The following is a 275,933-nucleotide window of genomic DNA, read 5'->3' as shown; positions in this document are numbered from 1 at the left end:
CAAATAGGGTTATGTCTGTATCAAGAAATCACTTCTAAGGTGTGACATTTTATTCTTTACGATCGAAACTCAACCATTTTGGGTTGGTTATTTGACTTTTTGGCAGGTATACGTCAAGATATGAGATGTAGCTTATAGCTATGTACACGAAATAAATCATAGAAAATTCAACGAAACTTAGATATTTTGAACACTTTTCGTGAAATTCGATTTATCAAAAGGTCGATAATAATTTGAAACGGAATAACAAATATACATGATTGAAAAAAACTGGAAAAACAAAATTAATAGAAACAATTTTATTAAATAATATTATGGTGATCTTATTTAAACTATAAAATATTTACGATACAAATGTATATCTATTAACCTTAAAAAAACACCTTTCAGTCTATATATTTTTATTTGATCAATTTTAGAATTATCCATATGAAAGTGTTTTCGATTATAAATTTGCTGAACCTGATTCCTCTTTTTATTAAAAAAAAATATCGTGAATACAGAGAACATTCCTCAGCAATGATGCTTGCTTTATTATGGAAATTAATTTGTAATTTTCTTTCAAAATTATATTCATTAAATTATCATTTGTTTAGTAATGGTAACAGAAAATAAATATTAAGTCCTTTATGAATTTATAATTAATTTTTTGGGGAATCTGGATTTTGCAATTTTCTTCATAGAAATTGCTTACAAATAGAACTAATATAGACTATAGTAAATATATAATATAATATATATTAACTAGACAATATTCCTGATGGTGGGACAGAGAAAACAATCACCTCTCTTTGATACTTTAAGGAATTCAGTATTTAATATTTCTTAGTATTTGAAGAATAAGTATAACTTTTTTGATGGTGTTCATCTATTTATGAGATTCAATGGAAACTTATGTGTCCATATATATTATCCGTTTTTTCATAGCCCGGATAACCTGTTTTACATCCCAGGGCATCAACGATTTGGAATTTTCTCAAAAATCCAAATCTAAAGTTTAATAAATTTCAAGAGTGATAGAGTTCTTAAAAATAATATATTAACTTATATATCCATTGTATCTGATTGTGCACTATAATTGGTACAAACTTGAACCTCATCCTGAACTAAATTGTGACAATTTCTTTGGTTTTATTTAATAGCATAGAGGGTAATGGGCCTCAATTCTCCCGCGGAGTAAACATTTAACTTTAGAAAGAACAATATTAATCCTACATAAATGGTCCCAGATTTAATAACATTGACTATACAGTAGGGATGTGCAGATACCAAATTTTCAGCTGATTCCGCTTCAGATTCTGATACCATCTTTATGGACAAATTCCGAATCCTTATTTTCTAAAAAGGAATTTTATAAACAAATAGCCAAATTGTTAACTTTTTTTAATGTATAACTTTTTATTAATAACAGATATGAAAAAAAAAAAAAAAGAAGATATATTTATCAATCATAATTAGTTCTTAATAAATTTTAAAAAGCTTATTAACCTCTGTACTCAGTTTTCGATAAATGTCTGGTTGATTTGTATTATGGAGTTTGACACCAATCCTTTGTTAGATATTTGTTAGTCAGCCTCCCCGCCCCTTGGTATCTGACCTAATTTCAACTGCCTCACTTAGTTTATATATATATATAAATATATTTGCGATACTGACATAGGCTATTTTCAATTACATTACTGAATTATATATGCTTTGCAATTATTCGATCTGGACCAACTGTACTAATTTGAAATTCTTAAATTACGGGGGATAAGTTGATATTAATATTTTCTCTACCACAATTAATTCAGTTGTTATTTGCGTTCAAATAATTTTGAGTCTTTCAAATTAGAAAAACACTACTTGAGGAATGAGTATTTTTTCCATTTCATTCTCTACGGTTTTTCCATCTTGACAAAAGACTAAAAATGAAAACACACGTATTTAAAAAAAAAAATTAGTCCCTCAATCTCTAGTATGGCCAAGGGAAAAACTCGAGTGTGATCTACTCATGCGCAGTGAAATAAATCATGTGTATCTTTTATCTCCCACGTTTTTTTGGAATTGGTAATCTGAAGAACGATAATTCTTTTCCTTAGAAGTTGTCATTGTTAATTTAACGCCTGAGTTATTGTACTTTTAAGTTACGTCTCTAAAACAAAATTACCCTATGTATTTTGTAATCAGCTTCGATTCCCTCATCTCCCTTGGTACGTCATGGCTATTTCATAATTTATTCTTTTTCATAAATACACAATGTAATAAGTTATTCTATAATTATGCTCCGTTTCCAAAAGAACAGGAATACAATTTCTTATTGATCCCTCGTCGGTTATATAATATATATATATTGGCCATTTTATTATTTCTATGAAGAAATTTTGGCTATTTCTTCATAGAAATTATATAATAACTACCCCTTTAATCAAATATTACTAAGTCCAATCTTTTTTACTATTCAACGGTCCTAAGGTGTTTCAGTCCTAGGGTTATTTTCTATACTCATAGCTAGGATGGAAGAATATAAGGACTAAGAAAATAATTAAGGATAGCTACAACTTATAATAATACGTTGTAGTCACACATCTCCCACAAGTTTACTGTCTCTTTGAAAGAATTTATGAATTATGATATAATTTCACTGATTCAAATGACGTAGTTAGTAGTAACTACGTAATTTCAGCTGTTGTACTTTCTAGACCTGACAAATTTTATTATGTCTGGACTAATAGGACTGCAGTCTTATGAGTTTTTTTAGACCGATCCAACACTAAAGGTTTGGGATAACATAGCCAAACAGGCTACATACAGGACACCCTGCATTAGCCCGAACTGAATTTTTACTAACCAGGGGCTAGTGTGTCTGTCGAGCATGTTTAATAGTAGAGGTGAGGAGTTGGACTCGAATCCGTCGTTTTTTGAAGACTTAAGATTTGAACTCAAAATTAAAGATTCGAAACCTAATATTTGAGACATTATTCTTTACTTTATTTTAAGTGAATTTTTTGCTCAGAAATTCATTATATATTTTCACTGAAATTAAAGCCATAGTCGGAGTTAGCGGCGGAGGAAGGGGAGAGCTGGGGTTAAGGGGCTAGTCCCTCTTTGACGCTCAAACTTTATAATATATCTAGTATGTAAAGTTAACTAATTGGGCTCCCCTAGTATTTAATTCAAACTCTGCAAATCTATAAAGTCCTCTACTCAATTTGACTTTCGCCAAGTAGCAAAATATTAAGAATGCTACTTGAGGTTGATTGTGGCCATTGTATACTCTTAATTTATTAGTAGTGTTCTATATAATTGATACTGGACTTTAAAAAAGCCGTAAGGCTCAATCAATGGTGGGCCTAGCTATTATAACGCCCTAGGCAAACCCATCCCAAAGTAATATTGACAAAAAAATCTTCATAAGATATTTATTAAAGGCACATACACAGTAAAACCTATAATACAAATACATACCCATAATCAAAACACAAATATAATAACATAAATTAGAAATAAAAACAGAATCAAATTTTCCTGAATTGTCATAATCCTTCATTTGACAAATGCCATATAATACAATACGTTAAATAACAAACACATAAACAGCACAATTGCCATCTTCATGGTCGTTCAGGTAAATCCGGACTAGTAAGGGAGAGTAACCATGATAATTTGTTGCAGAGTTGCAATTGTAAGTCTTTTTGAATTCAGAGTAGAATTGAGGATCGAGAAGGGAGTTAGTTTACTTCCTTCTTCTCCCTCGTCACAGCTGACTGTAGCTGATCTAATGAGACGTCATGACAGCTAAGTTGCTCTCCTCCAAGACATTCTTCAAATTGTCAGGATGTCCGTGATGATTTTCGTTTTCCTTTTTTCGTATGGCCAAAATATACATGATTTTCATCACTAGATATGGTCTTTGATGGCAAGTCAGGTAAGTTTTTGCGCTCCTGTACATGTTCTCTTCTGTCCAAGTCATATTTCCCCTTAAAGTGCAATATAGGCAGTGGTAATTTTTTCTATTGACGAGTTATACAAAAACTAGAAGAACTGAATGGAAAAAATAAATCTGGCTCATCTGGCATTCCGTGGTCCTCAGTAGCAGTTTCTCTGACACTGCCAGTTTCCTTGGCCTTTGGAATATCTTTACAGTTATTTTTATCAGTGCCAGCATCAACACAGACATTCACAGTTTCTTCCGTGGAACCACTTGTGCAATCAAAAACAATGCTAGTTGTTTTGTGTTGATTTGACTTATCAACACAGGTTTTACAATTTTCATCTTAGTCTATCACCTTTTTCCACAGTTTCCTCACTTTCTTGAGTTACGGATGCATTCCAAGGATCCTGAAAGTGCACCTTTCTTGTGGAAGCCACTTTTAGGGTCAAGTCAATAGCTTCAGGACTTTTCCTAACTATGTTATTTCAGATTTGGTGCGTGCGACCTTACCTCTAACACGAAGGGAGTTACATTGATATAGAGCAAGTATCTCATCACCAATGTTTCATGTGACCTTTTTGATGAAGCCGGTAAGCCTTTTATTGGTATTTTTTTCCTCTCTCATTTTTTGCCATTTCTGTTGGTGTAGCGGCGATCTCCATAGTCAGGCAACGGCTTTGTGGAGGATTCTGTATAGTATGTGTTCAGTATTTTTATTACTTTGTTCCACTCAACAAGGGAGATATGATCACCATTTTTCCGTATAATGGTGATTTCTGTGGCCTCCTTGGCAATTTCTGCATAATTTACACTAAGACTTTAATAGTGGTAACTTTTGTTGCTCAGCTGACTCCTGCTTTGAGGCCTTTTGGATGGAGTAGTTTCGTTAGAATGACACTCCCTCTCTTGTTTCTTACTTTGAGGGCTGGATTTTCAGTTTTTTTCATATGTAGAGAGTTGCGCTTTCTGATTATTATCTTTTATGGAGTTAGGCTTTTTGACTCCAAGTTTGTTTTGAGGTTCTTAAGAACCTTGTTCTCCCATCGTGGGATGGCCTCTTACCCTGTAAACCCACTTGTTGTATGTGACTGTCTCCCATTTCAGGTCGACGTCATTTCTATTTGGATATGTTTATCAGTATTATTCTCTTCACTTTCATTTTCAGCCATAGTCAAAGGTTGAGTGGCAGATGGGCAAAAATGTTCAATGAGAGAGTTGAAAATGCCCTTACTAAGAAGAAGATGAGATCATTGTGATTATCATTGTGATCATGATAATTGTCATAGCTTTCGATTGATCCATTTATTGGTGGAATGAAGATGCCTGAGGTCCAATGCTGGTTTCGAAGGGGAAGGATGTGCACTTATAACACTTTTTAGCCTAATAAAAATGTGAAAATGAACTTTAAACTCCAAGACAGAACAAGTGACGTGTTGATAGTATAAAGGTAGGAAGTCAACTCTTTTGGCTAGGGAATGAAATAGAAAAAAAGGTCCGAAATCAATTGGTAACTAGCCCATTCTTTCCAACTGTAGAATTATGATGCAATAATTCTTGGTAATTGTTCATAGCTTAAAAGTAAACAAATCTAATTCAAGAATAGGAGGAAAGATGTAGAAAAATCGACCACTGATAAGAAAATATATTTTTGTATTAGCGAGGTGTTTTATAAGCAGTGATATAAATCCTATGAATTTTTTAGCTGGCCCGTTTTTTTTTTGAATTGGTAATCTGAAGAATGAATTTTCTTTTCCTTAGCAGTTGTCATTATTATTTAATTCCAGAGAACTGAAACTCCTTTTCTAAATAGATTCAATTACATTCAAAACCTGATTGAATATTCGTGTGTGCTCGATTTTTTTTGAGTCAGAGTAGAATTGGGGATCGAAATGGAAGTAATTATAGCAAATGTCCTTGTTTATATCCTTCTCACCTTCTTGTCTAGTAACAGCTGATTGTAGCTGATCTAATGAAACTTAATGGGCATTATTCTTTCTCTCCTCGAAAACATTCTTCAAATTGTTAGGTCTACCATGTCGATTTTCGGTTTCTTTTTTTAACATACCACTTAGGCCTGTTCAAATTTTAACTCCGTTTTTTATTTATATTGAATTTTTACCTCTTCTCGAAGGTCTATATAAACTAACTTTACCAGTCATTTGGATATTGGACCGTGGCTATGCAAAAAGAAAATGTGACTCAGGTCCTACCAAGTCTGTGAGAGATGTAGCTTGAGTGATGTCTCGAAAAACTGGCTTGCCGTTTTTATTACACTCCAGCTTTTCCGTTTTTGATAGTTTGATTTCCAGCTGTTGTTTTATAGGCACTGCCATGCTCTCATGTAAAATGAATAATGTAAATGGTACTAATTCCTTTGTCAGATACCAATCGTGATTTCTTATTATCGTCAGAACAAAGGTGGCGAGTTCATTATCAATATGATGATAGTGGAGCATGTTCTTAATCAATTACAAATCATTCATATGTACGTCGGTGGCAGATTTGACTGTTATCCAGTGTTTTCCATAAAATAAAGCCAGGAATTGATTTATTCTTTCTAGTTTAGTGATGGTGTCCTTTTCGTATTTTAGTCCATTTGAAAACATTAGTATTTTCTTAGCATATATATTCTTGGCCATCCAAGAGGGTTGATGAATTACACCGGGATTGGTCCAAGGAATATATCGACTAGATTTTTTACCAAGAATCATCAGGCACAGCTTTGCTACTTCTCTGAAGTTTCTCCTTGGAGATAGCTTTTCTAGAAAATTGTTTATGTCATTAATTGTCAAGTGGAAGTTGCTGTTCTTGCCTGGTATTATGCAAATGATTATCTGTCAATCTTAGAGTCTTGTCGAATATGAATAATCCATAATGTCTAATGGTATTATAATTGATAACGGATAATTAAGTGATTAGCACTTTTTCCATTGGAACCGCTGTCGTGTTTATTTATTTTTCTTATATCGTAATATTTAGTATATTAGTGGTAGTTATTAAATCAGTTTAAAATAATCTTGCCATTTTTTCCATTTAGACACTTTTCATTTTTTTTCTCCTACCATTTTTTTCCTTGACATTTTTTCCTTGCTATTTTTTCCTAAAATCATTATGGAATCTTCATTGAGTTAATTTACCATCGTTTTTTATACCTATGCCCATAAATACTAATACATCTTAGAATCAATTATTTACTAAACCTTACTTTTTATTATTCTTCATATTTACTAAAATATTGTTCATAAATATTACTATTATTTATTTGTTTAAAGGTATTTATCAAGACTTTATCCCTTGGTATTATTAATTTTTAAATAAAATGGAAGCATTAATTGAGTCCCTTGATGATTCCTCATTAATATTGTATAAGAGAAAATTCATATGTATAAAAAAAAAAAAAAAATAAACATACTCCATATTTTACATATTTATACCTGGAAATATCATACCTTGGGAATTTTGACTCCTTTAGTAATTACAAAAATATCCATTAATTAGTGTTGTGCCGGTCCTTATTTAATACTGAAAAGTACAGTCTCGTTTACATTTAGTTCAGTCCTACATATAAGTCCTGAAAACTTATAAAGTTCAGCCCTTGATTTCGTCACTTAACTTTATATTTTCTTTTTTTATTCAGTTCTACTACCGACAGTCCTAAAGACCGATCCTTAGACTGGACTGGACTACAATCAATAAATAAGGACCGATCCAACACTACTATTTATTATTCATTTGATGATGAGTCCTTGCAAATATAATCAAGTTCGATTTGAGTTAGGTGTATAATTTCTCAACAACATACGAGTTAAATATAATACGTAATGTGATTGTTATAATGACATCACATAAAAATTAAAAATGAAGGAGTATTCTTCCGGCCCAGGATGAAAGACAAAAAAGGTGCGCGGAAGTTTTTTTTTGCCACCGGATAGAATAATTCTACATTATTACTACTCTGTATGTAGTAAATTGTAGCTTTAAAACCCTGGTAATTAATTAACATTTTTAATATATAGGTATCAAAATCCTCTCTTAGTATTATTATGTACTTTTATCTATAAAAAAAAAGTATTCTGTTCCACAAATCATACACTAATTAAACAGTATGTTGAACAATAATATATGATAATTAAGTAATAGACATGACATAACCTGACAGGAAACTATCAAAATATGAGGATACCCATTTTATTTATCACTTATTTGAAATACAATCTCACACTATAATTTCATTTCCTTAGTTGATTGACAAAACATTATGTGAATAAGGATTTTATGCCTTGTAATATGAGATTTACATTTTTGATATAAAGATTAAACTTTTGGAATGATACATAGCAAATCATATATGATAATAAATACCCTTTATGACATTCTTGTTTTAGAAAATCCTTAATTTCGTGATGTATTGACAGTTTGTAATATAGGTTAATGCAAATCAATCCAGGAATTTCCAATTAAATGCCATTGTGTTTTTGCATTCGATAATTAAATGTTAATTAAATATTCAGATACAGTGGCCTTATACATTTTGCATCACTGACTTTCAGAGAGATTAAGAGTAATTGTTTGGCATACAAATGTGTGGTTTTTTAAGAGGTTTGCAAATGGAAGATGCAATAATGTAGAGAGGGATCGTTGAATAATGATAAAAACCACATATAAACTCTGCCGAAATGTGGTTTAGATATAGTGTCCATTTAGAAGTGTTCAGTGTATTTTTCAAAACAATTTACAGTTTCTGTAAGGCTTCTTCTGAGATGATTTTTCATCTTTTGTGGGAATTTACAAAATAAAAGTAACTATTGAGTCTTAAAGACACTTAATTGTGATCCTTGAAAAGAAGATGTTTTCGCATCTTCTCTGGGAGAAAAATATAATGAAAATTAACGCTGCAATAATATATGTTAAGCCAAGTTATTTACTCAAAGAGATGGGATAAAGAAAACATGTATAATGCAATTACAAATTCAGAGTCATTCAAAAAAAAAAGTTGCTCCTTATCATATTTTTGTTTGAGAAAATCCTTAATGTCTTGCTGTATTTTTTCATTCATTTTTGATTCAAATGGACTTTTTAGTTTCATTTGATGGTTCAAAAATATTTTTTCTGTAGTTTATAATCAAAACCCATAGACAAAAAACAATTTTTGATGATTTTTTGGGCCTTTTCTGCAAATAAATACAATATTACTACATATAACATGGGATTTATTTACATTTTTCAAATATTTATTTCTTGTCAGCAAACATCGCACTCTTTTTGTGATAAGCCCTTTGTATTTTATCTCAGTTTAACATTACTAGTAGTCTCTGTCTACTAGTTACACTTGTCTGTAAATCTTTTTGATTTTGCTTGAAAAGCAAATAAAAATGAGTGAACACATTGCAGAAAATCCCCACTTAATCTCTATTGCTCAAGGATCTCACACATTTGGGAGTCAACTACTTTTTCAAATCAACAAGCCCGAACAAAATGCCGTATTTTCAAGCTACAGTGTCTCAAGTGTTATTTCCATGGCTGCACTTGGAGCTAAAGGAAATACATTTCAACAAATCAAGGATGCTCTTCGTCTTCCTGAGGATATGGAGTCTCTAAAGTCTGCTTACTCTCACATCACATCTTTAACAAAGTCAGATGACAACATTACTCTAGAGATTGCTAATTCTGTTTTTCCATCAAGTAATTTGGAATTACGGAAAGAGTATTTGAGGGATGTTAAGAAACACTTTCAATCAGACATTCAAGTCTTGAACTTTAGACAAACTGAAGAGGCAAGGCGGATCCTAAATGATTGGGTTTTGAAAGAAACAAATGGAAAAGTCAATGAATTATTTAAGCTTGGTTCTATTAGAGCAGATACGTTGAACGTTCTTGTAAATGCTATTTATTTCAAGGGAGATTGGTTGGTTAAGTTTAATCCTGGAGATACGACGGTAAGAAACTTTTATGTTTCTCCAGAAAAGACTGTCAAAGTCCCTACCATGTTTGCGTCCGATATCAAATATGCTGTAACACATAATGATGATCTTAAATGTAAGATTGTTGCATTACCATATAAAGGAGAACGGATCACAATGTATTTTTTCATTCCGGATGAAAAATTTGGGCTACGAGAGTTGGAACAAAAGTTATCGACGTCTACTTTCAATCCCTCCATCCTTGAGACATTAACTCATCGAATGAAAAACCCAATTTATTTACCAAAATTTAAATTGGAGTCCTATTATGATCTAGAAGGAGCTTGCAAGTCTCTTGGATTGACGGATATGTTTAATAAAAACTCTGACTTTTCAGGTATGGTTGGAGAACCTGGAGATCTCTATGTTTCTAAGATTGTGCAAATGGCTGTCATTGAAGTTAATGAAGAGGGATGTGAGGCTGCAGGGGCTACAGGGATGGTTGGGTTTGGAAGTTCAATGCCTCAACCTCTCGTTATTAATCATCCTTTCATTTTTATGATCAAAGACAAAGCTTCGGGGTTAGTATTATTCTCTGGAAGAGTAGTAAATCCCTTAAATACATAATTTCATTTTATAATAAAGTTTATTTAAAAAAAAAGTATGTTTGTCTTCAGCAAAAAAGAATTAGCTTTGTTTGGGTAAATAATAACTTTAAAAAGGTATTAATAAATAGTTTAATACAATAATTATATTATCTTTTTTTTTTAAACGGAACTTTTTCGAGGAAAAAATTATTAATAACGCAACCTTCTAGTTAAAAAATACAAAGATGTTCTGAAAAGTTTCTGACCTCAACGTAAAGGTTGCAGCACTTGTAAATAAAAGCTTGTCACATCTATCTAGCATTTGTTATGTAACAGTTGTATGAGTGAGTTGATGTCACTGTCTTGTGAAGATGTACAAAATAGGGGATTGAGCTGTCATTTTTTTTTTTGAAAGTGCATTCTTTAGATAGATTCAAACTAAAGCAGACATATAAAGGCTTGTTGTATTAAAATTTGACACTTCTCAGTCAATTCAACTTTGAGTAATTGAGCTAAAAGAAAAGTGTCTTGTGAACAATTATTTTTGCTGAGAAAAATGCCAAGTAATATTTCGACGGATTACAGAGATGGGAGCATTGCTGATAGAGATGTGTAGAGTTGCAAGGAGACTATGTTTAAAAATATAACTTCAGAAAAAATTTAAGTCAGAATCTTTTCAGATCCCCTCGTAAATCTATTGTTCTAAAAAGGTGTTCCATTGATAAAAGAATACTACTGTAGTTGATATATTTGTAAAGATAACCCTACCTTCAAAAATTAGAAAAGAAAAAACTGTTTTAGCGTGTGCTCTTAATCCTTTTGTGCTCCTTATTCAATAGACCGTCTTGTTGACAACTTTTCCCTCTGAACTCAGCATTTTCATCTATCCTTTCTGTAAATTGTTTTAGAAATGCATCATAAAAACTATATATAGATTTAAGTATAATTACAACATTATCCCTCCACTAATTGATAATTAATTAATGGATGGAAACCATTTTAATTCTGACTATAGATAGGTATACATTTTTTGGGGATACTGATATCGCATGAGTTCACGTCAACTGTTATGATACATAAATACATACATAGCACAATTCTCCCAAACAACAGTTGACGTGAACTTAAGCTTCAACAGGGTCCTCAAGAAATACTTATTCACTTTAGGTAAACATTCATGGCTCGCTGTTTGAAATAAACAAAGATGTAGTGAATTTTCCTTTCATCAGTTTTAATTAATTCTCATAAATAGATTATTGCATGATTTAAAGGAGCTAATTCTGCGTATTATGATCTCAAAAAAGGTATTACATAGGATTTTGATTTTTATATTAAGGTATATCAATTAAGGGCCTTTGTTTAAAATTTGGGTCTTTTTATATTCTGTCATTGATACGTATTTTAATAAAATGATCAATAATAAAGGGTGATTCAAAACGAGCGGTTTTTTGCAGTAGGGTCAAATTCATACGTCATTTTTACTTAGTATTGTTTTACAATTCTTCATGGAAAGATATACGTCACAACAACGTGTACCAAGTGTTCAATTGTACTATGAAAATCAGCGTTCTGTGAAAGAATTTTTTCGCAAATTACGTCCAACTTATGGTCCACATAATCGACCTTCAGAATCCACAATTCGCAGAATAATCGAAAAATTTGAAGGGGCAGCAACTGGGGCAACAGTGGGCTGGGGGAATCATCGGTCCATATTTTTTTCAAAAACGCTGCCGGCCAACACGTTACCGTCAACGGCGAACGTTATCGCGCCATGGTAACATACTTTTTGGTACCTCAAATTGAAGCACATGGTCTCCACGATATTTGGTTCCAACAAGACGGTGCCACTTACCAGACAGCGCGCAAAACAATGGACTAATTGGGACATCCTTTTGGTGAGCAATTAATTTCACGTTTTGGCCCGGTGAATTGGCCACCAAGATCGTGTGATATCACACCTTTGTACTTTTTTCTTTGGGGCTACGTAAAAGCAAAAGTCTATGTGAATAAACCAGCGACGATTGAAGCATTGGAAGCAAATATTGAGTGAGTTATTCGTAAGATATCGGTCACAATGCTCGAACGCGTCATCGAAAATTGGCACGAAAGAATGGACCATTTAAAGGCCAGTTGCGGCCAATATATGAAGGGGATTATTCTCTAGAAATAATTGTGAAGGATTGTTTTTTCGGTTCATAATAATGTTTTGACCATAATATAATGTTTTATGTGTTTTATTTCTACAATCCAAAAACCGCTCGTTTTGAATCACCCTCCAGTTCCAGGCTCTTAATTAGTTTTGTCTATCATTTGGTACATTTTTTGGAATCTTTTGAAGAACAGAACCTCGGTAGTTTGTACCAAGGAAAATAAAGAAAAAATAACAAGAAAACATAAATGTTTTGTTTTTTAATTTTCTTTTTCCTTTCGACAGTTTAGGTTGAGAGTGGATACAAAAAACTAGTCGTGTTTCTGTATGGTTCTGACTAGAATTGTATTGGTCCTTTTCATGTTGTCCTGTCCAAACTTCGGACGGGTCTTATTTGTATATGAGACCACCTTTTCTGAATACAGGTCAAGTCCGAGTGTTCATGCTCTGTATATTTCTTGCGCCATGTCCAAATCCTCATGCTTCAGATCCATGAAAAAAAAAATAGTTATGTGCGGAATAATGTCAGTATTCACTCCCATGGAATATTCCGAAGATTAATGTAATAATTAGTAATTAATATTCACTACTTAATTATATTTCGAATCTCAATAATGTCATCATCTTTGGTACCAAATGAATGAATGGATCCGAACTGAACTCCTTTAAGATAAATAGTGAAAGTAACTTTTCATTACGCACCCTACCGAACAAATCAATCACTTCGAAGTCAATTAGTTATGTCTCTCCTTCTATTCTGTTCTAGTTAATTTAGCCGCTGGTTATTTTTTCTCGAAGGGATTTTGTATCTCGATCAGATTAATTTCATAGCTAGGAAAAAAAGTAAATTATATTAATATGATTGACTTTTCATTGATCAACCATTGATTAATGAGTTTTATTGTAAGCCTTGTTCTTCTTGTATTTTGAATTATATACCTTCAGTGGATCCATCATTTTTGGGACTTCAAATATTATCCAAAAAATGGAAGAGCTTTTTTAAATACCACGTGATAGTGATATAAAATTCCAACTACGAAAAAATATTATAGGTTTATAACTGTACAAAGTTCATATGAGTTGACCAAGTAGAATTTCTCATCAGAAATGATGCTTTTCACTAAAGGAAGCTGCTGGATTGGAGCCTCTGATCGTCCAAATAGTATTACAACTCATTGACTATTCCTTCTTCATTATATAATTTATTAATTATTTCATCATAATTTTCCTTATTTCTTATTCTATATAAAAAATCTGATTGATATACAATAGTAAAACTCGCATCCATAATATAAAATGGTAGTTAACATGTCATGCGGTAAAATCTCCTCTAGCCAAAATCGCTGGAGGAAAAATGTTGGCAAAATCAACGCTCACGTTCTATTCCACCCTTCACTCGTTCTTCAGAAGAATAGGGGCTAGTTCTAAGCACGAGGGTGGGAGTGATGTCATGAAAGAAAGGTTGTTGTTTAAAAATGAGCGATCTGGAGGGAGGGATGTATTTGAAACTTTGATATTCAAAACAGAAGCACGAGAAGAAAAGTAAGAGTAACTAAAGTCTCAATGCTGAATTCCAGGGTTATGGGGACCCGCCTTAACATTTCAAGAGGACATCTATACAGAAACTAGAATAGAAATCTGTTAGAGCGCAAAATCTCCACCTAAAATCTAATTGATTAATGTATCGCAATTTGTTCAATAGTTCTGATAGATGAAGGCTTTTTTTACGTGTTGTGTTACTCTGATCTTGAGATCTCAAAATTTAATGTCTTCTTACTCTGAAAGTATATAATCTTTGTACCAAGTTTTATCAAAATCGATCGTAACTTTGGCCATAATCCTGGAGAGTAACAAAATACAAAACAAACTAACAAACAAACAACAGGTGCAAAATCTTCGTTGCCATACCGGGTGGAAACTTGAAACATATTTGAATATTTTAAATCGGAAGAAAAATGTCATCGCAGTGAGATTCAAGGCTTAGGGCATCAACTACTCTTCGTGTGGGTCACACTCCAACAGAAGTATTTAAGCTGACGGGAATGGCTCGTAAGACAATCTGCTATGCTAAGTAGAAGCTAGACCATAACAAGATCATAGACAAGAAGCCTAGTGCCATGGCACGAGGCATTGTTGCCTCCAACTGTACATTTACAACGACGTTTTTGAGGTCAAACTACTACTCTGGGTGCGGGCAAATTTCCCAGATGGGAGCGGGTTTTTTTCTGCATGAAGAAACACTGTGAAAATTACTCAGACCTTATAAGCCAGCAATATCGCTTTCGGGGAGAAGAAAATGTGGTCACCATACACCCAGATGCCAATCTCTTCGACTTTTCTTTGTGGGTGCTCATCGAGTGTAGGGCCTGTAGCATCGGTCATCCGAACGTTGAAGCCATGAAGGCCTATGCCAATAGGGAGTGGGTATTCATGAAACCGAGTTTTTTTTGCAAGAGGCTTGTTGCAATTTGTGAGCCCAATGGGAAACTTTAGATTGTTAAAGATTTTTGTTAAATGTATAATTAAAGATTTTTCTTTTCTTTCCAAGAGTGTAAGTTTCCCATCCCGTAGATTATTAGAAGGAGATATCATAATTCACATTTCTATCTATCCCGTTCTTTAAAATAAGGTCTTTCAATATTTTTAAACACCATCACCATTTCCTATATCATATCATTAATCAGAGCTCATTGATCTTTGAGTCTATACTGTAACGTGTATTGTTTATACTTTCAAGTTCTGTTTATCATGTGTGTTTTTTTTGTACATTAAAAGCTACACTAAAGCATTTATTTATATTATAAATTCTTATATACTTAATTTTGAGACCTACAACGTAAGAGATAAGAGGACATTTTGTAAACAAATCGTTTGTGGAGGTAGTTAATTAAAAATACTCATGGATTGACAAACAAACATAATTTGAGACAAGAGCATAATTCCATCATTATTTCTAGAGAATACAAGCATTAAATTATTTTTATAGTAATAAACATTAGATATTTTGATTTAAAAATTGAAAGGAAACAGTAATTTTAACCAAAAATACTAAATCTGAGGAGCATACTTTCATGAACATAGCCTTCAGGGTTGCCAAGATGTTGAAGTCTAAACTTTTTTCAAATTTAAAATCCTTTTGTAAGGTAAAGTAGTGGGGTCATTTCGTACACAAGCTATTTTTGGTATTAAAATAGGTCGAGATTTTTTTATACAAACATTATTTTCAAAATATTAAATATTCATCAAAATTGGTAAACGAATGGGTTATATATTTAAAAAGACGGAGATTTTTATTGTTTAATGATATAACAATTACACCGTACGTAAGATGTCGGTGTGGGAGACTTTAAACACTTTTTTAATAAATAATTTGGAATGAAAACCAATGATGTTACACAACATATACCGGGTGAAAGCTTGAAGCTTGAAAGTTTGAAAGAAAATAATTCTATTCGACCACCATTGGCCTCAAAGATGGCGATAAGCCTCTTGCAAAAATAGTTTGGTTTCATAACAGGGCACTCCTCGTCGACAAAGGCCTTCATGGCTTCAAAGGTCGTGTGACAGATTCGACTGGCCCTCTTCTTGATGTGTGGTCAGAAAGAAAAGTCGGAGGTATTGACATCCGGATTGTATGGCGACAACATTCTTTTTCCCCAGAAAACGTTATTTTAGCTAAGAAGGTCTGGGTAATTTTTGCAGTGTGAGCGGAGGCCCCTACTTGCTAAAAGAAGAGGCTGACGTCTGGAAAATTTTCCTGGACATTGGGAGTAGGAGAGCTTTGAAAACGTTTATATACATAGCTGCCGAAAGCCTGTAATCCTTCGGGAATCAGATTATGGGCGTAATTGAGGGCTCACGCATTAATTATGACTTTTTTTTTTTTTCGTTGTGGTCTAACCTTTCTTAGTATTATATATGGTTTTACGAGCCATTCCCGTCAGCCTGACCATCTCTGTTGGAGTGTGTCCTGGACGAATAAGAGTTGATGCCTAACATTGAATCGGGCTCCAATGACGTTTTTCGTCCGGCATATAAAAATCAAAAAGCAGCAGGTACTTGATATACATGGCTATAAACAGTTCTAGTTTCCCTCACACAGAACCTCTCAAATCAATATAATACAAGTGTGTAAGTTTCAAGTTTCCTCATGGTATTTCGTGATTAAATGTAGCCAAATAACTCTTCTTTAATATCCCCCAACTGTTTATACAGTTTGATGATTTTGTTTTACTAATTACATAGAGGTCTTACAAATAAAATTGGGAATGACTTTAACTGCATCCAGGTCAATTACGAGATCATTTATATATCCTTTTAATGTACCATTTGAAAGGTTATGTTATTATATTTTGATTGAGTCCGTTTTTAATGTGATCAGACAATAAGTAACGATGGAGCAGCGAAGAAGGTCAACAATTGTCGAACTTGCTCACAGATGGAACTCTTGCTATTATGAAGGCGACTGCCTAACCTAAGTCAACTTTTTACCAGGTGTACAAAGGCTGGAAGGAAAGGTCCAGGGGAAGACACAGAGTCCTAGTAGTAATCAAAAGAGCACAACGAGTTTTGTGACAGGGGGCAGAAGATGTCAGTGGATGCATCTCCTTGGACATCAATGTTAACCTTGGCCTAGAAGAGGAATATGAACATCTATCATTTCCAGGGGCATCAATATGGATTTAGGGATGACTTCCTACAGGCTTTTTACCCATCATATCCTTACCATGACCACGAGGGGGCCAAGGATGGAGAACAGGAAAAAAAGCAAAACAAAAAAAGGAGCCAGGGCCTTCTTAACAGCAATAAAATCACTTTTTGGAGCCCTTATTCCTGGGCCCCAACTCCCCTGATATGAACCCCTCGGACGTCCATTTCTAGATGAAGTTAGAGATACAGGTTTGTGTTACCAGCCACAACAGCATCAATGCCTTAAAGTCCTATATTATCAAGCAATGGACGGCTATTGATTCTGCAGAAGTTGTCAAGGCATACAAGGCCTTCAGGCCAAGAATCCAGAGAATGATTACCAAAAATATAACAATATTGGCAATAAAATAAAGAATAAATTGAATCATAACACTTTTATTGATCTAGAAGCAGTTAAATTCAGTCCCTTTTTATCTGCAAGACCCTGTATATTACATAAAGAATGCTTATCTAGTGTTGTGTTTTTCCCTATTTAGGACTGAAGAGTCCAGTTCAGTTTCGGTCCGGTCCGGTTCACTTCTGCATATACGTTCTAAAACTTATAACGTTTTTTCCTTGATGAATTCAGTCAACTTTATTTCTCCCTTTTAAAATAAGTTCAAGTGGTGATCTCCCAAAGACTAATAAGACTGACTGGTTCTAAGACTGGAATGTACCAAATAAATAAGGACTAACCCAACACTATGTTTTAAAAAAGTTACTTCCTCATCTTCACTTTCTTTATTTACCTGTCAATTCAAGTGTTAATTGTCTGGGTGTGAATCTATTTACAGCTCTTACATCAACAACATACATAAAAGTTCCAAAAAATAAACACTGATAAACATAACGTTATTCATGCCCTATTTCATCAGAGGAGGGAGGCTCAAATCAACGTTTCCTCTCAAAATCTACATTCATACATAATCAATATTCTATATCAAAACAGTTTCTGATAGGAAGATAAATATGTACGCATGATATTCCATTGCTTCTGTCTATGTTTGAGTTTAGGTTATATAAAAACAAAAATACAGTAGCTTGAGACTAAAATTTAAATACGATGGTGGTCTGAAAAGTTTCCTGACTAAAAAAGATACAATACAATTTTGCTGAATTTATATTCTCAACATAGTCTCTTTGTAACTGTACGCACTTCTCCCATCCATGCTCCTATCTCTGCAACTCGTCCAAACACTACTCGGCGTTTTTCCCTGCAAAATAATTGCTCACAAGACAACTTTTGTTTTTGGCTCAATTACTCCGGGTTGGATTCACTTAGACGCGTTTTAATACAACAACCCTTTATGTTTGAATCTACAGGGTGTCCACGATAAATTGGAACTACTTTAAACTTCATCCAGATCCGTAATGTGGATATTCGGGGTTAAATCATACTAATATAAAAGGTTGCTTGAACAATACACTATAACTTCCACCACAATTGCTTTGACAACAAACAATAGTCATCATGGAACAAGCAAGGAGAGACGCCATCCTCGAATTGGCTCGCGCGGGACACAAGCCCTCTGCTATCTACAAGCTTCTTAACTACCCCAAGACCACGGTTTACCGGGTCTTCAATGCCTGGGAGGTTGAGGGGAAAGTCTGCTGCAAGGCCCAGAACATGAGAAGTGACCGAATCCGCACTCCCCGCTTCCTTGAATGCCTCCGGAAGTTCGTCAAGGCTTCGCCAGGGACTTCCTTGCCCAGGTTGGCCAAGAACCGTGGAGTGAGTAAGCAGCTGGTCTCCAAGGCTGTGAATGAGGACCTCGGGTACAGGTCATACCGAATGGCCAAACAACACATCCTTACGGCATCCATGAAGGACAACAGGCTCACCAACGGTAAGCGTCTCCTCAATGACCTGAAGAGAATCCTCTTCTTCTCCGACGAGAAGAACTAGACTGTCGACAGAAGCTACAACGTCCAGAATGACATGTGGCTTGCCAAGGAGAGAGAAGAGGTCCCTGCGGTCTTCACCACAAAGTTCCCGGATCTGTGATGACCCTGGGTGTCATCTGCAGCACCGATGAGGTGATGCCTCCTTTCTTCTTCAATCCCAAGGAAAGGGTTAACGCGATAAGGTACTGCGAAGTCATGGAGGAGTTCGTCATCCCCTGGAGGAAGGATACGGCCCCTGGGAGGGAATTTATATTCCAACAAGACTCAGTGCCCGCACACATCGCCATGAGAACCACTAACCTCTTCAACTCCCACGACATCACTTTCTGGGATCGCAACACCTGGCCCTCCAACTCACCCGACCTCAATCCGTGTGATTACTACTGATAGGGGAAGTTAGGGACGGAGGTGTGCAAGGTCAGCAACAAGAGCATCGCGGCCCTGAAGGGCTCCATTACGAGGGAGTGGAATGCTGTCGATTCCGCGGAAGTCATCAGGGCATGCAAACCCTTTAGGGGCAGGATGGAGAAGATGGTGGCTGCTGAGGGAGGACATGTTGAATAAATTTATTGTTTAATATCATGTCTAACTTTTTCATAGTTGCAAATACACTCCAAATTCCATTTTTATCAAGCAGGTTGAATTTTAAGATAGTTCCAATTTATCGTGGACACCCTGTATTTAAAGATTACACTTAAATATATATATATATTGAACGTCAGCTCAAACTTTGATTTTGTCCATTTTCACAAAAACACTGACTCACATCAACTCAATCAAACAACTGTTCCTAACAATATTACTAGCATTTATGTACAAGTGCTACCAACTTCACGTCGAGGTAGGAAACCTTTCAGAACACCCTTGTAATATGTAACGTACCATTATGCTGAAGGTCTAAGGTACAATCGCGTGTATTAGAAAAAAAAGAAACCACAAGTCAACATGTGCAAGAATGTTTTAGAAGAGAGCTGTCATGGAATTTCCTTAGATTAGCTATAATCTGTTGTAACAAGCAAGGAGAGGCAGAAGAAAATAAACAAGGACAGGGGCGCTAATTAAGATGATGTCAATCCTCAATTCTGCGATGAGTCCAACAAGGACATACAATTTATAACTCTGCGAAAAATCCTACAGGTTACTCCATGTCTTTTATGAGCACAAACGAATGTTCAATACGGTTTTGTAAATAGTTGAGTTTAGTGGAAAAGGAAATGCACTTTCAGAGGTAAAGTAATAATGACAACAGCTGAGGAAAATAAAATTTATTCTTCAGATTACCAATTACAAGAAAAGGGGAACATAAAAATACACCTGATTTTTATCATTATATACTATGAATATTAAAAAAAAAACCAAAAAAAAAACTTATGTCAAGGATGCTTCAATTCTTCTTTGTAGGACCTGAATTTATGGTTTTTTTTTTTTCTTTTCCCAAGCTGTTATCTTTATTCCATTATTCTTAAAGAGATAGCAGTAAGTGCATTAAAGACGAAGAGTAACCATGATGATTTGTTGTGTAAAATCGAGGATCGACGTCGGAGTAATTCCAGCCTATATGGCATTACTATATAAGGAGTGGGATTTGTGTTTATTTTCTTTTTCTTATTGCTGCTCTTAGGCTAATTTAATAAAACATGATAACTTGTTGATTTTACTCTTGCTGTTATTAGACGTAGCTTTTATCTTTTGATTGTTTTTAAAGAATGGCTCATACCAAGTAAACTACACCTAAGTGTACTGGAGGAAAGGCTCCTCGGAAGCAATTGGTAGCTAAGGCAGCTCGTAAATCAGCACTTGCCACTGGATTTATAAGGAAGCATCATCTTTATCGTCTAGGAACCGTGTAGCCTTGAGATAAATTCAAAGTTATCACAAATTAACTGAGTTATTGATTCGTAAACTTTCATTTCAAAGACTCTGAGGATTGCAAATATATATATATATATTGACCATACAAAAAACAAAAACAAAAAAACAAATGTTTATTTCCTACATCTCATAGCTGCTTGCAGCTAATTTAATGAAACATCATGACAGCTAAGCTACTCTCCTTTCAAACATTCTTCAAGGGTTAGGCTGAATACGTTACTATTATATATTTGTTAACATTTCGCCGTTTCATATTATTTGAATCTCTAGTTACCATTATGCTTTCAATATACGGAGAGAACAACATCTAAGTATAAACTTATAAGTACCGGGGCTCCATTGAAATCTGAAAACTTACTAATTCAATAATTAATGAAGGTTGAGTGATTGAAATTAATTCATTCTTCGATATATTAAAGTATAAACAATTAGTTACAAAACAAAACAAACCTTAGTTCTTTAGCTTAAATAAAAGTCGAGGAAATTATACTTGAACGTGATCAACGAATTTCTGTTTGCGCACTCCAAGCAGTTGGGCGTATCCAGGAATACCGCCTACGCCGTCAGCAAGTCTGAGACGTTGGAAAGGAAGAAGGCTCTGTCAAAACAGTCAAACTGGACCCAGAGGAGTTAAAGAAAATAGCCCAGGCCAATCCCCTCAAGTCCATGTGGGCACATGCAAGAGATCTCGAGGTTTCACACCAGACTGCCCAGAGAGCTATAAAAAGTAGTTAGAAAGAGCCTTGTGAGAGTGGAGAGGCCACTTATGACACCAGTAGTTAAAGAAACCCATTTCCTTCTTTGCAAAACTCTTTTGAATGAGTTTTTTGAACTATTTTTGTGACTTTTTGCCCTATGTTTTTTAATATACTAAAGCTGTTCTCCTTATTCTTTCATTCATGAGGAGAGAACATATTATACGTATAAACTTTAAAGTGTAACCACAACTGGGTCTGCTCATGAATGACGGAGAGTTATAAGTGTAAGCCCGAGTTGGACTCAGAGTAGAATTGAGGATTGAAAACGGAGTAATTCTTGTTTATATCCATGCTAAATACGGTTTGTGTTTATTTCCTTTGTCTAACGGTTACTTGCAGCTGATCCAATATAAACTTCATGAGATATAAGCTGCTCTTCTGCCCAACATTCTTCAAACTGTAAGGCTTATAAGTCGACCACTGGGGATTATTCAAAGGATTATAGAAAAGGATCTACAAAAATTTGAAGAAATGACTTTATTGGGTCGAATCTTATTAGTATTAAGTTAGATTTATTTTAGAGGGAAGGAGAGATTGCCCCTATAGAGTAGGTAGAATGTACATGCATCAACAAATAATAATAAACGAAAGGACAACTCAATAAACCTTAATTAACGTGATCGAAACTAATAAGGAAATGGTATGGGATAAAACCTACTACAACAACAAATATATTAAGAAAAGGGAAAAAATAATACTTTTCTCGTCAAAACAAATAAATAAACAGAGCATGCTATAATTAAGTATACCCTAGGTTAGGATAACAACATAATTTACCTTCAATTGAGGACCTAGGGTGGAAATTTGAGTGGGACGGAGGAGGAGTTGAGTAAGCTGAGTCATCAGTTATTATTTTTCTCCATTGTACTTTTTTTTTCTTTTCCTTTTTTTGTCTTGAACAAATAGAGAAATGCAAGTCCGTAGTAGATAGCAGGGCTTTGGAGTACGAGTCGTTGTCGTAGGATTTTATTCTCTCCCTTCTACTTTTTTTTCTTTTCCTCATCTTGTCTGAGACAAATGATGAAATGCATGTCTGCAGTAGTTACCTCTATTGGATAACGCAACCTTTCCTCCGAAAAGGAAACATACAAAACCCATGGGAGTTAGCCTATTTCATGAAATTGTTATTCAATAATTGGTGGGAGTTGTTCACAGCTGAGCAAGACTCAACTAATCAACGTTCAGAACATGGATTATGAGAAACGAAGCAGAAACCTCATCAGCTGACACTAAAATACAATTATACTGTAATGATTGGTTCACGGTGGATATAAGAAAATGTTGAAGGGATTTACTTAATGAGATGTGACTGCTCCGGACTCATCCCTCAGTCCATGGATCGACCCCACTCCCCCATAATACTTCATCAAATACAAAGTCTCAGCCTCATAACTAATGGGACCTTCCATTTACTATTTTCATGATCCTCGGAAGTACAAATTGTCGGAATATCTGGAAAAAGTCGAGATTCCCACTCCTCCTACTCCAATAGTATAGTCTTTGCTTTGCAAAGCTATTTCCTTAGTATTTAAAGGTCGCGATAATTGAATTTCAACTATCTGCTGTCGCTGTTTCCAATTTGGAGATTGAAAGAAAATGATGGCGTGGAGGGAAACTTATACATTAGGATGTGATGTGTCTAATGGAAAAAACTAAGTATAGAGATTAGAAAAGGGAAAACCAAGTGTCTCACTCCTGCATTCTCTTCGCACTCCTACACAAATCCCATTTCTACTTATACAATATACCTCTTACTTTGAAATATAAATATCATCCATGTATTTTTGAATGAAAAATATAAAAAGATTCTGGAAAATGAATCAGCATTTTCCCCCTTCTATTCTCTACAGAGTTTTTGTTTTGTTAAATATGTATTGGTGCACATATTTTTACATAATAAGTAGCTTTGTTAAGGTCTTTTTATAGAAAATCAAAGGGTACTTGCCCTGAAAAAGTACTATCATTTCTCCAAAATAAAAAAATCCTTTTTTTTTTCTGAATTTCTATTTAATTTAATTTTTACAAATGGTTCCATTTGTAAAAAAAGTTTTTGTCTGCTTTTTTTTAATATAATATGTATGTAAGGTTTAATTTGTTTTATTCATATTTATGTGTTCTAGCCACTTCCTGATGATATCTACACTCATTTGTAAACATCATCCCTCCGAGACTGCAATAGTTGTATATATTTGATTAAATACACCGAAAAAAAAGTAACCTGCGAGTCTGGTCTGAAAATTTTCCAACATCAATTGAAGAGGGTAGCAATCCTAAATAAAAACTAGTTACATCTATCTAGCATCTATTGACAGTTACTTACTAAATTTTCAGCCATTTTGTATTGAGTGAGTTGTTACTTACAAGTATTGAGTTGTTATTGAAATTTGTTTTCAATAGCCATTTTTTGTACGCCAAAAACAAAAAAATGGTAATTTTTGTTTCAGTGAGTTGATGGGAGTACATGTTGAAAAATAAATATTGAGAAAAAATGTTTTGTTTCTTTTTTGAAAATAGACAAAATCATTCGAGTAGCTGTCTTTGGTTTTGAGTTGTTGGATCTTGAATATTTGTCGTTTGAAAGTGTAAACATAGTATTTCAAATACAAGATCCCACGACAATATGCAGATATATCCAATGCTTGATTAATGTTAAGATTTAAGTGAGCCTTAAGACAATGTCAATCCAACGGGGACGTCAAAATATACATTTTTTCACTTTTTTATTGAAAATCAAAAAAAAAATGAGGTAAGCCAACGATATAATCATTTTGTATCAATAAAAAGCAGGCTCAATTTGGTCCATGTTGCCGAATACATGGAGAGGCTGGCCTTGGTGCTATGGGGAGGGTATGTCTCTCAACATAGCCCCAGACAAAATAGTCCAAAGTATTAAGGTGTTAGGAGGCCACCCGGATGGAGTTTTGAGAGTTGCCACACCCACAGTCCCTTATTGTTTTCTCAGACCCATGTTGAAAAATAAATCATTGTCGACAAAATGTTTTGTTTCCTGTCGGCGCCCTTTTGGATGCCCTCTTTATGGTGGCATTAACATACCAGGTGTCCTCTAGCTTCTTACGGATACGCTGAACAGTCTTTAAATTCATCCTAAGGTTGAAGCAATCGTTGAATTGGAGATTTCACCTCCATTATTAACCAATGCCATGACTACGGCGGACCTCGAAAGCTCCTCGTTCCACTTATAGCTCTTTATCTCCTCATATGATGACGGCATGATGCTAACTGAACTACGTATCGTCAGCTGACAAGAATAGAAACCATTTGGTAACCGGTTTTTATTTGATAATGTTGTCTTAAGTTATCAACGTTTAAAGTAGGCGAAAATTTGATCCCCGCTGTAGAGTAGACAAAACATCATTATGAATTGATAAAAGTATTGGGCGTGAGTGTACTAATGGAAAACAGAAAGTAACACTAAGGATTTCTTGGGGATCTATCTTCTATATTATTAAGGTCAAATTTGTTTCTTAGCCTCCGCTTATTTACTCTGGACAATGCCGGGTACAACTGTTAGTATATTATATGACTTAATATGATATTTCTAAGTACCCTGATTACAAATTGATTGAATGAAAAACAAAAGACTACTCAACTTAAAAAAGATATTAATTAACCTTGCAGTATTTATAGTTCAATGATCTTACTAAATATATTATGAACATGTAAAATATCTGCACATAGGTGCAATTTTTGTAGAAATTGGCTCATGTCCTAGGTAGGGAATGTTTATTTAATATGACTAATCAAGTCTACTTACATACTGTATGTATATGTTGCTTATGTAAACAAGAGTAAAAATATCTAGTTTGTACGTTTCTATAGGTACAGGGCGGGGATTTTTATTCTGTAACAAGTTTAGATACCAATATCTTAGCAACTCTGAGATCTATGTGCATGAAAGTGAGCTCATCCTATTTAACTGACGAAACTATATTCCAAAAAGTACAAAACCTTTGAGATGTCTTCCGAATGAAAACCCCGTTCCTCCGTGCCGGTCTCTGTGAGCATGATGGCTGTGAATAGGGTTGTCAAAGACTTAGGCTTCCCCTCTTATGTCTAGGGCCAGGCTCACATATTCCAGTCCCTAACCAAAACACCTGGAGTGATGTACAAAGATCGTGAGGTAGTTAAAGATTGGGCAAGTTACTTACTCTCCTAAGTTTTCAACTCCGACACTAACAGAAACAGGAGTAAGGCTAGGTGAACCGCTGAGAGCAAGGGCGAGGTCGTACTTAAACAAAAAAGTAAGCATTCTCCCTCCATCATGATCATGGTCGTCGTCTCGAGTGAGAACGACTTTATGGCGCGCTTATTTTTCCAGACAAAGCAAAAGCTCACTAAGAAGGCTCTTTCAAGGGTATATTAACGAGTGCTGTAACTTATATGTTGCTGTTAATACGTCCCCGTAAGAAACTTTTAGCTTGGTCATCGGATTACTGACTCATGTGCTAAACAGCACACTGTATGACAATAGCACCCCTCTCCAACAAAACATGGAGAATACAATAATGTCGTTCCGTGGATGAACAAGGTCGCAGCCGAGCGCCCTTATTTGTTTTAATATGACTCTTTACAAGTACACGGCGCTAAAATTGTCCAAAATGGGTTGCAAGCCATTGTTCCTGCTTTCTTGGACGTCAAGACCTGGGCCTTCTCCCCCGACAAAAACTAATGGACTTCAACTTCTGGGGGGGGGGGAGTTAGAGTGCCTAGTGCCACCCCTCCCTGGAGGCCTTAAATGGCAGCATCATACGTGAGGACAAGAAGTTTGATCCTACTAGTGTCGAAAACACCCATGCCAGCTTCAAGTACAGGATCCAATGTATGATGACGACCGACGGTGGACGAATCGAATCAAACGTCAAAAGCCATAGGCCATGTTACTCTGGTTCTGTTACTTCTGTCGTTTGTTTAAAATTTCAAATTTAGCAGTCAGATCGTTAGAAATTCCTGAGAGCCGTGAAGCATTCTCAGAAAGTACCACTGAGCTAGAGCATTCAGATCAGTGTGTCCTAAAATTGAACTATTCAATTAGCAAACTAGAGGAAAAATACTCTGAATTAAATTGGGATTGATGGACTTAGCCGTAATTTCTATACGATAAAGTCCAACTTCAAAGATTTTACGGAAATTTGCTGAGTCAAGATGGAACTTTATCCTTAAGATTACTACAGATCAATCCTAATCCCACTTAAATACAAAGAAAATAAGAATTACACTACAAAAAAATAAAAAAAAAATCAGGTGCCATGGGTTATAGTCCTCATCTGATCTACAAGTAGTGTCAATAGATTTAAAAGATAGAGAGAGAGAGGGCGGGCCTTGGACTTACGGTATAAGTAAACTTGTATCATTCGAAAAGATCCGAGACTCGAGCTGGTTTTGGTACTCTAACTTTTACTATTATAAAAGAAGGCTGGTGGGATTTTCCAGATCTTAAAAAACATACAGCATTGTTTAATACTTAATCCAAATTTGAAGCAAAATTTATTATCAATATCGAACGTACACTTAATATACTTTGATTATTGCTTGGAGTGACATCTACATAAACCATTGTATCGCATGGTTAATCCCATGGCTTAACTTATATCATTTATCACTACTTTTCATCCGAAGAGAAACACAAAAAAAAACCTTAAATCAGTTGGCTGTTAGCCAATTCCTTCCAACTATTGAACCATTCCTCAATGATTGCTGTGAATTGTTCACAGTTTAAAAGGAACTAATTCTAATTCAAACAATCAACGTTCAGAACACTGATTCATAGAAAAAAAGCAAAAAAATTGACAGCTGACACGAAAATACTGATTATATTTTTGGTTTAGTGAGGTAACGCCGTCCTCTCAAAATCAAAAACATTCATAACTAATTTTGAGCCTTTATATCTTTTTTTCAGAGGATAATTTGTGAGATGCAAAAAAGGTAACGACGGGTTCAACGTTATTGTAACAATAGTTTCAATAATAACGAACAATTTATTTATCATAGTAATAAAATTGGGTTATTTATTGTTTCAGGATCAGTGTTGAATCAGCAAAAATGTAACAATTTAATGAATGTAAAAAAAAAAAGCAGAAACAATCACAAAGTGGAGACGCAAAACTTGCAGTAACATTTAATGCAAAAAAAAAAAAAAAAGTTACCAGGTTATGTTTTTATCCCATGTCTCTAGGTGATAAAATATTGGACCGTTTACAATAAAGGCTCTGTGCTGGTCTCTGTGTCGAAAAGGCTGCAAAGATCATTGGCTTTCCCATCCAGACTGTCTACAGCATCAAAAAGTTAATTATAACCCCATATAGCCAAGAATAACCAAAATTTTGGAGCAACAATGTGGATAACTTCTGGCCTGCCTCCAAACCTAATCTAAGCCCCCTAGACTTTACATGTCACGGAAAGCCGTACCTCTTCTCCAAATTTGTATTTGCTACAAGTTGCCATCATGATAGCTTGGTACACCATTGCCACGGTCTTCATCGTCAAGAGCTGTCAATCTGTTCACTGACGTGTCGAAACTCTTTTAATGCTTGTGACGGAGGATATGCTGAATGAAAATATACACAACTATAGTACTTAAACATATTACAAATGGGCTTTGACTTGTCTATTCTTGATTCAATAAAAATCACGTCTTTTGCAATTTAAGTTTTGAGTGCACACTCTGTTTGGACATATTTTTTACAGCCATATAATACGAACTAATATTTGGTGTACTCTTCTTATTTCGTCTCGGTAGAGGATCCGTTTTAATTCATTAACTCTATGTTTCATTCGTGTTTAAAATAAAAACGTATGGAAATGTTGGTAAATATACGATTTAAGAGGGGCCACCACCCCTGAGTGTTCATAAAATGTGTCAATTTTGGCAAGGGAATATATTTTTCTCTTAGAACCGGTAGAGAGTTCTGGGAAAAGTTTGAGAAACACTGTTTTAGAGAATAGTCCAAAGAGTAATTTTTAATTTAATATATTTTTCCATTGTTAAAAATAAACTCTCCCCAAACAAATTAACGGACAAAATTTGCTTTATTAATATACGAGGTGTGTTCAAACAGTAAGGTGACTTTTCCAATTTCGTGGGCAACGTAAATTTGGTATACTTCAAAATTGATTAATTTTTTTATGTTAATAGATTCGAAAAAGAACATATATTTATTGTTTAAAGCTATTTTGTATATGTAATATTGTTTAGTTTGAGAGCTATAATGGTAAGAAGTATATTGTGTATTCCACGATTATTTGAGAAATGAAATTAAGTACTCTAAAATAGTTTTACTGTATGCCATTGTCAACATTTCAAGTGAAAAAAAGAAAAGGTTTATAAGTGGTAGAAACTCTTGAAAGATGGTTGAAAGATGCAAATGACGAGCCTTGCTCTGAACGCCCAAGCACGTTGAAAACGTTGAAGAAGTGAAGAAAATTGTTTTTGAAAATAGCCAAATCAATATTAAAGAATTTGTTGAGGATATTGATATATTGATGCTGGCTCGTGCCATGAAATATTTACGGAATTTTTAGGCACCAGATGAATGTCAGAGAATTTTGTTCCGAAACTGCTTAATTTTGACAAAAAGTATCGTCGCATGAGGATCGCTAATGAGCTGTTGATAGACGTCATAATCATGGGTAATTAAAAAAAAAGAAAGAAAGAGATGTATATAAAATAATTGATAACACCCAGCTTACAAATTAATAATATGATATAGAGCTTCAAATGAGAAATATATATTCTTTTCGAGTGTACTAACATAAAAAAATCTAACTTACTAAATATACGTTGACCACAAAATTTGAACAGGAGCATTACTTTTTGAAAACACTTTGTAAATAGTACTTTAAATGTGTTCCTTAAATATGGAACTTGAGTTATTTAATAGGATATAAGGAATATCTTTCATACCTGAAGCATTCAATCCCTCTGTTTCATCTCTCACTCAATATTCTTATCATATACATATATGTAGATTCGTTTCCTTATTTAACTGTTATTGGATTAAATTTAGAAGCTTTTACAATTCTTCACTTCTTTTACTCCTCTTCATATATATTATTAGATATATAGTCCTGATTCCAAAAAAATGAAAATAAAACATTTAAAAAGAGTAAATAATCCTAATGATATAAAAACTGGATCAAATAGAAATAAAAACCTTATAAAAGGAAAATAATCCGGTAGGGAGATTCATTTCAAGATAACTTATTTCATATCAACATTATTGATATTTTCCTCTCTTTATGACGGTAATTAACTCTCTTTCTTTCTATCGCATGTTTACATAGGGATGTAAATCCCATACATTTTTTAGTGTGTAAATTGTGTAACTGCTGTTCTTGGATTCTTGTTTATTGAGGATAATAGAATGAGTTTGAAGCAGTCGCAAGTACGTGAAAGTCGAAAAGTAACTCTGAGGATTTATTGCCGTGGTTCTGCCATTAAATCCTTTGCCGTTATCTATAAATCCAATTAAACATATTGGTCATGAAGTGATCCCTCAAAACTTTGCTCAATTTGAACTTTTAAGGACAAATTGCTTAATTTGCCCTGTTTTATGTCATTTTTCAAGACTGAAGTGACATAAATGGAAGAAAACTGGATTATATTATTTAGATTAGACAACTGCTTTTGAAGATTCTTTGAAGATTTTTTTGTAAAGAAAAATCCATCTACAAAACTTTTTGTGCACAACCAAATGGAGATTTCAAACCGAGAGGCTCAATTGTGACTGATATCCCAATATGGACTCTGCAAAAAAATTGGCAGGCATTTCTGGAGACTAATGATCCCAGATCCCTCATCAACCGCAAAAAAAAGTAATCCAGGAGAGTCTAGACAGTCCGAATTCATCCAAAAAGTTCAGACCATGATCGATAAAGCGCTGGTTCCATTGTTGAGGAGTTTTGGACCAGCAAAATGACCGTGAGAGCCAACGTATTGGAGGACCTGAGATGCAAGGGCTACATGGAAGAAATATTGACCCCAGTATTCCGAATATTAATCCGGTGTCTGGGCTTCGTTGAATCTAAAAAAAAATGAACATTTCATACCATTTAGGAGAAAATGACAAACACTACCTGGTCAACACATGCTAGTGTTTCAGAGGCAACGATCCAGATCGTGGTGATTGATGCTTAAGGCAAATAAATCAAATGATGTCTTTTTCAAGATTCATACCTAGGATTCAAGTCAACTTTGAAGTAAATCCACCGAAAAAAAAAATGACAGAAAGTAACGTCAATATCCAAAGGTTTTCTTAATGAAAAATCCCAGGGAGTGTCATCTTTTGTACTACAGCTGATATATGTATTTATCATTCTTCTATTTCCCTGTGAAAAAGTGTGATACTCTATTATTTTTCGTACTAAAGATGTGGCTTTCAGTGGGCATTATTGTAGCTTACATTACATATATGTAATACTAGACATGAGAATACATAATAATAACAAAGCACTTATTATAACTAATGGGATATTAAATGCAAACATACATATGACGATAAGGAGACATTTTATATAGAGGGTAGACCGAAACAGTTTTAGTGTGGCTAATCAAAATTCTTCTTCTCCTACTCCAATAATATGTCTACTCTTTTTCATTTCAACCGGCCCGGATAGAAAGAGAAAGTATGATGCCCGGGTAACCGGCTATAATGTACTCCTTAACTATGACAATTCAAATTTTTGGGTCCTCTATTCCTTCTTTTTTGAGGGCGTCAATGACTTCTTCCCATCCTCACTCTCTGTATTTGATCTCTTTGTTTGCAACATTTCCTTTTTTCAAACATCAAAAAAACCTACAGTCATAAAATTTACATCACAACTGTAGAATAAATACAATACAAATTAATATGAAAATATAGTCAATCATTTTTAGCAACTTTTCTACGAATTTTTGAATAATTTATTTTGTAATAATGCAGTACGTTTTCAGGTAAGGGCTTTCATTCGAATCGTTGACTATTAGGTTATTATTTGATATAATATTGTCAAAATAAAAAACTCACTCAGTGCGTTGACATTTGAAACATTACAACGCTCAGTACAGAGGGGGAGTTGAAACAAATTTTTGCTATTCTAATTGCATTGCGTATTCTTCTTCATTTTTTAACTAGCAGTAGTACTTGGCAATTCCCAGAGTAATTTGGGGTCGATAAACAATTAAATTTGGAAGAAAAAGACGAATAAGTCCATGGGATTTAGATCTGACAAAAGTTGAGGCCAAACATTCAACAAAGTCAAATAAAACAATTCTGACAACACGATCAGAGTTTTAATAAGACTGTTGATTCATAATCACTTTAGTTCCTGCCTGACTCTCCTGACACATAGGACAGTTTGCAATCTCAAAATATTCTCGCCTTGTGCGGATCCCCCTCCACAATTATGGGATAAATACTTCATTAATCGATGCCATTTATTTAACTTACGTCAAAGACATCGAACTAGCCTCAAACAACGTTCTAACTGCGCATGTACAGCTGTTATATGCGCTCAAAGTTCATCGTTCAACAACAAATAGACGCTGTATAATCACACTTCACATCAAGCATTGTTTGTTAGCCAGAGTAGAGCTCTATAGAGAGTTGTATTAGTTCATTTCTACGAGCTATATACTTGGTCTGTGATCTATAATATAGGGCTTATATTATTGCATTTTAATTTCATAATTTATCATGATGAAAAGATTAGTTATTTACCTTCCTACGGAAACAGTTGCATTCAGATGGAACGTGTGGAAAAACTATTGAGTAATATATCATTTATTTATATTCAAATAACAGGAGTAATAATTTAGTATACAGTGTTCGAATTTGGTGAGTCCAAATCAAACCAGCTTGGAGTAATTGAGTCAAAAAAGAAAAAGAAGAATTAACTATCTCAGTCTCCCCTAAATATTGATGCTATATTATACCATTATGAATACAATTGTAGACTCTATATATGCCTTGTAATCAAGATGGACCCGGCAAATAAAAAGGCAGGCCTTTGAATAATGATATATGAATAACGATATTTTTTTATATACACTTCAAACATAATAGATAAGTCCTTAATATGAGTGAGTGAGTAGTTTTAAATGTCATATTATCTCTTTCCTCTTTGGAGAGAAACATACGGTAAAAGAGTCATAAAAATATAATTAATACTATTAAAGAGTTATTATGGGAGTCATTGTACTTTTTATTCTACATAAAACATATTCTTTTAATTATATTTAGGGTCGAACAGATAAATCCGGAGAAAGTTTATCGTCATCAAGATCAATAACGAGAGTCTACGCCCTTTACTTCAAAATATAAGCATAAAAATAACATTTTAATCGATTCAGTCGCCGTCACCACGTGCTCGATCCTGTACTTAGAGCCGGATCAGGTATTTCTTACGTAAGCAGGATCCAGCTCAGGCTCTATAGAACATCTTAGACGGTGGTGGTAGTGGGATACTCGATGAAGTGACAGAGTTGGGGCTAGGTTTAAACGTTCAAGAAAGTTGGGAATTGGGTCTATTTCTCTATGGGAAACACATTATTCGTGAGGATGATTTCCCTGTTCTTTGAAATATACGTGTCCTTGAGCCTAGAAACAGGGGCACCGTCGTTCTGGGCTGCATAGTCTGAAGACAATGACAAGCGATGAATCTTATTGAAGTATCCTGTGTTAATCTCAGTCTGTTATGAACATGGGTTCCTAACTCTTTTACTTCATGACAACCTTGGTCTTGTTCCTGGCGATTCACTTGTTACAATGGGCGTCGAATTTGAAACTATTTGAGTAACACTACCTCATGATCTTAATGTAAGGCTCCAGATGATTGGATTTGACAGTGGCCGAGAGAGGAGATCCGTGTCCTTATTTTCACATCAATAAAGAGAGTATGTTTATATCTTTTTAATGTACCATTGAGAGTCTACGTTGTTATGTTTTGATTGATCCCATTTTGAATTTAATCAGACAATAAGTAGACAGAATAAGATATTTTTCTCTAGTTAGCCTACTTTTTTCGTCCCTAATCGATCCAAAAATTAAATTAATTATACAAATCCATCTATTTCATATGAATTTTCAGTTTATATTAATTAGATTTTATTTAAATGAATTTTGTATGAAGTTTCCACAATATTTATAGGAAATTTGAGGATTTTATTTAGTAAAAATATCAACTATGAGACAAGAGATAGCATCGCCTTTAATTATGAGGCCATTTATGACGTCAGTGAAAATCCTTTATATAACTATTTTATTGTTATACTAGCACGAACACACTATCTTAAAGATAGCTCATGAAAAATTAAAAAAAAATTGTTTATATATAGTTTGCTTATGTTAAAATTCTAAACCAAAACGATCTGCTATAAACTATAATTATAAAATATGTAAATTTCTATTGTAACACCTCCTTGTATATAGATTTTTGTGTTGTTTCCGTCCATTTGATGTAAATATAATCAAGCTTACACTTTCTTTTGACACTCTTGAAAATGCAAGATATAATTGACCATGTGAAAATGCTGATTTTGGTAAATATAAAGGAATTTTTTCAAATGGTTGACCTTGTGATTTATTTATTGTCATTGTTAACTTGTCATGTTCCTTCTTCAAACAAAATGAAGATAAATACACCGATGAACTGTCTCATCTTTGTCCTAACTACCTTTTTAATTCGTTCTCCCTTTGTTTGTTTTTACAATGATTGATTTTTTGGAGTTTTAATTTTTTTGCCTCATTTTCGAACCAACAACCCATACCTTCAAAAAACTTGGAGACACAGAGAATGGATCTTGTTTAATTAAAAAAAAATTAAAACAAAGCTTGACGTACGTAACTTAAAATTTTGAACAACTTTTATTTTATGTCTAAAGGTTGTATCTCTCTCCGTTTTTGAAATAATTGTATTTTTATCATGATTTTTCTATGCGGGACTGACATCACAGTCACATAAATTATTTATATAAGATGTAAAATAAAAAATAATAGAGTATTGTAAAAATGTTGTTTTATAGTAGTACCTAGTGTAGACACAGACAATTTAGCTTTAAAATTGTATTCATGTATTGAACTATAAAGTCAAACTTAAATTAAAGAAAAAAAAAAGTTAGTATGACTAACTTAAAATTTTTTCTTTCTTCTTAAAGTATATAAAGAAATACTTAAATTTCATAGATTTTATTATCTATTTATTCTGATATTCCCGGAATCTATTTCGAAGACAATTTGCCACTAAGTTAGAAACCCAAAGTAAAGTATTCACAAAAATCTACCTATGATACATTTCGAATGATCAAGTTTGTCCCCTTATCGGTCTAGCTATTCCGGTTCTTGAACTGAGGCCCCCTTTATATTAAACACTTGTACTATGGATGTTTAGACTGATAGTAATCCTCATTTTTCCATCATCCTACGCCCCCTGAGCCTCCCCTCACGGCTCACTTTAAAAGCCATTGTCTTAAGCAATCTTAGTTTTTAGGGGCCCCTGCTGGAACTTGGGCACTATGCACTCTGCGTATAAGGTAGATGCAGCCCTGTTTGTATCTAATATCAATTTCTGGGCCTGAATTTTCTTGCGACACCCCTTGTTTTAAGTGACTGTTACCAAACTGAGCCTATATAAAAATAGAACCAGGACCGAAGACCAGAACGGAGACCAAATAAAAGTGAACCGAGACCAAAACCGTTGAAATGGAAAAATCGGGACCGGGATAGAACTGATGAACCCAAACTTGGCAGATCCTTGCGAATGAGGTCATTGAATAAACGTGTAATATATATACTATATTACCTCGTTACTACCAACATTGTATCTCACAACCTTTCCTCCGGAAAAAATACAGGGAAAAGGACTCAAATCAATTGTTAATATTTCTCTTCCAATAACTCTTCTCAACATTGGAATTATAATAATTATTAAGAATCGTTTGCAGCACCTTAACAAGAACTCATTCCAATTAACGTTCACAACAATCATCAGAGAAATTTATAATTAGAAAAATCGACAGTTGACAAGAAAATAAAAATTCTTTTGTTAGTGAGGTAACTCTGTGCCATATGTATATATATAGATTGTGTAAACTTTGATCATAGATGAAAATGATATTATAATGCAGGAGGAAGCGGCCGTTTGTAAGTGGCGCCTTAATAATTTTTTTTTTTTTTTCCAAAGCAGTTATCTTTATGTTTTTAATTTTATATTACTAGTACGTGAAATACGAAAAAAACCACTGAGGGGTTTTTGCAAAGTTCTAAGTGTAAGGCCTAGTTGGACTTAGAGGAGTAGAATTGAGGATCTAGGTTAGAGTAATTCCTGCTTATATCTCAAAGCTGCTGACTGATAATGAAAAGAAACTTCATAGCAGCTAAGCTTCTCTTTTCCCAAACATTCTTCAAATTGTCAGTTTGACAATTTTAATTTTTGGATTTATTTATTATGGAAGATCATATTTTTTAAAACTTTTTTTTGAACTTTCTTTTAAAAAAAATAAAAAAAGAACAACGATCTTTAATCCTTGTACAATATTTTAAATTTCGTTTATTTTTACAAAATAATTACACATGTACAATAAGAGATTAAAGTGAGGGATCCACTACTCGACCCGACATTAATATCATCCCAGTAGCCTTGTCTTTAATCATAAATACAAAGGGATGATCCACAACAAATGGGTCTGAAAATATTGCAGACTCAACCATAGCTATGATTCCTGAGGCAGAGGCTGCCTCACTTCCCTCTTCAGATACTTCAATCACGGCCTTTTGAACTATTTTTGAAACAAAGAGCCCTCCCGGTTCACCTCCAATTCCAGAAAGATCCGCTTTTGGATCAAATAGATCCTCTATTCCTAGAGAGTTGCAAGCTTCCACGAGATCATGTGTTGATTCTAATTTGAATTTTGGTAATTGAATAAGGCTGTGAACTGAATTTGAGGCTTTTTCTAGAATGGTGGGATCAAATTCCTCGGATACTAATTTAGCTTCCAGCTCTGGAAGACCGAATGGCTCCTTTGGGACGAGCAAGTACATTACAATCCGTTCTCCTTTGAACGGTATCGCGGCAATCGTACATTTTAAAAGATCCACGCTCTTGGTAGCAAATTTCAATTTAGGAGCAAACATGGTTGGAACAGTTACTATCTTGTCAGGAGTCACATGGAACTCCTTCTCCGTCGTTAGGGTTGGGTCAAATTTGGATGCCCAGTCATTTTTAAAATATATAGCGTTTACTAATATATTACTTGTATCCACTTCAATGGTGCCCTTTTCGAAAAGCTCCGGGATTTTATCATTCGTATTTTTAGAGACCCATTCGTTAATACTATTTCTAGCTTCTTCATTTTTCGTATAGTCAAGAGATTGAACTTCAGAGCCAAAACACTTCACTACATCCTCTAAATATTCATCACAGACTTTTAATGTATTGGATGGGAAGATAGAATTGGCCACCTCCAAACAAACATTTTCATCAGATTTTGTTAGTGAAGTAATATCAGAATAAGTTGACTTGAGGGACTCAACATCCTCTGGCAAATTAAGGGCATGCTTTAGTTGTTCATATGTATCCCCTTTGGCTCCAAGGGAGGTCATACATAGAACATTAGAAATGCTGTAGCTTGAAAACACAGCATTTTCTTCTGGTCCTTTGCTTTTGAGAATAAGTTCTGTTCCAAATTTATGAAAGTTTTTGGCAAGGGCTTTGACTCCTGGAGTTTTAGCAATATCGCTACTCATATTGAATTTCTTTAAAAAATAATGATACACTTGCGAAAACTTATGGGATGTATTAGATACTAATGGGCCAATATGAAAAACACCTTCTCTAAAAATAATAACTTGTAAACGCCTATTACAGATGTTTCATTCCTCTACGTATGTGTGCAAATATATTAGGGTGTCTCTTATTGTGAGTTTTAGGAAAATTGCACAATTTTATTTTTTTTGCTCAATGACATTTTGTTGAATACCATTTAACTAAAGGACAATTTGTAGAACGGACATTTTGCAGAGGGACTAATAGGTTATTTGGGCGAAAAATATATTAAATATATATATAAAAAGATGAAAAGGTATTGTTTGTATGCTTTACATATTTAGTGATGTAAATTGTATAAAGTTTTTAGCAGGCCCGTTTTTTTGGAATTGGTAATCGAAAAGAATGAATTTTCTTTTCCTTAGAAGTTGTCATTATTATTCAATTCCTTCTGTTAGTGAACTTCCTATTCTTCTAAAAACACACAATTATATTCAAAACCTGATTGGACATTCGTGTGAGGCCATAGTAGATGGTGAGTAACCTTGATGAATTGTTGCAGAGTTATAGTTGTAACTCCTTGTTACACTCAGAGTAGAATTGAAGATCAACCTCGGAGTAATTCTTGCCCATGTCTTTGTTTGTTTCTTTCTTCCCCTTCTTCCTTGTCTCAATTGTTTATAGCTGATCTCCTCCAAAACTTCCTTCAAATTGTAAGAGTTACCATGTCGATTTTTGTTTTCTTTTTAATTAACATACCCATTATATACAAAATTGAAATCAGTATCTATATATGTCATATAAGGTAAATCGATATACAAACATGATATCGATTTGAATGGAAGAAGTGCTCTTGCCTGATATTATGATTGTTCTGAATCCATGTATTATATTTTTTAACATGAATTATCCTTCATCTCGAATCATAACTTATTAATAAGAGAGAAGTGTTAAGCACTTCTTCCATTCGAATCGATGTAATGTTTGTTTATTGTTTAATTTATATTAAGTTCTACAACGGTAAAGATTCGAACTAAATTCGAACCAAATATTACTGCGTTAAATTTATATAATGATCATTAATGACTATGATAAAAAAATAAACATTTTCTACAAAAGAACATCCACTAGTTTACCTAATATGACATAGGAACAATACCGATTCCCCCAAAGTTTGGGGGTAAAAATAGTCCCTCAAAAACTAGGACAATAGCCTGGAATAATCATAGGAATGCTTGAGCTACCCACCTCGTAAATCGTAGTCGTAAATGTAGCTTTTATCACCATGTTAGAGGGAAATATTATTGAATACTCTCAAACACCCCCAAGATCCCTAATAAATTATCATTTTGAGGGCCTTTTCTGATATAATTAACTTTTTATGTAGGGGAAAAAAATCCACGAAATTGAGATGATACTGGCACATACACGCAATCCCAACTAGGGGCTCTTGAGTAGTCAATATAAGAATATTAGTACATCATATCTAAGAGTAAAGTTTCCTCTTTAAATATCATAAATGGATACATTTCATGGCGCAGTCGGATTACGAACTATAGTAAACTTAATTTATATTGGTCGATCTTTATCAATATAATCCTCCTTTATTATATCATCAATAATGTATAAAAAATCATTTCTCGGAGATTTTCTAAAAATGGACCTAGCAACAACATCCGTCACTATTCAGAAAAAGTCGAATTTCTTAAGAATGAAGGATCCACCTCAGCTATCACAAAACGGTGTGATAATTTAAAAACAACGATTGAATCATGCAAGGAATTACCTTCATCAGTACCATTTAAAATTGTCAAACAAGCCGATTAAAAGAAGCTTGTAATATAGTTTATGAACGTTACGTTACACTTTATGTGAGATTTTTCCTGGCGAAAGTGACTCATAAGTAGATACATGCCTCTCAATGTCAACCAGGATCCATTGTTAATAAAGGTATTTGAATTGGTATAATAAATATTTATCCTTAGAGACAAGGATGGTATTCTACATAGTATTGTGTTATTCCTTATTTAGGACTGAAAACTGATTTCCTGCCTAGTTCACTCTCAATCCGGTCCAGTTCAGTCCTACAAACTCTTATAAAGTTGGGTCCTTTGACTTCATTACTTAACTTTATTTTTTCTTTTTGAATCAGTTGTAGTACTGACAGTCTTTGGGATAGGTCCCAAAGACTGATGGGACCGGTTCTAAGACTGAACTGAATAAATAAGGACCACCACCACCACCCTAGTTTTACATAGTTTTATGTTATTAGGAAAAAATTGAATATATACCATTTTTCAATATGGTGCTAAATATTTTGAAGGGCGTCACCAAAATATTCATTAAGGTCAAAATATTTTGCAGAGTGAACTTTTACAATGGAGGAAATAATATGGAAGGGTTAGACTTGAGTTAAATTAAAACATGGATTTTATGAACCACCCTAATCGACATATATATGTACAAATGTTTATTAAATAGATGAAAAAATATGTTCATATTTGAACTCTTTATTGTAGAAATACGACTATCTTCGTATATATGTCTGCCTGTCTGCCGTATTCCACCTGCCTACTTAATTACAAACAGGATTCATAAGTAATCGCTTGATTTCACAGATGCAAATCCTGTTTCAACTGGCGATTTGTTGATTTTAAGAACTCTGATTGGTTAACAGGCTCTGGGAACCGTTTTTCGAGAGTAGAAGGGTTGTAATCATGTGTACTTTGAAGGTTTTTTTTGGAATTTACACCTAACTTCTTTAAAACAACATAGATTTAGTGTTTTTTCCCTGTAGGTGTTTTAATTATTTTTCACAAGTTGACACTTGTAGGGGTTAAAACTTTACTTACTATGAACTCAAAAAAAGTATTCCATAAGATTTTGAGTTTTACATTAATTTATATGAATCAAGTTTAGAATTTTGTTTAGAATTTGTGTCATTAATTCAATGTATATAAAACTTAATAAATATCCTCTAAAAATAACAATTGGGAACAAGAAAAATACATAAGTCTGGCTAACATATAAATATTTTTTTTTTTCAAATGTTTTCTTCCACTTTTGACAGTTAAGGTTGCGAATGGATAAAAAAAGCTAAACGTGATTCATAATTTGAAGAATGAATTTCTTTTTATTAGGAGTGGTCATTATGATTTAACTCCTGATTAGGGAATTTTTTTTCCAACTACATTCAATTATATTCAAAACCTGATTGAACATTCGTATGTGGCCATAAAAGATGCCCGCATTGGTGAAGTGATTAGCACTTTTTCCTTTCGAATCGAGAAAACACCAAAGTTGTAGGTGAAAATAGATGCGATCTCAGGTCGGATTAATACCTTATCTATTCTGGCCTGGGCTATACTTTGGACAATGTTCAGATATATTTTAGGGATTAATATTGAATTATACCAATTTTAATAAAAGTAAGAAGTTGTCAAATTGTCAGGGTTACCATGTTGATTTACACTTTGTTTTTGTTTAACATGGCCAAAATACTGTTGATTTTCATCACTTGATGTAAATCCGGAGCACTTTTTAGCAGACGAGCTTTGTTGTCGTTGATAACCTTAGCAGTGTGTTATATTTTATAAAGTTGAGATTTTTTTTTTTCATTCTTGATGAGAATACATGTAAGTATAAAGTATAACCACGAGTGTAATGATGATGATTTGTTGGGGACTTAAGACTAGTGTTGTGACGGTCATTATTTATTCGGTCAAGTCCAGTCTTAGGACTAGTCCTATATGACAGAGAGAAAAGCATTATGGAGTTATAAGTATAAGTACTTGATTGACTTCCCAATCAAAATGGCCGCGATTCTTCCAAGGCCGGTGATTAGGGGAGGGGAATAAAACAAAAAAGGAAGGCAGTATGTCCCAGAACAAAGTTTGGCAACAAGACAGTAGATGGGGAAGCATGGCGGATTTAATAAATACATTTCTCTCTCTTTCTAATTCTGGTGACATCATTGGGACAACTCTTCCTTACAAGTAGTACATAAACTTGAGAAGTAAAAAATTTAATACAAGTTATCATTTTCATAGAAGTGATTGATTAATATTACTAAATATAATGGCAAATTATTTTTTATGTAGTATTAATAACCGCGAGTGTTCCAATGACGTCACCAGAAATAGAAAGATAGAGAAATTTATTGAATAAATCTGCCGTACTTCCCCAGATATTTTCTTGTTACCTAACTTTGTTCTAGTAACATTGGTATGTCCGACAATTCTTTTGCTAGCTAGTCACCAAATATTCTATATCCTTCAATATGGCGGAGTTTTCTCTTCTTCTCGCCCACCCACAATAGCTAGGAGTCGAGGGGGGGGGGGTATGTGATATGATAAATATCGCCTTGTACATATCAAAATATTTTAATCTGTATATATTAGCATTTTATGAATCAATAATTGGGGGGGGGGAAGAATTTCAAGATGAGTATACTCTGAAGTTTTCGTCATAAACAAGTCATTTTTCAATTACTCCAGTGTTTAACCACGTGTCATAGGATACAACTTCATCCCATATAGCAAGCACTACTGACAATGCTCGTCCCGGATCCTGCTCAAACCTAAACAATTGAATTGAGGATGGTCATTTCTGTCTAAATATGACGTTGCTAGAACAAGAGAAGAACTTGTCCTCATTGCCTTCCTCTCATAGATGCTCGGAGCCAAATTTGATAAAGTATCATGACAGCTAAACTGCTCTTCTTTTAAACATTCTACAAATTGTCGTTTTTTTATAGCTTTAATCAGAAGGACAACTAAAACTTAAATACGTTATTTGTAATTTTAATGATATTGTTGTCAGTTCGCTCTCATAATAAAAGTGATGTCGTTTTAAATGACAGGCAGGATATTGCAAATGAGATGCTACTATTATAATGAATAGGTTTCAAAGTAGGTGTGGACAACGATCATATATTTCAACTGAGTGATATGTACATGGTTGTATAACTACGTATATCTTAACTCCTTGAATAGCTAGGCAACAAAGGAACAATAACACAAGTGTTTTCTATTTTAAATATACTTTTACATAGCATAGACGGAATAGTATATTTATAATGTTTCAATCTGTAGAGGAGACATTAATGGAAATAATATATTTATAACTGCAGGTATGTTAAAGGATTAAATAAAAAATAGATTTGTGGGCGAAATGTTATTTGATGTAGCCTTTTCTTTTGATTTCAGTGATGCTAAAATTTCTTATATTCATTCGAGAGCGACGGAGTAATCTGGAATGTTCGACAAAAATTACTCCTTTATTTTATTTGATATTATATCTCGCAAAATCATAATCCAGAATTAATTAAGCAGAGAAAATACATAAATTTATAACTACTGAGTATATTACTTTATATATTATCGAGAACGAAATGAGTACCCCCTACAACTTTTTTTTGCATGCCTACATATATATTAGTGTTGAAAGGAAAGCCGGCCCACTACCGATTTTTATAAGGTTTGGTCTGAAGTGAATTATTTTTTACAGATTTGGACTAATATTTCGGATATAAATTGTGATCTCAGACCGTAAACTGAAATTTAATTGTTTTCAAATCGTGGACCTATTTTTTTGTTCTCGATCAATGAACTAATTCTACCCATTCTTGATGTATACGTTGTACAAATATGACTTATTCAACACTTTTAACTTCATATGACATTAATGTAGGTCAATGTTCACATTTTTGAAGCACTCATGACGACATCAACAATTCTTCTATAGCCATAGAATCGGTCTAGACCAAAAAAAAAAAAAAAAAAAAAGACCGATCTAGAACAAATGAGTTCGGCCCAATAAAAATCAATATGGTCTCAGATTGGTCTAGAAACACAACACAAAGTTATTATTTACATATGTGCAAACATTGATTTTTGCATAAGTTTTGAGAGTTTGATTGTTAAATACTTGCGATTGTCGTAATTATGTAAAGGGATTTTCACAAAACTTGTGGCTAACTAGGGGTGGGGAGGCTAAGTAAGATCTAAAATTACGCATGAGTAGGCAGAAATGACGTCATAGGAAAGGAGGGAGTAAAATTTAACAAAGTATTAAAATTTATTTTTCTTGAAAAAAGGCTACTTTTCGTAAAATGGAGGAAAATCTTTCTAAAATACCTAAAGAAGACCTAAAGAAAAAGTTCAATTAGGAATAAAATAAAAAAAAAACCATTTTTTTAGGGAGGAGGGTTGTCAAAAAAACACACTTTGTGCTAGGGGAGGAAAGAAAATAACCACGTAAGAGTCATGATGTGTGTTGGGGAGTAAAAAAAAAATGTGAAGAATAGACCACGTAGTTCATGAATGGGCTCTAACTAGAGATGTTAACGGCCATTTTAAAATTTCAACGAGTAGTCAGAAAAAACGTGTCCAACCGTGCTCAACGGTTATTAATACATAGGGATGGGCATTTTGTAGAGTGCAAGGAAAAAAGGGAAGTTGGTATGGTACTACAGAATTAATACCCTTATGACATCCGTTGATCCTGTGATTTAGGAGGGAAAAAATGTATTACTGCGATCGAAAGGGACACCTTCAACATTCAAATGCCAACCCCCCAAATGCAAGGATTTGGTTGTTTTCTTGAAAGTATTTACTAATGACAACAAACAAGATTCATTTTAACATACCCGCGTAACCCTTTAAGTATAACATTAATATATTGTATATTGAAAATGCAGATAAATTATGAACTATATACAATAACAAACAGAAAAGTTCGCCTTTTTACATGAACACGCCTGCAATATTTAATTAATACGACTACACTATTATCTTTTAGATCAAAAATATTTATATGATTTACATCAGGGAGCACTGTATAAACACATGTATACGGATAAATTGTGTAAATCTTTAGAGGCTTATAACGAAACGAATTATTATTTGAACGCTTCATTTAATGGTAGTTAACCATGACCTAATTTAAGCTAATTTACCATTTTTAAATATCAATAAATTGGATAACTTAAATTTTAGCTCTTTAACGGTGGCATTGCTCAGAGAGTTATTTGCGTTCAAATTATTTTGAAAATTTCCCAATATGAAAATGAATTAAAAAAACTCCAAAAAAAAACCCCAATTTGTTTTGTTTATTATAAATTGAAGAAATTAACTCATTTTCATAACAAACTCAGGAGCAAATTTTGATGTATGCCCAATACAATTTTGTTCCATAGTATGAGACCTATTAAATTAGTCTGTCTCGAACTAAGTATCAACAATAGCTATTGATAAGGGTCACTCACCCATATTATAGAACAATTTGGTAGCAATCAACAATAAAACAATATTTGACATGGTAGTCAGATCAATGATATATCAGTCCTTATTTAGGACTGAAGACCAGGGGCGTGGCTAACTTTCATCATTTGTTTTATTCACAGGTAAGGACAGTTTTGAGGAATTTGTAGATATTTTACAATTTTTTTACTAATGATCATCTGGGGTGTAAAAACGATTTATGTCATCAAAAAAGTATTAAACCACGTGTTACAAATAAAATGACCAAAAAAAAATCAAGTTTCTTAAAATTTAAATGGTCAAAGTGGGGACCACCCAAAACTGGAAGTAGTTTTTAAATACTATTTTATCTCGGATAGCTGAAACAAATCAAAACAATTTTTTGTTTCTATACCATGTCACAATGCATGTACGATCTCTTCAGCATCGGCGTCCCTCCCGAGAAAGCTGGAGAGACTGTTGGTATCTCCATACTGCCTACAACATTGAAAAGTCTATTAAAGAGTGCCCAAGATTGCAGCAACAATAATAATTACTTTTCACCTGGCTCCCCGTGGCTCTTTTCCAGCCCTGACGACAATCCCTTTCACTTTGCAGTTTGAGATGTCTTGGAAGAGAATGTCAGCTATACCTTCCCTCCAGAGTTAGATTTGTTCTGTTCTCATTATGCAAGCAAACAATAGTTGAAACAGTAAATAAAAGTTTTTTTACCCCATGTCTCGACGTGCCGTTTTCAGTGCCAACAAGGCTACAGAAACCGTTGGCATTTCTATTTAGACTGCCCCTACAACATCAAGAAGTCCATCATAGCCCCATGCAGCCAAGAATAATCAAAACAATATGATGACTTCTGGCCTGCTTTTATGTGGCCCTTATCAGCCCTTAACCTCAATTTCTTGGACTTACCAGTTTGAGACGACTTGGAGAAAATTGTTGGGGGAGGGGGCCTAGTCCCAAAAATTATCAACTTTGTAGTGCAACCACTTGTTTAAACCGGTTATTGATTGAGCCGCCAAAGAGGCTAGCCATGTTGAAGACTACAATCCCGTCCAGTTCAGTCCTGCATATCAAGCCTAAAACTGATAAAGTTTGGTCTTTGATAACCTCAATTAACTTTATTTATTTCTTTTTTTATAATGAGTTTTAGTATTACTGGCAGTCCGAAGGGCCCCCTGTCTTAAGGACCGGTCATAAGACTGGACATAGCCGAATGAAGAAGAACTGATAAAACAGAAAATAAAATTCTTTGAGCCTTTCATAAAGAGGTCCCAGACATGTTCAACTTAATCTTAGGGAAATCCAATTATTTAATCTATATATATAACTGAAGACTCAGTCAGCCATTGATGGCTGGCTTTAATCTAATAAAAAGTGTAGGACTCTTAAGACGTCTGAAATAGTTACATATATATCTATGGCGTGTCAATATATAAACAATATTGACCAGAAATAAAGAAGTGGAGGAAATCCCTATTGATTTTTTTCCTTCTAATATACATTCTGCCAATATTTCTTAGACAGATTTGAGTCAATCATTGACTGTGTACACAAACTACTGGGATAAGTTAATACACCCAATGATTTTAATATTACTTTCGAACAGTGTTTCCCAACATTTTGAACCATTTGAGAAGAGGCCATCAGGAAATTACTCCAATTTATAAAATATTTTCTACCAAATACATTCAAGAATCTGACATATATTGCGATTATGAATGAATGATCATTTATTTTTAAAGCAACTGCATATTCTGCTAATTCTTCATCAGAGAAGCATATCACCCCTCCCTTCAACATGCTGCTTGAGGTTGCATAGAAGACCCTACAACGCTTCACGGAATTGGTGATGCTTTTGAGTCTCTCCTCAAATCTCTATGACCTTCTCAGCAGCACCCTTGACACCCATTGACATGGTATTTTAACTTTTCTTATAACAAATCTAGCAATTAAATGAATTTATTTGAGCCAGATGCTTCCCAATTTGATTCAATCTACCCGGATATCGACTAACTCCGCAACACTGGTGGGAGAAACAACATATGGATGGTGTGAAAATAACAAAATAGAGACTAGACATGTTCAATAGAGGCTGAGACGTTGTGTTGAGTGATCTAAGGAGCTGCTACATTTGGTTTCATAGTATAAATTTATATTTTACATGGGATGAAAAGTACCGGGTTTTTGTCCTTCAAAATTAACATTATTCGTCAATAATATCTCTACGTGAGTGCAACACAATCATTGTAGTGCTTTGTATGTGCAATGCCACTTTTATAAATCACTTTATCTTTTGCTTTAAAATAGTCCTCAGTTTCAGCAACAACCTATTTCTTGGAGAAAAGTTTCTTACCTGCAAGGATCTTTTAAGGTCTGTAAACAGCCATTAGTCGCTGAGAGGCAAATCTTGAGAGTAAAGTGAATGCGGAAGCAATTCTAAGTTCAATTAATGTAGGTTTGCCATTGTTTTGATTGACTTTTAACACGGTGCCTTGTTCCTGTGAAACAATACTTTCTTCTTATTCAAATGGGCCTGCTTTTCCATTATTTCGTCTTTCGAAAACTCTGGTAACTGTATATAATATCCACTCTGGACGATATTTCCCTTCTCAAGTTAGTCTTTGAATATTATGACATACGCAACCCAAAATGCCAAGTTGGGGATTTTGGGCTCTTTGGACGAGGTTAACGTGTTGCTGTCCGTTCAGATGATGATCGTTCCGATTCTAGAGTCTAGTGATGGACCCATGTTTTATCCATTATGACCCACCCAAGTAAAAATTTCTATTTTTTAAGTTTAAACATGGCCAAACACTACCTAGAATCATCAGCAGACTTTTGTTTTTGGTCAACAGTGAGCAACAGCGGCAACGACTTTGAACAGAGGTTTCTCATGGATAAATTGGCACTCTTGCAATATTAAGGAAACATGTTCTTTTGATATTTTTATGTTGTAACTAACTCTGACATGTTCATTTTCCGACTATTCAAAACAATTTTGTGAGGTTTTTTTAATGTTTTCTGTACTTGCCACCTCATTTGGAGGGCCATTACTTAGTCAGAACAGCTCGTCATCAAATTTTGAATTTAAAGAAAAAAAAATAGAATGTGAAGCCCTGTACTTTTCCTCCTTTGTGCTAAATGCTTCAATATGTTTTTCACTGTATTTGATATATTTAATACATTCACCTTAAAATCAATTAGCAACCCCTAGGCGTTGGTCGGAGCTCAAAAGTTGGGAACCACTAGTTTAGAGCCTTTATTTGATTTAAAGGACTTCGATTCGCAACATGGCATTTTCCAAATAGATTAGATTACTCTAAAAATACTTTTGAATACTACCGCTTTTCCTGCCTACTAAAAAATACTACCACAAATATTATTCATCTTCACTTATGTACTTATATTTTCACTTCATTCTAATTAAAACACATAAATAAGTTCAATAGAGGTACAATTTTCACTATTAACACTACTACGTGTTAAAAGCATGTAGTTTTGTTTTCTCATACAAGTAATAATATATTTTTCAAAGATGGAAAATTGATTTGATACTTCAGATCTGATTTGCAGTACAATTGTTATTAAGGGAGTGGGGAAAAAAACAGTAATTTCATTATGAAAAATATGTTTTTTCATGTTCAAAAGCGTCATTATCTAAGAAAGTTAAGTGTTTTGTTTACGTTGAGAGATTTAGCCTAAAAAATAAAAAAATATCGTAGTACACATTTTTTGTATTACTCTTATAGTAGCGGGTGTACCTAGGATTCTTCATAGTTATTCAGGGTCGACGAACAGACAAAATAAAGCGTTATTACTATTAATATTCACCAACGACTTAACTTGGTTGTAGACTAGGGGGAATGGGGGTTATAAGTGACAATTCCTTCTACATAAAGAGTATAATTGAGGATCGACATCGGTTTCATTCTTGCATATGTCCCTGCTAGAATTCTAGGACTATTGACACAAAATTGATAGTTAATATATTCTGTCATTTTTGTATATCCTTTTATTTATTTAGAGTGCTACAACGGTAAAGGATTCGAAGTACATATTACTGTTTTGTGTTTATATAAGTATACTGAATGAATATTATTTTTTTTCTGTAAAATAAAACTAATTAATTTACCATCATGGGATATACATATATTTAGCATATGAACAATACCTATTTTTCATAGCATCATTTTAAATTAAATTAAAATATAAAATCACCTATATCAATAATAGGTGATGTAAAAACGTCTGAGGGTTTTTCGCTTTCGTTTGACAATTAAAAAAAACAAAAACAACAACATAATATCCCTGTTCAACTTGACAATTTCCATTAATTCATTGACGTTTTTGGTGACTGGCCTACCAGATCGTTCTTCATCTTCGACGTTCATATTACCAGAAATGAATCCTTGGAACAACTGTTTTTTTTTTTTAAATCTTCCTTTTTATTGGTTAGATGGAGTTGCCCTGATTCAGTATAAGTAAATATTATAGTATTACATTTACTCCATCAAACCTTGGAATCTTTTGTGATATCCATATATACTAACTATATTCTTTCGATAGAAATGTCTAGAGGACTGAGCTACGCACATTGATTTCAAGAGAATGCTTTATCCCGAGGGCGATGTCCATGATCTACGTCAATTCCATGAACCACCCCTTTGCTCTTTCATTCTATACTGTAATGGTTTCATACACTGTATCCATTTTTTGACCCCTTGCTCCACCTTTTTAGCTTGATTATAGACATACTGAAGAATGTATCGAATTTTCACTTTTTTTACGTCCATTTTGGAAAGCTGTAACACAAAACTGGATTCACCAAACACAAAACTATAGATGCGCTTTTTTAAAGGTCTGATATTGGTTTCTAAAATAAACAAAAACACATTTTGAACTATAGCTAAAAATCTTGTTAAATTCTAACTCAGTTTAAATAAGCCGATCAGAGTAGAAACTTGTAGAGCTATTTTAATAGAATCCTCAGAAAGATACCAAGTGGTCCATTGAAAGTGAAACACTTACTAGTTCAATAATGAAGGCTCAGAGATTAAAATTAATTCATATTTGATTTATTAAATTATAAGCAATAAGTTAAAACAAAAAAAACCCCAAAAACATGGCTTCTCTAGCTTACGTATAAGTAGAAAAAATGACGAATTTCCAAGCAATTGGGCATCTACCACTGTATAGACAATCAGCAAGTCTGAAACGTTGGAGACGAAGAAGGGCTCTTGTCAAAAAGGCCAACCTGGATCCGGAGGAGATAAAAAAGAGCAAAAGACAATCCCTCAAGTCAATTAGGGCTTATGCAAGAGATCTCATCATACTCTCTGAATCAGACCCTCATTCGGATAATTTAAAACTTACTCTTAGTATTGACGGAGTGCATCATTGTCCTTCAAAAATATTATAGCTCTAAATATTTTATCACTGTATTTTGATGTTAACTTTTTAAATATTCAGAGTAATTATCTGATTATTTTTAATAATTCCTTGAATTTTTTTATGGATAGATCAGTTCTTTTAAATTTTTCAATTTCGTTCAGTGAAAACGTTAAACTTTTTTGAATTTGTCTAAAATTGAGACATAACAAGAGAGTGGAAGAATTGGTTTATCTCTGGAGGTCTAATGTTCATCTAAAATCTAATTTAATGTATGAATTTTTACACTTCTTTTTTATGAGAAAAAATACCCCTTTCAAGCTAAGAAATGGCTTGAAAAGTACTATGAGGACTCCACTCCTCGAAGCAAATAATTAAATGATAAGAAAAATATGTTTTCTTTATTAAGCCTAGGACTATGCAGCCCATGTGTTATGTCTAGTGATGAAAATCGTGTGTATTTTGGGCATGTTAAATACAAAGAAACAGAAAATCAACATGCTAATCCTAACAATTTAAAGAATGATTTGGAGGAGATCAACTACCATCAGCTGCAACAAGGAAGACTTGCTTCGATGTAGATCCTCAATTATACTCTGAGTCCAGCAATGACTTCAATTTTAACTCTGCAACCAATCCTAGGAATTACTTTCCCTCTATTATGAACCCACACGAATGTTCAATCAGGTTTTGAATATAATTGAGTGTGTACACGAAAAGAAAGTTCACTACTCAGTAAATAAATTCATTCATTAGAGTGCCCATTGCAAAAAAACAGCCCCAGCTATAAGTTCACAGGATTGACCAAATTACTTATCAGCTATCACTGAGCAATATCAGACTTTTAAGTCGTAATTTTTTGTTGTTGCACAAATGAAACATAGCAAAAAAATACCTATTTAATATAATATTTAAAAAAAAAGTGTCAAACTGCAAGAATTCTGTTTGTAAGTGAGTAGATATTTGAATGGTATTTATGTTGTATCAGCATGCGCGTAAAGAAAATAATTAGTCATTAAAAAAATATTTTTACTTACTTAAGCTCTATGAAACATTCTTCATTTGATAAAAAATTTTCAAGCAAAAAAAACAAACAAACAAAAAACGACAACAACAAAAATTTATGATCATAGCTTTTTTTATATCCAATGCAGAATAATTGTGACAATTTCTTTTGTTCTAGAATTCGTAACTTCTATAAATCAATCAAATTAAAGAAAATCATCATTTTGTATCATAATTTAACTATCATATACGAATGATCAACATTTTTCAAAAAGTTACTAAGTTATTAAAAATAGCTCTAAATAGATAGTTCAATTCAAGTCTTTTACAGGTTTCCGATCCAATTTCTAAGTGAAAAAAATCCAAAAGTTTATACATTAAACCTTAATGATAGAGATAATCTTTGGTTATTTGGCATTTAAGAATGATGAATAATTCTACATTAAAGTAAGGCAACAGAGTGATGAAAGACCACCCAAAATGATCCGTCCCAACTCTCATGAAGCCATCTTCTAAAAAGAACAAAATACATATAGTTTTGAATCAGGTCAAAAATGCATAATGGATGAATTGTTTAATATCAAAACATTGGACAACAAAATAGGAAATACATTCCTCCAACTCCAAGAGAATCCATTGATGGAAGGGTTTGAATGCCATCCCACTCAATATGTTTTGAAAATTCATCCCTCTACAGAAGCTGACAAACTTAGTTTTAAATAGAAACTACCAATAATTGACTCAAATATGGCTGTAAGTGTAATATATAGAGATTATACACACATATATAAAATAAACAAATTAATTGAGGTTCCCCTATTTTTTTTATTCCAGACTGTTTTTATGTTGACGCATGACATATTTCTTCCTTTTTGTTTCCACACACCCCCCACTCAATTTACATTTCTTTTCCTTTTTTTCTTCTTCTTCTCTGCGTGTATCGTCTACACGGCCTTTTACTAGTCTTCCACATTTTTTCAAAAAAATTACGTTTCGCGCTTTATAAGGATAGGAAGGAAGGGTGCTCTTTTTTCACCAATATATATATTTTACTCAGTAAAGTGTTGAACCTCTTCACATCGGGAGGTTCAGTAGGTTGCAAGACTTATTTGTGTACAAACTTATTTATTGTAGTATTCACTTTTTTTTTTTGAAACATAATCACCGAAGCATATCTAATTCTCCAATTCGAAATCCTTAGAATGAGGATTCAATCACATTAAATAGGTAAGTGAACACATGTTCAGAATTTTTAGATATTACAAACTATTCCCTCTCCTAAGTTACAAAGTAATTCAAACCCATTAGTCTTGTAGTTACATATGTAGTCATAATGGAAATGTTTCATAGGGGGAAAAAATGATGCTCAATACGTTAATTCCCCGAAGGGAAGGGATCCAATATAAATCTTGCAAAGTAATCCAATTTGCGTATGTCCATTATTTCTATAGAATGTCTTAGAAAGGATCAAACTTCCTTGTATATCCTCGGAGGACACTATCTATATTCTACCGCGTGGCCCAGTTAAATATGAACGCTTTAAATTTTAAACTTCAACAAAATATTAACTCACCAGAAAATTTCAACAAAATTAATTCTATAAATAGATACATGTCTCAGATCTCTTAGTCATTAATCTAAACACCCTTAGCGGCAATGATAGTTTCCCGGAAGGGCCAAATGGCCTAATACCTGCTACGAACGTACCCCTTTTTGATGGCATCTCAGTGCTGTCTGACAGTGGCTTTGAGATCCTCGGAGTTTGGATGACGGATACATGCACCCAAAAGGTGTAGTTGGTGGGGTGGCATCTGGCTCGTAGGGGCTAAAGTGTCAAAACCGAGTTCAAAAGAACTTGAAAGACTCATTCAATAGTGTCTTGCAACATAGGAGATGGGGTTCTATATTTGCTGTTGTCCAAAGTGGCCTCACCACCAACACAAGGCTCTTTTGACTGACTTTTCAGAAGGCTTTCTGGTGTGAAACCCTGAGATCTCTTAAATGGACCCTCATTGACTTGAGAGGATTGGGCTGGATGTTTTATTTAACTCCTACGGGTCCAGTTTGGCCTTTTTGGACATAGTCTTTCTTCCTCTCCAACTTTTTGGACTTACTGACGGCGTAGACGGTGGTTCGTTGATCACTTTCATGTGCCATTTTCTCGACTTTTACGTGAGCTACAGAGCTCAAATTTGTTATGTTTTGTAGCTAATTGTTTATGCTTTAATATATCGAACTATGAATTAATTTCAATCACTCAACCTTCATTAATGATTGAGTTAGTAAGTGTTCAAATTTCAATGGACCACTCCGTACAGTAATGACCTGTCTTATTTACTTATAAGACAAAATGTTTCTCCATTTTGTTCAACAAACAGTATTACAAATAATATGACAAACAGTATGTTAAAACCAAAAAAAGTTAAAATGACGTATCATTAAATTAGCTGTGAGCAGATATAAAATGTAGGAAAAAAGAAGAAATCCTACCCCATATTCAGCAATGATGTTTTTAGGATGTTTTGCTTTCATATATATATCATAGTAAAAATAATATATATCTTCTTACATATAATTTAATGTTTATAATGGGTCTCCCTCCATTTGAAGTAATTTGTTAAGCATTCATTAGCATAAAATGAGCTCAATTAATTCAATTTTAATATATTTAAAATAGAAAATATCAAACATGAAGGTTCCACCTTTTTAGAATGCGTTCAAACCGACAAATAGCTAAGTAGCTGAATATTAAAGTTGAAGACCCTGTCTTAATTCAACTTCTTCCCATTTTTCTCGGTAAAAAATACGGTTCGAATCCACCATAATAAGAAACAACATTAGTTTAATATGAATGCTCTACATCCAAATTGGAATTAAAATGCCCTCGCTTTAAGTTATTCCATGTACTTCTATGACAGAAGTGAAGGAAGACCAATTTTAGCTAAAAAAATAAGCACAATGAATACATTTATGATATCATATATATATATACGAGGGCCAAAAGTCCTTGGGCGAATCTTCCCCCATAAATCAGCAATGATCAGCATATATAGGGAGTAATTACCTCGATGTGGATCTGCAAGTCAAACAAGGCCTTATATTTAATTCAAGTCATATAAATCGTTTGTTTTTTTAGCAGCTCCTTAGAAGGAATTTTCTTCTCCTACCATGTTGTCATTATTATTTAAATCCTGAGTAGTGAACTTCCTTTCCTATTTCATTCAACTATATTTAAAACCGGATAGAACTTATATGTTTGCTCAATTAAGACAGAGAGGAGAGAGTGCCCTAGAGAATTTGTTTCAGAGTTATAATTGATACCCCTTTTGGGAGTAGAATTGAGGATCGACATCGGAGACATTCTTGCCAATGTCATTGGTTATTTCTTTCTCACCCTCCAACCTTGCCATAGATGATCTAATAAAACCTCCTGACAGCTAAACTTCTCTCCTATAAAACATTCTTCAAATTGTCAGGGGTACCATGTTTGATTTTTGATTGTTTTATTTTAACTAGCCCAAAATAAACAGCATTTTCATCACAAAAGTATGAATTGTACTTGGAGATCCGGATATTTTCTCTATCTATGTACAATGTAAAAACTTTTCAAAGTTGTACACTTGAACAAAATATGTGAAATTGATATAGGAATGATCTTAGATGCCAAGTCAATAAATTGGGATATTCGATGCAAAAATTACAATAAATAATATGTAAAAAGTTTTATAAATCGGTCCATGACCGATTTCCCCTTTTTTTTCATAATTTATTTTTCTAGAACGATTTGAACCAACTTTTCGATTTCACTCTATGAACTTATTTTCTCCTGATTTTTCATCCATAACTTCGATTTATACTTTATTTTGAATTAGACTAATGAAGATTCATTATTTTGTGGCCTCTATATAGATCGACTTTTTATTTGGGATCGATCCAGATCATTGTTTTACGAGCACATTAGTTCTTAATCACAATTAGTTCATTGTAACAAATAATTGGTCAAATCCCGAGATATTGCAATTTTTTTTTTAAATAGTTAAAGTCATGTAATTTAACTCTATAAATTTTCGAATCCCTATGGGATTCAAAAATACAGTTTTTCGATGAATCTATGACATCTTGTCCCTTTTTTTTTTTGCAAACAGTATATCATTGCCTAATATTTTTTATAAAAATTGCATTTTGACTATTAATTATGGGTCATTTGATTTTCCTAATGCTTAATTTATAATCCTTTTTATTGGGGAGGGGTGTTTTGCAGTCATGCGTCACTCTCAAAAATGAGAATATGACTCAGGCCAAATGGATATGAGTGAGCATCATTGACTGACTCATAATGCCTTTTCTTTTTTCTTACAAACTCATAATGACTAAAATAACTTTTCTTCAATTCCAAGGTAGAGTAAGTGAGAGTATAAGAATATTTGCAACCCTAGATTTTAAAGATTGAATTCTTTCTCTTTTTTTTTCATCGCTCATTAAAAAAAAACAACAAATTTACATGTATACTCCTGTTGCCAACAAGTCTGTAGGCTCATTGAAGCTTTTTATATTCACAAATAACGAAACTTACTTCCTCTCTAAATTTCATTGTTATAATCACCTTAGATGAGTGCAAAACTTTTTGTAGTTGTAAACTAAACAGGGTTTATTATGTTTCATAGCTGTTATTATTATTCTTGAGGAGGGAACATCTGAGTATAAAGTGGTCTTGGATAATGAAAAACAACACTGAAGATCGGTTGGGGAGTTGTAAGTGAGAGTCCTTGTTGGACTCGGAGTATAATACAAAAAAACAAACATCGTAGTAATTTCTGACTATATCCTTTCTATATATATTAAATAGTTAATTGAAGCTTTCTCATTTTGGTCTTAAGGTGGATTAACTTATCTATCTGGTCTGTACACGCATACCTGTTTAGATAATTTATTTATAAACACTTTGCATATTATAATCTACAAACCTCAACAAATCTCCCTATCAAAATAAAGAGGTTGTGTGTTTTAAAATATGTCGTGTTTCTAGGAGTTAAATATCCCGATAAAGTATATTTTGGAAGTACAAACATGATTCATTTTCTCTTACCCAAACCAGAAATATTTTAAATCACAAAAAGGGAGAGTTGTTGAAGTTTTAAGATTATAATACGTAAAGTTCTTAGACAATAATTGTGTCTACACCCAAGATAGCTGTGTTAAACCTGGCTATACCCGCAAATTATAATATATTGTCAAACCAATTAATGACGCAGCAAGAACACGTTCCAATATCAATTTAGTGTAGTACTGTTTTAAAAGAATACTGAAGGTCTAATCTATTGTGATCCAAATTGCGTGTATTTTGGGCATGTTAAAACAAAAGAAATCGGAAATCAACATGGTAACCCAGACAATTGAAAGAATGTTTGGAGGAAAGCTGTTTAGCTGTGATGACGTTTAATTAGATCAGCTCCAATCACCAAATCCTCAATTCTACTCGAAGTCCAACAAGGACTACCAATTATGACTCTGCGACCAATCCTCTAGGTTACTCTCCGTCTTTTCTGAGCACACACGAATGTTCAAGTTTGGATTATAATAGAATGTAGTAGGGAAGGAAGTTCACTATTTTTTTAAAACAAGTAAAAGATTGAAAAAAATCTGATTAAACATTTTGCTTGTAAAATAACTTTTACAAGCAAACTGTACAAATTAAGAGAAGGCCTTAATTTTCACACACTAAATGCGCTCATTTTATCTTTTCCAATAATAAGTTTCCTATTGGATTCATATTCATTTATAACAAGCTCAGATGAAGCAGATATCTTCTTCGTGTGTACACAAAACTTTTAGAATCCGAATAAAATATATCTTATTTGACATTTACATTAACTATTTAGTGGATAATTTTTCAGAAGATATATTTTTATAAGCGGATGATACGAAAATCATTTAAACTATGTCAGTGATATTTACACAAATTTTCTTAACTGGTGTGTTACTGGGAGAATGCCTATAAATGTTGTTAATATATTCTTCCTTTTTCCAAAAAAGAGTTCATCCACCCAAGTCTGAATGTGGTAGATGATAACTTAGACTGAAGAATTTAAATCTCTCATGATCTGAGATTTAAAAAACATATAAACTAAATTTTAGGAAGGTCAAATTACATTTGGGAGTCATTAAAATAAGTTTCAAAACTCGTAAACCTTCGTTTCTGGTAAAAATTCATGTCCCCCAGATCTTAATGTACGGAGCTGAGATCTGGAATTATTCAAGAAAGTACTTAATTAAGTCCTTGGACAAGGTGCTATCTAGGTTTGTCTCGTTTTTTTTCTCATTGGGAGATACCGACAACTTTGAATACAAAATCAAAAGAACTCTCTTTCATAGTTCACGATGTTATTATGCTCCACTATGTGCTAGTCTTTGGAACTATATACAACTTTGCTTTCGCTAGGGAAGTGAGGTTAACTTCCACCGATTTTTAGTCAATGCTTTTTTTGTGTGTGACATATTTATATATATTTTTTTATTTGCACAAATACGTGACTTTTTAAACTTTAATATTCTTATTATAAATGTATTACTTTTTGATTAACATTAAATAAAAGTTGACAATTATTGGCTTTGATTATCCCTACCGGTCGAAAATAAATACATACAACAACGGAGCCGGTTCTACAAAAATATCTAAAGGCCGTACAACTATATAAAGAAGAGTACATTTTCCTTTAAAATCCAAGATACCTAGCATACATTCAAATAAATGAAGTAAAATAAATTTGATATGAGATGCATCAAGTTTTTTTTTTTTTTACTTGACAACTTTTGACATGTTTATAAACTTTAATTTTAGTTAATGTCTTTTTTGTCCCTAAATGTATACTATTACAATATTCTAACTAATGTTTATGATGTAGGCTATATAGTTTTTGAATAAGGGGGGGGGATGACTCTTCTTATTTTCGGGTTGTCATGCTGATGATGAGGCTACTAGAAAATGCAAAAGGTGTATAACTGCACCCCCAAATGCTGTTATTACTATTTTTTGTGTTTGTCATTAAATAAACTTTTACTCATCATTTCTTTTTTGCACTGAGAGAAAAAATATTAATTAGATTTAAGCCTTTTTAATCAGGATATTATATTTATATTATATCTCAAACATTTTTGCAGTAAATAATTAATATTAATTATTATTATCATTTATTAAGGAATTACTAATTTAATTTATACTGAATGATCATATTATCTTGGTGTAATATGTAGGGGGTGTTTTATGGGTTGTTGAACACTTTGGAATTTGTTAAAACAATGAATAATATACAAGGAATAGTCGCTGTGGGGGAATCTTTCGCTCACCAATAAATATAATCGAACAAAGTAATGAGTTATAGAGTTGCATGTATGAAATCCTTAAGCTTCTACATTTTGATAAAAAACATCTTTCCTTTAATGTCGTCAATATCCAAGATCTTGGGATATAAACCAAGCGGAGTGGACCCTCTGCTTGTCACACTTATTATGCATGTTTTTGATGTTACCAATAGTACACTTATGCATACATATGCGGCTGGTAATGCCACTAGAGTACGCATGCACTTTTCCCGTACTTTTCCCATTTTAAAACGGTGGCGATGTTGTTTATTTTATAGGGGGACACTTTGCTCTCATAAAATATATGCAATCGATTTGTATTATTCATCCATGACCTCTTATAAAGCCATAACTTTATATTTTTGAAAAGAGTTCTACGACTAATAATGACGTACCTAGTACATTGTATGCTCATATAATTTGATTACACTTGTAATAATACCATAACAACCATTTCATAAATTATTAATGGTTATATTATTTTGAAAAAAATATATAAATTGAGTATAGGAGGTTCATCAATCACTGTTCAACAGTCATACATACAGTAGTGTATGTTATTGTAACTGTCAGGATTTTCCGTCATTGAATGAATGGTGGCTGGATAAATGATTTCTTTCTTCACACTCACAAAGAACCCTTAATAATTATTCAATATGTGTATAAATGTTTTTTATTTACTGTAGGAAAATGTCCTTTAGTGAGATCTTGGGATTTCAGGATGTCATAGTACATATATGATAAATACTGTGAAATTGAAGTTATTTATTTTAGAACAGGTGGAGTATCTGGCATTGCTCGGATTGATTCGGTATAAATGAAATTTGCTGAAATATTTACTCTCATTCTTTTTGAAATCCTTAAAGGATTAATTTATTTTCCAATCCCTGTCAATTTCTTTGGTGGAACTTATTCTAAAAAATAACTACTCCTGGTAGCCCTGATTCTGGAGAGGGGTGGAAAAGCTTAGTTTAATAGAATATTTTCTTCTATATAAATACCAAATTTGACTACTAAAATTGAAGAAATGTAACGAAAGTAATAAATTGATAGATAATTTTTTTTTGTTAGAAAAGACAATTTGAAAACATTCTTATGATTAAATTTTCAATAATAATTTTTTTTTTATATAGACTTTAAGACAAAAATTAAATTTTAAGCTTTTGAGACAAATACAAAAATTATTAATTCATATCTCTAGGATAGAAAGTGGAATTTTTATAATATGATATTCAGTTTGGTGTTTGACCCGTGGTTCACTGCGATTTTTTTTTTTTTTTGAGGGAGAATTTCATTTGAAGCACGTATATATTTTTTAAGTTCAATTTTTTTTTTTTTTTTTTAAACTTTTTTGAGGGCTTTTTTTAGGAAATGTATTTTTTGACTATTACTTTTTTGAATGATAATTCCCTAGGAAATCATCCCTAATCACAATTTTGAAGAAGGGATGTTGTATTATGTCTTTGCTTCAAACCCGGCTCACGGGATAAAAGTGGTCTAAAATGAGTCTCAAAACTTTGGAAAATTGGGAATACAAAAAAATATATATATTTTTTTAAATTTGATATTTTAATTTTTTTTCAAAAAGAGGATATCTTTTTTGATCATTTTGACCCCTATTTTTTTTTTTTTTTTTAAACAATACACAATTTTGAATTCATAACATTAGCCTCTAGTGCATTTTGTAATCAGGGGGCCTTGTCTCAAGAGCTTTGAGCTCAATTACAAACAATACATGATATACACCACTTACCTACTTACATATTATTATTCTCCGAAATTATGGCTTCGTCTTTAATTTGAATGGAAAAATCAGGTTAGTGTAAAGAATCCGCATTTAGATTGCTTTTTAAAGGCTATTTTACATTCTTATTCTTCTTTATGTAAGCCATTGACAAAGAAAAAAAAAAAGAAGACGAATCACTTACTTTTTAAAGTACACCTACTTTTTAGTAAGGGCCTGTTAATATTGCAGATAACTATTTATATATATTTATTAACTACATATATATTTGTAACTACTATCAAGGTCTTACTTCACTAACACAAAAATATACTTTACTCTCAGCTGCCGATAGTTGAGAATTGTCTAAATACCACATGATTTTTTTGCCTTGTTTTGGTTTCTTTTAAAATGAGAGGTTGTATGATGCAATAAAGATACCTACGTGATATAAATATCTAAGTTCCAACGTTTAAAAACCCTAAGGGGTTTTAGAAAGTACAATTTGACATTCCTTTTTCGAACATAGTATACCTACCTACATATCGGTGTTTCCTCTCTAGCACAAAAATACAGGAAGTATTTTGTTATCTGCTATTAAAGTTTTTGTTTCTATTGTCTCAACAGTATTCTGAATGTTAATTTGTTGAATTAGAATAATTACTTTTGAAGCTGTTGGGAAGAGGAATGTTGGAGCTATCAAGTGTTTTGGACCTTTTTTTAATGTTTCTTTTAGAAGTAGAGGTTCTCTGACACAATAAGGGTAACCACACGCTATATTTAGGATACCTTGGGATCATATACCTAAAAATTTGTTAGAGAACACGGCGTAAAACCACTAACAAAAAAAAAAAAAAAAAAAGGCTCTAAATTGTGGTCAACTGTCGATTTTTCTCCTTATTTTCTCCTAATTAGTGTACTGAGACTTGATTGGTTGAATTTGAATAAGTTATTGTTAAGTGTTCAAAATTGTTACAACTATAGAATAATAATTTAAAAAAGAATTGGACTACTACCAACTGCTTTTGGGATCTAAAACAGATTCATTCCTGCTTATGGTTTGCTAGATATAGAGTGGAATTATCTTCACCTCATAGATAATTTAATGAAACGGCATGACAGCTTAGCTATTCTCCTCTAAAACATTCTTCAAATTGTCATGATTACCATGATGATTTTGAGTTTTTTTTTTTTATATGTCCCCAAAAAGCCTAATCATTATCTATATTTGTCAAAATATATTATGAGAAAATATTCAATGCCCATTGTAAAATCTACTTTATAAAAAGGTATGCAAGACATTTTTAAACTTCTTCATTTTGAAAAATGTGGAGGTGGGGGAGATTTGCTCTTCCTTCTTTGGCAAGACATACAATATATGGACAATGACTCTTTTGACATACAAGGTATGCACCTATGAAATGAGACTTTAAAAAAAAAAAAAAATAATCAACGTTTAATGTCAAAAAATGGTTTCAAATTTAATTTTCAAAGTATGTGTCTTCGCAAGTGAAACATTTTCCCCCTCTTTCCGGCAATTTATGGATGCTTTTCCAAAAAAAAAAAAAGAAAAAAGTGTTCGTCTTTGTTTACAAACCAGCCATCAATCCATTTTTTGGCTTCAGCGTGAGGATCGAAGCGTAAATCATTGAGTGGGAGGGCCATCGATGCAAACAAGTGATAATCGGAATGCGTCAGGTCTAGTGAGTAAGCCACATGAGCAAGAGGTTCCCAATTGTACGATTCAACATGCTGGTGTGCGGCTGTAGAGCGATGTGGTGGTGCGTATTCATCAAGGAAAATTACCCTGTGTTGCCTGGCTTCATATTTTGTGAAAATTTAGCGTATAGCATGGTTCAAATCGGCCAATTGTTGTTGGTAGCAATCACCATTAACGGTTTGACTGGGTTGTAGAAGGTCATACCTCTTTGGTCCCAGAACACACACAGCATTGCCTTCTTTCCGAAGTGATTTGGCCTTGCCACCATGGTCAATGGTTTTCGTTTCGGATTATTGAAATAGACCCGCTTTTCATCGCCATTGTCGATTCGATGCAAGAAAGACATCCTTTTGTACTGGGTGAGCAACATTTCAAAAGTGATATTCAGTTTAATTGCTGCCTTTCATTCAGTTCAATTTTCCCTATTGCTTTTAAATGTTTTCCAACGGTTCGACAGTCAACAAGCAATTGTTTTGCGAGCTGTTCCTGCGTTAGGCCATCATCTTTATCGAGCAATGCTTGCAATTCGACGTCATCAAACTTTTTCAGTGGGAGGAATTTTTGAAGCAACCTGAATCACTGTGCTCTGCTTAAAACATGTCCACCGTATGCCTCCACAAGTATTTGATGGGCTTGAGAAGCGTTTTTCTTCCAATGGTAACAGAGGATCAATGATGTCCGGCCCATCGTAGTTTGGGGACACAAAATTAGACCTTTTTATGAGTTCCAAAGTGCGTTGTTGAATGAAACTATACAAACAATGAATTAAATATCGTTGGCACACGTCGAAATAAGCATTTAGATTTTTGGACCGGTTTATAATGTCTAATTGGCGACCCCCAGGGACCAATCCCCGAAAGTCTCATTTCATAGGTGCATACTTAGTAATTGTTGCTAAATTTACTTGTTGTTATCAAAATGAATCAATCATAAACCCAGAAATAAAATTAAGAAAAGTAATTGTCTTGAATTGTATATGAATAGTTTTGATACTCGATCGTTCCATGAGTCTGAAATATACTTTATGTTGTATATGGACTTCAAAAACAATTCCTGGGCTAGATGGAGTCATTTTAAAATTAATAGGTTCCAGTTTACATAGAGTTGACATGTTTGTAATGAAAACTACCTTGTTTAGAATTGGAAAAAGAACAATGGTCGTTACGTGAGCTATTTCTTTATTTTTGCCCATTATTTAATTGGTTGTCGGGGTGTTAACTTATCCCTCTGATATAAACATTCTGGCTTATCTTTGGTGTAAATTTTTATAAATCTATAATAATATAAATATATATTAATTTATATCTAATTACAATACTTTCATTGCAGTATTTAAATGAAGAATGTTCTTCTCTTTATAGCTCAGTAATTTATGTTCTCTCCCAAAAATACCATTAAAGGTAGCTGATATTTACAAGGGTCTTAATTCAGTAGAACCATAATCTCACTCCCGCCTTTGACCTCCTGCTCTTAAATTGTCAAATTGCAAAAGTTTTTAAATATACATTATAAAAATACGTCACTTCAGATCGATAAAAAAAAGCAAAAACATATCCTCTCTTACGCCTATAATCAAAAACATGGGCCTGTCAGAGAGTGGACATGTTCCTGCGTGATTTGAGTTAACCCCAAAAATGCTCTTTCCATATCTTACAACTCTTTTTAGTAAAAATATCCTAAATATACCCCAGCCGCAGGGTACTGCGAATACTGTATTAGACGCCCTTTCTCTCCTAACCTCCGATTTGGTTCACCCCTCTAATAATGTCCATATTCACTACAAATACACACTCTTAAAAAAGTTATGTTAAGTTCAATGCTCATGTTATTAATTAAATAGAATATTACGATATTCTATTCGTCAATGAGAATCAACAAATTTAAGTTAATAAATCATTTTCATTATTATGAGTCTAGTACAATGATACTAGAGTTAGTTTTTTTTTCACACCAACAACATAAGTTTTATTTTCAGAATAAAAAGAAGAGTTATATATAGTAGTGTTGAGACTTGGTCCGAGAGTGAACTTTTTTTCGGGTTCGGTCTGAATTTTTTCTGCATGGATTTGGACCGATATTTCGGAACAGATCGGGATCTCAGACTATAGATCGAAATTTAATCGTTTTGTTATTGGAGAAGGGCCTCGTTGGAGTGAGTAGGTTCACAATAGAGCGTAAGGAAACGAAAAAAAAAACCCCCACCATTCTCTGAAAAGGTAGTGTGTCAGTCTATAGCTTATTGCTTCAACTAATACCCTATAAACATGGGGGTGTAAGAAGAATTTTAATGGCCCCATCTATGTGAGTAACATACCCATCTATTTTATATTGAATAATACTATCATTCAGGGAGTTGTATTATTTTCCCGCAAGAGGGGGTTACTCTCTATCACTTTGTATACAAACTATTATGAGAAAACGACACTGCTGCCTCCTTAACAGAACGATAAATACTAAAAACTGAAATTACAGCCCTGCATTTAACTTCATATGACGATATTAGGGCATGATGACACAACTTTGAAGTTTAAATAACGTTCTCAACAATTTATACATGCAGATAATTTCACTGACGTCTTAACTTGCTGTAAATGGACAAATTTAAAATGAATGTTGATTAAACTATGTACATCAAATGGCTTTAAGAATGATGAAAGACTCCATAGCCTCATTGAATATCCTGATATTTAAGTAATATGTACTAAAAATGGCTAGATTTGTACTATTTTTTTTTTTTTTTTTTGATCAATTAGGGCCGAAAAATTACATTGTAATAATGGTTAATTTATTTTCTACAATATGGACAACAGATTGTATATTATAACATATCTTAAATACATATCAGGGTCTGATATACAATAAAACCAGGCAAAAAAGTTATGTTCTTTTGTTTGTTGGCCTCATTTTAACATACCATGATTGGCAAGTTCTCCTTCGTTATTACTGAAAACAGTGTTTTAATCGTTATAAGACTGTATTGTTTAGGTCTACAAAATAGCTGGTATCAACAATGATAATTGGGGTTTCCCCATTTTTTTGTAAGAATGGTCCTGATCGAATGTTTCTCGTGGTCCAGTACGAACCAAGCTTCTTTAAAGGGTCGATTGACTTCTGTCCCCTTAAAGTCATAACCGTCTTAGTCCGGTCTAAGTTTTTCAGACTAAGAGCCAACTCTATTGATTATATTATTGGGGAATGCGAGAAGTGTGTGTGTGTGGGGGGAGGGGGATTTGGGGAAGCGTGTCTTCGTACTCTATTCCTCGTATTGATGATATTGATGACTAGGCAGGAAATAGAATGCGTGTAAAACACATAGCTTCTTCTTTGCCTTCTTGTTGCTGATTCAATGGAAAAAATAAATAAATATTAATTTCATTAGTGATTCATTGAGTATAAAGGAAGGGGGGAGGGGGGTATGAAATCCCTTTTCGATCTATTGAGGATGGAAGAGAAACATATTAGCTCTATACATACATCATTAAAGAGCTAATCATTTGGTTTTATAAGTAGGGTAGTATTGTTAATAGGGTTATTATGGAGAGTTATGTATTATGTACCGGGTTTGGAGGGAAATTAGGACATTCATGTTCTGTAGCCTGGTTTGTTTTTCAACTTTTTCGAATTTCGATTATGGAAAAGATGGGATTTGGTAAAAAAAAATAACCTATGCAAAATTTCATATCGTTTTAATATCGATATTCACAAAGTAAAGAGTTTATCCCTTTTTTCATAATTTGATCAAGATGTGCAACATAAAAATGAGCTCGTAGGACTAGGAAATTTAGCATAAGACTCTGCCTTGTGCCTCAAGAGCAAAAAAAGTGAAAAGGGATGTGAAGATAACTTAATGAATTTATACCAGACTGCAATCCTTTTTGGACTGTGAGATCTGGGGCACCATCGAGAGGAAGACTTGTACTACATTCTATGTGAAGTCCTTAAAGACTATCGTGGAGACGAAGTGAGCTGAAATGTCGGAGGAATAAAAGGTTTTAGACTTAGGATCAATGCCATGGTAGAAGTCAAGGGTGGCCACTTTGACATTTAATTGGTTATATAAAGTAAAATAACTATAAAAAGTATCATTGTCTTACTTTTTGAGAATCTTCGAAGGGACACACTGTATATGTTGAGTAAATTATGATTGGGAAGTGTTATAATTTCCATGCAACACCCCGTGAGTAGGTTTGAGGTACCGTATCATGCAAAGAGACCATAAACTTTACTTATATGTACATAAATAGGTATATAAAAGGCAAACTTGATTAAATAAACAGCAGACTACGAGTTCTAGTACTTCGCAATTCAATTTTATATCCCCCCCAACCTCAATTCTTCTTGTTTTCCTGCGTTTTCGTTGCCTATAATATGTAATATGGAATAATATGTTTATATGTATTTGTGTTAATAATTGAAAAGGAACGAGGTTTGAGCCCTTTTTTCTAACCACAAAATAACCTAGTGGTACTCTGAATACTCATTTTTCTGGATTACATATTATTTGGTTTTTATCATATTTTATGAAGGGGGCAATGACTTGTATAATTAGAGTTGTGTAAAATATTACCTACCCTTAAAATAAAAGAAACTGAAAAATTACATGACCACTATGAAAATTTGTAGAATGTTTGGAGAAGAGTACATGTTTGGGATGCAAAAACGAGGACTGTTGATAAATGTTAACTTTTTCTTTAACATTTAACTTTGGAAATCAAAATGCTTTTACTAAATTTACTATCAAATAAAACCTAAAAATTCGTACCTGTGCAATTGTTCAGGGTATGGAGGAGGTCAAGGATTGATCCAATACCTGGATGAACCTTTTTTCCTGTCACAACATTTGAATTGCGTAAAATAGATACAAATATACATAGATATGTTCCTTTAATGAAGGTAATTATTACATAATTAATTGATGTGTCTCTTTCCTCTTGAATTCCTCTTTAGAAATAGCTCCTACAATGTATTATTTGAGGGGTTATTGTTAAAGTAATCATCCTATATGATGATTACTCAACAGAGTAATTTAGTTAGGGGAATATTGTTCCGTGCTCACTTTTTGGTAAATGATTCGAATCAAATGAGGGATAATCAGAGGTTAAAAAATATAAAATTAGAAGATCGAGCTCTTTTTGTCATTGCAATATATACATATGTAGGAGTTCGACTTGTTTAGATGATATTAAATATTCATCATAGTACCTTGTATTCTTTTTCCTTTTTATTTTCGTAAAAAGGAAGGATCAATTTTACTCAGTTGGAATAAATATATTTAAATCTTAGCATTGGTGACCCGGACGTGATATCATTCTTAAAAAAAGTTCATTCTGATGGTCAAGACCATGCAGAATTTAGGACAGTGTCCCTATCAGATCAAACAGAAAAAAGTACGAAGTGGAAGAGTTCAGCAACTTTATTTTTTAACTCTTGTCATATTAGCAGAACTACGTCTACCAAAATTTAAAAAAATGAATTACATAAACACTTATAGATTTTTTATAATATTAAAATCCTACAAGGGGTACTTGAGATTTTGAAAGAATATTGTACAAGTGGTACATAACATACAGGAGGGGGTCTGGAGGGGCATAAGTCCCGCAAATTAATGATTTTTTTCTTTTACTGAAAAATTTAATGTTTGACATATTTTTTTAAACTTAACATTTGAATTAAATTAAATTTATTTTTTCGTAAATAGCCGAGAATTTTTAAATTTTTCTCCAAAATGCTTAATATTTGAATTTTTTTTCTAAAATTTTTTTGTCAAGAGCTGTGGATTTTGAATTTCTTGAGAATAGATATGGTTTTTTAATTTTTTTCTAATTTTTTTGAATTTAAATATGCTTTACACTGGTAAGGGAGTACCTAAATTAAATAAATATTCTACAAGTGGTACATCATTACAAAAAGGTTGAGAATCCCTGGTAGATGCTAGTTAAAATTACTTTATAAAAATAATAAGATGGCCTAAATATGTATATATATATATAGGCCATTCCAAGAGAAATTTTCACAATGAAACAGATTTGACTAAAATTGGGTAGGTGGTATTGTTAGAGTAGACCAGTTTCGAAATCACATTCCCTTCATCTCTGAGTTCTGATGCCCTAAAGATGAAGATATTAATATTGAGGAAAATTTGGTGTGTGATATGTCGTACTCAAAGTATCAGGGTGAGAACTTTCATTTTCTTTTTTTCTTAGCATACCATATTATTTGAATCTTTGTGGATATTCATAGATAAACATTTGACGTGTCAGCATAAAAGCAAACTGTCGTACAAAATAAGTAATTGAGAAAAAAAGCTTTTTCTTTTCCTAGCTATTTATCTTGAGAGGAAAGGATCATGATTTATTAACGGAAAATGTTATTTGTTAGTATTGGGTTGTTATAAGTATGCCTTTGAACCTTTTCATGATGTCCCTGATTTATAATTTAAGGCTTTAGAGCTTGCTGTTTTGAGTACGATCAGTTTGTATGCTTAACATTGTATATTAAATTTTGGTAACACGTAATCAAACAGTAAAAAACCAGGGCTTTCACCCGGAGAATAAAAAAAACAAAAATTGTTGATACAATTTAAAGAAGAGAGTTTAATCGATTATTTTAGCCCCCTCATCGATTTTGACTACAAACAATTAGAGGCTGCTTTTATGTTGACAACGTTACATATATGTGCCTGTATACCTTCATACACGCATTAATGTTCCCTGAATATGGATAAAGAAATTGGGAACGAGGATGTTTTGTGTCAGTTTGATATGGAATTTATTCATGATTGTCAGTCCTTCCCTTCTGCCAGGATTTAAGGACTTTTTTCTTCATCCCTCACTCACGTGACTGCACACAATAAACATTAGAACGATAATGTGAGACAGAGCTGTCAAAAATTATTAATTTTATATCCTTATATGAATGTGTGTAGAGTCCATTATGTGACACGTCCGTCTAGACGTCAAAATCCATCATCATTTTAGGGGGGGAGAAGACAAAATATGATGAGGTAAAATGAATGCTGAATAAACTACTCAAAAAATATCTTTTTACTCTTTCTTTCTTTTTTGGTATAAACAGTGATGTGAATGGGATCATTTTGGGCATATTAAGAAAACGAAAAAAACCCCGACAATTAACATGGACACGCACACAATTTGAAGAATTTTTTGGAGGAGAGTAGCTTAGCTACTATTATTTTGCATTAAATCAGCAGCTGAAAGCAGCAGTAAGAGGAGAGAAATAAATACTAATCCCACTCCGTATACCGGGTGTGTCAAAATAATATTTAATTTTTTTTGCAAAATAAATCAAGGTTTTTGTGAATGTGCTAAAATTGTTACAGTAACATACTAAAAAAAACAAAAACAATAAAACAACAACAAACATTTCGTTAGACAAGAAAAAATGCCATTTGAACATGGCCAACAATTTTGGTCCGTGCACTTTTGGACGCTGGCAAGGAACCCACGGAGGAGAAGTTGTTACCATGAGTACGTACCAACTACCCGGACTTGAATGTGGTATTTCAGCAGAATGGTGCGCCAGCACACACGTCCAAAAATGCCCAAAAGTGGTTAGGGGACAACTTGCCATCCTGGCCAAAGAACACAGTCAACCAGCACTGGGATGTTATGTTTGAGGGCTACATCTGCAATGGGGACAATGCCTTCTGTGGCTGCCTGGAGCCATCATTGCTACCACGGGGGCTATATCGATGATTAGGGTAGCCAACACATTATATTAGTTATTTTTATATCATTGACATACCCTATTACAACTGGTTGCTGAAATACATCTTGATAAAGTTCTAGATTGAAACTGAAAAGATTTCTTCGCCGTATCCAGTATAAAAAGGACATTTGTTTTGGAATTACTGGGATGTCGATCCTCAATTCTACTGTGAGTTTAGCAAAGACTTGTACTTATAACTACCGAGCAAACCCTTAACGCTAGTCTCCATCTGTCATGACCACAATCACTTTTAATGATTGATTTTGTAAATAGTGACAAGATCCTTCTGAGTAATCAATATATATTTAAAAAAAAAGTATATGTTGCTTATTAATTAGTTCTTCATATTTTGAAGATTCAAACGTAATAGAAAGTAAGGAGTACTATACTTTATTTAGTAATAATTGTCAGTAGATATGTTGTCTATCAAAGTTGCCAACGTAGACTTTTCTTTTTGATTTATACTCACGAGGATCTGAATGATTTTTAATCTTTGGTATAGATGTTCTGTTTTCAAGAATTAAATAATAATGAAACAGCTTGGGAAAGTCAAAAGCCTGTTTAGATAAGCAGATAGAAAAAACCGCTCCCGCTTTCTAGGACATGTTTTTTACATCTTTACGCAAAAGGAAATTTATCAATTCAAAACCATCAAAATAATTGGGCCAGTCTATCATATGATACTTTGTCAAGTATCGATATATCCTACTAAGAATGATTCAATACCTAATATACGTCATGATAGAGCATAGATTCTTGTGACAGTCATATTATTTTCAATTCAAATAAGTTTTTGTGTCTAAAAACATTTTAAAAAAAGGAGATGTTTTTCCTTTTTAATCAAAGCCATTAAAAAATCCTGGGGTTGTAACCTTTCAAAATGTATTTTCTCAGGATTGTATGACAAATATTCATAAATAACAATCCTTTATTGTTAATCTCCAACTTTCATTAGCACACTTTATGGAGGAGCTGTCATGACGTTTCATTAGATCAGCTACAATCAGCTGTGACGAGGGAGGAGATGAAAAAGGAAATACACAAGGGCATTGTCAAGAATTACTTCAATTATACTCTGAGTCTAAGCAAGGACATGCAATTATAACTCTGTAACTAATCCTTAAGGCCTCTCTCCGTCTTATATGAGCGCCCACGAATGTTTCATCAGGTTTTAAATATAATTGAGTGTAGTAGAAAAGGATGTAAGGAGTGAAATAATAATGGCAAAGTTTAAAGGAAAGAAAATTATTTCCTCAGTCTAAAAAGACCATCTATAAAATACACACGATTTATATAACTAGTCATGTGTATAATATTATTTAAGCAGTGATGTCATGTTCGTTCCCATTCGAGTAGTGGAAATTATAATCCTTCTGTCGGCAAAAATCATTTGCAGACATCACAACAAAGCCCCTGCTCAATCTCCCTTCCTTTCATCTAGAAAATTCATTTCTAAAATCTTTCAACACGAAATAGACTCCTGATGACGGTGAGTCCCTCATTCGAAAAGAGGATTATATCATTGCATGATGATATATTGATACTGTAAAAAAACAACTAACTAACTTAGGGACTCTGCATATATTATATTCGTCACACTGGATATGGATTTTGCGATTTGAAAAATAAAAACAAAGGGAAATTGAAGGGATCCAAGTGTCAGAAACATATGGCTCCCCTGTTGAATGCAATCCTTTCCTTGTTGTTATTGCAATATATTTCGTTGTTATTATTTTCATAAACAAAATGACATAATAAATTCTATAAGTGAATCCATTAGATTTCGTGGGGGAGGAGGGTGGATCACCCACCCTCATATACTCTACCCCGTAGCTGGATAGAAAGAAAGAGAGAAAGAAGGGTGAATCGTGGTACCATATGGGTGATCATCTGAAAAATAAAAAAGAGGAGGAAGGGATGGGAGTTCATCATCTCACTCCTCTTTGTTCTTGGAATAATAACTCTTTCAATTAATAGAGTCCTTTTCTTTTCTTTTTCAACCATCATTAAGTTATTCTGGCATCCAAATAATAACTAAATATCGGGCAGCTCCCCATAAAAACAATCTTGAACAAGATTCAAGAGAAGGAGAAACTCTCAGTTGATTTGTTTACTTCACATATATGTACATTAGACGGTGGCCGGAAGTTTGGGCCTTATATATTAAAGCATAAATATACCTTCACACTTATTTTTTCGGGCTTAAAATACCTCTTTTTTTTTTTTAAAATAAAGTGTCTTGTAATTCACTTTTTCAACTCCCATTATAGTAAAAAGATTTGGCAAAAACCTTTATCAAAGCTTAAAGTTTGTGAGGTCGAATCAAAGTTAAAAAACCACACTTCAGACTCAGGGGTTTCTTCGGGATCACATATCTCTGAAGTGATTGCAACTTTGGATAAAACCACTTTCCCTTTATTATCGAGTACTTTGGGCTTGCCAAGGAATATACGATATTGACGACAAAAAAATCACCAAGTACCTACCTCCCATTCCGACTAGGCAGAGTTCATATTTAATTCCACCGAATATACTTTGCTAGCCAAAAAAGATAACTTTTTGATATTTGACATTGGGCAATTCGATGATAATGGTATATGAATTTTTAGAGCAGAAAGTGGGATAATCGACATTGTTAATTAGAAGTATTTGGCTTGCGACAGAACTTTGAAATGCTCCCTGAGCATAATTTATCAGCTCTTTACAATAATTGCCCTTATAGGACAAGCATGTATATTTAGTCTTTTTGCGTTACTTCCATCTATCATGATGAGCCCCCCCAAATGATTAATGCACTTATTAGGAGCAGCCTTTATTTTCAAGGATTCCTGAAGTTTGTCTTGATAGTTCTGAGCTCTGGAAGTTGAAGTTTGTGTGTGGTTCCGTTTTATATATCATTATACAATATTCCTAACCAAAGAGGGGAGAAAATCTACTCAACGAGTTGTACTAAATAAACTTCATAACTTGAAGTTCTAAAAAATTTATGCCCATCACTACTTTTTATTATTGGATGTTTCGAGAGATGAAACTAATACTGATACAAAGTTGTACAATTTGTTAGATAAATGCAATATTTGTAGATTTGATAAACACCTCATTTCACTTTAGTCTGTAACGTATATCCCTTCCATTTGTTCATGCAGCTTCATATCCGTACCATATTATGGTTCCGTATCCATACGGAAGTGCTGTTTTGATACAGAATTAGAGTTTGCCAAAATGAAAAAGTTTGGACGTTAGTATGGCAGTATATTTTTTCTTATGCCTTTTATTCATCTAAACAAGAAAACTATCATCAAAAGTCCAAACAAAAGGTTCTTCCTTGATTTGAAATTCTTTTAAACATAGAAAAAAATGATTTTTGTTACCTGACAGAATAATTGAGTCGAATTGAGATACATACGGATTTAGAAAATGATGTTTCGTATATTACAAATATATATTTAAAAAATAATTTAACACTTCATTGCTCTAATTTGTCTCGCCTTATGAGTATTTAAATCCTAAAGATGTCTCAATTAAATAAATATACTCTTGTATGACATATGCCGAAACAATGAATACTCAATGTTATTACTATCTCAGAACATAATTATTGTTATAATCACATTATACCTATATTGAATCTCGCAACCTATCCCCCCCCACAAAAAAAGACTCAATAATATTTGATGATTCGTCACAGCTCAATAAGAACTACTTCGAATCCAACACATCCATGTTAAGAATACGGATGAGAGGAAGAGTATTTGAAACATCGACAGCTGACAGCCAAATACTCTTTACATATTTGTTTTATTGAGTTATGGGCGTGTGGAATAACAACGCATTGTTACTGCTTATCTATTTATGTAAAGAAAATAATTAGACGGAGTAGTGATGTAAATCCTATGCATTTTTGAGCGCGCCAATTTTTTTGGAATTATTAATCTAAAGAATTAATTAGCATCACTGTAAATAAAGACCACCAATATATCATTTTCCATGACCAATTTAAGAGTATATAAAAGCATGCTCCGCTGAATGAAGTAGAAATCTCTAATATGTTATAGGCCACTGCTTTCTAAATCATTCCGACTTTCACTTGGCGAATTAGACAGTGAATAATGATTTGTTATTTGTAAAGTGTAATTACTTCTTTCCTGATCGTCGTACAGATATAATATATATTGTGCATAATAGATGTTGTCATTCATGTTGTTTTTCTCTGCCTTCTCTAGGGATTAATTCGATTCCTCATTTACATAGATACATGTGTACACCGTATTGTCAATGCATGTAAGATGTGTACATACAGTGGACAAGAGGAAGGGAAAGAGAATCCATCACTTTTCTCATTTCTTTGGACAGGTCCTCAAGAATTATTTTGCTTTTATGTTTTTTTCCTTCCATGTTTTTTTTTCTCAATGGAAGATATTTATATGTTATCCATCATTAATTATCAAAAAGTAGATACATACATATAAATAATATCTTGTGGTACTCAATATTTGTTATCTTTGACTCTATTTTTTTTTGATCATTTAAAAAAAAACATAAAAAAAAAAACACTTTTCATGCTGGACCCTTCCTTTTCCTTGAGAGTTGCACTTTTTTTTTAAAGAAGAGAAACAAAATTACATTCGTGACAGTGTTGCAGTTTTTTCATTGACATAATTATTGGAATACGTTTTCAAAATGAGACAAAATAGAACATCATGTTATTATTTGAATTATAAAATTAATATAATTTAGTTCTTCCTGCTTTTTTCTTCAAATTTCTTTATTCCTCATCGTTTTTGTCATAGAGTAGGGATAGAAAAGTAATATTCTTCAATAAAAAATTAAACTGTAAACACACAGGATCCCTGTGGTTCAAGCTCTTGTTGATACACATATAATAATGAATTAGACTCTGAATGAATTAAGTGATTGTGGAATTACTCGATTTGATTTAAAATGTCGTCCCTCGAGCCAAAGACATTGTTTGTATGCTTCTTCACAGTCAATAAATTGGGGATCTGGATGCGCAACCAATTGTCCTACGATGAGAAGATAGTCACGAAGAAGAGGAAGTGCTTTGCCAATGTCCAGTCGTATAAGATGGTCCATTCCCTCGGCATATGCGCTCGCCTGTCGGTTAACTTCTGTAAGAACATTTGCCGTGATCTGGAGAATGGAAGGAGTTAATACTTTTATTTACCATACCCATAATGGGAGGAGGGGGGTGTAAAGAATTTCAAGAAAGTCTATACATGTTACAACTTGTATAAGTGCATTGTGCAAGTTGCAATTTTTGTATCTTGAAATGCATTATTTAATTAGAGCATGGGTCATTCCAATTACCGACCATACCCTGATACAATCATTTCATTTGTATTAAAATAGTCAAAAATGACAGCATTGATAAGTTTACTGGAGTGTTTACAAATTGTATTATTCTCATCCCATGTACTGAAAATCCCTGCTTTAAAATTATTCATGTCATTTATTCCTTGCAACTTGTACACAAGGTATAAACTCATATATATAAGTAATTCTATTGGGGTGTGTAAATAATTGAAAGCTAGCATAGGGCCTGCCCCCAAGAATGAATAAATGTCTAGTGATACTTACTTTGACCTTATATTCCCGTGATCTGGACATGAAATCATCATACGTGGGCCAGTCGTTGACGCAGGCAACACAGGAACAGTGGAAGTAGTACTGAGAGTTGGCTCTAGCCTGTCGTTTCTCAATGGGGTTCGCATAGAAGTCAAATCCGTAGTCGATATTAATCTCTTCTCCTCTCAAAATGGGTCGTACCACACGTATAACTTGAAAGTTTTGATAGCCCAAACGAAGACAATTTGGATAGCAGCTATGGTTAAAAAAAGACATGGTCGGAAAAATGGCTCCTCCGACGGGTATAATGTCGAATTTTGTAATGTCATTGTTTTTAAGAATGCACTCCGCCATTTCTAGTCCATTTGTGGATGCAATTTGCAAATGACGAAGTAATAAACTTGAGACAAAGACTTCCGCTCGATGTACTTCCTCTGGAGAGCCCTCTCCAAAGAATCCATTGAATTTAAGGCACTTTTCTGTGAATATGGCTTGTACAGTCTTTTTAATCAGATCTTCAAAGGTTCTTTTATCCGCATTGGTGGCTAAATTGTGGACGGAACGATATGAAGTTGGATCAAAGTGGGATGATTGTTGTTGTGAACCTCCCCCTGCTCCCTGAGGGCTATTTCCTTCTTTGGCAATGGGGATCATGGCGGACATTGAATGTTGAATCAGGTTCTGCATCCCTGTTTTGGTCACGATTCTGTAAAGAAAAGGGAAAAGAGGGGGAAGACTTTGTTACATTTTGACTTCCTATTTCAATTGCTGGGAAAGGGTTTTTTTTTATTTATATTCAGTCTACTCTCATTTATTTTGTTATTTAAAAAGAAAAAAAAATATATATATTTCTTGGCTCGAAATTTCATTGACGTCATTTCTAATTTTGCCAGATTATCATTCCATGAATTATAATTTGATTGATATTTTAAGTAGTAGATCTATTTGAGAGGGAGGATTTATATATACATAAATGACAGGGTTACCTTAGAGCTAAATGAGGCATTTTCCCTAGGAATCTAGAGGGCTCTAGATATCTTAGGATACCACATTCAATCTTATGATATTCATTCCAACTTAAATCCCGACATGTTTCTCCGCAATATTGAACCTGTCAGAAAATCAAGAATCATTACTTTACTTTCCATCTATTAGAGACGTGTGAGGGGAGAAGGAAATGAGTAGGAAGGGTAAATATTGTGTGGTGTGTTATTGAGATTCATTTCAAGAATAAGGGGGGACAAAGAATGAAGGATTGCGCAGAAGTCAAATAAATTTATTGACTTACCGTTGAGCATTCACAACAAGGTATGGGAGTTGGCGTTTTCTTAAGACAATGAGCACAATGATTGGATCGGAACACGGACTCTAGTACAGCAGCATAGGGTTCTTCTCGAAGTATCACATCTCCTTAAATGTTACATAAAACGTTTCACAATCAAAAAGAAGTTGTGTTTTTGAGTTAGAGACACACTTACCTGGTGTTAAATCCCGATTAGCCACAAAATATCGCCCTTTTTCCGGCGAAAATCGAAGGTCAATGACAATGGAAGCGGATGGCATTCGAGGATTGGATCCATAAGTAAGCTCTGGCACTTCTACGTCTGGTTTATTTGCTGTGACTGATGCAGACAAGTTGGATATCGACAGTTGACTCGTTGTTTTTTCGAGGGGCTTTGAGATTTCATTTCCATTGTTATGCATGGTTCCTCCAGGTCCTAGAGTTGGCGAAGATGGGACTGACATTTTTTTATCACGGGGCTTATCGGATTTAAGGCGCAAACTCAATGAGCGATCCGGTTTGACGGGATCCTTCTTTTTTTTTTCCTTTTTTTCATCTGGAACAAAAACTAAAGGGCCTGTGGCTCCCATCAGAATCTCTTCTTGAGGAGATGAGAGTCGGAGGAGCTCCTCTGGGGAAGCATTATTTGGATTCTCCCCCATTTGCATCATGAAGTGTGTATTTCTCCATTCCTTTAGAAGAACTTGAAGCTCTTGTGACTTTGCTTGTTTTTGTGGATCAGAGAGACCAGACTCTTTGAGACAGGCGAGTGACTGACGAATACATTTGGATGCAAGCTCAAACTTTTTCAATCCTAGAAAGGTGGAAAAGATTTACAGATTTACTTCCCTCAGTGTGAAAGAGTGGGAAAGGATATTTAACTGTACCTTGGTAGCACTTTCCCTTTCGTTCCCACAATTTGTAGAGATTTTCTCGTGGGTAACCAAAACGTGCCGCTCGCGCGATATCCTTGAGGCTATCCTCATACTGACACAATTTCCGAAGAGCTGCAGAACGATTCGCATAACAAAGGCTCAAAGATTCATACTTTGCTGGTGCTTGAACCCTCTCATCCGAGAACTTGACTTTTCCTTTGATCAGCTTATCTGGAATTACTTTCTCTTTGGGATTCAGTGTTTCTTCAATGGAAGGATGAGGGGCGATAGATATGGCTTTATTATAGTAGATAATGGCCTGCATGGACTGATCATTTTGAAACAATTTATTTCCGTCCTCACGGAACTTATCTGACTTTTCCTTGGACTTGAGTCCACACTTTTCCGTGATTTGAAAGTCACGCAGAAAGGAACTGACCTGGAGAAGGTAGTCCACACGCTCAATGTCAGTGGTTTTTGATATAAACTCATCAGAGATGTGCCTGGGAAAGGAGTAGTCCTCTTCGGAAGAAGCATTGTTTTTCATTAAACTATTGAGGAACTCCTCGTAGAAGAAGTCAAAGAGGGATGTATTCTGTACCGGTAGCTCATTGTTTGCCATGGTGACACTCCTGTTTATGGGATCCTGTTTTTTTCTCTCCTATATACTTTGGCTATTAATCTATTACATATCACGGAGAAAGACACTTTCAAATAATAGATAGAAAAGGAGAGATGGAACACAGAGAAGGATACACTATAATAACAATCTATGCATAGGAAAAACACTCGAATAAGTAGAAATACGTTGCTGCCTCTCTCAAACAAAAAATCACATTTTTTCTGTCATTTAGCAAGATGATAAAAAAAAACTAATCAGTAGAAAAGAGTACTAATAAGACACATATGCTCAAAGAGGAGGAGGAGAGAGAGAAAAGTCGCCACATCCCTCAATACTATCTCACGCTGCTCTTTAGGTGAAGTTAGTTTGCAAGGAGACAAAAGCATTTGAAAAAATGTACCCGTACGTTCTTAGGCAATAGTACTTTTTTTCTATACAACTATTTCAACTTTCTTGGCCCAAAGTGTTTTTATTATTGTTATTGTGTGTGTGTGTGTGTAACAAGAAGTCATTGTTGGCATCAGAGGAGACAACACACGTGCTGCTATCCCTGCCTCTCTTCTCCTTTTCTACAACTGCTCCTTCCTTATTATACTTTACACTCTCCATATGACTTTCGAATCGCGTCTATAAATATCTGATTGTTGTTCTTGCTTTAACTATTATGTCTATGGGTAGTCATAGTCCGTTATAGGTCCTCACCATTCACCTATGATGTACCTATTAGGGAAATAAAACCCTTTGTTAATTGACTATTTATTTGTAAGATATACCAATTGAAGGAAACATATTTTACAAATTATAATATTATATATTGTAATTCCCCTTGAGTGCTTTCACCGCAATATTTCCGTCTTCCATATCTTTCTCTCCCTCCCTCCCCACATCATCATTGTTTCGGACTATTGCAACAACATATATGTGTCCTGTTTCTTATATCACACACTCACACACACACAAAGCGCTGTAGTCTGAAGATCATTTTCTTCTTCATCCGATTTGATTACTTTTTCTAATTTCCTTATTATTTATTTTGTAGCTAATTCATGAATTATGCATTGGATTTGAGTCTCTTGAATAAGATTGAAAAGAGTCTTTGACGGCTCTTGATGACATCCAACCCTTTCTGTTCTGCTACCCCCTTCTTCTTTTGATGATGGGGAAGGAATAGGAAAAAGTTTTTTAATCAAGATGAAAATGAGGTGGGGAAGACATGATGAAAAAAAAAAATTGAGTTGCATTTCTTTTCCCGTATTTTGTTTATATCAGTAAAAATACATGTACAACTGTCAGATACGTCATCGTGTCCATAATCTCTTTTAGAAGATCGAACGTCGTTTGTTTGTTAGTTTTGACAACTTACAAGATCATATCTCAAAGAGTGTCATTTACCTCTCTGATGGGAAAGAAACTAATTTTCTAATTTATAATTTAATTGTAAATTATTGGTGCATATGTCGTCAACAAAATTAAGCAATATCAGCCATATATATGATAACAGGTTAGACATCTTTTGGTGTAACCCAAAAATTTTCTCACATTGAAAAAATAAATGCTAAGAAAAAATCAATTTAGGGAAACATTTTTTTAATTTTTTGAAGGATTTCAATTTTTCAAAATTTAGTGTTTGGTAAAAAAAAAAATTAAAACTATTTCAAAAGAATAAACAATATTTCAAAAGTTTTTAAATTATTGAATTTTTTCTTTCCATTTTCACAAAGTACAGCAAAAGACGTCTAATCCTTTTATCTGTCAAAAACAGACTAACAATGCAAATGTTTTACCAACATCCTTATCTAAATGTATAGAGAATTGAATGAGGATTGAATTTTAATTTCCTAATAACGTACTTGTATACATATATGTGGTATTGAAATATGTAAAAATAACCCCGAACATTGACATGGCAACTGAGACAATTTGAAGAATGTTTGTAGGTAGAACAGCTTAGCTGTCATGACGTTTCAATTGGAAGAAATAAAGACAAGCCCCACTCTGTCTCAAGCAAGGACATAGGCAGGAAGGACTCCATTTTTGAACCTCAATTTTACTTTGAGTCACACTCATATTTATAATACCTCAACTATTTATAAACCATTTATGAGCAAAAGTACTTGGGGATATACTTCAAAAATAGATATTTCCTCTTACAAAAAATATAACAATAATTGCCATAGGTTCTTTCCCCTTAAACTATTTGGCCTTAAGACATTTCACTGTATAGCCATTTTGCCTCAAGAATATTCGCCTTAAAATATAAATAAATGAGGTTTATAGGCCGTGACCATTTATTTTTGGTCTTTGAACTTTTTAATCAAAATATGTATTGTCTAACAAACGCAATAAATGATTACTGTACGTTCGAATAATGATGTAGTTATCCTCCAAAGTTTTCAATGCATACTTACTATCAAAATTTCACTAGTTAGTGAGTTCGAACCAGGAACAAGATAGGTAATAAAATTAATATAATAAGATAAATAATGACTCGCCCATTATTAATTATCATTAGAAATGATGGATTATTCAAGTACCTAAGCCATATAGTTTGCAGATAAAGGTTACATGTTTACTGATGCAGAAACAATGAATAACTCAATGATATTACTATTATAAAATAATTATTAGTTATTACAAGAACTACATTGTCCATGACGTTAAAATCAATTGGTAGTTGGCCAATACTTCTAACTATGGGCTGCTCTTTAATAATAGTTGATAATTGTTCATAGCTTCATAAGAACTCATGCGTATCTAACAAATCAATGTTAATAACACTAATTTGAGAAAAAGAAAAAGAAAACTCGATAGGTGACAACCAAATACATTGTATAAATTTATATATGCTACGTTCGACATCGATAATATCTTTTTCCTATAACAAGGATGAAGTATTAACAATACAATAAGTAGTGATGTATATCTTGTGGAGTTTTTAGCTGGTAAGTTTTTTTTTTTTTTTGGAATTGATAACCTGGTAATTGCTAATTCTTTTTTATCAGTATAGTTGTTATATGTACATGGGTGGGTGGGTTGTAAATTGTAAGACTTTCGCGATGTAAAAAAAACCCCGAAATTGACATGGAAATCCTGGCAATTTGACAAATGCTAGTGGGAAGAGCAGCTTAGCTGTTATGACAGTTTATGAAAGGAAGTATAAATGTAAATATTTGATTCAATTTTGGGTACCCCAACTTTTGGATCCAGATATTAGTTAGGACCGAAATCAAATAGTATCCGGATTAAGGTTATATTTTTACTGATGATCATAACTTATTACTGGTAATTATTGTGACAATATCATTGGAAAAGTCCTTAGCTTTATTATATCTCGCAACCTATTTTTTAATATAAACAGGAAACGGTCTAAAATCAGTCCTCAGTTAGCTAATTCGATGGTATTATTAATCTATTTGATAACGATTAACAGCTAAACTGCTCAGTGTTAATAGCACCGATGAGAGGAAAGGAAGGAGAAACATCCTCAGCTGACAACCAAATACACTCAACTTTTTTGTATTAGTGAGGTAACAGAGTGCAGAATAACCGTGCGATGTGGTTTTAAGGCCTAATCAAGATGAATAGAGATGCATTGTCTATCATCTATTCTATCTCTACTCCTGGAATTACAAACAATTGCCTACCCTGTAAATCCTACTCACTACATACATACATAAGTTATTGTTAATTAAACGAGTCGTTTTCTCTGGTATTTCAGGTATTTTTTTTTTTTTTACCCAATATCTTTTGTATTTTCCCGTCTTTTTAGTTTTATTATCGATTAATGGCAATTGCAGTTATTTAATTATAAACAATTTATTAATTAACATACATTTATGGTACGTTAGTGTGGCTTTTGGTGTGTACAAGAATAATTTGAATGCAGATCAGGCACAACATATCTGCAACAACAGCTACCTTGCCTTCAAGGTGGATGAGTTCCCCAATCAATTCTACAAAAATCTCACTAGCGACCTGGAATTACCACTGGTATTAAATAATCTAATTCATCACGTTAAAAAGGATTGAAGATTGGGTTTGTAAATAGCTTTATGTTATTAGCAAAACAATGAAGATATTCATTTTTCCCGGTTAATTTTTCAATATGAATGAAAGTCATAAATATTTTGCTCCGCAAAGTTGTTAAGGGAAAAAAATGAAAAAGCGAGACAGGTGAAAGGAATAGATTGATTTCTAAGGGCTACCTTAAATTTACACATATATATATATATAGGGAATTGCGTGTAAAAGTCTACACTACGTAGTATACTTTACATTTTTTGAGTAGAATGTCTTATCCCCGTCTCCTATTTAGAAATAGACACATACACACACTCAAATAGGCCGTATACACTTTTACTTTCTAGTTCATTTCATTAGAGCATTGATTTGTCGAGAAAACAAATACAACATTCAGTGCGTCAACATAAAAACAATCATGACCAAAAATAAATCCCAGTTTATTTTGTTACTTCAATTATAGGATGGGGATTTAAAATCCGGAACAAGTTACAAACTATATATCTATGTTATGAAAATGTGCTACTTAGATTTAGGTGACAAAAAAATAAAAACAGAAAAGATATAGAATCCTCGAGATGCCCTCCTAATATGAACGCTGTGCCGTCATTAATCCATGCCTTCATGCAAGGCGCACACACAAGACGCAACTAACTCCATAGATAATGATGTGTGAGACCTTAAATGGATGTTAGGGGATCCGATGTCATGTTAGAATTTTAAAGGATTGTAGTTTGTCCAAATCTGGTAATTGAAAGCGGATTTATTCGAGAGAAAACCAACATTTTTAGGAAGTTAATATTTTGGCTCATGGAAATGTGGCTTCCTATATATTTGATCTATAGATCTTAACCCCTTGGATTACTATGTGTGGGACATCTTGGAAAGATAGTCCAATAAATGTAAAAATCACACTATTATTGACTCCTTGCGGGCTTACATTATCGAGGCAGTAGCAAACATGGACAAAGAGTTCCTCGTCAAGGATTGTGTCAGGTTCAAGGCCAGGTTGGAGGCTGTGGTTGAAACTGAGGGTGGTTGGCTTGACTTAACTATGAACTCTATCATGTAAGAATAAAACATTTTTGAATTACTGAATTAATTCTCGGAAAAAAATTGTAATATACGTTTTCCTTAAATTTTTGGGATTTAAAATCCCCAGATTGTATAAATACATGCCTTTATTTCATGGACATATTTGAGTCAATTATAGCCTTATCATTCAATTTATTGGGATGAGTTACGATACAAAAGAATTTTAAGGATATATATATATATATTTTAATGTTCCTTCAATTGGTTAGATTGAGTTGCACTGATTAAGTATAAGTGAACATTATAGTATTACATTTACTCCATCTAACCTAAGAATCTTTTGTTGAAATAAATATACATAAAGTATATTTATTCTTTTATTGTGAGGATCAATTTTTGGGTACTTTAATGGAATTTACGACACACTCAAAGAGTTAATAAAAATCATTCGTCAAAAAATATAAAAATAATCCATACTCTATTTTTCTAGATTGCTTTTATGATAAAGATCAACATATTTACTACCAAATCGGCTATTTTCCATAGTAATGGAATCGGTTATTCAAATTGCCTACAAATTATACAAATAAACCAAATGTTACTCTGTCAAAAAGGTTTTAAATTCTATTGAATAAGGTTTTCATAATTGAAAAACTGGGGCGTAATTCTATTTCCTACAAAAATGTTGTTTGAATGACTGCATATATAATGCAAGCTAATATGTATTTTGCGTGACTAATACCTAGACATGGGTACGAGTTAATTCGTTCATAGAACGATTTGTTAGTAAAAAAAAAATACTCATAGGTCAAAGTAATTTATAACATAAGAATTAACAATAAGAAAATTGCTCATAATGCGGTTCCAACTTTCGACCTCCCTTGTATTTCAATGCCGTAAGTCAATCCAAACTTTTGCCTAGAATATCCACCTCGTGTCACAAAAAACCCGTCTCTCAAGATATTACATACTGTACTGTTATTCCGGAGTAGGATTTGATCCAATTTTGATGATACGATAATTTAGAAAGAGTTACAGTTTACAAGAAGGGTTCACAGGCGATGTGCGTGGAGGGGTGAACCTACATTACTTTGCAGCTGAAACCCTTTCTCTTTGAATCCTGCCTCCCCTCACATGGCTCTCTCCATTGTGTTTGAAAATGAACTCATGGAAATATCAGCAGCCTGTAGATTATGTTCCCTCATGTCGGATTTGCTTCATTCTGTATACTGGCTGCCTGCTAATATCCCTCTCTGTCAAAAACGGATATCAAGGTTATGCTGCTATTTACCGACTCCTATTTATATTGCCCAAGTTTTTACATAGTGACCGTCACGGAATCAGAGACAAGGAACAAATTAAAAGCAAGTTTTATTGCTACTCTGCATCTCAGTATCTCATCCATCTCACTTCGACTTGCCCACGTGCGTCACTGTGGTTAGGGATCGTATGCATTTTTGTCATTACAGCTGAAAATGACATCATATATATCTGTTGATTAACCCTGTTAGGTTTTTTTACTTATTTATTTGAGAAGGTCATCCTTCGAAATGTTTTGACATTTCCATGTGTGCCTTCTATTATCAAAAGGTTGAGAGCTGTTGGTGCACAATGTATAATGTGCTTATAAACTTTAGAATTTGAGGAGGACATCAACAGTCTGAGATCATGTTTTTATCTTCCTTTTTCTCTTAAAAGGGTAAAAACGCAATTACTAGTCCTAGTATAAGTATTAAATGATCAATTAAAGACTATATTAGTAATAATTAGCCTTGCAGAAATGATAGAATGCTTTCCAAGGCGCATGCCTTGCTAACCATACGTAGTTATGTATACATTCGATATATGAACATTGTAGGGAAGCCCGAGCAGAGTTGGATCATTTTTTATTTCGTGCCTCAATTACTCAGAGCTGGGTTGACTTTAGAAGACTTATGTTTGTTATAGTTTGAATAAATGTATATTTAACTCGGAGTGGATTTGAGTATTGGTGGATGTGGCAAAGATACAAAAAAAATGTCTTGGTGTCTTAGATAATGAGATGTGATTTCCTTTGGTCTCATCCCTTGGACTACGTATCGACTCCTAGTCCTTATCCCGCCTGTGCGTTAAAATATCTCAAATTTCTCATGACTCTCTAAGTTTTGTGCTAATATTAAATTATAATAGCAAAATGATTAATTATTCAAATGACATTAACTACACCCAAAATATTGAACAACTGACTTTATTTCTCTAAAAAGAATGATTCTCAAATTAAATTACCTCTAAACCTCAAAAACAGTTTTTATTCAATAATAATTTGTATTATATTTATAAGTAGGTTTTTTGATGTTCAAGGAAAAGGGAGAGTTGAAACTATTCCCGTCTTTCCTAGACATATATTTCTAATCATTTGAAGGAATCACAGCAGGTGTGGTCTACAGTTACATCATATTAGTAACTTTTTTTTAGGAAGAGGGCAAGCTCTTATTATTCTTTTTTGTTTGTTTGCTTATTTTCATCTGAAATTGTGCTGTCTCAACATAAAAACAAACTTGAACAAAAATCAAGAAAATTAGAAAATCCCATTGTATTTTTATCTTCATATACATATATGACGTACGTAAGCAAATCAAACCGCACAAAATGAGCGCTATTAGGATATTATTACATGTAATCTATATTATAATTTGTAAAATAAACTGTTTCAAAGTTTATCAGCTTTCATACCCTCTATAACTTTTGGTTGTAATACCTCCACTAAGAGCGACAATAAAGGCATAAAATCAACTGATTGTAGATCTTTTCTACGCCCATCACTCTGTATAGGGGCTCACAGACCTTGTGAATGACTCTTTTGAGCTTGTCTGTAAGGTCTGGATGCTCATAAACAGGGGCGAAAGCCTCTCCATATGATAATAGGAAGTGAAGGACAAAACAAGATTATCAATGAAGACTTGAAAGATCTCATGGTGGGAGCCAAGGTGTACAAGGAGGTGAGGAAAGATGTTGTGAAGCCTTGGTTTGATGCCCATGAAGGGGAGTATTGTTGGCATCAAGACTCAGCACCGCTTCTTAAGGCCATAACAACTCAAGCTTGGTTCCTCCCTCATCCCCGGACTACTGGACCATGGAATATGGCATCATACTATGTACAGTATGTTTCTTGATGAAGTTGATTTAAATTTTACTATCAAAGATGGAGTCAATTATATGCTTATTATTCAAATTTGTAGGATGAGCTCAGATATTCAAAGGTTTCAGCTATTATGTTACAAACTTTATTTGATTTAAGAAACTTGGATTGCCCACTTTATGAAACCCTTCAATTAGAGTCAATCCATTTAGTATATTAGTTTATTCAGAATAAGTTATTTTTAGAAATTTAGGATACCTGTGGAAAAGTGGATATTTGATGCTTCGAAATAAAAACAATCTTGACCAAAAATCGATAATATAAGTTAATACCATTTAACATTAAGTGATTGATTACACTATGTATCCTTAGGAAAGATTTGTGAATTGCTGAATTAATTATGTGTGATAAATAGTAAAACACCGTATCCTTAAATTTCCCAGATTTAAATTCCCATTCTTCTTACAATTAGCCAAATAATTCATATACATATTTATGCCAATTATAGCCTTGTTATTCAAATTTCTAGTATATGTTAAGATATCTAAGAATTTCAACAATAGTTTAAAACCTTTATTTGCATTGAGGGACTAATATTGACCCTTATATTTTCCTTTCATTTCTGAAATTGTTCAATTTTTTCATTCCTTTATTTTGTGACAATCAATTTTGACTGATTTTTTAAATATAAATTGACGAATATTCATATGAAAATACAAATATAATCCATTCTCATGGTTGTTTTTGTGTTGATGGGACACAAATGTTGTAACTTTTTTTTAAAAGAAGTAAATAGTGAAATTGCTGCCTCTCTACAACAAATAAATGAAATATTTTTTAAAGTCATGGAATATTTTTATGGACTTAATATATGTATTAAAATATCAATTACCCATATCATTTCTTGACGTTGTTTTTTCGTATGCGTGTGTGTCTCATAATGTCCTTTATAAGTATGCATACTATTTTTGCAAAAACTTAACTAGGTATTAGATGCAGGAATGTTTAGGGATACATTATTACTCATGTTTGGTCCAGTAACGTTCTAAACTTAAAGACGCATTCGAAACTCTCCCATAGAAGGGCGGTTTGAGTGTGAGGTACACATGGGCAAATCTTAACAAAATACGAAATTTAAAAATCCCTCTGTTTTTGTAAGTGCTATCTGGACATATTTTTTTAATATAACAATGCTGTCTTGATAATTCTATATTCTTGAAGAGATAACAATAAGTAATAAGTAATCACTTGTAATCCTTGTTGGACTCGGAGTAGAATTGAGGATCAATATTCCTGTAATTCATTCCTATATCATTGATAGAGACGGTATAAGATTTTTTTTTGTTGCTTTCATTTAATAGCAGCTTATTTAATGTAACGTTATAACAGCTAAGCTGCTCTCCTGCACTACATTCTTTAAATTTTCTGAATGAATTTTCATTTTTTAGAAGATAAACATAACATGGATGCAAATAATATGACTTGCCGGAATGTTAAAAAAAAGAAACTGCCTATTAATGGAATAATCCACTCAATTAAAAAAAAATGCTTAGCTGTCTTGACGTTTCATTAGATCACGTTAACCTTTATTTTGTTTTTTAAACAATGCTCATTAAATGCGTGTTTTTGAGAAGATAATATTTTCTCTTATTTGTTTAAGGTTTTTTAGAGAAGATCAAGACCGTTTATGGACTTTTTAATACATTCTGTTCATTTTTCAAATTAAAAAAACTAATAATATTTTTTTTTATTGTTTCAATTATCTTTTTTTCAAAGAAAAGGGTCAAAATAATTTGTTTTTCATATTTTCATGGTCTTTTTATAAAATTAAATATAACACAGAGAAAAAAGGCCCTAGGACAAGTGCCCCTTCCTAAAGCTATTATCATTACGCATGGGCGGAAAAATCCCTGGCTTAACAAAGGAACCACCTCATATTTCGATCAAAATTGTATTCTTTAAATTATTATTATGCACTTTTTTGAGAAGAATCCCCAATATATTTTTCAAGCCATTGCATCGCTGAAACAATTTTTTTGAAATATTAATAATAATAAAAGTAAAGTGAAAACAGGAAATGGTTTTTGATGCATTGTTTTTAAAATATCAAAAGTAGCATATCACTTAGCTCAATAAATCAAAAGCTAAATAACAGATTGGTATGAAATTTTGTCCATTGTCTTTCGAAGGCTGATACTAACTGAAAAGGAGGTGAATTATATATATATATATATAAATAGTTCCATCTATGTGTGAAATCGGGACTTTTTACCCCATGTGTTAGATATCACCCAGTGACGTAATCATCAATCAATCTTTACAAATTTATATAAACATGCTTAATTAGGCATAGATTACGTCTAATGGGAAATTATTTTCGTGCAAAACTTCACTCAACTAATTAATCCAATGATAAATTGAGGTACTTTAGTATTATATTAATAAAAAGGATGCTTTCTAGAGGGTACACTCAAATTTGAGACGTTTTTTAAGGACTCATTACAAGGATGGGATTCAACTTACGTTCATTATTATTGACGGATATAACTATAGTTGTAAAAAATATGTTAAAAAGTTATGCAAGACTAACGTGGTCATCTTGACAATTTGAAGAATACTTGAAAGAAAAACAGTTTAGCTGTCATGATGTTTATTAGATCAGCTGTAAGCAGCTGCGAGAAAAAGAAAATAAACACATACCCCTCTCTGTATATAGCAAGGACATATAGGCTGGAATTACTCAGATGTCGATCATTAATTCTACATTTCAATAGGAATTCTATTCATCTTTTGACGTAATTAAAAAACAAAACAAAAAACAACACTGGTCCAATATATTAGGGCCAACTTTGAACGGTCCTAGAACGATCTTGGCGAGTCAAACAACAGTAATATTTCACAAACTTTATTATTTCATATCGAAAAGCCAGCTGACGAAAAATCATCAAAAAAAATGATGATCATGCCATAAATTGCAAAAAAGTATTGTACACTTGACGTGGAATGCCCCTGCAAAGAAATAAAGAATGGAATTTCTCCAATGGTGATCCTCATTTCTACTTTAAGTCCAACAAGGACTTGCACTTATAATGCCCGAGTAAACCTTCATTGTTAATTTTCACCTTTTACGAACACTAGTGATTACTTTATACGTTAATGTTCCCTTGTCAAGAATTAAGTGACCAGGGTAACAGTTTTGGAACATTAAAAAACCCGGTTAAACCCCAAACAAACAAACTTTACTCTAATAATGTAGAAGTTTCCAAAACTTTAGTTTATTATTTTAGATTAGTTAATACATAAGTAAGACATGGAAACGGGAATGGATAGAGGACACAATGCATTTATCATAGTTATAAATTGCTTCATTATAGGACATATTTCGATAAGGGAGGATCTAAAGAACGTAAGAATGGTGGAAGATGCATCACGCAGACTGTGCAGAGTACAACAGATACTAATTCCTTTATGGGCAGATGCTTTGTGATGCCCTGGATAGTATAAGGTTGTGACTATGGAAAACTATGCATAATAAAAAACAAAACTTACTCTTTATTGAAGCTGTTATTTTTAATTACTTTTTTTTTTTTGAGTATTGTTTTGCTCTTACAAATTATTATTGTAATAAATATGATTTTATTAGAGAAAAATATATCCATAACGAACACACGCTAAAAATTAGTTAAAGTCAGGTAAGATATATAAAAACCACACTAGGAATAATAAAATATTTGCACAAACAATTTATAGAATCGAGGTTTCGTTGATTTCTAAAAATTGTTCCGAAGGATTAATTAGTGAAATAATTTCTCCAAAAATAAACACTCCATGAATCTCAATACTTTCTCTGGCAAAGGACTTCTTTAAACATAAATTCACTTATGGCGACCTGGGCAATTTATCTTAAGATATAGCATCCCAATGATACTCTCTTCGCCACCATCGTCTGGAACTTTGCCACTCCTTTGAATGTTATGTACAAAGTCACATTTTTGCTGTTTGGCAAAAAGTAGTTCGTTCTGGGTTGGTGCTCTCCTAATATTATTTTTTTTGAATACCCTCCGCATGGACTCCCATCGCTTTCCCCAGTCTTTTGCACTCCCTGAAGTCGTTATCTAATGTCGGTGTCTCTTTAGAGTGACCTATCGTGAAATACTATCGACGTGAAGTGGCTTTATTTAATTGGGATTTTCATGGCTTTAGGGGGAGGTGGCTATCCCGGCCATGCATCCTTAACGTGGATATTAAAAAAATATATAGATTTCCTTTATTAACTGAGATTGAAATAATATAAAATGCTGGTAGTTAATAACCCGAAAATTTACCTGGTCAACCTGACAATTTAAAGACACTTTTCTGTTATAGATTTTAATTAGCACAGCTTCAAGCTGCCGTGTGAGGACGGGCATACACACAAAACCCATTTCTTATTTAGTAAAGATCTGGACAGGAAGGCCTACTATATTGATTCTTAATTCTACTTTGAGTTAGTCCATCAAGGACTTATATAACTTTATAACTCACTAACCAATCCTCAGTGCTACTCTACATTTTCCATCAGCTTAATACTTGTTGATGCTCTGTTCTTACCTAAAGATACCATCAATATATTAATATTCATTCTTGTCACCGATCCAACGTCTAAAAGGAATATAAAAGAGGTGACTCCGTACGAAGTATAGTTCAAAAAGAGCATATTATATGGATGTACTTTAATCCACGACTAAAATGCATCAGAGGTAGGTAAAATACAGGGAAGTGACATGACCAACGGGTAAAAAGGGTGTGACAATATGAAAATGTATAAACTTGAATAGATAAAATATTTAAAGGTATACAATGATAATTAATATATAAAAAGGACTGACAAGACACCACAGTACCACGCAGACGAGGACGAAATTGATTGATTTTTCTTTTCGTCACAACGTTGCCAATCTTCACTGACCAAAATGAATTTTTTGTTGCAGTTTTTCCTTGGATCCATTTAGTTTTCTTAAAATTTCGGGACACAACATCCATATCACAAATAAGCTTTCTCAAACTGGGCTCATAAAAATAAAGTTTGTGGGATGGGTACTAAGTGCAATTTAGTGTTGTCCAGAGAGGAAGAGCGAACAAAGGTAGGGCACGTAACTTTCTTCCAGCCAAAGGTGTAGAACGATATGGCAATAGGAGTTCTTCTAAGGGTATGCCGCGATTCTTCTGAATCATTTCTTTCAACATAAGATCCCCCCTCTCATCTTGTCCATTCGATTGTGGTTGAGATGGGGAAGAGAAAGAGTTCGTGCTATCCCCCATACGGTGTAAATTGAGGTTTAATCCCTATTATAAAAAAGATATTATCTATATCAAACCTAGCATCTCTATTAATCTTGATTATTGGTTTGAACGATATCTATACAAACAGTTATTCCCATGCTATTATAACAATCATTCAAATAATAAGTAGTAATTAATTTTTAATATTAATAACATTAGGTTATTTATTGTTTCGGTGGGAGTTAGCAGTAAAAATGTAACTTTAATCCGGATCCTAACATCTGGTAAAATACTTATAAAATTATTAACCGTCTAATTTTAATTTTGGACAATGGATACAAAAGTTTGGGTACCTAAATTTACTCAAATATTACGTTTAAAGGACCCAGATCTGTCCTTTTTATAGTACAACTACAAAAATTATCACCCTCGTCTCAGGTCATATCTTTTACAACTATATATATATGTATAGGTGTATATCAAGTGATTCTTCTAGAAACTGTAGTCCCGGCCCCCTCCCCCCAAAAAAAATTACATCATTTTTGCCGTGTACTAGAAAATTTAATTTTTGAATTTTTTTCCCAATTTTTCCAAAGAATTTATTTTTCTATAAATATCTATAGATTTAAAAGAATTGTCTCCAAAAAATTAAAATTGAAATTTAATTTTTAGTAACAACTATGGATTTTTGATTTTTTTCCGAAAATTTAATTTTTGAAACTTATTCATTAGATTTTTTTTGAAAAATTCAATCTTCCGAAAATAACTATTAATTTTTTTTTTAAATTTAATGTTAAATTAAATTTCGAAATTTTTTTTAACAGCTGTGAATTTATAAAAGAAACTTCCAAAAATTAATTTTTGAATTTTTTGAAAAAAAAATTCAAAAAAACAAAACCCCCACCACCCCAAAAAAAAAAAAAAATATAATCTTGTGTACTCCCCGGTATATATATATATTTCCTACCAAATTTTTAATCCTTTTGTGATATCCTTTCAAAATTATGACTTTATTGTTCATCGACTGTTCTTTTAAGTATATATTGTATTTTTTTTTATTATTATTATAAAAGAAGAATCAAGAGGTTAAAAAACTTTTATCTCATTACACGGAAAATGAATTTAAATAAGCGTAAATTTTTTTAAGGTATTATTTATTTTAATTTATTTACTTCGTTGTCTTTTATTTTATTTTTTAGAATGAGTAAGAAAATTGAAAAGACTTATATAGGTGCTTAGTGCCTCCTGCATACTTGTTTTTAGAAAGCATCTATAAAGAATTATAATAAAGGGGAAAAAATATATTTTCCTTATAATATAATTCATAAATTTTGTTTTATCTATCATTTTAACCTTGAAACAACTTATTGGCAGAATAACTTTATAAAATGAAGGGATAAACACAAATAAATAAATTTAAAATACTGTTAGTGAATTTATTAACCCTCCTTGTATAGAGATAGGATGAGTCTTGGACTGTGATCCGGGTCCGGTATAAGTAAACTTGAATTACAAAAAGATCCGAGCCCGTTTCAGGTACCTGAAACTTTTACAGGTCATAACAAAGATCCGAGGGATTTACTGAATACGGAATCCTAGTTATTTAAAAAAAAGATTTTACTTATATCGAACATAGTTTTTATTTATCATGATTAGTGATTCGAGTTGCTGAACGGTTGCCTTGCATGTTTATTCTACACAGTGGTCTCTCACACATTGTTATCTCTATTGTATCACGCTACTTTCTCACCTAAAAGAAACGGGAAAAAGGTCAAACATCTGTTGGTAGTAAGTCTATGAAACAATAATTCTTGATAATTGTTCGCAGTTTAAAAGGAACTAATTATAATTCTACTAATGAACGATCAAAATGCTGATCTGGAGAGAAGAAGTAAAAAACTACAGCTGATAAATACACAGTATATTCATGTGTTTGCAATGTGAGGCTGTGCTCCCAAACAAAGAAATGTACACTTTATTTGGTTATCAACTAACAAAGTTTTTTTTTTCTTCTCCTTGAATCAGTGTTCTTCAAATTGATTGGTTGGATATGAATTATTAGTTTTTATTTAGCTGTGAGCAAGTATCAACTCCTATTCAATAATCCTTCCAAAGGTGGAGTCATTGCCCGATTACCAAAGTTGAATTTGGGGCTTCTTCTGTGTGCGTGTGTGTTTTTTTTTTTTTTTTTGAGATGAGAGGTTACGAGATATAATCAAGGGAATGACGTCGTGTCCAATGTTATTATTACAATATTTCTAACTAATAATTATAACATCATTGGGTTATTTATTGTTGCAGTATGAGTAATGAGTACTCGGTTATAGATCCGAAAGTTTTTCTGCCTGAAATTTACCGGAATATTTAGATATATAGATCCGAACCAACCCGGATCCGAGAAAATTTGGATCCGTGCTATCTCTAATCATCTACTACATTATAGGTGTATATATATATATGTACCGATTAAATTATTCAACTCAATAAGCCTTAGACAGATAATAAATCAATTATCTCTAACGAATATGCAACATTAATAATAAGCAAATAGTTCATAAGTCATGTGCAATCATATGTGTGGCTCTTCAACACAAAAGCAAACTGGAATGATTTGTCTCAGAATTTTTTTATTTTTATACGAATATTTGTCTATTTCCATGAACAAATTCGTATTATTAAGCCTTAGGGTGTGACGCAAGCTGAAATTGATTTGTATTGGTTTTGTTACACCAAAAAAATGGAAAAGGCAGGATTCTAAGGTGGAAGGGGCCCATATCGGAGCAAATAAAATTATATTAAATTAATTGAATGCTTTCAACTAAGGGTCTACCGATGTATCGCTGCCGGAATATTCAAGAATCGGTGTTTGTTAAGTAGCAGGATCGGCTCAGTAATACTGATTCCATCAATACCTCTGCTTACTAAACTATATTCATTATGATGCATGGAAAAAATTATAATTTTGGTATTTCAAATGGTCATCCAATAACAGTCAAGTGAATACTTGTTTAAGACAAGGAACTGTAGGGGCCTCGGATAAAATGATTTTTTCTTTTTACGTTTCAGCAAATAATAGATGCAATAACAAAAGACCTCCCTGTCAAAAATCAGGTCCATCCATTAAAAATGTAAGTCCATTCCGGAAGTGCAAGTAATATATATTAACCAACCAGGAATAAATAGACTCCTGAGCTCAGAGAGGAACTAACTTTTAAATCGTGTTAGTTTTAAATTATTTACAGATCACTATAATTATAATTATGATTGATATATTTACGTCTTTTCTCGTCAAGCCCTAATTAATCAAAAGTGAAACATATAAAAAACAAATCACTTTGTTATTTGTTAATGTAATTCCTTTAGAAATAATACAAATAAATAATCGGAAGCGGCTGAAAATTCTTTAAAACATAGCTAAAATTATTGGCCATATTCACTCATCCCAATCATTTGAGTGTGTAAAGTATATAATCCACTCAAATATGCATATGAAATGTTGGGATCCATGTTTACAGGAAGTAAAAATATATATGTACATTCGAATTATCTACTCTTCTTATTTTTGTTCAAGATTGTTTTATGTTGCCGCACCACATTTCAGAATTACCCGACTAACATATAAAATATTTAAACTATAACTGAGGCCACATTTTTCGGTAGATTGAATTGAAATTTTGCTTGAACTGTACTCATAATTGTTAAAAAATTTAATATATCTCTCTCCAGCATCAATCACAGCCTGGATCCGAGCCCAGAAGGAGGAAAAACGGTTGAATAGATAGTTCCTTGGTATGTTAGTTGTTGTTTCGTTGATGTAGGCAATCCAAGAGTCCTGAATGGTATGAGATGTTCGATTTGTTTTAGATTCAACAAAACTCCATACAAAATAAGCCATTAGATTCAGATTAGGACTGCTGGGGCCATATTTCCTTCCCTACGAAGTCATAGCTGTGCTCATTCAGCCACTTTAGCAACCTGTCTGAGACATGGCAAGGTCATGAGTCTTTGTTGCCAGGCACAAGGCTGATCTCCATCTGTTTGCTAGATCCAAGATAGCACAATTTAATTTTTTTTTGTGGACAAAAATCTTTGTGACGGGGAAGATTTGTTCCTCCTCTGTGAATTCAATCTTCTTTCGTCATGGTGGCCAAAACTTCGCTTAAGTCTGCTGATACAAAAACGTTTCTGTAGACAAAAAAGAGATAGCATCCAACAGCTGCATCATAATCAAATTGCTGGTGCATGCAAGCACTCATTGGATATTCACGCCCTGAATTATATTGTAACGTATTGCAAAATGTTAAAGTAGTCCATCACCACCTTGCAACAACGGGTTTAATTACATTGTTTGTTGTGGGCACTTTTCGCTATGGAATTACAGGATAAATATGTCAGTTTGTTGTATTATAAACAATGATATGACTAATTCAAAAAAATAATATTACATCATCTCATCCTTATTTAAAATATAAATATATATATATACGGATACAAAATGAAATAAAATCGATCACAAGAACTAACAAAGCAAATATGTTTTCAACTTTTGAGTCATTTTGCAAACTTTTTTACTTGCATGCTATGTTTTGCCGATTAGGCTTTCGTATGAATATTTATGTTCGTTATTAAAGTTGATATAACTAATTAAGAGGTATGTATTTGTTCATAAATATGAACTGTTTTGCATATTTCAAATTACTTGTCCTATTTTAAAATAGCGTTAATTTACATACATATACAGTGTGGTTCACCCGAAATGTTACAAAATAAGTTTTGGGGGTGTTTGCTTACATAACTCATATTTTCTATAAAGAAAATATGTTGAAATTTAATGTATACAAAGGGTTTTTAGATCTTATTTTTTTAAAGGGTCACCATTGGCCTCTAAACACAATTCCCAACTCCTCCTGATGCCAGAGCTGGACGTACTCTGGACAAAGTACTTGGACATAGTCTCTCCTTCAGATCCACAGCATCCTTCAGGGAATTTACAGTTTGGTAGGGGACCCGTCCAACCTTTCCGACAATGGTCCATAGATACCATAGTCAATAGGGTTGATATCTTTTGCCCTCACATGACGGGGTGAAGTAAATCACTCAAACAAACGTCCTACAGCTTCAACCACAGTCTCCTGAACCTGGCACATGCTTTGATGAAGAATTCCTTGTCCATGTTAGCAACTGTCTCGGGAATGGAAGCCTGTAAGTAGTCAACAGTATTATGTGCTCGTTTTTTGGACTATCTTTCCAAACGACCCACACATAGTAGTCCAAGGGGTTCAGATAAGGTAGGAGAACACATTTTCTTGACGTAAGATATAACGGTCTTAAATATATGTATTTTTTTTTGGAATAAATCCGGTTCCAATTACCCGATTTGGACAAAGTGCAGCAATTTACAATTCTAGGATGACACCGGATAGGTTAACAACAATTTAATCTCCCTAGCATAATTTCCAATTGAGTTATTTGCGTCCTTGGGCATGATCCCAGAACCGAGGCACAGAATAATGGCCGCACAGCGTTGGTATTTGGAGATATCCCAAGGGTTTTGTATAAAGTACGCTTTCCCCATAAGGAATAAGAAAATTGAAAAAATATATAAATAATTAACTTAATCCATTTTTTATTTAAGCTTATTGGTGGATTTTCACGAAAAATATTCCAGTCTGTTTTGAAGTTGACACGTCAATAAGGTACATAAATATATACTTATGTATGTATTGTGTAGCATATCTCAAATAACATTTCATTTTAAAATGACTTGCATACATATATATATATGAATTGAAATGGATGAAGTCAGGCAATTATTTGTTTATATTTTATTGCATAGCGGGTGTTGCATGGATATTAGGATATTTTTCCCTAATAATTTCAATAACATATACATCTAAATATAACAGATTGGTTGAGGTTAAAAATGGACATGTTGAGCTGTTTATAAGTCCTTTATATCGATGGAGAAGCTCTATTTTCATACTGGGTGTGATCAAAGGCCTGTCTTTCATCACAAGTGACTACCTCTCTCCCTCTTGGCCATCGTGGACACTGTAGACTTCGAGGTGCGAATTGGCTTGAATGGCCTCCTTCATGGCTTTCACTTCAACCCTTTTCCTGATCCCTACTCCTGTTTTTATAAAATAAAAACATAAAATGTGTAACAGTTTAAAAGTCAATTGAGTCCATATCTGAAAATTGTTGTGTTTAAGCCTTCAGTAAGAGGAGCCCTTTTTGATCTGCATGTATAAATTATCGTGAGAGTCTTTGCTATTATCGTCTTGAGCATCTTTGCTATTATCGTCTTCACTTTAAAGTAATATTCTCTTATCATTGAAGAGCAATGAGCTAATACTACACCTGGAGACTTTTCCCGAACCTATGGTTAACGATACTCTCCAACATAGATAATAGAGGTATCAGTTGATCACAAAAATGAAATATATGGAAAGATGATTTTACTGCTTATGTGTAGAAAAATCATCTACGGTCCATTTTGTTCGACTTGCTGGTGTATATCGAGGAAGTTGCCAACCTATAACGAAACTACTTTTGTGACCATATAGTAAAGGGGTTTGAGTGAATTATTCTTTGGCTCATTGCTTCTTCTTCCATATTAAGGTTCTTCCAGCACTACATATGCAACCAACAAACTTGGTTATAAATATTTATATATTTTTTTATTCATGATTTTTTTTTTTTTTTTTCTTTTCCATTGAACCAATTTCTCTAAAGAAGGGGACTGGATGGCCTGGTTGTAGGAAATTAGGAGCAATAAGTCAAGGAAGTGACTCCTGGTTAGTCCAATCGGTGATGCTTCCTGTGAATCTTTTCAGCTCGCTTGTTGATGTTAAGCTTCATCTTTATTCTCGCTGCTTCTTGACAAGGTAGATTCTATTCTTGAACCTGTCATCAATTTCTCTGGCAGTTATTTCCGCCCAGAGATGGGTAGATATCTTTATCTGAACGTCCCTTTCTGAGCTCAATTTTATCGCGTGAGTGATGTGTGAACTAACTTTTATATTCAGCAGTTTCTAACGCATTTTCAAGCCTTGAAATGTGTTCACATTTGTGAATTGGAATTTACTAATTACAAGACTACACCAAGGGTGTACACAGGGGTGGGCTGTAGGCTGTAGCCCCACTCAAATGAATAAATTTATACTTTTTCCTAGAATTTTTTTTTTCCAAACATTTAATAATTGAAATTCAATTTAATTTTTTTTCATAAAATTAAATTATATTTTTTTTCATAAATTTAACTTAATTAAAAAAAAAAGTTATATTCTGCGAATAGCTATGGATTTTTGAAATTTTTTTCGAAAAACTTAATATTAGAAATTTTTTTCCAAAAATTTATTTTTTGGATAGAAGTTACGAGTTTTAGAATTTGTTTATAAAAAAATTAACATTTTTTGAATTTTTGAATTTTTTTCCAAAAAATTTAACATTTTGTAAAATAATTGTGAACTATTGATTTTTTTTTCGAAAAATTAAATATATAAAATTAAATTTTTAAATTTTTTCCGTAATAATTTTAATTTTTGATTTTTTTTGAAAGAAAAAAATCTCAAAATTAAGACCCACCCCAATTATAATCCTAGAGACGCCCCTATACACCCTGTACTCCAATGCTGTTTTTTTATGTATATTATTGTGTGTGTTGGAAACAAGTTAATATCTTTATTAGTATTCATAATAATATGTAAACACTCATATATAAATAATTATATTAAAGTTTTAATAGAGGTAAACGCTTTGTGAAGTATATCTACATATTTTTGCATAGGGTCATAAACCTAAATTATACCTTTAGTTAAAAACAGTATTGCGGCTTTATTTTTGCATAAGGAGAGCCTTTTATTATTATTACCTCTCCTTTACTTCCTTCACCACATAATTTCTTTGAAAGTTGGGACATGCAGACTACAAAGGTAATAAGGTAATTAGTGTTGTAAAAATATAGCTTTAGACGAGGGCAATACTTTTTTTAGTAGACAAACTGAAAAGTTGTTTTTGTAAATTTTCCAAATTTGTTGTCTTTAAAAGCTATTTAAAGTAATATTAACTAAATACTGAATGTTACTTCATGATTAACAACAAACCCTGAATGGGAGGCTTTTTTTAATAGAATGCACAATATATAATTTACAAAGGGAAGGAAAAGTGATTAAAAATGATACTTTGAGATCATCTGCGCAATACCCCAAAATACTACAAGATTTTACTTCATATATTCACACAGCTTAGGGGATTTTCTCCAAATATTTTACTTCATATATTCACACAGCTTAGGGGTGGCACTCTACGCTGTTGAACCGTGATTCGGTTCGTTACGTATTTATATAATTACAAGTTATTTATTTGGATAATATAGAATCTTAGCGTTTTTTATAATTAACAGATTTAGAAAGTGAGGTAAGATTTGAATCCATCAGCATATGTACTTTTATACTTTTATTTGTTCATAAGATAATGACTTAAAAATGAAAAAAAAAATAAAATACATTCCAATTGATGAAAAACTAGTTGTACAGCGAAGGGATCATTTGAAAAATTTCCACAATGTTTCCATGTTAGCTTCACGATACCTCGTAACTACAAGTTCATCCGTATCAAGCGAAATATTTTTTTTGGCAGCTGGATATATTGTGACTGCTTACGTTCTGGGTTATTACAGGAAAATGGAGACAAACTCATCTTATTATTAAAAAATATATATAAATTTTTGAATAATAGTTTTATATAACCTGTGTATATTTTATATCTATCTTTGTTTTTTATATATCTTTTGGAATGATTCATTTATACGGAAAACAAAATATCCAGGATAAAATATCAAAAGAAATTGAAAAACTTTATTAATTCTATTTAAAAAAACACACACACTCAGATTTACTATTCTACCGTACTGAACCGCGATTTGTGAATGTTGTACCGCGGTTTGTACCGAACTGTGGGCTTCGTGTACCGTGCCAGCCTTAACCCACCCTAATAGTTTATTAATATATTAGGGTCATTTATAGAAACTTCGTGCTAATACTTGTGGGATGAGTTAAAATAAGCAATAATTTAAACAATAGTTCAGATACCTTCAAGAGATTTAATTGACTTACATTGGCCTTATATAGATATTTTCCAATATTATTTCTTTATTCTTTTTTGTGAAGATTAACTTCAGGTGTATTAAGTCCAACTTACCAGACACCCAAATGGTTAATAAAAATAATTGGTTGGTAGAAATAGATGATTATTGAAGAATACAAATGCAATCCAGGCTTAGATGAAAGAAATCATTCTTGCTTGTTTTTGAGTTGCATGACCAAATATTAATTTTTTATTTCACTGTTATTATATATCTTAAATGATATGCCGACGCACACTGACATGCATGCAAAGTAGTTCATGAGTAAATGGTACACACTTAATTGTGAGAAAAATCATTCTAGCTTGCTTTTTTGTTGATTGGACACATGTCACATATTTATCTTTTTTGTGGTGTATCCTAAGGTTTGAAGATTTTCTCTCCAAATCTATATTTTGAATTTGTTAAAACATATGAAAGGTTGCGATATTAGTACTACGCAAGCCTTCTAATAAAATGTCCATCTGTTATTAATTGTCTTTTTTTTTTCTTTTGATTTCAGGTAACGTGTGAAGAGAATATTTAATGGAACATTTAAAAACCCCTCCAAAGATTGAATTGACAGATAGTCGATTATTCTGACATACAAATGTATTTATTTTTTCATCTTAAGGTCTACTACTAAAATGTTTCTATTTTTCGGTACTTGTCATGAGAATATTATGTTGTACGAGAGAAAGAAATCACAAAATTGATTTTTTGAAATGTTCGAGCCTACTAGTGTACCGAACTAATTCGGTCCATTAGAGAATTTGTGTTTGGAACTCTCTCAAAGAAAAAGTTGCTCTAGATTAATCATAAAAAAAAAGTTGGTCTCATTTAAAATTTGGGTTAGAACAATTCTATTTATGAGTTTTATTTTTAACAAAAAATACTGCATTTTTAATGATTTGCTTTATGAAAAAAAAAAAAAAGTTATAATAAACAGTCTAAAGACTTCTATTAAGTAATATACATAAATGGATATATTTGATGGGACCGTACGTTAAAAGTCGTAGAATCGATACATTCCTAATTTAGCAAGGACAACAAATAAACACTAAAATATTCTATTAAAAATCTTTATCACGTGATTATCTACTCACTCTCTGAATGAATCTTAAACGTTAATCATTTGTAACAAATTATGTCGAATTATAAAAATAAGTTGTTTAAAATACACAACAACTCTGGTATAAGGGGGAAGGACCTGACAACAAAACACAATGTAATTTTTTTTTGTATATAAGAAGTGAGGTAACGCTATGACGAGGGGGTTGTACGAATATATAATTATACTTAAAACATAAACAAATTCAAGATTTTTTCCTCATATTACCCATGTCTGAAACAGATTCAATCTAACTTTGAAGAGCAATTTATTAACATCAAACAATGTATGGAAGTATGGGGATGGGGTAGACAAGCTTACGAGGGGGGAGACGGGGGGGGGTGAAAACAACAACAAATAATTTCCTACAAAAGGTAATCATTCGTGTGTGCAAAATAAATTAATTCATAGTCCCATGATTTGCGTAGGAAACAAAGAAAAATGACCTCAAGGAATTTGTAAATGCATTGTAAAACTCAACCTACCAAAAAAATATATCAAGGTTTACAAAACAATAGCTTTTATCATTCAGATTAGACTTGTGTAAAATATGATCTTTTCGCGTGTGCTATATTTTTCTAGTTGCCAATCTGAAAAGAGTGTTAATTCATTTTAAATCGCTGTTATCGTTATTTTTTTAATTCTTAAAGAGTGGATATTTAAATATAAAGTACTCACTTGTGTCTGTGCTCATGAAGGACCGAAAGTAACACTTAGGATTGGTTTGGGAGGTAAAAGTGTAATTTATTGTTGGACTCGCTGTAAAATTGAGGATCAGGATTGTTGTACTTACTACTTATATTATTTCTAGATAGGGAGTGGGATTTGCTTTTATTTCAACTGATCTAATTAAACACGACCTGCCTAAATGTAAAAGTAAGAAAACGAAAATGAACTTGGTAATCCAGACGGTTTGAATAATGTTCAGAAGCAGAGCAGCTTAGCTATCATGCTGTTTTATTATACCAGCTGCAAGCAGCCGTAAGAGAATAAGAGAAAGGAAATAAACACACATCCCACCCCATATATAACGGGTGCCCCATCTAGCGGTTGCATTTTAAACTACCACTTTTTGACATCTGACAGCTGTAGTAACATTCTCATTGTGTCTAATATTGTGTAAAAGGTCCCCGGTTTACGAAATGGTTAAGTTTACGCTTAAAAAAGTTGGGAAATACCGCAGACTTACTTCCAAAAAATAGAGTCTTCAAACGAAACGGCAAGAAAAATTACGTTGGTTGAAATAACATTCTTACTTTGAGCCTTGATCTTGCATTGTCAGACATATTTGATACACTTCTTGTTAGAAGTCAAAAAAATTTTTTATTTTTCAAAGCTGTTATCATTATTCTTGAAGAGAGAACAATAAGTATGAAGTAATCACTCCTGCATGAAAGAAGAAGAGTAAATCTAGGAATTGGTGGGGTGAGTTATAAGTTTACTCCGAGTAGTTTTGAAAATCGAAATTGGAGTCATTCTTGTTAAGGTACTTGTTTATTTCCTTTCCCTCCTTTTTGCAGCTGCTTCTAGCTGACCTAATAAAGCCCCATGACAACTAAGCTGTAAATTTTATATTTAACAAAGCTGTCATGACTATTCCTTTATTCTTTAAGAGAGAATAATTAGTGTAAAATAGTCATTAGTGCGTTAAGGACAAAAAAGTAACCATGATGATTGAGTTATTTATTAGAGTAAGATGAATTGAAGATCACACATAGATACGAAGTGGGAGACGGTTTTATTTCCTTCCTCTCACAGCTAAGAAGTTTTTTCTTACATACCCTTAGGTCATATTTTTTACGACTCTAACTATGCATCTATATTATAGAAAGTTACTTATTAACTAATATTGAGTCTGAAAATCAAATAATAATGAGCAACACTTACTCTTTTTGTTACGTATCATTGACTCTTTAACGTCTTGTAGCTTTTTTTTTTTTTTTTTTTTTGATTTATTGAATTTATTTTCGATTCTTTGTTTGCACCATTTACGAAGTAGATGGGCTTTTTGCGTGCAAATTGATGTTTAACCTGCATTTGACATGAAATATTAGATTAATTTACTTGATTCTTTGTTCATGTATTTTGCATTTGAATGTAGTAGGTTGGGAAGTTCATTCCTCTGGAATGAAATAATATTAATAAGAGTATAGGAAAAGAATGCTCATTCTTCAGTTTGGCAACTCCAACAAAAAAAAAAAAACGGTCGAGAAAAAACATACACCGGGGTTTCATCTCTAATTATGGTCAATAGTGGATAAGTCTTGTCTAGCCCATTATGTACAAATAAAAGATACCAAAAAGGAATGGTTTAATTCTAACAATATGAATAATATTTGGGAGAAAATCAGCTTGGCTATCAAATTTTTTTTATAACATCCGCTGCAAGCACCTGAGAGATGAATGGAGTAAATACAAATATCTTTATATCAGGGGCTCTCAAATGGGGGTACAAGTGGCCCTTCGGGTACTTGGAGGCACTCAGGGGTACTTGAAATTTTGAACGAATATTTTACTAGTGATACATAACTCAGGGTCTCTGCAGGTGATATATATATTTCATTTCAACTAGAAAATTTAATTTTTGATATTTTTTTTTCAAAAAATTTAATTTTTGATATTTTTTTTTTCAAAAATTTAATATTGAAAATTAATTATCCGTGAATAGCTTTGGATTTTTAAATTTTTCACCAAAAAATGTAACATTTAATTGGTGTTTTTTTGAACAGCTGTTTTGAAATTGGTTTACAAAAAAATTAATTTTTGTGTCCGGCTGAGGATTTTGAATTTTTTTCCTATTACTTTAATTTTTTGAGAATATATATGGATTTGTTCTAATTTTTTTCGAAATTTTTTTATTTTTTTGTGAATGGTTTTGGATTTTTTCCCTGAAAAATTTAATTTTTTGATGTTTCCAAAAAGTATTAATTTTTTTCTTTCTTTAAAAAAAAAAATATCCTAAAACCAAGAAAATGACTGATTCTCAGAAGCTTTTGTACTGGTAAGTGAGTATTTGGGTTAAATACATATTATACAAGTGCTACATGACTAAAAAAGCTTGAGAATCCCTGCTCTATATAATAAGAATATACTCTTATACTCGGAATTACACTGATATCGATCCTCCATTATAGTCAGAGCACAACAATGCCTTACACTTATAACAGTACAATAACACCTCATTGTTACTCTCCGTCTTTAATGAAGATGTGGACTAGTTATTACTCTATACTTAGATGTTCTGTCTTCAAGAATTAAATAATAATGATAGGAGCTTCGCTTGGATTGTCAACTAAAAAAACAGGTGTTTTTTTTTTTACTTTTTTAAACTTAAAATTAAATATTTACTAATACTATCAGCTTTTAAATGGTAAAAGCTCAAGTTCCCAAAGGCTGTTTGGACTTTGGATAACATAAATTTTCTTGTACTGTATTCGAGTTCCACGGCTCCGGATGTAAGACACGTTTTATCTTTATAAAGCAGTATTGTAAGTTTTTATGCTACAAAAAATCCCTCAAATATTTTTTTAAGTTCCGTACAAGTTTGAGGTCCCTAAGTCTGTCTCGATATCGGCTCTCGAATAATACAAATTTAACTATAAAGTACCCGAGAACTTTATATTTGGATCAAAACCTATCTTATCTTTATTAGCAATACTATGTTGTATAATCTTTTTAATATCTGAAAAATCCCTTTAATCTTTTTTAAGATACACTACTTAAAAGTTCAAGTATCCAAAACTGGATTGTGTTTCGGATCTCTTAGGATAGTACAAGTTTTCATCCGGATCTAAAACCCTTCTTATTTTGGTTAAGCAATCCTAGAAGCTTATTAAGATCCAGAAAATCCTTCGCTTTATGTTTACGATCCGTAGAAGTTCAAGTTCTAAATCTCGGCTCAGGTCTCGATCATCAGATCTTTCTATATGAAATAAGTTTACTTATAGCATATTCGAGTAATTCAGATCCCGTCCATCTCTACCTCCAACTCAATCCCTTAAGGCAGCCAAGAATGAAGGAGTGGAACTCATAACCAATTTAAAAATGGTCAAGGCCTCTCATAGTTTCCTACACCGTGTTGAAGCCGTGATTGATGCAGGGTGCTCTTTTATTGAATTTAAAAAGTAATTTAGTATATGTACAATAATCCAAAGTTTCATTGAAATTTAATGAATTTATCAAAAATTGATTAATGGTCCAATATTTTATTAATTGACTCGGACATTTTTGATCGTACACCCTGTATACTAGACTGGTTTGATTTTCAAATTTTGTAAAAGTTGTCATAGGGAATAAAAATTACGTATGCAAAATTGAATTGTCCTACGATGTTATCCTTAGTCCGCACATTTCGATCAAATAATGGAAAAGGCAAACACTTGTTAACATTTTAAGTTATTTGTTACAAATAGATTAGTTGTACATTATTGTAATCTATAAAAAGTGTATCATAAGTTTTTTTTTCTAAAATTGTTGTATAGAACAAAAGAAGATATAAAAAGGGGTGGACAATTTGAAGATCCGCGTATAGCGCGCATCTTCTCAAAAGGAAGATTAAAATATTTTATGATAATATTTATTTTAGCTTCATATGGTCGCTTTACAAAAAAACTTTATCAAAATTTTTTGTAGGTTTCAACAATGTGTATCATAGTTCATGAATGCGAAATAATGATTAATGCGCTGTTTTAACCTTTATTCACAAAATAAATATTTTTTTCTCCTTTCAAACTTTGAATAAGATGTGCTACTTAAAGATGACATTCTACGGCAATGAATGTTTGCCTAGGTTAATTTTTTTTTAGCTGTAATCAAAATTTGAAATAAGTTAAAAAAAAACCAGCCTACTGTTCTCTTCTCTAGCCAAATCATAGATTATTTAGCAAATGGTCATTGGTCATAAAATGACAAATTTTGATGGTACAGCCCACTGGTAATGAAGAACCGATTAAATAAATAAATAATGAATGCAAGATAATTATTGCAGGAGTATTATTTTCCCTCATAAAATAATCATTAATTGATAGAGAATATAAATTTCTTCTATATAATTTATTACACACTAATGAGAATCAAATAAAGACTCATTTATCAAACAAAAAACAAAGAAGAATAATAAAATAATCTTCCATTAAAGATCATTTAAGACGATAAATTCCAAGTCCATTAAGACTTAATAGTATTACATAAAGATGAGTACTCAAAGCCTTGCAATTAATCATAAGCTGGATTTACTAATAAATATACTACACATTCTATTCAAATAAATAGTTTGACCTTTTCAAAATAACACTCTACTTTAAGAATAGTATTAATTTTATCTTTACAACATTTTCAAAAGTCCAAATGGAAGGAAATCTAAAATGTTACTCTTCACATTCAAATCATAAAAAAAGTACTTTTCAAATACTAGTTAAATAAATTTTACTAAAAAATAGAAATGTAAATACTAAGAATTAGGATTTGAAGAATAATTTATTAATATAATTAATCATAATTTGATCAAAAACTACAAATGGTGTGCATCAATATAAAAAGAATCATGAACAAAAATCAATTAAGTTTTTGACAAATATATTTGAGTCAATTATAGGCCTATTATTCAAAACTGTGGGATGAGTTAAGATATAAAATAATTGTAGTTATCTTTTAGAACCTAAATTTGACTTAATATACTTATATAGGGCCCAACATCATCCTATTCTTCATAAAAGATATCAACTTCCCCTTATTTTTAGCGTCTTTCAGTCCTTGGGGAAGATAAACCCCCCCAGAAAAGTAATGTAGGGTTTGTAGTTCTTCATTTTTGATTATGTGTTTCCTGTAAAATTATATTTGCAATTTATATGAGTTATTTTTTGTTTTTTGTTTGAGTAATCACTCAAAAAATAGCAGAGCCAAAAAAAAAAAAAAACTCATTAAATTTCTTGTCAAATTGGAAAATAATAAATAAAATTTAATTTAAAAAAGTATGAAAAAAAAGAGCATATAGTCATTGATGCAATTTTTTCCCCTGCTTCCCCCTTCCCCAACTTCTTTCATCTCGTTTTCATGTTTGTGGTATATTAAATATTTAAATAGACCTGGATATTCCATGCAATTCTATTATCGAAAAATAGATGTTTGGTCGTTATATATTATGGTTCATAAAGTCTCTTACCTATTTTTTATTACGTATACCTTCATATTTTGTACAGGGTTGAGCTGAGAAACGTGTACTGGAGAATTATAATAAAACTTCTAAGCAAGGCCTTTACAAACTTGGTTACTCAATATGGCCACCTTCAGTATTAATCACAGCCTTTACACGTCGCTGGAAGGCCTTGCAGGAATTGATGACAAACTTATAAGACAATTTGTACAACGTAGCTACTATGGCGACCTTTATTGAGTCCATGTTTGGGTGTAGAGTTTAGTTGGTGCCCCTCTCCAAAGTGCACCACAAAGTTTCAAATCTGGACAAATCTCTTTTGAACAAATCCTTTGCAAACTTGGTCACTCAATATGACCACCTTCAATATTAGCCTTTACATGTCATTGGAAGACCTTCCAGGAGTTGATGACAAAATCCTCAGACAAGTTCTTCCACGTTAGCCAACATTAGGTTGTTGAGTTTTGTTGGTTTTCCTCTCCGAAGTATCCCATACACCAAAGTCTTGTGATGAAGGATTTTTAAACAAGGCCTTTGCAAACTTGGTAACTCAATAGGATCACTTTTTTTTATTAATCACAGCCTTTACAAGTCATTGGTAGGCCTTGCAGAAGATCAACTCCTCAGACAAGTTGTCCCAGGTAGCCAAATGTTTTTCCTCCCCAAAGTGCCCCGCACAACAAAGTCCAGCGTGTTCAAATTTGGAGTAGAAGGGGGCATCTCTTGTGACCAGAATATTATCGGTACAGAGCTTTTCGCACTTGGCAGATGTGTGAAAGGGTGTGCGATCCTGAGTCCACACGTATTTACCCTCCGAGTAGTTGGCCTTCAGCCATGGTAAGATGGTGTACCCGATCACTTTGTATTAGGTCTTCTGGACGATTTTTTCCCAAGCCTTGAAAAAGAACAGATGATTCTTCTTGCCATAAGAGGCCACGATGCCAAGAACCATTGCTTGTGCAAGATATTTGTTCCTACTTTTGTTTTTCAAAGCAAACGGTTCAAAGCCAGGCTCTGGAAATACTTCACAATGTCTATAATCTAGCAGATCTTAGATGCACTACCTTTTGGCATTTTGCTCTCTTATGATGACGAGATGACGAAACTTTTATACTCAAAGGATGTCTGAACCATAATGTCAAAGTATAATAACTAAACCTTCTTATATTAACGTGAAAATTAACATTAATTAACAGTCCACGTTTTGCTGGATAACCCTGTATAATATTTAGGAATTTCTTCTTTTTTGGATATACATAATATTATTATCTGTTTGGATTTTATTCGTAATGAAATATTTATTTCCCTAAATTTATGTGTATTTAATATTTATTCATTAAAAGGAGTAAAACTCTTCTATTTTTCCCTGTGATAAGGAGGGAGGGAAAATATACGAAGGATTTTGGCAGAAAAATATATTAATTTTCTCTTATCTCAACATAAAAATAGTCGTTTAATAATTTCTTTGATGTTTTCTTTCCCATCGCAAATCCTATTTAAGTCTCTTTCTCTCTCCCCCCTCCACTTTTTCTTTACAGAAAGGGAGGGGGGTTGAACAACGCTGTTGTTTGAGGCAATTTTTATTAGGTAGTAGTAATTAGTGTTGGATTTTGCGCTCAAAATCCCAGACCGGTCTGAGACTGTTATACTTTTAAGGGGACTCAACTAATTTGGTCCTTTAAATAAGTTCGATCCAGACTGAAATCAACGAAAAAATGGGAAAAAAGAAAGAAAAAAGTTTGGTCTAGAGTTGTGAACATCCACCAACGATAACTTCATAATCAAAACAAAAATATTTTTGGCATGAAAAGTGCAATACTCTTAATTCAAGCCTCAAATATCTTATGAAGATTAATAAATCATCGATATTTTTAGGGAAAATTCCGAGGACCGAGGTTCTTAACTACCAACAGTTAATGACTGGTCACAAGGACTCTTACGGACCGATTGGACCAATGCTAAGAGATGAATAAATTTGGACCAACACTCCACTAGTTGAGGAATACTAAGTCTGACTCAGGCTCCTCCCTCTAAAATGCAACACTTTTTGAAAATAACTAAAATGGTTTTATTTATTAAAAAAAATCCAATTTGGAAAATTTAATTTATAATTACAATCACCAGACTACTTGTTTACATCCTTTATCAGTAAAGTCGCCTTTTCCCTTAATGTGGAACTTTGCACAGCAGCTCTTTATGTTCCTTGGTTGTGTATCGGACTCCCAAAAACTCCCCTTGATGTGCCCAGAATTTACAAATTCCAGGGGAAACAGTCATGCTTTTCATGCTTGTTGAGAAGGATTTTGCACCGGGTCCTAGGCTTTACTTGATCCAAAGACTTCAAATCCTGACCAGGAGTTATTTTTGAGGCATGATGGTTTAAGTCTTTCTTCAAACCAAGGGACACAGGGTGGTCTGGCTTCTGTCAAATTCTGCCTTCAACAATACCTTTAATAACATCAATCAATTATTTTGACACTTACATAGACCTTACAGAAGCCTTTGGTGTGCCTCGTACGGTCATGCGGTACACTGTAGAGTGGTTACAAACTGACACTTTAGAGATATCTGATGTTGATTTTCCACGCGCGGATCGTTCCAGAATTGCAGCTCTGCGTTGCTCCATGTTTTTGTTTGTTTCTTGGTTGGCTTGCTTATCTGTTGTTTACGGATTGTTTCGACAGTTGGATATAATCACCCGTAAGGATTTAACATTGAAATATAAAAAATAGGACAATTGTGGGCAATTTTAGACGGAGTGACCTGTACTGAAGAGATAAACAGCATTGGGTATGATTGACTTATTCGGCTAACCATCAGAGTATGAATTTGGACCCTTTGTTCTTTCTCGGTTTGGAAGAAAAGGTTTGGAGATACAATAAAACTATCAAAAAATTCATATCATGATTCTCCTTATTTAGAAGAAAGACTGATAGTTACAATAAAACTATCATAATTAGTCAAGGAACGATTCCAAATCAAGCATTATTTTTCCGATAATAATTATGATGCCAGAGAAAATACCCGATTCCGATTACTCTTTCAATCGCTAACCAGTTAGTTCCTTCTGGTTCATCTTTGGACTAAAGAGTAGTTGGATTGAGTAACAAGATTTTGAAAAGAGAAGAAACTACAACGCGGAGATGCAATGTATGATTTAACTATGATAAGGCTTATGACATGTGTCAGGTCTTTGACAATTTTTCAATCAATATTTTTTGCATTGTTGTACTTTTTATTTCGATGTATACATAGAATGTAGAAACTCAATCCATAGGACTCAAATTGTCAGTGTCATAAAAGAGATAAACGTCAATAACTGTATCTATGTTTAATATGTATACTAGTGGTAGGAATCGGTCCGAAACCGAATTATTTTTCTGTTTGATTTAAGTGATTTTGTCTAGAACGATTAGGAAGCTGGAAATTTTGGTCCAAACGGACTTCTTAGACCCTATGCCTAAAGATAATCGTTTTCAAATCGTGAACTGACTTTTTCGGTCTCAATCTATGGATCAATTTTCTACTCTATCCTGATCTAAATATTATACTTCATCCGACATTATTGTTGGTCTGTGTTCACAATTTTGAAACACAACTGTCCTCATCAACAGTTTATCTTTAGAATTGCTATGGACCGACTGCACTTCTTTTAAGAATAAAATTATTTTGGCACTATCAAAATCATAACGGTCTTCTTTTTCTTCTCTACGAGGGTCCCAAAAACATCTTCCACTCCAAGAGGTGAAAGAAAACTTTATTTCATAAATACTAAATGCCTTTGACTAAATAAATATTTCAATTCGATATTTTCTTTATGTATAATGAGTTCAAAGGCCGTTCCTAGTCAGATGGAGTAAGCTTAATATTATGTTATTTAATTATGCTTGATCGCCGCAACTCCATCGGATCGACGCTATAAGCCTTAACCTTAAATCAACTCCATTTTTTCACCTATCATGAATTATAGGTTTGTCTAAATATGATTTAGGAACACATTTACATTCGTATGATGTTATTATATTTAGTACAATGTTCATCATTTTTAGACACCCCTGACATTATTTACTATTCATCTATAGTATGGGACTAGACCGAATTTTAAATAAGAGCGATCTAAATTAAACTTTTCTTTCGGACCGATATAGCACGTCCTTAATATTATTATATTACAAAAATTTTCTTTAGAATAGTTTCCACTAAAAAAACACAAAAACAAACAAACAACCGGTAATCAATTGGTAGTTTTAAACCAATTCTTCCAAATTAGGGAAGTATTATTTCACTAGGAATTGGCCTCAGCTAATATGGAGTTAATTCTAATTCAACCAATCAATGTTCAGAACACCGATTTGCAAAAAAGAAGCAAAAAATCGACAGCTGACAACAAAGTACGTTCTATATTTTTGGTTTAGCGTGACATTTAAATAGATTTGTAAATTCTTAACATTGGCGGTATAAAAAAGAACTAGAAAAGTGATAAGTTTACTTTGAAAATTTTGGAGATAATTTGGGATTATGTTTTGTTAGATTGGCTTCAAGGAAATAAACATCGATTTTTTCCCCGTTTGGTCTTAAATGATTTTTTCTAGACTGATTTGGAAATTCCATATTTTCGTCCAGAACGCAATTTTAGACCACAGATCTCAATATAATCGTTTTTATATTCTGGATCAATTTTTTTTTGATCTCAATAGTATGGAACAATATTATCCAATTCTTTAACACAATTAACTTCATATGACCTTATTGTAGGTTTATGTTCACAATTTTGGAATATAACTTTAGACCAAATTTTTAATCAAACCAATCCAAGGCAAAACTTTCTTTGATACTGATATAGCACGTCATTACTAATGATGTATCACTCAACCTTTATTCTACAAATAATCATTATGAGAATAATCATATTTATTGTTGGGAAGGATTCACAACAGCACTGAATCTTATTCGAGGTCAATCAATCAATGCTCAGAAAACTGATTAGGAAAAAAGAAGCAGAAATATTGACAGCTGACTACATAATTGACCGTATGTTTTTGTCTTGGTCACGTAACGCTAGGCCATATCAAACTTTTTGTAGATACTGAAAAAACACTAATTTTCTATAAAAGACCGTTTGAGTTCGATCTGCTAAAAATCATAACGGTTTCAGACGAATCTAAGATTGTCAGACTGAAGCTCAACACTACTACATACTTACAGTTAAATATATAGTGATGTAGAACATTATTGTTGGTCGTCAATATGAACACGAAACAGTCAACTGTAAGTATTATATACAATGTAAATGAATATTTTTTTAATGAAACGACAAAGGAATTACTAATGCGCAAATAAGATATCTAAATGAATTAGATACATAAATATAATTGACCGTTTTAGGGTCAAAATAAAAAATAAATAATGAATTAGTGGCCATAGAATGAAGATGACGCATTTTCTATAAGTCAAATATCATCTGAGAATAATTTCTAGCGTGAAGAGAACAAAACTGTAGTTACTATCTGCAAAAAAATATTTCTTAATAATGATACAAGTGACGAAAGATGAACTTAGCACTAGACATTTTTTTAGAATATAATTAAAGTTGACAATTTTTTGTAAATTTGATATACTTCTGCCTTCATTTTTCTTTTAAAGCCGAAAGAAATATCTTGTATTCTAAATAATACATTTTCTAAATCTACGAAAAAGTTTAATCATTCTATTTACAAACATTAATAGTGATGTAAAATGTGTGTTAATTTTTTAGCTGGTCCGTTTTTTGGGGGAATTGAATTTTCTTATCTTTAACAGCTGTCATTATCATTTAATTTCAGAGTAGTGAACTTCCTCGCATAAATTGATTCAAATATATTCAAAAACCAGATTGAACATTTGTGTGTGCTCATAAACCTTGATGATTTGATGTGGAGTTATAATTGTAAGCCCTTGTTGAACTCAGAGTCGAATTTCGGGATCACCATCGGTGTAATTCTTGCCTCGTTCGTGTAGATTTTCCTCTCCCCTTCCTCTCAGTTACTTGTTGCCGATCTAATTAAACGTCATGAAAGCTAAGCTCCTCTTCTTCATAACATTATTCAAATTGTCAGGGTTTCATGCTGATATTCAGTTACTTTTCTTTTAACATAACCAAGATGTTACTACTAATAAGGCTCTTAATTGAGTCAAATCACAATTTTTGCTCCTGCATATATCATATACGAATACAGTGGTGGATCACAATTCACCGCGGTTTTCTATATTTTACAGGACTCATATATTTCCGGAGTTATATCGGATGTATCCCATCGCCTGAATTCCCTGCGCTGAATCCACTTATGTTTGCTCCCCTCTGAATCTTCTGCACGTCCCCCATTCATAGTTACAACTTAAACGAAACCTTCCTGCAAAAGCCCATTGTATGTAAAATCAGCTAATATAAAAGCTGTACAAGTACGGTAACTTTCAGGGGTAGATACAGCATTTGTTATCCATGCCAATAGTGAACGCCCTCTGTAAACTCATCACTAAAAACACGGGTTTAATTCTTACTAAAAGGACATGGCATGTATAGAGATAGATTAGAACTTGGTCATTATATCTAATAACATCATTATTTGTGAATCTACTGCCATTTTGGCTCGTAGTATCATCAACCAGTCAATGTACCATCTGTTTATACAGATGGTACATATATATAGGTTGCATTGGGATCCATTCTCCCGAGGGATCACTAATGACCACATCTTGGCTTGATGTTCTTTTCTTTTAAATACGTCTTTATAATATATTTCCCTTTCTAAAAAATGTATGTATTTTTTTGTTAAATCACTAATTTCCTTAGAAATATACTGTCCTCATTTATCAATTTCTAAAAAAGTCATTCATCTTGATTAGCAATGTATGTATGTATGTAGAGGCAAAAACAACAATAACAAAATTCTTGGGTCAGTTGATTTCTTCTTCGTTTATTCGAAGGAATGTATTTATTCTTCTTCTTCTACAAGTTAATGTAGATGCGTAGGGAAGACGTAGGAGGTTTGTTTCCCAATGACTCCGAGCTGGTTTGATTGATTCCCTCCAAATTCCCTCCAATTTTATCATTGTTTATGTCGGCCATTTTGGTTTTATAACAGTGAAAATATATGATTGATATTTAGGAAATTAGTAAACTATTGGATTATGTCAATAGTATGGGAATGACAAATAAATGGACTTATTGTCCATCAAAATTGTATCCCTCTGTTGCTTAGTTTGATTATATATATGACCCCTAATTGTATTAAAAATATGTTTTACTTATTTGAAGTCAAATGTTACAACTTTCCTGGTTGCACTTTATATTCTTGTCTCAATTACTCCGAGTTGGTTTGACTTAAACTCGGCAAATTTTAACTCAAGATCCCTAAATATATCTGCTTTGGCTGGAATTTATTTAAAGTCAAATTTTGCAACTATCATCATAGCTTGGGAAAAAATCCAACACTTGTTTTTTTGTCTTACTTCCTGGTTTACTTTATACCTGTTAAATTTCAACTCAACATACTCCAATATATATTTGCTATTGTTTGAATATATTTAAAGGGAAATGTTGCAATTATCCCTACAGCTATGATTAGTTGCATTACTCCAAGCTTGTTTTACTTAAACTTGCCAAATTTTAACTCAAATTAACTACACATATTTTCTGTTGTTTGGATATATTTAAGTCAATTGTTGCAATTGTCACCACTGGCAGGGTTAGTTACAACACTTGTTTTTTTGCTCCCATTACTCGAAGCTGGGTGGAAAACTCGCCAAATTTCAAATCTACATCCCTCAATATTAGGATTGTGAGGGTACGCTAAGCCCACGGTTTGGTACGGTATAATAAATAGTTATAAAAGCAATTATCCCTATAGCTAGGCTCAGTTGTAACACTTTTTTTTTTCTCAATTACTACGAGCTGGTTTGACTTAGAATCGAGAGCTGGTAATCAAATACATAGGCTATTTTTGCGTTAGTTAGGTAACACCGTGATAAATAACTTAACTTTTTTGTAGTAGCTAAGCTATAACATTAAAATGTATTATAGTAGACTAACATAAAATATTAAAAAGGTCACCAAACTATGGTCCTAAAAAATACTCGGTGAGTCAAAGACCAAATATATTGAGCTCTATAACTCAACAGGTTTAACATAGCCAACGATCCACTATGCAACACTTCCTCCTCACCTTTGCCATCAACCATCTCTTTTTTTGAACCACACTCCCCATTGAATATACAACACTTATACCATATAGACAAATCAAAAGAACAAGATTCCCAGGTCACAAAGTACCCTAACCTATGGTGAAATTCAGTTTGAAATTTCTACGAATCTTTACTCCAAAAAACAACGTAGCAAAGTTAAGAAAAGCCAGTAGAAAACTGCTGTCAACTCAAAATTGGGCATGTCTAACAAAAATCTTGAGAAATATCGGTTATTATCTTCTAATTTGATCAAATTCAAAATATTTAAAGGATAATTAATATATTATGTGCCTTGTATTATTGCGTTCTAATTATGTCAGTATAATGGCATCAAACATTATGCATTCTTGCCATATCTATAAACTATCCAATCGTGTAATTACCTAGATATTTATATTATAGTAAAAATTCAGCTTTTCATACGTATTTTTGTTTTGAAATATGAGGTCAACTTACTTTAAAAAATAATAACTCAATTGATACTAGAAAAAAAGTGAAAAAAGAACTGCCTTATGAAAAAAAAAAATTAATCCTTTAAAACTGATTGTTCTAATATCTCGGAAATAATATAGTAATAAATTATTGATTTTACCGCCAAAATAATCTACATTATGCAGGCTGCAGCAACATAAAACCCATATTCCAAAAGGTAATAAAACAAGTTTTATTTTGGTTACACATTTAAAGTGTTGTTTGATACAGTTTTGACAATTATATCAGACAAGTGACGTTCCCCATTGTCCAACGACTGAACTTGTGTATTTTATTACCGAATGACTTTTTCATTTTTTAGTTTCTCATTATACAAATTATCATTGAGAGGTCATGACGTCACCTCCTTGCTAACACAAAAATATCGCATGTATTTTTTGTCAGCTGTCGATTCCATCGTCACGCTTGAAACGGCATCACTATTTCATAATTTATTCTTTTTTTATAGTATACATATGCTCCGTTTCCAAAAAGATAGGAATACAATTTATTATTGATCCCTCATATATATCTTATGTATATATAGGGTCCAGTTTTACAATTAAGAATTTTCGAGACCCTGACAAAAAACCTTTTTATTTCTTAAATTAGTAGAGATATTTACAAATCCATTTGTATACAAACATAGGGCCTTCTGTATATCTAACTATTCAATCCAAACATTCTCAGCCTCAACCATTGCCTCTAACCTGGCATGGAACCTACTACACGCCTTGCTCAGGTGATTTTTATTTATATTGTTCACAGCCACAATAATGGAGGCTCTCAGAGAAGCCAAATTTTTGTGACAATGCTTGTTGGACTCCCTCTCCAAAACCTGCTGACCATTGATGAGAAAGCTACTACATTTGAACATAGTAAAAGTCCTTAAAAAAAAATGAGTTATTAGAACAAACATAATAAGGTCATATCCTCCAAGTTTGAGTAACACCCCTGCTAAAATTGTTGAACCCATTAGTGGGGCTTCTATGTGTAGTCATATGTGTAAGAAAAATTGGCAGCTTCACGAGAAAAGCTAGAGATGGTATAAAAAGTACTGTTAAGGAGGGGTAGGCAGTCTGGGCTATAAAAGTGACAGCGAAGGAAGATAAGTCAGCGGCTCAGATAATAGTGAGGACTAAAGGTAGGGAGCCTAGCAAGGTGTATATAATTATCAACTTTTTTGCAAAAATTTATTGCGGCTGGAAGCCTCACCCCTAAGATAATTTAAAAAAATTGAACAAGATCTCATAACGAAAAAGTCCACTGGATTGCAGTCCGAGGAGCTAGGGGGCCACATTTCTTTAGACCAAAACATCTCCAAATTGTCCGAAAGCCAATTTTGTATGCAAATCGATCTACCTTTTTCCTTGATGGTATTCCCATCCCTCCAGACTCCTTGAACTCCTTAGCGACTTTGTACTCGGTGGCGTAGGACAAATCAAAAAGTCAAGGATCTCATTGGACGCACGGGCTGCACTGAGGGTGACAATGATCGCTGCACGGCGGTCGTACTCGGAGGACATTTTCAACGCTTTGTAGATAGAACTTATTGTAAATTGTCTGCTGAATCTGATAGATTGGGGACCCCCATACCCCCCCATCTGGTTTTAAAGCTGTAGGACTAAGGGTTCCCAAGAAAAATCCGTTTAAAAAAATTTTTAAGTGTAAAACCGCACCCTGTATATATTGGATATTCCATTTATTCTATAAAGACATTTTGGCGTTCATAAAGATATATAAATGTATCGGTGCGCTCTTAATAAAATATGTAAAGACTATTTTAATACAGTATGGAATCAAATACTTTGTTGGATTGATTTATTTGACGACCTACTAGATGATTTCTGACCTTTTTCTGTTCCTTTTTAGGAAAGGTTTGCGTGATACAATAAAGGTACCTTAAGTTTTACAGTGATAATTACTTTATAAAAAAGATGATTAGTTGATCAATTGACAATTTGGCAATAAGTATTCAAAATGTTTATGGTTCCAAAATAAATCAGGTGTCAATTACCCGATTTGAATAAACCCCTCTATTTTAAAATTATTGTACAACACCTGATCTGATTAAATCAATTTTAGCCTGATTATCTTTGAAGTTATTTGCGTTCAAAGAATTTCACAAATTTCAAATTATGAAAATGAATTGAAAAAAATCGGTTTTTTTTTCTATTGAAGGAATTAACTGATTTTTATAACTCGTACCAATAAAAACTCTGGAGCTCAATTGTATTTTGTTCAAATTGATAAGATATTATGTCAAAACTTTTTTATACAATATTTATTTTCTACAGGAAACGCTTGTTCCTCACTACTCCTAGGCATGATTGCAACGTACTGTATTCCCATGAACTTATAGAATTTGAACAACTAGAATCAAACCTTACCCACCACTTCTACTTCTACAGAATGAAAGCCAAACATTTTTAGAAATGGCGATGTAAATTTTAAAGGTACATTACTTTTTTGATGTTTGAGAAAAATTGACTTTTACAGCCTTATGCTGTTCCAGCACTTATTTAAGTCCAGTTATATAACAAAGTAAAAATACTACATTAAATTATAATGAAATCCAGAATATTTTTTGTAAGATATGTGATTATATATTATTTGGCATATTAAACTATGAACATTTTTATAAAAAAAAAATCCAAGGACCAGAGTCCTAAGACTACACTGAACTGGTCCGAATAAATAAAAGGTGCGATCTCTATTTAGCAACCAACACGATATTTATTTTAAAATGGATTTTCTCCTTAACTAATCCTCTGATTTTAATAAAAATCAATGTCAAATGTCAGATAGATATATTAAAAAAAAATTAATATTCAGTATAATCGTCTTTGGCATCAATAAATCCCACAACTCCACCTCGAAAACAGGAGCAGGTCTTGATGACAATCTTCTTAGGCAGATTCGGTAGTTCCTACTGGATTCTGGAAATCAGCACTGTTTTTGTGTTTTTAAGGAGGATTGTTTTGTGAATCAGTCAAGTGCACCCCTCTTAAGGAAGTTCATGTGATTGAGATGCATTGATCCAACAATGTAAAAAAAAAAATATATATATATATGAAAACCTGGTCAATGTTTTTGTGATGAGCACGCTTTCTATTTGATTCATAATTACCTCTAGACTCTTCCAGTTCAGCCTTCCAGAGAAAATACCTATACAAACAACGTCGTTGTTAAGCTAGACTCTAGTTGCAACTCTACCCGGTCTACCCTACTTATATTAGAAAATAAAATAAAACTACAAGGATAATTTGGGAAATCAATATTTCAGTAATTTAATCACCATGAATTTTAATACAATACAACTACGCATTAATTCACATCCAATTTTCATACGAAAAAGAAAGAAGAAACTAGTGTCATTATATATTTAGAGGTAATGCACCTTACCTGTATACACATATACATAAAGGGTGGGGATTTTAAGATCTGAAAATTGAAAGATAATGTATATTATAATTTATCTCCCGAAATTAATTTGATAATTCACAAATCACAAGGACAAGGTCTATAGTGAAGTCAATCACACTTTTACCAACCACCTCCAGCCAGGGCTAGAGGCAGGATTGTCGGGGCCAGTAACAACTTTGGCTTGGGAACCCCCCTTGCTTCATGAGATTACCCCCCCCCCCTGAGATCAACATACATCTGCTTGAACGACGCCCCCTACATCATGATCTTGCAAAAGTAAACAATATAACTTTGTACGATAATCTGTTTTTATCTGATCGAAATTTCTCAGAATCCCAGCGTAAATCAAGACCTCTTTCATTTTTATAAAAGTAGAGCATCCAAAGTTATCTTAAGAATTTGTCGCCACCAACTGGCCTGATGAGCATCCAATTTATTAAATAGATTGTCAATACTTAAAGTGTGTTTAAGCTGCATTTCCAACTCACGCCATTTGAAAATTACAATTTAAAATTTTTCCATCTTTGCATACAATCGTTTCTATTCAAAGATATTTAGTGAACCATCTCGTAACACCTTTATCCCTTTTACCTGCAGCTTTAACCATATTCCCAACCTGTCTCTTAACCTGGCGCAGGCCTTTATAAGGAACTCCTTTTCCATGTTGGCCACTGTCTCGAGAATGGAAGCCTGCTAGTATAATAGTCACGTTTATTGGTCTCTCTCCCCAATACTTTTCATAGATTCATAGTCCAAAGGGTTCAAATCTGGGTAGGTAGGAGCTCTAAAATTCTCTCTCTCCAATACTTTTCATAGATAGTAGTCCAAAGGGTTCAAATCTGGGTAGGTAGGAGCTCTAAAATATAATGGTCTTAAAAATTATGGCTGTTCCAGAATACATTGGGTTCCATTTACTCGATTCCAGCAAGCTGCATCAGTTTAAGATCAGTTGGAGATCTCTAACATCAATATCTATAGAATTATTTGTGTCCTTGGGCGTACCCCGGCCCGGACGTTGTTCGTAGTCGGAATACATTTAGACAATTTTGTACTTTTTCTCAAAATATATTATGGGCTAAATCTGATGCACATACTTTCATAAACTTAAATCCAAGGGTTGCCAACATGTTAAGGTATAAACTTGTTCCCCACCCTGGATCTCTTACTTCATCAGGTAATTGTTGAAAAACAAGATGTTATCTATATATATGTATATATTCAAAAAAATTGACAGGAAATTAATTGAATTATAATTGAAATGATGTACTATGGAGCATATTTAAGTTTTGCTTTATTTTTGCTCCCTAAAGTTCATTTGTTGAGATAGAGAGGAAGACATTGGATTTATTAAGCCGTATTGTTTGTTCAATTTGATCATAAACTGTTTTTTTTTAATGTTGTGTTTATATCCATTTGGATGGACTCCAATAAGACCGAAGTGAATAACACGCTCCTTGAGAAAAAAAAAATAATATCTTGAACATTAATGTAAATAAGTTGTTTTGAATCAGGGATAACTTGGATTTACAAAATAGTTCATTGGAACGGGAGAGGGGCAGGGGTATATAGGTCAAGTCCTTTTTGATTTATTATTAGATAATAGTATTCAAAGTAGTGGAGGGGGACTCTTATCGAACTTGAGACCATATTTTGAAGACTTAAAATTGATTGAGACTCAAAAGGCATTTTAAATAGTCACTGGATAAAAACTTATCCTTACGGTTTATTTCATTTTCTGAGGACTAGAACTGGACTCCATGAGAGTATTCAAGGACTTGGAGTTAAGAGCAAAGCCTGTGGAATTTATCCCACCTTCAAAAAGCATTGGAAAAATATGAATTTATGCACTTTTCAAACGTTATTTGTAGCATTAATTATTAAAATATAAATGATCAATTTTAGGATCACTTAAATTCCTGAAATGTGATGGACTCCTACCAGCTTTGAGGGTTTACCGAATAAATTGATACTTTAATGAATTGTTTATGTTTCATAAACATCTCATTTTAGCGAACTAAATTTTTTACGCCTGAGTAGTGTTGGATCGGTATTAGAACTGATTCCAAAATCAGTCTTTTCCTCCCCTTTTTGTCCTTTTTTCTATCAGTCCAATCTTTTTTACTTTTCTATGGACCAAAGGACCGAATAGTCGGTCGTTCAGTCCTACTGTCCTAGCTAGAATTAAAGAATGTAAAAACAAAAAGAATAATGAAAGATAGCTAGAATCTATAGTAACAAGTTCTAGCCACACGCAAGTATCTTATCTCTTTAAAAGAGGTTAGGATGAAACTTCTCCTACTCAAATGATGTAATGAGTAACTATGTCATTTCAGCTATTGTAGTTAACATAAAAGCCCAATTAGGACACGTCCTAGGACTGAATAATTTTATTAAGACCACAGTCTTTGTAGTTGATTTTTTTAGACCGGCCCAACACTGGCTCTGACTGATGTCTTTTAAATGAAAAAACCATCTCAGTCTTTGATAGTTGAGTAAAATATTCTCTCTTTCAAAATGCGGGCTATACCGACCAGTTTCAAATATAACAAAATTGTGTCCCAAATGTGTACTACGTGCACAAAGCAAGGTTTCCCTCCGTCCTCACAAATCAAATGCATGGATTCATGTCACAAAATTGTAATCTTAATGTAAATATACACACATATTTATTTATGTCATCTTATATTTGCTCTAATGACGTCATAAGGCTATCACATGTTTTCTAAATTCATGTACCTCGCCCTAACAACTAGTGCATGCCTAAAATATTGATGGATGATCCAGTGTGTTGCTATATGCGCTTAGGTCTATCCTTACCAGGGATTATTTATACTTCATTTCATCATGGATGCGTTTGTTTTTCTCTTAATATCTTATTAGGGATCAGGGTCTTTAATCAACGCATCTTCAACCTCCCAGCTGTTTATTCGCTTACTGGGAATATATATTAGATATAATAGCTATATTTACAGTTGTTTAACATATGACTTTAACGCGTGATAAATTTTTTTCTAGTTGGCAATCTGAAAAGTGTTTTTTTTCTCTCTCAGCTGCTATAATTATTCTTTTAATTTGAGAAGAGTACATCTAAGTAACCACTAGTGTGTGTTCCGCTCATGAAAAATGAAGAGTAACACTAATGATTTGTTGTGGAGTTATAATTGTAAGTCCCTGTTGGATTCAGAGTAGAATTGAGGATCGACATTTGAGGTTTGCCTGCCCATGTTCTTGCTATATACAGAGAAGGATTTGTGTCCTTTTTTGGATGACTACGTGGTGCTGATTTTATAAAACATCAATGCAACTACACTGCTTTACTTCAAATTATTCTTCAAATTGTCGGGCTTGTTTTTTTAGCGTACCGGTAGCTCATATTTTATACAACTTAGGACATATTGTCATACAAATATCCTATGACTTTTAAGAAATTCGACAAGGTTGTTGTACGCTATCAGCTTTTTTATCGATACTTTTGCATCTACGATGTTTCGTTAAAAATTTCAAATGTGTTCCTCTGTCCCAATAAGTACTTATACACTCACATTAAAAACCGGTTTCTATCATTGCATGGAGTGTAGTTGGCTCTAACAGCACAAATATCACTTCCTTTTTATATTCCTTATGGGATTCAGATCAACAAATGGACTTTCTCATACATGAGGTACTCCAGGAAGAATTTTCAGGGACTCCAATCTTGTTGTTATAGTCAACAATGATCTATTTATGACAGCTGCTGTTACGTTTTGGTATGATACTCCACAAATAAACGCCAGCTGCACTATAGCTTATGATCATAGCTTAAAGCTGTGATCCGTTCGGAAGGAGAGCATATGTAGAAAGAAAATAAAAATAAACAGTAATTGACAGATTGTCTCTGATTGAATACCCTTGATCTAAATCTACATAGGTCTTCATGACAAATCCGGCTTGGAGTATATTTCAAAATAGATCTTTCTTGAGTGAGGCATTTTATTATTAATTTATGACCTCAAGTTACTTTAATACCTAACTGCGTATGCTGTATAAATTACTCCTTAATTACTTTATCCTAATTAAGACAAATAATAACTTCAGAAATAAATTAAATCCACAAAAAAAGAAGAAGAAGAAAAAAAAAGGATTAAGTCCTAACCGCAATTATATAAAAAGTTTCCCTTGCATTAAATCAAGTAGATTTGAAGAAATATATATGACATAAATACTAGTGATGAAACTTGGTACGAGCCGACTTTTCGGTCTAAACGGCAGTCTTCGACCCTAAACCAAGATTTAATCTGTTTCAATAAATGGGACAACTTTTTTTGTTTCAATCAATGGACATATTTTCTCCCAATGTTTATGGAAAGTACAAATATGATTTATTGCAAGACATTTAACTTCATATGACGTCATTGAAACACAGCTGACGTCATCTAAAGAATCAATATAGACCGAATTTTAAATTCGAGCTATGATTAGGAGATAAGAAGGAGAAACATCGACAAGTGACAACCAAATAACCTGTTTATCTATGTATTAGTGAGGTAATGTCATGCTAAATCGTTTTTTTTGTTGATACCAGTCCAAACCGAACTTCTTTCAAGGGACCACATTATTTCAGTGCACTAAAAGCAGACCAAACCCCAATAAAAAATGCCTCAAAGAACAATGTTGTTCGATGCTTATAATTTTGAAATACAATTGTCGTCAGCAATAGTTCATCCATAGAATCTGTCTAGATCAAATTCTAAACGGAATTGATCATTTTTTTGTAAGACTGATATAGCAAATCCTTACCTTTATTGTATCACGCAACTTTTCAATACTTATATAAATTCATATGACTTGTTCAGCTGTTTTCAAAAATAGTTAATATTTTTGGGATAAGTGAGGTGTATTTAAGTCTTAAGAGTGCTCACTAGTTAAAAAAACAAAATTCATGTTAATTTACAAACATTTGTATTTATTTCAATTCTTAACATGCTGAAAACGCAGACGAATTATGATATTTATACAAGACCAATAAGAAAAACAAAACAGAAATAATAAATGCACACCCCTGCAATATTTCATCATTCAAATTACCTTGCTATTTCTTATATCAAAAATATGTATAAGCCACACATCAGGGAGCACTTTAACAATGCACCCTGTATATACGTTTGATGCTAAATGTACACATCTGCTTTATTTCATTAATACGACAACCTATACAGTTATTTCTTACATCCAAATATGTATATTATATTATCATGGAGCATTGTATACAAGTCACCCAATGACTCGTTTTAATAACATATATTCATACGGACATTCAGACACACAGGGCTTGCTTTATTAATATAGATTATTGTTAGATATCATTCTTAGCTTATAAAAAGATCAGTCTAACTCATCTAATCAACGTTTACAACACTTTTTAAGAAGAAAGAAGCAAAAAGATCGACAGTCGTACATTTTTGTGTTAATGAGATAACACCGTCATTTATGGATGAAGTAGTAAATTCTAAGCACTATAACAAAGAAATCGAATTTTTGGTTGTCCAGAACGAAATGTTGAGAGTCTGAGACCGAATCCCCAACACCAATAATATATACAAAGTTAATTAAGGCATTGAATCCTATTTATAAAGATAGGAGGAATATAAATTATACTTATAGAAATGTAAAAATGATATTTTGAACCATTTCTTCTTGAATGAAATAGTGATTCAAAAATTACCTATATACTTTTGAATAGTAAAAAATCTTAAATTGAGAAAGGGAGAGGTTGAATACAAACATAGTACATTCATTGAAGGGAGGAATTTTTTTTGATTCCTTGCTCATAAATTTTGATTTCTATTCCCCTTTCTCCTGAATTTTTTTTTTTTTTTTTTTTTCATAAATAAATAAACATAAATAAAAAATGGAATATTATAATAAAGAATTAGGATATCAAATCAGGGAATTGGGAAAAGTTGAAATGATATCTCATAGGGTACATATTAGAGATGGAGTTTGGTCTAAAAACTCTAGACCGGTCCAAGACCATTATGTTTTTTAGTTGACGAATTTGATACGAATGTGAATATTATTTAGCGTGAAGTTGTTGAGCTACTGCGAACGTTGTACATGTGTAGATTTAGCGTCAGTTCACAAAAAGATAATGGATCAACGAAGTATGTATCTACCCATCGTAGAAAAGGCCTTGTTGCGATCCGCACCGTGCGGTACATTGTTTAAATTGCAAGCTTCGAATTTGAATATTATATTTGGTGCGTCCGCCGATTAACAACGAAATTTGAGCGCCTGTAACAACTCTACATGCGCAGGTAGAACGTTGTTTGTTGTTTGGCGGCTGGTCTGAAGTGTTTGGCGTCGTTATAAAGAAAACGGCATCAATCAACTTAGTATTTATTTCACAATCGTGGAAGAGGCAGAGTGTCCTTGTTGCGATCTGTGTTGGAAGAGACAATGTTGATATTGCAAACTTATTAAGCCTGGGGGTGACAGCAAGAATCTCCTCCATGCTGTTCCCAACCCATGGGTCTTCACACAAAAAGGTCGTTTATTGAGTTTGGGATTAATGTGAATATTATATAGCGTGCGGCCGTTGTTCAACAAAGACCTTTATGCGCCTGTCTTACGGAAGGCATTGTTTCTTGTTTACCCAGAACTGTTTTTTTTTTTCATTTTTAAAACAAAAGTGGCATCGATCAAAGATGTATTTATTTCACAATCGTGGGAAAGGTAGAGTGTCTTTGTTGGGACCTGTGTCGGACGAGATAACGTTTAAATTGTAAACTACTTCAATCTGGACAAGTTCTTTGTCTGGAGAGTTAGGCAGGAACTGGCAGAGGTGGTTATGCTCTGATCCATGCTTTACCGCAAAGAAAAGCATTAAGTTGGTTGTCAGATTTCTTTTGGACTTTGTGCTCGCACTACAAGCTTAAATGGGACTCAAGCCCATGAACTTCTTTCTGTGCACAGATCCTTGTGCAACAAAAAATCTGAGCTGATGTACAGGATCTAAGATAAGCTTTCCAAATCTCCGAAAGGAGACTGTCATCAAGGCATGCTCCCGTTATTCACGTATGATTTAAAAACGATTACACTGTCTGAGATCACAGTATGAATCGATTTATTTGTACAAATTAGTCCATAAAAATTCATTAAAGATAGATGCAGACAAAAATCGGTTTTGGATCAAGTCTCAACACTAGTAAATATATATTCATATTAGTATAATCTATGTAACTTGGTTATTACTAAACTTCTTTGACCTAATAGTGAGGTATTTGATTCAACCCTCTCATACTCCTCAGAGGATAAAAATAACCTTTGAATCCATGAATAATAACAAATATGTACCTATACATATATATAAATCATATTTGGAATTTGACGATTTTCAATTTCAAATATTAAAATAAATATTGTGACCTCATTTTTATATTGTATTGTTAGTAATCGTAGGGAAGACTGGACACAGTTTCAACTGAAACAGCTTTTCTAGGGCATCAAAAAAGCTACAGCCATCAAATTTAAATAACAGTTGTATGATGTAATGTGAATTATTGTTAAAGCCATTTTGCCTCAAGGATATTTCGTGTTAGTATTTAAATAAATGATATTTTACGTCGTTATTGTTTTTTCAAAAATTTAAATTAACATTCCCTTTGAATGTTAAAATCCAAATGTGTTATGTATATTACAATAAAAAGCAGGTAATGGTTGTTGTCTGAATTATGCTCTTTCCTCATACTTTACATTTAGTCCAACCACATTATCAAAATTTCACTTTTTATTGAGTTCAAATTAAAGACAAATAAATAAACACAAAAGCAGTTTGAATGGAAAAGTGCTAATTACATGAAGGATTATTATTACGAACAAGTCTAATATGAGGCAGGTGATTTACACTCCTTTATGATTCAGGATGTGTCTGAAGAAAAGGCAGCTGTTAATTTTGGCACAACCTGAATTTTCTCAGGGATTTGCCTTACTACAGTCAGCTTCTGATACATTCTATATCATGATAAAGTGGAAACATCTACTCTTTCTTTTATAAAATAATAAACATTACATATTTTAATTTAAAAATTCAAAGAAAACGTCTATTTATAACAAAAATAAAGATTAACAACGTATAAATCTTATTCAGTTGTACATTATTTCGAAATATCCTTGAGGCAAAATGGGCTCAATGAGATTGTCCCAAGGCAAAATGGTTTAAAGAAAAATGTTCTGAGTTAAAATAATGTAAGGGGAGATTACCATTCACACATTTGAATGAATGATTATTTATTTTTAATGTTCCTTTAATTGGGTAGATGGAGTTGCACTGATAAGTAAACATTATAGTATTACATTTACTCCAACTAAACTAGAAATATTTTTTGGTAAAATCCATATGCATAAAGTAATTTTCTTTCAATAGGAACCACCTGTGCGCGAACGTACACACATTGAATTCAAGGGAATAACTTCTTTCGAGCGGGCTGTCCATAACCTACGGCGATTCCATACCCATTTGAATGATTGATTGTTTTACTGTTTGCTGGTATAATGTTGTCAATACTCAAAACTCACTGAGTGAGGAGAAATTTGAGATATTGTAACGCTCAATACAAAGGCAACAGTTGCAACAAGTGCTCCAATTTTCCTTGCATTGTTTATCCTTTTTTTAAATTTAATACAATTACACTTCACATCAAACATATTTTTGTACAAAACAGGGCCTCAAAAGTTTTTTAATAGTGAATTTCTATTATTTAGAATGAAAATTTAGGGATCTGTCTAATAAAAAAACTGTTTTTCCTTTTGTAATCGCTACACTTAGTTTTTTCTTTACAGATATCCCCCCCCCCTTTATTAATACCATATATCTCACTCTTGCCTTCTCCTTGTACTCTTACAAAAATCCCATCTCTTTGCAACACGGATCAGTGATCTATTACAAATATCTTCATCTACGAAATTTTGTTGAAATGATATCAGTCAATATTTAAATAAGTAAAAATAACATAAATAAAACATAAACAGCTTGGAACTAATCTTATGAAACGTAATAGCTGCTCTCCTTCTAAAAATTCTTCAAATTGTACGGTATTTACCATTTTTTTTTAAATTTTGTTAATTATATTATTTTAATCTATGGATATGTAAGTGGATTTTGCTAAATTTTACAGTCATACCAATAGGAAAAAGTGTTCCAAGTCTTCCCTAAATAAATACGTACTTTAAAGGTTCATTTTGTCTTTTTAGTAAGGGATTAAGTGTGACCTAATGCCTGAATAAACAATATTTTATTATAAATAATACCTCAGTACATTTGTTTATTCAGGAATAGGAGAGGTTCTGTGTGGGATTTATTTTACCAACTTTCTCTTAAGGTTATTGTCTTTCTTTTTTCCCGCCTCTCTTTGTTTTCTTTTTCTTTTCTTACTTACATATACTTCTGTAATCAAAGAGGATATTGTATTTTTTTTATAAATAAAATAAAAATACGGAGAATAAAGATATCATTAGAAAAATAAAATAAAAACTATATATATATATATATGTACTAAATTACAAAGGAAAGTTTGGAAAAGCGTATAAGGGAATTCAATAAGTTTGTTAGCAACTTGCTAATTTAGTTATAACATATATTATATATATATTTTTTTTTCATAGTGCACACCTGTGAAAAGATATTAATTTAATGATAATAAAATAGAGAGCTGTTTATTTCTTTGAGCTTTTTATCAACTCTCATTAGAAATGAGAGTTGAATTATACATTGTACACTGATTTGCAGTGGAGTTTATGTAGTGATAACGCCTAAAAACTAAATTTAGGCGTTAGTAAAAATACTATACAAACAAAAGGTATTCCCGGAACTCGAAGGGCTTCTTCTGGTCAAAACATCCGGCCAGTAATAAAGCTCCTCCAAAAATGATCAAAATCGGATGGGGAAAAAATTTATTCTTAAAAGAGGGTATGAAAAGAAAAACTTATCTTATAAAAAATCTCGGTTATTTAGTTAAATAACATCTTCATTTAGTTAATTCATTTATGGAGCTCATCTACCGTAGTAAATAATTAATAGAGCTCGCGGTGTGAACAATTGTTTATTCCTTCATTATCTCTCTTGTTATTTAAAACAAAAATGGAACGATGTAGCTCAATGGACAACGTGTACAGGATAAATTATTCTCTTGAACTCAATGAGCATTGGTTCGGCCCCAAGAAATTAAAATATACTCTACGTTATGTATGGACTTTAAAGAAGATCCCTAGTTTAGATGGAGTAAATGTAATATCATAGTGTTTCTTATAATGAATCAGTGCAACTCCATCAAACCAATTAAAGGAACATTAAAAAAAACAATGAAACTAATTACAAATTGAAGTTCGCCATATGAATTGTATTTTCTATTTAAAATTCTGACGGTTATTACTTATAACTTAATTCATGAATTATTTTAATTGAAATGAATATATATATATAATGAATGAATTGAACTAGAGTAAGGGTTTACTCAGCTTGAGATATGATTATAAAGTCTGAATTTTGAAGATTCGGTCTATTTTGTCAATTTAATTTTCTTCTAAAGTTATTTTCGTTGTTCCCTTCCCATTTTTCAATCTGTTTCACAAATTATGTCACTTTCCAACTCTGGGAGAATTCTTTACTTAATAGAAGGGATATGTTTACGACCTGACAGGATTTAATGCAAGTAAACAAATCAATGCAAGACACTTACAAAAAGGTAGACTATACTAATCTAAAAAAACAACACGTAGATTGTAAATTTTCATGTTAGTGAGAATATAACGTGACGAGAGACAAGACACAGAAACAACAGCTCAATAAAATACATTCTACAAATAATTGACAAGATTATGAGTATATTTTCCCCAAAGAATGACTGTTTTGGAAGCTGTTTGTTATTGTCTCGAACAGCAATAGTCCACCTTTCAATTATGAGATTCAATATCATATGTTAATGATGACCTAATTTATATATGTATGTTAGATACGTTTGACCTTATTCTTATTTTATTAGTTGGCTAACATGGACTTCAAATAGATTACTAAGCTTCCATACTTGCCAATGAATGGTTTTGTTAGAAAGTAAAAAAGATTATATTTTGATAAGGAGTAATTTATTTACGTTCTATATACTATATGACTTGCCTACATATTTCTTCAATATTCTCAATTATTTCTTAGTGATTAAGTATGTACATATGGGTTCAAGTTTAGGTTGTTCATGCATTTACGTCCGGTACGATTTTACGAAGTGCAATGAGATAGATCAAATATTGATATTTAGGGGTGAAACTTAAGATGAACACGGTAACCTTGACAATTTAAATAAGGTTTGTGAGCTTATCTGTTGTAGTGCTCCATTAAATTAGCTGTGAGATGAAATAAATCCACACAACTCTCAAAGAAACAAGGACATAGGCAGGAAATACTTCCATCTCAATCCTCAACACTACTTTGGGTCCAAAAAGTACTTCTATTTATAACTTCAAAGAAGACCCTCCTCATTACTTTATGTCTTTACTGAGGACGCAAGCTAGTTATTACTCTATAATTAAATGTCCACTCTTCAGATTGCCAACTAGGAAAAGCTGTTCCCAATTTCTAAGACAGATTTTATACACCTCTGATAATAACATATTCTGTCGTCTTCTATTAGAAAAATACATACACAGGCAGTACGCAAATGGGTTGTATTTTTTAGGTCACCCGTTTTTTGGAGTTGGCTACCTGAAGAGTGAATTTTCTTTTCATAAGCATCTATCATTGTGGATGAAAATAATTTAACGACTCTTTTGTTAAACAAAACAAAAAACCCCTGAAATTGATGTAGTCGCCCTGTCAATTTTGGGAGAATGTTGGAAGGAAAACATATTAGCTGACGTTTCATAGCATAAACCTTACTTTGCAATGATATAGAGAGGAATGTCGATACTTTGATTGCTACAAGGATTCACACATATATCTCAGCAACAACAAATGCTAGGCTGTTATTATGTTTTATTAGATCCTTAGAACTGAACTTGATCTTCAACTACATACAATTATATAAGAAACTGGATTGAGTACTTGCATGTTCTGATGAGCAAATTAGCCGGAGGATTTGTTGCAGATTTGTAATTGTAAGTCCTATTTGGACTCAAAGTAGAATTGGGGATCGACATCCCTGTTATTCCAACCTATGTCTTTGTTTATTTCCTTTAAGATGAATACAATGCAAATAAATATATTTATCCTTCGAAATTAAACTCTGAGTTTTAGTCATTTCAGTACTATTTACTTTACACCCATGATAAATTGGGGGTATCTACCTGTACTGTTTTGTATTGTGCCACTAATTTCGAATTATTTTTACGAATATTCTTCATAGTATATAAATAATTTATGTGTCTGAGTGATGTACGTCCCACTTAGAAAAACAATGATAAAAACCCATTTATTTCAAAAACGGAGACAGATATAGACTTCAGACATAAAATAAAAATTGTTCAAAATTCTGAGGTACGTATGTAAGACAATGAGGACATTATGATCAGACCAATTCTTGGGCTCTGGAGGGTTAGTTTGATTTTTTTGGTAATAAGTTGATTTTTTATACATAAACAAGATCAATTCCTCGTGTCTTAGAGTTTTTTAAAAGGTAAAGGTCGTCGATTTGAAAATGCACCAAAAAAAAAAATTAAATAGCAAAAAAACGAATTATTGTACTAACAGAAAAAAGGAGAACGTATACTCAATACGAATTAAAAAGGGGAAATTAAGAAGAAGATGAACGAGTTAATCTTAGCATGTTTCTTATATCTTCATTATGGCTGAAGAAGGAACATGTCAAGTTGGCAATGTCAATAAATAAACCACAGGATCAAACATTTGAAAAAATTCCTTTATATTTACCAAAAACAGTATTTTCAGATGGTCAATCATATGTTGCATTTTCAAGAGTGTCAAAAGAAAGTGTAGGCTTGATTATATTTACATCGAATGGACGGAAACAACACAAAAATCTTTATACAAGCAGTTCTTACAATAGAAATTTACCTATTATATAATTATAGTTTATAGTAGATCATTCTTATTTAGAATTTTAACACTAACAAGTTAAATATATACGTCGTATCGCATTTTTTTACGCTTAAAATCACTGTATTTTTTTTCCTGTCTTATAGAAGTAAGAAAATACTTTTCTTTTCTTTCCTTCCACCTTCAGTTCCTATTGTTGACTTGTTATTTTACACACACATATATATATTACAACGAAATATTTATAACTTTTGTTGTTGATTTCAACATTGAAAAATTACTAAAAAGTTTTATTTTTCTTAAATAACAAATTACACAAATTTTTGTTCAGATATTTTCAACGGAAATACAACTCCTCGTCACCCTATAATATGATACACATTATATATATATTTGTGGTGCTTCAACATAAAAACAATATAGAAGAAATGTCAAAAAAGGAGAAAAATATCCAATTATTCATACAGATATATGAGTAGATGTGTATCAAACATGTTCTACGTCTTGTTGTCCAACCCTTTAACAAAAAATTGCAACTTCTATACTACATATAAGAAGAAGGATGTATTACTCGAGTTGGGAAAAAGGGAAAACAAAATGGCGTCAATAGATTTTCATGCTTTTAAAATTCAATTCCAAATCCTTGCTGACTTTTTGAACATCATTGGTTTTTATTTTTTTTATATCCTACATGGCAATGTCCGAGGGCTAGGGGTTACAATCGGGAGGAGAAGTCATCAATGGTCAAAAATTGCCTAAAGTGTATGATTTTTAATAATTAATTTTAGATTTTCTAATGTATGTTTTTGAAATAGAAATAAAAGTCCCTTAAGAAACAAAATCCCATCCCAAGATTCTTTCTAAAAATTGAAAAAAGAATAACCATGCTGTTCTCAGGTCGAGTATCAAAGTTGTACTTGACCTCCTTTCCCTAGTCTTTTTTTTGAATTATCTTGTCAAAAATGCTTCTCCCACTAGCTACGCCTTCCTTTTATTTACTCGTATTTAAATGTATAAAGGTATATGTATGAACAATAAAAAGACATATGTACCATGTATTAAAACATTTAAATATATATTAATTAGTGTTAAGATCCAGATCGAATTTTATTTGGTTCGGTTCTAAGGAATTTTTTCTGTAGCGGTTTTGACCGATATTTTGGTACACAACGCAATTTCAAACCATAGACTGAAATTTAATGTTGATCATATCGTAGACCGATTTTTTTCAAGCTCAATCTATACACCAATTTTCACTCCTATCCTGAATGATGAGTTGTAAAATTATGATTTTTGCAATATATGTACCTTTTTTTAAATGGTCCTTCAATTCGTCGGATGTACAGGGTGTCCACGATAAATTGGAACTATCTTACAATTCAACCTGCTTGATAAAAATGGAATTCGGAGTGTATTTGTTAATATGAAAAAGTTAGACATGATATTAAGCAATAAATTTAATCAACATGTCTTCCCTCAGCAGCCACCATCTTCTTCATCCTGCCCCTAAAGGATTTGCATGCCCTGATGACTTCCGCGGAATCGACATTCCACTCCTTCGTAATGGAACCCTTCAGGGCCGTGATGCTCTTGTGGCTGACCTCCCTCTCCAACTTCCCCTACCAGTAGTAATCACACGGATTGAGGTCGGGAAAGTTGGAGGGCCCTCCCAGAAAGTGATGTCGTGGGAGTTGAAGAGGTTAGTGGTCCTCATGGCGATGTGTGCGGGCGCTGAGTCTTGTTGGAATATGAACTCCCTCCCAGCGGCCGTATCCTTCATCCAGGGACGACGAACTCCTCCATGACTTTGTAGTACCTTATCACATTAACCCTTTCCTTGGGATTGAAGAAGAAAGGAGGCATCACCTCACCGGTGCTGGAGATGATACCCAGGGTCATCACGGAGGCCGGGAACTTTGTGGTGAAGACCGCAGGGACCTCTTCTCTCTCCTTGGCAAGCCACCTGTCATTCTGGACGTTGTAGCTTCTGTCGACAGTCCAGTTCTTCTCGTCGGAGAAGAAGATGATTCTTCCTCTATGGCTCTTCAGGTCATTGAGGAGACGCTTACCGTTGGTGAGCCTGGTGGCCTTCATGGATGCCGTGAAGATGTGTTGTTTGGCCATTTGGTATGACCTGTACCCCAGGTCTTCATTCCCAGCCTTGGAGACCAGCTGCTTGCTCACTCCACGGTTCTTGGCCAACCAGGACAAGGAAGTCCCCGGCGAAACCTTGATGGACTTCCGGAGGCCTTCAAGGAAGCGGGGAGTGTGGATTCGGTCACTTCTCATGTTGTGGGCCTTGCAGCAGACCTTCCCCTCAACCTCCCAGGCATTGAAGACCCGTTATACCGTGGTCTTGGGGTAGTTAAGAAGCTTGTAGATAGCAGAGGGCTTGTGTCCGGCGCGTGCCAATTCGAGGATGGCGTCTCTCCTTGCTTGCTTGTTCCATGATGACTATTGTTTGTTGTGCAAACAATTGTGGTGAAAGTTATAGTGGATTGTTCACGCAACCTTTTATATTAGTATGATTTAACCCCGAATATCCCCATTATGGATCTGGATGAAGTTTAAAGTAGTTCCAATTTATCTTGGACACCCTGTATGTGTTGGCTCTTATTTAAAACTGAAGACTACAGTCCCATCCGGTTCAGTCTAAGTCTGGTCCAGTTCAACCATACAACTTATAAAGTTTGGTCCTTAATGGGTACCTTTTACTTTTTTCCTAAATCAATTCTAGTACTGACAGACCGAAGGACCGGTCCAAGGACTAAACTGGACCGAATAAATAAAGACTGCCACACCTGTAGTCTCTCTAAACAAACACAACGGACGTAATGAAAAATATATCTTTTGAATTGTCCTATACCCAATTTAAATGAAACCAATGCAGACCGATTTTTTCTTATCCTAGCTAGGAGTCAAGAAAATAAAAAGATAGCTGGGTCCGAAGGAATAAAGGACCGTCTCATCGGTAATTATGAAGGTTAAAGGGAGAAAAAGATTGGGCTGATAAATAAGACGGAAGGGAAACCTGAAAATTTTTCTTTGGGGCTGGTTCAGATTTTATTTTCTTTGTCACGGCTTGAAACTAAGTTTTTCTTTTGGAGTAATCTAGAATTAATTTTTCTTTGGGACTGATATAGGTCAAATTTTTCTTTGAGACCGACCCTGTCCAAACTTCTTCAAAGGAGGGAATTAGTTCGTTCCTCTCGAAATCATTAGTGTCTGGGATGAGTCTTAAGACTTTCAGACCGAAACCCAACACTAATTTATTTACATATATAATATACTTCTAAATCAAATTAACCCCCTCCCGTAGTATAAATATATAAATTTTCCCTTAAACAATTTTAATTAAAAAAACACACTTGGTTTATTTTTCAATTTTCTTTTTTGATAATAGAAATAGTTTTTTTGTGTACATATATATATATAATTTAAAACATCCAACATATTTTTCGTGATTATCATTGTTTTTTTTTTTGTTTTTTCAGAGTAATAATTATAAAGATGAAGAGAAGAACGGGTACTAAGTGGTTTTCATTGTGGTTTACCCTGGTTGTAATTGAGAATCTATGTGTTATGCACGTCCTTACGTTGGATTTAGGTGAGTGGAAATATTATAAAAAATAAAATATTAAAAAACAAAACTTTTTTAATTATATATAACAAAAAAAAAAGAAGAAAAAAAAAAGTACTCTCAAGTGGTTATTGTTGTTCGCTAATTCCGTAAAGTGGGACGTGATACATGAAAATCATAGAGATAGAAGAAAGTTTGATGAATTATAATTTTAAATATGTGGTCCGTCAGTAAATCCCAAGTTATCTTTTTACTTCAATTAATAATTATGTTTCTTGACTATTCATTCAAATTATAATTAGTGTTGGTATCCAGTCTTCATTTGAAATTTTCTTAATACAGAGTTTTTTGCTTGCCCACATACAGCTTTATAAAATGAATCAATGCACTCATATTCAAAACTTGATCCCTTCAAATGCCACATTAATTTATATTCAAGTTAATTTTCCATAAGTTCTTTAAAGAATTTTCCCCATTCATCTCGATTGACATGGCATGTTCTATCTTATCCAGCATTTCCGGTCAGCACAATGACTTAACAAATGCTTTTTTTGTCTTTTCATTCTGATCCCAAAACCAACATTATCCCATAAGGTCTTCCAATTTACATATACTTTATAGTCTACGTGTTCCTCAAGCTGAGATGGAGATTTCATTCGAATTTTTATTTCTTGATTTATTTTCGTGAGACTTTCTTCCTCCAAAGGTTGCTCCTCTATTTTGCCATTATTTTTGCAATTAAATCCTTTAAACAGTTTTTCCACCATTTCACGTTGTTGTTCACCTCTTTTGATGGACTTTTCACGAGCTCGCTTTTGCTCTTCCATCAAGATCTGTGGCATAATCGGATCATCCTTCTTAATTCCATCGACTGATGTCAGATTTCCTTCTAACATCTTGAGCTTCTCTATCAAAATTCGATTATCTTCGATTTACTTTTTGTAGGCATTCTTGAATCTTGTCATTATCTCGATCTTCAATTTCCTACCGACTGCGTCATGTTATATTTAGAACGTTCCAGTAATGATGACGACTGATTATTATCTTTATGTAGACAATTATATTAAGTTATTGATTGATTAATAAGCAATACATTATACTATACTCAACGTCATGCTCAACATCATATTAATAATGATTTTTCTGTCAAGTACCTTGTGCTAGAAGGAGCAATGTTCCAACCGGTATGAGTTAATAATATTCAATACTTTTAGCTATATTTTAAAGCCTTTATTCAATTTAAATGACTTATATTCTATCGTGCTTCTTTGTTGATGACCCACTTTTGTGGATTCATATGCATTCATCCTTTCATTGAATGAATTACACAAACGAGGAATATATTATGAAATAATTTAATTAGAGATTTCTACAAGAAATCCCCGAGGGATACACCCAAAATGGTGGAATGACGCCAACATTCTTATAAAATTGTAAACTAGGAAAACTGCCCTGCGTAAAATTGCTAGTAGAAGTTTGCCCTGGAGAAAATTGCCATGGGTGAAAATTACCATTCAGCAAATTGCCTGTATTTTTTCAATGATCTTCAAGTACCTTCAAGTATGAGTAATATTAATGCAGCAATATAGGAGGAAGAAGAAGGGGGGAAATAAAAGTCGCTTCTTAAAATATGGTTGAATACTCACTGCCCCCATATTGGGGGCAGGTTCCGGGGGTAGTGTGTGATCGTTAAAAACTACCACTAAAGCATCACATGTATCCAAAAGATCCTTGTAATATTAAAACATTGTTCCATGCCCTCGAGTTGTCCGGGGGTACTTGAAGCTACTCCTGGATCCTTAAAAACCACTGCCATACCGGGCCGTGCTGAATTATTTACCGATTTTGTTCAGAACATATCGCGGACAATAATGACATTTCGAATGACTTGGGAAACAATTATTCATACATTTTTAGAATAATAAAATAGTTTGTGATCAAATTTAATCAATGTAGCCACCATTTGACTCAATGACACTGGTCAGGCGACGTTTGAAGCTGCCACAGACTTGCTGGATGTAATCGGCGTCCATGGAGGCCCAAGTCTTGTTGACAATAGCCTTTAAGGAATTTATGTTCTTGTGTCGTTTTTTGCAGGCCTTGGTCTCCACGTGTGCCTAGATAGAGATGTCTAGTGGGTTCAGATCTGGGCTCTGAGGGGCCAGTAGTCCTTGAGCCAAAAGTCCATGTTGTCCTTCAGCCACTCCTGAGCTTTCTTGGAAGCGTGGGCGGGTGCTCCATCTTGTTGAAAAACCCAAGGAGAGTTGCCGACTATGGATTTGATCCACGGAAGGACCTTGGTTTCATGGCCTTCCCGTTGGAGGCCACGAGACCCAACATCATCACCGAAGCAGGGTGCTTTGTTGTTGCCACATAGCAGTGCTTATCTTGCACATATCCAAAGCTCACAACACGGTCATTTTGCCTGTTGAAAATAGGATCGACCGTAAAAGTTTTCTCATCTGAAAAAATGATGATGCGTCCAGATGAGCTCTTGATATCATTCAAGATTTTCTGGCACGCTCAAGTCTGACTTCTCGCTGACGTTCAGTTAGCAGAGGGCGTTCAGTACGCCTCAGGGACTTTCCTCCAGCCCTTTTCAATGCCCTTGAAACAGTTGATCTCGACGTTCCCATCTTTCTGGCCATGTCGGCAATGGACCTGTTGGGAGGCCTCTTGAACACTACCTTTACTTGCCTTGTTGAGACAGTGGGCTTCCTGCCAGCCCCAGGGGAATGCTTGAGATCACCCCCAGCCTCCAAGGGCTTGGAAACGTTGTAAATTGTCTTCAACGAGGCCCCAACCTGTTCCTTAATGTTGTTATGAAGCACTCCCACTCGGAGGAGGGCTGCAATTTCGATCCTCTTTGTTTCCTGATTGGACATGGTCTCACGTGTGGAAGTTGTTATGCTCTCACAGGAAGGATTTTTGTTTATTTTAACAGTAACAATACGAAACAATCAGATTGGTTGCCACCAAACCTCTTAAAAAGTTTATTTACATCATCGGTAAATAATTCTGCACGGCCCGGTATTAGAGGGGTTCATTGTAAGTATGTGATGCTTTGACCGTGGTTTTTATCAATCTTACACTAATCCCGCCCCAATCTGCGGTTGGAGGGTATTCACCCATATTTTAAGAGGCCCTAAGCAATTCATTCACCCCTCTATAGTCCTCTTAATCAATTTCTTAGAAGGTTGAATTCGATTTTTAAACATTCAAGGACATTGTTTTGCAATAATATTACTCACACTTGAAGGTACCCCTTTGGGATGAAAAACAAATATGTTTAGATATTTATAATAAAATTAAAAACGATTTTACTCTATAACAATTTTCTTCAGGGCAATCTACCAAAGGCAATTACTTTACTCTATGACAGTTTTCCGCGAACGGTATAAAATATCTCGATCGACTCTTGAAAGCTCTTTTACATTACTTTTTCCTTTATATTATCTTTATAAGAACATTTGCAATATATACTCGTACAGAAAGTATCAAATATATATGTGTGCATGTATGTATTAGTTTTGGGATACGGTCCGAAAATTCTAGACTAGTCCTAGACCATTATAATATTAAGTGGGCATAACTACGAGTCCTTTAAGGAAGATCAATCTGAGCATGTCTCAAAGAATAATCGGATTTGAGCAAGTTTGTGAAACTTGGATTTTCATGCATACAAGGATCAGATTAGGCACGTTCACCAAGGATACGACGAGCAAGACGGATTGGGCATAATACTGATAGACTTGGCGTGGACGCTGCATAAGTTGAAACCTTTGAAAAGACCCCACTCCAAAAGCATCAAAACTATCATCCAAAGAGTCTTGAATGTTGTAAAGGGCTGGAAACGCAGGTCAGTCTTGAAGTCCTGAGTGATCTCACAAACTAAACGTTGGAAGTTCATTTACGGATGGGAAGCTCTGTAAACTTTTGCCATCTGCAGATTTCAGAGAGAGTTACATTTTCGGTTCTATATATGTGGGAGTTCTATATTTGAATTCTTGATGATTTCAGACGTGTTTTGAAATTGTGAATATTGGCCTACCATGACTGGTATCAAAGAAATATTGGGTCTACTTCGATTCTATAAAACATAATTGGTCTTTTATATCAAAATTGCAAACATTTACATACAATGACGTCATATGCAGTTAAATGTGGTGGATAAATCATATCTTTACAGGTCATGTATCATGAGTGTGGAGAAAATTGGTTCATAGCTGTTTTAGAAAGTAAATATACCACTTCCATAAGCTTCAAAATAAACCCCAGCCCCCTAGGTTGATTAAGACTAAGATAGGGCCACCAAGCAGGTTAAACCACCGCCAACACTTCTCAAAGAATTTAATCTCATTTTAAAGTATTCAGAACCAAATGCTTTGTGAAGTGGTGATGGTCGTTTTTAACCTGCTTGATGGCTCTACCATTGCACAAATCAAGTTTTGTTCCTAATGTATATTTTTCACACTGGCAATTTTCTCCAGGGCAATTTTGTAGCAATACCTTGACCTCATACATGTATTTTTGCATTTTCATTCATTTTAAAAAGTAGAAAATTGGCACAATATTTTGGAACAAACTTAAGAACTTTAATAGTGAAACTTTGAGTCTATGTCAACTAGATATGGTGTGTTAACAGAAAATAGGTTCCTTAATGAATGATTAATACCAAATCCGATAAAAATTTGATTTTGGACCGTGTCCCAACACTAGTATGTATGTATATACCAGGAAATACACACTCAGCAATAAATGTATATTACATTTATTCTACGAAGATACACTAATGTTTCGCTAAGGCCATTAGAAATATGATGAAGACCAAAAAAGTATAATAAATATCTTATGGAAGTAGAGAAAATTTTTTTTTTTTTTTTTTTTTCAACAGGCGAACAGTATTATCAATGAGCCTAATGGAGTAGAAACGAGGTTACAAATGTATATATTTACAATCTACATTCATTGACTATAAGAAAATAAAAATATATTGTTTCATTTCCGGACCCCTTAGGCTCCGGATATACCCCTTGATATGAATAAGGCTGATCGTATTGTATCCTACCTACGTAAACAGATTAGCATTGTTCGGTAATGTCGACTATGTTGTAGCCAGAGTACTGAATTATTTAAAACAGTACTCTACCAAATTGCTATTGGAACCAGTTTTTGCAGGTTCATTGCAAAATAGCTTAGTATGTTGTGCACTTGGTAGAGAGAAAATCTCCACCTATAATCAATTTGTTCCAAAGTTATTGTCGATTGCGCATTTTTTTACGTTTTTTGTTACCTTGAACTTTGACCTCTCAAAATTTAATGGCCTCTTACTATGACCATATACTCCTATAATCTTTGTACCAACTTTGCTGTAATCCTGGTGACTAACAAACATAGGTAATTCCTACCTAAATAACACTTTGGCTAAAAAAATACTTGGTTTAACAAAGAAAACTCATTTTTTCTCATCCAAAATTGACTTTAAACAAAATATATATTATGCGCTTGATGGAACAGAGTCCTATAACACTTTTAAAGCAATTCCGTAGCTTTAACTGCTTTTTTTTCCCTCCACGAAGTAGTGTATAATTAAAACACAAACCTATTATTGAGCCATTGTTTTGGAAATAACAAAAGTTGCATGGCAATTAGCACAATAACTCACAAACTAAAGAACACATTGTCAATAAACTTTGACAGCTGTGCTTTGAAGGTTTGACCTAACTGAAAATGAGGGGAATTAAAAAGAATACTGTCATCTATGAGTGAATCCTGAGAAATTTTATTCACATGTGTTAAATAAATATCATGTAACTACGTAGCTCAAAGAACAACGCATTTCGGAGAGAAAAAAATATCGTGAGCTCACTGTGCGTGGGTTCGATACTAGAAAATGAAATATTATAATTAATGAATAAGTTGTGTACAAAGCTGAGAGGTCTGTAGAAGTTACAACTTTTATAGTTCAAATTGTACAAGTGGAAATTTCTTCGTTTTTAAATGTATTATTTAATTACAACATTGACCATTCTCTTGACCAACTATTTATTAATATCATCATTTCATTTTGATCAATTAAAACTAAATACATGGTTATTATGTATTTATCAGTAGTATAACTTTGGGCCTTTGAACTTTATAATGTGCCTCAAAGTACTTATATTGTAGTCATTAGTATTATAATGCCATCATTAATATATGGATTCAATTATTTTATGATTCTCATCCCAAATACTGTAAATCCTTCATCTAAAATTATTAATTACATTTTTTTGGTTGCAACTTGTAGAATTTGCTTGTTCAAGTTACAACTTGTACAAAAACTCCACTTGTACAGAACATATATAAACTTAAAAAAAAATGCATAGGTGGGTTGGTGTATTTGTAACTTTAAGGTAATAAATCATAAGTGCGTGAGTTGTTTTTTTTGCAATCTAAAGCGTGTTTTTGTTTTCTTAATCGTTTATCATTATTCTTGAGGAGAGGATATCCAAGTAGTCCCAAGTATTTTTGCTCACAAATGGCGGTGAGTAGCACGGAGGAATTGTTCTCACATTATATACAGCTCTACCAATAGTCATTTTGCTACATGAAAGTTCAGCCTTCTCCAGACAGTTGGAAGAATGTTTGGGATATGAGTAGCTTAGTCGATATTAAGTATTATTACACCCTTGCAAGTAGCTGTAAAAGGTGTAATAAATCAACTCAAATCAAACTCCTTACATAGAAAGGATCTAAACACTGGAATTTCTTCAATGTCGAGGCTCATTTTATACTCCGATTCCTAGATGAACTTACATAATTATGACGATTTGAAACTTTTTTAAATTCAAATGTGTATTTGTAAAAGCCATTCGTAACGTTGTATAAAATATGTCTTGGAAATTGGGAGTAAGTTTTTTTAGTTCCAAATATGAAGAGGGTTTTTGGATACTCATTGGCAGAACATCAAAGTGGGTGTGCTCATAAAAAAGGAGACCAAGAATGAGATTTTGCTCAGGAGTTATATGTATGTAGTTGATTTTTTTCGAATCGGCAGATTTTGTCCTTGCACCCTGTATTTGTAAAATATATAGACTTAAACGGAGACAATACTTTTTGTAGGTGCAGCCTAAACGGGGGTTCATACTTTCCAAAGCTGTTATCATCTGTTAATTCTTGGGACAAGAACATCTAAATATAATGTGTAGTTGTTCATTAAAGAAGGATTAAGGATTACTCAGAATTGGTTGAGGAATAATAAGTGTGAGTGCTTGTTCGACTCGGGGTAGAATTGAAGATCTCATAGATAATCCTATGATAGCAATGCAACTATTCTTACAAATATTCTTCAAATTGTCAAGTTTATCATGCTTTTTTTCGCTTTCTTTAATTTTTAGATTCAGGATAATCGCATCATCGCAAGGAGGAAGTGTCAAAGTAGTACACTTTCTTTCAATATGTCATTCCCCGGTTTATATCTTATATATATTGCATGAATGATATTCATGCATACATGTTTTTACATAAACAGCTGTCAAAATGTCAAAAACAACAGATCTTGATATTTATCAACTAGCGGCATTTAAACACAATAAACGCCTGGGTTGACAAATGAGACATCTAATTGATTTATGTATATATTTATAGCTACGTAGATACTCGTGTTTAGTCTTGTGTTGGTCCTGATTGGTTCGGTTTAGTGCAGTCCAGTCTTAAGATCGGTCCTTAGAGCTGGTAGTACTATCTCTTATTTTAGTAAAAAAGCAATGGAATCTTCATTCAACTTATTTTATTAGTTGATCAAGTGACACCTATAACATCCATGTTGGAGAGTATCATAGCCTATGCGTATAAGTATCAAGACGTCAGATTAGCTCATTTATCTGACAATGAAAGGACAAAATGATTTCAAAATGGAGGGGATAGTATGAAAAACTCTTAGGATGATATATGTCTGCAGATCAAAACGAACCCCTCTTCCTGTAGTTTTGAATAAAACAATCGTCATACACATGGACTCAATAGACTTTTCAAAAGTCCATTCCATTCTTGGAACAGGTCCCATTGGTCCTTATGACTTGACTTCAGACTTTTGGTTCTTAGAACAGTCAGTACTAGAACTGACTAAATAAACCCAACAAGAAATACAATTAAATTACGTCATCAAGGACTGAACGTAATAAGTTTTTATGAGTGAACTCGACTGCATCAAACCGTTGTGTCTTGGGACAGTCTGTACTAGAAATGACTAAATAAAATTGGAAATACAGCTGAATTACGTCATGAAGGACCGAACTACATAAGTTTTTAGGACTTAACTGGACCTTATCGTAGCAAGACTCAACATAAATGGACTGCAGTCCTCGGTCTTAAGTAAAGTACTTATATATTTGCTTCAGTCTAGTCACGTTTTAGGACCAGTCCTCAGAACTGTCGGTTTTTCGGACTGTCAATACTCTGAACTGATTGATTTGCAGGACCAAGACTGATCTAATAGTCTTCAGTCCTAAATAAGTAACAAAGGAATTTCTAACTACTTATATATAAATTAAGAAAATACCTCTGCAGTCTCTAATCATGTTATTATATCTATTGTCTGATAATTGAATTAATGCAGCTGATGGATTAGGCTTTCCATTGCATATTCATTTACATATATAAGTATGTAAAAACGAGGTCATGACTAATTGACTCCACTTGTCAATAAGGCACTTAATATGTACATAATATATGTATTTCCTTTTAGGATCATAAATTTCTCTTTACAAAAAAAAAAAAAAAAAAAATAGGAGTCTGTATTTACAAGGGACATACTTTGGAAGTAGGAGAGAGAGAGAGAGAGAAACCTGTTTTAGACAGCTGATCATTATTCATAAATAATTATTCATATATATGAGGGTTTATATTTCATACATACTTTTACTTTCATCACTGAGTAAATTTACAGAGTGGGGACTCAAAACTTGGGGTTCGTCAACATAAGAACACTTTTGAACAAAAATCAAGAAAAAGAATCAATTCCCATACTTTTTTCAGTTCATATTAAATGCAGTACAATAGTTCAAAGAGAGTGGGGCCTTAAAACTTAAAGAAGCGTGACCTTATTACGAATAACGTTATTTAAATGGAATGAAGCAAATACAACTCAAAGCCAATTTGTTAATGGTTCAAATACTAAATTCAGCTAATTTTTGTAATCAGATTGGCAGCTCTTGACCATGAAGAGTGCCTCCAAGGTGCACTAGACTATCATGATGCCAGTTGGGAGCACATCCAAATTTAGATGGGAGGTGTAGGGTGTATACATTCAAATTACAATACACCCCAAACTGCAAAGTCCAGGGGCTGAGGTCAGTCCTGGAGGAGGCCCACATAGAGCCTCACCATAAGTCAGCCATATCGTTGCTCTATAATTTTCACTTATTCTTGCCTGTATGAGGCTGTAATTGACTTTTGATGGACACCCCAAGGAGGGAATCCAAATTTGAATGAGAGATGTGGGAGACGTTCGTCTCCAAGAAACTCTATTCTGCATAATTCGGGGTTTGAGATCTGAACTGATTAAATGTAAGCCTTAACTTTTATATGAACAAGCTCAAAGGTTTTCCTATACCAACACCATACTGACAAATAATTATTTCCCGATACAAAGGTGTAAAGTGGTTTTTAAAAAATCATACCATAATCATTTTTTATCAAGAAATATGGCGAGGAAAAGAAAAATCATTCTTTCTCAATTTCTTTTTTTAGAATCTTATCCTACTTTTATGTTGACGAGTCAGATAAAAACTTGAGTTATATATAATGCTTTATTATTATTTTTTTTTTTTACCTAATTAACATTATATTAAGAATATTACATGTATATAATTTATTTTTGTTTTTTTCGTCTCTTATTCATTACGAGTATGAATGTTGTTTATACTTGTGTTGCGTGTTGGACCGAACTCATTTTCGTTATTTTTGAAGTTAGGTCTAGACCAGTATCATAAAAGGAAAACAAAAAAAAAAAATACTATTTAAGTAATGTTCTTAATCATTCTCATTTGAAATTTGGCCAATTCCGATTCCATAGATGAATTGTTGAATATGTGAGTTGTGTTTTAAAATTGTGAATAATTGCCCTCAATGACGTCTCATGAAAGTCCTAAAAATGTTCGAAATCATTATGAATTCAGTGATATAAAGAAGCTTGGCTTGGACTGTTTTCAAAAAAAAAAAAAAAAAAATCGGTCTAGATCGACCCCAAAAATAAAAATCCGTCAGTTGTGTTTCAAAATTGTGAACATTGACCTAAAATGACGTCATATGCAGTTAAATATGTTGCGTAAGGCATTATTGTACAAATCCAAAATCAGGCAAATTAGGATTGCTAAACAGGAAATTTGGAAAATTGAAATATGAACGTTGGTTTTCGGTCTGAAAATTCTAGAACAAGGATGTCCAACCTTTTAATATTATGGGCTGCATTGGCACTTGAAATATTTAATAAGCAAACAATTTTATTAAATATATATTTATTTATAATTTAGGTCAAATATAAAATAAGCCGAACTGCTTAAAAAAAATCAATTCTATAAACCTGTTAAGGGGTGTTTGCCGGATTATTTATGGTGTAGGGCATGGTTTTAAAAAAAAAAATGTTTTTTTGTTCCGCTGCATAATTTGATCGAAAATTTTTTTTTTCTTTGTTTTCAAGTTTAATTTTAAAAAATTCCTTTATTTGGGAAATATTTTTCAATGTTTGTTCGTTTTATGCGGATTTTAAACGTTTTGATGATATTGTGACAATTTTTTCTAAAAAATACTGCTTCAAGTGAGAATGAGTAATGGACCACACTTAAACATTAAGCCCGCGGTCTACAAGTTGGACATACCTGCCTTAGATCCTTATGAATTTGGTTCTTTAACGAAGTTCATTCGGGAAGTTTTCAAAGAAAAATTCGGTTTAAATCGATTTAAAAAAAAAATCAATCATTTGTTTCTTAGTTCCATTAATATTGAACTAAAAATGACGTTAAATGGAGTTAAATTTCTTGCGTATATCATATTTCCACAACTTGTAAATCGGACGGGATGGAGAAAAAATTGGTGTATAGATTTGAGACTATATAGGATCGGTCCATATATTGAGAACAATTTATAAATTGGTCTACGTTTTGAAAATGATATAATTTTGGTCTATGATTGGAGATGACCGTCTAAGAACGAAATATCGGCCCAAATTGCTATAAAAAATAACTTAAGTCCGAACAGAAAAATAACTTGGGTTTTGGACCGAGTCTCATCACTAATTTATATTTACATACAGTTGCATTCAACTGCACGTCACGATTCCTGTCTACATACATACAATGAAAGCCAATGTTCTTCCTTTCTTGAATGACCTTTTACATGCATAAACAAGGACAATAAAGAAAATAGAAAGTAAATTGGATTAAGGGTCGACCTTAAATAATAAACTCTTGTTTTGTTGTCGTCGTTTATGTTGTTGTTAAAGTGCAGGCGACCTTTCTCATTCCTCCCTCCCCTAAATCACTAAAACACTCAAATCCATGTAGTTAATTTGCCTCTTTCTTTAACATGCATTTAAAAAATACGCGCTCAATTGAGTAAACAGTAGTTATGGACTGTAAAATCGTGGAATTTTTTGTTAGTGAACAAAAAGGGTACTCTTGGACAATAATAAAAAGGAATAGAACATTGAGACTTTTATCACAGACTTCTTTATAGATATATCTCTCTTTTTTTTCAAAATGATTTCCTTGACTACAACCTTGGCATAAAAGTGCCGAAGCACTTACTGATGAAGGCCACGGGTGTAGCCACCCCTTGCTGATCAAAGCAGGGCTTCAGGTCGTTCAAATTCTGGCGCGGGGCGTCACAGGCTCGTAGGGTTGTGTCAGTCCTTATTTATTCGGTCCAGTCCAGTGTTAGTACCGTTCCCATCAGTCATTGGGACAGGTTCGTAAGAACATCGGTCCTTCCGAATATTATCACTAGGACTGATGATAAAAAGAAGACATAAACTTGACTAACACCATCAAGGACTGAACTTTACAAGCTTGAATGACTGATATGCAAGACTGAACTGAATCAGACTGAAATGCTTTAACCAGGTCGTTATTTTCTAGTCCCTCTTGACCTTGGTGTCAGTTGAATGCAGTTACCAATATCGTCGTACAAAAGATACCTTTCTCAAATCCTTCACATAACTCTTCAAAGTCTAATTGTTGACAGTGAGAGCCTGGACTATACTTTTGGGGATCGTAGTGTTCAAGTACTCCGTGATCCCAATTTTGCGGCGTCCACCGCTGCTACGGAACCCTATAAGACTCTGACTTAATGCCGCCATCCTTTTAACATTGATAACAAGACCCCGGTAGCATCCTACGACCTTCATGATATTCTCAACACTCACTCAGGACGTAGAGAAAATCAGACAACCTTTGCCTTTTCGCCTCCATTCTGATAAATATTTAATTTTGAGGTTTTTTTTTGTTTTGTTTATTTATTTATTAACTGGAATGGTCTTCAATAATGTAACCTAGTATTTTAAAAATATTCACCCTAAAGTAATCCATATTTATTTAAAGTCAAGTCCACAATTTTATCTTGGATAGCACACTGTATACATTTTCAATTAATAGTTAACACGTAGGAAGTAAATTATGTACGTACGCAGTGCCATCTGTCGCTTTCACTTCTTAATTATGAGCTCAACATAATTTATCATTGTATATATATCCCATCTGTTCTGTAAATTTCAATTTAATATGTAAATGGAAATTCCGTTCGACTAATGTGAAAGGAATGAAATAGAGGCCTATTGTCTTCACGAAAGTAATTTTTAGTATAGTTCCCATTAGAAAAAGTTGGGGGAAATCAACTTAATTTTATAGTTAAAAACCATCCTATTCCAACGTGTTGCTTGAAAAGAAATATTAACCGGTGATTTAATTGTTTTTATATTTCAAGTGCTTATTTGAAGGGTAAATAATTTGTGTTTCATTTAAAATAGAGTATTTGGTTCTGAAAAGTTTATGTAAGCTTCAAATATTACTTTGAATGTATTTTTTAAATACTAAATTTTTTGAAATTAAGTGATAATGAATTATTATGATATAACATAGAAAAAAAATATAACTTAAAATTTATAGGTAAACAATGAAATTTGATTAATTATTTAGTCAATTTCTGATTTGTTATTTCTTCAATCAAATGAAAAAGCAAAACAAACCAATTATGCAACTGCGCCTTTAAAAACCAAATAATCTTTTTTAAATATGTCCCAATTTAATAACGTTTCAAAGAATCTCTTTTAGCAAAAAAACAATTCAAACCCAGGCATTATTCCTTTTCAAACAAAATCAATTTTTTATTTTAACCTTGCGATATCTTAGAATCGTATGTTCGCATAGCAAATATCAGTAAAAATTGTCCTTAACTTTGAGTATTGATTTGCATCATTCTCAACGGTTGGATCAAGTCTTTACAAAGAATAAAAATACTCAAAAATTACAAAATCAAAAACTAGACTTAAGACCGAAAAAAAAATAATTATAGATTTGTAATACTTTTAGAAATGAATATAGAAATGAAGCTGCTTTTTTGGGGACTTGTGTCATCAATGTTTTAAAAGTTTTAATACAGTTATCCTATAAAATTGTTACTTCATATAAAAAACAATAATTAAAATATTGTTGTACCACGTAAAGGGCGGATTTTTATATAAATTATAATTTTTTTGTTAATTGAAATTCTGTTTCAAAAAGAGAAAGAAAATCAAATAAAAAGAAACTGTGATAAAATTAATGAAATGTCGTAGAATTATAATTGATTCGTCCTGTATACCTGTAATATGTGCATATGCTGTTCTATATGACGATACCATATAAATTCTTCTTTAATCCTGTTTAAAAAGGTCGTGTGAATGATATGTAGCTAACTTACTTTGTTTCAACTTATTCAAAAGGCTTCTTCAATTCTTAATTGGTGAGTTTTAATCATTTATTTAATGATTTTGATATTATGAATGTAAGGAGTTTTTTTTTAAAAACGTATAATGGATTATGTGATATTATTTAGGGTAGAGAGGAGGGAGCCTCTCTTGGGACTCGCCTCCTGCTTTCACGTCTATTTATTCATTTATTCTCTTCTCTTCTTCCAAAGATGAAATTAAAATTAATTTTAATTGTTTTCCATCAAATTGACGTTTTTTCTTTTTCTTCTTCTTCTGTGAAAGCTATTTTGCAGATTATATCGAACATACTATTTCGAACATATGGAACAGTATTCTTATTTATATATTCGTAGAGGTGTAAAATATATGATGTTAGAAGATCGTGCTCTTTTTTTAGTTGCTATCTGAATATATATACAGGGTGTCCACCATAAATTGGAACTACTTTAAACTTCATCCAGATCCATAATGGGGATATTCGGGGTTAAATCATACTAATATAAAAGGTTGGGTGAACAATACACTATAACTTCCACCACAATTGTTTTGACAACAAACAATAGTCATCATGGAACAAGCAAGCAAGTTGAGACGCCATCCTCGAATTGGCTCGCGCGGGACACAAGCCCTCTGCTATCTACAAGCTTATTAACTACCCCAAGACCACGGTATAACGGGCCTTCAATGCCTGGGAGGTTGAGGGGAAGGTCTGCCGCAAGGGCCACAACATGAGAAGTGACCGAATCTGCCCTTCCCGCTTCCTTGAAGCCCTCTGGAAATTCATCAAGGCTTTGCCGGGGACTTCCTTGTCCAGGTTGGCCAAGAACCGTGGAGTGAGCAAGCCGCTGGTCTCCAAGGCTATGAATGAGGACCTAGGTACAGGTCATACCGAATGGCACAAACAACACATCCTTACGGCATCCATGAAGGCCACCAGGCTCACCAACGGTAAGCGTCTCCTCAATGACCTGAAGAGCCATGGAGGAAGAATCATCTTCTTCTCCGACGAGAAGAACTGGACTGTCGACAGAAGCTACAACGTCCAGAATGACAGGTGGCTTGCCAAGGAGAGAAAAGAGGTCCCTGCGGTCTTCACCACAAAGTTGCCGGCCTCCGTGATGCCACTGGGTGTCATCTGCAGCACTGGCGAGGTGATGCCTCACACGATAAGGCACTGCGAAGTCATGGAGGAGTTCGTCATCCCCTGGATGAAGGATACGGCCGCTGGGAGGGAGTTCATATTCCAACAAGACTCAGCGCCTGCACACATCGCCATGAGGACCACTAACCTCTTCAACTCCCACGACATCACTTTCTGGGATCGCAACACCTGGCCCTCCAACTCACCCGACCTCAATCCGTGTGATTACTACTGGTAGGGAAGTTGGAGAGGAGGTGTGCAAGGTCAGCCACAAGAGCATCGCGGCCCTGAAGGGCTCCATTACGAGAAAGTGGAATGCTGTCAATTCCACGGAAGTCATCAGGGCATGCAAATCCTTTAGGGGCAGGATGGAGAAGATGGTGGCTGCTGAGGGAGGACATGTTGAATAAATTTATTGTTTAATATCATGTCTAACTTTTTCATATTAACAAATACACTCCAAATTCCATTTTTATCAAGCAGGTTGAATTTTAAGATAGTTCCAATTTATCATGGACACCCTGTATATTTTTTTGCCCCAAAGCTTCTCGAAGAGAAAACCTATAACTTATATGTAGACATAGTATTTTTGAGTGACTTTTTTTGGGCAAAATAGGAAGAAAACACTTTTTTTTTTTTTTGAAATCTGAGCACTTAAATTATCAAAACTGAGCAATTTGTATTTAAAAACAAACACAATTATAAAGATAGTTTAAAATAATAATTATTTTTTCTATATTTATTCATAAATTTTGCTATATTTTACCAATGAATCAAGATTTCACAAAGATTTTATTCAATAAATATGTGCCTTCGATCAGTATTGATAGCTTTAAACATACTAAAAGATTGTTCAACCTCCACGTTAGTAATTTGAGCAAATTGGAATATGTGTAGATCTTTCAGAGTCTTATTAGACAGACGCATCATCCTATCATCACTATCACTGATTACACGTCCAACCTTTTGCATCAATGGAAGGGGTAAAGGTATTTTTACTTTTTTTGCAAGGTTCAAGGGGGATTAGCCAAAAGTCGCTTTTGTGCCCAATTCCTCACCCTTCCTCTCATTGGCTGTTATAGAAATCTGGTTCCCTCGCATTTCCAATCATATCATCATAACCCTGATTGCATCACGTACATAGTTCTACCTCCTAAAAAAAGGGCCTAATGAAGAAGTGTGTTTGGAATTGGATTTATCCACGAAAAATATCATTAAAAAGCGGCTCTCTTATCAAGCTTGAGTTTGAAATTGTCTCTATTTATTTCATACGAGCTCAGGATTTTCACACAAAACAGGGCTAAATGAACAGGGGGTTAAACTGAGCAATGTTTTGAGTCATGGAGGGATCGCTTACAAATCTTATGCTTACTTGTTGATGAGCATATAGACCTCAATTTTTATTTGGATATTCGTAGAAATATAAGGAATATGAAGTGCGGGGATATAATGAGTATAAGATGATCATTAATGCCTGAAAGACGATAATTAACTCTAAATATTTGTATTGGAGTTATAGGTGGAATCCTTTGTTGGACTCGAAGTAGAGTTGAGGATCGACATTATAGCCATTCCTGCCTATATCATTGCTAGATATGGAGTGTGGATTGTGTTTATTTCCTTCATCTCAGGTCTCCTCGTCGATAACTTTATAACACAGGTCATACCAGCTAAGCTGCTTTCCTTCCTAATAATGTTTCAACTGTCAGGCTGACAACCTAAGTTTATGGTTTCTTCTCTTATTTCAGCATACAAGCATTTACTATTATTTGAATCTCTGGATATTCTTATTTACATCTATGTTAGATAAAAAATAATATCCTCTCTGGTTATAATTTGATCGTCAACATAAAAACAAAGAAAACCAGTTTAGTTTACTTATCCCAATATTTCATTGACATATTATTTCAGTCAAGGATACCCTAAATATTCATATTTGTGGGACGACTTAAGATACAGAATTTTTAAGTATAGTTAGAATCATTATTTGATTTATGAATCTGGAACAAGTTTAGAACTGAATGTCTGGCCAACCATGATATCTAACTGACAAAACTGCATTTGAAAAAATACAAATTTATTGATATGTCATCCGAACACAAACGCCGTAGGGACCATTGTTGTGTGGAGCCATGCCGTTCGTACATTAAAGGAAGGAAAATACTCCATATTTAATGATTATAGAGCGCTTAAATTGATGTAAACAGATTCTCTGTCATGCTAGAATTTTGAATTGGTGCGCTTTGTTCAAATGACGTAATTGAAGCCAACATTTTTAAGACTTTACTGAAAGCTGCCCCATAGCTCCACAGATCTGAACCTTTTGGACTAGTTAGTATGTGTGGGACTTTTTGGAGAGATATTCCAATAAACGTGCGTTGTTGACTCCTTGCAGGCTTCTATTCTTGAGAGTGGGCAACGCAGACAAAAATGTTATCATCAAGGCCTGTGCCGCGTTCAGGGCTAGGTTGGAGGCTGTGGATGAAACTGGTGGTGGTTGGATTAAGGGATTACTATCTACCAATCTCTCATTATTTTAATATGATGATGCGTTTTTGATACGGTAACTACAATTTGCGACAAACCCAAAGAGGGTAATAATTAGTTAATTATACTTGACGATAATTTCTCGAAATTAGAAATGTTAACCACACTCAATTTTGAGAAGAATCATTCTTGCTTGTTTTTATGTTGACAGTCCAGAAATATAGTAATGTCAAACTATTTTTCCGTTTGGCATTAAATAAATAAATATGATTTAAATTTCATATTCTAACATAAATACATAGTTTTGGACTTTATTTATTTTTTGTTATTTTTAATAGGCTTAGTGCTTTTTGGGAAGAAGAGGGTAATAGTAGTGAAATATTTTCAAGATATCATCCAATAATCCGCTATATTATTGTTTATATATATATATATATACATTTTCTAATGATTCCCTTCTTTTTTAAAGACTTTTAAATCTGCTCTATCAAAAATGCCCCGGATTTAAAATAATAATAAATAAATAAATTCCCCTGAAAAAAGTTTCATTTATTTTTTAAAAGAAACATTAAAATGCTTTCTCTCTTTCTTCATTTTCCCCCTCGGGGAAATTAAAGTTGGAAAAAAAGAAGATTATTTTTTTATATTCCATCCCTGTATGTGTCCTAATACAGAAAAAAACAACTATCAAAAGTATTCAACACTCCCAAATTCCCCTTTTTAAAAATGGCATCTTTTACCGTGTTTTGTCAGTCTAAAAATACTCTTTATAAAATATGTCACTCTTATTGGCTTTGTATGGTAACTACAACAGCTGTTACTTTGTTAATTGAGCTGGTTAAACATAGCATCTTCCAAGAGACAAAATAGCTGAATTTTAGGGTGTGTGTGGGTGAAACTTACAAGGGGGGGGAGGGGAGTTGAAAAGATTCCCACTTAAAAAGATACAGGGAGCGGGGATCAAATTGTCGCCTACTTTAAACCTTGATAACTTGAAGATTACATTATCAAAAAAAACCGGTTACCAAATAGGAAATCTATTTTTGTCAGCTGACGATACGTAGTTCAGTTAGCATCATGCAGTCATCATATGAGGAGATAAAGAGCTATAAGTGGAACGAAGAGCTTTTGAGGTACGCCGTAGTCATGGCATTGGTTAATAATGGAGGTGAAATCTCCAATTCAACGATTGCTTCAACCTTAGGAGTGAATTTACGGACTGTTCAGCGTATCCGTAAGAAGCTAGAGGACACCTGGGATGTTGATGCCACCATAAAGAGGGCACCCAAGGAGGAGGGTGCCGACAGGAAGGTCAGGGACACCGACTTTGTCGACAAGGTGAAGAAGATGGTTGAGGATGACTCTAATAGGTCTATGAAGGCCATGGCGAGGGATCTGGGCTGCCATGAGAAAACAATAAGGGACTGTGTATCTGAGGATTTAAGGTGCAGGAGCTACAAGATGCAGGTGGGCCAGATCTTGACCAAGAAGGCAAAGGACAACAGGCTGATGAAGTCAACAAAATTGCTCAACAAGCTCAAGCACCCAAAGCAGCCCGGGATGCTGTGGTTTTTCACTGATGAAAAGAATTTCTGTCAAGATCAGAAGGTCAACAAGCAGAACAACAGGTGGATAGCCACCTGTACCAGCCATGTGAGGAAGGTAATAAAGACCAAGTTCCCTGCAATGGTCATGGTGTTCGGGGTGGTCAGCAGTGAAGGTCATGTTATGCCTCCCCACATGTTTGAAACGGGTCTAAAGGTCAATAAAGAGGTCTACCTGGATGTTATGGAGAAGGGGGTTCTGCCCTGGATCCAAGGGTTGGCCGGAGACAGGCCCTGGGTGTGGCAACAGGACTCAGCACCATGCCATGTGTCCAAAATCTCCATGCAGTGGTTAACTGTTATGACGTTGTAACTAAGGATTTGTGACCTCCCTACTCTCCCAACCTTAATCCTTCGGACTATTTTCTCTGGGGCTATGTCGAGAGACATACCAACATCCCCATAGCCCCAAGGCCAGCCAGATGGACTCCATCAAGGAGGTATTCGATAACATGGACAAAGAGATGGTCAGAAGAGCCTGCGGCCGGTTCAGAGCCCATATTGAGGCTGTTATTGATGCCAACGGTGATTATATCGAATGAATGGCTACTCTATACCTATATGCTCGTCATAGTTTTGATTTTCAATAAAAAAGTTAAAAAATGTATATTTTGTGTTATTTTTTGTAGAAAAATATTTTGGCGACAATTTGATCCCCGCTCCCTGTATATGGGATTTGGTGGGGATTAATATATCTATTTTTCAACATTGTCCCCTCCTAACTCTATACACTTCTGTCGTAATCCGTTCAAATAGCACACGGTATTTTTATCAACAAAATAATTGTTGACAAAGGTGATTGCCGCGTCATTTTACGAAAATCTTCCCAGTCCACTGCTTCGACTGTATTTTTGTTTTGGATTGTATAATGTTGTATCCAAGGGATCAATTGGTGTCAAAACTAGAATGTATTGTTTCTAAACTGCGCCGACAGGGTGACACTCAATTTTCACAAAAACACGCTGGTCAACTCAAACAAATAACTGTTACATAACCACTGCACCTCCAAAACGGCTGAAACTTTGGTAAGTAACTGTCTACGAATACTAGATAGATGTGACTATCTTTTATTTAGGAGTGCTACCATCTTCACAGCCTGGTTGGAAAGTTGTCAGCCTCCTTTTTTGTATTATACATTCTAGCTATCAATCATTATTTTCTTCGTTTTGATATTAGTCAGTTCTGGCTATGAATGAAGAATAGCTATTTGACAATATAAATAGTACAGGGAGCTGCGATCCAATTGTTCCCTACTTTAAACCTTGATAACTTGTAGACGACATTATCAAATAAAACACCGGTTACCAAATAGGAAAGCTATTCTTGTCAGCTGACGATACGTAGTTCAGTTAGCATCATGCCGTCATCATATGAGGAGATAAAGAGCTATAAGTGGAACGAGGAGCTCTACACACTTCTGTTTTGTTTATTTATGATCTTTGATCTTCTTCTAGTTCAAAACTTCTTTCATCTTCTAAACTAGGTACTTCTTCACGTCTTTAGCATTGTAAATATCCTTGAATTTGTGTTATTTGACCAAGAGTACTGCAAAAGGTTTGTCCATTTAGCTCCTAACTTAGCTAAGAAAACTTGCTATTATATTAAACTCAATTTTATATATATTTTAGGTTTTAAACGTATCAGAAAAAATTGTGACCAAGGTTACACACCATTTGTAAATAATTTAATACACATTCGCAGCATTCTTAAATAGAACTCTTAAGTATGCAAAGGGATTGACGAATATTAATGAGCGTTTATAGGTATCTCTTTTTATTCTTTAACAGATCATTTGTAACTTGGTTGTACATTATACGTAAATATGTATAGTATGTACCAATGAAGTAAATCCATTAATCACCTTCCAGACAATAAAGTAGAGCAGGGGGGACCAACATAAAATTCATTAATTAATGCAGTAAATTTATGTTTAAAGTTGCTTTTAAAACTAAACAAAAAAATGAGTTTTTATAAATGAAAAAACTGTCATTTCTGATCAAAGTTTTTACCTCAAAACATATTTTATTAAAAAAAAAAAAGAAATAGCTATGGGTAAAATGTCATAAATAATATGTCAAAAGAAATATTGATTAATTCTAACAATTGAAAGTCTATTAATTTGATTGATTTATCGCTCGACTAGCGGCGAAAGTTACCCAATTTATAGGGATGGCCATTGACTTGATAGTTAAGAGAAGGCAGGAGCGAGACTTATGACTAGAGATGAAAATCGTGTGTATTTTGTGACTGTTAAAAAAAGAAACAGAAAATCAACATGGACACTCTGACACGTTGGAGAATGTTTTGGAGGAAAGTAGCATAGCTGTCGATCCTCAATTTTACTTGAGTCCTACATGGACTTATACTCATAACCCCCCCCCAAAAATAATTAAGGTTACTCTCGGTTTTTAATGAGCTCATGCAAATGTTCAATATTGATTTCTTATATATAAATGATTAGAGTTGACATATTTTATACTTTTCACTGGTGCACTACATACCAAAAGTCAAGTACTCTTATATATAGGGGAGCATTGTGAAGTCAGTCACTCTATCCAACCACCTCAAACTTCAACGACAGCTGCCTACGTAGCCCTGAACTTGGCAGAGGCCTTGATAATCAACTCTTTGTTCAGCTAGCTTTCGAGAGTCGACAATGTTATGAGCCCGTTCATTGGACTCTCTCCAAGACGCCCCACACATAATAGTCCAAGGGTTTCCTTTCCGAGTAGGTAGAAGGCCACATTTCATTTACCCAAGGCAAGACAAAGAGACAAAAATATCCAAAATAAATATATTTTCCCGGAATAAATCGGGACCCAACAAACTGCACCAATATGAAATTCTAGCATGACACTGGATATCAATTTAAGTTCTTTAGCATCATCATCTACAGAGTTATTTGTGTCCTTGGGATGCACTAGGCAATAAGACACACAATAGTGCGTTCGTATTCAAAGGACATTTCAATGTTTTTCTATATTTTATCTTATACAGTTTTATGAGCTGAATATGAGGAACATCTCTAATAAGCAAAGGTCCAAGATTTTACAAGATATTAGTATAATTATAATGTAATCAGTTCTGCTTGGAAGACGAATAGTAAATCTGATGATTCCTTGCAGAGTCATAAGTGTAGGTCCTTGTATGACTCTGAATTATGTCTTGAAATGGGCCATACTTAATCTACTCATGAATTCGAGTTTTTGTGTTCAGATGACATGCCCTGGTCGATTTGACTTTTGCAAAGTCAGTTTTTTGATTATTCTCCGAATACAAGGCCTTTCTGCAAGGAGATAATTATTATTTATGGTTTTATATATATACTTATATATAGTTTGATAACCCTAGATATCCGGGCGAGCTATGAAATGCACCCGATTCAAATGATATGTTAATATAAATATAACAATTTTTGATGTGATCACACTGTATTTCTCTCCTTTTAAGAGGTTTTTTATTGGAGTTGCTCCCCTTCTCTTTTTTAACACTATTAAGATTCCTATGAGGAGTAAGCTGTTATTTAGCGTCGTAGTGAAGGGTCATTTTTTTCATTGTGTCCAGCGAAAAAGGTCTATTTGCAGGGGAAGGCAAATATTAACTAAAAAACGAGAGAGTATAACATACAAATACTAATTTTCCGCATTAAAATGGCCTTTAATATGGACAAAAATGGCTATAACTCAGCCAAAGTCAGTTTATTTAATTGTCCCCAGCAGAAAAGGACTTTGTACAGGGAAAAACAAATATTAACCCAAAAAAAGGAACATTCTAATATAGAAATACCATTTTCCCAACCGAAAATGGTATTTGTACCACCCTGAAAATGGCCTGAGAGACCTATAACTTAGCCAAAGTCAGTTGTTTGATTGTCTCAAGTAGAAAAGGCTATAGTTCAGGGGGGGGAAAAATATGCACCTAAAAACAGGACAACCTAATATATATGTATGTACATTGTACATATTTGGCATATTTTTTAGCTGTTTTTTTTAATGGTATAAGCATTGCAGCTATTACATGTAAGTATTTTTACCCCCCGCCCTTTAAATGAAAAGAGAGAGAGAGAGAGAAAAAAAAATCAATTTTTCATGTTTTGGTATTTTTTTTTTTTTTTTTAATTCAAAACATTCCTTTCATCACTTTTTTCCCTCCATCTCTTCGTATAAAATGAGAATAAAGAAAAGCTTGTTGTATACTTTGTATAATGTTACAAAGATACATTGAATTTTTCTGTCTTTATAGATCATTACTCCATTTTGGTTTGTATCATATATATATATATATACATTTTTGTAGGTTATTCAAGTAACAATTTCACACTTGAGCTATTTTGTTCAAACATCCATGTACCTACAACGTTGATGTAAAGCTTCTTTTTATTTATATCAAAAGTAATTTGATACTTATTACATAACTAAGTTTGATAAATGATTGAATTTACAACGTATCTCAGAGAATCGTGAATGAAACTTTGAAAAGGTTTTATTGACCTACTAAATCAACTGTTGGGACAATATAAACCAAACAGTTCTTGTAGAATAAATTAATTCATAAGACGAACAATATCGAAAGTTGAGACCAAAATAAATCGTTTGTCAGTGGTTCTTGACGTGTAAAGGACCTATGCCAACATCTGCCACAACATCTTCTACTCCAAGAGTTTTATTTTCTAGATTAAAAACCTTAAGGAAAAAAAAGAGCCTTGAGAACAATCCTGGAAGCTACAAGCCCAAAGTACTTAAAAATGGTGTAAAGACAACTTGGCAATTTTATTGCCTTTGTCAATGTAGACTCTCATAAGACTGCAATCCACATGAATATGGGATCTAAAGCACCATCAAGAAGAAGATCCGTGTCACCTTCTATGTAGATGGGGATGCCCTAAAGTAGGGATGTCCATCTTTTTAATATAATGTTCCGCAAGAATCACTTGAAATTAAATTCCATATAATAAAAAAATGGCTTCATAAAGCAATTTTTTTTTCTCTGTTTTGTCATTAATTTTTTCCCTGCCGGAGTGATATTTTAACAAAATTCCTTTATGTGGTAAATATTTTTCAATGGTAGTAAGCATTATGCACGATCTACGCGTTTTGATGATATTTTGACAATTTTGCTAAAAATACTACTAGAAGTGGGAATGAGTAGTTACTGCATTATTTATTTAGCAGGACGCCTGTTGGACATCCCTGCTCTAATGGTTTCAACAGAGAAGAAATATCCTTGCGTACCGGATTAATATGTGTAGAAGGCCTACAAGCCCTAGGGTCGATACCAAGAGTGGTCACTTTCAGATTTAATTGTCTATACATATTAAAATAAATTAAAAAAGTACAATTGTGTTAAAGTTGAGCTGAGGAACATTCACTCAGGATTTGCGCGGATACACTATATTGAGGTCACCTATTAATGGAACAAACAACTCAATAGGAACGATGATTTGCATTTGCTTTGATTGCAAGGCAATCAGATGAATTGTTTATTGTACTTTTTGAATAAATAAACAATTAAAAAACCTATATATATGTGAATTTTACACATAAGTTACTTTGTCCAATTTGAGCATCAGTAGAGTTAGGAGAGCCGTTTCCCGAAGAACCCTTAAGAATGATCTCAAATATTTAATTAAGATACATGTGGATCAGTCATGTATCACCCTCGACCACCCTATTTTAAATAATGCAGGATGTATTCTGCAAAATCCCTTCACAAGCTGAAATACAAAAATGGTTTCGCTTTAAATTAGCTACAGGCTCTTTATTTACAAATAGTACGAACTCGAACCCACATGAGAAATGTTGTACATTTTTAAATTTGAAGAAGAGTTCTCTTACCCTCTATTCTATATTCCCTAGGGTGGCCACCTCTGTAAGGCAACAGGATTAGTGTTCAGGTTTTTTTAGAGTGATGATCTTAGAGAGCAACTGGCTCATAAGGACGAACTTGTCAGTTGAAGAAAATATGAATTTGGAGTGCATCAAAACAGACTTCCTACTACTAATATATGAACATAAACAGAGAAACAGCTGTCTCATACCACTCTTAGTAAACACAATAGAAATGTTAGATTAACATGAGGACTCTTCTTTGATACACATCACCTGTGTTATTAATTGATTAATTTTATGTTATTTATTCTATCCTCACACGCTCGCTTAATTATATCAAAGTTCTGCCCGTTGTTTTTTCTTATTTATTTTTCATTATTTTAGCTTCACGTCTTTCAAGTTTAAAGTTTTGTAATTATGAATTTCAATTATTATCGTTCTGTCAAAATTAAAAAAATAAATAAAACATCTCGCACACACAAATGATTTGAAGTACTAAATGATTATATCAAGCATTTGTGGATGTTACTCAACGTAAGAAAGTACAATGGTTCTGATCGTTTAAGCATCCAAAGTGTTTTTGTTGTCTACAATTTATTTTTCTTCTTAACGAAAAATAAGGATTATATTCTGATGTATGAGTCTAACTTGAGAAAATAAACATTAATGAAACTTTGGAAATTCAGCAATATAATTTCAAAATAGAAACTTCTTAAATTTAGCAACATAAAATTAAAAATTGAAGCTGCTAAATCCCTTTACAAATAGAGAAGGTCGTTAAAAAAAAGTCACTTTTAAAGAGCCTGAGAGGTCATAAAATGCCATTTGAAGGAAGAAGCTTTATCAAAAAAAGTTTTTCATTAAATATAACAAAAGATTGAATTAACAGGTCACCCTCAAAATTGGACATCCGAGTACAATACCTAAAATTTATAAAAAGTTGACCCTTTGTGCCACCTTTACTTTCGATATGAACTCAAAATTGTACATTTTTGATTTAAAATGTTATACAACTATTGCTTTAAGCATAAAAAGGTTTTACTGATCTCGACATTCCCGAGTTTCTTCTTTTTACTTTGAAGATAGATTTTTAAAATACTCGCATTCATAGGTGAAAAAGTATTCTTGGTGTTTTATTATATCTACGAGCAACTATGAGATAATGAAAGTAAACAAAAGCCTCATCTTATCTAACAATGTCATAGGCAAGAATTATTCCGATGTCGGAGTAATTAAACTTATCACTCCGTAAGAATAAAAAATGATGAGAACTTTTGTAAGTAAACCAATTCTTTTTAGGAACGAATTAGGAAAGAGAGCATTCTTCAAATTTCATAAATTTTTTAATAGCAAAGTATTTGACAAATAATGTATTTATATTGAAGGTTTTACAAAAAAGATAAGCCACGAACATAAGATAGTCAATGAAATTGCAAGAAAGTAAGGGAGGATTCAATAATATTTAGGAACAAAAAATCACTTTCAAGCATCTTTGTTGCTACTTAATTTGTAATTTGTACTCATTGTCACTTCCACCTCATTTTTTGACCTTTTTTCCATTTCTCTTTTGAGGTCATTATTATCTGCGAGGAATACGATTAATAGCCTGTATATATTTATGTATCCATCTAGCTAGACACATATATAGATAAAAACCAACATCAAATAAATACATACAAAGAGTGTAGAAATAAAGTAAAAAAAAAAATAACAGGGGAGGAACAGAAAGGGGAATTATTGGATAGGCTTAGATCTTAGCCTCGTGGCTTTGGGGAATACATACAGCAGAAGGGAAGAATTGTTTATATGTATTCTTCAGACTAATATTTGTATATATTATTATTATTGAACTTCCCTTTGATTTAGACATAAATATTAATTTTGTAGAGTCAAATTGAAGTTTATGAGGAGAAAGGATCCTCCGTGAGATGGCGGTAGTAATGCCGTAGCTTTCGGCATATAAGTACTCATTTGCCAAAAATAATCAAAATCAGCAAATGACCATGTCAAAAAGTTCCAATAAGTGTGTCCACTTGAAATGGAATGCCTCAGCTGTGAGTTTTCTTTCAACAGCTATTCTGGAAGTTGATGACATAACCCTAGGCATCCAATTACTACGTATATTTAATTCCCTAATTCACCACTTGACAGTGGAGTGTCTTCCTTTGAATTGGAGAAAATCATTTTTACTTTTTGTTAGACCAATCCAAAACGCCCTTTCTGTATAAACGAATAATAAAAAAAAAAAACATATCTTAACTTAGAGACTTGCAAGAAAACCCATATATAATATATATGTTTCATGAATATTATGTATATTTGTCTGTAATCCATATAGTTGGAAGACAAACTTAGGGTGAGAAGGAGGGATGAGGCTCCTATTTACAGATTCTATAGGCGTATCTCTATTGTTGTAGGTGTGCAAAGGAGGTTGAGATGTCTCTTGAGAGCAATTAATTTTGAAGAGATCGACTCCCTTTCTCTTGATTCTGTCTGCCTCTCAAGTTTTGTTTCTATTTACTCAAAGTTTTTTTCAAAAATGTATACAGAAATATGATATTAGTGTTTGGCTTCGGTTTGAAAATTCTAGAAAAGTCTAAGGCCGCTAGGATTTTTATTGCACCGAAATAAAACTTGGTCTGAATGGATGTCACTTCAAATCCGACGTACGCCAATTCTATAGATGAATTGTTTTATTATGTCATGCAAGGACGTAGCTGGTTTCATCAAGGGGGGGAATAAATGTAATAAGAGAGGGTGCCCGCGAAAAAAAGGTGGAAGAAAAATACAGAAAGAGTGATATAGTAAGATACAGAGTCAAAAACAGACCACAGAGTTAAAAAAAAAGTATCATGGGGCCATGCTTGGTTATTTTATACGTCTATATGTTTAATTTCAGACTGATTGGTGGTTCGACCATTTTAGATTCCATGTTGGGAAAGTTGAAATGATTGATAGAAGGGTAGGGGGTGGGTAGATATTAGCACTGGGGTTCCTTCTCAAAATGCTATACCGGACTATTATGACGTTCACTAGGCCGATTTCATGCAGTCCTCTTAAAATAAGTTCTGTCTAGATCGCCCCCAAAGGAAAATGTGGTTTGGTCTGGTTTGATATAATTTAAAATTCAATTTAGACTGATTCTATAGATGAATTGCTGATGATGTCATGTGTGTTTCAAAATTGTGAGCATTAACCTATAATTACGTGATATAAAGTTAAATGTGATTAATAAATACTCATGCAAATGCGACATCTGTTATAAGAACTGAAATAGAAACATCTACCGCGAACAACAACATACACTATTTATTTTTGCAAATGCGATGTAACGCCGTGTAGAAACGGGTAGTCTATTGAAATCTGACCACAAACTTATTCAATCATTAAAGAAGGTTGAGTGATTGAAATTAATTCATCTTTCGATACATAAAAGCATAAAAGTAAGTGAAAAAACAAAACAAATCTGAGCTATCCAACTCACGAGCAAGTTGGATAAATGAAACTTGATCTTAATCGACGGATTTTCATTTGTGCATTTCAAGCGGCAGGGCATTTCCAGGACCACTGTTAGCAATCCCAATACGTTGGAGAGAAAGAAGGGCCCCGTGTAAAAGGCCAAACTAGATCCAGACAAGTTAAAGAAAACATCCCATGCAAATCCCTTAAGTCCTGCAAGATATTTTATGTTTTAACACCAGACTATCCAGAGAGCTATCAAAAAAGTGGGCAGAAAGAGCCTTGTGAGGGTGGAGAGGCCACTCTTGACACCAGCAATGAAATAAGACCATCTCCTCCATTACAAGACTCTTTTGAAATCTTTTGTGACACTTTGGGACCCTACATACCTGATGCCAATTCCCTCGTCTACACCTTTTGGGTTCAATTCGAGGAACCGCCCAACAATGTCCGTCATCTAAACACCGAGGCCCTCAAAGCCACTGTCAGCCAGCACTGGGAACGCCATGCCAAAGGACTACACCCTCAGCAAGTGACAGTATTTCAGCTGCCACATGGAAGCCATCATTGCCTCTCAGGGCGGTTAGATTAATGATTAAGAGAGGTCAGACACATATCTATTTATTGTAGTGATTTTGTTGAAATACTATTCTTGTTGAAGTTTAAAATTTAATGTGTTCAGATTTTAATGGATAACTCGGTATCTACCTAGTGTGAATTTTATATTTATAAAACCCTATATTAATAACGAATAAATAAATTGTATCAATCTAAGTACTCCTTTTTAGTTTGAATAAATTTCCTTTCTAAAGTGTTTTAATATATGTTTAAAATATTTTAATAGTCATTCAAAGATATACAATTTTAGTTTCTTTCTTTGTAACTTTTTCAATTATGTTGGACTTGTTGCGTCTATTTAGATGAAAAAGCTAAAAATATCTTTATTTTCAGCTATTGAATTTTATGTGTGACTTGTCAATTTAAAGGCAGGTTGGAATTATTATTATTATTGTATAGGGATTTATTGTACATAACATATCAACAAGATGGAAACGCACTTCTTTTTAATTTATTTTTTTGTTTTATTTTTGCACTTTGTATATTCATCTTCTTGCTATAAGATACTTTTGATATGACGTATTGCAAATTTATTTATTTATATATGTTTGTACACATATAAGAGAAATGCAAAAAACAGATGAAAGCATTCACAACTTTTATTTATCTGAATAAGTTTTTTTGTTGCTAAAGATTTGGGAATATCTACTACAATATATTATATTCATATAAACATAATATGTCTTATTTGAGTTTCTTTGGATTTACATCACCTTTTGTTGTGTGTTTGCAAAAAAAATAAAAATAAAGACTAAAGAAATAGGGAGAAGAGAAAATTGCATATCGAAACAGTTAGAGGGGTAATTGAAATCATTTATTAGAAAATTTTCATGGATTTTGTATACAACTATTTTATTATAGTATTAAATCAATAAGCACGTTCGCTGTGGGGGAAAAACGGGAATCGTTATTTGGTAATCCTGCCCATGACTTTACAGTTGTACAATAAATGGCTTAGCGTCATTAAACCCAAAAACTGCGTGTTAGCTCTAACAATTTTAAGAGTGAGTAAATCAACACCAAGTTTTTGTCGTAACGAGTTGAAAGGACCTTACATAATATCGAAGAAGAATAAATCAACCCGAAAATAATTCAATCAAACTCCTTTACTTTGTTGTCACAGAAGTGGTTTCCTCCCAGGTTTGTGACATCCTCCATAAATACCAGGAAGTCAAATAAAAAACAAGCTGTGATATTTTTTTCTGCAAAGAAGCTGAATAATCTTCATTCGATTAGATTTATTTTTGTGACCGAGTGAGACTTATGAGTAACCTTTTAAGATTATCAGGCTTGAGATCTATTGGAGGTATGAGTTCCAAGTTCTAAAACTATTCAAGTGACTACGTACTGCAACCTGCTTCCTACTCTTCAAATAAGAAAGAGGATTCATGAAGAGACGGTGAAGATTGTTTTCATCTCTCTATTTCAATTCTTGGTTGCTTCAAATGTACTGAGCTGTACATTTTTCCTCTCCATTGTCTGTCATTTCCTCCTGCGCTCCTACGATCCAACTTTTGAGTGACTCCTCGAATACTCTCAGTGATTTGCCTTACTACATCCAACCACCTCTTCTACTAATACATTCCAGCTCATAACGAAGAGGACGTCACTGCTCTTGCCTAATCTGATTCTTTTCCAATATGAATAGTCCATCATGTCCTAAGTCTAATGATAATTGATTAGCATTTCATCCATTCGAATTTCTGTCATGTTTGTTTATCTTTCTTTAATTATATACTTATTAATATTAATTATTTTACTCTGGTTCGAGCACATTAGTCGTTACATAAGGGATCAATACTTGACTATATTATCAGAGAAAGGTCTAGTATAAGTCTCAAGGCGTTAGATTGACGCATTGATCTTACAATGAGAGGAAAAGTTGACTTCATAGTGGAGGTGGTAATAGCAAAGGCTCTCATAATAATTTATGCATGCAGATCCAAATTGACTTTTCTTCTGGTAGGCCTGAACAAAACAATCGTGATATATATGACTTAATTGACCTTGAAAGTATACTACGTTTCATATTTTTATTCTATAAAGGGAGACTTTTCCCAATGTTTTAGCAACTCTTACATCTTTTATACGTTTTTAAATAACTGGAGAAAACTCAAGGGGAAAATCAAGGTTAAAGATCTAGAATCTCGAAGTAATCCACCTCCTTATATAACTAAGATATATAGGCTGGAATTATTTCGATATCGATACTCAATTCAACTCAGAGTCCAACAAGGGCCTATGTTTTATTCGCTAAATGTTTGCCTAAATGCGTAATATTTAATGTGAATATTTAAAAACAGAGAAATTCAAACTGTTGAAATGAATTTCTCAAATCCATCTTTTGGGAAAATTGAAAAACACACCTATTAGTAATGATAGAATAACGTTTCTCAAGCTTTATTCTCTAAAGTAAATATTTGAGAGAATACAATTTGATTCTACCTTACATTTTAATAATTTAAAAAAAGAATCAATATTTTGTAGACACACATTTGTGTCAATTAAAGGGCATTGCATTGAAATTTGTGAAATAGTTTAAGATATCCAAGAATTTTAGTCATAGTTGTGAAACTTTATTTGATTAAAAAGCCCTATATTACTCCGATATTATTCCTTTCAAACCATAAAATCTATCAATTCTTCATTCTTTTATTGAAACGATCAATTTTGGCTAATTTATGTACAATTTGCAGCATACTTTAACGATTTAAAGGAATAATTTGATAATTATTTAATAACTTAATAGAAATTAACGATAATTGATAGAAGAATATTAATTTATGACAAACTTCATTTCGAGAAATTATTATTCTAATATACTTTTGTGTTTACAGGTGACAAATATTATTTAAATAGGTCCATATTTTTTCTGAAAATTTTATATATAAAATGATTTAATCAATCTGTTTTGAGTTATTTCCTATAAGATAAAAATGATGGGGAACTCGACTCTTTTTCTGGAAGAAATTCATTTTGAGTTTTGGTTTCTCCTTTTTTTTTTTTTTGTAATTAAACATTACTTCAGTTAATATGATGGCCTTTAATCTCACATGGGTTTCTTGCATCTCAAAAAAAAAAAAAAAAAGTAGCCCTCAGAAGACATTTTTGTCATCATATTTGTTACTTTTAATTCTTTTAAAGCTTTTTTCTCGACATATTTTGAAGAGGGTTTCTTAAAAAGCCTTGTTTAATTAAGCTACAAAAAACCAACAAAGAGATTAGGAAATTTAAAAGTAAAATATTATTTTGTGAAAAAGTTTACATAAGTTTTTTAGTTTTAAATAAAAAATAATTTTATAGAAAAAAGAAAAAAACCTCTTTGTAACTTATTATAAAGATGACTTCTAAAGTATACTCACATTAAGGTGGCTCTAATTTTCCCAAAAACTCTACAAAGAGGATCATACTTTTTTCAAAAATGCATGATTATTTTTTTTTAAATACACAATAAGAATTCTTTTTATACACATTCTCTCACTCTTTCATAGAATTAATATACATATGGTAGTACAAATATAACCCCTACCAAAATGGACACATTTAAGTGACTTTCAAAGATGGTGCTCTTTAACTTTTGACATATATTATAAATTTATCCAGATTTGTTAATGTTTTTATTTTTAAACACAAATGAATCATAGAATAAATAAATTAAAACTGATCCCCTACCAAAAAAGTCCCACAAATACAGGGTGCGGTGAAAAAATCTTTACACTTCGTTTTTGCTACATAAATCAAGGTTCTGTGAATGCAGTGAAATTGTTCCGGTCAAATATATAACATATTCAAAATAAACAAAAACAAGATCTTCCTAAGTGTCTTGGAAACCGAGAAAATGCCATCTGAACGTGACCAACGAATTTTGGTACGTGCACTTTTGGACGCTGGCAAGGAACCAACGCAGATTGCAAAGCAGTTGAGGTTCTCCTATATGAACCCGGACATAAACGCGGTGTTTCAGCAGAATGGTGCGCCTGCACACACGTTCAAAAAGGCACAAAAGGGGTTGGAGGTAAATTGCCTTTCTGTCCAAATAAAATGCGCCAACAACTAACCAGATAAAAACCATTGGACTTCACTTTTTGGGTGGGTGTTGAGTCCTGCACCATTTGTCACCCAAATATCAACAGCCTCAAGGACACCATTAACCACCAATAGAAGCCCATATCTGAGGACTACATCCACAATCGGTGCAAGGCCTTACGTGGCCTCCTGGAAGGCTTCATTGCTTCTGATTACAACTGATTACTGAACAACATCCGGATAAAATTCTAGATTGAAGGGGTTAGAGATTTTTTTTGGCGCACACAGTAACACTTTTTATTATAGTTGTAGAAAATATGACCATAGACGGGATTTTTTTTTTTTTTTTTGTAGATGCAACCTGAACAGGTTTGTCAATTTCACAAATGTTTTATCATTATTTTTTCATCCTGGAGGAGGAAACATCTAAAAAAAAAAAGTGCGTAAACTCATGAATAATGGATAGTATCACTGAGGATTTGTTAGGGAGTCAAAAGAGGACTCTTGAAGAGGACTCGTAGTGAAATTGTGTATCGACATATTCATTATTTATCCATACGTCTGTCTATACATAGAGGGGAATTTGTTTTTATTTCCTTTCTCTCAGGTATGTTAGTACCCAAAAATGGCTCGTTTTGTAGATAAAGTACTTTTTAGGAGAATAAATGACTGACAGACAAAGTTGGTATTGTATATTACATAATATTATTAATAAAATTGGAGATATCCATTTCTTTTAAGTGATACCAAAATTTTGAAATGGACAAAATTTACTGACTTTCATATTTCAAACTACGGAGTTTTGCAATTAGTGATACCAAAATTTTTAGAAGGTAGAGCCAATGTTAAATATAAATTAAATTTAAAAATATTTTACAGAGATTATGTTTTACTATAAAAACAATAAAATGGAATTTATACTTATGACATAGATTTTTATGTCTCTAGCATAATTATTCAGGGAAGTATTTGCGTTCAAAGAACTAATATATGACAATATATTTCTTATATTCAGCCATGAACTGATCATTTCTCCTGTTCAGAACAGGGTCCACTGTTAAGACTTCTTGTCGGAGTAAATCTTGTGCAGGGAGGAGATCGTACACCCTCTGTCGTTTTCGTTTTGCTTTTTAATGGCACAAAAACAAAACAAACATCAAATTCTAGCTTTTTGTCAGTTCTTTCGAATGGTGTCAAGTATAACATTCTCCGTCTTTTAGAACTTAGGCTAGACAGCCTTGAAGAGGATCCTAATTTTTGAGTCCTCACCCTGTATAAAAAAGAAAATTATATTGCTGCACACAGTAATATGACTGTTCTTTAATAAACATTGGTAGGTAGATCAATAAATATTTATTCCAAGACCTTTATGTGGCTATAAAAACCATTTGCTTTTATTTATTTTTGTATTTCTTGTAAATGTTTATTGTATGTATTTCATTTGAATGTATGGTTTAATTCTACATACTAATATGTAAGTAAGAGTTTGGGGAAAGGGTAATTTACCTAGTTATAGTTATTTTTTTCAGAATAAATGTATAGGCATGCATCTGATCTGTTCTGTTTTCTGGGTTGAAAGTTTGTTTTTCGTTCTTGGAGATCTTTTCTACTGGGAATAAAAAAAAACGGAGTTTGGGAAAGTTTGAAATATCTTTCGCTATTTTTTGCAAGGTACATGCCAAATTATGTGGGTTTTTTTAACATAATTGTGTCAAAATAGTCCTTTTGAGGCCTTTTGTACCGTCCTTAATATGATGATATGTCTCAATATTTTTCTCATTCTGCACAAATAATTTTTCTGCTGGACACAGTCAAAAAGAAGACATTTCGGAGAGTTTAAAGCCACTTCTGGCTTGATGCGAGGCATTTTAAGTTAAAAAAGATGTAATTTTCAGTCAAAGTGAAAGGCTTAATTTACCAGCCTAAATATGAAGCTATGAGTGAATATGTTTCACGTGGTATAGGACATTTTAGTTAGAAAAAAAAGGTAATTTTTGGTCAAAATAGGTTCCTTTTTTGTCCTTTGATACCGTTTCATATATGATAGTATGAGTCATTACTTATCTTCTCATGTACAAAGACTTGTTATGCTGGAGACAGAATAAAATAAAATAACCTATGGCAAAGTTTGAAGCCTCTCAAGCCATTTTTGGTGTGGTACATGCCATTGAAAATTGAAAAAAATTTTTTTTTCTGTCAAAATTGGCCATTTTTAGGCCCAATATCTGAAATATAAAGCTATGATTCAATATTTTCCTCTCTTTTCACAGATACTTTTTTGCTAAAGACAGCCAGAAAAATTAGCTTTGACAATGCTTAAAGCATCTAAAGTCAAAGAGTGTATATATTTTTGGTATTTGATTAATCCGTTAGAAATATTTATCACCTTATTTTGAATCATTTGAGGTTTTAATATCTGCTCAAAGATTTGTGGGTTCCCTGTTTTATCAGACATAGCATGTCAAAAGTGAACTGTGGGTGCTTTGACAGTTGTTGAGCAAAGAGGAGGATCATTATTATTATTGTCCCATATTGATGCATGATCCAAGTAGTACCATAATTCTCATAATGTATATGCATGACTCTGTCCCGGTTTTTGCTTTTATATTTTTTCTTTACTCCCGAAATATCTTTCTTTCTTTCTTTTTGCGGAGACAATTCCAAAAATTAAGCTTGGAAAAGCTGTCAGACAATTTTAATTTGGTTTACCTAAAACGTCCATCAAGAGCATAATAAAATTTATGGGAGAATTCTTTAGTGACATATCTAATTTTAATGACTTGAGATATAAATATTTTTAGGGGGAAGTATATTGAAAAAAAAAAAGAAGAAAATATGAACCTAGAAACAGTAACTTTTATTTTATCAAAAGAATAGGAAATGCAAAAATGGTCTGAAAAGTTTACAACCTAACAAAGATAAAAGACATTGTTTCTGAATTTTTATTTTTTATCGTAGTCTCCCTAAAGTACTCTGCGTTTCTCTCTGCAAATAATTGTTCACGAAGGTGATTCTCTCTTCATTTGACAAAAATCTTCCTTAAGCTTGTCAAGTAATGATGCATAGTATTTGCCTATAATGATTTGTCCTTTTCAAAGATAATCGATTAAAATAACTCCATGACTTTCCCAAAAAACAATTGCGATCACTTTCCCTCCTGAAAAAAATAGTTTTGTTCAATTTTGACAAAATCCCTCACATCAGCTCCCTCTAGCGATTGTTACAAAATAACTTCACGTCCAAAGTGGCGTCAACTTTGGTGAGTAACTCTCAACTGACGCTTGATAGAACTGACTAGTTTTTGTTTACAAGTGCTACCATGTTCACATTGAGTTCGGAATCTATTCATACCACCCTTTTAGATACTTTTTGATGGAAAAGTGTAGTCTGACGGTCTTTTTGGGTACGATAGATAGTGAAACTACAAAAGAGGGCATGAAGATCACTGAGCTGCCATATCATTAATAGTTTTTTTTTTTCAAATTGAAATGCTCTACATAACACCAAAAAGTCCTTGAGATTCTTCATACTATGGCCATGTTTCTTTTGGTATCTGCTTGGTAAATGGTCCATGTGCCTAGAAAATGTATTCAATCAAACACAGAACAATCTATTGTATATCTATATACATATATAAATTAAAGCAGTCCAAATGTTTTTAATAACCTTAATAAAATGTTACCTGGAGTATTTTTCTCTCTACCTTTTGATTAGGGTATTTATGTACCAATGAATGTTTGTATATTTTTTCCGTACGTATATTTTTTATTTATTTTAATTATTTGTTGGGGAATAAATGAGGCTATTAAATTTTATATCTTTTCCCTCCCTTTTCTCTACATACTACTGAAAACAGTTCCTCTCGACCCATTAATAACTCCCTCTCTGAGTAAAACGTAATCAATATTTTATTAATATCCATTTAGAACTACGCAATAGAGAAGAGGGTATAAAATTCTTTTTGAATTAAACCATGCGTAAATCATAGTTTCTAGAATATTTATGCTCATTGTGGCCACCGCTAATAGCAGGTGATCCTTAAAACCTGTCCTGCCAGTGTGTAAAAATCAAAGAAACTGAAAATTAAGCCTTAATTTGGGTGTATTACTGTCGCGATTGATTCCTGGTAATCCAACGAAATTAAATGTTGTGGAAAGAAAAATATTTTTTTAACAATATTTGCATGTTTTTGCCCTTTGGTTTCCTTTTTGCATAAAATTTGTTCCTCTTAGTATAGAGGGGGAAAACGTTAATACATTAAAGGCCACAATTTTGTTTGGAGTGCCGACAATGCATCGACGAAAAAGCTCTGAAAATCGGGTAATACATTTCTTTTTTTTTGAACGCCAATTGCCAATGTGTTAAAATATGGAGAGACAATTCATAGAGGAAACTTGAGAGCAATAGTTTTGTTCGCTGTAGGTAGATATTTTCCTTTTAAGAAAAAATACCAAGGGTACGTGGTAATTTCTTGGATAAAGCTATTGACATTGTCAAATACAAACTGTCAATTCAGCAAGATACATGAGTAGTTTCAATAAAATTGTTTAGAGATATGAGTATTTTCATCGATGGAGACCAATGGATTGATTATTATGTTTAAAATATTTAGTATGTGATTGTTTTATATAATTTTGCGCTCGTCTTATTGAAAATTTTGTTTGTTTTTAGGGGTAGATCTTGGCGAGAAGGTCTAATCTTTAGTTGAAATACTTATCCGTTTAATGAAATTCCTCCTGCAAATTCATTTGTATTATTTCATGTTTTTAATGTATCTACATATATTATATAAATAAAGATTAAAAAATAATGACATGATAGCTAAGCTGATTTCACCTATCAAGTTGACCACCTTAATTGTTTGTCTACATCTTTAACATCCCGGCAACTCATTTTTTTCACAACTATAGTGAGGATTATACAGGAGTATGCATAAAACATGTTCTGCTAGTATGCAAGATTAAAATAAATGGAAAGTTGAACGTGTTAATCCTGACAATTTGAAGATTGCTGAGGAGAACAGTAGCCAAGCAGTCATTACTTGATATTACATCAGCTGCAAGCAGCCGTGAGAGGAACGAAATTAACACAAATCCCATTCTGCAAGGACACATCGACAAAAACTACCCTGGGGCCGATCTTCAGTTATACCCCGAGCCCACTTACACTTTTAACTCCCAAGCAAACCTTCTTAGTTATTTTCTGTCTTTCATCATCACACGCACTAGTTATTATTTAATAATTAAATTTTCTCTCATCAAGAATATAATGAACACATCATTGGGAAATAAAAAGCCCTGTTCAGATTGCCAATTATAAGAAGCCGCTCCCGCTTTTTAGGACATATTTTTATATGGTGTAGGGAAAAAATGGCTGTGGAAAATACGACAGGAAAAGAAAGGAAAAATGTATGCAAGTCGAAGGATCTTATCGAATATGAATAATCAATCAAGTGTAACGATATTATAATTTATAACAGAGAATTAAGTGGTTAGCACTTTTTCCATTGGAGTCGCTGTTCTGTTTATTCATTTTTATTTTATCATTATATATATTATATTGGTGATAGTTATTATATCAGTTTAAAAGAATCTATGTATTTTATCCAGTTACACACTTTTTCTTTTGTTTTTCTTGCCGTTTTTCCACTGTCGTGATTTCCTTGGAATTTTTTCTAAAAACCGTTTTATACACCTTTACAAATAGCGCAACCCCATTCTTCTAATTAACTAAGCGGTAAATATGCACATACATGGTATGATGATTGATTCAAATGCTAAGTTTATACCTATTTTTAATGATATTTGAAATGACTACATTGTATTATATATATATATATATTTTTAATTATACAATAAGAGGTTCTGTGTAATTATTCCTCATTTCCTCCTTAGATAATTAAGTCCCTATGATATATAAGTTTGTTTGTTTTTTGTCGTAGTGAAGGAGTTTTATGTGGTCAGACTGTTTTTGCTTCTTCTTATAATATATTTTGAGTTTGCAACAACTTTAACCCATGTTGTTACTTAATATACTTACACATAAATATTCGGGCTGACAGATTGTACCTTTTTATTGTTTATTTAAAAAATAAAATTTTATTCTTGTTACCGTGCCTTTTGACTCTGTGCAATTTTGCAAATACACAAAGTGGGATGTATTTTCCTTTTTTTTTAAAGACAGGTATATTTTTATCGCCTATAAATACAAATTTATGCAAGAGTTGTCTCTGAAAGAAAATGACAATCTATTATTCATATATTTTAAAAAGGCTAAATGTGTTCTTTTAAAATATGCAATCACCCCTCTATTATTGAACAATCAACTATTTTTAGCAGATGTCACCCCCTATTTTGTTTATCTTGTTTATGGCGATCAAAACATTGCTTGTGCTTTAGTCAGACTCGATGATTTCCATTATTTTATTCACATTTTCTAAAATTGGTCTTACATTTTTGACATCAAAATTTCCGGAACGTAATCAACGAAACGAAAATACCACGTAATTGGTTGTTAGAGTATCAGAACCATAAACACACTATTCACATTTTCAGCTGCCTGGCTTATATTGTTGCTTTTTTATAGCAACTGTAAAATAAGACGACTTTTCTCCTAATGTGGTGTCCATCTTGCATGTGAGTTCAAGCAATACTGAGTCAAACAGTTACAAAACTATTGAAAAGTTGTTTTTTTTATTACGAAATATCTACCATCCAGCAATAATGGATTTCTGTTACTATACCGATTATTGTCTCCCTAGAAAAGAAGAATCGGGACGAGGCTATAATATGTAATGCCCCCCACCCCCAGTTTAAAGAAAGTGTTTTCTCTTAATCCCTACGTACAAGTGAAGTTGTCCATAATATATAACAAATCATGACTTATTCCCAATATAGATATTTGAAATGTGTCAAATTTGGCAGATGTTGTACCTATTACTTGGCTTCTTTTTAATATGAGTATGCATGCATACATTTTATCAGCCTTTTTTTTTTACCTACTATCTAACAAAGTAAATGTACACGGAGGTTTTTTGTCTCCAAAATGTACAAATTTATGTTATCGTCAAATCTTTTAACTTTTAATATCATGCAGTGTTTAAGAGATAAATCTGGCCAAATTTTGACTTCATGTAGATCAATAACGAGAGTAACATCGTCGCCGTATACGACCTTTATTTAACGTTATAAGTATAGAAAAAACATTTTATTCGAATCAGCCTCCGTCAGACGCCAGCATGCCCTCGATCATCTACATGAAGATGGCACAAGTGTTTTGATATAAGAAGAATTTAGCCTCTTACCCCTAGGAGCAATGCTGAACATCAAAACCTTTATGGAGAGGGGAGATTTGGAACAGGCCTTCCCCTTGAACTTCCTCTACAGGTAGGTACATGGAATTTATGTCTAGATAGCTGGGGGGGGATGTCGCAATTTCCAATAAAGTTGGGACATTGTCTTGAAGCCAATATTGGACAATTTTGTCTTGGAGATCTATGACATTGAAACTAGATTTGACAAAATGATTAGTGTTTTTATGATTACTTGGAATCGATAACTCAAATAAATTTCTAGGGGATTCAGACTCCTGCTCTAAAGCATTATGCTGCTAGCCTTCACACAGTGGCGGGCCTTGACACAGGACTTGTATTCTAACTCTCCCTTGATGTAGAAGTACAAAGGTTTGGTATCTGCAAAGTTGGTACAGAGCACCGAAAGTATCTTACATCTAAAACATTGAAACTAGGGTTGATAAAATAATTGGTCTTGTTTTGGACTAATTGAAATCGATCACTCCGATAAAATGCTGGAGAATTCACGGAAAAATGATCGATTATGTACTTTTTAATATATGTCAGTTTTTTATAGCTTCAAACTGTTCATAAAATGAAAAGAAATATGATAAGTTTCATTTAATAATCGAAGACACTTTGGCTCACTTGAAATATAAAAGTGATAATTTCTTTTTTTAGAATGAAAGTATTGAATAAATTTGTATCATACCTTAGGAACAGTGTTTAATTCAAGAAATCCTTAAGTTCATCTTAACAGTTTTGAGTTCTTGAATTTGATGCAGGTTCTTGAACATCATGAATTCTCTTAATTCTTGGATCATCAGGTCAGATTCTGTTGTTGTTTTTTTGTTAAATAGCTCAAGTTTTTGTTAACAAACATTTTTAATACTTTTATAAAAGGACAAAGTTTTCTACTTAAATCATCGTTCTTAATTCCTAATTGCCTATATTTGTACAATCTGTGAGTACAAGCTACGCCTTTACAAAATTACAACTTGAATGCAAAACCCACATGTACATGTAATTGTAATTTTAACTTCCTAGAAACACATTTTGTTTTGTTATTCCATGGAAATCAAGTGCTTTTGATTTCTCATGTATATGTATGTTCATTGTATAGAACCATACTAATTAAATCACTGCTTGTAGTGGTTAATTAGTACTTTTAGCCTAACTCAATAGAAAAATGCAACAATAAACATGCAAAAAAAAAAAAAAGAGAAAAATCCCTTGTAATAGGGTAGACCGGGAACAGTTTGAAAAAATAAACATAGTACAATTATAATTTTGTAGTAAGAGTTATAAGTTGTTCTTTCAATATACATCTATCATCCATTTTTATCCTCGTCTTTTTTCCCATCTTTTTTATACGTTATACTTGTTTTTGGCAAGATAGCCCCGAGTTGTTTTGACTTAGAATGCCAAATTTTAGCAGAAAATACTAATTTATATCAGCTGTTATTTTAATTTATTAAATATTATGTTATACTACAATACTTTTTCCACAAAATGCATTGAAATAACACTTTTGTGGTGGTGTAAGCTACGGGACAATTCCCTAACTTTTTCTTTTTGGCTCTGTTACTCTGAGTTGGTTTGACTAAGACCTCCAAAGTGTTGAGGCAACAACCCTACATATTTCGGCTATTGTTTAAATGGTTATACCAGTATGTAGTTTCCCCAATAACTACATTTGAATGTGACTAGTCAAATGTTAGGGATGGACTGTTGTAACAGTTAAAAAAAGAACTATAAAGTATAATTTTGTCAAAAGGGTGAGCATTTTTTCCACTTTTCGTTTCCTCCCCTTATATTAATCTTTTTAGCAGCCATATGTCGGTTTGTCCGTTTGTTAAGTCACAGTCCTAAATTCCAAGGAACATTCCTCATGTTTAATACAAAATCATTTTTATTCTGATAAATACGTACTTTTTACAAAAGAAGTCCATATTTGTTAATTCCTTTTTTGAGGAAAGGGGAGATCATTATGCTTGTTAGAATTTCACAATATAATCAAATAAAAAAGAGTTGGTTTTTTTCTATATGCATAAAGTCCCTCGGAACTTGCATTAACATTACTTAATTGAGAAAAAACGTGATTTCTAGAGGGTCATGTAAAACTAATTTGTAATATCTTTTAGTACTCTACTTATCTATATCTTGTGTTTAATTTGTCCTCCTTTACGAGCAATAACAGAACGCTGGTGAAGAGTTTGATAGCACTTAATGATGAATACTATGTTCATAGCGTACTACAATGTCATGATAGCAGCTCGGAACGAATCCAAATTTATATGAGAGGTGTTGCAATAATTATTCTCCTACAAATGTCCTCATCTGCAAAGTCCAGGGGATTGAGGTCAGAGGTGGGAGAAGGTCTCATGGAGGAAGGCCCTAAGTCACCAATATTGTCGCGGCAAAGCTTAGGATCTCTTTATCTGTACAGGGCTATGAAGGACTTTTTGTTCTTGGAAAACAGTCTGGATGGATATTTCAAATGTCTCTGCTGCGTTTTTGGCACTGACAACGGTGCGAAAGAGCTGTGCTTTTTCATTTTTGCTCTGGCTTTTTTATAATTGAAGGCATGGGATAAAAACTGAGCAAAAATATTAAGTAATGATGACTGATATATAATTTTAATGTTTATAGCAATTACTAATAAAAGCATATAAAATTCTTTTGAACGTGTATTTAGTGATATGGAATCACACCCCAAGATTCCTAGGTTAGATGGAGTAATTGTAATGCTTTAATATTTACGTATACCCTGTGAAAAATCTTTACACTTTTAATCTAGACATTTATTCAGATGTATTTCAGCTACTAGTTGTAATGAGGTATGTCAATAAAATAAAAATAGCATATATGACGTCTTGTCTATCCTAATGATATATGTAGTCCCCCTTGGCAGAAATAATGTCTTCCAGGCGGCCACGAAAAGCCTGTATCCCAGTGGTGGTTGACGGTATCCTTAAGGTTGTTGATATTTGGGTGACGGACGGTAAAGGCCTTGGACTCAACATGTACCCAAAAAGTAAAGTCCAAGATGATGGCGTTTGGTGAGTAGGGGGCCACATTTTCCCTGGCCAGAAAGGCAAGTTGTCCTTAAACCGCTTCTTTTCCTTTTTGGACGTGTGTGAAGGCACACTATCCTGTTGGGACACGTCTGGGAAGTTGGTCTTGCCCAATGGTAACAGCTCCTCCCCTGTTGATATCTTGCCAGAGTCCAAAAGTGTGCGGAGCGAAATTCGCTGGTCACGTTCAGATTACATTTTCTCGACACTTTGGAAGATGTAGTTTTTTTTTTAGTATTTGAACGGAACAATTTTGCAACATTCATAAAAAACCTTGATTTATGCAGCAAAAAATAATGAAAAAAACACCCTAAAAATAAGTTTTAACCAATGTTTGAAGAATAAGAAATATGTTGGATTTTTTTTATTTTTTATAATACAATAATTTAATTGTTTGTGTAAATTTAGTGCCTGCGTCTGTTTATATGTTTAATAAAAGAAAAAGACTGTTGAAAGAGTTCCTTATTGAAGCAGTTTACCCTATGTATCATTATTGTCCTTTTTACTAAGCCTGCATGAAAAAAATAACATGTCTATAAAAGAGAGAAAGAAAGAAATGGCATAAAGTGTTATGTTGTTGTCATAGAAATGAATGAATATTAATTACTTAGACGCACACTCAAAACAAAAATAAGTCATTTAGTTGAGTATACCATTACATACATTTGTAATTGTAGGGGAAAATTAATGAAAAATGTCAAAATGTATTAACATAAAGGTTAGAAAAATAAGTTCTACAGGGTGCAACAACGAAATCTGACGCTTCAGATATCTGGACTTTTCCACGACTATGTGTTTATGGAAATAAGAGTAATCCCAAATATATATGTCTCTAGGTCCTTGAGGTTTTTTTATTTTTATTTCAGGTTCATCTAGTGCGTATTCATTTATATTGATGTGGTTGATCTCTTTAAGCCATCAAATAATTGTTTCAGCTACATAATCCTAACTGAGAAACAGTGGAATATAATTGGTTAGTTAATTCAAGACGGAAACACTTTTTTTACTTACTCTTTGTAGTCTATTCTTGAGGCAAGGGTATATGCAAGGCCTCAGAAGAATTTTTAGAGTCTAAAACTGTCGCTGGTTAAGGTATGGGACCACATAGGGCACAAAGTTATTCTAATTGCCGTCAAGGACTTTATTCACCATCTGACGGTCACTGTGAATGCTGGAGGCTGTCATTTTCTATGAAACTTTACTATATGACAAGAAAATTAAATTAAAATTACATGTACAAAGTTTAAATGTCGTATTTGTACAATATTTTTTGTGATGAAATATACAACTCAACGTTTCATTTAGTAGCCAAACACCGCCATGGAGTCAATTTCAGATGAATTAGCATATGAACATTTTGAGAGGCAGAAATCAGAATCACTTTTTTGATGATTTGAATTATTGGCCTGATTCTATAAATACAGGGGAAAAAAAAGAAAATATCGATGTTGTCTTTTAGTTGATTTTCCTTCAGAAACTGGTTTAATGTTGATACACCACATATACATTTTATGTTCATACGTCATTGCAATTATGACTTTGATCCCTTCGTGGCCTCGTGCTCTCTGTGTCATGTTTAATAAAGGTATTGCAAAAAAGAATCAAATTCCTAACATTTGATGATTAATTTACTTATTCGTAGGTATTTTAATGAATCTTTTTCTCTTGTTTATGACTTTCTTTATGTTGTCCCTTCTTGATATGATCTTCGAACATTAATTTATGTATATTTATATATATATTTTTTTTAACTTTATCTTTGTTTTTCATCAACTTAATATAATTAAATCTTTTGTTAAAATATATAGACAGGAATGCCTATATCATTTTGAGTTTTCTTCATTTCCAATGGAGTATGAATGCTGTTTACTCTAATTACATAGTTTGTTCAAATAACGTTCGAGAATGACACCGTCTTACCACGAAATAAAACAACTCCCTGAATAATAATGATATTATTAAATCGCCTACAATATAATACTATAGTTGTACGTCTCCTGATAAAAAACATTGGGCATTTATTTGAAGAAAAAAGAAGATATTCACATACTATAGCTTTAAAATAAAAGTTGTTTAGAATTCTGAGTTATATACCCTAAAACCTAATTAGACTCTGATCAGGCAATTATTCCTGGAGTGTTCTGGAGGCCACGTTTATTTTTTTCGTAATAATTTGATTTTTTTCATAAATGAAGATCGATTACCCGTGTCTCAAAGTATTTTTTAATGTATAGATCGTAGATTTGAAATACACCAATCAAATTTAATATCCAAAAAACGAATTATCGTACTAACAGCACGTATATTAATTTACAAATTTTAAAAAGAAATTAGGAAGAGGATTAGCGAGTTAGTCTTAGTATTTTTCTTCATTACGTTTGAAGGAGGAACATATTTTATTATTATGTTGTCCATTGACAAGTATTTCAAGGATTAATAAAATAATTCCAAATAAAAAATTTGATATGAGTACTTCTAAGTTTTTTTAAATATATTTCTTTATCATAAACTCAAAATTGTATTTGCAGTACAACTTTAAATATAATAGCGAGAAATACTTATATATTAAGTTATATTGAGGAGAAAAACAGATCCTAGATTGAGACCCACAAAACAAAAACACGATTTGAAAACAATTTAAAATTGGTTACGGTCTGCAATCCCGATCTTCATCGAAATATCAAATCAAATCGGCTTAGAAAACATCATTTAAGACCTGAACCAGAAAAAAAGTAGAGTTATTCACGGATTTTCAACCTGTCTTCCTATAAAATATTTTGTTCATCACTGATACATGAGTTATATGGGCTTATTTTTGTCCTATGCAGTTAATTTGAATTTGACTGAAGTTATGACAAAAAGTGTATTTTAACCTGCTTTAAATAATAAGGATATACTTTTGAACTAATCAAATTCATGTATGTCCTTATTTAAACTTTTTTATTTATGATCAACTTGTTGTAGACTAATTAAAAAAAAATGCTACATTCTTTTTTTCAAATATTGAAGGTTATTTATGAATTGTCAACATAAAAGTCGGCTGTTATTATTTTTGTAAATATCGACTAATACGCTCAAATGGCTAATTAAGTTATGTTCCTTGAGTTTGATTAACAAAGGGTTTTGATTCAATGATTGTAATTTGCACTTATTACGATTAAAATCATCTGTTTTCTCACAAATTACAATCATCATAGATATCACATTAATAAGATAGGGGGAAATGACGTCACTCCTATCTAATAAATATTGTATCACGCCATTTTCTTATTAATTCAAACAATTAGGTATTGAAAAATAGTTTTTTCTCAATTTCTATTTTTTTCATAACAGCTTGCTTTAATGATGACATGTCCCATTTCATTTCGACATTATTCCATCATTGTTTTTGTTTTTTTGTAGGTATGTGCAATGGAACACTTGGAATTGGATCCGGTGAAGTTCAGGATCATCAACTTGAGGCTTCTTCCGCCTTTGATCTCGTGTCCACTGGACCTCAAAATGCTAGGTAATACCCTTTTACTGTAGATTTATTCACATACTAAAAGGTATACCCGGCGGCATGTACCAGAGTTATTTGTTAACTTATGTAACACACAAAGTTTTTTACCGTCTTCCTTATCATTTCAATAATCCATCTGATTTATTTATGAGTAATTATGCCCAAGCTTAAATTTAAATATTTACATGGGGCGAAATGGTTCTTTATAACTCACTGAGCGTTGGTTGGATTCCTCCTCGCTAATAGAGAGGAGTATATATTTAATGTATATGGAGAGTGATAAAAATTTAATGTATTTTTTAGCTGACTCTCTATTTTAGTGTTGGCAAACTATTGAGTCAACTACTTTCATTTCTTAAACTAAGGTCACATTGTTATTTAATTCTTGAGAAGTAAACTTTCTTTTAAACTACATTCCAATACAATTAAAACCGTCTGCATAAAAGACGGATAGTGACCTTGAAGATTTCTTGCAGACTTATATTTGTAAGTCGACATTTGAGTAATTAAAAGCTCTTTCAAATAATTAAAAATACATTTAATAAAAAATCTACAAAATTGCAAACGTCGTTACTAAATTACTTACTTTTAAACCGTTTAATTATCCCTCATGTCTTTCATTAATTTATGTGAGGACTTTTTACTATTGACTAGGTATTATAACTAAACGGATTTTTAAAAAAATTATTATATTTAATTTGATTATGTAATGATTTTATAAAAAATATAACACGTTGAGCTTTCTACAAACGCTCATAGCTTCCTTTTTATTTCTTTGATCCTGTAGTCACAGAAAATTTTTATTCATACAGATTTAAAGATCTATAAAGTACAAAGATCGACTTAATGATGCATTAATCATTAAAAAAATGTAATGTAGTACTTACTTTTTTAAAGAAAATGTATAAAAAAAATATATTTGATTGAAATTCACTCCTAAATAAATATGTGAGTATTCCGAAATACCTTTGATCTTTGAGATTACCGTAAGGGATTTGGCATATTTATAATAGTTTTATTAATAGTATAAATTTTCCCCTTTTCTTCCATAATTTATTTTTTAAATCTATGCTTTTTTTTAGAAGAAAAATGGTGTTTTTTTTTGAGAGAGAATGAAGTAATTACTTTTTTCTCTCATTTTGCAAATATTCTTTGAAAAAAAAAAAAAGATGTCAAATAAAGTTATGGGTCTCCCGTTACGTATTACCATTCTGATAAACTTTTATTTTATTGTTTTTCGAATAATAAAAGTAATAATGTTTCAACATGAAATAAACTACAAATTCAAAGGAGCGTAAATTCACAATTTTTATTTTAATAAAAAAGGGATTTTCTTAATGTTCTTTTTATATTACATTATTATGTTTTTTTTTCTCTCTCTCTTCATTTGTAGCCCTTATTTTACATAACAATAAAACAATACTTTTTTATTCCTATTTGGTAGACTACATAAGGAAATCTATGGAGGAGCCTGGTGTCCCCTCAATACCATCAAATCCGGTGTACGGGAATGGCTTAAAGTAAGTCTGCACGGACATCACGTCATCACAGGAGTCGTGACTCAGGTAATTAACTTTTGAGTAGAATTTGTGGTGTTTTTGTGCTTTTCTTTGAGAGAGAGAGAGAGATTTGTGATCTAAAGGCTCTTATGAATGATTGTTTGAAGTGACGTTACACCTTACAAAATACTACATATGCAATGTGTCTACATACAAATAATCTTAAACAAAAATCAAGAAATAGAGAAAACCTCAATTCGTGTTTGACACTTACATTGATTGCACTATTTATTTTTTTAATTCACCTCATTTTTTAATTAGTATGGACCTTCAAAGGACTGCTGACAAAATTTAATGACAATTTGCCTTTTACTTTATAATTTATTGTTCTGAGTGATAGCTACTTTTGTTATTTACAAAAAAAAAATGGATCAAAAATAACCTCTTATTTTTATTTTAATACTGCTGCTTGTTGGCAAAGAATATCGTTCCAAGATACGCAATGGTTTGAAAAGTCTTGTAAGAACTCTTTCCTATAAAGCCAATAAAAAATCAATTAAATAAAAAGTGTTTTTTTTAGTAAGCCTGGAACTTTTCAGGGCAATGTGGGTTTCATTCATCTCCATATTTGAGACAATTGTAGGATTATTATTTAAATTTGTGGGATGAATTAATAGGGACCAATGATTTTAGATATAGTTAAAAAACTATATTTAATTTTGGGTACATACTTTGACCCTCACATTGCCGTTTCAACCATAAAAACTATCATTTTCTCTAATTTTTTTTTATAGTGACGATCACTTGTGGCTAATTTATATGCAATTGGAGGAATTTCAAAGGGTTAATATAAATAATTTGTTGATAAAAGTTGAGGATAATTTGTCGTACAAGAATATGAATGTAATTCAGTTTTGATTTTGAGAAAAATCATAATAATTTGTGTACTTGTATAATCAGTAAATATATATTCGAATATTCGGTGCTTTGACATAACGTCGAAAAACAAAATATTGATTTGATAAAGGACATTGTGTTACCATCTATTGGAAATGCAGTAAAGAGGAACATACAACATTTCACTCAGTATTACCAAAAATCATGCCAACAGATTTCTTTGTTCGTCAATTTTCTTCATTCCATAAATTTTTGGGTTTTGAAATATTTGAAATAAAGGGTTTTTAATTTCATCATATAATTTTTAATCCTTCATGAAATATAAACAATGCTCGTTCCAGTCCCCTTTTCGGAACCAAATTGTCAGGCTGGCTAGAATGTCTTATTATCAGACGCTACTCTTTCTAGTATATTTGTTATCCAGAAGAGTTTACATCCTGCAATTTTGAAGCGTGGGAATTCTAAAAATGAAGTCAAAAGTAGAATATATTAATGTTTTATAAGCTAAAATTTGATCCAAAAAAAAAATCTGAAATACTCACCCAAATGCTTCATCTAGAAATATATAAAAATACCCAACCCTTTTGAATATGAAATTTTGACAACATGTTCTACATATCTAAGGGTATCATTGTGCCAAAAATCAGGTTTGCTATTTTACTATTGTTCTGACGGTGGGATCTTTAATTTGGTTACCTTTCTGTGCAAATTTAGTCAATTTTTACGTACGTGTTTAATGTTTATACATATTTTTTGATTTAACTAGACTGACATAAAAAACAACTGAGCCCCAGTCAGTCATACTATTGATTATCTTATTTTTCTTTTTTGAGACTTGTAACTCTTCTACATTTATTTTAATGGGTTTATTTTTGAGATATTCAGCGTGAACTCATACAATCATTCAGTCCTTAATTGATGGATTCCTCCCTCGTATTAATTCTCTAGTATTCTGCATCTCCACGTGTCTGTATTATAAGAGGGTTGATATGATTACTGAGCCAGATGTGGTGGATCACACATTAGTGAACCTCTTCTCCAAAGAGTGACTGAGTAGGGATCTTCTTATTTTTAAAACCCTTCAATCCATCTATTTCCTTCTTCATTTTCACCCCTATAATTCCTTTTTTTCTTATTGTGGTTGCTCAAAACTCCGTGTAAAAAGTCTACCTATCAAGACCCTTCGACGCCGACAACAAAAAAATGCGTTCCTACAATACTTTTTCCATTAACTTCTGCTCCAAATATGGCGTGTAAAAGAAAATATAAATATATAAATTCCTTCAGGAAAATAGTGTTGCAGTATTTTTCTTCTCTATGCTAAAATTAGTGTTGCGACTCTGTACGGGACCGAACTTTCTATTTATTTGGTCGTAAAAGTTTTTTTTCAAAATCGATTTTGATTCATATTTCAATCCCGAACTGGATTTGTCACTGTAGATCGAAATCTAATCGGTTTCATACCATGAGACGAATTTTTCGATCTGAAAATATCGTTGTTTGAAAAGTCCCGGTCTTAGCAAAAACAAACCTTTTTTCCCCCTTCAAAATTGGATTTTTTTAAAATTATTACTATTCGCTTGTTGGAGCCGTGCCCCCATAACCATTTTTAAAGACATTAATTAGCTTAAACAGTATTTTTTCTTATCTATAAGCAGTGTAATATTAACACCCAAAATTATTTTTGATCCATTCTTTTGGACATAACAAAATAGCGTTACACTTAGCAGAATAATTCACAAACTAAATAACAAATAGCCATGAAATTTTGACAGCTGTCTTTTGAAAGTTGTTACTGATTGAAAATGAGTCGAAATAATGATAAAATAGCTCCATTCATATGTGAAGCCCAGGATTTTCCTCCCATGTGTTAAATAAAAAATAAATCCTATATAATATCTTTTTTTTATTCGTAATACCTGGAATCAACTTTTGAAAATGAAGGAGAAGAGCTGAAAAGAAATATCCCACTGTTAGGTTTGTTTCAAAAAGCAAGTGTTGAGATAACAATAAAAAGGCATATGCATAAAATATGTACTGGCGATATGTAAAAACGGAAAGAAACGGTCTAATCCTTACGATTATACTAATATTACGTAGGAGAACAGCTCAGCTGTCTTGACATTTTATTATATCAGCTGCAGGCATCCGCAAGAGGAAGAGAATATACACAAATCCCTCTCCGTATATCTTTGCATTACTTCACTAACACAAAACTACAGAGTGCATTTTATTGTCAGCTGAATATGTTTCTCCTTCTTATCCTTATCAGTATTCGTAGCATTGATTGGTTGAATTATAATGCTCTGCTTTTAAAGTGTGAACAGTTCTTAATTATTCCAAAGTTGGAAAGAATTTGCTAGCTACAAACTGATAAAGGGCATTTTTTCTTTTTCTTTTCATAGGAAAGGTTGCGTGAGGCAATAAAAGTTACCACACACCATCCCGAGTTCCAATATGTTAGATGAGACGGTGCTACCTTACTAACACAAAAGTACAAAGTATATTTTGTTCTCCACTGTAGATTTTATGCTTCATCTTTCCTATCAATGTTTTGAACGTCGATTCTTTGAAAAGTTAAAGTCTAAATGAGCCATTTTTTTGCCATTTGAAAAGTTTCAGTTTTAAAGATAACTGAATTCATCAACCACTTATGGATAAAATCAGTCCAGACGTTATTTCTCTTTGGGATTAATATAGACCGAACTTTTCTTAACAGATCATTTAGTATTGTCGACTAAAAATCATACCGGTCTCAGACCAGTCTACGATGTTCAAACCGAAGCGCAACACTAGTGAAAAGGAATACACACACAAAAAAATCCATAAATATCCCGATTGACAAATTTTATTATTATCTGCATTGAATGGAGCAAGAGAAATGAATGTACTACAATAATGAAATCCTTTTTTTTTTTTTGTCTTTTTTCAAGACACTTTCTTTAACTAAATGTCTTACTAAATTATTACCATATAAATTATTTGGTTATTTTGCTATGTGAATATGTCGACAAATTTTTGTTATGTATGGCTGTATTTTATTGGCTTAAGACATCGTGTTCCATTTGTTCAAAGCCAAGATACTTAGCCACAAAGTATATATTCCTTCACGTCAGGGAGACTTGACGTGTGGAAGATAAATTTAATTTATCTTAAAATTGTAAATCCCCTTTGTACTCAAAGTAGAATTGATGATCGGCAAGAGAGTAATTTTCCCTATGTCCGTGCTAGATAAGAAGTGGGATTACATTTACACCATCTGATCTATGAATATTCTTTGAAGTCCACACCTAATGCATATTTCCTTCACTATGAACGACCAGGGCACTAATCTACACACATTGAGTTCAATAGAAAAATTTCTCCTAAGCGCGTTATCCATTCAACTACGTAATTTCATGTTTTTTGTTACCGTTTTTGGATTATATTTTACACAACTTTTAGCATGATTCTCATCCGTTGTGTCTGAAAGTGTCCTCTTCGGAAGGTTTGCTCTCATATATATAGTATACACGATAGCATAAATATATATTTGCTCTTATTTCTTACTTATTTCTTTGTAATTCAATGTTTTAAATGGATTAACTTACAATGAGGGCATTAATTTATTTCTTATTCTGATGAATTCGAACCTTTTTTTTTTAGAGGTGTACTTTAGCTTTAGGAAAAGAGGAAGAAATATCAGAAACAAATATATCTGTCATGAGTTACTCAATTTTCAGAGGATTTCCCAATGATAATTCTGGCTGAAATATTGACATCGACAATGTGTTAATCCGCCCTGGAATCTTGTCTAGTTTTACTCCTAATTTAAGAACAGTTGAAGCATGAAATTACACATCACTGTAATATTCTTTTAATTGCTTAAGGTGATTCCCCATCAGTCTCTAATAGCCGATTCTATATCCTTGCAAGGATATATAAAACAATCTAAACGTTATCTCTCTGCAACAGGCATCCCGTATCTTCAAAATGACTAATAAGTAGTAATGTCCAAATGATGCATGAAAATTGAGCTAAATATTTTATTAAAAATCAATATAAGCAAAGTGTTTTCCAGTAGAGTTAAATAATGGTAACGCAAATAAAATATATTTATACAGAAAAAAGGAATTTTAAATACTTCAAAAGATGGCGGGAAGATGGATAGGAACTTAAGAGGCAGATCTCTCTTGTTTTGTAGTGAAACACTTAGTAAGTGTGTAATTAGGGCTGTTAAATGAAAAGATTACACAAGTATACATTTTCTACCAAAAAGTATCTGGGTCGATAATGCAAAAAAAAATAAAAAATAAACCACAGAATTTGAACATCACTACTGATAACCACGTTCTTTTATACTCAAATCGATATTTATTATTTTATTTTCGATTTATAGCAGAAAAAAATATATATAAGCCAAATTTTTGACAGAGTTATATTTTATTTAGATAATAATCAACAGAGTTTTCTTCAAGCCTACTTGTTTAATATTACTTGTCACCTTTTCATTTAGTCAATGAGTCTCTATGATTTTGAGTAAGGTTTTTTGCAGGAGGATTCATTGTTCAAGGCTATTAAACGTATTCACTTCTTTATTCTTTTTGTTATTGATTCGTAGATTCATCTTAAACTTTAAATGGTATATTAGAGAATAAATTTTTGCCATAATATATAAATGAAGGCGAATTTTAACTGGTCAAAACAACCTATATCAGTATCAGTTGATTAAAAGCCAGTTTTATCAATACATTAAATGCTAATGTTCATGTGTGTGTTTGTCCCAGAGTCATACCAAAACTCATGAAAAGATTTTGCTGAAAATTTTCATATAGGTTTTTAGGCTCAAGAGATGGCTCCGGTAACCACTTTTTTGGCCTTTGAATAGCATTTAAGAAAAACACTATTTTTTTTTACTAACACACGAGTATTTGGTATAAAACAAAAAAATACAGACAGTATAATTTTAAAAATGATTTTGTGCTGTAAGTCAGTATGCAAATTTGCACACTTTTTTTTAAAGGAGATTATAAGATTTTTAGAAGAAAAAAAAAAGAATAAGATAGATGATTTTTGAGCATAAAATGAAAGATGAGTGGACGATAGTTGAACTTGATTTTTTTTTACCACTAAACCTTATAATCTCTGTTAAAAAAAGTGTACAAAGATAAAAACAACATGGAGCGAGAATGATTCTTAATTTTTTCTATTATATAAAGCTGAACACTTTGGAATTAATTTTTATTTCTTAATGTTCGGGTAACGCTGGGAAAGCCTACTTTAGTTATATACATGGTGCGTGGACAAAATCTGCCGCATTTTAAAGACGACATTCCTCCATCAGCTGATGTCTGCTCCGTCTGTTTTTGGTGTTGAAATTTTTCCCGGGTCATAGGCTTCAGTTATTGTTACCACTTGTAGCGATAGCATCCTTTTAAGTGCCCAAGAAAAGTCACTATGTTCAATGAGAGAGATCGTAGGTGCGCTGCTATTCAGATTATGCTTAGTGATCACATGAAATTAAGCAATGCTGACATCTATGGCCTTCTGTCAATACCAGTTAGAACGGTCAGAAGTCTCAGGAAGCAGCTGGAGGAGTCATCGGACCCGATGGGCGTTGTTAACAGGAAGAAGAAGAAGAGCACCAGGATTGTCCAGGACGTCACCTTCATCAATAAGGTCAGGGGCATTATCGACGAGGACCCCCAGCGTTCAATAAGAACCATGGCGAGGGAGTTGGGCGTGGCCGAATGGACCGTGAGGGCTTGTGTGAAGGATGATTTAAGGTGCAAGCCCTACAGGCGTCAGACAGTCCAACTTCTGACTGAAAAGACTCAAGGGTTGCAGCTGCTCAAAAGCTTCAGGTTGCTGAACAACTTGAAGAACCCAAAGTTGCCGAACATGCTCTGGTTCTTCTCTGATGAGAAGAATTTTGTCACCCTTCTCCTCTTGGCCTCCCTCATCACCCCTTGGACTACTTTGTCTGGTCCTACGTGGAAAACATGACCAACCACTCATCCCATAACACCAAGCAGTATCTCATCACCTGCATCAAGAAGAAATTCAGTGAGATAGAAGCAGCGCAGATCCAAAATGCCTGCTCTCGGTTTCGTAGTCGCATTGAGCGGGTTTTGGCCGCAGATGGCGGCTACATTGAATAGATAGCTGCTCTATATCCTAATAAAGATATTTGTTTTTATTTTATCAAGAAATATTATAAAATAAGCTTGTAGTTGTTGTTGTTTTTAAGCGGCAGATTTTGTCCACGCACCCTGTATTTACTTTTTATAAGTCCTCCTCTTTTTCTTCTAATGATAAAAAAAAACCAATTTTTTTATGAAAGAGTTAAATGCTCTGACATCACAAATGAGAAATCGAAATGAAATCCATTGCAAAACATTTTCAAATTTGTCAGGAAATACACATTACATAATTTATAATATGAGGCCTTGATTGTCTTAGGAGATATCACATTTTTTGTTATGTTATTGATATTGTATATAAATAATATCAAAAATGTCTTTTGATATATACATATATAAGATATTATAACTTTATTTTCAAAGAAAGGCATCTCGTTGTTTTTTTTTTGCCTCACATTTTTTGTATAGAAGGCCCAAAAATGTTTTGGATTTCCTTTTAATCCCCTTAAAGGAACGGAAGTAATTAATGTAATAGAAATATTTATTTTTCCTAGTTTTTATAGATTGTTGGAGATGCCTCTAGGGTTAGATATTATTACTATGTATAAATAGGATAGAATCCGGGTCAGAGTGACTATAAATTAATCGAACATCTATTTTTTTTTGTGAGTGTGTGTGTCTTATTGTAAAAGGATATTTTAGGAAATTGTATGTAAGTAATTGAGAGATATAATAAAAGTCTTGACCCAATTAAAGTCTAAAAGAATGGATTCTTCTTTCAGGCTTTCAAAATATTTTTATTTATTTATTAAATGAACTTGGTTTTCACACAAAGTGTGATGTTAAAATTACTTTATCCTTCCACTTCCAATGAGACTCTTTATTCGAAGCTAACAAATATTAGCCTATTTTGAAATAAGTTAAAGCTCCCTTCGTTAAACATCTTTATGCAAAAGTCTGTCATATTTCTTTGTAATAATAATGATCTTAGACACATCTTTAAACAATTTTCCACTTTTCATTGTTTTTATATAAAACTTTAGGTATTTGCATTAGGGATAAAATACTATGATCTTTAGATCAAAATCATTTTAGTCAATTATAAAAATACCTCAGGCGATGACTCTCTATCATTAAGAGGATTTAAATAACTATATTTTATATCATGAATATAAAGTTGTGAACTAAATAAATATGTTTTGCTTATACATCCAAAATATTTATATGAGTATTTTGTCACCTTTTGAACAAAATAACTTTGATTTAATCATGCTTAGGTGATGCTAATATTTAAATTATTTTTTATTATCTGAAGAGTAATATATCAGGCTTGGGTAACTATTTCTGAATAGTTCTGTTAAACTATGAGTTTCTTTTTCTATTATCTAAAATATCCAATGTATGCCTCGATTCATTGTATATTTGAATAGTTGCTAATAGTTCGATGATACGCGGTTGCTTTTAGAGAATGAAATGCACATGTATTAGGTATGTACTTTGACTTTAATTTCCAGGGTCAGATGGATTAATTGTATTACTAAAATGCCTACTAAATCCTATTGGTGCAGCTCCATCTAACCAAAGGGGGTCAAAAAAAGTATTTTTAAATGACTTAAGTTTATAGATCCAACTCCGTAGACTTCCCAACTCCAATCCACTTTGTGTAAACACCTTAAGATGACTAAAAACTATAATTCAAGCTAATTTTGAAATGTCTCAAGATGGACCCGTGAGATGAATGTGTATCCTTAATCATCTATTTTGTAAACTGGGATGTTCTACAAAACGAGAATTATAAAAATGCTTCTCATTTCTTTGATTCTGATTATATTCCGTTCTGTATTTATATTGAGTATACTTTTATATAGTATTTATTCGAATACTTATCGATTTTTAGTTAATTTAATTGATTGTTTCCTTTTGATTTATTGGACTCTTCTTCTTTTATTGTGAGGGTTGAAGGTCTCACCATTATGGTTAAAAGTTATAATATTGTAGCTATTATTATCTTATATTAAAAGTAAAAATTATATGTATTATAGAAGGAAGTATTGAGCGTCTTCACTAGTTTTCTTTAGTTAGCAATATCTCAGCATTAATACATTGCCATAAAAAAGCTTAAAATATGTTTAAAGGTTTAGTGTACACTTTAAGAAAGTTAATATATAGATTTGTGTTTGTTGAAACCTCTTGTTTGTTACAGTGTTCCAAAATGGAAGTAAAAAAAGAGAAAATTCGATACATTATTCAATAACACTACGACCAAGGGGGAAAAAAATCGGCTGATTATGAACCAAATACAGTATCTAATGCAACATGATTTTTATTCATTTCGTTTCACAGATTGTAAAGTCAAAAACATTTTTTCTTTTTGGAAGGTAAATAAAATGGATCCTTTTGGTAACTATTCCTTCTGGTTTACTAAGCGTTGAACCAAAACTTGCTGTGGCATTTAATTCTTCATCTTATCTTCTTCATTATTAATTTCAGGTTTCATTACGTAAACAAATGTTAGAGGCAGAACAAAAAAGACAACACATGTGCGATCTCTTCCGCGTTGCTGTCAGTACCAATAAGGCTGCAAAGATCGTTTGTATCTAGGACATCAATTACAGGGAGCGGGGATCAAATTGTCGCCAAAATATTTTACTACAAAAAACAACACAAAATATACATTTTTTAACTTTTTCATTGAAAATCAAAACTATGACGAGCATATAGGTATAGAGTAGCCATTCATTCGATATATTCACCGTTGGCATCAATAACGGCCTCAATACGGCCTCTGAACCGGCCGCAGGCTCTTCTGACCATCTCATTGTCCATGTTGCCGAATACCTCCTTGTTGGAGTCCATCAGGCTGGCCTTGGTGCTATGGGAATGTCTGTTAGTATGTCTCTCGACATAGCCCTAGACAAAATAGTCGAAAGGATTAAGGTCGGGAGAGTTAGGAGGTCACAAATCCTTGGTTACGACGTCATAAAAGTTCTCGGTTAACCACTGCATGGAGATTTTGGACACATGGCAGGGTGCTGAGTCCTGTTGCCACACCCAGGGCCTGTCATGGATCTGGTAGGGTCATCCTCAACCATCTTCTTTGTCTTTTCGACAAAGTCGGTGTCCCTGACCTTCCTGTCGGCGCCCTCCTCCTTGGGTACCCTCTTTATGGTGGCATCAACATCCCAGGTGTCCTCTAGCTTCTTACAGATAAGCTGAACAGTCCGTAAATTCACTCTTAAGGTTGAAGCAATCGTTGAATTGGAGATTTCACCTCCATTATTAACCAATGTCATGACTACGGCGGACCTCGAAAGCTCCTCGTTCCACTTATAGCTCTTTATCTCCTCATATGATGACGGCATGATGCTAACTGAACTACGTATCGTCAGCTGACAAGAATAGCTTTCCTATTTAGTAACCGGTTTTTTATTTGATAATGTCGTCTTCAAGTTATCAAGGTTTAAATAGGCGACAATCTGATCCCCCCTCCCTGTACTTCATTACAAGGACACAAACACAAGAAGAAGAAAAGCAACTTCCGCAGTAACAATATGGCTGACTACTGGCCTGTATCCGTGTGGCCTCTTCCGGCCTTGACCTCAACCTCCTGAACTTCGGGTCATCTTGGAGAAGGGTTTTCTGCCGCATCTTTGATCCAAACTTTGATTAGTTCCTAGCTGCCATCATGAAAGTATGGTACCCCATTGGCCCGGCTTTTATCTTGCCCCTTGTTCGGCAGCGTATGAAGGCTGATCGTGATAATGAAGGAGGACATATTGAATACAAAATATAGCTAAATATATTATTTAACTAAATAACCAATGGGTTTTGAACTTTCTTTTCTTGATTACATCTAAATCAAATCTCTCATAATTTAGTCATGCTACTGAAAGTTTTTGATCCCCACCTTGTACATTTATTTTATAAGCCATGGTTTTCTTTTGCAATTATCTAAGATACCAAAGGTATTTTTACAATAAACACTAGTTTATTGTAAAAATAAACGTTTATCAATGTAACTTCTGCTATAAATTTATCACATACATAAACATGTTATACTCTGTATATAATATAAATTTATGTATCGTCAATTGATTTATGGTCTCGTGCATACAAGGCGTACATATATATTATTGGCTATTATTAGCGTAGATTTTCATCAAGCCAAAGGTACAAATTTATTGTGATTTACGTCTAAAAGGGAGCTCATAATTTATTGTAGCCAATAAATGGCATGTTTGTGGCGTGAAGGCTTTATTGAAATCTTTGTAAAGCAATCTCTAAAACATGTACGAAACTCAATACAAAAAACCAAAATAAAAAATGGAATGAATGTGAAACTCTTTATATATTTTAAACAACCCATTTGAGGGAAGATAATTGTATTTTAGAATAGAATAGATGTAATTAAAGGAAGTTTATTATTTTTCAATAGATGGCTTTAGTAATGTAGATCTTGTGTTGTAAAAGTGCAATCGGTTGATAGATGGCGTTAGAACGATAAGATGTCTTACTAAAGAAACTTTAGTGGAATTTTGTTATTGTTTGAGTCAGTATTGCTATAGTACGCGTCAAAGATGGACACCAGCAAACAGTGCAAAAATGCAAGCCTAACAGCTGAAAATGAGAATCGTGCTGCTGGTCACGATACTGTAAGAGTCAATCATGCGCAATTTGTGTATTGTCGATTCCGTTCCGGGTAAATTTGATGCCAAAGATGAACGATGCTCAAGTACAAACAAAAAAAAACTTGGTTTTTGGTTAAATTACTACGAGTTGGATTGAGCTAGATGTGTCAAATTTGAACACAACAAGCCTTAATATGTCTGCTGTAGTTGGAATCAATTAAAAGGTATCCCTTTTAATAACAAAAATTGAATGACAGCTCGAACCTCCATTTTCACAAAAGCACTCCCATCAACTCAATCAAACGACTATTACACAGCAATTCCGCATCCAAAATGGCTAAAACTTTGGTGACAAACTCTGAACAGATGCTAGATAGATGTGACTAACTTTTATTTGCGAGTGCTGGCATCTTCACGTATAAGTTAGAAACTTTTTAGAGCACCCTCATATGATATGTAGTTAATTTGTAGATTTCTTGCCTCTAACTTGTATCGTTCTTTTTTTGCCCAATTCATGTTCATGAGCGCCCGTGCCCGTCATCAAGTATATTTCTTTCTATCTATTTAAAGGTGTATAGTTCTCATCTATTTAATCTTGTTGATTCATTTTTGAGTCAATAGATTATATATACTCATAGTTTGTAGAAATGTGTATATATTAAATAAATAAAATTAAAACTTTTTAAAACATGAATGAATATAAATAAATTAAAGTCAAATTTACATTTAGAGTAGAGTAAACACATTGCAGTCATTTAGTATTTAGTTACATATGTAGTATTACAAGGTTTATAAATACTAGTGTTCAGCTTATGTCCAAAAATACTAGAAAGGTCTAACAACGTCTCAAAGAAAAATTCAGGCTGGATTTGCCCCATTTAAAATTTTGACAAGCGATTCCCAACAAAATTTATGACTCTTGGCATTGCTCAGGCGGTTGTTTGGGTATTCTTACAGACATTATAATATGGTGCCTGTATATTATATAAAATGTATTATTATGAATTTAAAAGAAAGAAAGTTGTGTAATTAACTTCAAATAAGAAACGCATGATAACATTTTTATAGATGAGAAGTCCATCGTTTATTCTTGTCGAAAAATGGCCAAGTCAAAATTCGCAAAGAAAATTGGAAAAATCTTTTTTTTACTAATTTTGAAAAAATAGGTCAAAAATAGTCATTTACTGTCATTCTAAAGAGGAAAAGAAACCTAAAATGAATTGTTTTTGTACTTGGAAAACCAAAAAAGTTAAGAAGAATATTGTTGTCGAAAAAATAACACAGGATAACGGGTTCATTTTTGGATATATTGCAAAAATTATGCAATCAAATATTTTGGAAATTAAAGATACTATAACATTCTTATATAAGCGTTTATAATTGTATCTCCAAAATGATCCTTTTTAAGGAATTTCTTCCTAAAGATTGTAAATTGGCGTTTGATAAAAGAAAGAGAGAAAAAAATATATATATTATCCAGAAAAGGACAAATATATCAGTTAACATTCATTTTATGAGTTGAGTGGTTTTGCCCAAATACCTATAGACTATTATAATATTAAATAAGAATACTCCAGAATTGAATTTTGTATAATTTATTTTATGGAAATGCAAACATAATTTGTTCCAGGATGGGATTTGACAAACCAATCCAAGATATATTATATTCCTGCTATACTTAATAGTAATTAGAATACAAACTATTTTCTTAATTGATAAACGAAAAAAAAAAAAAGGTTTATATACACGACAAGAAAGTCTGCAGTATATTGATTAATATTTTATACGATTTAATTGAACACGCTGGTGGTGCGTTTGCTATTTCTTGTTCAAGACTTCAAGATAGACAGAAAAACTTTACTTTAACAATATAAAAGATTACAATCACACAAATCATCAATGTTACTTTGCGTCGTTTATGAGCACGTAGGTATTTGGATGTTTGGAAATAAAGGATTTTTTGAGCTTAGAAATCAAAATCCATTATATTTGTAGCATAATTTTTTGAAATTGATAGTCTTATGTACAAATTTTTATTTCTTAAGCTGTAATCATTATTCATTAACTCCTTAGGAGTGAACTTTATTTTCTACTACATTCAATTATATTCAAACCCTGATTGAACATTGGTATCTGCTCATAAAAGACGGAGAGTAACCTTGAAGATTTCTGAAGGAGTTGGGCTCAGAGTAGAATGAAGGATCGACCTGGAGGATGTCTTGCTAAAGTCCTTGCTTATTTACTACTTCACAGTTGATGGTAACTGATCTAATTAATCTTCCTAGCAGCTAAGCTTCAAACAGTAATGTTTAACATGTTGATGTTTTGTTTCTTTTTTTTATCATGCCTGAAATACTTCTAATTAGTAGGACTGGCGAGGACAGTCCTATGCAGGGCTTTGCCATTACCCCTATCAAATTCAAATTTTCCCTTTGTTAGATGATTGATGTCCTAAGGCTCTACATAGCTCGTGATCTCTTGGTTTTACTTCGGGCTCTTTAAATAACATTGATTTTACTATAACTGCACATGATTACTCTTAATAAGCTTGTGTTCCCTATCAGTTCGGGTCCACATATTCTCCTGCTCTCTATTTTTCATTTTCTAGATTCTGGCTCCCAGTTTTTTTGTTAAAGGATGCTTCCCTCAACTTTGTTTGTGCATATACTACAATTTTGTGATACTTTAAAAATAATTAACACTTTTTGTAGAGAAAGATGCTCAGAAAAGATGAAAAGGAACCTTGAGGAATTGTTGCAGAGATATAATAGCGTAAGTGCTTGTAGGAGTCAGAGTATCACTATGGATCCACATCGGTATCATTCTTGCGAATGATATATTTTATTTTTTGCTCACCCTCCTCCTCTTCACAGCGGATAGTATCTGATCCTTCCAAAACATTCTTCAAATTGTCAGGTTATCCATGTTAGTTTTTGGTTGTTGTTCTTTTTTAACTTGCACATTAAATACAGGATTTACATCACTAGTTATTACATTCAAGTCCACGATGTATGTATAACATGACATTGATTGACCCCTCTTGATTATGAAGGCTCTGTCCATGGCGTACTAGACTGTCATGATGACAGTTTGCAGCGATTTCAATTTAGATGAGAGGGGAGGTAGATGAAAACGCCCTACGTCCCAATAGGTAGTTGATGTCAGGGCTACAGGAGGGCCTTATTGAGGGGGTGGGGAATAAGCCATATTATTGTTGCATAACTTTTAGTTATTCTTGACTGTATGAGGCCGTAATGTACTTTTTGATGTTATTGGTAGTCTGGATGAAAATGCCTGCGGCCTTTTTCCTTTATTTGGTTTGACTGAGTTGCACTGATTAAGTATAAGTAAATATTTTAGCATTATAATCACTCCATCTGACCTAGGAATCTTCTTTGAAGTCTATGTAAATAATGTATTTTCCTTGTCAAGGTATGACCAGAGCGTACACCTGCACACATTGTGTTCAAAAGAATAATTTCTTGTGAGTGCGTTGTCCATGCAGCAACGTTGTTCCAAAATATATTTATTTAATTTCTTTATTCCCCTTTTCCCTTGTCACAGCTGATTGCAGCTGATCTAATGAAATGTCATGACAGCTAAGCTGCTCTCCTCCAAAACCGTCTTCAAATTTTTTGGGACTATCATGTTGATGTTTGGTTTTTTTTTTAACATGTCCGAAATACAAACACACACGATTTTTGTGACTAATTGGAATAATTCCCCGTGTTGCACAATGTTCTCTGCCCCCCTTAACATTCATGCTTTGAAAGAATAATAAGGTTTTGAGAACAAAGCAGACGACGAAAGTGGAATATTAATATACATATATAAATATATATTTTAAGCAAAAATACAACAACCTTTTTCATGCATTTAACAAAATATAATATGTTATAAAAAATACATTAAAGTCAAAGAAATAAGAAAATTATGTATGTTATAAGTAGTAACTTCATACTCTGTAGAATTAAAATAAAAAGTCATTAAGGAAACCTGTTTCGCTCTTTCTGTATTTATTCTTCTACATTAAACCCTGAATTTAATGCTTTTTTTTAAAGAATAATACTGAAAGGCAAATTAAAATAAGTAATAAAGATATTTTAGTTCATTCATTTTAAAGGAAATTAAAGGAAACACAGTTATTTTTTATACAATAATCCAAACCTATTCATATATGTTCTAAAGAACAAGGCTTGATAAAAATAAACCCTTATTTTTTAACCTCGAGTTCAATAGGATATAAGGAAAGTAACCCCAAAAATAATATACTCTAAAAGATGCTTTGACAGTCTGTTCCTTAGGAGTGCTACATAAAGTATTTTATAGGGACCTCTATGTGACTAATTAAGGATATTTTGTTCTTTCATTGATAGATGGGTACATAGTGAAGTGAATCACTTCAACCGACCACCTCAGGCTTCAACCACTGCCTCTAAGCTGGTCATGAACCTGGCAATGACCTTGATGAGGAACTATTTGTCACTGTTGACCACTTCCTGGATAACGGAAGCCCACTAGGAATCAATTGTGTTATGTACAAAGTTTCAAGTTGACCCACATATAGTAAGTAGTCCAAGGGGTTCAGATCCAGGTAGCTGGGAAGCCACATTTCCTTAGCCCAAAATATAAAGGTCTTAAAAAAGGTGTATTTTCCCGCAATTATCCGGTTCCATTTACTTGATTTGGACAAACTGTACCAATTTAAAATTCTAGCATACCACTGGACAAATGAACGTCAATACTCTATCATAAATAACTATGGAGCTATTCATGATACGGAGAGACACGATAATAGCTACAAGGCATTTGTCTTGAGAGAAAATCTCAAAGATTTTGTAATTCTATTTATACAGTTTTAATCTGATGAACACACTTTCATAAACATAGATCCAAGGGTTGCCAAGATATTAAGATCTACACATGCTTCGGATTTTGTTTATTTTTTTTCATACCCATACTCGAAAAATACTTTAGGATAAAATTTTTTACTAATTTTGTTCTCCATTCTTGCCTTACCTAAACTCCTTGATTATAGCATATGGGGGTTCATTTGGGATAGGACTTGTGCTAAGCCTGTACCAAACTTAACCGTCGGTTAAGAGGAGCTCAGCTATCTTGACGTTTTATGAGATTAGACGCAATCAGTCTTGATAAGTATGAATATATATAATAACTCAACTCTGTATATAACAAGGGAATATAGCCTGTAATGATTCCAATGTCGATTCTCAATTCTACTCTGAGACCAACAAGGACTTATACTAATAACTCCTCAACAAAACCTCATTCCTACTCTCCGTCCTTCAAGTACACAATCACTATTCTCACTTTATAATTACCTGATCTATTGTCAAGACTTAAATAATAATGACAACAGTTTTGGAAAGTTAATAAAGCGCTCGAAAAAGCCGCCATCACTTTTTAAAACATACTTTATACACCTCTGTATACTTGGATCTTTTAATAATAAAATAATAATGATAGAACCTTTTGAAAATTGAAAAACCCTAAATAAAGATGTTCCCCCTTTCATGGAAATATTTTCTACACTTCAAGGCATACGTCTTTATAGGCTATAACAAAACCTATTTATAAACCAATATACATATATATATATATAACTTTTATTTCTTTTCCGTTTGTCTTTTCCCGATTTATTGTTGACTTTATTATTAACATTTAGAGGAAGCAGGGAGGAAGAAAGAGAAGAAAGGTTTGAGATTCCAATACTAAATACTCTGTTTTTAGGTGGAATATATCTATACTTTGTACACATATACATATTTATAAGTACAGCTTGGAGTATTGTTTTATTTAATGTATTGAACATACGTTTCTCTACATATATACAGCTAAATCTATTCACTCTATAAGCCTGTATTTATATTAAGTGTGTGTTAGGATGGAAAAATAAATATTTTATACACTAGGGTGGCTCTTATTTGTGTTTATAAATACAAAATCAATGTTTTTATTATCATTATCTGACTGGTTGGTTATAATTTTAAAAATTCATTCCCTGCCCCAATTTTAATACTATTTAGGGGGGACATTCAAAAGTCCTGGTCTCACTTTCCTCTAAAGTTTTTGACTTAAGATGTGTGCATGTTTTAATTTTACAACACGAATAAAATTAACCAAAGTGCACGAATAATAGATTGTTTTATATACAGAGTAGGGTCTAAAACTTGCATTAGCATTTAATAATAATTTTTGCCCTGTTACTTTATATTACAGTGTTTGAATAGGTAACCAAACGACAGTTAAAATAAAAATTAACGAGTTTTGCTTTATCCTATGTCTCTAAGTGACACAATAATGTTGGAGTAATAACAAAAATGGCATCACGTCTGCAATTTTGACCGCCTTGGTGTCAGTGGCAAGGAAACCTGACATGACCTAGGTCAATCGATAATGTACTTTGGAGAAATTGTTCTCTTGTACTCAATTGGCGTAGATTCGTGCTCCGGTCGTTCTTAGAAAAAGAAATATATTTTATGTATATGGACTTGCTAGGTCAGTTGAAGTAAATGTAATAATGAAAGGTTTACTTAAAACTTAATAAGTCCAACTCCTAATAACCAATTAAAAGAACATTAATAAAAACCTGCAGAGACTATATACAACATCAAGAAGTCTATTAAAGACCCATACAGTCAAGAAGGAGACAGGCTTTTGGAAGAAGAATGTAGCTGACTACCTGCCTGCTGCTATGTGGCCCACCTCCAGCCCTGAACTCACATCCCTGGGATGTGCAGTTTGGGGTGTACGGATCTACCTCATCTAAATTTGGATGCTCTGCAAACTGTTATCATGACAGAACCTTTATTGCCAAGAATTCCCCGGAATGATAGTATATTTCACCATACCACATATATGTTTCGAGTAGTATTTTCTTGATTCCATAAATATCAAGTTTTTCTAACCAATTTAGCCATGCTACTTCAAGGTTTTGGTCCTTACTCGATAGATGTAAAAAAACAAGACCTTTTGACGAGAGCAATACTTTAAATTGTGTTAACCTAAAGAGTGTTTTTTTATTTTACAAAGTTGTCATCCTTATTCTTATATTCTTGCAGAGAAAACATTTAAATATATAGTGCATAGAGTCATAGACAATGGATATAAATACTGGACTAAAAGAGAAAGTCCATTTTGGACTCGATGTGAAATTGAGGATCGACGTTTATGTAATTTCTGTTTATGACCTTCCTATAGAAAGAGTTGAATTATTGAGTATTTCCCTTCTCTTATGAGTATGAGAAGCCAATAATGGTTAGTTTTGTACATAAAGTACTTTGCAATACAGTAATAATAAAATGAAAAAATGATCATGTTAAAAGGGATTAAATATTTAAATTACAAAAACTATTGGTAGTGGCTGTAAATGTAAGTTGTTGGAGTGAATTACTTTATAATATTAGATGAAAATGGAGATATTCACTTTAATTTGCCGAATATTTTAATATTCCGTTGACCTTGCGCAAAAAAAGATGTTCTCTGCACAAAAGATTGAACTGAGATATTTAACTTTCAATATTTTGATAATGTTATCCTTACCAAATTTTGCTACCATCATTAGCATAATCTAATCACAAACAGTTTTTTAATTATTAATCCCAGTTATAAATACGAAATTTATTAATTGCAGTGGTTAGATAGTACATTTTTGCATTGAAAAATTAATTTATATTCAGGGCTAAACTGTGTTATTTGGTTTCGATTGTATAATACAGATTACATTTCAAGGATATGTAACTATCTATTCTACAATAAGAGATGATACAGTTTACTTAAAAAATTGTCGCATTCCAGTGCGTTAAATATTGATCTAATCATATTTTGTTACAAGCTAATAATATGCATTGCACATCACTACAGATCATGTTTAATGCAAAATAGGCACAATTTCTTGCAAGGAATGCAACACTGATTGTTATAGTCACATTGCATGATTTTGCACTGAATAATTTCTTAGCACATGTTCAAAAGATTGAATATAGAAAATAGAAAAACTATTAAACTACTCAGAGTATTATTTATATTGGCTCAAAATCTATTTACGCTCACAGACAAATTTGGTATCGCATATTTTTCTTTGTGTTATTTAAAATAAATTGAAGGGATCCAATAATTATTTTTTGCTATCTTTTGAAATTAGAGAATAACAATTAGAATTTGAATTAAAACCAATTAATAAAAGGCAACAAAATATTAAGGCGAAATAAATAAAAGGTAAATATTGATTTTTGAGGACCACCCTAATGTATATAATGTTATATTGTATTGTATAAATACATATACTAGTGAAGAAAAAGAAAGCAGTAGGTTTTGCTGTTGGGGTTGTCAAGTCATTATAATAAAAATCTTATATTATTATAAATACAAATATTGAAGCTTTGGTGTGTATATTTCATATATAACTTTTGCTTCTTTCAATATATGTATATATAAACAATTAATGTTGGATTACATTGTGGTATTCTTCATCGACGAATCATTCTCCATTTTTCTCTAAAAATTATGCTTATAAACCTTTCTGAATGTGTCTCAAATTTCCCTTAAAATAGCTAAAATTGATCGTCACCATAAAAGATAGTTGAATAGTTGATGTATATTATATTACATTCCTATTTTTCTACAACAGATCATTGTTCTATTCTACCATCAAACTATTTTTAATAACCCTTTCAATGTGGGTTTACTTCAGAGCTGTACAGTATCCTTATTCCTGGCAAGCCCCTTTTTGACCACGTATACCATGTATCTGAACACTTGGAGATGTGTAGAAGTCATTTGCATCAATGGAGATGCTCTATTTTCATACAAGGCATGACCATCGGTCTTTTCTTTAACACCTAGTTTGCTTCCTCTCGACGTCAATTGACAATTTTGCGTCAGACAGTTTCTTCTGAATTTACACTGCTGGCAAGCCTCTGCTTGACCAAACATACTGTATTCCTTGACAGCATAAGTTGTTCATAAGTCCTTTGCATCGATGGAAATACTCCATTTACATTCAAAGGGTGAGCAAAGGCCTTTCGTTAAACACCAAGGACTTGTCCTAGACACTGTAGATTTCGAGATGATCATGTATCTTGGCTGTGCTGCCAATGAGTTTCATGGATTGGCTTGGATGGCTCTCATGTCATCTTTTTCCTTTTCTTGAATGCTGTTTTTGCATCTGGGACCTTTCTCTTCATTCTTGCGGCTAGTAAGCTATCTCTTAAAGAGATAGACTGTGTCCTTCGAAGCCTAAAGCTGGTCATAAATCTCCGTGGGATGTGCTTCCGTCCATTTAATTGTAGGTATTTTGATCCGAACGTCTCCTTCTGAGTTCATCTTTTTTGTGAGATTGATATGCGATATTGAAACAAAACATTACATTATGAGTTTTTGACACAACTCCAAGCAATGTAACGAATTCACACAATCTATCTCGAGCTATAAAAGTTAATAGAAGTATTATAATTTCAATGGATCATCATTTACATCAAAAATATTAAGTACGGCGACTCACTGATCCTCTAACTTCCTATTTAATAATGTCCGCAGTCTTTTTTAAAGTGAAAATAATGAATAAATAAATGAATTTGAGTTGTTTCACAAACTTTTCTTCTGCTCAAAGAACAACAAACAAAGTCCCTCCATGCATGACTCATCTATTTAAATTTAAAAAAATATTTCAGGATAAGAAGTTGAAACTCTATGGATATAAAGAAACCAACAACATAAGTCTGAGTGAAACAACATTTAAACATGTTTATTCATATGAATTTATTATAATAAAGTTTTGGTAAACAATCCGCTATGTCAAAATAATATTAATATTACTTTGTAAACATGCAGAAGAGTAACTTTATACTTAAGTACATACAAACTCCGTTGTTGTTACGGGGATCCTCTGTCAAATTTATGCATGTATTGTTATATTAAATATAATTAAATCCCAAATGGAAAAAAATTTCGTGAAAAAAAGTACCAAATTCTTGTACAAATAAATCAATATTTGAATATTTAATGTGTGATCAAAAAATTCTATACATATATGTCTGATAGAGATTGGGTATTGGTTGATTGCCATGAGAAGAAGGGAAGAAGTTAGTGATGTCAATAGTCTTTTAATCAAGATATGGCAAACAAAAATAACTAAAAAAAAAAAAAAAAAAAAAAGGTTGGTGATTGCAACTTTCATCTGTGGGGCTCATGATTCTACTAATTTAATTAGCTGTATGTTATTCTATTGATAAATAAATACTTAAAGGCGACAAGATACACGATGGTGTTACAAAAAGTGCACTAATCAACTGATTTCCCTTAGATGATGTTAAAATGATTAATTATACACCTTTATACCCAGGGGAGATCGCTATTGACGCCGGTGTTTAACACTTTACAATAACTTAACTTTCCCCTGTAAAAAATAGTGATGGACACTACCTTAGCAAGAAGTCTGATTTCCGGATTTGTAGACCTTATGGACAGTCCAGGGTTAATTTTGATGGTACCCTGGATTTAAATGACAATATAGTTGCCATGAGCCTCATTACGACGTTTTCCCTTTGCCCTCATCACACTAAACTCTTAATAAACAACACAGTCCTCGAAGTACTCGTTCCTAGTTCTTAACGGTGTAGGGGAGATGTTGTATAACTTTAAGACTTCCGAACTGGTCTTTCCTGTACGGAAACCACTTCATATGGCTCCTTTCTAAGCCTTCTGTACGTGCCCATTCATAGTTACAGCTTTAAAAAACCCCGTCCTCCGAATGACCATTGTATGTAAATCAGCTTATACTAAAGTTGGGATGGTATAGTAAGTTTCAAGGGTAGATAAAGCGTCCTTTTTACCGGCGTCAATAACATTTGCATTCTGTACTTTGAATAACTCAAAATTTTAATAACTGATTTGAAGAAAAATATTGTTGGAGAATCACAGAGGCTGCATCTTATTCAATACTCCCTCCATTTAGAAGCAATGACAGACTTTATACAGTGCCTGAAAATTCGAGTATTTTGTCCTCAGTGTAGTTGGGCCAGACCTTGGAGATGTTGGACTTCAGGTCTTCTAGATTTCTGTGTGGGGTTGCATTTCTGATGTCCTGGATGGTGCCCCCATAAAAGTAATCAAGGGGGTTCAGGTTGGAGGATGAAGTAGGACACATGTACCTGTAATTGCATAAATACACAGACTATTTGTGGCAAATAATTAAATGTGTAATAAAATTCGTATGATGTATTTTTTTCGAGAATTATATAATAGAGAATTTATTCTCATATAAAATTTAATATAATTAATGTATGTAACCACCATCAGCTGCTATGACACCCTCCAAGCGCCCGCGGAAGGCATTGCACACATTCATGATATAATGGTCTTCCATGGTTGCCCATTGCTTATTGACACTGGCCTTCAATGAGTCCCAATTCGGGTGGTGGGTAGCACAGGACTTCTTCTCAATTTGCCACCACACACTGTAGTCAAGGGGATTCAAATCAGGTGATTGACAGACCTACCGGCGAGGAGGAGAGCTTCTGGCTTGAACCAGTAGTCCTGGATAACGATTATCTCCTTGACAGACCTATCGGCGTCATTTATCGTAAACGACTTTTTTTGATGCGAGTAAGAAAAACAAAGCCAAAAGATTTACACGAAATCCTCCTGAAGGTTTTGTTGTCGCACCTTCTACAGTAATATCTTAACAGCTCGTAAGTCAAAGCAATTTATCCCCCCAAAAATAAGACTATACATATTTTTTTTTTTTTTGCAAAAAATCTCAACCGCTTGTTATTATTATTGTGAGCATATTGAGATCAATTGAAGTACAACAGACCTGATTATTATTTTTATTTATTTGCCTATGTTTTTTGTTATTATAAATTTAATAACAGGATATCTTTATCCTAAACAGAATGTCTGAAAATATAAATATATTCAATTAGTTTCATATTTCAATTGGGAAAGAGAAACTTTTTATATGATTAGTATAATTTATTTATACATTTATTATTCTTTGAACCCTTTCATAAGGATGCATTTCTACTCTTATATTTATTTTTTGAAATGATATTTGGTTTCTCTTAATTCACAGTTTCAGGTTACAAAAGAAAAAAAAGGATGGAGGTGAGGATCTCTTATACCATGAACCAAAATTGTTTTAGGGTAGATGTTTGAGGTTTTTGGTAGGATACATACAAAGTTTTTTAATGTACACCCGCATATTTTATTCCATAATTGAATGATTACTTCTTAAAACATGTTTATATTTCTATAATGGACGCATTATATCATAATCACGCAACTTTGTATTTCTAAATTGTTTTGAGCGTTTTCACTGACGTCATACATTGTATTATATTTGAGGGAGGTGCCATTTTGGGGGTCTTAAAGTTAATATTGTTAGAGCATAAAATGTACAAACTTCAAATAAATCAATATGAAACTTCATCAAATGGCTTTAAAAATATAAAAAAAAACTTATTGGCTGCATTAAATACTACTTGAAGCACATTGGGAACAATTTTCTGCAGCTTCTCTGCTTCAAGGTCCGCACCTAGTTTCTATAAATGAAGGCTCATATTTGTGTATCTCAACGACTCTAGAATCTGCTCTCTAAAGGATTTTGCAATTCTCAACACTATGAAACTTAGGATAATTCAGCGCCAGTTCATGGTGAATGAGTAAAATAACTATCCTTAGTTGTGATTCAAATGTATAGTGATCCGCCAAGTCCTAGGGAAGGATTTAAATAGCCAGGGAAGGCAATGTTTGTTTCGTTTTGATAGGTATTCTCAAAGGCGCTGCCAAAATATCTTGCGGTTACAGGTAGGATATAGTCAAGTTGTAATGAGAGGCCTGGAATTAATGAAGCATTTGAAGAAAAAAAACTTGTCCCATATTCGACAGATTTCGTACAATGACAAAAAAAAAATCCTATTTTTTTATTTTTAAAATGTCCTTTCTATAATAAAAGGTCACTTTTTTTTTTTTTTTTTTTTTTATAATTCATCATTTTTGTTCCATATTTCCGATGATATCCTTGATCCCATTAGGTCTAGAGACTGGGGCAGCAAACCGTGGAAAGTTAATTATGCAATATTTATTTTCTAATTAATAAAGAAAGGTTTTGTTATCATTTTCCGACATTCTGGTTTAGCCATCTTCGTTGCATAATTAAACTTTCATAACAATTTCGTGATTTCGTCATCCTGAGTGAGCAAAAGGTGTTGAGGTGGCTAGGATTATGGATATTTTGTAGTGTTCCAAGACCCTGTTTTCGAGGTGGTGAAGGTGAAAAATAATGGAAAAGACATTTCCAGGAAAGGAGGATGTGAAGCACACAATTTAAAAAGGGATCAGGATTTTCTGTAGAGCTTGGAGACGAAAATCAAGGAGGACTCAACCAAATCGATTAATCTTATCGGTAATGACGTCTCCGTGGCTGCTAGGACCCTCAGGAGGGGCGACTTGTAATTATTATCATACACTAGGACCCACGTTACCTTCTGACATAGGTCAGGAAGACCACAAGGCTCGAAAGTCCGCGTTTTCCTTGCCAACCATTTATGGGGTTTTAGTTGAGATTCACCACCCCACTTCAACGAGAATAAACGTGGCTTTAGGCCTTACACCTCCACATAAGTGGTCACGTTGTTAGTGAATGTCCCATAAACCTATTAACTTTTCCTTTTTATATTATCAATTTTTTTAACCGGGTTGCTTTTGTTGGATTTGTTTATCCTTGTAAACTTAGTGCATGCAAGAATAAACAAATTAAAATTTGGTAAAAACTATTTGCATTATATATATGTATAAGTATATATAAAGATATATACTTATGGGGCTAACTGCGAAGTTTGTTATGGAAACATTTAATTTTGTTTGTCTTTTTTTTTTTTTTGTAAATAGTTTTTTTATATTCCTACTTCATTTTATTATGAGAAAAGTTTTTAAATAAAAAACTTGGGGAGAAAAAAATTATCACAATTGTTTTTTTAGTCCTTTTTTTCATTAAAATGAAAATATCTTCTTTTTTATTTAAATTAGTTAGTTTTAGTTTAGTTTCTAATTTTAAATATCGGATGTCCGCGGAAAATTCCTTTGTCATTAACAATATATTTAAAATGGTGTAATACTTGAGTTTTAGTGTAAGCAAATCAATTACTAACACAAGTCAGGAGGGGGGGGGGTGATCTTTTCAATTCTAATTGAAAGTGACAACCTCCTCCTCAGGGGGATGTAACCATTTTTTTCTGTATTAAATCTGACTTTCAGAAAATTTCGATTTGAATTTTGGAATTTTTTTATTAATTTTGAAACCTTTTTTTTTTGAGTTAGAAAAAAAATCAGTAACCGACAAAAAGTTAATTAATTCATTAAAATATTTGATGTGTTTTTATATAATGTCATTTCGAGGTTTAAAAACTACTGTATTATATGGACTTAGTTTGAAAACATATATTATACTTTGGTTTTGGATTTGTAGTTAGGCACAAAGGAGTTCATTTGAAGCATAATTAATACCCTTTTAATTTACAAAATAGTATTTGCTTCAGAAAGGTCTAGTTCAGCTGCAATATTGATTTTTAGAAAGATTAAACTTTTGTCAATAAGGCAATTACTTTTGTGAATCTCTTTTAAATACCCTTAAATGTATGTACTTTGAGTACAATTTGAATAAAAACTCATGTTTTCTTTCTAAATTGTCACGTACATTAGACGCAAATGTTTCCCTTTATATAAAAAAAAATCACATTTTCCTCTTATGACGTCATTTGTTAAATAAATACTAAACATACACGGCATTAATGTTCTTTTTTTATTAGCAGACTGACACAAAAGAAAGTCACAATTAGTTGTCATCTCCTCAAGAATTGAAAAATAATATTAAGAGCCTAAGAAAGTAAAAAAATAACTGTTTATGTGTCTGACAACAAATAAATAAAGATTTTGCTAAACGTCATCTAGAGTCACATTCACTATTTTATGAATGTGTTCCCAATTTTTCTTCTTTTTTAATATGACAGGATGGGCCAGGGAATACTTGAGTCTTTAGAGCGCTCCCTCGCTGATCTTTAGCCATACACGCTCGTTATTAAACCTCATTTAAAGTCATATTCTATTTTTTTTTTATATGTACTCTCTTTTTCATTTTTTAATATGACTGGATTCAGACAAACTTTGCTTGCTTTATTAATATAGAACTTCCCTTCTCAAGAATTAAACAATAATGGTAACAGCTTAAAAAAAGTCAAAAACAATACTTGTGTTGCCATCAACAAAATAACTCGCTCCTAAACTTTAACTAAAGTCAAATGCATTGTTTAATCAATGTAGTCTACTCTTGTTTCTTCTTTTTTTTAATAGTACGTGATGAGGCAAAGAGTCCTCTAGTCTTTAGAACGCTCCCTGGCAGAGCTAATAAGTCCTCTGCTCATATTTTATACATCCCTCTACTGTATAGAGTTGTAAAAAATATGTATAGAACTAAGAGATTAAATACATTTTTAGATACCTTTTCATAAAACATAGACATATACTCACAGATAGATAAAGGATATCATAGAAAGCGGAAACGGCTTTTTGTGGTCGGCCATCTGAGCAGACTTGCTTACTTCCCATAGCTGCTATAATTGTTGTTTAATTTTTATAGACGGGACATTTAATATAAATTAAAAAAACTATGGCGTGAGCTCCTGAAAGACTGAGAGTAACAATTAGGGTTTGCGTAGGAGTTATAATTAGAAGTCCTTCTTGGACTCCGTCTAGAATTGAGAATCGATCTTGCTATAATTCCACCTTATATGGCATTACTAACTACAGAGCTTGTTTTTTTTCTTCCTCTAAGGCTGCTTGCAGCTGACATAATAAAACGTCATAACTGTTAAACTGTTCTACTCCCAATTCATTCCTCAAATTGTCTGGATTACCGAGTTTATTTTCCTTTTTAGTTTATTTTTACACTCTAGGCGGACATAGTTTATTCATCACTGAATTGACTCCCTGTATTTTCCTTTTTTTTTTTTTTTTAATATAACGCGCACGCTTGATGCAACATTGTCATTACTTTCAAAATGACTTTACGTAACACATTCAGACAAACTTTGATTTTTTAATATATATATGTTCCCTTCTCAAGCATTAAATAATAATGATAACTGCTTTAGAAATAAATAAAAAACTGTATAGTCTGCAATTACTCCACAAAGCCACGCACTCGTTCTAGGCCATAATTCGTATAACTATAGCTATTAATAATAATAAAAGTCCTTCTTTGTTAACACTTCAGCCGAATACTGGTTTAATGTTAATGGAACAACAATATAGAATAAGACAATTTGCCCCTCCTATAGAAACGAAGTCCATCTAGGAAAGAAACATTGAATTATGTTATTCGTATGTAAGGACGAACAACATACAATTACCAGGCTTCTATTAGATAAACAATGTTCAAAATTGAATATAGAAACGGACTACAGAGACAGCATTGAGCATAAGTGACCTCTTTTTTAAGTGAGAATATGCATGTACATTATAAATATATCCGTAGAAACAGTGAGGGGAAGAAGTCACTCAAACGCTATAAAATAGTCTTTTTTGACATGAAAATAAAGGTTTTATGAAACAAAGTTCAATTAAAAAACAAATCCAAACCAGATCAACATTATCAGAAAAGGTTCAACACTATATTGTTATTTAGCCGAATATTTTGTCCTGATATGTTAAAAATCAACCTACATAGATAAAGTTAACAGATCAGAGTCCAGTATACATAACTGACGTCACAAAGAAAGAGAGAGCGCCATCATGTAGGAGGCTGTTGCATTGGGTGAATCGAGAAGATATCCTGAGCTACCCCTTACCGAAATTTGGATGACCATCACACCGCCGTCCAGCAGCAGTGGGCGCCCATGTCCGAGGCCTTCATCAAGAAGTGCTGCAGATCCTTTAGGCCCAGACTGGAGGCCCTGATGGCACCAAAGTAAATCATTTTGTAAATTATAAAGGTATTTCAAGCATAAATTCAGGGATAACACCTCAATGACGAATTCCTTTTCATTCTAGCAAGTTTTCACTCTATGTATAGTGTTGTGTTTAGACTTCATTTATTCGGTATAGTTCATTCGTTGAACCGGTCTTATCATTCTTTGAGACCAGTCCTTAAATCAGTGGGTTTCTGGAGCTGTCATTACTAGAACTGATTAAAATAATAATAAATATGTTGAGTGAAGTCATCAAGGACCGAGCTTGATAAGTTTTAGTGCTGATACGCAGGACAAACTAAATATGGACTTACACAACACTAAACTATCAAGAAGTCCATGATTTTATTATTGAATAAATAAGGGCGTCAGATTTGCTTCGCGCCCAAGTGAGCGTGGTAAAGATCGTGAAGGGGGAACATGGAGGTGAACACTGCGATCACCAAAAGTACACCCAAGTCGATGAGGCAGCATACCTTGGCTCTATATGTCAGTGATTCGACTCTGAGATGATACGTGATGGATTTGTGGAAGGCCTCCATTATTGTACAACATTAGCAACCTGCTTTAAAGAGCAACCAATGTCTATAGGGTCAAAAGAGGGCAGAAGTTGTTGACTTGGTTCAAACATAATGGAGGAACGTAGCTCAATGGACAACGCCCCAAGGAGAAAATATTCTTTTGAACTCAATTTACATAGGTTCGCGGATTGGACGTTCCTAGAGAAGGAAGTGAGGACATATATCTGTGCAAAAATTCAGATTTTTTATTATTTTGCAATAACATAAAAAAAAGGAAGGAAGGAATGAACAAAAAAGGCATTGACCCTCCTGGGAAGGGGAATTTTTTTTAAAGGGTTATCAATTGGAATGTGATGTTCATACATATAAAATTACATTACTTCTTTTGCGTTCTCTTCCATTCTTCTTCTCCATTTCCCTCTCTCAATTGGCTATGTATAGGAAATGTACGTACATGGAAGTATTAAAATAATTCCTTTTCATACAGACATGTAACTCATATTCAAACTCTTTATTTATTTATTTTCTTACCCTTTCCTTCTTCCATCACATTTTCTTGCGTAAGATGTGTACTTCTTGATTGAAGAAACGACAAGTGAAGAGAAGAGAAACTCTAACATATGCTATCAAAGTTTTATATTACATATCATGGACTTGTACATAATATATACTATTTTATATATAAGTAGGAACTGTTATTTGATTAATTATTATTGTCGTTAAATTTGTATCTATCAAGGCGTTAACCAACTAAGTCGAAAATACCCTATGTATTTTGTTCGCTGATGACGTTTCCTTGTTTGACTTGATATGTCATGGCTACTGTATAATTTTGTCTTATGGCTGAATAAACAAAGTAATAAGTTATTCCATACTTTTACTCCGTTTCGAAAAGGACATAAATTGTTGATCCCCCGTCCTTTATATAAGATAAATATATTGCCTATTTTATTATTTCTATGAAGAAATTTTGGCTATGATACACAAACCTAAATATATAACCACTATTTTATCAAAATGTTACTAAACAACATTATTATACAGTATCGAATCAAATACGATGCAGAGTTTAATAATATGAAACTCATTTTAAAAATGGTGAAGAAATAATATGAGAGTGATTGTCTGCAATTTTATACGATATAAATTGTAGTTGGTATGTCTTCCTGTTCTTTTTTATAGGAAAGGTTGCATGATAAATAAAGGTAAAGGCATGCTATGAGTTGAATTTTTATCATAGTCAAAACTTATCATGACGTCATACAATAGTTATCGTGCTATCAAAGTTACCATGTAGTTGTATGTAATATGTAGTGATGAAAAAATGGGCATATTGAAAAAAAAAACCCAAAAAAAAACACCTAAAATCAACATGGTAACCCTGACAATTTGAAAAATGTTTTGGATGAGATCAGCTGTGACAAGGGAGGAGGGGTAGAAGGAAATAAACAAGGACTTTGGCAAAAATTACTGCGATGTATATCCCCAATTCTACTCTGAGTTCAACAAGGGCTTACAATTAATACTCCACAACAAATCCTCAAGATTACTCTCCGTCTTTTATGACCACACGCAAATGTTCAAACAGGTTTTGAATATAATTGAATTTAGTTTGAAAGGAAGTGTACTAATCCAGAGTGAAATAATAATAATGGCAACTGCTAAGGAAAAGAACATTCATTCTTTTCTCAACTAACAAATTTAAAAAAAAAAAAAATCTTGCTCATGTAGCTTACTCCCCAGACCTGGGACGCCTTCCAATTATCACTTTTTTGCATCGATTGGCAATGCACGCAATGATTTACGCTTCGATTCTTACACTCAAGGTAAAAAATGGATCGATGGCTGGTTTGCAGTCAAAGACGAACCATTTTTTGGAAAGGCATCTATTAATTGCCTGAAAAATTGGAAAAATGTGTGGCTATTAAATTTGTAACCACTTTTCCACAATAAACGTTCAAAAATTAAAGAAGAAGTCTCATTTTATAGGCGTATACCTGGTATGAATATATCTTAAACAAAACATTATTATTATTTTCTTTCATTTGTCAGATGGAGTTACAAAACAAGATCCAGCTTGTTGTTAAAACTCTTGGCTATCTGAAGTCTTCCCAGAATTTTGAGTAAAGCCTGTAATTGACTCAAATAGCTGATTGAAATATTGAGCTGTACACATGAAATAGACTAATCATTCTGCCAGTTTCTTGATTTTTGTTCAAGATTGTTTTTATATTGATGATCACATATGTCATAAATACGCTCTAATGAGTTAGTTACCTTTTTTGGGTAGGACTTAAATGTTTGCTATGAACCCCCCTCATTTTCCCGTCAATGATCTTTAAAGTCAATATTTATCTTTGTCATTAGTATTCTCTCTCTTTCTATCTATCTATTTCCCCCTTTCTATTTGAGGAGAAAAATGATGAATATTCTTCCAGAATTTTTCTTATTATAGCATCAAAAATGATATATATTTTTTCTTTTTTTTTTTTTTTTATCATCATTTAAGGTGTGTTTATTCAACGTATTTTAAACATCTTTAAATTTACATTTAAATAGAATTAATAGTGTTGCTTTACTTTGTGTTGCTTTTTGGCACGATTCTCAAAGTGGTTTATGTAAAAACCCTTGTTCGAACATTAGTAAATAGGTATTTACTAATGTTGGCTTTTGGTTTGCAAATTCGTCCATACTTGTGTTAAATCTAGCATCTTCTCCGATGAACTCCCCTCGAAAATACCCTACATCATTTGGTAGAGAAGTGATTTTTCTCAAATAGGGAATCATTATTCAATGAGTAGGAATTTTTCATAGCTTAGCAAAAGTTAATTCAAATCAATCCGCATTCAAAACACTCCTAGTAAAGAAGAAATCAGAAAAAACTGCAGCTGCAAAAGTATTCAGCAAAGTGCAACCTCCTTAACGTAACTTTATACGTCATGGGTATTTGATAAGTTATTCTTTTGAATAAATAAACGATCTACAGTTTTGCTATCTTATAATGATAGTCTGAGAGTACTTAAATAACAAATAGATGTGTTTTTAATTGGTGTAACTTTTTTAACTAACTACAAATTAATTTTGGGCCTATTTTCTGTTTCTTTTTGAGAAAGGTTGCATCATATAATTAAGATATACCAAGCCACTCCCACTTTCTAGTATGTATATATTTTATATACTGCTGCTTCGACAATTAGAATGCTTGGCAGCCAGTTTGTTACTTGTACTGAGTGGTCCATTGAAATCTGAGCGTATACTAGTACAATTATTAATTAAGGTTCTGTGATTAAAATAAAGTCATATTTCGATGTATAAAAGCATAAACAATTAGTTACAAAACAAACCAGACATGAGCTCTCTAGCTAGGTACAAGTCCAGAAAAGGACCCTGGAACGTGAGGGACGAATTTTAATTCCCGAACTCCAAGCCATTGGGCGTCTCCAGGACCCTTTTGTAGTCTGTCAATAAGTCTGTCTGACTTTAAGAGACAGAAGAGCTCTGCCAAACAGGCCATACTAGGCACGCAGGAGTTTAAGAAAAAAGGGAACAGACACATCCCATCAAGTTCATAAGGACCCATGCGAGATATTTTGTTATCTAAAAAAGGGGGTCGGAAGAGTTTTGTGAGGGTAGAGGGGCCACATTTGACACCAGCAATGAAAGAAACCCCTCCCTTGCGAGACTCTTTTGAACTCTTTTTTGACACTTTTGGCCCTCTTGCTGCCTAGATGTAAACCCCTCACCTACACTAATTGGGTGGATATCGAGGGGAAGGCCTTTGGTACATATCATCCAAAACTGAGACTCTCAAAACACCTTTCAGCCTGCACTGGGACGTCATGGCAAAGGACTACATCTGCAGCAGGTGCCGGGCCATCCGCTACTGCTACCCCATTGATGTACCTTAGGGAAGTTACATTAATGGCTAAGAGAGCTTTAATTTTAGCATTAATTTGTTTTTTAAACTTGAGCATTAATTTTGTTAAAATTCTATTGCTAATTAATAAATTATATCTTGTTGAAGTTTAAAATTCAAAGTCGATTCAGATTGTAATGGACCCCTCTAGCCGACTCAAAACACTTTTGATGGCGGCCATATTTTTGAAACATAAATGCTATCATATTTGATAACAGTTGTCCGCAAATGGTGGTCGTTTACTGTAGCACCGTGCGTCGTTTTAGTGGTTACTTACTCTAATGCAACGCAACAAAATAGAAGGATCAAACATGTAAAAATACATAATTTATTTTTAAAGGCCACCCTAATTCACAAAATGCAATCAGTTATATATATATTTCAAATCGTAGTCAAATAAAAATACTATCAAAAAAGCAAATATAAATAAATTAGTCTTTAAATCTGGGGAATAAATAATATTATGTATATTAGTAGTTTGAGAAAGAAACAGAAGGAGAAAGCCTTTTTCAAAATATTGAATAACTCTAAATTTTATGGATAAAACATATATATTATTTTATTATTTATAAAAGCATACAAAATATTGTTAAAAATATCTATATGATGGAATTTATGATATGTTTTTATTATTTTTGGGGAAGGGAGTAAAATAAATACATAAATAAATAATAAAAAGGATGATGGAGAAATAGCCTCGAGTTGAATTTAAAGAGACTATCATTTTTGAGTGGAGGCTCTTCCCTTTAATATTTACCTAATGTATGGTATATTTACATATAATGAGGATATGTTGATCCATTTATATTTCATATGGACACGCGAAACCTCTCTAAATAAATGATGGGTTTATTAACCTCTGGTGACGTCATCTGTTATCACATTAAGACGTAGCGGTGTATTGTGATTTGTTTGAGTGCCAATTTGTAGTTAATAAAAGGAAATTTAATAGTAAAGACCTGTAGTTATTGGTATACTAAATAACTCTACAATTGGTGGAAGCGCGGATTTGAGTTTAAGTGGAGAGGATGAGAAGGTTACGGTCGTGGATATTAAGACCCCGGAATTCATTAACTCAATACCAGAGGTTTGATTCATAATATTAGTTAAAGACTCCTTCAAAAGTACAAATCACAATACCCCGCAACATTTCAATGGGATAACAGATGACGTCACCACACACATATATACTTAATAATTTCTGGATGGTGGGATATAAATATCTCTTACATTAGCGATGTAATTATACCTAATATATTCGAAATATCACATATTATTCAATCAATTCGGCATTGCATTTTAGACTCTAGTTTTGATGTAGATAGATTAGCCTCTCATCCTCAGCTAAAATTCATATTCAAAGATGGATTACACTATCCAACTCAATCACACTTTTTTAAAGCACTAGAACAGCATGTGTTAATTTAATAAAGTTTAACCCCTAAATTTCAATTTTTACCTTATTTTTTCTCTGCAAGCCTCGTGGCCTTTAGAAAAAGGCCATACATTTTTATTTTTTTGGCTCTTTTTCAGGTTCAAAACTTTTGAAAGGGCTCGGTGTTTAAGATAGAGAGAGATACATTATGTGAATATATTTTAAAGCTCAATATTTCAAAAATTATAAAACCCTTTTTAAAATACCTCTCAGTTTAAATGGTCTATATCGTTGTCAATTTAAGATAAGACCACGACAATATTTCAAGGATAAAACTCATTTTTGAATTGATCTCATAAGAAACGCCCATATATCTAGACTGCTCAAGCTAGAAGAAAGAGAGAAAAAATGTGGCACTAGAAGTTCGAAAAGGTAAATTAAATTTCCTCTTGATAGTAGGATCCCGAATTTGGGTATTTGGTGTTCATCAATGAAGAGGTGTGCGTGTGCAGTAAGGAATTCCTTGTGAACTGTCCCCGGCTGCTAGGGTTTTATTTTGTAAAAATCCGCCGAAAGGTAGTCTCTTGGAGTCCCTCACTCATCTTGTATATAATTCACATAATGTATCTTCATCTTTAAAACGTAGCTCTTCCAAAAGCTTCTAATCTTAAAAATGGAAAAAAATGTATGGTCTCTTTCTAAAGGCAACGAGTTTAGCAAAGAAAAAATAAGGTCACATTAATAATCATGGTATCCAACTCAATTAAACTGAGTACATAGTGTTTTTGTAACATTTTAAAAGTTGGACTGTATATTAGTCTCAAATATAGTGTGGGTAAGCAAGTCCTACCGTTTTTGATAGTAAGATTTAAGTCAACTTTATCAAGAAACACAAGTACTCCATATTATCAGAAGATTTTTTTAATTAATCCTTATAATGTCAATAATTTCTTCTCAAAATGTCCTCCTTCTGCGGTGACTATGGCCTACAATCTGGACTTGAATGTCTTTCGCACCTTAATGACGTAGTCATTGGACTTATCTGCACGCTCCTTCTTAACGGGGGCCTTCGGAGAATCAACATTTGGTCAGTGACTTTACAGGTTTTGTTCACCAGAAAGCCCACTATTCCATAGTCCAGTGGCGAGCAGTATGGTAGTAATGAAGGGGACCACAAGTTTAGATCCCAGAAATCAGTGAGGTTTTCCTTGCACCAAGTTTGAGTTAGTATGGCCTTACGCCATCAAAAGACATAATTCAGCCCCAGGTTCGCTAACGCTAAGATACTTAACCAATCCCCTCTAGCCGGTGGATTACAAAAAAAATCTAATTGAGATTTAGTAATATAATGTGCTTTTGTTAATTTTACTTGGATGAAGTTGACAAAAAATATTGTAAGCAAGAACCGATTTTTTAAATCTTTTGGCTTATAAATTTGGGATGGTACTTCAGTTTTAATGGAGACTTAAATAGAAAAGAGGCCTTCCCTGGCTTCGGAATTAAGAAAGGCTAAACGATTTGAACATAACTATAAGTTAATATTTCATACTATACAAATTGTGGACTTCATTGGATCTCGAATGAAATCTGAAGACTCAAGCTTGACTTCAACTTCTAATTCTTCCCCCTAATACTGTTTAGTATTAAAAATTGTAAGAACTTAAATAAGATTTAATTTGATTTAAGAAACCAACATTCAGGTACACGATAAAAAGAGGCGAGGACTTGAGCTCAAATCCGTAATTTGAAGACTTGATCTCAAAATCAACGATTTGAGACTTGACATGGACTCAAATATAAAGATTTGAGACTTTGTTTTATATTTTATTTTATGTGATATCTTTTTTTTTTTGCTCAATCATTCAATACTCAGTTCATTTCAGCACATGTGGAGATATTTACTTGGTCTATTCAAATGAACAAAAAGCTTTTTTTATTCAAAGTATCTACATAGAGTTCCATGGATTCAATTGGCGTTGAAATATTATTAATAAATTAGCAAGACCCCACTTTTTTCAGACTACTCCAGTATAATTGAATACGAAGGAATTCAATTAAATGCATGCATCTTTCATGTGTGGAAGGATGACTGAATTCCTTTTTAACTGACTGCTTGAATTAAGTATTCAAAAAAAAAAATGTTGGTTGCTAATTTATTCCTCTTTCTTATTTATTAAAAAATTTATTTTGCTTTCAATCAACCTTTTCTGTATTTACGTTAGGGTGGCTTGTTTTTCAAACTCGTTTCGAATTTTGAGTACAACTCATTAAAGGAACACTATCATCGCCAAAGAAAACACTTATGCAAAATCTTGTTGTTCTAGGACGTCATTTTAGGTCGCACATCTTTGTTAAAGATTGAAAGGAGACAACAGTTATTTATTTCATTCATAAAGGTTAAAATAACGCATTTATCATTATTTTGTATTAAGTAACTATACGCAACATTATTTCATCCTATAAAACACATTTATGAACTTTTTTTTCTTAAGACACTCTTTGGATCAAAAAGAGAGAATAAGATCATTTGTGCTTTCCCTTTCTAAAATGTAAAAAAAGAATGCGCAATATTCGTGGATCATCAAATTTTCCAAACTGTTTTCCTTTGCTTTTGTTCCATAAGTGAGTTTTCAGAAAAAATATTGTAAAATATTTTTTATAGGTAAAATAAATGTCTATCGAATTTATTTTATCCACAATAACTAAAATGTCTTTTTGGGGCTCAATATTTGTTTTTGTTTTCACAATTTGATCGAGCTGTGCGAACTAAAGATGACATTGTAATTGTACATCTGTAATTTTCACACCATATGATAACTTTCCTGCGATAATTATAATCGATCTTCGAAAAAAAGTTGAAAATCAAACCCCCCTAATAGGTATATGTTAGTACAAACTAAAATCCAAAAATGAAGAAACAAAAAAAAGTCTAGGGCATGATTGATATGAACAGATGTATCCAACCAAAAAGAAACAACAATTATGAAATACTATTAAACATAAGTATATGTAATTGTACATACTATAAATGCAGAAATATGCCTCACAATTTTTTAATATAAAGAAAAGAAAATAAATAATCATGTTAATAATATTATGGTGGAAATGATAAGGCCTTTGTTTTGTTTTTAAAGCATTTTTTTGGCAGAATTACATATTTATGTATTTTATACATCATAAAATTGTTGTTTGGGTCTTATATACATAAGCTTGAATAATATTTTCGGGTTGTAAATCCTAATTATTATTTAACGTGCAAGTTTTTTAATTGTAGGCCAAGTGTTTTGTATTTTCTAAGGCTGCTCATATTATTATGTCATTCTCGAAGAGAGGACACATATAAATAAAGTAATCACTATTGATAGGCAATATTGATAATTTGTCGGGGAGCTATAAGGAGTGATGGAAAGTTGATCTATTTTTTAGTTGGACCGTTTTATTTTGGAGTTGTTAAACTAAAGAGTGTAATCATTAGTAATGTAAATCTTGTGAATTATTTAGCTAGCCTATTTTATTTTTTTTTGGAATTGGTAACATAAAGAAGGATTTTTCTTTTCCTTAACAGGTGTCATTGCTATTTATTTCCTGAGTAGTCAAAATCCCTTTCTAAAAAACTTTGAGCAGCTAAAAAACGGAGCGAAACCCTGAAGATTTGTTGAAGATTTATAATTATAAGTTCTTGTAGGACTCTGAGGTGAATTGAGGAACCACATCGAAGTAGTTATTGGCAATGTTCTTGTTTATTTTCTAATTCCGCTCCTCCCTTGTCGCAGCTGATTGTAGCAAATCTTCTCCAAAACATTCTTCAAGTTTTAAGGGTGACCATGTTGCTTTTCGGGGTCTTTTTTCAAAAATGTTCATTATACACACACTTTTCATCAATACTTTACTATTTCTAAAAATAGATATCAGATTAATTCTTGTATACCTATGTCATGGTGTATATCCTTCTCTCCCTTGTCACGACAGCTTGCATTTGATCTAATAAAATATAATTACAGATCAACACCTATCCCTCAAAAGATTATTTCAATTGTCAGGGTCTCCATGTTGATTTTCGATTGTTTTTGTTTTTGTCATGCACAAAATTATCCGGACAAGTATCCCTAGTTATAAGTGTAAGTTCTGCTTGGACTTGAGTATAAGAAAACAAATTCTTGGAAATATGATTGCTAGATATGAAGTGGGATTTGTATATATTGCTCTAATCTCATATATATACTCAAAGTTAATTTAATGAAACGTCAGGACAGCTCATCCTTTTGCCTACAAAAAAGTCATTAGTATGAACATTTGTGTGTGGTTATAAAAAAACAGAGAGACTGATGATTTGTTGCAAAGTTTGTTTTGTAAGCCCTTGTTGTACTCAGAGTCGAATAAAGATTGGCATCGGAGTAATTCTTGCCTCTATCTTTGTTGGTTTGCTTCTCCACCTCGTCACAGTTGCTTGTAGCTGATCTAATTAAACTTAATGAGAGCTAAGCTTCTCTCCTCCAAAATATTCTTCAAATTGTCAGAGGTAACATGTAGATTTTTGCTTTCTTTTTTTTAACGTGTTTCTCCTGTTTAGCATCACCAGTATTTTACTTTTTAATTATAAGTTCCTGTTGGACTCCAAGTAGAATTGAGAATCAAACACAGACTAATTTTGGCCTATATAATTGCTATACCCGATGTGGGACTTGTTTTTATTTCTTTTGTGACACAACTGCTCAAAGTTTATTTAATGAAACAATTTTTATTAATCTATTAGGGCTACCACCCGTTATCCTTTATATTTGTAGTAAGCACAGCTGATTGAAGCTTATTTAATGGAATATATTTTTTATTTACTAAGGCTCTCATTTTTATTCCTTTATATTGGAAGAGAGCCCAATAAGTATAAAATAATCATTAGTGCTTGAAAGATAAAGTGTAACTCTGAGGATTTATTGTGGAGTTTTAAACATAAGTCATTGTTGGACTCGGAGTAGAATTGAGGATCGCCATATTTTCGATCCTGCACATATTATTGGCTTTTGTTTATTCCCTTTCTCTCAGCTGAACAACGCTAATTTAATAAAACGTCAAGACAGATAAAACACTCTCCAACAAAACATTCTTCAAATGGTCAGAGTTTATTTTTTTTTTAACAACAACTCTAATTATATACATTATATATATATATATGATTATTGATCATTAATTCTTATAATAATATGTCAATGTCAAAGCAGGCTGGGATAAAAAAGAAATTGAGAAAAAATGATTTCTATTTTTCTAGAGATTTTACTTTTTACGAAATGATCAAATGATTTGTTACAGACCCTTACGCTCCCTCATATCAGCAAAGTATTAATTAACAAGTATGGGATGATTATAAAATACGCTTTAAACTTTTCCTAGAAGTCAGACGTCTTGTATTTTTTTTTTATATCAAATTTTTATACTTCACATTGTAACATAAATACTACATAGAGCGAATAACTTTGTTGTTATACACCTGTGAGCCATTGTTCAGCTATGTACACATATATATACATAATTATCCAATATTATGATGCTTTCATACAGATTGAATTTTGATTTTTGTGAAGTCAGAGTAGAAGGAGTTCTTGTTGGTTCTTGAAAGAAGGCTTAATTAAATCAGCTGTCAAATTTGATTTCTCCTCCCTCTCTTTATTTATACATCCCATACAACCTCCAATGGAGAGAAGGGGGGTGGGGGTGTACATGATGTTGAGGGTACAAGGAGAAAGTAAAAAGTACGTATATTGATACGGGTTATATTATATATATATATGAATTCATATTGAGTTGAATCATTCATGGAACCCTAGAGGCTTTGAATAAAAACGGCATTTTTCCTTATCCCAAATAAGTAATTTTTTCTTATTTTATGTTCTAATATACATATATTAAAGTGAAATAGGACATTAATTTAATGGGTTTAACATTATAACAATACAAAACTATAAATTTCAACAAAGATTGGCCTTCCTCACGTTTATAAGAATTATTTTTGTTACGGTGTTACCTCAAATTTACGGTGGATTTTGTTCTCAGCTTTCTAATTTTTTTTTTTTTTTTTTTTCTGCTTCTTTTGTCTTAATCAATGCTCGAGACGTTGATTTTGGGCCTTTTATATTTATTTTATTAAAGAATGGTTGTGTGATGGAATGAAGATACAGCTTGTAAAATAATTTAAAGTTCAAGGCTGTGCAGCAAAATGTACTGATAATTATTGATAATTTTCTCATTAATATACATAGAAAGGTTTAGAGATATTAAACATTTCTTCTTTTTTTCATCATGATTGAGCAAAAAGACAAAAGGTAGCGCATGTCATATCTCCTAGATGCTGAAGTTGAGGTGGCGAGGATTTAGAGATTGTGAAGTGCTCCAGGAGCCTGGGTTTCAATGTGGCAAAGATTAAGAATGATGAAGAAGTCCTCTTCAAGAAAGAAAAAGTGGAGGGTACAATGGTCCACGGTATCGTGGTCTCTGACAGTAAGAAGATGCATCTGTTCTTACTCAAGGCCGGTAAAAAATCGACCAGGAAGACTACTACAAATTGCCAAGGTACACCATTTTGTCATGGCTGAACGGGAAACACCCAAAGGGTAATTACTTGTGTACTAAGGACGGCACAACGACTCACACGTCCGCTCAGTGTGAAAAGTTATGCACCAATAACATGGCTGGATTCTTGTGCAAAGAAATCTGGCTTTGTTCCTCAACAGATATTATCCTGCTTGACTTTTCTGTGCGTGGCACTTTGAAGAGGGATACCAACAAAACTTCAGCACAAATGTGGACACACTGAAGGCCACCATTATGGCTGCATGGGACAATTTGTCTGAGGAATTTATCAACAACTCCTGTTGGGAAAGTCTTCAATGATTGATGCTACAGGTCTTGAGTGACCAAGTTTGCAAAAGCCTTGTTTACAAGTTTTGTAAAAAAAAAAGATAATAATTTTAAATTACTTTGGAAAATAAAAAAATATTGAAGTACTTCTAATGCAACCTCTTGAGTCCACGTTTTGCAGCCCCATCCTGCATATATTCTCTATGGCAGGGGTTCTCAACCTTTTTTTAGTGATGTACTACTTGTAAAATATTTATTTAACCCAAGTACCCTACCTCAAAACATTTTTAGCTTCAGTGACAGGCACATCCAAAGGATTATATTTTAGAGGGCGGGAGGGCTTAGTTTTTGGTATTTTTATGAAAATAAATGCAAATATGGCCTTAACTACTCTAAGACAAATTAAAAAATCAAGAAAAGATTTCCACAAAAAAGAAATTTTTCAAGTTTATTTCCAAAAAATTAAATTTTTCGTTAATATGTATAGATTTTGATTTTTTTAACCAAAAAAATAATCGACATTTAGTTGAAAAGATTTAATTTTTTTCCTTGAAAAAAAAAATTTTAATATTAATTTTTTTAGCGGAAAGTTTAAAAAATCCATGCTTAAACAGAGACAATTAAATTGAATTTCAAATATTAGATTAAATATTATATTTTGTAGTAAAATAGAAAAATTCCTTAATTTAGGGGGCTCTTTCAGCTCACCTCCTGGGGATGCCCTTGAGATATGTACCACTTCTAAAATATTCTTTCAAAGTCTCAACTACCCACCGGAGTACATCCAAGTACTCCCAATGGGTACGCGTACCCCCATATAAGAACCACTGTTTTCTTTTACCACTTTATGTAGAATTTGTAATCTGCATCATTTAAAATTCGGTCTAAACCTATCCCTTAGCATAATTGTTAATGACGTCAGTTGTGTTTTAAAATTGTGAACATATGAGCTACGAATAAGTCGCACCAATCATATTTGTACAAATCATAAATCAGAGTGAATGGGGATAAAGTTGGTCAAGGCACAGCCTCTCCTCACTTACACATTTGATTCCCAGATATCCATTTTTCTTCTTCACTTTTTGATCGACCCCGTGGATGTATAAATTTGTTTGTCAATAACTCAATTTTACCCTCCCCCCTCTCCTTAAAAGAAATATTAAGTCACCCTGTGTGGTAGTGCTATCAGATCTTATTTCTCTGATCTCAAAGGATCAAGGGAGGACCAACTATGAGAAAAACAATTATTTCAATAATCACTTGGGAATAAGATAAATTATATATATATATGTATATAGAGAGGAAGATGATTTCAGAATTGGAAGAAAGTTCATAGTTGAAAAAAACAAAAACTTTTTTTTTTTTTTTTTTGGTTTCTCTTTCTTTCTCTTTTTGAAATTGAGTTTTCTTTAAAAAAAAAAAAGTAAAAAAAAAGTTAAAGTAATAATGATGTATGTATTTCAAATAAATTTTTATATATACTTAGATATGTAGTACGTGATCCCGGGATTTCCCGGGGGTGTTGAACATATATGGGAAAACCAGAGAAAATCAATATTTATTGTTTTTTTATTATATAAGCTTCACTTAAGAGTCTACAAGTTTGTGCACTAAAATTAGAGCAAACTTCTACCTCATCCAAAACTCATATGATTCACTCGCACTCATACAAGAGCCTAGGTGACTAATACATTAAATGTCCATTTGTTTTCACATTACGTCCATTGTCAAGATGGAGAAACAGGGCTTCTAATTAAAAAGTGTTTTGCTCGATTGAAATTTACAACTTGAACGCAAATAACTTTAGAGTAAATTATGCTAGAGTAACTTACTTTGTGTGATCAGATCCTTTGTTGATCAATAATTCCAATTTAGCGTAGTTTGTCTAAATCTGTTGATTGAAATCAACTCTAAACAGTTTATGTTAAACATTTTGTTTCTAAAGGTTATGGTTTTTTTTTTTTTTTTATTTGCATAAGTTCATATAAATGCAAATATTGACATGTACGGGTGGAAATAAGACCAAAAATCAATACTTCCAAACGGTTTCAAATGATATCATGCGCCCTAATACAGATTTGAACTTCAGAATTTTTTAATTAATTAACGCTTATTCCTTGAAAAAGTGCAACACAGAGAAAATGGAAAGCTGGTTCAGATATTGCCAAACTTATTTCTGTTAAAAATCTGGATATTCAAAAGATCTACTATTACCTAAAACATAATTTGACTATAAAATCGATATAACCAACGGTGGATTTATGTTCCATACCATTTTAATTTTGTCGTCAAAATATTATTCAATGTGCGAACCCTCGCAAAGTGCTTTATTTAAGAGAAAAAATGCCCAAAGCCCTAAATATTGATATGATTTACTTATGTTTTTTTTTTTTTGCATCTAATAATAGTAAGTTTATCTTTTGTTGTTCAGGTATTAAAAAACAATTTATTGAATAGTAATATTGTTTGTTTCTTAAACTTAATTCGCGAGTGTATTATACTTACGATAATATATCTATTATACAATGTAATATATTTAAGGTTGGAAGACAATTTAAAACTTTGTACATAATCTTATATAAAAATATGATAATCTATTAGTAATTTTGTATATCAAATATATTTTTTTGTTCTTTGAAAATTTTACTATTCTTATGATAAATACATGAAACTATTTATATACCTAATGGTTTAGTATAGAAGTAGAATTGTGCACAAAAAAACCCTAACTAACTGAGGTTAGTTAGATACTTTATATATGAAGAGTTTTAAATTAAATAAAAACCTTTGCATCTTTTCCAAAATAGGAATTTTAATTTATGTTTTGACAATCGACAAATAAAATACCTTTCAATTAATTTTATAAATATGAAAATAATCTTTTAAAAAATCATATGAAATCAGTCGAAGCTAATATGTTTTTGATAAATAAGTTATTAAACCTTAAATTAAAACATTAATGGTTCATAATTTTAGTTTTTTATATAGATATAATGTATTTAATTATTAGTAAATAACTTCGCTGCGTGCGAATAAATACTTGGAATAGGAGGAGAAGGTTTTTCATTTTTATAGATATTTGGACAGTGAATACTTGATTCCTCATTTTTCCGAATACTCCATAAGTGATTTACTAACAACTTCCTGATGTTTTATAATAAAAATATATTTCCCGGGATAGGGGAAAATGAGAAAACCAAGAATGTGATTATATGTATTTATTTTTACGTCCTTGTTGATGGGCTTTCAAGTGAATGAGTGATTCATCATTCTTTACTTCTCCACTGGGACTTTCATATATAGTATGTTTGTTTATTTGGCTTTGAAGTACGCTTAATTTGATTTCCTATCAACGTTGCCTTGTATGTATATTATATAGGCTTTCAAATGTAATGTACTTTTAACGTAATACTAGCTGTCTAATGTAATTTCCTCTATTTTATGAGTCTTTTTCACAAAATTACAATTTACTTATTCAAATTTATATCTTTTTATAGTGATTTTCTGAATATATGATATAAACATCTCTGATTTTATTTCAAATATAGGGTCGCTATGGAAAAGGCACTGGGCGAGAATATTTAAGACAATATCTACTGGAGTATCGCAAAGACTTTGGTGACGAGGACTGGATCGTTTATCGTGGAAAAGAAGGGAATGAGGTGGGATATTTATATTTAATGATATACATATTTGTAGATGATTTAACATAAGTATGTTTCATATTTGAAAGCAATAACTTAAAAATGGAAGCAAGTTCTGTTTTTAATTAGGTTGTGTAACTATTACATACCCAGAGGTGTATGTTTTTATTTAAAAGTATTTAAATACATAGGCAATATGACCAAAATGAATAATGTAAAGAAAACTGGCTGTTAAAATGCCTACTTAAGGATATCTCCCACGATGGTCAAGAGGGTTAGTTAATACATATATAGAAACAAAGATTGTCTGTCTGTCTTTTGATGAATCATGAGTATGTTTGCAACGTACAAAGGAGAACATTTCGAAATGTATCCCCAACGTCATAAAAAAACGTCATTAAAAAAAAACCTGTCTTCTATTTTTGTATGACGAAAAATGTTTTCAGGCTTGACAAAAAGAGGGTCCAGCTGTCGGAGAGATGTTTTATATTTATCATAATTAATTCTATTACTTTATAATATTTTACTGGATAAAATAACAGGCATAAAAGTGTGTAACAATAAGTAAGTCTAACGATAAATGTGGTTGCTCATGCATAAATGGAAGATCAGAATTGGCAATTGCGGGCAAATGTATTTCTTCGTTGTTGCAAGATTCAAGGGGGATGATTCAATAGTCGATTTTCTATCAAATTTATTCTTCTTCTCATTAGTTGTTGTAGAAATATGGCTCCCTCACATATCCGATCATGGAATCATAGACCCGATTATGTCACATACATAGTTTTACATCTAAAAAGACATCTGTTTATTTCTTATCAGTGTAGAAAAATCACACAAAAAATGGGGGAAATGTGGAATTTTTGTGCAAAAAAGTTTAAGTGAGCAATGTTTTGAGCAATTTAGCAATAGTACTCGATTCTTAAGTCTACGGATAAAGTACCTAACAAAATTAAATCTGCTTTTAAGACCAACCTTGGGCTGTGATATCCATAGGAGATTTCCCAAGGAAGAACAATTTAACCCTAAGTTTTCTTTTCCCGTCCATTTCGCACATGTATGTAGCTTCTAGAAACAATATTTCTAAATAAAAACAAACTTCTAGTTACTTTATGAATCTGCTTCCACTTATTAAACTATTTGACTTTATAGATGGAACATGGGATATAGTATATGTATTCTTTGGAGAGGAATAGTTATTAATCGTCAAATGCATGTCCTACAGAATTAAAATATCTCTTGGGGCTAATCTATTTATTTATTATCAGCTCATTAATAATTAATAAATAAAGTTTTTGGGTCATTCTATAAATTTGCCAGCACGTCATATTTTCTCTTTATATCTCAAAATTGGAAATAATGAGTTGAAATTCAAACATCACTCATAAAAGAAATCCCTTTGGAAAGCGAATAATATATTATTGAAGTAGGAGAACTCTTCTTTTTCGATAAATTCGTACAATTACCACTTTGGAGGATCATGGACTCGGAGTCGATCCGTGGACTGAGGTATGAGGCCAGAGGACATCACATGCCATTACGTAAAGCACATTGACTTTTTCTTGTATTTACTATGAACAATTATAGTATAATTACAGAATGCACGTAGTAGGTATCAAGGAAAGGAACTCCTAAATATGTCATCAAATCCACAACTCCTGAAATGGAAAAGTACTATAAACATACAGATATAAAAATATACCATCAATGTCTAATCCTACGTAGAAACTTAATCGAGCAATTGCCATCGATGAGTCAAGATCCCCTTCTTCCTACTCTGATAATATATTCATTGCTTGCCTAAGCTACTTGCAACAATTTTGCGATAGAAAAGAGAAAATATGACGTTTGGGCAAACAGTACCCCCAAGGTTATATTAATCTTTAATACATTCATTGCACCATATTTTAATTCAATTCCCCTCTGTCATTTCAGAAATATGCTACTAATGTAAAAATAGAAAATATAAACTGTATTTGATCATTAAAAGACAAAGGAAAATACAATGATAATTTCATGAATGGAGTATTTTTCGATATAAGTGTATCTATTTATAATATTTTATTTTTTGACTGATAGATTATTGAGGGAAATTGGGATACAACGACGGCTGTTTATAGGAAACTGGACCCTCCTATCTTTGCATCCGACATACGGATTGTACCCATCAACGAGCATCCTCGTGTGGTGTGCCTCCGATTGGAGCTTCATGGATGTTTAGACACAAGTAAGAATTAACTTAATACATGTTTTGTTTTTTTGAAGCATTTACATTTGAACATCATCGTACACTGCTTCTCGCTCTGAAAAAATAATGTTCAAGCTAAGCAGTGGCTTGAAAAAAGCAAAAATAATAATAATTTAAAAAAACAATTTTGATTTAAAAAAAAAAAAAAAATTTTTTATTTGTTGAACTATTAAAGTTCAGTCAGAATTAATTATATTTGTATTCATTCTTGGATGAATTACTCTTGCAACAAAATTCAGATCTTGGAACGTCCAATGGCTAATAACCACATTCATTATCTTATTTACGACATTGAACACGAAAACGATCATTAAAATTGTCAATTGTATGTAATGTAATGTTGCATGAAAATGTTTCGATCAAGTCAATACATTAATTGTTAAAAATAAATTAATATTTTAGAGGCAGTAAAAGAAGTTATAATGCTTATTTACTATAGGTTCTATGAGAAAAAGAGATTAAAAGTTCAACGGAAGAAATCAATCTTTTTTTTTTTTGCATTAAATATTTTGAATTTGTAATAGGATTAATTGTAATTGATCTTCATTTTATTGGAAGGTCTATAAGCATAGACCCATATTATTGTACTTTTAATCAAAAGACGTGATTTCAAATAAAAAAGGTGTCCAAAATATACAACAATTGAAAATTTTAATGGTCATTTTAGTGTTCCATTGCTTAAATTACAATAATAAAGTGGGTTTTAGCGGGCGGGGCAAAATGCTTTTAGAAACTGATTGATTTTATTTATTTATAATTAAAATACTTTAGAATGTAAAGTTCTCTTCTGTAAAGTAGTAATTCATTTTCTTCTCCAACCTCCCAAAAAGATAAAAAAATTACATATTACAGGCAGCTGATACTAATTTCAATATAAATTTGTATGCTCTTTGACCATATCTGTTAATATTAATTTTAACTATTAGGTGGCCTTCGTCAATACACCATCAACGCTCCAGATGAAGACACTGACGGTGCATCTGATTTAACATGGACCAAAGGCTCTGTAGAGATTGGAAAACTCTTTGATGGATCCTATTCCATGATTTCTCCAGAAGAAGAAAATCCCTCTGGTTGGTTGAATTGGACACGCAAGGGATCCCGTCCCTTGGAACTTATTTTTGAGTTTGACTCACCGCGAAAATTTACCAAATTATTTCTCTTTACGTCCAACCGATTCTCTCATGGTAAAGAAGTATTTAAAAGGGCTCAAATTTGGTTTAGCATTGGTGGACAGTTTTATAATGATGGTCCCATTACATTTGAGTACGTTCCAGACTCTATTCTTGAGACACCACGGAATGTGTCGATTCCCTTAAAGGGAAAAGTGGGTCAATTTGTCAAAGTTAATTTGATCTATAGTTCGAATTTAATCAGTATAAGTGAAGTGGATTTTGAGTCTACGGAATTGGAGGATCATTTCCCGATTGAGGTCGAGAAGAGTCCGGAAACGGAAGTTAAGAATAAGCCAACGGAGAAAGTTCCTAATCTGAGCGAGGAAGAAAAAGAGGAGTTTGTTCATATTGTCGATGGAGAGGATCATATGAAGGAGGGTAAGTGAATAACATTCGGGTTTGTCTTAAGGGATGTACATTTTGTTCCCTTGAATCTCTAGTTGAAATGGCGACGAATAATATGGAGATGGAGATTCTCGTCGGAATCCTCACGGCCATTACTCTTCTATTACTTTTTCTATTCATAGCCGTTCTATTGTATAGTAGACGCCAAAAGTTTCTCAACTCTCCAACGTCACGCTCTCTTAATCCCTTCCAAGAAATCAACATGAAGGTAAAATTACCGTAAAATGAGTGTTGGTTTTCAGTCTATAAATCCTGGACTGTTAGGATTTTTAGAGATCCTAACTAATGGACCCTTATAAGAACTTTGGTCCGGATCGGTCTATTTTAAAATGTTTGTCTCGATCATCTTAACCATTTTTAAAATGATAATGCATACCCTAAATTCAAAGGTCCCGTTTATGTTGACGAGACAGTAATTATCTAAAGAACATATTTGTACAACTTTAATTTTACAAAACAAAGGCTTAAAAAGTAATTTATAAAGTTGTTTGACCACTAATGCAATACAGCAACAGAAGCAACCAGAAATAAGTAACTCTAAAAATGAAGTGTATGAAGTAGACTACGGCTCAGTTTCACAGTGGGGTCCATATCCAGTTCTTGTAGGACTTTTCTTTTTATAAAACAATCCACTATGATGTTGCTTGTTCCTTGCTCTTTTTGAAATCAAATGTATTTTGGCAGTTAAATGATAAAACAGTATAATGCACACTGTTGGCATGCTTGAAACAGATTTGGAGGCTCAATTTTATATATTTATTTATCTAAAAGGAATTTAAAATTGAATTCTTTTTATGAGTAAAATTAATAAATTTATATATTCAAATATATGGGATGTCGATTTTTTTAAAAATAGATTTCAAAACATGTATATTTTGTAAGGTACCCCTGACACGGTCAGGTGGCACCCACTTTGAAAAACGCTGGTATATACCTATTCTATAAATAAAATTGTTAACCCATTAGTTGTGTTCTGAAATTATGAACATCGGCCTACTATAACGTCACATCAAGTTAAATGTGTTGCATATGTAATATTTGAGACAAAAAACCTGTCGAAAAAGTACAAAAACAAATCCTTTAAGACCAAACGAAAAAAAAAAAACAGTTTTGGACCGAGTCTCAACACTAATTAAAAAATAATTGCGGAACTTTTACAGCCTTTAAAAATTCCTTTATTATTGTACAGGATCTTTTACTCAACATATCGCCCACCACTGCCCAAGATCCAATTGCCTCCACTACCGTCGTTCTTTCATCCTCTGGTGCACCAATTACTACCACCATCACAGGAAGTGGTTCCCTTGACGACTCAGGTCGACACTCAGCCTCCAATCATGAAGAAGGGATATTTAACAATTTTTATGACCAATATCATGCTCCACTTTTCGAAGAATCTCGTCCCAGATGGCATTCTGCAACACAGTTGCCAGATGCTGCCACAGCTGCGAAGCATCGTCTCTCCAATAATAACAATGCGTTTAGAACACCTAGTATGACATCAGAATATGCCTCAGTAGATATTCAAAACTTGACAGAGAAGCCTGGAGGGACTCATAATCTTGGAGGAGTCAAAACTCTGGGGAATGCAGGTAATAACAGCAACAATACGTTAGGAGGCTGCTATGTTGAAGGACGACGCTACAATTTAGGACAATTCTTTCCTAGAATTGCCTCTGATCCTCCTAGTCGCAAGGCTTATACAACAAACTCTGTACGGGAAATAAAGGTGAGTCAATCCCTAAAAATGTGTCCCTTCATATGGAGGACAGATTGAATAAAAAATATTTTCAAATATATTTGCGAATTTGCATCATATATATTTACGGGGCCTACTCTAAAATGAATGATATCATATAAGTTTTTATTCATATTATTATGCCCCTACAATTTTGTTTGAACACTACTAGATATCAGATCAATTAGAGACAAAAAAATTATCCTAAATTGTGTACATATAGAAAAATTATAGCAAGGGTTTGTTAGGTAAAAACCACTTTCATAGAAATATCGTCTCAATCCCTAATTAGGGGGGGCTTTTAATATATACAAATTTAAATGTTGTTGTTTTTTTTGTTCTTTTTTATCTGATCCTGTCATTCAATGCGGAACATTGAAATACAGACTGGATCAAGGCTAAAAATTGCTCCTCCAAAAGCCAAGAAAATGAGTGGCAACCATTTTCGCATCAATTTGAGTGTTGTAGAAGGAGCACCATTTTGTTGAAAGGTACAAGTACCATTGGCCCATGGCTAGATACCTTTCTGTAGGATGATGCTCAAGTTATCCATATTGTTAATTTTGAGACCCGAGATCACAAAGATAGTAATAACTTTCTTAGAGTACCGGTTAAATCACCCTATACCATCACTGACTGACTCTGGTTTCTCCTTGAAATAGATTCTATTGCACAAATTATATCCTCTTTTGATCAAAACCTGATCCTTTTGTGACTTGAATATGACCTCAACAGAAAAACTATACCATCACTAAGTAACAATATTGGCAGACGTGCAAGACTTTCAAAAAACTGAAGGATTTTTTCCTTTTGTCGACTTTTTTTTTTCTCGTAAATGAAGGGGTACCAAAAAATTTTTAAAACAAATAATGTTGAAGTTAAATCACGTATTACTTACGAATATTTATTGACAGTGATATCTCTAAACCTTTATGATCTATATAGGTATAAATATAGTTTTAACTTTTATAGTATTAAGAGTCCACCCTGTATATTAGAATGCCCCTAACCCCTTCATTTTGCTTCTTTCAGCAAAAAAAATTGTTGTGCAAAATATTTTTAGAGTTACTCAATATCCTATACTGGCCTTAGCACTGCAATTTTCTGTCCTATATTGAAAAGTTAGCTGGAAAAAAGTCAAATTCCATACCTCACAGTTTTTCTAATAACATAAATTTTTCCACTCTAGCAACTTTGTTTGTAAGTTTACTGCCAATACCAAACCCTTTACAGGTTAAATAGTTTGTATTGTTTCAATATTTAATCCTCTTTATCGGAATTAATTAGATTTTCTCCAGAACAATCAGTTATTTGTTAGACACTTCCTTTTTTTGTTTGTGACTATACTTCAACATATTCTACGTTATATTTTAAAATTTAAATTTTTATAATTTAAAAACATTATAATTTACAAACATTCTGAAATAGTTCTAATAATTGATAAATTTAGAGTCAAAGAAAAATTAACTATTAATAATGCTTAAGAAAAATAGCGAAATTGTAAGGATTAATTCGGAAACATTTGTTAGAGTGGGGACAAATGAGCGTATTGAAGTTTTCGGCTCTTAGCTTCTCAGTTCCAAAAATATAACTTTTAAAAAGAAATACTTAAATATAGCCAATACAATGGGCTATCAAAGTGGGGGTAAGTTTATTCAAATTTATATGACTAATTATATGTTTTTTGGGTTTAATAAGGGGTTGTGTGCACCTCTGAATGTCCCTATAATGTTATTATTTTTTGCAAGGAAATATATTTTCATTATTAACACTGACTGAAAGAGTGGGATTGTGTGATGAAAAATATTGATTTTTTAAGTACAGAATAAAGGCAATCCTAATGTAAAGTTGTTATTGCAAAAATGACAAAAGGAAGATTTTGCACAAGAACAAGTTCTTTGACTTAGTATATTACTTTCTTCTTTTATATTCTAGAATCTACCTACTATTGAAACTGTTTGGAATTTGACCACCTCTGCTCAAAATTTCTCTAAACAATCCAACATATCCCTTTGTGAAATACCAAAGGCTCAAATACGCCCTAAAGAAGTCTGCGGTCCAGGAGTAAAGGGTGAAGTAAGTGATTTTTATTTATTTATGTAGATTATAGCGTATTTGACATTGAACATTGACTTATTATAATGTAGCCATAGTACTCAGTATTGGTCAGAGTTGTTAGGTGTTGAGACCCATAGAAATTTTGCTCTAATAGTATAGAAGATAAGTTCCTAACAAATTATAATAAGTGACGAAAATTGTTTGTATTTTGCCCATGATACAAAATAAATGATTACCTTCAGTTTTAGTATTTACTAGCGGAGTACCCGGCATTGCTCAGAGTTATTAGGCATTGATCTTGCTTAAATAATATCGAAGGTAACTACATAATAAATCCTTGATGTTATGCTTTGTTTTTATATGTTTTTATAAACATAGCTAAACAAACAGAAATAAATTTGATTTGATGAGCCAGGAAGTACTTTCGCTCTTTGCTTAACTTTATATAATGTAACATTCATTATATTTTTAAAATGTATATAAAGTACTTCCCTCGTTTCCTTTTTAATCTGAGTTGAATTAAACGGATGCGAACTGATATTTTAATGCTTTGAATCTTGAGTTGGTTCATTTTTAATACTGGCTGTCTGTATAGGAAGTTGCTTTTCCACTTTTTATTTCTTTTTCGTCCTCAATTTGAGGAATGTGTGTGAGGAAGAGAAGCTTAGCATTAGATCAGCTACATGCAGCTATGACAATGGTTGAGGAGGAGAAGGAAATATGCAATAATTACTCCGATGTGGATCGTCCATTCTACTCTGAATCAAAAAATAACTTTTAAGTACAACTCTGCAACAAATCCTCAAGCTGACTACCCGTCACTATATGAGCCCATACACATGTTCAATCAGGTTTTGAATATAATTGAATATAGTGGGAAAGGAAGTTGACTCCTCTGGAATTAAATAGTAATGACAATTGTTTAACAGAAGGAAAAAAAAGCTTTCTCTTCAATTAGCATTTTTTTTAAATACTAAAAAAAACAAAAAAACCCGGCAAACTACAAAATACACCTGAATGTCGTCACTTATTATTATTCGTGATAAAAATTGCTTGTATATTGGATGGACATCTTGAAGAACCCAGAATCAATATGGACACCTTGACATTTGAAGATTATTTAGGTGGAAAGCAGCTTAGCTGTCATGACGTTACATTAGATGAGCTAAAATCAGTTGTTACGCGAGGGAAGAGAGAAAAATTAAATAAAATAAGACATAGAGTAGAATTACTCCGTTGCAAAGTTAATAAAAATACAAGACTGTACCATAACGCATGTATAACTGATGCTTGACTCTTCCACCACGCTTTTAATATTGACGTAATGGTAGAGGAGTGGTTGCGTGTTTGTCAAAATCTGCCCCCCCCCCCAACAGTCGGGGTACTCTATATCAAATTGAAAATTCTAGCAGTAATGGCATCATAGACTATGAGTGGTTACACGTGTTTTGTCCAAATCTGCCTGTCTTGACGAGCAGTCGGTACACTACATCAGATTGAAAATTCTAGCAAGCCCGATTGCATGATGTTCTAAAACTTGTATTTCTATTGGCATGGCTCCATTGTTGATACTCAATTTTACTCAGTGTCCAATAACGACTTACAATCATAAGCCCTCAAGTTTAATCTACGTCTTTTATGAGCACGCCCGATTGTTTAATCAACTTTTTAATATAATTGAATGAAGTAGGAAAGGAAGTTTACTACTCAGGAGTTAAATAATAATGACATGAGCGTAGGAAAAGAAAATTCATTCTTCTAATTACCAATTCCGAAAAAAAAATAGAGGAAACTAAAAAATAACCCCGATTTGTATGCCTATTTGTAATCTATTATTAACTAAATAACACCGTAATTGGTAGGTGTATAGGGTTTTCTTTCCAGTTTCTTTAATTAACCTTTTCAAATATATAAATCTCAAGACACACTCTCTTAGAAAACGTAAAGTAATTAATATAATGAAGAGACTGTCTTTCAATTAAAGTAAAAAAATAAAGAATGAAAAAACGGGAAACTTTGGCTTCTTCTTTTTATCCAATACTCACTTATATAAAGAAAAAGAATATTATACTGTTTCAAGTTTCGCAATGAAGTCTATTGAGGGTAAAACTTAGAAGTCTATATTTTTTTAATATGCGTCCTATATTCATATAATTGCATTCATATCTAGGGACATGTTTTTTAGGTTAGAGTTGCGTGATTAAATGATATATGTACGTAATTTTTCCCTCTTCCTCCCCCCTTTCTACAACTTTTTTTGATGAGGGGGCGGGGGGGGACGAGTATGAAACATTGTATGTAAAAGGTTTTTAGTCTCATATAATATATACCATTTTATATATGTTTATCCTTCAGAGATAAATTGAAATTAATTAAATGAATTACTTTTAGTTATCATAGAATGAGCCCTTATAAAAGTGTACTCTTTTAAGGAACATTCTCTAACCCTGTGGCCGAATTGTTAGGGCTCTAAAATTACGTCTATTCTTTTTGGGTAGATAGGAGGCGTTAACTGAAAGCATTGTACACTTGAATAACGTGTCAAACTGCCATTAATGACGTCATATGAAACTTGGTACATAAAATGTAATATCTGTTATAATAAAACTTTTTTTTTATTAGAATTAAATTTCAAATATTAAATTTCTTGAAAAAAAAAAATTGAATCTACAATTTGATATTTTATTTTCTTTATCAAAAATCCACAAATACTCATAAAAAATTAAACTTTTTACTTGGTAAAAAATGGTATCGTAAATTGGATATAATTTTACCAATGCCAATCCCAATTCCAGAAAAAACAGCGATTCACCAATTCCGATTAATCGTCCCATTACTAGTGCCAGAACCATAAACAATATTCACGTTTTCAGCCACCTAGTTTGCATTTTCGCCTTGTTTGAAGAATAAATGGGTTTTCTTTTTGTTGGTATCCATCTTTGACACCCGCTCAAAGAAAACTGATTCAAACAATTACAAAGCAATTTATAGAGTTTTTTTGTGCAAAATCTCATCGTTTTAACGTCATCTGGTGTGCAGGAACCGCCTTTAGAGAAGTGAGATACACATTACTAATAAAAATTAATGAATTTCCTTTACTATACCTAGTATACCGAGTGTGGCGAAAAAATCTGCACACTTTGTTTTTGCAACATAAATCAATGTTTCTATTAATGTGGTAAAATTGTTCGGGTCAAATACCTCAAATTAAGAAAAAAAATTAAATAAACAAAAATAAGTAGATCCTCCTAAGTGTCTTAAAAGCCGAAAAAATGCCATTAGAACGTGATCAACAAACTTCAGTCTACACCTTTTTGGACACTGGCAAGAAACTAACAGAGGAGAAGTTGTTACCGTGTATCTAGACCAACTACTAGGACATGAACGTGGTGTTCCAGCAGATGGTCCGCCTGTACACACCCCCAAAAAGGCCCAGAAGTGGTTGGAGGACAACTTACCTTTTGTGTCAAAGAAAATATGGCCCCTTACTCACCAGATACCAAACCATTGGGCTTCACTTTTGGGATGCATGTTGAGTCCAAGGCCTGCACCTTCTGTAACCCAAATATTAACAACCTCAGGGACACCGTGAACCAGCACTGGTACACCATATCTTAGAACTACATCTGCAATGGGTACAATGCCTTCTGTGTCCGCCTGGAAGCCATCATTGCTGCCAAGGGGAGCTACATCAATGATTAGGGTAGCCAACACATCATATTTGGTGTTATTTTTATGTTATTGACATACCCTGTTACAACCAGTTGCTGAGTTATATCTTGATAAAGTTCTAGATTAAAACTGTAAGGATTTTTTCGCTGCGTCGAGTAATAAATTCAACTAATTTAAAAGAAGATTTATTGTAGTCAATTCGCTCTATGTTGGATTAATACTTTATTGACCAAAGGCTTTTTCTTGCTTTTTTGTTAAATATAGGTACGATAGGGATTAATTTGAATATAAATTACTTTTTTTTTACTTTCCAAGCTATGATTATTATATTTCTCTCCTTGTTGGTACTATTTGGGATTCCAAGACTACCAAACTCATTAATATATTATAAGTAGGGGATTTAATATACCAGAGTTATAATGCACTTCTTTACAAGTAGTTATGTTATGTTATATAAATATACATACATACTTACATTCATAGTAAGGCCTGGGGAAGTAATTAGACGTTTAAGTGTTCATAAATCAATGTTTTATAGGAAAAAAGCGAGAAAGTCATAATTTTTTTATATTGCAAATATGTTCCTTTTGTGTACAGAGGGATATTGACATTATATGCTTCTAAAAATATCATATAAACAGAAAACAATATTATATAGCCTTCATTAGCTTGGGGAACGATTTGGACAACAAAAAAATCATGTTTCTACTAAAGATGAATTGGTATCAAAATTTAAGCCAATTTTGGAACCATATTTAAGGAACTATTCTGATACCTCTTCCGATATCGGTTTTTTATTATATATGTAAGAATTTCATTGAAAAATAACATCTTTTTTTAATGTTTAACTCTCTCCAAGAAAATATTTATATATATAAATCATAACTATGATTATAATAAGTTGTAAATCATTTTAAATTGAAATTTAAAAAAATGATTTGTCTTTTTCTCAAGAGTCAATTTCTTCAACGTTGGCCAATATATATTGTTTGCACTACTAAATAGACTTTCATTTTCAATGGTTGGACCTCCAGTTTGTTATGTAGGTCTATTATCATTGCACTTATTAGATGTTTTTAAAAAATATATCCGTAGCCCCTACAGGAAGACACCCCTAGTATTAAACTAAAGTTCGTCTTTACTTTGATCCTCACTTCCTTAGATTGGTTTACCATTTGCCATAATTTAATTATAACATTTTTTGTGTGCTTCAAAATGTATAAAAATAAGTAGGCACGGATATTGTTAGAATAACCGATTCTAATACTTTGAGAAAGGCCGATGATTGCCAATTCTGAAGTATTGGTATACTCTTATTTTTTTAAATTGTGTCTATATTAGAATTACCCTTAGGATACTTTGCCGAACGGTACTTTTTCCAAAGATCACTTTGACGAAAAAATAATTAACATAATAGGTGTGTACTAAAAAAATCAACTATTTTTCCTAAAGATGGATTTAGTAATGTGTATCTTGCATTGTAACATTAGGATCGGTTTACGTTAGCTAGTGTTGGAGAGTTACGATTAGCTACAATAAAAACCTTTCAGACTATTTTGTTAGTGTTTTACTTCTTTCTTTTTTTCTTTTTTTTTGTTCTTGGCAGCAATGGCATTAGTTTTATTCAACAATTTTTCTGATACAGATTACATTAATAAAATAATTTAGCAAATAAAATGTACCATTTAAAAAATAAAAAAAACTACGCGCTCATTCTAATCACCATTGGTAGTCATGTACCACAATACAAATTGTCCTTTCAATCATAAAAATCGTAGATAGCTTCATGACAACAAAATAGTAATTAACCAATAATCCCATTCAATGTCCTAAAATACTGTCTTGATATAGGTAAAATGCCATCTAAGTTATCCTCTCTTGGAGTTTTTTGTATATTATATACTGTTCCTTTGTAAGTATTGCATCGATTTTCCCGTCGTTTGCTGTTGATAAAAAATTTTATCCAAAGTTTTTTTCGAAAGTTTGAGGGGAAATCCCTCTTCAATGATGATTTGTACGCCACTTTAGATTTATGTTAATCTTCTGCATTCTCAGAGTATGTGGTCGGTTGTTTCTCTAGAAAAAAAATCTGCTCGCCCGTCTTTGTAGTATTTCCAGGCCGTTTCAAGAGTACCCGAAAGTACTATGTACTGAAACCATTTTTCAGGAGCGGTTAGATACTTATTTTTAATGGCTTTGACGATTTGCAGTGGAGTTTTTTTGGGATTTTGCGACAGCTTAAATAAGTAATGAAAAGAGTAAGTGTAGGTTTTGTTAGACATCTTCTCAGGTACCAGGGCGAGAAATACTGATTTTGATTCTAAAAGGAAGTATTGGTCGCTGTACAGGGAAAAACATCCTAAGACTGACCTATAGAATGAAAGCCATCTGACTTACAAAAGAGTTTGACCCTTTTAAATCCGGGGATACTTCCAATGTAAAATCACCAGTAAAGTTGTAGCTAATGCAATTTTTTAGAGACATTTCTCATCCAAAGGAGACTTCAAGTTTTTTATTACTTCCCAAGACCCATCACAAAATCCTTTGAGCCGTACCAAAATCCGCCCAGTTATTCAAAGACTTTGGATAGGTCCAAGTATGACCAAATGGTGTATTTAATTCTTTTGTAGCCAGAAAGTATTTTAATTGAAGACTCCAAAAGTGTTGTCTGTCCCACAATTTCCTGATCCAATAGGAGTTGAGGCATTTCCAAAATTTAGCAAATGTTATCACGCTTAGGCCAGTATATTTTATTGGACTGTGTATTCTTTGAGTTGATATATTTTCTTCCTTAAGATTTTAAGGGAATAATCTTGAATTACAATAATCTCCGAAGCTATATTTGGAAGAATGGAGATATTCGCAACAAGTGGTTAATTTGGGCACAATGTACGTGTTCCATGTACTTATTCTATCTCATGTGCATACATTTAGGTAAACGTAGTTGCTTAAAGCTATTTTTATCCTTTTTTATTCTTTATAATTCATGAACATACTATCTGGCCAACCCATGATCCTAATAATTTGAGGTTTCTTCCAAAACATAAATTGTGGTCACTCTTTGGATATTAGAGGGTCATAAGTAAATAAATGTTCGGTTTTCTCCTCACAAAAAAAACATATTTGTCGGAAAAACTTTTAAGTATACGCATAAATGTTTTAATTGATATTAAAGTTTTGATAGGACTTCCTGAAAACACCATAGTCAGGTCGTCTGCATAGCACAGATATTTTAAAGTTCTGTCAGATAGTTGAAGTCCTTTTATCGTGGCTTCTGAGTGAACATCACGAATAAGTTTGTCTAAGTATATGATGAAAATTGTTTGCAGACAGTGGATCTCTCTGGCGGACGCCCCTTTTATTGTGTTTCTTGCTCAGGTTCCGTTGACCTTTCGAATAGTATAGTCTCCAAAATTCTTTCTATATAGCGTTTTGATAATATATTCGTGTACTAATGAGTCATTGGGCTTGGCGAAATCCACAGCCTTTAACGTCTGTGTTTTACTTATCATTATTTGAACAGTCGTTAAAAATGGACAACAGGGAAGAGAAAAGTGACCATATTTTACAGTTTTTCTTCAATAAAGGGTAAAACGTAATCCAGGCAACTGAAAATGTGAATAGAGTTTATGATCCTGATAGTGTATTGGGGTCATTCCTTGTCAAATCAACCAGACATGTCACTTGATCCTCTCTTAATACTGCAGCACTATGGAAGTATGATTTCCAGTCATATAATTTCAATTTTGAAATATAAAATGTTTAATATTTATATGTCAGAAAGTGTTTATAAATGAATTATTGTCTCTGACTCTTTAACTCTTAAGATGGTATTGTCATTGGACAAGAAATTCACACTACACAATGAGCGCAAGTGTCTTGAAAAAACAAGTTGAACTACAAACATCGTCAAAGGACAATAAAGTAGCCTGTATATTTTTGTGTTAGCCAGCTAATGCCATGGTTTAATACGCAATTGTCATTATTTTTGTTACCACGGTTTTAATAGCGGCTCAAGCCAACTGTTCAAGCATCTTCATAATGTAATAAATCTATTAATGATTGCAATTCGTGGTAAATAATAATAAATACTATTTTGTAAAATTAGAAGAACATGAATTGACAATATATTTACATGAGACGATGTTTTAAAAACTCAGACTACTCATCCCCTGATAATTATGGTCAAAAATCAACTTGAAGAATTCACACTCAAACCAATTACAAGGGGAAAAATCCATATAATATCCCCAATAGAAAGATGAGGATCAACATGGCGAAACACGATTTCAGGAATAAGTTTTGACGGAGCAACATTGAAGACTCAAAATATAGATCAATATCTCTAGACATGTTGGGATCCAGTCCTCAATCCAACGGCAATGATTCTGAAATATCAGATATTGTCGAGGGTATTCTTTATAGAGAGACCATTGGGGGCTCTGTGTGGACTGCAATCAAGTAAAGACAACATCTCCCATTTTCCGGTAATGCGGGACTCTGCAGTGCATCATAGAGAAAGTTGGGAAGGGTGCCAGAGGGGAAATAGGGAGAAACTTGATCCAAATGACCAAAGAGGGACTCAGTTTGGTGTCAAAGATGATATGTAGGCTCTTCTCTCTATAGCGTGCTTCAGAAGTGTCTTGTCTTCACCAAGAATAGTGACGACTTTAAAATAGTGTGAATAAAGTCGGACTTTTAATTCATTTAATGCAAGGTGGATGTGGTGGTCGGGATTAGAAAAGGGTATTCGGTAAGGTGGCTTTTGGTAAAGTGTCCTCACACGATTAGATATATAATGTTATGTACATTATAAGATTTCTTATGTTATAAACGTTTAATAGTGAAACATCAATTATTTCTCCACTATTTGAATAATCCATTTAGTAGCTCTTCAGAATACCAAAAGGGATTTGTTTTAATTATATAAATAACAAACTTGGGAAAATGTCAATTAATAATAAATTTCGCATCGCTTTGTTTGTAACCAGGATTACTGAAAAAAATACTAAAAAAAAAAAAAGTAGGATTACACATAAAGTTATTTATCGATTTTAGAGATTCAAGAAAGGTTCTATAAGTTAACAGTGTGAGGTTATTGAATTTCAAGCTGTAAATGTCAAAGATCAAGGTCACATAAAATCTTTATAATGTACAGTCGATTATAATGTTTGTACAAATTAAAAAATATATAACTCGAATAAGTTTTTGAGAGGTCAAGTTCATTCAAAACAAATTGAGATATATAATTTAGATTACTATCACATTTTGTTAAATTTTAAAGGGAGCAGGCTTCTCTATCAATTATAATTATGTATTGTATATTTCAGGTCCTACGCTGCGAAATGGACTCGAATTACTCCAATATCCCCATCATCATTGCAGCCCGTTCAGTCCCTGGGCGTGTCTCACGAGAGGACTTTAACCGTGAAGCTCATCTCCTTGCATCCCTCAATCATGAAAACATGGTGTCTCTCTTGGGAGTCCTCTCATCCACGAGTGAGGACGGATCCCTTTCTCGTAGTACTCTTCTTGAATATTCTCTTTTGGGAGATCTTTGCTCTACTCTTCAAAGGAAAGTGGAGAGCTACGCTACCCTTCTTAACTATGCTTGCCAAATCGCCTCTGGAATGAAGTATTTATTTAGTCGGAATATTGTACATAAGGATTTAGCTGCCAGGTAGGGTGTCATTCTATACACACATACTAAAGATAAATAAATATATATAGGGGAATGATGTCACTCTATCAGATGACAAAAGGGGTATAATATGACGTCACAATTGTTTGTTTTTTAAAAAGTAATTAATTGGCAATTCAAACTAGTCCAATGATATTCATTTTTGAGGTTTAAATTAAAAAGTTAACTAATCTACGGCCTTTCCTTTTGCAAATATTAAAATGATAATACACCTCTATACTAAAATATTTTTCGATCTGATTGCCAATCTAATATTTTAAAGATAATTTAACTTATCCTGTAAAGCATTTGTTTTTTGTGAGATATTATAAAATCATTTCTGTATTTTATGTATGTTGTTAAATTTAAATGTGGTATTTCAGTTTGATACGACGATAGAAAATACCCATTTTTATATTATTAATAATTAACCTTATACCTTTTTTTTGTTATTGTTTTATGTCCTTAAATAAATAAAGGATTTAGAAAAACATGTTTAAACAAAAAGAATAGAGATGCATAATGTATTGAGTGGATGATAAAGAGAGATGGAGTGAGTTATTTGATATTTTGTTCTCCCTCTGATAATCTTTTATAAAAAGTGGCATTAAAGATGATTATTATAATCCTACCTATTTTCTTAGTTTTTTAATAAAATACTTTCCCTCCGTCACTTATAGAATAATAAATAAATATTATCAATTTTGAAAAAAAAGGTCAACAGGAAATCTTGTCCAAAAGTTTTTTTTTTTTTTTTTTAATATTTTCTTTGTCACAACTTTTTCTCCCCATTGTGTCAAAGTTAAATTACTTTTGATCAATTTTGTATGAAAAATATTTCTTTCACTTATAATTTCCTTACAATTATTTATCTTTCTGAGAACAATTTCGGTTAGAGTAGGTACAGTGTGGAGCACAGACTATAGAAGTAGTCGGAGAGTGAGCATGGTTTCATTCTAAAGGCGAAAATCTATTGTTTTTGTGGAAATAAGGTCAGTTGCTATTATTGTATTAAAGCAGAAAAGAAAGTTTGTTAGTCGCAGAAAATATATGTTGCTAAAAAATGATTTAAAATAATATTTAATAAAAATAGTCTCATTACTATTAAAGTAACTATCTTGGTCCTCTGATCCCTGCTTTCATTGCCCAAGAAGTCATTCCACACTAAAGGATTGAGCAAGCTTCCAGTATTAGTATTGGTCGTCATACTTTATGTTAGAGATGGTATGGACCATGCAGACGACAACGTTATTTGGAAGAATCATTTCATTGACACACCTCAAAAATGGCTGAGGTATAGATTAGGAATGTTTTGTATTTTTACAAACAAGTCATGGAAAGATTCTAAACAAAGAAAGGGTTATTTTTACCTTGAAGAGTAAGATATCAAGTTTCATTTATTCTGCGATTCTGTAAAAATTACCCTGATCTTTAGGATGGCAGAGGAAGATATCTGTTTGAACTTTGATGAGAGACCATCGGATCAGTTCATTGTAATTTCCTCACGGTATAGGGATAGGTGGAATATTGAGTGGTTCATCTCCAAAGTACAAGACCAAACATATGCAGAGAAGCACAGACACCAGGACCTCTATTTGTGGCTCCATGATTACATCTCTCAAGCACATAAAATCCATAACTCCTTCTCGATCAATTGGAAATACAGGGTGTGTGGACAAAATCAGCCGCATTTTAAGGACGATATTACTCCATTGTCCTGATGTCTGATCCGTCTATTTTTGGTGTTGAAATTTTTCCCGGGTCATAGGCTTCAGTTATTGTTACCACTTGTAGCGATAGCATCCTTTTAAATGACCAAAAAAAGTCATTATGTTCAATGAGAGAGATCGTAGGTGCCCTGCTATTCAGATTATGCTTAGTGATCACATGAAATTAAGCAATGCTGACATCTATGGCCTTCTGTCAATACCAGTTAGAACGGTCAGAAGTCTCAGGAAGCAGCTGGAGGAGTCATCGGACCCGATGGGCGTTGTTAACAGGAAGGAGAAGAAGAGCACCAGGATTGTCCAGGACGTCACCTTCATCAATAAGGTCAGGGACATTATCGACGAGGACCCCCAGCGTTCAATGAGAGCCAAGGTGAGGGACCTGGGCATGGCCGAATGGACCGTGAGGGCTTGTGTGAAGGATGATTTAAGGTGCAAGCCCTACAGGCGTCAGACAGTCCAACTTCTGACTGAAAAGACTCAAGGGTTGGGGCTGCTCAAAAGCTTCAGGTTGCTGAACAACTTGAAGAACCCAAAGTTGCCGAACATGCTCTGTTTCTTCTCTGATGAGAAGAATTTTGTCACCCTTCTCCTCTTGGCCTCCCTCATCACCCCTTGGACTACTTTGTCTGGTCCTACGTGGAAAACATGACCAACCACTCATCCCATAACACCAAGCAGTATCTCATCACCTGCATCAAGAAGAAATTCAGTGAGATAGAAGCAGCACAGATCTAAAATGCCTGTTCTCGGTTTCGTAGCCGCATTGAGCGGGTTTTGGCTGTAGACGGCGGCTACATTAAATAGATAGCTGCTCTATATCCTAATAAAGATATTCGTTTTTATTTTATCAAGAAATATTATAAAATAAGCTTGTAGTAGTTGTTTTTTGAAGCTGCAGATTTTGTCCATGCACCCTGTACTAATACAATACGCATGTTCATAAAAGAAACTGAAAATCAACATGGTAACCCTTGACAATTTGAAGAATATTTTTTAGTAGATAAATAATAGGGCTCATGAAGTTTCATTCAATCGGCTACAATCAGTTGTGACCAGAACGGAGGGGGAGAAAGAAATAGTCAAAGATATTATTAAGAATTACTCTAATGTCGATCTTCTATTCTACTCTGAGTTCAAAAAGAATTGTCTATTTTTAATTTTTTTTTATCAATGAATCATTTAATAATGATGAAAAAAATATTTTGCCGGTTTAATTGTGTACCTTCTTCCTGTAGCATATGAATATCTCTTATCAACCTCTAAAATGAAAACTATTTAAAAAAGAAACAAAAAAATCATGGGATATGTTCCCCAAACCCAAAGTTCTGTTTGTTAAATGTATTGACCATGAGGGACGTCACCTATCTGATATGATTTTCAAAACTGTGCAAAACAATCTTGAAATGTGTACTCTAATAATTAAACCAAAAATTAATTTTTACGATAAATTAAACTTATTTTATTACAAATTTGAAAAATTAGGCTAAGTTGATGTTCCCTGTAAAAACTATACACAAGTATATTGCTGCACCATGTTTGAACATTGAATTAATCTTCATTTTTTTTTTTTTTTCAGGAATTGTATACTCTTTGAGGACTCTAGAATCAAAATCAGTGATATTGCTCAAGGAATGACAATGTTTAAAGAAGATTATTCAGAAGTGAAGGGACAAAGTCACGCTCCTATCCGATGGCAGCCATGGGAATCTGTTTTGCTGGTAAGGTTGAGTAGTGTCTTTGTTATGCATATACATTATTATACGCACTTTTTTTGCATCCCTGCAGGGACGTATAACTGGTTTTAGCAATGTTTGGTCCTTTGGTGTGACGTTTTGGGAAATTTTGAATCACTGTCGTAGTCGACCCTTTGATTTCTTTACTGATATGGAAGTTGTTAAGAATGCAGAACACTTTTATTACAATGATTCGCAGCAGGTAAATAATCCTTCCTTTTTAGTGACATCTAACAATGGAGTTGTAGAAAATATTACCTAAACTTGTGCAAAACTTTTTGTACTTGCAGCAATAGCATGGTTTCTTGTTTTCTAAAGGTGTTCTCGTTAGAGAATTGAAAATAGTTTAAATTCTCCTTAGCATCCATTTTTAAAATAAAGTATAAGCTGGTAACCGGAAAGATATTAGAAACTTTTACAGGGGCGTCAACAGGATTATAGATATATATTTTTCTTCGTGGAAGGGGTTGGGGGGGATTGGTTTTGAAAAAAAAAAAAAAAAAAAAAAAAAATTCAATGTTAAATTTCAAATATTAAATTTTTTTTCTAAAGTCCATAGCTATTCACAAAAAATAACAAAATTTGTCAAAAATTTCAAATGTTCAATTTTTAAGAGTAAAATTTACCAAAATAATATTTCAACATATACTTTTATTTTTGATTTCCATTATGATGGATTTTAAACATTTTCATATCCCTAGTTATAATCATTCTTTAATTCTTGAAGAGAGAACATTGAAGAATAAAGTAATCATACTTTAGGAGTGCTCATAGATTCAAATATTATTAAATGCAAGTATGGTTTAAAAAAACTAAAAATTAACGTGGTTACCTAGACAATTTACGAAATGTTTAGGAGGAAAACATTTTCATTGAATTAGCTTCAAGTAGCCGTGAGATCAATGATATAAAACCAAAACCACTCTATATCTAGTTAATATATAATCAATTCTAGTCAGAGTCCATTACAGGTACTTAGAGTTACAATTCACCAACAAAGCATCATTTGTATTCATATGCGTCTTTTACGCACTAGTCATGAATTTACCCGTATTGTTTTATCTTCAAAAATAATGATGACCGATTTGTTAACCAAAAAATTATTTTCAGGTAGAAATTTGGTATTTTTTTAACAATAGCGTGAGCTCATAATTGAAAAAGAGTTACTCTAAGGATTTCTGGAGGGATTATGGGCTATACCACCCGATCTTATTTTGTATAGAACTCCATCTATGGAAGAATAATATCTTTAGCATCAACATGCAAACATTCATTCCATTCAATAATTTTGTTATTGACCCATACACATTATTATTTACCTTTCATGTACTTGGATATTTATAGCTACAGACACTCTCCGCCTTTCATTGACCTGTCCCGATAATATTGATTCCTACTATTTATTAACCAATAAACCAATATTATTATTATTACATAATAATAATCAAAATAAAATATGATGTGGTGCAATCAATAGCAGAGGGTGGTGTTTATACATAGACTCGCTCCTTTGTGGAATTTATCTATTAATTCCAATCCTCCGCAAGTTTTATATTCTATCTTTTAATTTTATACGTCTTTTGAATAATTAGCCAATTTTTGTGTTTTATCTTAGTTGATATCTATTACTATGATTATAAAAGAAATTATTTATTCCCAATGTGAAGATTAACTCTAACAACCATATCCCAATTGCGGCGGGCATAAGTAAATAATTAAGTTTAGAGAGTGACATTTTTAGCATGGCTAGAGGTTGCATTTCAAATGCAGTTTCTTTCTTATGCATGGATGGAGTTTTCTCCTAAGCAATAAAGTCTAAAAGATGCGCTTGTCAAGGTGATCCTTTACCTCCGTATCTTTTTAATTTGCCACTTTTAACTTTGATGGACAGTGTTAATGTAATAAACTGTCGAAGTTAGAGCTTGGTGGGAAAAAATTTCCAGTCAATTCTACGTTGACAAATTATGTATTTTCATAGAAAGTGAATCAGAAGAATATATTAAAAAGAAAGCCACATTATGAGTGTTTCACGAAGAAATAGGTCCTAGAAATCAACAAGCTGATTTTAAATAGTGGACATAATTATTATTAATCTTTTTTGGTTGGGTGGGGCGGGGTGATAAATGGGAGGATGTGCAGGGGTTGACTCCATAAAACAATTGGGAATATCATTCAAACGCGGACACTACATATTCGGAAGAACAGATGAGTAATATTACGTTCCCGAAATTGACAAAGAGAATTATCCTACTTCACAAAGACTCAATTAGTGCAGGTTTGGACCACCGTAACACTCAAGCAACGTCAGTTTCTTCCTAGTAGACTTCATCCTTTTTGATTTTAAACGCCACTCTGTAGATTAATGACGTATATGGACGGTATTCATCTTGTGGTACAAGGGTGGTCTAATAAGTGCCCAACCTTAATGCAAAGAGGGCAGTACTCGAAAATAAAAGCTAGTCACATTAATGTAGCATCTGTTGACAGTTTGTCACCAAAGTTTCGGGCATTTTTGAAGTGCAATTGTTTTGCAACAGTTGTTTGAGAGAAAAGAAAATCACAAAAGCACCCCACATCAACCTACACAAATGACTGTGGCCAATAAATAAATCCAATTTTTTTGGAATATTTCAGCAAGATAAATAATGCCTTGTATTCGGTGATCTACAACTGTTCCTCCTTCTACTGCTGTGGGCATCCACAGTGAAAAAGTATGTTATCCTTATAGATATTTTTTTCCATATTTCCTCCTTCATAAGCAATAATGTACCCTGTACACGCTGATGAACAGATTGGCATCTATTGACGATGAAGGCTGCCCTAAGTCTAAAGCTGTGTAAAGTCCAGTGGATTGAAGTTTGGGCTCCAACAGTGGTGCAATATACTTCTTGATGTTGTAGATAGTCCGGATAGAGATGCCATTTCTGCAGCCTTCTCGGCCTGACACTGCCACAGAAGAAATCTTACACGCGTTGCCTTTTTTGTTGTCGGTCCAATATTTTTACACTTACAGATAAAAATAAACGTATTTTTTTGTATTATCTTTCGTTTGCAAAATGACACTTTTAAAACTTAAGGAGATGAAATAGTAATTTGATCATACTGCTAGTTAAGGTCCACTACTTTGTAAGAAGTGATGGTCACTCGCCAAATTCTTTACGGCTCAGTCATCTTGCTGACCAGCTTCATAAAGTGTTACTACTAACGAAGATATTATTTGAATAATGACCTAATTCTGAGTCTATCCTTCTCCTCAGATTCAACAAATGTCCATCCTTACTGATAGGACATGAAAACACTTTACTTTTGAATGCCATTGTATTTGTTAAAACAGGGGTTCTTAAATCGCAGTACACATACCCCTTGGGGTAATTTGAGGTACTTCAGGGGGGATTTAAGATTTTGAAAAGATATTTTACATGTGGTACATAACTCAGGGGCTGGAGGGGCTGTAACACTCCCATCCTAAATTAAGATAAGAAAATTTAATATTCGATTTTTTTTTTTCAAAAAATTTAATTTTGTGTTTCAACAGCTATAGGTTTTGATTTTTTTTTCCAAAAAAACTTAATATTCTTGAGAATAAAAGACGATTTTTGAAATTTGTTTCCAACAAATTTAATTTCTTGCAAAAGGCTAAGGATTTTGAAAATTTTTTACAAAAATTTGAATATTTTATAAGCAGTTTGGAATTTTGATTTTTTTTTCAAAAAATCTTAATTTTTTGAATGAGTTTTTTTGTGAATAGCTAGGTATTTTTGAATATTTTTTGTGAGTTGCTGTAGATTTTTGAATTTTTGTTCCAAAATATTTAAGTTTTGGATTATTTTCAACAAAAAGATCCAAAAATCAAGACCCTCTCCAAAATATTCTCCTGCAGACGCCCTTTCATTCAAGCTAAAATTGCTCTGTGCTAATCAGGGGATTACTATGGTTAAATAAATATTTTACAAGTGGTACATCACTTAAAAAGGTTGAGAATCCCTGTGTTAAACAGAAATTAACTCTGACGTGTACATGATCCACAGTATGTTATTCTATTATTATTTTTTATGGAGGATTGAATAAGGTAAGGAATTTTGAAGAGCCCTCCAAAGAGGGACTGAGGGCAGGGCAAGGAAGAAGTAAGGGAGTAGAAAAAGAAAAAAAGAAGAAAGCCCTTCAATTATGGTTTTGTATATGAAAAAAAAAAGGAAAATTAAATAACCATTATCTTTTGCTCTCCATATTAAATATTGAAAAACCAGAAACCTATAATTCAATGTATATATATTCATTTATTGTATGATTATAACATTAAAATCATATAGGGTTATTAGTTGTACTGACTGGTCATAAATATGCAATACTGTTTTTATATTTTTTAAATAACAACATATGTCTTATTTACATATGTTGTTAAGGGGGTAAAAATACTCATATTTCAAATAACATACAGATATGGTCCATGTCGAAGGGGTCCATCCGTTACCTTTAGAAATTGAGTTTTCTCTACGATAGTGGCAAAGTAAAAAGTTTTGAGCGTTTTTTCGTTTTATTTTGACAATTAACATTGTTATAATTATCTGATTTAAATAGTTTCAAATGGTCCCACTCCACGATATACATTATTTTATTGATATTTTTGGCGTCCATATTACCCAAACCGAATCGTTACCGCTTTGCTGTTGCATTCGATACTATATTAGGTACATAAATAGCAAAAAAAAAATTAGTAGGCTGCTCCATCTTTTCACCTTGGTCGTATTTTTACTAATGAATGTATCGAATTTTCTCTCTTTTTTACATCCATTTTGGAACGCTGTAACACACTTCTGGCTTCATCAAACACAAAACTTTAAATGGACTTTTGTAAGTGTGTATTCTACCATACTTCTAGCTTTATAATGCAGCGTATAACCTGAAGAGTAAATTATATTTTCCTTAGGTTCTGGCATTATTATTCAATTCCTTATGAGTTAACTTTTTCCTCTATTATTTAAAAGCTATCATTGATATAATAAGTCGGGGGAATAGTCCTTTCGTATTTCCGGCCTTTATTAACAAAGTATATCTTGTTCATTATTGGTCACATTGTATTATACTACAAACGCTTTTTCGACCTTATTTTGCTGGTCTGGTATAGTCGTGAATTATCGTGTGTTGACTATTGAGGTCTCACAGGAAAAAATTATTTATAACTTTTAACACCTCAAATGGAAAAACGCATTGAAAGCGGCCCAAAAAATTGTGCTTTATAAGGGGACGATACTCTTTCGGTTCGTCTTGCACAACAGTGCTTCTTGTAATTTCGTTCTGGTGTAGTGTATGTGAATGATGTAACACTCACTGTCAGGCCTATTGCCGAAAATATCAATGAAATCATGGAGATATACCATCATGTAAGGAGTTATAGCATCCTCCATTAGCTTCGCTTAATCATAAAACCGTTTTGAGCCATTTGTAGAAGGCTGCAAAGAAAAAGAAACACGAATAGGAGATGAATCGTGTTTCATCAAGACAACGCCAGTCCACACACATCTTTGCTGAAGCGCCAGAATATCAAAAAGCTCGTGGTGAAAGTTATTCCACATCTAGCCTAGAGTCAGGTCCTTGCACTTAGTGACTTTCAGCAGTTCCTGTATATGGCCAAGGACTTGGGAATACCAATTTAGACTCAATAGAGACTTTCGAAAATTGGATGTCATAGTTTTTTTGCCAACAGGGACAAGGATTTCTACAAGAAAGGCATTATGAAGTTGGATTCTCGTTGGCAATAAGTTATCAAACAGAACAAGGGATACTTTGATTAAGTTAAATGGCTTTAACACCTCGTATAAGGCATTGAAATAAAGCGATAAATACAATATTCCTTTTTCTCCAACCTAATATATTCGTCACGGGATTGACCATTGAGTGTGCTGATAAAAGACGGAGAGTTATACTCTCGTAATTGTATGTCCTTGTTGGACTCAAAGTACAATTAAGTATCGAAATTGTATTTTTTCATGCCTATGTCCTTGTTTATTTCCTTCCTTCCTTCTTCGTCTTTCGTCACTGCTACTTGAAACTGATCTAATGAAATATAATAAGAGTTAAAATTATATTTCACTATAAATAATGAAAGACTATTGATTCTACGAACATTTTATTTACATAAATATCTCCAAATATATATTCAAGTATATTTACATTTGTAAATAAATATTTAAGTAGGCAAATTTTTGTTTATTTTCTCTATTTTTTTTTGTTACTCCTTGTAGTTATTTATTGAAAGTTTGGCGCAATGCCTGTAATAGACTTTAACTCGTTTATTCTTTTCCATAGGTACATTGTATGATATAATATGTATATATAATGTATATTCAAATGTAATATTATTTTATTTTTGCTAAATATATATCATGCTGTTCATATATTATATAGAACATATATATTTTCGGTAAAAGTTCAAAAAGGGAGCTGTTTGATAAGTTTTATATTATTATATTTTTTTAGCAAATTATAAAGGTTGAAACTAGGCCATTTTGACATGGATTTCCGGTATCTTTACTTGTACATATGTTATATGAGTATATGTTAATTGTATTTTTTCAAATATAAAACCGGTTCCCATAAATTGATTTTAATAGGTAACAGTAATGAACAGAAGTATACAACTGCATTAAGAACTAACGCCATTAACTATTTTCCCTGAGGACATCCTGTCTTAAAAAATTTCACGTTAAAGACATTTTGTATAAAGGAAATACAGGGTCCGCGGAGAGTTCTGTTAAATGTTTATCTAAATAGTATTGATATAACTCAGTACATAATTTACAATTATAGACATAGGTCGACACGAGTTTCAAAAGTATGGGTCATTCGAAATGACTTTCTTGTCTTTGAAGCCACTTAAATTGCCCTCACACCACTGCTGCGTCTCTCTGGATGTGTGGAAGGGGGCACCAACCTGTTGGAAGGTCTATGGCTCATTCTGGAAGTTCTGTTGGGCCCAGGGAACAAGAATTAACTCCAGGAAGGTGCTCATGTACACTCTGGTGTTGATTTTTACCCCAGCCGGCAAAAACACCAAGGGGGGACTTCCCTGTCTCAGATACAACCGTCCAAGTCATCTCAGACTGTGGCTGAGTGCTCCATCGACTCCATCGTCATCCTACTCACCTTTTTTGGCCTGAATCCTATCCTTTTGGGGGTTAAAAAGTCTGTTCCACATTGAAAATCTTATCATCGCTGAACACAATGCTGGGAGCCACACAAGGCCTCAGCTTATGAAGAACGGTATTGCTTATCTTATGTCTTTTAGCCTTGACCTTGCTTGACAGGTGCTGTTGCCTCTTCAATTCGTAGGGATACATATCAAGGTAATCTCGGATAAGGCCTCTCATTTTGTTGCACCCATGTTGAAATCCTTGGCCATGTTGGTGAGGTTCCTCCGGGAATTTCTTGCAATCCTTGCCTGGACTACTCCGAGCGTCTGTTTTGAACTTATTCTGCCTGATCTGTGTCTGTTCTTGATAGATTGAGTCTTCTTTTACCTCACAACGGGTTTCTTGACGTGCATGGGGGTGACCTCCAGGCTCTTCAGGTTCCTCAAGATGGGTGGTCGAGATGTGTCCTTCAGGTACTCCTTGATTATAACCTCTCTATTAGCTTCGATTGGGGGTTTGAAAACTATTGGTTTGGATTTAGTTTCAACCCAACTATAGCTGGAACAAAATGTCTCGCAACCTTTTTAAAGTGAATTTAACAGGACTTTTTCTGGACCCTGTATAATAGAACTAAAGTTAAAATTATTATGGATCATGAGATGTGTTTAGGTGTTGGTAATGCCCTCCTAAATAATTTTTTTCTTTGCCCTCAGAAACCCTCCATCTGGTCAAAGTTTCAGCGTTCCTTAAGTACTCCCAAATGAGGTCAAATAAAAAAAATCTTATTTTTTTAAAAAGAAAACTATTTTTGAGGGACACATAGCTCTTGCGTCTTGTAGATACTATCGAAATCTCACTATTGAATGATATAATTAGTATAATATGAAAAATATAAAAAAACTGCATAACGATTAGAACGGAAAAAGCGTTAATCTCTTCACTGTCGTTCATTATCATTAGGAATGATAGATTATTCATGTTAGAAAAGACTCATGTATTGACGAAGAAGCATAATATAAGTAAGGATCATATTTCCATCATTATTCTCACAGAAAACAACTATTTAATGCTCTTTATGTTAATAAATATGACATATTTTGTTAAAGAATTTATATCATTGAAGGAAAATGCCTTTCAGGTGAAATGATTTAAAGCAAAACGTCTTGAGGAAAAATATCTTAAGGGAATGTCTTTCTGGTATAAATGTATCGAGATGTAGGACCTAAAGATGACCTCATAGGACAATGCATTTTTGCACAGGTTAATTGAATACCCTTTGACAACTTTACGCTCTTTCCGTTATCGAAATTCGAAAAAAGTTGAAAATTAATCCGCTCTACTGTTCAGGCTACCAACGACAACAAAATCCTAGGAGGCTCAAAAATGCTTGGTATTTACAATCCTAGAAATGCATATGTCTCACAATGTATGCAATTGCAAATAACAATTTTGTCACATTCGTTGACTGTGAGAAATGTACACATGAGAGTCCCTGGATCCTTTTCTAAGATATGTTAAAACGATTTTTTGAGGAAAGTTTCTTTGCGAATGTTTTTTCTTCATTTATTTATTTGCACAAGAAATTACTATTATTGTTTTTTGTTATTATTATTTTTTTTTTTGTATTTTCCTCTCCGTCTCACAGATTCATCAAACATTCCTCCGCAATTTTATTTTCTTTATTTATAAGCATACCTATTGGAAAGTACATTAAATTATCCCATGAAAGTACTTGTTTCTTAAAATTGGGCTCAAACATGAAGGATTGCGTGATTGAAAGAATTAAAGAGTTTTTCTTCATGACTCAACGACTCTTTTATGAACACATTTATCTGTAAATATAAACAACAGCTGCCATGGTTGAGTTCCCAAAATAGAGTGGATTTAGTTCTAAACAATAAGATAAACAATTGTACAAAGTGTGTCTATTAACGGGTGTTGTATGGAAATTAAGATAATTATATTTTTATGGGAAATAGGTACGACTAGGGCTTAATTTTTTTCAACTTTCTACACACACACATTGAGAACAATTAGTTTACAATCCGGTCGTCCTTGAAGGTGAGGATAACCTCTGGATGGGGTTCTAAATAATGTACCCCCTTGCAGAGAGTCTCTTCTCTCGTGCCATCTCAATTCTCATTTAAGGTAAACCTTCAGGACGGTAATGTTCAGGTGGCGAATGGTGCAGATCCGTTCCTCCGCATGAAGCCAAGCGGATTCAAGTCAGGGATAAAGGGAGGTCACATCGACTAGGGCTGGAGGTCCACCATGTTGCTGTTTCCACAAAGAAACTCCTTTAAAGTGTCGGATGTATAGGCAGGAGCTGACTACTGTTGACGAGGAAAACTGTGTTTTTGGACATCTTGACCTGGTCAGAAATCTCTTGGGAAGTGATTCCTACCCGGAGAGATGTAGTGATATTTATCAGAACGTCTCCAATTGAGCAGTTTCTGATGCGATTTCAACCTTTAGAATAGGTATAGACAACTTCGATCTATATTTGTTAACAGTAGTATAAACTTTTCACATGAATCGGTTAATGGGAAACTGCAAAATAACCCTCCAATTTTAGTCTTCAAATTGCACTCCGGACACAAGGGATTTGTGTAGAATAAAGGTGAAACATCGAGACAGATAAAAAAACACCGACATACCGTCAAATAATCCCCTACAGAATCACATATGCTTCAGGTCTTGCTCTTCAACAGGACAACAGTGGTTTTGAGAAGGTTCAAATAGTAATTTTCGATGGGCCTTGTTTTGGCTGGAAGAAGAAGGCTGGCATAACGTTGCATTAATATTGAAAGTGGCGTTAATTATAATTCGATACGATCTCGGCCTTGCTCTGGGCGATCGATCTCTCGTTACTACTCCTGCTGTAGGCATCGATGGTGAAAACAGAGAAAAATCTCAGAAGAGGGTTTCACCTATTTTCAACTGCCTCAAGGTGTTGGTAGAGCACTAAAGTCATACGGCTTAGGCCGTGGCCAAGATAAGGTTAACTTGGTTCTGGAAATAGTAAGTGAGGTCATTGTCCTTGTGGACCTATACATGTTGTCGTTCACAATGAGCTCACATAGGTTTTGTTGGATTCTTCTCAATTGATGTCTTGAAGCTGGCCAGGGATGTAGGGGTTCTTGTTGTTTAGAGGCTGTTTGGGCCAACTAGTAACGTCGCCCTACTCGTAAAAGCACTTTAAACAGTCAAATGGATTTGATAATAGCTCTGACGGTGTATCTTGCTTGAGTTATTTTAGCAATAGTCACTCTTCGAGTCGCTTGTTGTTGATGTTTTTACGGCAAAATAGGAAAAAATGTTTATGAAGACTCTTATGGCTGTTAACTCTATCGTAATACCCTTTTTATTCATACTTTATTTGGATTTATCTGTTAAACCCTTAATATAGTTCAATTGCATGAAATTTTCGATAGCAATATGATGATATTTTTCTCTTCCACCTTCCTAGAAAACTGATTTTATCTTGTATCTTCATTTTCATACAGTTTGATCTATTCTGAACTTGATTCTTCCATAGCTCTTCATTTGCTCACTTCGTTCCTTGAATAATCTGTCTTTAAACATTGGATCAAGGAGAGTTGAAATAAAAAAAATATTCATCTCATGGAATTTGTAAATGTAACACTTAAAAATAATCAAAAAAATTATTCCCAGCTTATTTTCATACGATGTCAAATCGAAGATGAAGTCATCGATTAGTTGTTCAATAATTATTTTATATTAGCAATACATACTGGGCTAGAAGGTTCTGGCCACAGGCCTTGTCAAATGAGGTTCGGACGTCGGGCTTTCGGGCCTAGAGCGAGTCCACCTCTAAATTGCATACCCTCCATATTCGTAGATATTGATTAATACATATTCATGCATATAAATGTCTTCATGAATGTATGTAGATAGCTTCAATTCTGTAAAAGTACGATTGGTAAAAGAAAATCGTTATGCAACATTGACTATGTATTATGATATATCCGAACAATAATCAAAGTATATATTTGATATACCCAGTTTTTCTATATAAAAATACACAACATATATATGTTCGACAACCGGAAAGAGATTTCCCTTCTCTCATTTCTACAATATTCATAAATGTATTAATGTTTCATAGAAGGTTTTTAGCTTTCCACTTATTCATTAAGTTGTATACACTAAATATTAGACTGTCATGGTTTTGGGATGATATTTCTTTTCTTCTGAAGACAATCACAAAAATGACTTAAGCAAAGTTACAGTATTCTAAAGCCTTTTTTAATATGCTACAAACTATTTTAGTTTTTTGAAAGAAATGTATTTTTGGGGTCACTTTTTAACCTTTTAGTGTAGAGTGTTGATCCTATCTTGCGGTAAACATTCTATTATTTTTAATTTTTGAAGAGTTAAATTTAAAAAAGAGGTTTTGTGAGGAGATTTATTTTCAAAATCATCTGGAAATATTGTTGGGCTCAACTTCTATTACGAAATTTGAGCCCTAAGCTCTGATAATTGCCCCCAATACAAGGACTAAATTATTTACATACCTTAACTTTGTTTTTCTTTTTGTCCGCTCATCGACGTATAATAACTGAGAAAACTATGCTGGACACACTCATTAGTATTTCATACAACAGGGGAAATTCTAAAATTCTTCTAGAATACACTAAGCTTCGCCTAATTCATTATTCGACTGCCCCCTGCAGAAAAACTTTTGTACAGGAAAAAAACGGAACAGCCTAATATGAATAAATATGAGAATAATCAGCTTTTATTTATGTAACTGCGCACAATATACATACTTGATAGTCAATAGGACTACTCTATGAATATATTTGTATGAACTAAGGTCTTTAATTAAGGCTTCATAATTATATATAGTTCAGCCCCATACTTCTTCTAATGAATAAATATAAACACCACGGAGAAAGAATAGCAATGAAGGTCAATATTTCTTTTTAAAGTCCTCCTGTTTCCTTGTAGCTTAACTAGTATATGTTAAAAATATGACAATGGAAGGTCGCACTCTTTTCGTATTTGGAACCTGAATAGGATTTTATATAAAGTTAAAAAAATTCAAATATTAGTATGTTTACTTTCATATTCAAGAAAATTTAAAAAGTTTTCATTTGATAGCATTGTCAATATAAAAACATCAACCTCTGGGTAGTTAAAAATTAAAACATAGGCATTAAATCTCAAATTTTGCACCATGTTAAAAAAAACCCTCAACAATCAATCTTTTGAGGCAGACATACACAATGGGCAAAATCAAAGTTGTTTTTTTTTTTAGTTTGTTAATTTTTACCTTGAAGAATGGGAATAATATCAGTTTACATCATCGTGATCCTTGCTTACATAAAAACATCCTATTTCCCTTCACTGCCTTGAAACATCGTGGCTATTTCATAATTTATTATTTTTGATAAATAAACAATGCAATAAGTTATTCTATAGTTGTGCTCCGTTTCTATAAGGACAGAACGACAATTTATTCGTCGTGACAGAAATATGAAGTATGAAGAAATTTTGGGCTATCATATAGAGATGCAAAATTCGAGTTATCTTCTTATAAAATATCACGGAGTAATATTATAATACAGTATGGAATTAAGTACTATGTAGAATTTAACATAGTTTATTTTAAAAATTGTGGAGAAATAACAGTCTTGGAATAATTAATAGAGCTGTAGTTATCATGGACTTATTCGGCTATCTACTAAATGTTTTTGGGCCCTGTCTCCGTTTCTTTTTGGAAATAATGTTGTCTGATACAAGACATCTATCGACGTACCATGTGTTGAATGAAAAAAATCAAAACTGAAGATGTCTAATCTACTCACAATAACACACAGGGTCGTTATATATTTATATATATATTGTATATTTGCAACCCAAAGCTTTTAAGGGTTTACATTCTCTCTCTTAAAAGATAGAAGATATTTTAGGCTGTATCTCCTTCACCCTAAGTGCCCAGGAAGTTTGTGAAAGCCTCTAAATATAAGAACATGTAATATCATCTACATATTCCATGACTCTTTTTTTTTTACAATTGTATTTTTCATCATATAATTTATAATCATGGATCCATGGTTGTTAAAATGAATTACTAGCCAAAAATTCCACTCAATTTTTTTTATAGCCTTGTGAAAAATTGACTATCCCAGAACACCACAACATATAAAATACCTATGTGCTTGGTATATTTACAGAGATATTTGATTGGCTTAGATTTGAAGGGAAACAACCCCTATTAAATACTGTTTTGGCCAATCAGAAACACCGACATCAAGCACTTTACAGAATATGTATAAAAATCGGATGTTTCTGTAATTGAAAATGGGTTTTCCCCTTATAAATGTCAGTTTTGCTATGAAAAACATATTTCTCAACTACACAAGAAGTGAAGTAAGGCAAAGTTTGTCTTTTAAAAAATATATTTTACTTAATAATTACAAGTCATATTTGTCTTCAAGGTCTATTCGAGGTATGGGACGTTGATAAATACTCATGATTTGACCCAGAAATGTCCGTTATATATGCAGTTTTTAATGTACAGCAGCATTATGTAGCCAAACAGACTAGATACCGGCACCCCTGGCTTTTTAATAGCCGTGGGCTAGTGTATCTGTATCCCCTTCCCCTTGATTGCCACGGAGATTGTGAAAACCCCGAAAGATAAAATATGTTCTATCATATCGATTTTCTATGACTAATCTTTTTTTTTTTTTACAATTTTATTCTTGATATAATTTATAAATAATAATCTTATTATGTATGGAGCTTAAACTATGGTTTAAGACAAAGATAAATGTGATTAATAATTGCAATTACGTGAAAAGAGTTTTTGATTTTTTCTTTAAAAATGTCTTCCTCGTTTTTTTTATTATTATTATTTTGTTTTCCCTTGGTTTTTCTTTTCTGTACCTTTCTTCTTATTGTTGAAAAGACATAAAAGGAAGGATGAAGAAGGTTTAATTTGCATATATTAATTGGATTTTTTTAGCCTCTTTTCAAATTGAAGATTTTATTCTTTTTTTTTTTTTTTTTTTAATTCCTATCAAGATTTTTTTTCACTCCTTTTACCATACAAAAGTAAGCATTTCGACGGGTATAAAAAAGCAATATATCTATAGGTGTAAATTAGAATGTCCCTGTTTTGGGGCTAATACTTTATCCACTTGCTCAAATAAATTTTCTGAAAAAAAAAAATCATCAAACTAACGTGGACATATTTACATGCCTTGTGTGCCAAGTATTTCTCCTTAAATTTGTTGAAAAAATAGTATAAGATCCGACCTCTTGTAGCTGTGTCGTCCTAAATATGATGCCATGTGTCCAAAATTAAACTTAAATGATATTTGTTGTCGTTATTGCGTCTTTAGTTTGATGAAACAAGGAAAACGCAAATTCATATAAAAGAAAGCTAAATCATTGTGCCATCTTGTGGCCAGATCCAATTAATTCCACACTACCTATAATATATAAGCATAAATCTGTCCTGTTTTTAGCATTATATTTTTTTCATGTTTACACAAATTCCTGTTTCTCCTGGTTTCATTCCAAAAACTATATTAGCAAAATTTGACAGTTCTCAGGTTCTATGAGTCAAACATTGTACTTTTCATATTTTCAAGTATTTAATCAGGCATTTAAAAGTATTGTGCACTCTTTTTTTTTCTTTTTTTTTGTCGTTTAAGGGACCAAAGATTTGCTAAATGATTTGCAGTTTACATATTTATCAAACTTAGCGTATCAAAATTGAATCTTAATTAAAAATAGTTGTTATTTAAAAGGGAGATACATTTTTTTGTGTTATCTTTTACATTAATTAAGCCAAGTCTATCAATATGTATGTATCTCTGAAGTACGTAAGGTCATTTTTGAGTGTACTTTAAAACTGCTGAGGATCTAAACCGAAAGAAATAACAATCCAATCGAATTTGCGTGTAGTATTGTGTTAGTCCTAATTTATTTGGTCCAGTCCACTTCTTTCTTAGACCCGGCTCTATCAGTCCTTGATACTGCCTAAAGAAAGATAAATATCGAACTTTATAAACCAGAACAAGACTCAATTAAACAGGACCGCAGTCTTTAGTTCTAAATAAGATCCGATATAACACTAGTCAATACTTGAACTGATTAAAAGAAGAATAAATTAAGTTGAGTGAACTAATTAAGGACTGATCTTATAAGTTTTAGGGTGGATATGCGGAACTGAACTGTAACGTACTGAGATTAAAGTTGAGTGACATCATCATAGGCCAAACTTTGTAAGTTCTACGACTGAACTGTGCCGATATATAGTTTTCGGTGCTAAATAAAGAGCCACACATCACTAATTGTTGTCATATTAAAAAAAAAAAGGAAGTACATTGTATATGTATAGAGTATTTTAGTAACTAGAGGCTATGATGAATAATGATATTAAACAAAAAAATAAAGCTGTTTTTATTGTTTTTTCATTCTTGAAGAGAAAACATATATGTTTTGAGTTTGCTCAGGAAAAGTGGAGAGTAATACAAGGAGCTCCTTCGGGAATTATCTTCTAAAGCATTGAACCAAAGTTTGTATGTTTGATGACACCGAATAACTCTGGAAAATGCGTGTATTGTTGTTAGTGTTTGATAACTAAAGAAGGAAAAGGAAAAACGGTTGAAGCGTGTGCTCTTTCTTCTTTTTTGTTCACTATTTAATCCCTCGTTGTGGTGTTAGCATCTCCCTCTGAAGGAAGAATCCTCGCCCATATTTTGTGTAAATTGATTTAAAAAGGCATTCTAAAATAAATATACACATGAATTTTAATATAATTGTATTGTTTTTCTTGAACTAATACTATTTTAAATGTAAATCGTTCTCCTCTTTATGGTAGTAATTCATGGTCTGCCTCCAAAATGATGAAACAGGGTAGCTGATAATAACATATGTCTTAAATCAGGTATACCATTCGTCACACTCTCGACTTATCCTTGCACTCTCACAAAAAAAAAAAACATAGTTACCGATGACATAAAGAATCTGCAAATCTTTTAGCACATCTTAGGTTCCTTAAATTATTCAAAAAATATGTATACAAGGTATTTTTAACTCAAAAACTGCAATTTACTCGAGTGTATCATATTTGGGACGGTGCTACTACAAGAAACTAAAAAATGGTCGATTGTGACCCAAAAACACGCTTTTTTACTTAGCTTATTTGACATTTACCACGCAAAAAATGTCATGATATTGACGTAACTTGCCAAAGTCCTTTTTTTGGTTGTCCACGAAAGAAAATATTTGGGCGTATGGGATGGAAAAATATTAAGATAAATAATCATATATAACCCTAAACCCAACAACAAAAAACGGAATTGCTAGGTTAGAAAGGCTAATTTTTTCAAACTAGCCAAAAATAGCTATGAGGCCAGTAACTTTTCGAGAGTTATATTTATTACTATCTTCAGCAGAAATTGTATCGGTGCAGTTGGAGAAAAATACAAACTCAAAATTGGAACAGTCTAACGTACATAAATACTTTTTATATATAGTGAATATAAATTTTCTGGTTATCACGTCGTAAAAATAAAAAGATTTTTTATTCTATTCCTTCATGTTGTATTTTTTTACGCAGACCACATTGTGTTTGTTGGTTAAGGGATAAAATATCCAAGGAACGAAACAGAGATAAGAGCCTTATAATTTATTATACGCGCCTTGGTACACATACATAATGTATTATACAATGTGCTCCTGTCTTGAACATTTCTCAACTTTCTTCAAGCTGGATAAAGGCAAAAAATTATTTTACATACAATAATCTTGTAAAAAAAAAATGGGGGAATTTGTTCAAAGTTTTGTATTTTATCTTTAAAGATATTAAATTCATTTATTTATTTATCACGGTGTTATTCCACTAGGGGGCATTCAAAAACGACATGGTCATTGAATGGTATGGAGGTCCTCTCTAAAACAACGTTAGTATAGGTATATATTGGTGAAAATAGTGTTAAAAATGTTTTTAAAAAAGAAACCAAAAAACAATATGATAACCCTAACAATCTAAAGAATTTACAGAAGGAAATCAGCTCAAATTAGCTGTGACAAAGCAGGAGATGAGAAGCAAATTAACAACGACATCAAAGAATTACCCCAATGTCGATTCTCAATTCTAATCTGAGTCCAACAAAGGACTTATAAAATTAAAGCTCAACAAGAAATCCTCAAAGTTACGTTGCTCCGTCTTTTAAGAGTACGGTTTTAATTGTAACTGAATGCAGCTGAACAGAAAGTTCACAACTCACGAGTCGTATAATAATCATAATAGCTCACGAAAAAAAAAAATCATTCTTCAGATTCCCCCAAAAAACGAGCTAGCTAAACAAAAGCACACGATTTATAACTCTAATTTTATACTATATCCCCCAACCTTTTTCTAACAACAAACCAGTCAACACTTGACAATTTTATTGCGGATTTGGGAGGTTAAAATTAAATAATAATAATAATTGTCCATATATCTTGAAAAAGTCGAGATCCCGATCCTTCTACTCCAATAGTACAAGGCTGACCTTATATACACATTTCATTATTTTCATTCCTTAAAAATAAAATTTAAACTAGTGGTCTTGTGAGGACATTTATTCACTAAATCATCTGAAAAATACTACTGGAAACAACTTTTATTCACTATGAGAACTCTCAGATCTGATAATTTCCTAAGAGCAAAGCCTAAATCTCTTGCAGACCTTGATTATGTATAGTAAGACTCAAACTTGATCCACTATTTTTTTGATGGAAGCCTCCAGAGACTTGACACTCTTGTGAGGAGTAACACAGACCCTCTTCTCAAGATGCATCGATATAAAGTAGTCCTTTGTGTTCACGTCTGGAGAGGAGGGATGTCATATGTTGAGGTCCCAAAAGTCTGGAAAGTTGTCTCTCAGGAAGGCCCGAGTCTTAGGCACTCAATGAAATGGAGCTCCGATTTCAGTAAATACAAACTTATCTTTGAACTTTTCTTTGGCCCAATGTAACACTTTTTTATGCAAAAGTTCGATGTAAGCATCTGCAGTTAGCTGTTCTGTCCTCTCCACAAGAATGGAAGGGCAAAATTCCCCAATAGAGGCCACAACGTCCAAGACTATGGCGGCGGAGAATAAGTCTGGTGATACAGCTGCACCCGATTTCCTAGGATATGGACATTGGTTACACGCCACGTGAAATCCGCTTTCAAATTCCCTCTTTTTTCTCGTTTTCGTTTGTTTTGCTTTAAATTGACTCGAAACTTTACGTAAAGAATCTCAAGTCACATAACCTATCTTTCATCGAGTTTGAAGACACTTGACGAATAAATTTTCAATTTATTATAGTTTAAATTAAGTGCACCACAAGATAATATCAACCTTGTATACTCTTGGCTTTGCAACGCATCGCTTGGCCTCACATATCAAAGTCATTTCCTTAATAGTAAAAGGTTGTGATGATTGAATTTTAACTTCCTGCTCTCGTAGTCTCCAATTTTGTAATAGAAATGGAAGGAATGACGCCCGTGTAAACATATACAATGTACCCAAACAAATTGAGCATCTTAGAATCACAAATTCCAGCACGTGTAAATCCATAATTTGTGCTTTATTTTTCATTCCTTAAAAAATCCCTAAATATATTGTTGAAGCAATAAAATGCAAGCAATATTTCATGTGAAATAAATTTGAAATTATTCCATCAATTTTCCCCTGTTCTTCAATTACCTAGCCTCTTGAGACTGTTCCTAAATGAAATGATGACAATTTTATTCATAAAATGGAAAAAAAATCTTTGTTAATGCATATTCCGTTGCAAAAAAAAAAAACTTTTAAAGCCCTTAGGAGGGTAAGTGATTTTACTTTTTTTAATAATACTTATAGCAAATTATCCCTTTTAACACATTTTGACATTTTATTCCCTGAAAAAAATGATCAAAAGAGTTGTACATAATAACAAGGTGGGGATTTTAAATCTGGTACCAGTTTAGACCCTGGACTCCCTAAGATCTATGTTTTCAAAAAGTTTGCTCATTAGATTTAGCTGACAAAACTGTACAAGAATAATAAAAAACTTTCAAATTCCCCCTGAATATGAACGTCATGTGACCATTTTTGTGTGCCTCCGTTCTGGGCGCACGCCCTTGGACGTAAATAATTTATAGATGTTCTTGATAGAGAGATGAAATTGATGTTAACAGATTTGATGACCATGATAAGATGTGATCTCCTGAGGGCCTCATTCCTCCGTCCAAAGATTGACTCCAAGTCCCTATCCACCATCCAAATATCTCGAAAAAGTCGAAATCCTTTTCCAATTGCCAAATCATTTCTTTATTATTAAAAGGTTTTTTAAATTAATTGAATTTCGACTTTTCGCTCTCGCTGTCTCCAATTTTGAAATTTGAAAAATAAAGTAAAAAAGCAGGCAAAATTATGCAATGTACCAATTATATTTCTTTAAACAGTTCTACTTACAACGATATACTTGAGAGACCCTTATAAATCAACATTTTGTTTTTTAAATAATCAAATATTTAGTGCAAAATATTTTTGACTTTGACTCATTTCTTAATATTTTGCTCCATATAATTGATATATTAGCAGAAATAACTTTTGTTTTATTGTTAACTTTATTAAAATAGAGATATGTACTTACAATTCTAACTTTTTTGCAAGCATAAGCAAGCACACACATTTTATGGCAATATCTTGAATAGTTGTGTAGTTTTAATATTCAATCCTTTTAAACGAAATCAATTGGATCATTTCATATTTTTTGCATTACAAAGTACATTATCTACAAAACAAAGCCTGATTTTGTTCACTATTCTCTTTTTGGTTTATATTTATTCCACAGTTAGTTTGTGCTATATAATAAAATTATCAGCATAGATTGATAAATCTACAATTTAGTCAAAAGTTTCTTGGTAATGTCACAATGTTACCTGTTTAAATGTTACAATTTTTGCACAGGAATGATTTTTCACTAGTCTAACCTATTGAAAAGGGTGGGTAAAAGAATGCAAATAAAAAATGAGATAATTACTTACAAAATGATAAAATGCATCCTAGTTGACGAAAACCCAGTGATATGTTGGAGGGATATTTTAAACAAATTTCCCAATGGTTCCAAGTCAGTTTCACAATACTTTGCAACTAAAGGTGCATTTGTATCAAGGGAAAGGATATTTTTGACAGCTGGCTATATTCTGACTGCTAATCAGTCCTGATTATTACCGGAAAATGTAAATAAACTCATATTTTGCAAAAAAAAAATTATAAATTCATTCATAATTGTATTTTATAAATTATGTATTATTTTATATCAACCTTTGTTTGTTTATTTTTGTTTTGTTTTTTAAGTTAAGTATATATATATCAGAATAATTTATTTTGTTCAGAAAATAATTTATTACAGAATAAAATATCAATAAAACTTGACAAACTACATTAATTATACTAACAAAAACATTTTACTATTTTACACTAAAATGATTTGGAGAGATATTTCGGTCCTCACTGTGATTTTGGAGCTGTAGAATAACTTTTTTTGGTGGCAATAGATCTAGCGAAAAACGTTCCAAACATTTTTCTTAACCTAATATGATTAAATACAACACATTTAATTTCATATGATGTCATTGAGGTCGATGTTCACAATTTCAAAACACAACTCACATAATCAAGGCTGAATTTTAAATGAGACCGATTTTTTCATACGACCGATCCAATTTGAATTTTAAGTGAAATCTATTTTTAGTAAGACTGATCCAGGCCAAACTTCTTAACAACACTATTCGTCGTCGGTACTATTTACAAATCACAAAAAAAAAAAAAAAAAAAAAAAAAAAAAAATTGAAATCTGCATCTTTTTCTTATATGTAGAGATAAAGTTAGAATGATTAAATTAGTCATGAAATTAAGGTAGGCTTTTGGGTCTTTTTGTCAAGAAAAATAATGTGGTAGGAAATAAAAATATTCAATTTCAAAATGATGTGTCATTTTAAAGAATCCACAAGTGTGTAAATGAAAACAACAGTCAGGGTATGTCAAGTGTAAAAATAAAATATATTCTATTCGAATGTGGACCGATATTTCTATCCAAACCGCGACCTTAGATTGTAGACCGCAATTATAAATGATCAAATTCTAGACCAATTTTTTCTGTTTCAATACATGAATCAATTTTCACCACTATCCTCATGCATCATGAACTGTACAATCGGGTAATTTTTTTTCAACTTTCGATTATGACTAGTTCCGAAAATTTGTAAAATAGTAAGAAAAGCACCTATGCAAAATTTTAAATTTCAACTATGTCATGCTTGGGTAACACATCGAATTCAAAGTTTGAAAGGAGACAAAAGTTTTATGTTTCGTCAATAAATATTAAAACACAGCGTTAATGATTCCAGTAACTATGACAAAAAAGAGAAAAAAAATGATATTTTCTTTCTGAAAATGTACAAAATGATGCGCGCTATACGCGGGGCATTTAGTTTTTCTAACTTTATTTTTTTTATAAGAGAATTTTAGAATAAAAGTTGTGTGACACTTTTTATAGGATAAAAAAATGTCTATCAAACTTATAGCCCACAAAATAAATGAAAATGTCTTTTTTAGTATCCATTTTCACTAAGATAAAAGTTGTTTGCCTTTGTATTTAATTTGATCGAGATGTGAGACCTAAATATGACGTCATATAATAATATAAAATGGCATAAGTAATTTGCATACCTTATGAGAACTTTTCCGCACTAGCCGTAATCGAAATTCGATGTCAATCAAACCGATCTGCAGTAAAAATAGATGTTTGCAACACATTTACTGCATAAGACGTTATTTTGAAACAATTCATCTATTTGGTTTTTCAAATGCCCCAATTAGTTCCATCCACTAAAAATCATAACAGTCTTGGACCGGTCTAGACTTTTTCAGACCGAACCCCATCACTAAGCTCTAAGAGTATATCGGTATAATTTTTGTTATTTTTATACACAAACCTTGACAGTTCTATGAGTGATAAGTCTTGCTCAAAAGTATAATTCTGAGAAAAGATATCAATCTTTTCCCTTTTTAAAATATAAAATAATAATATAAATATTTTTACGGGAAAGAAGAAACTTTTTGTTGAATATTTGTACTCTATAAATAATAAAGTATCCAGTATTAACTTTCTATTTCTTACTTTACAGGTGTTCCTTTCACAGCCAGAGGTGTGTGAAAAGGAAGTTTGGGAAGTGATTGAGGAGTGTTGGACTAAAGAAGAAGGAACACGAATTTCTTTTCATGAAATCCACATGTTTTTAAAGCGAAAGCTTCTCTCAGTTGATGGAGCTAATTAATGTTTGCAATTCTGAAAGCAAAGAAAGCTAAACAAATGATTTGCATGATATGATGTATTGTTTTGTTTTTTTCCTTTTTATAAATAAATATAGATAATATGTACTGGGTGCGTTGGGGAAATCTGAACACTTTGACACCCACTTCAAAATTATATAACACAATTACCCTACCAAGGGAGTCAAGATAATTGGGAGATGCCTGCTGTACTTCCAACGTAAAACACTCCAATACAGATCCGAAACTTGACTTAGTCGAGTGGGCTGACTGCTTACAACGTCAAAAAAGGCATTACTGACGGTAGTGACATCGATAAGGAGGCTGGGAATGGTCTCCACCCTAAATAAATCTGGTTGACATCGAGAAAGTGTACAGAACAGCGAAATAAACCCATGCGAGATCATACCAAAGAATTCAACGTTTCTGAAGACACCATGCGGAATGCCGTCAAGAGGGCAAGGAAGAAGAGATTGACAAGGCTGGAGCGTCCGTTATTGACACCCACGTCCAGCGTTGTTAAACATTTATCAATTGACTAAAGATCGCAAAGGTGGGTTGCATCATTATCTTCAGGGATGAAAAGAAATAGACTGCTTACCTCTTGCACAATCGCAGGAAAGACGGGTATCTTGTCTATGACTCAGTGGATGAGAAAAACTGTACTCTGATGGCTACCAAGCACCCAGTAAAGATGATGAACATTCATTGTTGGTGAAAATCAATCAATTCTGGCACAAAAACATTTTGCAACCATACATGTTCAATGCCAACCGGCTCGACTTTTCTTTCTGGTCACATGTCAAGTCCAGAGATGCACCGAATCTTAAAGCTCTCCAAAGGAATGACCATTGGAACTCCATGGGTCCCAATTAAATAATTACCGCCTCTCAGACCTTCCAGTTGTGCATCATTCTTAGCTTGAACAGGGTATTTTCCCATCAAGAAGTAGTGTTAAATTAAAACAAGAAATAGTTTTGTGGATAAAAATAACTAAACTTGACGGAAGCAAGCAGGCAGACTATTTACAACGTCAAAAAGGCCTTTAATGACGATATTGGCATCAAGACGAGCTTCAACAAAATGATGTAAATGCACACGCAGCAAAGTTACACAGTCCTAACATTCTATTCTGGTCGAAAACAATGCCAACCACTCGACTTGTCCGTTTGACTAAACTAGTGCCTGCCAATCAAGGGCACTCCATCAAGGCCATTATCAAAGTAGATTAAGGCTTAATTGAAGATTAGAAGCGGGTTATCAAATGTCCCAACATCTGAACAAAATTGATTTAATGAAGCCCCACTTGGTGTCCAAGAACCAATTTGTTACAATTCCAGATTCAAAGTGTCTTTTTTTTTAATTACGCATCCTATATTGACCTACATTTAACTTACCCCAACCTGCACTCTCTTTGTGTTTTTAAACGTCACGTTCATTTTCATTCAGTCACCAACATTTTTGTCATTTTAAGTCTATTATTAATTATTATTTATCATACAACAACGTAATGCTCAGGGCTGTCCCATTTTAAAGGATAATGATGTTCATAGTTATAATAGTTACCCCATTTCTGTGCAAGTATTTTACAATGATTTTCACGAGATGGCGAATCATGATATATTATTGTATAATTTATCAAAGTGCATCATACCATTTGAATGTTTTAATACATAGTTGATTTCTGGAGATATTTATTGAAATGAAATAAAAAATTGTTATAATAAACATCTTTTTCTATGTTATTTCGCGTGGATATGCAGGGATGGAAGTTAGATGATTTGCTGGTAGGGTAAATAAGAAATATATATAAAAGGGTCACCCTCACCCAGACAATTTTATGAAGGTTTCGGAGAAGAGTACCTTAGCTGTAATGATGTTATACGAAATTAATTGCCAAAAGCTGTTATATGAAGGAAATAAAGACCCCTCTAAAAGCTTACAAAATATGTTTTTGTAAATTTGCTAAAATCATGATTTTGCTGCAGGCTACTTTGACTTAAACAATTTTTCTTAAGAACATTTGCCTCAAAGATATTCTGCATTACATTATTATTTCAACAAAAAACATTTAATTCATTTGGTACAAATAAATATTACCAATTTTAATTTAAAATTTCAATTGTAACATCAATTTTACATAAAAATAAACAATACTAACGTATAAATCTAATTTATTTGTAATTTTTATATTAAGGCTTGAGCCCAAAATAGTTTAAGGCAACAGTACCATACAAACCTCGCACCAGAAAATAAAACCATTTAATTACTATTCCGGTAGTCACACTCCTTTACTACATTAAAATTCTCAAAATTTATATTTTTTCAATTAGTTGTACTATTGGGGAATGAGCCTTGATTACCAATATTCGTTTGTTTACTAGATGATGTGGCCTTGCAGCTGCAAAATAATTCAAATCCCTTCATTAAAAAAATATATATAGGCATATATGATTCAATGTGTGCGTCTTTTATAGACCTATGAACCTAGGAAGCTAAAACTTTACACGTGTGACTTTTATAAGCTTGGTCAGGATTATACCATGGGTTTTAATTTTCGGAGGTGGGGTCTTATTTTATACCAAAACACAAAAATATTTTTTGGAGCCATATAAGAATAGATAGTGGTATGGTTTTGGGCAAAATAAGAAATCAGGGAAAGTTGGACTTGTGTTTTGTAAGGAGCAAAAAAAGTATTTATACATTTGTCCGTAAATTTGGTGGCACATAAATTTTAAAAAAAAATTGATATTTAACATACCTTTGGTCCTTTTTTTATTATATATTAAATATATATAATATTAATGCTATTTTTGGACAAAAATATTCTTTCACTTTTTTGGTACGTTTGGGTTTTGTTGTAGAATGGAAATACAGGTTATGATCCACTTTTCTTGCAAAATGTGTCAAAAATAGTTTTCTGGAAGAATTTTCCTTCCTAATTTGGACTCGGCAGTTATTTAACAAAAATAAAAGATGGACTTTTAACCTTTACAAATT

At 32.9% G+C, this 275,933-nt stretch overlaps 4 protein-coding genes and 1 long non-coding RNA gene across 6 annotated transcripts; 3 read left to right on the top strand and 2 right to left on the bottom strand.

Annotated features, from left to right (window-relative positions):
* The first annotated feature begins 9,168 nt into the window (after positions 1-9,168).
* On the top strand, positions 9,169-10,503 carry LOC121126292 (serpin B3). Its single transcript, XM_040721631.2, has one exon. The coding sequence runs from the start codon at positions 9,286-9,288 to the stop codon at positions 10,438-10,440; it is 1,155 nt and encodes a 384-aa protein (XP_040577565.1). The 5' UTR covers positions 9,169-9,285; the 3' UTR covers positions 10,441-10,503.
* A 22,263-nt stretch (positions 10,504-32,766) lies between these two features.
* Positions 32,767-34,333, top strand: LOC139906576 (uncharacterized). Its single transcript, XR_011782207.1, has 2 exons — positions 32,767-32,908; positions 33,011-34,333. It is a non-coding gene; the product is annotated as an uncharacterized lncRNA (long non-coding RNA).
* A 1,950-nt stretch (positions 34,334-36,283) lies between these two features.
* LOC121126182 (leukocyte elastase inhibitor) lies at positions 36,284-37,595 on the bottom strand. The gene has a single exon (XM_040721490.2). The coding sequence runs from the start codon at positions 37,508-37,510 to the stop codon at positions 36,353-36,355; it is 1,158 nt and encodes a 385-aa protein (XP_040577424.1). The 5' UTR covers positions 37,511-37,595; the 3' UTR covers positions 36,284-36,352.
* Positions 37,596-52,236: 14,641 nt separating this feature from the next.
* Positions 52,237-274,661, top strand: LOC121125775 (discoidin domain-containing receptor tyrosine kinase B). 2 transcript variants are annotated; one of them, XM_071891774.1, is made up of 15 exons: positions 52,237-52,408; positions 101,159-101,247; positions 136,527-136,639; positions 183,491-183,596; positions 185,035-185,155; positions 229,931-230,044; positions 232,106-232,253; positions 233,201-233,827; positions 233,890-234,062; positions 235,044-235,583; positions 237,528-237,668; positions 246,653-247,002; positions 250,309-250,450; positions 250,518-250,667; positions 272,789-274,661. In XM_071891774.1, the coding sequence occupies exons 3-15, from the start codon at positions 136,543-136,545 to the stop codon at positions 272,936-272,938; spliced, it is 2,859 nt and encodes a 952-aa protein (XP_071747875.1). In that variant the 5' UTR covers positions 52,237-52,408; positions 101,159-101,247; positions 136,527-136,542; the 3' UTR covers positions 272,939-274,661. The 2 variants fall into 2 exon arrangements, with proteins under 2 accessions (XP_071747875.1, XP_040576921.1); XM_040720987.2 differs by lacking the exon at positions 101,159-101,247.
* Positions 74,204-78,653, bottom strand: LOC121125776 (SET and MYND domain-containing protein 4). The gene is made up of 6 exons (XM_040720989.2): positions 77,467-78,653; positions 76,776-77,393; positions 76,586-76,707; positions 76,284-76,408; positions 75,310-76,003; positions 74,204-74,862 (listed from the first exon to the last, which is right to left on the bottom strand). Exons 1-6 carry the CDS (start codon positions 78,074-78,076, stop codon positions 74,602-74,604), a joined length of 2,430 nt encoding a protein of 809 aa, XP_040576923.1. The 5' UTR covers positions 78,077-78,653; the 3' UTR covers positions 74,204-74,601.
* Positions 274,662-275,933: the final 1,272 nt, after the last annotated feature.

The sequence above is a fragment of the Lepeophtheirus salmonis genome, chromosome 11, assembly GCF_016086655.4.
Source record: "Lepeophtheirus salmonis chromosome 11, UVic_Lsal_1.4, whole genome shotgun sequence".
In the NCBI taxonomy this organism is placed as follows: domain Eukaryota; kingdom Metazoa; phylum Arthropoda; class Copepoda; order Siphonostomatoida; family Caligidae; genus Lepeophtheirus; species Lepeophtheirus salmonis.
The sequence above is the reverse complement of the archived record's forward strand: the minus strand, read 5'-3'. Positions and strand labels throughout refer to the sequence as shown.

Bases quoted from the DNA above. Each gene is read 5' to 3' on its own strand.
- LOC121126292 (XM_040721631.2), top strand. From the start codon at position 9,286: ATGAGTGAACACATTGCAGAAAATCCCCACTTAATCTCTATTGCTCAA.
- LOC121126182 (XM_040721490.2), bottom strand. From the start codon at position 37,510: ATGAGTAGCGATATTGCTAAAACTCCAGGAGTCAAAGCCCTTGCCAAA.
- LOC121125776 (XM_040720989.2), bottom strand. From the start codon at position 78,076: ATGGCAAACAATGAGCTACCGGTACAGAATACATCCCTCTTTGACTTC. The intron at 76,004-76,283 runs GTAACCCTGTCA...TTTTCTTTACAG, and splicing joins ATGCCTCATTTAGCTCTAAG to AATCGTGACCAAAACAGGGA. The intron at 74,863-75,309 runs GTAAGTATCACT...TCCATTCTCCAG, and splicing joins CACGGGAATATAAGGTCAAA to ATCACGGCAAATGTTCTTAC.
- LOC121125775 (XM_040720987.2), top strand. From the start codon at position 136,543: ATGAAGAGAAGAACGGGTACTAAGTGGTTTTCATTGTGGTTTACCCTG. The intron at 232,254-233,200 runs GTAAGAATTAAC...TTTAACTATTAG, and splicing joins TCATGGATGTTTAGACACAA to GTGGCCTTCGTCAATACACC. The intron at 237,669-246,652 runs GTAAGTGATTTT...TGTATATTTCAG, and splicing joins GTCCAGGAGTAAAGGGTGAA to GTCCTACGCTGCGAAATGGA.